The sequence below is a fragment of the Lissotriton vulgaris genome, chromosome 4_1, assembly GCF_964263255.1.
Source record: "Lissotriton vulgaris chromosome 4_1, aLisVul1.2, whole genome shotgun sequence".
Lineage (NCBI taxonomy): Eukaryota > Metazoa > Chordata > Amphibia > Caudata > Salamandridae > Lissotriton > Lissotriton vulgaris.
In genome coordinates, this window is record NC_141691.1 from 2,143,637,315 (window position 1) to 2,143,925,672 (window position 288,358).

The following is a 288,358-nucleotide window of genomic DNA, read 5'->3' on the forward strand; positions in this document are numbered from 1 at the left end:
TTCTCTGCCAAGATGAAGTTGGAATTTCCATCAAATGTAGAGTTGTGGCTGCAGCAGTAGCTGTTTCTCAACCTAAGCAGATGTAAGTACCATAAAAAGACACTTTAATGCTAAAGCCACAGATTCTCACCTCTGCAGTGGATTTTCTTCACTAGAGGAATTTCCATCTCAAAGTGTGGACACTAGAGGTGCACACGCCAAGTGGGAGTACACTGCCAATGACTACACATCTACTCTGTCTAACATGCTGGGTGAATTAGACTATGCAAAGCATTAACTGAAAATCCACTCCATTTGTGCAACAGACTGCCAAAGTATTGACTCCAAACGATAGCGGGAGATGCATCACGCACTTCAGGCGACCAATATTCTACTGCCTTTTGCATCATTTCCTCCACAATGACACCTTCGATTGAGCACCTGAAGTATTTTATGTGGTGCAATATCATCCATCTACATAAATAGGCTATGCAACAAGAGGTACATGGGTGAAATCAACCATTCCCTTGCGGATGGTATTCATTTCCCTTCTCCAAAACAAACCAAAAGTCTGCTACATAAGTGTAATCATATTTTGTATCAGAAACTGCTGATAAGTACACCTCACTTTGAAAATATTCTTTAAAGTTATATGCTGAGCAAATCAGTGCCACAATATATGGCTGTCAGAAAGGTTAGTTGAGCTGTTCCAGGCAAGGTGCAGTGGTTTATATATATCTACTATTCGGCGGCAGTCATCACTTTTCTTTTTAGGCTTATTGCTCATATCGCACAAAGCACAATTGAACTGCTGTTTTATTTACTCTCTGTTTTCTTTAAAATGTTGCCATGCACAAATTATCTTTCTATCCGAAAAGATATTGCTGACATTTGCGATCTTATGAATATTTACTTGAGGTCATCTATCCAAATTTTTGTTGTATTAACTCTTATATCACTGTGGCATACAATGCATAGTTAGTTAATTGCTATCAATAAAATCATTACTTTTCACATATCCTGTCATAAAGCAGCTTCAAAACCCAATCACGGTTGGAATTTAATGTCGGAATTCCAACATTTTGCAGAAAAAACTATTTTTCTAAAGCTGTGGTTCAGGTTCAGGAAATGTAGATGTGAATCACTATGATTGTTTTTCAAGTCCAAGATATTTTTATAGCAGAAATCAAAGAGCAAGTAAATACAAGGGGGCAGTTTTTAGACTCTTTTGACAGATTTGCAAAGGACTTTTGTTGTCCATGAGGCAAACAAGGTGATGCAAGGCAACACAAGCCTGTAAGTGGGATTTAGTCTGAGGAAAACAAGTTCAATATCTTTTACTAAAGAAAGGTATTTAGCAATGAGAGGTTCTTAATAAAACTGCAGATTGTCTATCAAAATCAATGTGGTTAAAAGTATATTATTCAAACCCCAATTGAGATCTTTTGGTATGATTCAGAGATTTAGTAATAGATTATTAATCCAGACTCCACCTCTAAACGTGTCTTATTATGACATACCAATTTATATATGCCTTAAAAATTCAAATAAAAATAACTATGCAGTTTTTTTTCGATGAAAATACCCCCCAATTGATACTGAAGATATCTGTATATACGCAACCCTTTTGTTAAACTTCCTATGGATATCTACACTGTCACTCGTGGGAGCAGCGAGCTATAGCTATTTGTTACAACTCCCACTCTTATCAGAGCCTAAAATTCTCACTGTCAAATCTATTTATATTTGGTGATACAAACTCAATAAGGCGGATCCTTAAACCACTACTAGTTATCACCATGAAACAATCGAATTTGTGATCTGAGACTGAAAACTCTTTAAGGAAGTCAGTAGAGGCAAAACCAACTCGGAAGTTACTGTACCTATTGTACCACATAGAAACTATGGCGGAGGGCATTGTGGCAGTAGTTTTTATGTGGATTTGACATGTACCACCAAATGAAGGGGACTTCTCTGTCCAACACTAGTCAATACTTTGATATTTCAAAGTAGCTGCAACTGTTTAACAACAGACCAGAAATTGAAAAAACACTCTTCTTCTTAGCACCCTACCTTTTTTTTGGAGATGGCTGAGGCAACAGATGGTTTACGGTTTGCCGTCTTCTCAGCAGCAGCCTTTTTCTTTGTACCTCTCTTTGGTGATTCCTCCGTAGCCACAATTGACTCTTGATTTTGCTTCAATGGCACATTTGTCTGTGGAAACACGATTTTGATAACTTTTACTTAGAAAAGACTTATTGCAATTACAGGTTTGTAAATAGAACTGCATATTTCTATCAATGTCCACATAGTTGAATGTATATTATTCATAACCCATTGTAGATCAGTTGGCATACTTCAGAGATTAAGCACTAAATGATTGTTTAGCTATTGTGGTGACCTTTCCTTCTCTGCCAAGATGAAGTTGGAATTTCCATCAAATGTAGAGTTGTGGCTGCAGCAGTAGCTGTTTCTCAACCTAAGCAGATGTAAGTACCATAAAAAGACACTTTAATGCTAAAGCCACAGATTCTCACCTCTGCAGTGGATTTTCTTCACTAGAGGAATTTCCATCTCAAAGTGTGGACACTAGAGGTGCACACGCCAAGTGGGAGTACACTGCCAATGACTACACATCTACTCTGTCTAACATGCTGGGTGAATTAGACTATGCAAAGCATTAACTGAAAATCCACTCCATTTGTGCAACAGACTGCCAAAGTATTGACTCCAAACGATAGCGGGAGATGCATCACGCACTTCAGGCGACCAATATTCTACTGCCTTTTGCATCATTTCCTCCACAATGACACCTTCGATTGAGCACCTGAAGTATTTTATGTGGTGCAATATCAGCCTTCTACATAAATAGGCTATGCAACAAGAGGTACATGGGTGAAATCAACCATTCCCTTGCGGATGGTATTCATTTCCCTTCTCCAAAACAAACCAAAAGTCTGCTACATAAGTGTAATCATATTTTGTATCAGAAACTGCTGATAAGTACACCTCACTTTGAAAATATTCTTTAAAGTTATATGCTGAGCAAATCAGTGCCACAATATATGGCTGTCAGAAAGGTTAGATGAGCTGTTTTAGGCAAGGTGCAGTGGTTTATATATATCTACTATTCGGCGGCAGTCATCACTTTTCTTTTTAGGCGTATTGCTCATATCGCACAAAGCACAATTGAACTGCTGTTTTATTTACTCTCTGTTTTCTTTAAAATGTTGCCATGCACAAATTATCTTTCTATCCGAAAAGATATTGCTGACATTTGCGATCTTATGAATATTTACTTGAGGTCATCTATCCAAATTTTTGTTGTATTAACTCTTATATCACTGTGGCATACAATGCATAGTTAGTTAATTGCTATCAATAAAATCATTACTTTTCACATATCCTGTCATAAAGCAGCTTCAAAACCCAATCACGGTTGGAATTTAATGTCGGAATTCCAACATTTTGCAGAAAAAACTATTTTTCTAAAGCTGTGGTTCAGGTTCAGGAAATGTAGATGTGAATCACTATGATTGTTTTTCAAGTCCAAGATATTTTTATAGCAGAAATCAAAGAGCAAATAAATACAAGGGCTCAGTTTGTAGACTCTTTTGACAGATTTGTAAAGGACTTGTGTTGCCCTTGAGTCAAACAAGGTGATGCAAGGCAACACAAGCCTGTCAGTGGGATTTTGTTAGCCACGCCACGCATTTTGCTGCTTTATGTTATCTTTTGGCAGTGGGGTGTACCGTAGATTGAGTGTGGGTGATCAAACACATGCACCCATAGATACTGGCACATTCGCACATTTTCATATAGTGTTAAACTGGGGAATGCATCAAAATAGTATGCCGTTGAGGCTTAACAGAAAGGAATGCATTTCTCCTCATGACTTTCTTTTGCTATGTGTGATCCACTCCACATTAAACATTGAAAAAAGACAATGCGTTTGAAGAATGGTTTTGCACAGAAAAGTGTCCCTTCATGGAGAAAAAAAGGACTTACTGTAATGCAGACACCCATCCTTGTAAGAAAGCCCTAGTTAAAGCCAGGCAGAACAAGGTGCGGAAGAAGAAGTAGGCAACAGAAATGCTCCATATCCTTGTAAATATGTCACCTTATTGATGGCGCTATATAACACAATGCAGCCAGTATGTTGCCTTGCTGCACTGCGTGACATGCGTGTAAACCTTACCTTTGATTCTGTCAGTGGAAGAAGCCAGACATTACTGAGTTTTATCATGTATTTCCCACCTGTTTAGAATGGTATTATTAAAGACGTGGAGTCTATGGGGCATAATTACAAAGACATGTCAGAGTACGTAAAGTACTACTTCTCCATTATACTTCCATACGTGCCCTACTACATTGGCCAGAAAACACTGAGGATGGGAATACAAATGAAACATTCACTCTATATTTCTATCCAGAAACTAACAATAGAATGAATTATGCCCTATTTTCAATTTCATTAACCGGAAGCTGTAATGATTTGGACTGAACACCAAACCCACGTTAAAGTAAGTAAAGACATACTCTTTAGTACTAAGTCCTATACACATATGTGCTTTTGGTTAATTGCTCTAATTATGAGTACGTTCATTTTTTTCTAGTTACACATGCAACATCAGGCAAGACTATTCATGTTAGAGACAACTATCATATCAAGTTTGTTCTTTAGTGTCCATATTGTCTGCTCTGTGGATGCCAGGAATTTTGCTAGCACCATCATCCAAAACGGCACCCCTAAACACTTCTTATTATGACAAACCAATTTGTATATGACTTTAAATTCTAACTGTGCAGATATTTTTTTTAAATATACCTACCACCCGAAATGAACCTGAAGTTAATTTTCGATCCGCTACCCTTTCATTTACCCAGGCTACCAAAATCTTCACTGTCTCTAGAGGGAGCAGCTAGCTATGGCAATATGCCAAAAGTCCTTCTCTTTCGGGGACCCAAAGCTGTCAGTGTCAAAAATATTCAAATGTCGGTATACAGTCTCAACAAGGCAGGTATTTTTAGGGATAACTAGTTGTCAACAAGAAACAACACTCTTTTTCATTGTTCGTCTCTTTGGTGATTCCTCCGTAGCCACAATTGACTCTTGATTTTGGATCAATGTCACATTTGTCTGAGGAAAACACGTTGATAACTTTTTACTAAAAGAGACATTTTGCAGTGAGAGGTTCATAAATAAAACTGTAGATCGTTTACCAAAATTCACAAGGTTGTATGTATATTATTAATAAAACACAATTGAGATCTTCTGGTATGCTTCCGAGATTAAGTAACTGATTATTTATACAGACTCAACCCCTAAACACTTTTTTTTGTGACATACACATTTTTATATGCCTTTAAATTCCAATAATAATACCTGTGCAGTTTTTTTTATGAACATACCCCTTTATTGAAACAGAGGATATCTTTATTTTTGCTATCCTTTAATTAAACTATCATAACAAGTTTCTTCTTTAATTTTAAAAAATGTCTGCCCATTGGATGTCACAGACCTTTGCTGTCACGATCCAGACTGTACCGCTAAACACAACTTATTATGACAAACAAATTTGTATAGGCCTTTACATTCTAATTCAAATAAATATTAATGAAAATATCCCCTTAATTGAACCTTAATTTATCATTCTTTCATCTAACCTCTATCCTGATAAATGGTGATGCCCTGAAACTGGTCCCAGGAGGCTTGTTTCCGGTCCAGGGAGGACGTGACTTGGAAGTTCGAGCTGGACTGTTCCCTAAAAGGAACAGGATCAATACTGATTTCCATATGGCTGGGTCCAAACTGGGGTGGTGTGGTGAGCAAAAGAATGACGGTTTTCACCCAGATTCTCGTGACTGGGGGTGAATGGTTTCATTGTCCAGCATTCCATCCATCAATTGTTTATTTTGCATATGTCTCCCTAAGTGGAAGGGTATGCCCTGATGTGGGGCCCGTGCTCACCACACCACTGGATTCAAGCTAGCCTGGCTGATGAAGGGTGATGCCCTGAAAGCGGTCCCAGGATGCTTGTTTCCAGTCCAGGGAGGACCTGGCTTAGCAGTTCAGGGTGGACTGTTCCCACAAGAAACCAGGTCAAGTCTGATTTGAATATGGCTGGGTCCAAACTGGGGTGGTGTGGTGAGCAAACGAATGATGGTTTCAACCAAGATCCTCGTGACTGGGGGTGAATGTTTACATTGTCCAGCATTCCTTCAATCAATTGTTTCTTTTTCATATGTTGCCCTAAGTGGGAAGGGTATGCCCCTACATGGGTCCCGTGCTCACTACACCACTGGATTCAAGCTAGCCTGGCTGATGAAGGGTGATGCCCTGAAACCAGTCCCAGGATGCTTATTTCCAGTCCAGGGAGGACCTGGCTTGGCAGTTTGGGCTGGACTATTCCCACAAGGAACAGGATCAAGACTGATTTGCAAATGGCTGGGTTCAAACTGGGGTGGTGTGGTGAGCAAAAGAATGATGGATTTATCAGAGATCCTTGTGACTGGGGGGGAATGTTTGCATTGTCCAGCATTTCGTCCAACAAGGAGGTGTCCCGGCGCTGAAAAGAAACTACAGCAGCAGAGTGGAATGCAAGGTGAAGTACTAAGCTTTCTGCAAAAAGAGCCAAGTCTTTAGGAGTTTCTTAAAACTAGCTTCTGACGTGGCAGATTGGATGGCAGAGGGAAGGGAGTTCCAGAGTTTCGCCGTGCCTACAGAAAAAGACATGCCCCCAAGTCTAGCCCTTCTAACTCGTGGTACAGCTAGTTGGAGCCGAGAGTTCGATCGCAGGTGTCTCTCTTGATGGTAACGGGGAAGTCGGAGTTTTAGATAATTGGGACATGTCCCTTTTTGTGCTCTAAACGCCAGGGTGAGCGCTTTGAATTTTCTTCTGCTGGCCACTGGGAGCCAGTGCAACTTGTGCAGATGCGGAGAGATATGATGTTTAAAAGGAATGTGTTTTATCAATCTCGCAGCCGCATTCTGCACGCTCTGCTGGCATTGTACCAGATATTTCGGGAGGCCAAGATTAAGGCCATTAGAATAATCCAGTCTAGATGTGACTGTCGCATGGACCACCATTTTTCAACAATCAATTGGTAGAGGGGAGAGAAATTTTAGGAGGTTTCAGAGTTTTTGGTGGCATCCAGTAGTGACTTGTTGTATGTGGGAGGAAAAGGAGAGAGTCTCGTCCCACCTTACACCCATATTTTTTGCATTGGTTCCAGGGGTTGGTGCTGGGCCCATTTCGGAAGACCACCATAAATCTGGGGAGGGGTGAGTACTTTTCCCAAAGAATAGTACCTCCGTTTTGCTTGCGTTCAATTTTAATTTGTTAGTGTTCATCCAGCTGGTTACATCTCTAAGACAGCCTTTTATTTTGCTAAAAGCTGCTTCTGACACCTCAGCATAGGGGAAGACTAATTGCGTATCATCAGCATACGAAATCGCCTTGACCCCCCATTTGGCAGTTATTGCTGAAATTTGTTATCTTATGAATATTTACTTGCGGACATCTGACCGATTTTTTTGATGATTTTGTCTTATATCACTGTGGCATACAATGCATGGTTAGCTAATTGCTATATATGAAGTCATTACTTTTTACATATCCTATCATAAAGCAGCTTCAAAACCCAATTACGGTTGGAATTTAATGTGGGAAATCCAACATTTTGCAGAAAAAACTATTTTTCTAAAGCTGTGGTTCAGGGTCAGGAAAGGTAGATGTGAATCACTATGATTGTTGTTTTAGTACAAGATTTGTTTATAGCAGAAATCAAAGAGCAAATAAATACAAATGCTTAATATTTAGACACTTTGGGACAGATTTGCAAAGGACTTCCATTGTCCATGAAGCAAACAAGGTGATGCAAGGCAACACAAGCCTGTAAGTGGGATATAGTGTGAGGAAAACAAGTTCAATATCTTTTACTAAAGAAAGGTATTTAGCAATGAGAGGTTCATAATAAAACTGCAGATTGTCTATCAAAATCCATTTGGATAAATTATATTATTCAAACCCCAATTGTGATCTTTTGGTATGATTCAGAGATTTAGTAAAAGATTATTAACCCAGACTCCACCTCTAAACGTGTCTTACTATGACATACCAATTTATATATGCCTTAAAAATTCAAATAAAAATAACAGTGCAGTTTTTTTCGATGAAAACACCCCTTTAATATAAACTGAGGATATCTGTATATACGCAACCCTTGTGTTAAACTTCCTATGGATATCTACACTGTCACTAGTGGGAGCAGCGAGCTATAGCTATTTGTTACAATTCCCACTCTTATCAGAGCCTAGAATTGTCACTGTCAAATCTATTTATATGTGGTGATACAAACTCAAAAAGGCGGATCATTAAACCACTACTACTTATCACCATGAAACAATCAAATTTGTGATCTGAGACTGAAAAATCTTTAAGGAAGTCAGTAGAAGAAAAAACCAACTCGTAAGTACCTGTACTTATTGTACCACATAGAAACTATGGTGGAGGGCATTGCGCCAGTAGTTTTTATGTGGATTTGACATGTACTCCCAAATGAAGGGGACTTCTCTGTCCAACACTAGTCAATACTTTGATATTTCAAAGTAGCTGCAACTGTTTAACAACAAACCAGAAATTGAAAAAACACTCTTCTTCTTAGCACCCTACCGTTTTTTTGGAGATGGCTGGGGCACCAGGTGGTTTACGGTTTGCCTTCTTCTCAGCAGCAGCCTTTTTCTTTGTACCTCTCTTTGGTGATTCCTCCGTAGCCACAATTGACTCTTGATTTTGCTTCGATGGCACATTTTTCTGTGGAAAAAAGATTTTGATAACTTTTACTTAGAAAAGACTTATTGCAATTACAGGTTCGTAAATAGAACTGCATATTGTCTATCAAAGTCCACATGGTTGAATGTATATTATTCATAACCCATTGTAGATCAGTTGGCATACTTCAAAGAGTAAGCACTAAATGATTGTTTAGCCATTGTGGTGACCTTTCCTTCTCTGCCAAGATGAAGTTGGAATCTCCATCAAATGTAGAGTTGTGGCTGCAGCAGTAGCTGTTTCTCCACCTAAGCAGATGTAAGTACCATAAAACAGACACTTTAATGCTAAATCCACAGGTTCCCACCTCTGCAGTGGATTTTCATTACTAGAGGAATTTTCATCTCAAAGTGTGGACACTAGAGGTGCACACGCCAAGTGGGAGTACACTGCCAATGACTGCGCATCTACTCTGCCTAACATGCTGGGTGAATTAGACTATGCAAAGCATTAACTGGAAAACCACTCCATGTGTGCAGCAGACTGCCAAAGTATTGACTCCAAACGATAGCGGGAGATCCATCACGCACTTCAGGCGACCAATATGCTACTGCCTTTTGCATCATTTCCTCCACAATGACACCTTCGATTGAGCACCTGAAGTATTTTATGTGGTGCAATATCAGCCATCTACAGCACCATAAATAGGCTATGCAACAAGAGGTAAATGGGTGAAATCAACCATTCCTTGCAGATTTTATTTATTTCCCTTCTCCCAAACAAACCAAAAGTCTGCTACATAAGTGTAATTATATTTTGCATTAAAATCTGCTGATAAGTACACTACACTTTGAAAATATTCTTTAAAGTTATATGCTGAGCAAATCAGTGCTACAATATATGGCTGTCAGAAAGGTTAGATGAGCTGTTCCAGGCAAGGTGTAGTGGTTTATATATATCTACTAATCGGAGGCAGTCATCACGTTACTTTTTAGGCTTATTGCTCATATCCCACAAAGCACAATTGAACTGCTATTTATTTACTCTCTATTTTCTTTAAAATGTTGCCAGGTTCAAATTATCTTTCTCTCCGAAAATATATTGCTGAAATTTGCTATCTTATGAATATTTACTTGAGGTCATCTGACCAAATGTTTGGATGATTTTGTCTTATATCACTGTGGCATACAATGCATGGTTAGTTAATTGCTATATATGAAATCATGACTTTTTACATATCCTATCATAAAGCAGCTTCAAAACCCAATTACGGTTGGAATTTAATGTGGGAAATCCAACATTTTGCAGAAAAAACTATTTTTCTAAAGCTGTGGTTCAGGGTCAGGAAAGGTAGATGTGAATCACTATGATTGTTGTTCTAGTACAAGATATGTTTATAGCAGAAATCAAAGAGCAAATAAATACAAATGCTTAATATTTAGACACTTTGGGACAGATTTGCAAAGGACTTCCGATGTCCATGAGGCAAGCAAGGTGATGCAAGGCAACACAAGCCTGTAAGTGGGATTTAGTCTGAGGAAAACAAGTTCAATATCTTTTACTAAAGAAAGGTATTTAGCAATGAGAGGTTCATAATAAAACTGCAGATTGTCTATCCAAATCGATGTGGTTAAAAGTATAATATTCAAACCCCAATTGAGATCTTTTGGTATGATTCAGAGATTTAGTAATAGATTACTAACCCAGACTCCACCTCTAAACGTGTCTTACTATGACATACCAATTTATAAAATGCCTTAAAAATTCAAATAAAAATAACAGTGCGTTTTTTTTCGATGAAAATACCCCCTTAATTGATACTGAGGATATCTGTATATACTCCATCCTTTTGTTAAACTTCCTATGGATATCTACACTGTCACTAGTGGGAGCAGCGAGCTATAGCTATTTGTTACAACTCCCACTCTTATCGGAGCCTAAAATTGTCACTGTCAAATCTATTTATATTTGGTGATACAAACTCAATAAGGCGGATCCTTAAACCACTACTAGTTATCACCATGAAACAATCAAATTTGTGATCTGAGACTGAAAAATCTTTAAGGAAGTCAGTAGAGTCAAAACCAACTTGGAAGTTCCTGTACTTATTGTACCACATAGAAACTATGGTGGAGGGCATTGCGCCAGTAGTTTTTATGTGGATTTGACATGTACTCCCAAATGAAAGGGACTTCTCTGTCCAACACTAGTCAATACTTTGATATTTCAAAGTAGCAGCAACTGTTTAACAACATACCAGAAATTGAAAAAACACTCTTCTTCTTAGCACCCTACCGTTTTTTTGGAGATGGCTGGGGCACCAGGTGGTTTACGTTTTGCCGTCTTCTCAGCAGCAGCCTTTTTCTTTGTACCTCTCTTTGGTGATTCCTCCGCAGCCACAATTGACTCTTGATTTTGCTTCGATGGCACATTTGTCTGTGGAAAAAGGATTTTTATAACTTTTACTTAGAAAAGACTTATTGCAATTACAGGTTCGTAAAAAGAACTGCATATTGTCTATCAAAGTCCACATGGTTGAATGTATATTATTCATAACCCATTGTAGATCAGTTGGCATACTTCAAAGAGAAAGCACTAAATGATTGTTTAGCCATTGTGGTGACCTTTCCTTCTCTGCCAAGATGAAGTTGGAATCTCCATCAAATGTAGAGTTGTGGCTGCAGCAGTAGCTGTTTCTCCACCTAAGCAGATGTAAGTACCATAAAAAAGACACTTTAATGCTAAATCCACAGATTCACACCTTTGCAGTGCATTTTCTTCACTAGAGGAATTTCCATCTCAAAGTGTGGACACTAGAGGTGCACACACCAAGTAGGAGTACACTGTCAATGACTGCACATCTACTCTGCCTAACATGCTGGGTGAATAAGACTTTACAAAGCATTAACTGAAATCCCACTCCATTTGTACAACAGACTGCCAAAGTATTGACTCCAAACGATAGCGGGAGATCCATCACTCACTTCAGGCGACCAATATTCTACTACTTTTTGTATCATTTCCAACACAATGACACCTTCGATTGAGCATCTAAAGTTATTTATGTGGTGCAATATCAGCCTTCTACTGCCCCATAAATAGGCTATGCAACAAGAGGTAAATGGGTGAAATCAACCATTCTCTTGCAGATTGTATTTATTTCCCTTCTCCAAAAGAAACCAAAGGTCAGCTACATAAGTGTAATCATATTTTGTATTAAAAACTGCTGATAAGTACACCTCACTTTGAACATATTCTTTAAAGTTATATGCTGAGCAAATCAGTGCCACAATATATGGCTGTCAGAAAGGTTACATGAGCTGTTCCAGGCAAGGTGCAGTGGGTTATATATATCTACTATTCGGAGGCACTCATCACTTTACTTTTTAGGCTTATTGCTCATATCCCACAAAGCACAATTGAACTGCTGCTTATTTACTCTCTATTTTCTTTAAAATGTTGCCATGTTCAAATTATCTTTCTCTCCGAAAATATATTTCTGAAATTTGCTATCTCATGAATATTTACTTGAGGTCATCTGACCAAATTTTTTGAGGATTTTGTCTTATATCACTGTTGCATACAATACATGGTTAGTTAATTGCTATATATGAAATCATTACTTTTTACATATCCTATCATAAAGCAGCTTCAAAACCCAATTACGGTTGGAATTTAATGTGGGAAATCCAACATTTTGCAGAAAAAACTATTTTTCTAAAGCTGTGGTTCAGGTTCGGGAAGGGTAGATGTGAATCACTATGATTGTTGTTCTAGTACAAGATATGTTTATAGCAGAAATCAAAGAGCAAATAAATACAAATGCTTAATATTTAGACACTTTGGGACAGATTTGCAAAGGACTTTTTTTGTCCATGAGGCAAACAAGGTGATGCAAGGCAACACAAGCCTGTAAGTGGGATTTAGTCTGAGGAAACAAGTTCAATATCTTTTACTAAAAAAAGGTATTTAGCAATGAGAGGTTCATAATAAAACTGCAGATTGTCTATCAAAATCCATATGTTTAAAAGTATATTATTCAAACCCCAATTGAGATCTTTGGTATGATTCAGAGATTTAGTAATAGATTATTAATCCAGACTCCACCTCTAAACGTGTCTTATTATGACATACCAATTTATATATGCCTTAAAAATTCAAATAAAAATAACAGTGCAGTTTTTTTTCGATGAAAATACCCCCTTAATTGATACTGAAGATATCTGTATATACGCAACCCTTTTGGTAAACTTCCTATGGATATCTATACTGTCACTAGTGGGAGCAGCAAGCTATAGCTATTTGCTACAATTCCCACTCTTATCAGAGCCTAAAATTGTCACTGTCTAATCTATTTATATTTGGTGATACAAACTCAATAAGGCGGATCCTTAAACCACTACTAGTTATCACCATGAAACAATCAAATTTGTGATCTGAGACAGAAAAATCTTTAAGGAAGTCAGTAGAGGTAAAACCAACTCGGAAGTTCCTGTACTTATTGTACCACATAGAAACTTTGGTGGAGGGCATTGTGCCAGTAGTTTTTATGTGGATTTGACATGTACTCCCAAATGAAGGGGACTTCTCTGTCCAACACTAGTCAATACTTTGATATTTCAAAGTAGCTGCAACTTTTTAACAACAGACCAGAAATTGAAAAAACACTCTTCTTCTTAGCACCCTACCTTTTTTTTGGGGATGGCTGAGGCAACAGATGGTTTACGGTTTGCCGTCTTCTCAGCAGCAGCCTTTTTCTTTGTACCTCTCTTTGGTGATTCCTCCGTAGCCACAATTGACTCTTGATTTTGCATCAATGGCACATTTGTCTGTGGAAAAAAAATGTTGATAACTTTTACTTAGAAAAGACTTATTGCAATTACAGGTTCGCAAACAGAACTGCATTTTGTCTATCAATGTCCACATGGTTTAATGTATATTATTCATAACCCATTGTAGATCAGTTGGCATACTTCGGAGAGTAAGCACTAAATGATTGTTTAGCCATTGTGGTGACCTTTCCTTCTCTGCCAAGATGAAGTTGGAATCTCCATCAAAAGTAGAGTTGTGGCTGCAGCAATAGCTGTTTCTCCACCTACGAAGATGTAAGTACCATAAAAAAGACACTTTAATGGTAAATCCAAAGATTCCCACCTCTGCAGTGCATTTTCTTCACTTGAGGAATTTCCATCTCAAAGTGTAGACACTAGAGGTGCACACACCAAGTGGGAGTACACTGCCAATGACTGCACATCTACTCTGCCTAACATGCTGGGTGAATAAGACTTTACAAAGCATTAACTGAAAACCCACTCCATTTGTACAGCAGACTGCCAAAGTATTGACTCCAAACGATAGCGGGAGATCCATCACTCACTTCAGGCGACCAATATTCTACTACTTTTTGTATGATTTCCAACACAATGACACCTTCGATTGAGCACCTGAAGTATTTTAGGTGGTGCAATATCAGCCATCTACAGCCCCATAAATAGGCTATGCAACAAGAGGTAAATGGGTGAAATCAACCATTCTCTCGCAGATTGTATTTATTTCCCTTCTCCAAAAGAAACCAAAGGTCAGCTACATAAGTGTAATCATATTTTGTATTAAAAACTGCTGATAAGTACACCTCACTTTGAACATATTCTTTAAAGTTATATGCTGAGCAAATCAGTGCCACAATATATGGCTGTCAGAAAGGTTAGATGAGCTGTTCTAGGCAAGGTGTAGTGGGTTATATATATCTACTATTCGGAGGCACTCATCACGTTACTTTTTAGGCTTATTGCTCATATCCCACAAAGCACAATTGAACTGCTGCTTATTTACTCTCTATTTTCTTTAAAATGTTGCCATGTTCAAATTATCTTTCTCTCCAAAAATATATTTCTGAAATTTGCTATCTCATGAATATTTACTTGAGGTCATCTGACCAAATTTTTTGAGGATTTTGTCTTATATCACTGTTGCATACAATGCATGGTTAGTTAATTGCTATATATGAAATCATTACTTTTTACATATCCTATCATAAAGCAGCTTCAAAACCCAATTACGGTTAGAATTTAATGTGGGAAATCCAACATTTTGCAGAAAAAACTATTTTTCTAAAGCTGTGGTTCAGGGTCAGGAAAGGTAGATGTGAATCACTATGATTGTTGTTCTAGTACAAGATATGTTTATAGCAGAAATCAAAGAGCAAAAAAATACAAATGCTTAATATTTAGACATTTTGGGACAGATTTGCAAAGGACTTTTGTTGTCCATGAGGCAAACAAGGTGATGCAAGGCAACACCAGCCTGTAAGTGGGATTTAGTCTGAGGAAAACAAGTTCAATATGTAAATGTAAATGTAAATGTATAGGCATTTATATAGCGCACTACTTACCCGGAGGGTCCCAAGGCGCTTCGACCACTGCGAAACCCCTCCTGGCTTCCCTGAGAGATGGTCCCTTAATGGGTATCTCCAGGGTGAGACCAGGCATCCCCGGCGGTCTGGTGGGGCCGTTAGTGAAGATGAGGCAAGCTAATGCCCAGAGTTGCCGAGTGTGAACGCTGATCAGAGTGGGCACCGAGGCGAGAGAATTATCGAGTCCGCTGACCCTGGTCCAGAAACCTGCCGCACCGGGAATCGAACCCTGGTCCCGGGCCGTCTTCTGCTCTCGGGTCTGCCGCCTCTAACCAGTGAGCCACACTACTTCACTTCACTAATATCTTTTACTAAAGAAAGGTATTTAGCAATGAGAGGTACATAATAAAACTGCAGATTGTCTATCAAAATCCATGTGGTTGAAAGTATATTATTCAAACCCCAATTGAGATCTTTTGGTATGATTCAGAGATTTAGTAATAGATTATTAACCCAGATTCCACCTCTAAACGTGTCTTACTATGACATACCAATTTATATATGCCTTAAAAATTCAAATTAAAATAACAGTGCAGTTTTTTTTCCGATGAAAATACCCCCTTAATTGATACTGAGGATATCTGTATATACGCAACCCTTTTGTTAAACTTCCTATGGATATCTACACTGTCACTAGTGGGAGCAGCAAGCTATAGCTATTTGTTACAATTCCCACTCTTATCAGAGCCTAAAATTGTCACTGTCAAATCTATTTATATTTGGTGATACAAACTCAATAAGGCGGATCCTTAAACCACTAATAGTTATCACCATGAAACAATCAAATTTGTGATCTGAGACTGAAAAATCTTTAAGGAAGTCAGTAGAGGCAAAACCAACTCGGAAGTTCCTGTACTTATTGTACCACATAGAAACTATGGTGGAGGGCATTGCACCAGTAATTTTTATGTGGATTTGACATGTACCCCCAAATGAAGGGGACTTCTCTGTCCAACACTAGTCAATACTTTGATATTCCAAAGTAGTTGCAACTGTTTAACAACAGACCAGAAATTGAAAAAACTCTCTTCTTCTTAGCACCCTACCGTTTTTTTGGAGATGGCTGGGGCACCAGGTGGTTTACGGTTTGCGGTCTTCTCAGCAGCAGCCTTTTTCTTTGTACCTCTCTTTGGTGATTCCTCCGTAGCCACAATTGACTCTTGATTTTGCTTCAATGGCACATTTGTCTGTGGAAAAACGATTTAGATAACTTTTTTCTTAGAAACGACTTATTGCAATTACAGGTTCGTAAATAGAACTGCATATTGTCTATCAATGTCCACATGGTTGAATGTGTATTATTCATAACCCATTGTAGATCAGTTGGCATACTTCAGAGAGTAAGCACTAAATGATTGTTTAGCCATTGTGGTGACCTTTCCTTCTCTGCCAAGATGAAGTTGGAATCTCCATCATATGTAGATTTGTGGCTGCAGCAGTAGCTGTTTCTCCACCTAAGCAGATGTAAGTACCATAAAAAAGACACTTTTATGGTAAATCCACAGATTCTCACCTCTGCAGTGGATTTTCTTCACTAGAGGACTTTCCATCTCAAAGTGTGGACACTAGAGGTGCACATGCCAAGTGGGAGTACACTGCCAATGACTGCACATCTACTCTGCCTACCATGCTGGGTGAATTAGACTATGCAAAGCATTAACTGAAAATCCTCTCCATTTGTGCAGCAGACTGCCAAAGTTTTGACTCCAAACGATAGCGGGAGATCCATCACTCACTTCAGGCGACCAATATGCTACTGCCTTTTGCATCATTTCCTCCACATTGACACCTTCGATTGAGCATCTAAAGTATTTTATGTGGTGCAATATCAGCCTTCTACAGCACCATAAATAGGCTATGCAACAAGAGGTAAATGGGTGAAATCAACCATTCCCTTACAGATTTTATTTATTTCCCTTCTCCAAAAGAAACCAAAGGTCTGCTACATAAGTTTAATCATAGTTTGTATTAAAAACTGCTGATAAGTACACCTCACTTTGAAAATATTCTGTAAAGTTATATGCTGAGCAAATCAGTGCCACAATATATGGCTGTCAGAAAGGTTAGATGAGCTGTTCCAGGCAAGGTGTAGTGGGTTATATATATCTACTATTCGGAGGCATTCATCACTTTACATTTTAGGCTTATTGCTCATATCCCACAAAGCACAGTTGAATTGCTGTTTATTTACTCTCTATTCTCTTTAAAATGTTACCATGTTCAAATTATCTTTCTCTCCAAAAATATATGGCTGAGATTTGCGATCTTATGAATATTTACTTGAGGTCATCTGACCAAATTTTTGGGTGATTTTGTCTTATATCACTGTGGCATACAATGCATGGTTAGTTAATTGCTATATATGAAATCATTACTTTTTACATATCCTATCATAAAGCAGCTTCAAAACCCAATTACGGTTGGAATTTAATGTGGGAAATCCAACATTTTGCAGAAAAAACTATTTTTCTAAAGCAGTGGTTCGGGTTCAGGAAAGGTAGATGTGAATCACTATGATTGTTGTTCTAGTACAAGATATGTTTATAGCAGAAATCAAAGAGCAAATAAATAAAAGTGCTTAGTTTTAGACACTTTAGGTCAGATTTGAAAAGGACTTCCGTTGTCCATAAGGCAAACAAGGTGATGCAAGGCAACACAAGCCTGTAAGTGGGATTTATTCTGAGGAAAACAAGTTCAATATCTTTTACTAAAAAATGGTATTTAGCAATGAGAGGTTCATAGTAAAACTGCAGATTGTCTATCAAAATCCATGTGGTTGAATGTATATTATTGAAACTCCAATTGAGATCTTTTGGTATGATTCAGAGATTTAGTAATAGATTATTAATTGAGACTCCACCCCTAAACATGTCTTATTATGACATTCCAATTTGTATAAGCCTTAAAAATTCAAATAAAAATAACAGTGCAGTTTTTTTCGATGAACATACCCCCTTAATTGATATTGAATATATCTTTATATACGCAACCCTCTTGTTAAACTTCCTACGGATATCTACACTGTCACTAGTGGGAGCAGCGAGCTATAGCTATTTGTTACAATTCCCACTCTTATCAGAGCCTAAAATTGTCTCTGTCAAATCTATTCACATTTGGTGATACAATCGCAAGAAGGCGGATCCTTAAACCACTACTAGTTATCACCATGAAACAATCACATTTGTGATCTGAGACTGAAAAATCTTTAAGGAAGTCAGTAGAGGCAAAACCAACTCGGAAGTTCCTGTACTTCCTGTAACAAATAGATACTATGGTGGAGGGTATTGTGCCAGTAGTTTTTATGTGGATTTGACATGTACTCCCAAATGTAGGGGACTTCTCTGTCCAACACTTTTCAATACTTTGATATTTCAAAGTAGCTCCAAATGTTTAACAACAGACTAGAAATTGAAAAAACACTCTTCTTCTTAGCACACTACCTTTTTTCTGGAGATGGCTGAGGCACCAGATGGTTTACTGTTTGCTGTCTTCTCAGCAGCAGCCTTTTTCTTTGTACCTCTCTTTGGTGATTCCTCCGTAGCCACAATTGTTTCTTGATTTTGCATCAATGGCACATTTGTCTGTGGAAACACGATTTTGATAACTTTTACTTAGAAAAGACTTATTGCAATTACAGGTTCGTAAATAGAACTGCATATTGTCTATCAATGTCCACATGGTTGAATGTATATTATTCATAACCCATTGTAGATCAGTGTGCATACTTCGGGAAATAAGCACTAAATGATTGTTTAGCCATTGTGGTGACCTTTCCTTCTCTGCCAAGATGAAGTTGGAATCTCCATCCATTGTAGAGTAGTGGCTGCAGCAGTAGCTGTTTTTCCGCCTAAGCAGATGTAACTACCATAAAAAAGACACTTTAATGGAAAATCCACAGATTCCCACCTCAGCAGTGGATTTTCTTCACTAGAGGAATTTCCATCTCAAAGTGTGGACACTAGAGGTGCACACACCAAGTGGGAGTACACTGCCAATGACTGCACATCTACTCTGCCTAACATGCTGGGTGAATAAGACTTTACAAAGCATTAACTGAAAATCCACTCCGTTTGTACAGCAGACTGCCAAAGTATTGACTCCAAACGATAGCGGGAGATCCATCACTCAGTTCAGGCGACCAATATTCTACTACTTTTTGCATCATTTCCTCCACAATGACACCTTCGATTGAGCATCTGAAGTATTTTATGTGGTGCAATATCAGCCATCTACAGCATCATAAATAGGCTATGCAACAAGAGGTAAATGGATGAAATCAACTATTCCTTTGCAGATTTTATTTATTTCCCTTCTCCAAAAGAAACCAAAGGTCTGCTACATATGTTTAATCATATTTTGTATTAAAAACTGCTGATATGTACACCTCACTTTGAAAATATTCTTTAAAGTTATATGCTGAGCAAATCAGTGCCACAATATATGGCTGTCAGAAAGGTTAGATGAGCTGTTCTAGGCAAGGTCTAGTGGGTTATATATATCTACTATTCGGAGGCAGTCATCACTTTACTTTTTAGACTTATTGCTCATATCCCACAAAGCACAATCGAACTGCTGTTTTATTTACTCTCTATTTTCTTTAAAATGTTGCCATGTTCAAATTATCTTTCTCTCCCAAAATATATTGCTGAAATTTGCGATCTTATGAATATTTACTTGAGGTCATCTATCCAAATTTTTGGGGGATTTTGTCTTATATCACTGTGGCATACAATGCATGGTTAGTTAATTGCTGTATATGAAATCATTACATTTTACATATCCTATCATACAGCAGCTTCAAAACCCAATTACGGTTGGAATTTAATGTGGGAATTCCAACATTTTGCAGAAAAAACTATTTTTCTAAAGCTGTGGTTCAGGTTCAGGAAAGGTAGATGTGAATCTCTATGATTGTTGTTCTAGTCCTAGATATGTTTATAGAAGAAATCAAAGAACAAATAAATACAAATGCTTAATATTTAGACACTTTGGGACAGATTTGCAAAGGACTTTTTTTGTCCATGATGCAAACAAGGTGATGCAAGGCAACACAAGCCTGTAAGTGGGATTTAGTCTGAGGAAAACAAGTTCAATATCTTTTACTAAAAAAAGGTTTTTAGCAATGAGAGGTTCATAATAAAACTGCAGATTGTCTATCAAAATCCATGTGTTTAAAAGTATATTATTCAAACCCCAATTGAGATCTTTTGTTATGATTCAGAGATTTAGTAATAGATTATTAATCCAGACTCCACCTCTAAACGTGTCTTATTATGACATACCAATTTATATATGCCTTAAAAATTCAAATAAAAATAACAGTGCAGTTTTTTTTCGATGAAAATACCCCCTTAATTGATACTGAAGATATCTGTATATACGCAACCCTTTTGGTAAACTTCCTATGGATATCTACACTGTCACTAGTGGGCGCAGAGAGCTATAGCTATTTGTTACAATTCCCACTCTTATCAGAGCCTAAAATTGTCACTGTCAAATCTATTTATATTTGGTGATACAAACTCAATAAGGCGGATCCTTAAACCACTACTAGTTATCACCATGAAACAATCAAATTTGTGATCTGAGACAGAAAAATCTTTAAGGAAGTCAGTAGAGGCAAAACCAACTCGAAGTTCCTGTACCTATTGTACCACATAGAAACTATGGTGGAGGGCATTGTGCCAGTAGTTTTTATGTGGATTTGACATGTACTCCCAAATGAAGGGGACTTCTCTGTCCAACACTAGTCAATACTTTGATATTTCAAAGTAGCTGCAACTTTTTAACAACAGACCAGAAATTGAAAAAACACTCTTCTTCTTAGCACCCTACCTTTTTTTTGGGGATGGCTGAGGCAACAGATGGTTTACGGTTTGCCGTCTTCTCAGCAGCCTTTTTCTTTGTACCTCTCTTTGGTGATTCCTCCGTAGCCACAATTGACTCTTGATTTTGCATCAAAGGCACATTTGTCTGTGGAAAAAAAATGTTGATAACTTTTACTTAGAAAAGACTTATTGCAATTACAGGTTCACAAACAGAACTGCATATTGTCTATCAATGTCCACATGGTTTAATGTATATTATTCATAACCCATTGTAGATCAGTTGGCATACTTCGAAGAGTAAGCACTAAATGATTGTTTAACCATTGTGGTGACCTTTCCTTCTCTGCCAAGATGAAGTTGGAATCTCCATCAAAAGTAGAGTTGTGGCTGCAGCAATAGCTGTTTCTCCACCTACGAAGATGTAAGTACCATAAAAAAGACACTTTAATGGTAAATCCAAAGATTCCCACCTCTGCAGTGCATTTTCTTCACTAGAGGAATTTCCATCTCAAAGTGTGGACACTAGAGGTGCACACACCAAGTGGGAGTACGCTGCCAATGACTGCACATCTACTCTGCCTAACATGCTGGGTGCATAAGACTTTACAAAGCATTAACTGAAAACCCACTCCATTTGTACAGCAGACTGCCAAAGTATTGACTCCAAACGATAGCGGGAGATCCATCACTCACTTCAGGCGACAAATATTCTACTACTTTTTGTATAATTTCCAACACAATGACACCTTCGATTGAGCATCTGAAGTATTTTATGTGGTGCAATATCAGCCATCTACAGCCCCATAAATAGGCTATGCAACAAGAGGTAAATGGGTGAAATCAACCATTCTCTTGCAGATTGTATTTATTTCCCTTCTCCAAAAGAAACCAAAAGTCTGCTACATAAGTGTAATCATATTTTGTATTAAAAACTGCTGATAAGTACACTACACTTTGAACATATTCTTTAAAGTTATATGCTGAGCAAATCAGTGCCACAATATATGGCTGTCAGAAAGGTTAGATGAGCTGTTCCAGGCAAGGTGCAGTGGTTTATATATATATCTACTATTCGGAGGCAGTCATCACTTTACTTTTTACGCTTATTGATCATATCCCACAAAGCACAATTGAACTACTGTTTATTTACTCTCTATTTTCTTTAAAATGTTGCCATGTTCAAATTATCTTTCTCTCCGAAAATATATTGCTGACATTTGCTATCTTATGAATATTTACTTGAGGTCACATGACCACATTTTTTGAGGATTTTGTCTTATATCACTGTGGCATACAATGCAGGGTTAGTTAATTGCTATATATGAAATCAGTACTTTTTACATATCCTATCATAAAGCAGCTTCAAAACCCAATTGCGGTTGGAATTTAATGTGGGAAATCCAACATTTTGCAGAAAAAACTATTTTTCTAAAGCAGTGGTTCAGGTTCGGGAAAGGTAGATGTGAATCACTATGATTGTTGTTCTAGTACAAGATATGTTTATAGCAGAAATCAAAGAGCAAATAAATACAAATGTTTAATATTTAGACACTTTGGGACAGATTTGCAAAGGACTTTTGATGTCCATGAGGCAAACAAGGTGATGCAAGGCAACACAAGCCTGTAAGTGGGATTTAGTCTGAGGAAAACAAGTTCAATATCTTTTACTAAAAAAAGGTATTTAGCAAGGAGAGGTTCATAAAAAAACTGCAGATTGTCTATCAAAATCCATGTGGTTAAAAGTATATTATTCAAACCCCAATTGAGATCTTTTGGTATGATTCAGAGATTTAGTAATAGATTATTAATCCAGACTCCACCTCTAAACGTGTCTTATTATGACATACCAATTTATATAAGCCTTAAAAATTCAAATAAAAATAACAGTGCAGTTTTTTTCGATGAAAATACCCCCTTAATTGATACTGAAGATATCTGTATATACGCAACCCTTTTGTTAAACTTCCTATGGATATCTACACTGTCACTAGTGGGCGCAGCGAGCTATAGCTACTTGTTACAATTCCCACTCTTATCAGAGCCTAAAATTGTCACTGTCAAATCTATTTATATTTGGTGATACAAACTCAATAAGGCGGATCCTTAAACCACTACTAGTTATCACCATGAAACAATCGAATTTGTGATCTGAGACAGAAAAATCTTTAAGGAAGTCAGTAGAGGCAAAACCAACTCGAAGTTCCTGTACCTATTGTACCACATAGAAACTATGGTGGAGGGCATTGTGCCAGTAGTTTTTAGGTGGATTTGACATATACTCCCAAATGAAGGGGACTCCTCTGTCCAACACTAGTCAATACATTGATATTTCAAAGTAGCTGCAACTGTTTAACAACAGACCAGAAATTGAAAAAACACTCTTTTTCTTAGCACCCTACCTTTTTTTTGGAGATGGCTGAGGCAACAGATGGTTTACGGTTTGCCATCTTCTCAGCAGCAGAATTTTTCTTTGTACCTCTCTTTGGTGATTCCTCCGTAGCCACAATTGACTCTTGATTTTGCTTCAATGGCACATTTGTCTGTGGAAAAACGATTTTGATAACTTTTACTTAGAAACGACTTTTTGCAATTACAGGTTCGTAAATAGAACTGCATATTGTCTATCAATGTCCACATGGTTGAATGTGTATTATTCATAACCCATTGTAGATCAGTTGGCATACTTCAGAGAGTAAGCACTAAATGATTTTTTAGCCATTGTGGTGACCTTTCCTTCTCTGCCAAGATGAAGTTGGAATCTCCATCATATGTAGATTTGTGGCTGCAGCAGTAGCTGTTTCTCCACCTAAGCAGATGTAAGTACCATAAAAAAGACACTTTTATGGTAAATCCACAGATTCTCACCTCTGCAGTGGATTTTCTTCACTAGAGGACTTTCCATCTCAAAGTGTGGACACTAGAGGTGCACATGCCAAGTGGGAGTACACTGCCAATGACTGCACATCTACTCTGCCTACCATGCTGGGTGAATTAGACTATGCAAAGCATTAACTGAAAATCCTCTCCATTTGTGCAGCAGACTGCCAAAGTTTTGACTCCAAACGATAGCGGGAGATCCATCACGCACTTCAGGCGACCAATATGCTACTGCCTTTTGCATCATTTCCTCCACAATGACACCTTCGATTGAGCATCTAAAGTATTTTATGTGGTGCAATATCAGCCTTCTACAGCACCATAAATAGGCTATGCAACAAGAGGTAAATGGGTGAAATCAACCATTCCCTTACAGATTTTATTTATTTCCCTTCTCCAAAAGAAACCAAAGGTCTGCTACATAAGTTTAATCATAGTTTGTATTAAAAACTGCTGATAAGTACACCTCACTTTGAAAATATTCTGTAAAGTTATATGCTGAGCAAATAAGTGCCACAATATATGGCTGTCAGAAAGGTTAGATGAGCTGTTCCAGGCAAGGTGTAGTGGGTTATATATATCTACTATTCGGAGGCATTCATCACTTTACATTTTAGGCCTATTGCTCATATCCCACAAAGCACAGTTGAATTGCTGTTTATTTACTCTCTATTCTCTTTAAAATGTTACCAGGTTCAAATTATCTTTCTCTCCAAAAATATATGGCTGAGATTTGCGATCTTATGAATATTTACTTGAGGTCATCTGACCAAATTTTTGGGTGATTTTGTCTTATATCACTGTGGCATACAATGCATGGTTAGTTAATTGCTATATATGAAATCATTACTTTTTACATATCCTACCATAAAGCAGCTTCAAAACCCAATTACGGTTGGAATTTAATGTGGGAAATCCAACATTTTGCAGAAAAAACTATTTTTCTAAAGCAGTGGTTCGGGTTCAGGAAAGGTAGATGTGAATCACTATGATTGTTGTTCTAGTACAAGATATGTTTATAGCAGAAATCAAAGAGCAAATAAATAAAAGTGCTTAGTTTTAGACACTTTAGGTCAGATTTGAAAAGGACTTCCGTTGTCCATGAGGCAAACAAGGTGATGCAAGGCAACACAAGCCTGTAAGTGGGATTTATTCTGAGGAAAACAAGTTCAATATCTTTTACTAAAAAATGGTATTTAGCAATGAGAGGTTCATAGTAAAACTGCAGATTGTCTATCAAAATCCATGTGGTTGAATGTATATTATTGAAACTCCAATTGAGATCTTTTGGTATGATTCAGAGATTTAGTAATAGATTATTAATTGAGACTCCACCCCTAAACATGTCTTATTATGACATTCCAATTTGTATAAGCCTTAAAAATTCAAATAAAAATAACAGTGCAGTTTTTTTCGATGAACATACCCCCTTAATTGATATTGAATATATCTTTATATACGCAACCCTCTTGTTAAACTTCCTACGGATATCTACACTGTCACTAGTGGGAGCAGCGAGCTATAGCTATTTGTTACAATTCCCACTCTTATCAGAGCCTAAAATTGTCTCTGTCAAATCTATTCACATTTGGTGATACAATCGCAAGAAGGCGGATCCTTAAACCACTACTAGTTATCACCATGAAACAATCACATTTGTGATCTGAGACTGAAAAATCTTTAAGGAAGTCAGTAGAGGCAAAACCAACTCGGAAGTTCCTGTACTTCCTGTAACAAATAGATACTATGGTGGAGGGTATTGTGCCAGTAGTTTTTATGTGGATTTGACATGTACTCCCAAATGAAGGGGACTTCTCTGTCCAACACTTTTCAATACTTTGATATTTCAAAGTAGCTCCAACTGTTTAACAACAGACTAGAAATTGAAAAAACACTCTTCTTCTTAGCACACTACCTTTTTTCTGGAGATGGCTGAGGCACCAGATGGTTTACGGTTTGCTGTCTTCTCAGCAGCAGCCTTTTTCTTTGTACCTCTCTTTGGTGATTCCTCCGTAGCCACAATTGACTCTTGATTTTGCATCAATGGCACATTTGTCTGTGGAAACACGATTTTGATAACTTTTACTTAGAAACGACTTATTGCAATTACAGGTTCGTAAATAGAACTGCATATTGTCTATCAATGCCCACATGGTTGAATGTATATTATTCATAACCCATTGTAGATCAGTTGGCATACTTCAGAGAGTAAGCACTAAATGATTGTTTAGCTATTGTGGTGACCTTTCCTTCTCTGCCAAGATGAAGTTGGAATCTCCATCAAATGTAGAGTTGTGGCTGCAGCAGTAGCTGTTTCTCCACCTAAGCAGATGTAAGTACCATAAAAAAGACACTTTAATGGTAAATCCACAGATTCTCACCTCTGCAGTGGATTTTCTTCACTAGAGGAATTTCCATCTCAAAGTGTGGACACTAGAGGTGCACACGCCAAGTGGGAGTACACTGCCAATGACTGCACATCTACTCTGCCTAACATGCTGGGTGAATAAGACTTTACAAAGCATTAACTGAAAACCCACTCCATTTGTACAGCAGACTGCCAAAGTATTGACTCCAAACGATAGCGGGAGATCCATCACTCACTTCAGGCGACCAATATTCTACTACTTTTTGTATGATTTCCAACACAATGACACCTTCAATTGAGCATCTAAAGTATTTTATGTGGTGCAATATCAACCATCTACAGCACCATAAATAGGCTATGCAACAAGAGGTAAATGGGTGAAATCAACCATTCTCTTGCAGATTGTATTTATTTCCCTTCTCCAAAAGAAACCAAAGTTCAGCTACATAAGTGTAATCATATTTTGCATTAAAATCTGCTGATAAGTACACCTCACTTTGAACATATTCTTTAAAGTTATATGCTGAGCAAATCAGTGCCACAATATATGGCTGTCAGAAAGGTTAGATGAGCTGTTCCAGGCAAGGTGCAGTGGGTTATATATATCTACTATTCGGAGGCACTCATCACTTTACTTTTTAGGCTTATTGCTCATATCCCACAAAGCCCATTGAACTGCTGTTTATTTACTCTCTATTATCTTTAAAATGTTGCCATGTTCAAATTATCTTTCTCTCCGAAAATATATTGCTGAAATTTGCTATCTTATGAATATTTACTTGAGGTCACCTGACCAAATTTTTTGAGGATTTTGTCTTGTATCACTGTGGCATACAATGCATGGTTAGCTAATTGCTATATATGAAATCATTACTTGTTACATATCCTATCATAAAGCAGCTTCAAAACCCAATTACGGTTGGAATTTAATGTGGGAAATCCAACATTTTGCAGAAAAAACTATTTTTCTAAAGCTGTGGTTCAGGTTCGGGAAAGGTAGATGTGAATCACTATGATTGTTGTTCTAGTACAAGATATGTTTATAGCAGAAATCAAAAAGCAGATAAATACAAAAGCTTAATATTTAGACACTTTGGGACAGATTTGCAAAGGACTTTTGTTGTCCATGAGGCAAACAAGGTGATGCAAGGCAACACAAGCCTGTAAGTGGGATTTAGTCTGAGGAAAACAAGTTCAATATCTTTTACTAAAAAAAGGTATTTAGCAAGGAGAGGTTCATAATAAAATTGCAGATTGTCTATCAAAATCCATGTGGTTAAAAGTATATTATTCAAACCCCAATTGAGATCTTTTGGTATGATTCAGAGATTTAGTAATAGCTTAACCCAGACTCCACCTCTAAACGAGTCTTACTATTACATACCAATTTATATATGCCTTAAAAATTAAAAATTCAAATAAAAATAACTGTGCAGTTTTTCTCGATGAAAATACCCCCAATTGATACTGAAGATATCTGTATATACGCAACCCTTTTGTTAAACTTCCTATGGATATCTACACTGTCACTAGTGGGCGCAGTGAGCTATAGCTACTTGTTACAATTCCCACTCTTATCAGAGCCTAAAATTGTCACTGTCAAATCTATTTATATTTGGTGATACAAACTCAATAAGGCGGATCCTTAATCCACTACTAGTTATCACCATGAAAAAATCGAATTTGTGATCTGAGACAGAAAAACCTTTAAGGAAGTCAGTAGAGGCAAAACCAACTCGAAGTTCCTGTACCTATTGTACCACATAGAAACTATGGCGGAGGGCATTGTGGCAGTAGTTTTTATGTGGATTTGACATGTACTCCCAAATGAAGGGGACTTCTCTGTCCAACACTAGTCAATACTTTGATATTTCAAAGTAGCTGCAACTGTTTAACAACAGACCAGAAATTGAAAAAACACTCTTCTTCTTAGCACCCTACCTTTTTTTTGGAGATGGCTGAGGCAACATATGGTTTACGGTTTGCCGTCTTCTCAGCAGCAGCCTTTTTCTTTGTACCTCTCTTTGGTGATTCCTCCGTAGCCACAATTGACTCTTGATTTTGCTTCAATGGCACATTTGTCTGTGGAAACACGATTTTGATAACTTTTACTTAGAAACAACTTATTGCAATTACAGGTTCGTAAATAGAACTGCATATTGTCTATCAATGTCCACATGGTTGAATGTATATTATTCATAACCCATTGTAGATCAGTTGGCATACTTCGGAGAGTAATCACTAAATGATTGTTTAGCCATTGTGGTGACCTTTCTTTCTCTGTGAAGATGAAGTTGGAATCTCCATCAAATGTAGAGTTGTGGCTGCAGCAGTAGCTGTTTCCCCACTTAAGCAGATGTAAGTACCATAAAAAAGACACTTTAATGGTAAATCCACAGATTCCCACCTCTGCAGTGGATTTTCTTCACTAGAGGAATTTCCATCTCAAAGTGTGGACACTAGAGGTGCACACACCAAGTGGGAGTACACTGCCAATGACTGCACATCTACTCTGCCTAACATGCTGGGTGAATAAGACTTTACAAAGCATTAACTGAAAATCCACTCCATTTGTACAGCAGACTGCCAAAGTATTGACTCCAAACGATAGCGGGAGATCCATCACTCACTTCAGGCAACCAATATTCTACTACTTTTTGTATCATTTCCTACACAATGACACATTCGATTGAGCATCTAAAGTATTTTATGTGGTGCAATATCAGCCTTCTACTGCCCCATAAATAGGCTATGCAACAAGAGGTAAATGGGTGAAATCAACCATTCTCTTGCAGTTTTTTTTTAATTTCCCTTCTCCAAAAGAAACCAAAGGTCAGCTACATAAGTGTAATCATATTTTGTATTAAAAACTGCTGATAAGTACACCTCACTTTGAAAATATTCTGTAAAGTTATATGCTGAGCAAATAAGTGCCACAATATATGGCTGTCAGAAAGGTTAGATGAGCTGTTCCAGGCAAGGTGTAGTGGGTTATATATATCTACTATTCGGAGGCACTCATCACTTTACTTTTTAGGCTTATTGCTCATATCCCACAAAGCACAATTGAACTGCTGTTTATTTACTCTCTATTTTCTTTAAAATGTTGCCATGTTCAAATTATCTTTCTCTCCGAAACTATATTGCTGAAATTTGCTATCTTATGAATATTTACTTGAGGTCATCTGACCAAATTTTTGGATGATTTTGTCTTATATCACTGTGGCATACAATGCATGGTTAGTTAATTGCTATATATGAAATCATTACTTTTTACATATCCTATCATAAAGCAGCTTCAAAACCCAATTACGGTTGGAATTTAATGTGGGAAATCCAACATTTTGCAGAAAAAACTAGTTTTCTAAAGCTGTGGTTCAGGTTCGGGAAAGGTAGATGTGAATCACTATGATTGTTGTTCTAGTACAAGATATGTTTATAGCAGAAATCAAAGAGCTAACGAATACAAATGCTTAATATTTAGACACTTTGGGACAGATTTGCAAAGGACTTCCGTTGTCCATGATGCAAACAAGGTGATGCAAGGCAACACAAGCCTTTAAGTGGGATTTAGTCTGAGGAAAACAAGTTCAATATCTTTTACTAAAAAAAAGGTATTTAGCAATGAGAGGTTCTTAATAAAACTTCAGATCGTCTATCAAAATCCATGTGGTAAAAGTATATTATTCAAACCCCAATTGAGATCTTTTGGTATGATTCAGAGATTTAGTAATAGATTATTAATCCAGACTCCACCTCTAAACGTGTCTTACTATGACATACCGATTTATATATGCCTTAAAAATTCAAATAAAAATAACAGTGCAGTTTTTTTCGATGAAAATACCCCCTTAATTGATAATGAGGATATCTGTATATACGCAACCCTTTTGTTAAACTTCCAATGGATATCTACACTGTCACTAGTGGGAGCAGCGGGCTATAGCTATTTGATACAATTCCCACTCTTATCAGAGCCTAAAATTGTCACTGTCAAATCTATTTATATTTGGTGATACAAACTCAATAAGGCAGATCCTTAAACCACTACTAGTTATCACCATGAAACAATCAAATTTGTGATCTGAGACTGAAAAATCTTTAAGGAAGTCAGTAGAGGCAAAACCAACTCGGACGTTCCTGTACTTATTGTACCACATAGAAACTATGGTGAAGGGCATTGCGCCTGTAGTTTTTATGTGGATTTTACATGTACTCCCAAATGAAGGGGACTTCTCTGTCCAACACTAGTCAATACTTTGATATTTCAAAGTAGCTGCAACTGTTTAACAACATACCAGAAATTGAAAAAACACTCTTCTTCTTAGCACCCTACCATTTTTCTGGGGATGGCTGGGGCACCAGGAGGTTTACGGTTTGCCGTCTTCTCAGCAGCAGCCTTTTTCTTTGTACCTCTCTTTGGTGATTCCTCCGTAGCCACAATTGACTCTTGATTTTGCTTCAATGGCACATTTGTCTGTGGAAAAAAGGTTTTGATAACTTTTTCTTAGAAAAGACTTATTGCAATTATAGTTTCATAAATAGAACTGCATATTGTCTATCAAAGTCCACATGGTTGAATGTATATTATTCATAACCCATTGTAGATCAGTTGGCATACTTCAAAGAGTAAGCACTAAATGATTGTTTAGCCATTGTGGTGACCTTTCCTTCTCTGCCAAGATGAAGTTGGAATCTCCATATATGAAATCATTACTTTTACATATCCTATCATAAAGCAGCTTCAAAACCCAATTACGGTTAGAATTTAATGTGGGAAATCCAACATTTTGCAGAAAAAACTATTTTTCTAAAGCTGTGGTTCAGGGTCAGGAAAGGTAGATGTGAATCACTATGATTGTTGTTCTAGTACAAGATATGTTTATAGCAGAAATCAAAGAGCAAATAAATACAAATGCTTAATATTTAGACACTTAGGGGCAGATTTGCAAAGGACTTCCGTTGTCCATGAGGCAAACAAGGTGATGCAAGGCAACACAAGCCTGTAAGTGGGATTTAGTCTGAGGAAAACAAGTTCAATATCTTTTACTAAAGAAAGGTATTTAGCAATGAGAGGTTCATAATAAAACTGCAGATGGCCTATCAAAATCCATGTGGTTAAAAGTATATTATTCAAACCCCAATTGAGATCTTTTGGTATGATTCAGAGATTTAGTAATAGATTATTAACCCAGACTCCACCTCTAAACGTGTCTTACTATGACATACCAATTTATATATGCCTTAAAAATTCAAATAAAAATAACAGTGCTGTTTTTTCGATGAAAATACCCCCTTCATTGATACTGAGGATATCTGTATATACGCAACCCTTTTGTTAAACTTCCTATGGATATCTACACTGTCACTAGTGGGAGCAGCCAGCTATAGCTATTTGTTACAATTCCCACTCTTATCAGAGCCTCAAATTGTCACTGTCAAATCTATTTATATTTGGTGATACAAACTCAATAAGGCGGATCCTTAAACCACTACTAGTTATCGCCATGAAACAATCAAATTTGTGATCTGAGACTGAAAAATCTTTAAGGAAGTCAGTAGAGGCAAAACCAACTCGGACGTTCCTGTACGTAGTGTACCACATAGAAACTATGGTGGAGGGCATTGTGCCATTAGTTTTTATTTGGATTTGACATGTACTCCCAAATGAAGGGGACTTCTATGTCCAACACTAGTCAATACTTTGATATTTCAAAGTAGATGCAACTGTTTAACAACAGACCAGAAATTGAAAAAACACTCTTCTTCTTAGCACCCTACCGTTTTTTTGGAGATGGCTGGGGCACCAGGTGGTTTACGGTTTGCCGTCTTCTCAGCAGCAGCCTTTTTCTTTGTACCTCTCTTTGGTGATTCCTCCGTAGCCACAATTGACTCTTGATTTTGCTTCGATGGCACATTTGTCTGTGGGAAAAAGATTTTGATAACTTTTACTTAGAAAAGACTTATTGCAATTACAGGTTTGTAAATAGAACTGCATATTGTCTATCAAAGTCCACATGGTTGAATGTATACTATTCATAACCCATTGTAGATCAGTTGGCATACTTCAAAGAGTAAGCACTAATGCCCACATGCATCAAGCACTTTTGCATTCGCAAACGGTGCGATTCCTTAAAATCGGCCGTTTGCGAATGCAAAAGTGCTTTTTCAGATGCATCATCATTTCTGAATGGAATTCGCTGATTTTGCGACTTTCCAGAATGCGAATGCATTTAAGGAATCGCAAATTTGCGATTCCTTAAATGCAATGCATCATTCAGAAATGAAATTGCGAGAACAAGGTTTGGAAGTGCAAATTACCACGAGGTTGAACCTCGTGGTAAATTGCGAAAAATGTTTAAAATGTACTAATTTACATTTTAAACGATGTCATGTTACAGACACACATGTCCTTAGGACATGTGTGTGTGAAACATCCATTTCAAATTACATTTCGGGGGTGCAGGGGGGGGTCCTTTGGACCCCCCCCTGCACCCATGAAATTTTCTAAGTGCCATTCGCAATTTCCATTGATTCCTATGGGCCTTTTGGCCCATAGGAATCAATTGGAATTGCGAATTCGCAATTTTGAAGTCACAAAATATTTGCGAGTCGGTAAAAATTGCGAATTTTACCGAATCGAAAATATTTTGCACTTTCCATGATGCATCCCGTTTTGCGAATCCATATTTGCGATTCGGTAAAATTCGCAAATTTGGAAACGCAAAACGGGAGTTTGATGCATGTGGGCATTAATGATTGTTTAGCCATTGTGGTGACCTTTCCTTCTTTGCCAAGATGAAGTTGGAATCTCCATCAAATGTAGAGTTGTGGCTGCTGCAGTAGCTGTTTCTCCACCTAAGCAGATGTAAGTACCATAAAAAGACACTTTAATGCTAAAGCCACAGATTCCTCCTCTGCAGTGGATTTTCTTCACTAGAGGAATTTCCATCTCAAAGTGTGGACACTAGAGGTGCACACGCCAAGTGGGAGTACACTGCCAATGACTGCACATCTACTCTGCCTAACATGCTGGGTGAATTAGACTATGCAAAGCAATAACTGAAAAACCACTCCATTTGTGCAGCAGACTGCCAAAGTATTAAACTCCAAACGATAGCGGGAGATCCATCAAGCACTTCAGGCGACCAATATGCTACTGCCTTTTGCATCATTTCCTCCACAATGACACCTTCGATTGAGCACCTGAAGTATTTTATGTGGTGCAATATCAGCCATCTACAGCACCATAAATAGGCTATGCAACAAGAGGTAAATGGGTGAAATCAACCATTCCCTTGCAGATTTTATTTATTTCCTTTCTCCAAAACAAACCAAAAGTCTGCTACATAAGTGTAATCATATTTTGCATTAAAATCTGCTGATAAGTACACTACACTTTGAAAATATTCTTTAAAGTTATATGCTGAGCAAATCAGTACCACAATATATGGCTGTCAGAAAGGTTAGGTGAGCTGTTCCAGGCAAGGTGCAGTGGTTTATATATATATCTACTATTCAGAGGCAGTCATCACTTTACTTTTTATGCTTATTGCTCATATCTCACAAAGCACAATTGAACTGATGTTTTTTTACTCTCTATTTTCTTTAAAATGTTGCCATGTTCAAATTATCCATCTCTCCGAAAATATATTGCTGAAATTTGCTATCTTATGAATATTTACTTGAGGACATCCGACCAAATGTTTGGATGATTTTGTCTTATATCACTGTGGCATACAATGCATGGTTTGTTAATTGCTATATATGAAATCCTTACTTTGTACATATCCTATCATAAAGCAGCTTCAAAACCCAATTACGGTTGGAATTTGATGTGGGAAATCCAACATTTTACAGAAAAAACTATTTTTCTAAAGCTGTGGTTCAGGGTCAGGAAAGGTAGATGTGAATCTCTATGATTGTTGTTCTAGTACAAAACATGTTTATAGCAGAAATCAAAGAGCAAAAAAATACAAATGCCTAATATTTAGACACTTTGGGACAGATTTGCAAAGGACTTCCGTTGTCCATGAGGCAAACAAGGTGATGCAAGGCAACACAAGCCTGTAAGTGGGATTTAGTCTGAGGAAAACAAGTTCAATATCTTTTACTAAAGAAAGGTATTTAGCAATGAGAGGTTCATAATAAAACTGCAGATTGTCTATCAAAATCCATGTGGTTAGAAGTATATTATTCAAACCCCAATTGAGATCTTTTGGTATGATTCAGAGATTTAGTAATAGATTTTTAACCCCGGCTCCACCTCTAAACGTGTATTACTATGACATACCAATTTATATATGCCTTAAAAATTCAAATAAAACATACCATTGCAGTTTTTTTTGATGAAAATACCCCCTTAATTGATACTGAGGATATCTGTATATACGCAACCCTTTTGTTAAACTTCCTATGGATATCTACACTGTCACTAGTGGGAGCAGCGAGCTATAGCTATTTGTTACAATTCCCACTCTTATCAGAGCCTAAAATTGTCACTGTCAAATCTATTTATATTTGGTGATACAAACTCAATAAGGTGGATCCTTAAACCACTACTAGTTATCACCATGAAACAATCAAATTTGTGATCTGAGACTGAAAAATCTTTAAGGAAGTCAGTAGAGGCAAAACCAACTCGGGAGTTCCTGTACTTATTGTACCACATAGAAACTATGGTGGAGGGCAGTGTGCCAGTAGTTTTTATGTGGATTTGACATGTACTCCCAAATGAAGGGGACTTCTTTGTCCAACACTAGTCAATACTTTGATATTTCAAAGTAGCTGCAACTGTTTAACAACAGACCAGAAATTGAAAAAAACACTCTTCTTCTTAGCACCCTACCATTTTTTTGGAGATGGCTGGGGCACCAGGTGGTTTACGGTTTGCCATCTTCTCAGCAGCAGCCTTTTTCTTTGTACCTCTCTTTGGTGATTCCTCCGTAGCCACAATTGACTCTTGATTTTGCTTCAATGGCACATTTGTCTGTGGAAAAAAGATTTTGATAACTTTTACTTAGAAAAGACTTATTGCAATTACAGGTTCGTAAATAGAAGTTCATATTGTCTATCAAAGTCCACATGGTTGAATGTATATTATTCATAACCCATTGTAGAACAGTTGGCATACTTCAAATAGTAAGCACTAAATGATTGTTTAGTTAGCCATTGTGGTGACCTTTCCTTCTCTGCCAAAGATGAAGTTGGAATCTCCATCAAATGTAGAGTTGTGGCTGCAGCAGTAGCTGTTTCTCCACCTAAGCAGATGTAAGTACCATAAAAAAGACACTTTAATGCTAAATCCACAGATTCCCACCTCTGCAGTGGATTTTCTTCACTAGAGGAATTTCCATCTCAAAGTGTGGACACAAAAGGTGCACACGCCAAGTGGGAGTACACTGCCAATGACTGCACATCTACTCTGCCTAACATGCTGGGTGAATTAGACTATGCAAAGCATTAACTGAAAAACCACTCCATTTGTGCAGCAGACTGCCAAAGTATTGACTCCAAACGATAGCGGGAGATCCATCACGCACTTCAGGCGACCAATATGCTACTGCCTTTTGCATCATTTCCTCCACCATGACATCTTCGATTGAGCACCTGAAGTTTTTTATGTGGTGCAATATCAGCCATCTACAGCACCATAAATAGGCTATGCAACAAGAGGTAAATGGGTGAAATCAACCATTCCCTTGCAGATTTTATTTATTTCCCTTCTTCAAAACAAACCAAAATTCTGCTACATAAGTGTAATCATATTTTGCATTAAAATCTGCTGATAAGTACACTACACTTTGAAAATATTCTTTAAAGTTATATGCTGAGCAAATCAGTGCAACAATATATGGCTGTCAGAAAGGTTAGATGAGCTGTTCCAGGCAAGGTGCAGTGGTTTGTATATACCTACTATTCGGAGGCAGTCATCACTTTACTTTTTAGGCGTATTGCTCATTTACCACAAAGCACAATTGAACTGCTGTTTATTTACTCTCTATCTTCTTTAAAATGTTGCCATGTTCAAATTATCTTTCTCTCCGAAAATATATTGCTGAAATTTGCTATCTTATGAATATTTACTTGAGGACATCTGACCTAATTTTTTGATGATTTTGTCTTATATCACTGTGGTATACAATGCATGGTTAGTTAATTGCTATACATGAAATCATTACTTTTTACATATCCTATCATAAAGCAGCTTCAAAACCCAATTACGGTTGGAATTTATTGTGGGAAATCCAACATTTTGCAGAAAAAAGTATTTTTCTAAAGCTGTGGTTCAGATTCAGGAAAGGTAGATGTGAATCACTATGATTGTTGTTCTAGTACAAGATATGTTTATAGCAGAAATCAAAGAGCTAATAAATACAAATGCTTAATATTTAGACACTTTGGGACAGATTTGCAAAGGACTTCCGTTGTCCATGAGGCAAACAAGGGGATGCAAGGCAACACAAGCCTGTAAGTGGGATTTAGTCTGAGGAAAACAAGTTCAATATCTTTTACTAAAGAAAGGTATTTAGCAATGAGAGGTTCATAATAAAACTGCAGATTGTCCATCAAAATCTATGTGGTTAAAAGTATACTATTCAAACCCCAATTGAGATCTTTTGGTATGATTCAGAGATTTAGTGATAGATTATTAACCCAGACTCCACCTCTAAACGTGTCTTACTATGACATACCAATTTATATATGCCTTAAAAATTCAAATAAAAATAACAGTGCAGTTTTTTTCGATGAAAATACCCCCTTAATTGATACTGAGGATATCTGTATATACGCAACCCTTTTGTTAAACTTCCTATGGATATCTACACTGTCACTAGTGGGCGCAGCGAGCTATAGCTATTTGTAACAACTCCCAATCTTATCAGAGCCTAAAATTGTCACTGTCAAATCTATTTATATTTGGTGATGCAAACTCAATAAGGCGGATCCTTAAACCACTACTAGTTATCACCATGAAACAATCAAATTTGTGATCTGAGACTGAAAAATCTTTAAGGAAGTCAGTAGAGGCAAAACCAACTCGGGAGTTCCTGTACTATTTGTACCACATAGAAACTATGGTGGAGGCCATTGCGCCAGTCGTTTTTATGTGGATTTGACATGTACTCCCAAATGAAGGAGACTTCTCTGTCCAACACTAGTCAATACTTTGATATTTCAAAGTAGCTGCAACTGTTTAACAACAGACCAGAAATTGAAAAAACACTCTTCTTCTTAGCACCCTACCGATTTTTTGGAGATGGCTGGGGCACCAGGTGGTTTACGGTTTGACGTCTTCTCAGCAGCAGCCTTTTTCTTTGTACCTCTCTTTGGTGATTCCTCTGTAGCCACAATTGACCCTTGATTTTGCTTCGATGGCACATTTGTCTGTGGAAAAAATATTTTGATAACTTTTACTTAGAAAAGACTCATTGCAATTACAGGTTCGTAAATAGAACTGCATATTGTCTATCAAAGTCCACATGGTTGAATGTATATTATTCATAACCCATTGTAGATCAGTTAGCATACTTTAAAGAGTAAGCACTAAATGATTGTTTAGCCATTGTGGTGACCTTTCCTTCTCTGCCAAGATGAAGTTCGAATCTCCATCAAATGTAGAGTTGTGGCTGCAGCAGTAGCTGTTTCTCCACCTAAGCAGATGTAATTACCTTTAAAAAGACACTTTAATGCTAAATCCACAGATTCCCACCTCTGCAGTTGATTTTCTTCACTAGAGGAATTTCCATCTCAAAGTGTGGACACTAGAGGTGCACACGCCAAGTGGGAGTACACTGCCAATGACTGCACATCTACTCTGCCTAACATGCTGGGTGAATTAGACTATGCAAAGCATTAACCTAAAAACCACTCCATTTGTGCCGCAGACTGCCAAAGTATTGACTCCAAACGATAGCCGGAGATCCATCAAGCACTTCAGGCGACTAATATGCTACTGCCTTTTGCATCATTTCCTCCACAATGACACCTTCGATTGAGCACCTGAAGTATTTTATGTGGTGCAATATCAGCCATCTACAGCACCATAAATATGCTATGCAACAAGAGGGAAATGGGTGAAATCAATCAATCAATCAATCAATCAAGACATTTGTAGAGCGCACTATTTACCCGGAGGGTCTCAAGGCGCTTGGGGGAGGGGGGTGCTGCTCCTGCTCGAACAGCCAGGTCTTGAGCTTCTTCCTGAAGGAAAGGTGGTCCTGGGTCAGGCGCAGGTCAGACGGGAGGGAGTTCCAGGTCTTGGCAGCCAGGTAGGAGAAGGACCTTCCTCCTGTTGTCGTTCTTCGGATGCGCGGGACGGCTGCGAGGGCGTGACTGGCTGATCGGAGATGGCGTTTGGGAGCGTAGAAGTTGATGCGGTTGTTGAGGTAGCTCGGGCCTTGATCGTGTAGGGCTTTGTGTGACTGGGTGAGGAGACGGAAGGTGATTCTTTTGTTGACGGGGAGCCATTGTAGGTTTCTCAGATGTCCGGAGATGTGGCTGTGTCGTGGGATGTCGAGGATGAGTTCTGGATCCGCTGGAGTCTCTTCTGGAGCTTGGCGGTGGTTCCGGCATAGAGGGCGTTGCCGTAGTCCAGTCGGCTGGTGATGAGGGCCTGGGTGTCCGTCTTCCTGGTCTCACTGGGGATCCACCGGAAGATCTTCCGTAGCATTCGCAGGATGTTTAAGTACGACGAGGAGACGGCGTTGACTTGTCTGGTCATGGAGAGGGAGGAGTCCATGATGAAGCCCAGGTTGTGTGCGTGGTCTGTCGGTTTGGGTGCGGTGCCCAGGGCGGGGGGCCACCATGAGTCGTCCCACGCGGAGGGCGAGGAGCCCAGGATGAGGACTTCCGTCTTGTCTGAGTTCAGTTTCAGGCGGCTGGTCGTCATCCACTCGGCTACATTTTTCATCCCTTCGCGAAGGTCGGCTTTGGCGGTGGCGGGGTCGTTGGTCAGGGAGAGGATCAGCTGGGTGTCGTCAGCGTAGGAGATGATGTTGAGGTTGTGTTGGCGTGCGATGGCCGCGAGGGGGCTCATGTAGATGTTGAAGAGGGTGGGGCTCAGCGAGGATCCTTGAGGGACGGCGCAGATGACTTTGGTGGCCTCTGACTTGTACGGTGGTAGACGGACTCTCTGTGTTCTTCCGTCGAGGAAGGAGATGATCCATTCCAGTGCCTTCTCCTGGATTCCGACGTTGCTGAGGCGCTGCACTAGGGTGCGGTGGCAGACAGTGTTGAATGCCGCAGAGAGGTCTAGGAGGATGAGGGCCGCTGTTTCTCTATTGTCCATCAGGGCTCGGATGTCATCAGTGGCAGCGATGAGGGCGGTCTCGGTGCTGTGGTCGGCTCGGAAGCCAGACTGTGAGCGGTCGAGGGATCCATTCGTCTCGAGGAAGGCGGCCAGCTGTTTGTTGACGGTCTTCTCGATGACTTTGGCTGGAAACGGGAGGAGCGAGATGGGGCGGTAATTCTTGAGTTCGGTGGGGTCCGCTGTAGGTTTCTTGAGTAGGGCGATGAGTACGGCGTGCTTCCAGCTCTCCGGGAAGGTGGCGGTGTAGAAGGAGGTGTTGATGATGTCCCGCAGGTGGTGTGCGATGACAGCGCCGGCCTTGTTGAAGACGTGGTGAGGGCAGGGGTCGGTTGGAGATCCAGAGTGGATGGAGTTCATCATGCGGACGGTGTCTTCGGTGCTGATCGGAGTCCAGGCGCGGAGGGTGGTGGTGGGGGCCAGTGGTTCGGTCGAGGCGTGCGTCGGTTGAGTGCTGAAGCTGTTGTGTATGTCTGCGATCTTGTTGTGGAAGTAGGAGGCGAGGGAGTTGCAGAGGTCTTGCGATGGGGTGATGTCGTTGTTTCCGGCGTTGGGGTTGGAGAGCTCTTTCACGATGTTGAAGAGTTCCTTGCAGTTGTGTGAGTTGTTGTCCATCCGGTCCTTGAATGCAGTTTTCTTGGTGGCGCGGATCAGTTGGTGGTGCTTCCGGGTGGCAAGCTTGAGGGTGGTCATGTTGTTCGGTGTTAGTTCCCTTCTCCAGGCTTTCTCGAGGGCTCGGCAGTTCTTCTTGGAGCTCTTGAGTTCGTCGGTGAACCATGGGGCCTTCTTGCTGCCGGGTCTGCTGGGCGGGGTCCTCAGTGGGGCGAGTTCATCCGCGCAGTTGCTGATCCACTTCGTGAGGTTGTCGGCGGCCTGGCTGGGGTTCGCTGAGCTGGCGGGAGGGTGCTGGCTCAGGGAAGCGGCGAGCTGGTCGGCTGTGATCTTGTTCCAGCTTCTTCGAGCAACCTGTTGCTGGTGGTGGTGGATCGTCGTTCTTTTGAAGGTGAAGTGGACGCAGTTGTGGTCCGTCCAGTGGAGTTCGGTGGTGTGGCTGAAGGCGATGTCTTTGCTGGATGAGAAGACGGCGTCTAATGTGTGTCCGGCGAGGTGGGTGGGGATGGACACCAGCTGCTTGAGACCGAGGTTGGCGAGGTTGTCGAGCAGGGTGGTGGTGTTGCGGTCGTTGTTGTTCTCCAGGTGGAAGTTGATGTCCCCCAGGAGGATGTAGTCAGCGGAGGGGAGGGCATGCGGGCTGATGAAGTCAACCATTCCCTTGCAGATTTTATTTATTTCCCTTCTCCAAAACAAACCAAAAGTCTGCTACATAAGTGTAATCATATTTTGCATTAAAATCTGCTGATAAGTACACTACACTTTGAAAATATTCTTTAACGTTATGTGCTGAGCAAATCAGTGCCAAAATATATGGCTGTCAGAAAGGTTAGATGAGCTGTTCCAGGGAAGGTGCAGTGGATTATATATATCTACTATTCGGAGGCAGTCATCACTTTACTTTTTCGGCTTATTGCTCATATCCCACAAAGCACAATTGAACTGCTATTTATTTACTCTCTATTATCTTTAAAATGTTGCCATGTTCAAATTATCTTTCTCTCCGAAAATATATTGCTGAAATTTGCTATCTTATGAATATTTACTTGAGGACATCAGACCGATTTTTTTGATGATTTTGTCTTATATCACTGTGGCATACAATGCATGGTTTGTTAATTGCTATATATGAAATCCTTACTTTTTACATATCCTACCATAAAGCAGCTTCAAAACCCAATTAAGGTTGGAATTTAATGTGGGAAATCCAACATTTTGCAGAAAAAAACTATTTTTCAAAAGCTGTAATTCAGGGTCAGGAAATGTAGATGTGAATCGCTATGATTGTTGTTCTAGTACAAGATATGTTTATAGCTGAAATCAAAGAGCAAATAAATGCAAATGCTTAATATTTTGACCCTTTGGGACAGATTTACAAAGGACTACCGTAGTCCATGAGGCCACCAAGGTGATGCAAGGCAACACAAGCCTGTAAGTGGGATTTAGTCTGAGGAAAACAAGTTCAATATCTTTTACTAAAGAAAGGTATTTAGCAATGAGAGGTTCATAATAAAACTGCAGATTGTCTATCAAAATCCATGTGGTTAAAAGTATATTATTCAAACCCCAATTGAGATCTTTTGGTATGATTCAGAGATTTAGTAATAGATTATTAACCCAGACTCCACCTCTAAACGTGTCTTACTATGACATACCAATTTATATATGCCTTAAAAATTCAAATAAAAATAACAGTGCATTTTTGTTTTGATGAAAACACCCCCTTAATTGATACTGAGTATATCTGTATATACGCAACCCTTTTGCTAAACTTCCAATGGATATCTACACTGTCACTAGTGGGAGCAGCGAGCTATAGCTACTTGTTACAATTCCCACTCTTATCAGAGCCTAAAATTGTCACTGTCAAATCTATTTATATTTGGTGATACAAACTCAACAAGGCGGATCCTTAAACCACTACTAGTTATCACCATGAAACAATCAAATTTGTGATCTGAGACTGAAAAATCTTTAAGGAAGTCAGTAGAGGCAAAACCAACTCGGGAGTTCCTGTACTTATTGTACCACATAGAAACTATGGTGGATGGGCATTGCGCCAGTAGTTTTTATGTGGATTTTACATGTACTCCCAAATGAAGGGGACTTCTCTGTCCAACACTAGTCAATACTTTGATATTTCAAAGTAGCTGCAACCGTTTAACAACAGACCAGAAATTGAAAAAACACTCTTCTTCTGAGCACCCTACCGTTTTTTTGGAGATGGCTGGGGCACCAGGTGGTTTACGGTTTGACGTCTTCTCAGCAGCAGCATTTTCCTTTGTACCTCTCTTTGGTGATTCCTCCGTAGCCACAATTGACTCTTGATTTTGCTTTGATGGCACATTTGTCTGTGGAAAAAAGATTTTGATAACATTTACTTAGAAAAGACTTATTGCAAATACAGGTTCGTAAATAGAACTGCATATTGTCTATCAAAGTCCACATGGTTGAATGTATATTATTCATAACCCATTGTAGATCAGTTGGCATACTTCAAAGAGTAAGCACTAAATGATTGTTTAGCCATTGTGGTGACCTTTCCTTCTCTGCCAAGATGAAGTTGGAATCTCCATCAAATGTAGAGTTGTGGCTGCAGCAGCAGCTGTTTCTCCACCTAAGCAGATGTAAGTACCATAAAAAAGACACTTTAATGCTAAATCCACAGATTCCCACCTCTGCAGTGGATTTTCTTCACTAGAGGAATTTCCATCTCAAAGTGTGGACACTAGAGGTGCACACGCCAAGTGGGAGTACACTGCCAATGACTGCACATCTACTCTGCCTAACATGCTGGGTGAATTAGACTATGCAAAGCATTAACTGAAAAACCACTCCATTTGGGATCCGACCAGGCAGGCAGGCAGAGACAGCGCTGTGACGGCAACGGCATAGCCCCGAACCTGCCCACCACACCTGCCCACCACTCCAGCATCAGTCCGCCGAGCGCCGTGAGGGGAACGGCCAGCGGAAACTCCATTTCCCAGGTGCCCCAGTGGCAGAGGCACACCTGGGACGTCACAGCCAGCACCCGGAGGTGCAAACAAAGAGCGGAGCGCCGAGCGCTCTGTGGGGGCGTCCATTTGGGACCCGACCAAGCAGGCAGGCAGAGACAGCGCCGTGACGGCAACGGCATAGCCCCGTACCTGCCCACCACTCCTGCCCACCACTCCAGCATCAGTCCGCCGAGCACCGTGAGTGTAACGGCCAGCAGAAACTCCATTTCCCAGGTGCCCCAGTGGCAGAGGCGCACCTGGGACGTCACAGCCAGCACCCGGAGGTGCAAACAAAGAGCGGAGCGCCGAGCGCTCTGTGGGGGCGTCCATTTGGGATCCGACCAGGTAGGCAGGGAGAGACAGCGCCGTGACGGCAACAGCATAGCCCCGTACCTGCCCACCACTCCTGCCCACCACTCCAGCATCAGTCCACCGAGTGCCGTGAGGGGAACGGCCAGCGGAAACTCCATTTCCCAGGTGTCCCAGTGGCAGAGGTGCACCTGGGACGTCACAGCCAGCACCCGAAGGTGCAAACAAAGAGCAGGACACCTCCCGTCTCGCGGGACGTGCGCGGGCGACCCCGGGCTGAGCCCGGGCAGAGGGCAGGCCATCTACGGCCATCAGAGGCCAGAGGAGGATGGGCCGGGCCACCCCCCTTGGCAGTGCAACAAAAGGAGGTAAAATAACTTGTTTTGGAAACATCCCTTGTCCCTGTAGGTGCCTGCTGCTATTTACACCATGACGTGCAAGGGGGGCCAAAAAAATTCAACTCTGACAAGGGACTTGGCTAAGGGGACGTTGGTCCACTACTTCACCAAGACAACACCACTTACAGTCCAACAAACAGTAAGAACAGAACGAAGACGACTGTCTACAGATTGCTCCATCAGTGACTCCTCCCCCCCACAGTCAGCTGCCGCTCCACAAAGTCTATCACTGCTGGAGGAACTTAATAGTTTATGCAAAACCAAGTATGCTGCTGTCGAGACCACCCCTGAGCAAATTAGTGCTTCTATCTGTCCTACAGTCATTACAAGTCCCCAATCCTGCATATTATCCCCACCATATGGAAATCTCCTGGGTACGCCAATTTCTCCACCTGCTATAGGTAACACGAACCCCATAATGTCCCTCCCGGGCCTTTCTAGTAAAAGAAAACAACCTGCGGATAAACATACAGGCAGCCAAGCAAAGCAGCAAAAATTCACTTTGAACCCACCATTGCGTATCACCCTTTCCCCGGAAACACGTAAGGATTCCGTGAAACTGTTAGTCCCTGCACCCCTTACCTCACCAACCCTGTTGGCCCAGATACAAACCTTGATCAACTCTTTGATACATCCCCTGATAGAAGGAATGAACAATCTTGGGAATAGGATCGTGGCAATAGAGGAAATGACTTAGACAAACTCACTACGTCTAAAAAGTATGGTAGGCGCCAATCACTCACAGCCTTTAACCAATACTGCAGTGTCTTTAATAACTCCCCAAAGTAATATACCAGTAGCCCCACGTATGTTAACTCCAACCATCCAGAAAGTGCCCGCCAAACGTATAACACCACATAGTTGTTCCCTTGAAACTGGGCTGAATAAAGTAACTATACCACCCAAAGGGTCACTTCCCAATCCAGTGAACATTCCCAAAAAATCTAACCACATACAACTACCACCGGAGGCTGCCCCGTTTGTGTGCGTCCTTTCCGGAGTGCCAGTACTTACTAATGGAAAAACAGAAAGTCAACAGGATCTAACAAATAAGACACTGTTTTGGTTAACGAAGAATAGACCCCTGCCTCCTGATATCGACGGTAGAATACGAAGTGTTAGTAGGGTGGGTTGGCTAGGCCCGCTTCGAAAAGAGAGACCTGGCGATCTGGTGTTAATAAAGTTTAGAAATAGTAATGTTGTCCCATACCTCAAGACCTGGCAACCACAGATAGGAGATGGTCCTATACACACTTGGGGACTATCTGATTTTTATCCCAGAGAATCATTCCTCCCCTACACAAGATTAAAGAAGAGAGTAACTTTTGGTTGGGCTGAAATGGCTCCCGGGTGAGGGGCATTAACATCCAAACTGGACCTAATATACTCCGCAATGATCTATTTGGTACGTGATTTCTTTTAAAGATTTTATGCTATAATATTACATGCTGTAAAATGAGATGAAATTAAATGTAATGGTGTTTATATATTGCAATGTGCTTTTATGATTTTATACCTCAAAATCGAATAAAGCTAACAAAATGAAACACTCCATTTTTGCAGCAGACTGCCAAAGTATTGACTCTAAATGATAGCGGGAGATCCATCACGCACTTCTGGCGACCAATATGCTACTGCCTTTTGCATCATTTCCTCCACAATGACACCTTCGATTGAGCACCTGAAGTATTTTATGTGGTGCAATATCAGCCATCTACAGCACCATAAATAGGCTATGCAACAAGAGGTACATGGGTGAAATCAACCATTCCCTTGCAGATTTAATTTATTTCCTTTCTCCAAAACGAAACAAAAGTCTGCTACATAAGTGTAATCATATTTTGCATTAAAATCTGCTGATAATTACACTACACTTTGAAAATATTCCTTAAAGTTATATGCTGAGCAAATCAGTGCTACAATATATGGCTGTCAGAAAGGTTAGATGAGCTGTTCCAGGCAAGGTGCAGTGGTTTATATATATCTACTATTCGGAGGCAGTCATCACGTTACTTTTTAAGCTTATTGCTCATATCCCATAAAGCACAATTGAACTGCTATTTATTTACTCTCTATTTTGTTTAAAATGTTGCCATGTTCAAATTATCTTTCTCTCCGAAAATATATTGCTGAAATTTGCTATCTTATGAATATTTACTTGAGGACATCTGACCAAATTTTTTGATGATTTTGTCTTATATCACTGTGGCATACAATGCATGGTTAGTTAATTGCTATATATGAAATCATTACTTTTTACATATCCTATCATAAAGCAGCTTCAAAACCCAATTACGGTTGGAATTTAATGTGGGAAATCCAACATTTTGCAGAAAAAACTATTTTTCTAAAGCTTTGGTTCAGGGTCAGGAAAGGTAGATGTGAATCACTATGATTGTTGTTTTAGTACAAGATATGTTTATAGCAGAAATCAAAGAGCAAATAAATACAAATGCTTAATATTTAGACACTTTGGGACAGATTTGCAAAGGACTTCCGTTGTCCATGAGGCAAACAAGGTGATGCAAGGCAACACAAGCCTGTAAGTGGGATTTAATCTGAGGAAAACAAGTTCAATATCTTTTACTAAAGAAAGGTATTTAGCAATGAGAGGTTCATAATAAAACTGCAGATTGTCTATCAAAATCCATGTGGTTAAAAGTATAATATTCAAACCCCAATTGAGATCTTTTGGTATGATTCAGAGATTTAGTAATAGATTATTAACCGAGACTCCACCTCTAAACGTGTATTACTATGACATACCAATTTATATATGCCTAAAAAATTCAAATAAAAATACCAGTGCAGTTTTTTTCGATGAAAATACCCCCTTAATTGATACTGAGGATATCTGTATATACTCAACCCTTTTGTTAAACCTCCTATGGATATCTACACTGTCACTAGTGGGAGCAGCGAGCTATAGCTATTTGTTACAATTCCCACTCTTATCAGAGCCTAAAATTGTCACTGTCAAATCTATTTATATTTGGTGATACAAACTCAATAAGGTGGATCCTTAAACCACTACTAGTTATCACCATGAAACAATCAAATTTGTGATCTGAGACTGAAAAATCTTTAAGGAAGTCAGTAGAGGCAAAACCAACTCGGAAGTTCCTGTACTTATTGTACCACATAGAAACTATGGTGGAGGGCAGTGTGCCAGTAGTTTTTATGTGGATTTGACATGTACTCCCAAATGAAGGGGACTTCTCTGTCCAACACTAGTCAATACTTTGATATTTCAAAGTAGATGCAACTGTTTAACAACAAACCAGAAATTGAAAAAACACTCTTCTTCTTAGCACCCTACCATTTTTTTAGAGATGGCTGGGGCACCAGGTGGTTTACGGTTTGCCGTCTTCGCAGCAGCAGCCTTTTTCTTTGTACCTCTCTTTGGTGATTCCTCCGTAGCCACAATTGACTCTTGATTTTGCTTCGATGACACATTTGTCTGTGGAAAAAAGATTTTGATAACTTTTACTTAGAAAAGACTTATTGCAATTACAGGTTCGTAAATAGAACTGCATATTGTCTATCAAAGTCCACATGGTTGAATGTATATTATTCATAACCCATTGTAGATCAGTTGGCATACTTCAAAGAGTAAGCACTAAGTGATTTTTTAGCCATTGTGGTGACCTTCCCTTCTCTGCCAAGATGAAGTTGGAATCTCCATCAAATGTAGAGTTGTGGCTGCAGCAGTAGCTGTTTCTCCAACTAAGCAGATGTAAGTACCATAAAAAAGACACTTTAATGCTAAATCCACAGATTCCCACCTCTGCAGTGGATTTTCTTCACTAGAGGAATTTCCATCTCAAAGTGTGGACACTAGAGGTGCACACGCCAAGTGGGAGTACACTGCCAATGACTGCACATTTACTCTGCCTAACATGCTGGGTGAATTAGACTATCAAAGCATTAACTGAAAAACCACTCCATTTGTGCAGCAGACTGCCAAAGTATTGACTCCAAACGATAGCGGGAGATCCATCACGCACTTCAGGCGACCAATATGCTACTGCCTTTTGCATCATTTCCTCCACAATGACACCTTCGATTGAGCATCTGAAGTATTTTATGTGGTGCAATATCAGCCATCTACAGCACCATAAATAGGCTATGCAACAAGAGGTACATGGGTGAAATCAACCATTCCCTTGTGGATGGTATTTATTTCCCTTCTCCAAAACAAACCAAAAGTCTGCTACATAAGTGTAATCATATTTTGTATCAGAAACTGCTGATAAGTACACCTCACTTTGAAAATATTCTTTAAAGTTATATGCTGAGCAAATCAGTGCCACAATATATGGCTGTCAGAAAGGTTAGATGAGCTGTTTTAGGCAAGGTGCAGTGGTTTATATATATCTACTATTCGGCGGCAGTCATCACTTTACTTTTTAGGCTTATTGCTCATATCCCACAAAGCACAGTTGAACTGCTGTTTTATTTACTCTCTATTTTCTTTAGAATGTTGCCATGTTCAAATTATCTTTCTATCCGAAAAGGTATTGCTGACATTTGCAATCTTATGAATATTTACTTGAGGTCATCTATCCAAATTTTTGTTGAATTTACTCTTATATCACTGTGGCATACAATGCATGGTTAGTTAATTGCTATATATGAAATCATTACTTTTTACATATCCTATCATACAGCAGCTTCAAAACCCAATCATGGTTGGAATTTAATGTGAGAATTCCAACATTTTGAAGAAAAACTATTTTTCTAAAGCTGTGGTTCAGGTTCAGGAAATGTAGATGTGAATCACTATGATTGTTTTTCAAGTCCAATATATTTTTATAGCAGAAATTAAAGAGCAAATAAATACAAGGGCTCAGTTTTTAGACTCTTTTGACAGATTTGTAAAGGACTTGTGTTGCCCTTGAGTCAAACAAGGTGATGCAAGGCAACACAAGCCTGTAAGTGGGATTTAGTAAGCCACGCCACGCATTTTTCTGCTTTATGTTATCTTTTGGCAGTGAGGTGTACCGTAGATGGAGTGTGGATGATCAAACACATGCACCCATAGATACTGGCACATTCGCACATTTTCATATAGTGTTAAACTGGGGAATGCATCCAAATAGTATGCCGTTGAGGCTTAACAGAAAGGTATGCATTTCTCCTCACGGCTTTCTTTTGCTATGTGTGATCCACTCCACATTAAACATTGAAAAAAGACAATGCGTTTGAAGAATGGTTTTGCACAGAAAAGTGTCCCTTCATGGAGAAAAAAAAGACTTACTGTAATGCAGACACCCAGCCTTGTAAGAAAGACCTAGTTAAAGCCAGGCAGAACAAGGTGCGGAAGAAGAAGTAGGCAACAGAAATGCTCCGTATCCTTGTAAATATGGCACCTTATTGATGGCGCTATATAACACAATGCAGCCAGTATGTTGCCTTGCTGCACTGCGTGACATGCGTGTAAACCTTACCTTTGATTCTGTCAGTGGAAGAAGCCAGATATTACTGAGTTTTATCATGTATCTCTCACCTGTTTAGAATGGTATTATTAAAGACGTGGAGTCTATGGGGCATAATTACAAAGACATGTCAAAGTACGTAAAGTACTACTTCTCCATTATACTTCCATACGTGCCCTACTACATTGGCCAGAAAACACTGAGGATGGGAATACAAATGAAACATTCACTCTATATTTCTATCCAGAAATTAACAATAGAATGAATTATGCCCTATTTTCAATTTCATTACCCGGAAGCTGTAATGATTTGGACTGAACACCAAACCCACTATAAAGTAAGTAAAGACATACTCTTTAGTACAAAGTCCTATACACATATGTGCTTTTGGTTAATTTCTCTAATTATGAGTATGTTCATTTTTTTCTAGTTACACATGCAACATCAGGCAACAAGAGACAACTATAATATCAAGGCTGTTCTCTAGTGTCCATATTGTCTGCTCTGTGGATGCCAGGAATTTTGCTAGCACCATCATCCAAAACGGCACCCATAAACACTTCTTATTATGACAAACCAATTTGTATATGCCTTTAAATTCTAACTGTGCAGATATTTTTTTTAAATATACCTACCACCCGAAATGAACCTGAAGTTAATTTTCGATCCGCTACCCTTTTATTTAACCAGCCTACCAAAATCGACACTGTCTCTAGAGGGAGCAGCTAGCTATGGCAATATGCCAGAAGTCCTGCTCTTTCGGGGACCCAAAGCTGTCAGTGTCAAAAATATTCAAATGTCGGTATACAGTCTCAACAAGGCAGGTATTTTAGCGATAACTAGTTGTCAACAAGAAACAACACTCTTTTTCATTGTTCGTCTCTTTGGTGATTCCTCCAAAGCCACAATTGACTCTTGATTTTGGATCAATGTCACATTTGTCTGAGGAAAACACATTGATAACTTTTTACTAAAAGAGACATTTTGCATAAATAATACTGTAGATCGTTTACCAAAATTCACAAGGTTGTATGTATATTATTAATAAAACACAATTGAGATCTTCTGGTATGCTTCCGAGATTAAGTAACTGATTATTTATACAGACTCCACCCCTAAATACTTCTTATTATGACATACAAATTTTTATATGCCTTTAAATTCCAATAATAATAATAACTCTGCAGTTTTTTTATGAACATACCCCTTTATTGAAACAGAAGATATCTTTATGTTTGCTATCCTTTAATTAAACTATCATAACAAGTTTCTTCTTTAATTTTAAAAAATGTCTGCCCATTGGATGTCACAGACCTTTGCTGTCACCATCCAGACTGTACCCCTAAACACAACTTATTATGACATACCAATTTGTATATGCCTTTAAATTCTAATTCAAATAAATGTTAATGAAAATATCCCCTTAATTGAACCTTAATTTATCATTCTTTCATCTACCCTCTATCCTGATAAATGGTGATGCCCTGAAACTGGTCCCAGGAGGCTTGTTTCCGGTCCAGGGAGGACGTGGCTTGGAAGTTCGGGCTGGACTGTTCCCTAAAAGGAACAGGATCAATACTGATTTGCATATGGCTGGGTCCAAACTGGGGTGGTGTGGTGAGCAAAAGAATCATGGTTTTCACCCAGATTCTTGTGACTGGGGGTGAATGGTTTCAATGTCCAGCATTCCATCCATCAATTGTTTCTTTTGCATATGTCTCCCTAAGTGGGAAGGGTATGCCCAGATGTGGGGCCCGTGCTCACCACACCACTGGATTCAAGCTAGCCTGGCTGATGAAGGGTGATGCCCTGAAAGCGGTCCCAGGATGCTTGTTTCCAGTCAAGGGAGGACCTGGCTTAGCAGTTCGGGGTGGACTGTTCCCACAAGAAACCAGGTCAAGTCTGATTTGAATATGGCTGGGTCCAATCTGGGGTCGTGTGGTGAGCAAAAGAATGATGGTTTCAACCAAGATCCTCGTGACTGGGGGTGAATGTTTGCATTGTCCAGCATTCCTTCAATCAATTGTTTCTTTTTTATATGTTGCCCTAAGTGGGAAGGGTATGCCCCTACGTGGGTCCCGTGCTCACTACACCACTGGATTCAAGATAGCCTGGCTGATGAAGGGTGATGCCCTGAAACCAGTCCCAGGATTCTGGTTTCCAGTGCAGGGAGGACCTGGCTTGGCAGTTTGGGCTGGACTATTCCCACAAGGAACAGGATCAAGACTGATTTGCAAATGGCTGAGTTCAAACTGGGGTGGTGTGGTGAGCAAAAGAATGATGGATTTATCAGAGATCCTTGTGACTGGGGGGGAATGTTTGCATTGTCCAGCATTTCGTCCATCAATTGTTTCTTTTGCATACCACGGGGCAGATTTACAAGCCCCTTGCCCCACTTTTGCATCAATTTTTACCATGTTAAAAGTGACACAAAAGTGGTGCAAGTGGCTTGTAAATCAAGCCCCACATATTTAACCAGCCTACTGACATCTATACTGTCACAAGAGGAAGCATCCTCCCGAGATCCTTCCCCGCCCGCCACCCATTTCCCTCGCCATATTAGTATGGCGGGGGGGGACATTGGCATACGGAAAGACCGTCCGCTGCTTTAACGCTTAGTTAACGAGTTGACCGGGCGGAAAAGGGTTTAATATGGTGGTGGTGTCTGTTAGACACCACCAGCCATATTACCATGGGTGCGAAAAGATACCTTTCCTTTGCGGCATTACAGCAAGGCATGCGGGAATAGATTGCAGGGGCCCGTTGCGGGCCCCCAGGGACTCTGGGTTGTGGGGCATCCGCATGGGGGGTACCCCCTAGCATTTCCATGCACAACATGGCAGGCAGTGCCTGTCATGTTGTGCATGGAAGTGCACAACATGCCTTCCTGGCATTGTGGTGGGTGTATTAGGAATGCAGGATGCGCCTGCCACTGTGGTGGGCACATCCTAATGGCAGCCACGGGACCCCCGCCCTTATGGCAGGCGGTCCCTTTGTATGACAGGATGAATGGGGCCCTAGCTGTTTCTCCATCTAAGCAGATGTAATCACCTTGGACAAAGACACTTCAATAGAACATCCACAAATGCCCTCTCTGCCAGTGGATTTTCTTTGCTAGAGAACTTTCCATCTCAAAGTGTGGACACTTGAGGTACACTCACAAATTTGGAGTACACTTCCAATGACTGAATGTCTACTCTGACTAATGTGCTGGGTAAAGTATAACAGCATGCTATGAAAGTCCAACGCCTGAGCGCCACAGACAGACACAGTAATGACTAGTGGCAGATCCATCACTCACATCAGGCGAGAAATATGTGACAACTTTTAGCATAATTACCTCAATATTGACAACATGGGTGGAGCAGCTGGAGTAATTTATGTGGTGGACTATCATAAATCTGCAGCACCCCAAATTGACTAAGCAACAAGACATCCATATGAGAAATCAACCATTTCCTGTCAGATAATATTTACTTTCCTCCTCCAAATAAGAACAATAGTCATTTACCTAAGTGTCATCATGGTTTGAATCTGTGAATCGTACTTTTTACATTGGACAAATACTTTACAGTTGTTTACTTAGCAAACCAGTGCCACATTGATTGGCAGAAAAGTGAGATCAACTGTTCCGGGCAATATATAGTGGGTTAAGTATATATCAAATTCAGAGGCACTCTTTACTTTATATTTTAAGACTATTGTTCATATCCCACAAAACACAAATTGCACACCTGCTTTCTTTAAACCTTACTTTCTTTAAGATTTTACCAAATTCAAATGATCTTTCTCTTTGTAAAGATATTGTTAACATTTGCTATCTTCTCAATATCTACTCAGAGCCAGCTGAAACCGGTGTTTTGGGGATTTTGTGTGAGAGCTTTGTGGCAGACAATGCTTGGTTAGTTAAATTCAATTTGTGAAAGTATGACCTTTTACGCTCCTATCACACAGCAGCTTCAATGCCCAATTAAAAATAGAGTTTGATTTAGGAAAGAAACAAGTAGCAGCAAAAGCCACCTTTGGCAGCTATGGATTAGGCTCAGGAAAGGAAGATGGGAATCACTCTGGCTGTTGTTTATGTCCTAGATATTCCTAAAGTAGGAATCAGGACACATCCAAAGGCTCAGCTTTTGGACAGATTTACAAAAGGATTGTGTTGCCCTTCAGTCAAGCAAGGTGATGTAAGGCAACACAAGCCTGTAAGTGGGATTTGCTGGCAGGGAGGCATTTCGTAGATGGAGTGTGGGTGTTCGAAATCATATACCTATATATTTTAGTGCATCCTCAGATTCACATACAGTGTTAAACATGGGAATGTGTTGAAACAGTAAGCAGCCCAGGCTTATCAACAAGACATACATGTATTTCTTTTTGTGACATCATTTTGAGATGTGTGATGTACTCCACATTACACATAGAAAAAAAGCAATCTCTTTAAATATTGGCTGTGCTTAGGAAGGTGTCCCTTCATGCAGAAAAACATTATTTACTAAAATATTTATTAGGTCATGGCAGCAGACTGAGTGTAAAAGGATATAGGAAGCGGAACTGCACCATATTTTTTTTAACATGGTGCATTATTGAGGTTCCTATATGACACAATGCAGCCAGTAATTTGCCTTGCTGCAGTGAAGGAAATGTTTGTAAATCTGGACATTTGATTATGTCAGTGAAAGAAGCCAGATGTATTACCTAATTCTCAAATGTATTTCTCCCTGTTAAACATTTGAATATTAAAGATGTGGACTCTATGGGACTTAATTACAAAAAATTGTTAGAATAAATAAGGCAGTACTGGTACTGTTTTGTACATGCCCTTTTACATTGACCCCAAAAATACCAAGATGGGAATACAAATGAAATATTTACTCTACATTTGTAAAAAAAACTAAAAATAGAATGCATTCTGCGGTTCAAATTTTTTTTTATCAGGTAGCTGAAACTATTTCGACCTGACAACAAACACATGCAAAAGTATCTATAAATGTACTCTTTAGTACTACGTCCTATACACATAAATGGTTTTGGGAATGGGACCAAGTTGCTTTATGTTAGAGTCACTAACTGGTATTGAATATGTATGTCCTTATATTAAGAACCACATAGTAAATGGTTATTGCCTATATTTATAAAACAAGGAACTGGTGGACGTGCAGAGACTGTAACACTATTAATGTAACGTGAAAACCCACAGTTTTGGGTGAGGATTGTTAAATGTGCACAGCTAGCTGAAGGGTAATGAGTTCATAACCTTCAGAAATTAGTTGTCAATGATGTATTTATTCATTTGGACAAACTACAGTAGCTAAAATGATATTTTATTTTGCATACTGGTCCACAATTGTGACAATGTTTCTGTTCATTCCCACATACTTTTTTATGACACTCTAAATGTATTATATCTTAATATTGTATACATTGAATACATTTCTTAAGGTTTGCTTTTCTGTACTTCATTTTATAACTTTTTTGAGAAACTTTACAAATAAGTTTGATTTGACAATAAGCTATTAGTGAATGAATGAATGAAGGAATATTAATCTTGTAAAGCGCAAACTGTGCCCAAAGGCGTCAAGGTGCTGTAAGTTAGTAAACGTCACTCTTCTTTCATTCAGTATGGTAGAAAAGTACAGAAAGGACTCTTTGGGTAGCTATTCTCCTACCCGTTTCTTGCTTGCTCCACAGTTTTTATATGTGAAACCTGTTTGGTTCACTGTAGTGATGTGGTTAACATACCAGTAACTGCAACTCCTGTAGAAACTGGTATGTCATTAGAAAGTGTTGCCCACTGCAATTTACAGTAGGCAATGTGGTGTCGCCTGTATTTCAGAAAGTGTTGAAGATGGGAATACAATGAATCCAAATAAGCTACATATACTTGTATAGTCCAATTATATACCTCCCTTTTGAAATATTTGTTAATTTTATCACAAACCCACTGACCCTTTGATCACAGAATTTGTCTCAGCAATTACTCTGGTTGACTATAGCCATTGATGGAACCCGTGAAATGGCAGTTATATAAATAACAATGTGGTACACAGAGGTCCTGCCCTGTATCAGTACACATCATGGTTATTTTATAAATGGAAAGGTTTCAAACTAGGCATGGCTACTCTGTGAGCTTCATGTTCATGATTTCCATCATCTTATCTTTCAATATATCAGCATGCTATTTGTCTGTCATAGACAGTGTCTTTTTTTTCTCTTAGTGTCTTCTCACAGTTTATGCTACAGCCATGGTACCTGAAACTAAGCGTCAGTCAAGGACCAGTTCACGCAGTAGACTCAACCAAAATATGCAGCAAGAAATTGCAAACTATACAATATGATAAACACATTTCTGGCATTATTATTCCACAGTTTTTTTTAACACACGTTTGTACTTCTTTGGCAACATTCTCGCCTAATTTGCACCAGTTTAACATGGGCGGACAGCAATCCCCAGCTATGGGACTATGTGTAATATTTCCTTTCAATACCTTTTGATCCATCAAATCTAGATGCAATCAAGCAGGGAATTTTGTTGCAAGTGTTCATTCAAATGTTCTGGTAAAACATGGCAGCAATAGAACTGAATAATTTAAGTTCTATTACATGTAAATCAATGACTTAAATTTCAAGGCTGTGAGTTCTCATAACCTTGATGGGAGTCATGCTTCCAAGTGCTTTACAAGTGTTTTCTAGCTCCTTCAATCTGCAGTGATACTCACTGCTTCTTCAATTTGATATAATTTGGAGACTTTGCAAATAAAACATGTATTTTCTACTCCCCAATAAAGTATGAATAACTTAAAAATGCCTGTCTGATATTGACTAATGATGTAAGTTACGCACCACCTTAAAATATTTTTTAACACCTCCATTTTGTAAAGGACTCAGACTTTTGTGTGTTGAGCAATCACAATAAAGATGTACAGTACATTTCAACTAGTTGACTAATACTTACCATGCTGCTGTACTGTGTCAATTGAATGTTTTAATAAAGCGTTTTATGAACCAGAGGTGCATTACAAAGTATTAAAGTTATCTATAAGAGTAACATATTCCCGGAGCCAACTATACAGACAAGTTCACTTATCAAATGAAACAAACATGATATATCTTTTTTAAACCTAATGTATTTATAGTTCAAGTCACAGATCTTCATGGTCAAATGAAGGTTGTTATTTGAATGGATCTAAATGAAAGTTTGCTAATATTATGACATGTACATTAGTACTCCAGGGACCTTATTACAGGCAGAATATTGTGCTGCACACAATTTTCTTCACGACAATGATTATGCAATAGAGATGATCTGGATCACCTTTCCAGATTTTCAAGAATACTATTAAGAATTGAAATTAGATGTTTTGTTGGTTATTGTATTTAATGTGAGTATCACAGAAATATGGCAGAATCCAGCAGCTCTGGTACATAGGGGGACCCACCAGTTTTATACCTCTCATAAGCATACTTACATTAATGTTGTTGAATAAGAATGTGAGGCATTAATGGGTCAAGCCTTACAACAGAGCCTCTGATTCTGAATCAGACGACGTTTGCCATTAGTTTTATCAGCTGATATCGAATATACAAATGGAGAAATCAACGGCAAGAAAGTACTTTAATTTTAAGGAAGTTCATCTTTTTCTAGCTACCTTTGTGACAGTAGGCAAGGCAAGTCATTTTATACACAACTATCATAAAAAGTTTGTTCTTTATTCTCCACCTTTTCTACCCTGTGCATGTCAGGGATATTTCAAGCTCCATCCATACTTCACCCAAAAATAATTATTATTATGACAAATACTGAATTGAATATGTCTTTAAATTAAATTGAAAATAATTGTGCAGATTATTTTTTGTGAATATACCACCATAACTGAACCTGAAGTATTTCAAAATGGCCTCAACTGTTCAACAACAGACATCCTTCTTTTTAGCACCTTACCGTTTGGCTGGAGAGGGCTAAAGCACCAGATTGCTTACGTTTCATAGCAGCAGTCTTTTCCATTGCACCTCTCTTTGGTGAGTCCTCTGTAGCCACAATTGACTCCTCATTTTGGTTCAATGGCACATTTGTCTGTGGAAATACGTTTGATAACTTTTTACTAAAAGAGTCATTTTGCAATTACAGTTTTATAAGTAAAACTGCAGATTGTTTAACAAAATCCACTAAGCTGTTTATTTCTGTTTCTGCCTCCGTCTACCTTGAGGGTATTTCTCAACCTTGACTCAAATTGACGACTTGCCCTTTAAACATTAACCGTCCTGAGGGCCTAGCTGCTGTCCATGTACATACTGTAATCCACAAGTTTTTTGTCAAATATTTCCATGTGTATTTACTGTTTGTTTGTACATGATCCTTACTTTGTTGTGCGTAATTTACGAAGTGACTGGATTATAGCCTGGCTCTTGATTCTGTAACGCGCTCTGATACCCCCGGGTCTAGCTAGTGCTATATAATATTTATGTAAATAAAAATAAAAAATAAATAAATTGGGGAACTTCTTTTCTTTTGGAAAACATAAGTTAAAATAAGAACAACTACAACGGCCAGTTGGAGAAGAAAATCCACTCGAGAAACCTCTCCGCTGCTTCTCGAGCACAAAAGCTGCTCAAAACAGGCTGTTTGCGATTGGTCCTGCTTGACGCTATTGCAGCTGAAAGCAGTTTAAATGAGCTTGAAGTATCGCATGACCTCACTTGCAGCCCAAGATTATTGCAGGCTCATGAGCGAGCATCAAAACAAAACTTGAGCACGAGAACGGAGAAAAACTCCACTTCACACCAGGGAAGGCAGAAATCAGGTACTCACCATTCCTCTGCGGAGTGCAAAAACCTATGCTTGTTGACTTTAGCCACCACTATTTGTCACCATGAAACAATCACATTTGTGACCCGAGACTTTCAAAGAAGCCTATAGAGGCGATTCCAACTCTGAAGTATTCGAAGTCAAACTTTCCTACACCACATAGTTAGTATGGTAGAGAGATTGCGTTAAGAGTTTCTTATGCGGATTTGGCATGTACTCCAAAAAGAGGGGAACTTCAAAGTTCAATTCTAGTCAATTCTTATAAATTTCAGTATAGCCTTTATTGTTTTACAACAAAACAAAAATTGAGAAACAGACTTTCTTTTTCTTAGCACCTTACTGTCCGCCTTGAGAGAGCTGAAGCACCAGACCGTTTCCAGTTTGCTAGCTTCGTAGCAGCAGCCTCTTTCATTGCACTCCTCTTTAGTGATTCCGTCAAAGCCACAATTGACTCTTGATTTCATTTCAATGGTACATTTGCCTGTGGAAAACACATTTGACTTAAAAAATATATGTTGCAATCACAGGTTTGAAAATAAAACGGCAGATTGTCTATCAAAATGCATGAGGTTGTATTGTTATTATACGTAACCCTAGTGTAGATCTATGGGCATAATTCAGAGATTATGTATTAGACAATTGATCCACCTTTGTTGTCTGTTTTCCTTCTCTGCCAAGCCAGTGTTGTAATCTCCATTCAAAGATGGAGTTGTCCTGCATCAGTAGCTGTTTTTTCACCTAAGCAGATGTAAGCAACATGGACAAAGATATTTCAATGGAAAATCCACTAATGCCCTCCTCTGCCAGTGGAATTTCATTACTAGTGGAATTTCCATCCAAAAAGTGGGAGCGCTATGCCAATGAATGTGTGTGTACTTTACCTAACATATTGGGTGAAATTGATTTTACTAATCCCTAATTGTAAGTCCACTCCTTTTGTGCAGAAGGCCATAGAGGTGATACCAACTCCTAAGTATTTAAAGTCAAACTTTCCTGTACCAGATAGTATGGTGGAGGACATTGGGTCAGTAGTTTCTTCTGTGGATTTGGCATTTACTCTTCAACAAAGAGGTTCCTTCACTGTCCAACTCTAATAAATCCTTTCATATTTCAAAATAGCCTGAACTGTATAGCTGAAAAATGGGAATTGAAAATACAGACATCCTTCTTCTTAGCACCTTACTATATTGCTGGAGATGGCTGAAGCGCCAGATGGTATACGGTTTGCTATCTTCGTAGGAGCAGCCTTTTACATTGCACTGCTCTTTGGTGATTCCTTCATAGCCGTAATTGACCCTTGATTTTGGTTCAATTACACATTTCTGTGTGAAATATACTTTTGATAACTTTTACTTAAAACAAACAACATTTTGCAATCACTGTTTAATCAATAAAATGTAAATGTAAATGTAAACGTAAATGTAGTATACTTGTAAAGCGCACAGCTGCCCCAGCAACGGGGCGTCCCGGCACTGTTTAACGCTGTGGAACCCTTCCTGGCTCTCCCTGTGAGATGCCCCTCCTGGGCACCCCCAAGGTGAAGCCAGGCATCCCAGTGTTTTTGGGGCCGTTGTGGAGATTAAGCAAGCTATTGCCCAAAGTTGCTGCGTGGGACCCATGAATAGAGTAGGCACCGACGCGAGAATTATCGAGTCCGCGGACACTGAGCCCAAAACCCTGCCGCGTCGGGACTTGAACCCTGGTCCCGGGCCTGACCTCTGCTTTGGAGTCTGCCGCTTCTAACCAGTGAGCCACACTTCTCCACATTTGCAGATTTTCTATAAAAATCCACGAGGTCCTATTTATATATACACTTGGGCATTTGATCAACCATTGTGCTGCAGTTTCCTTCTCTGCTAAGACAGAGTTGAAATGTCCATCAAATATATATTTGTTCCTGCACCAGTAGTTTTTTTTCACCTAAGCTGATGTAAGAACCATGGGCCTTATTTACAAGACACTGATGCATCTGTATGAATACATCAGTATCTCTGTGCCAGCCTGCGAAACGCTTTGTATTTACAATACCGAGCACCATGGCTCAAGGCTTTAGAAATTTTGACGAATCTTTTGGCCCAAAAAATTCTCATTGTTGAAGTTGTCTTGCAAGTATGATCAAAACTCCAGAGATGCTTGTGGTGGCCTATACTCAATTCACTGCATCAAGCCTTTACACCTGCTCTAAGCAGGTGTAGGGTTTTGATCCATCAACGTCCTAGAAGTGGCATAGATTTCCTTGTGTCAGGCTTTCCTGCATGGGAACGCCCACCATGCATATGTTATAACTGACTCAGGTATATTTTGATGCAGGGCTTTAAAACGTGATGCCTCTCCTTAGGTGCGTCACTTAGTAAGTGGGCTGAAACATGGTGCATTGTTTATGCCACCTTGCGTCACTGAAAATTGTCATAAAGGACTTGTATATCTGCCCCAAAGTACAAATGCACTTCAATTAGAAATGCACAAATCCTCTTCTCTGCCAGCGGATATTCTTCACAAGTGGGATTTCCATCTAAAAGTGTGGACACTAGAGATGTACCCACAATTTGGGAGTACACTGCAATGATTGCACGTCTACTCTGCCTAACATGTTGGGTGAAGAAGACTGTACTAATTGTTAATTGAAAGTATACAGCCTTTTGTACAGCAGACTGCCACAGGATTGACTCCAACAGACATACTGGCTGATCCATCACTCACATCAGGCAACTAATATACAACTACTTGGATGGAGCAGCAGAAGTATTTTATTTGGGGAAATATCAGCCAAAAGCGGCCCCTCAAATTAACTATGCAGCTAGAGGTCCATGCAGGAATCAACCATTTCCTGGGGGATTCTATTTACTGCCATCTTCCAAATGAGTTCATAAGTTTATTACATACATGTAATCATAGTTGCCTTTAGAATTCTGCTCAAAAATATTATTTGCATTGGGCAAATACTTTACAGTTATAGTCTGAGCAGACCAGAGAAACAATAATTGGCAGAAAATTCAGATCAGTTGTTATGGGTAATGTTCAGTGGGTTAAATATATGTCATATTCAGAAGTACTGATCATTTTACATTTTAGGATTAGTGTTCATATCCCAAAGCAGACATTGCATGGCTGTTTTAATAAATTTAATTTTCTTTAAGATTTTTCCAAATTCAAATTATCTTTCTCTTTTTAAAGATATAGCTCAAATTGGCTATCTTACGAATATTTGTGTAAGGTCATTTGACAAAGTTGTTTTAGGAATTTTGTAGTACAGCATTTTGGCATACATTGCTAGGTTAGCTAAATGTCATATACAAAAGCATGGACCTTATACATATCCTATCACACAGCAGCTTCAAAGCCCACTTACAGTTGAAATGTAATGTGATAAAACAAATTTTAGAAGGAAACGCTACCTTCCTGAATCTGTGATATAAAAGGCGGATGTGAATCACTGTGACATCTGTCCTAGTCGGAGTTACTGTTGAAGTAGATGTATGAGTCAATTCCAAGGGCTCAGTTTGTCGACACTTGTTATTGTGAATAGGTCTAAATGAACGCTTTCTAATATTATGACATGTATAATTCAAATCGAGGGATCCTATCACAGAGAGACTGTCATGCTGCACACAGTTTTCTTCAGGGCAATGGCAATTCCAAAGAGAAAATCTGAATCACCTTGCCAGGTTTTCAAGAAAACCATTAGGTATAAATATGAGGTGTTTTGTTATTTACTGTACTTATGTGAATATCAAAACAATGTGGCCGAATCCAGCAGCTCTGGACCTTAGAGGGATATACCAGTTTATACCTTTTATGATTTGATTTGATTTGAGGAATTATAAAGCACATCGAATGCCCATGGGCATCGTGGCGCTGAGCGAAGTACGGGACTGAGCTGCTGTACAATTAGTATATTAGCCAGAGGTGAAGAGCCATGTCTTTATCTCCTTCCGGAAGGAGAGCAGCGATTGACTGTTTTTAATTTTGGCTGGGAGCAGATTCCATGCCTTAGCTACATACAGCAGGAAGCTTCTCCCCCCCCTCACCTGACCTGTCTGAATTTTGGGACCTGGATCAGATTGAGATTGCTCGATCTCAATGTTCTAGATGGCTGATAACATTTCAGGTGTGTTTTTAGGAACTGCGAGCCTATCCCATGGAGGTCTTTGCAGGCCAGGCACAAGGATTTTGAATTTTATTCTATCTTTGATAGGGAGCCAATGCAGAGATCTCAATCTGTGAGCTATTGGCTCATGTCTGGGGATGTCTAGCACCAACTGTGCTGCTGCATTTTGAAGGCTCCGGAGTTTTGCTAGATGCTGGGACTGGATTCCCGCATAAAGCGCGTTTCCGTAATCCAATTTTGACAAAGCCAGCATTGTGACCACTGTTTTGCAGGATGCCAGAGGAATGAAAGGTAAAAGTTTCCTGATCATTTTCAAGATGTACCAAATTGATGATGACAACTTATTAGCTTGTGCTTCGTAGGATAGTTTATTGTCCAGGAGAATACCCAAGTTTTTTACCTTGTGCACTGGTGATGGGCAGTTACCTAAGCTGTCTGGCCACCAATCTTGGGACCACGTTTGTGAGTCTGAGCCTAACAGCATCACTTCACTCTTGTCTCCGTTCAATTTGAGGCAGTTTGTCTGCATCCAGTGAGTGATCTTCTCCATAGAGTGTTTAAATCTGGTAGCTGTCTCTTTCGCATTGTTTGAAATTGAGAAGGGGTGTATGTATATTTATATTGTTATTTATATTTTTTCTTAGCAATTCCAAAAGAGCCAGAAGCACATCAGTTACTAATTGTTTTAGAAAGGTCATTTTTAATTATATATACGCTTTTATGTAATGTTTCATATCACACTCCTGCCTTTTCTGAGCACTGGAAATCACATCTGTAACATTGACCTATTTATTGGGATTCAGCTTGCTAACTGAAGATCACAGTACAGACCAAGTGAGGGCCTAATTTAGAGTTTGACAGCTTGGATATTCCTTTAAAGCGTGATGAACATCTTGTTGGCTTTATTACATGTGCCATAGGCTTTGATAGAGTGCATATTTGCATTTGTAAATCCATAACAAAGTAAATAGAGTGCAACTGATACACGTTAGTTGGTCTGAGAAGTCTTGGACTGTTTGTAGGCAAGTGAGGCACTGAATGTGCCAGGCTTCACAACACAGACTCTACTGCTGAATCAGTGGACGTGTGCCATTAGTTTTATGAATTGATACAAAATGTGCCAACAGTAAAGTCAAGCCCCAATAATGACCTTAATTTTGAGCAGGTTCATCTTTATCTGCCTGCCTTTGTGACAGTAGGTACAATAATGCATGTTAGAGACAACTATCAGAACAAGCTTATTCTTTTGTTTCCACATTGTCCATCCCTTGGATGTCATTGAACTTTGCTGGCACCATCCAGACTGCGCTGCTAAACACCCCTTATTATGACATCCCAATATATATATATATATCCCTTCAAATTCTAATGAAACTGACTGTGCAGATTTCTTTTTTTAATTGACATACCTTAAAATTAATTATTTAATTAATTAATTGCACCTGAAGCTATCTATGTTTTGGCTGCCCTTCCTTTAAACAGTCCAACCAAAATCTACACTGTCACAAAAGGGACTTGCTGGCTACGGCTATTTGCCACGTGTTTGGCTCTTTTCGATGCCACACACTGTCACTGTCAATTCTAGTGATACTTTATGATACTGTTTCAATACAGCAGGCAACTTTAGCCACCAGTAGTTGTCTCCATAAAATCATCACATTTGTTAACTGACACTCATAAATCATTTAAAGCAGGCAATAGGGGTGATGCCAACTCCAAAGTGTTCAAAGTCAATCTTCCCTGTACCACATAGATGGTGTGGAGGAGGCCATTCTGTCAATAGCTTCTTATGTGGATTAGTATATACTCCAGATATAGGGGGCCTTCACTATCCAACTCCAGTCAATAATGTAATACTTCAATATAGCCTTAACTATTTTACAACAAAACAAAAAATGAGAACACAAACTATTCTTCTTAGCACCTTACCGTTCGTAGCTGCATCCTTTTTCATTGCACTGCTCTTTGGTGATTCCCTCATAGCATCAAATGACTCTTCATTTTGGCTCAATGACACATTTGTATCTGGAAAACAGGTTTGATAACTTTTACTTAAAAAAATACATTTTACAATCACAGGTTCGTAAATAAAACTGCAGATTTTTTTTAAATCCATGAAGTCGTACTCTATTGTAAATCTGTTGGCATGATTTAGAGATTGCGTAACAGACAATGATCCACCATTGTGGTGCATTTTCCTTCTCTGCCAAGACAGAGTTGGAATCTCCATCAACAATAGAGATGTCCTGCATCTGTAGCTGTTTTTTCACCTAAGGCGATGTAAGCGCCATGGAGAAAGACACTTCAATGAACATCCACAAATGCCCTCCTCTGTCAGTAGATTTTTTTTGTTATTGGAATTTTCATCTCAAAGTGTGGACACTTAAGATGCTCCTGCAAATGGTAGTACACTACCAATGACAGCATGTCTACTCTGCCTAACATGCTGTGTGAGGTAGATTATACTAATTGTATGAAAGTGCACTCCCTTTGTCCAGCAGACTGGCACAGTGATAACTACAGCAGACATAGAGGGACATCCATCACTCAGGTCAGGCAATTATTACACAAATATTTTAGCATTTATCCTCACAAATGACACCATGAGTGAAGCAGCTGAAGTATTTTATTTGGTGGAATATCACCCAAATGCAGCACCCCAAATTGCCAATGCAGCTAGAAGTCCATGCAGGAAATCCACTATTCACTGGCAGACTTCCTTTACTTCCCTTGTCCAAATTATACCAAAACTCTACTACACAAGTGTAATAATACATTGCTTGAGAAATCTACGGAAATCCCTACTTACATTGGACAAACACTTTAAAGGTATATGCTGAGCAAACCAGTGTCACAATAATTGGCAGAAAAGTCAGATGAGCTCGTTCGGGCAAAGTGTAGTGAATTATATATATATAGTTAGGACCTAGTTTCCATAGAAAAAGTGATTTTTGTTTTCCCAATAACTTTGGTGCCGGATGTTGAATCTTTGCAAATGTTTTAAAACGTGTAAAGCGCTTCGGTCAGTTCCTATTTTGAAAGTTTTGGTGTTATTCGGCAAACGGAGGCTGAGAAAAAATAGGGGTTCCAAAACATGTTTACTCCATTTTTTTTTTCCATTGGAAACTTTAGGCACGACTACAGCTCAAACTGCTGAACGGAATTACACCAAATTTGGCAAAAAGGTAGCCCTTGATTCAGAAAGAGACCTTTTTGTTAAATGGTGTAAAAAGAGGTCAGAATATCAATTACCCATAGGAAACTTTAGACACAGCTACAACTTGAACTGCTGAATGAAATTACACCACATTTGTCAAAAAGGTAGCCCTTGGTTCAGGAAGAGACTTTTTTGGGTGTATATCCGTTCAGTAGTTGCTGAGAAAATAAAAAAATAAAAGTTATGATATCTAGAGGCACAGTGGGTCCCCGGACACTCCGGACCACGAGCTTCATTCTAATTGGCTGTCAGCACTCCACACCAGGAAGTGTTGGCAGCCAACTTCTGACTCGGTAGAACAGAGTCACAAAAAAACTGAAAAAGAAACTCAAAAACAAGAAAAGGGGGCAGGGTAGAAACACCCTCACCCCCTAGACCTGCTTAGAGGGTCCCACAAAGACCCACAAGACCAAAAAAGCATTTTTTTTAAATCGGCACAATACGCACTCCAGCACGAATTTCAGCTGAAAAAATAAAACCGAAGCACCGGCTTATGCGCTTCGTTATTATTTAGCCCACGGGGGCAAAGTCCCAGGGGCATGCAATATTATAATTGCAGGGGCCCAGTGAGGTCCCACTAGGCCTGGGGACCACCACCCCTGGGGCTGTCCTTAAATATTTGCGGGGAGCACATGGCTCCCCTGCAGCAGCGGGGACCACACCCACCAGGGCTTGTTATTTTTTGTCTGGGTTAAATCCATCATTCTTTTGTTCACTATGCCACCCCAGTTTAGACCTGGCCATATGCAAATCAGTCTGACCCTGTGCCTCATGGTAACAGTCCAACCCAAACTGCCGAGCCAGGTCCTCCCTGTACCGGAAACATGCACCCTAGGACTGTTTTTGGTGTTTCACCCTTCTTCAACTAGGATAGCTTGAGTCCATTGGCACAGTGAGCCCAAGATCCATGATCCATGTCTGGGCATACCTGACGCACTTAGGGCAAAAAATCAAAAGGCACACAATTGATGGACTGAAGGGCAGAATCATGTCTCTGGTCAGCAGCAACCATGTCTTGCTTTCTGGTTCTGGAAGATTGGTACGGGAGCACTGAGAGCCTCCCACAGTAGCTCAACATGTTTGATTGTTTGATACCAAATATGGCAGGGTTCGGTAGAGCCAGTTTAGACATGGTCATTAGGTAATGACGCATGGCCACTCTTTGTATCGTAATGGCAGATGCACTGACAACACAGGAGAATAGTTGGTTGTAGGGGTATCCTGCACATGCAGTGAGAAGCCTCACATTTAGAACCATGCACCCTGCCTTCAGGATTGAAAGGCTTGCTTTAGGGTGACTTATAGATTGGAAGTGATATGACTATAAAAATAGGGGAACCTAAATATTTTGTAAATGGTGCTAGCACTAGCTTACACAGGCTGCAATGGCAGGCCTGTAGTTACAGTTTTAGTGGTCTCCCATGGGTGGCATATTACATGCTCCAGTCCATGGAGGACCCCTGGGGTACGTATGCCCACGGTATCTCAGTACCGTATACTAGGGACCTATAGGGGTACACCAGGAGAGAATCTGAGAGGTACTTAAGTGCTTACCATGGCCAATTTAGGGGAGAAAGTAGAGAGATCAGGATCCTGATTGGAAGGATCTCAATCAGACTAGTCAGAATCAACAGACTACTAGGCAAAAAGTGGGGGTAACCATAAAAACATATCCTACCTACCTACACTGTACGCTGATTTAGCACAACTTATCAGGCCAGTGTGATTAGTGATGTAGTAGGGCAATCGAACATCACTAGACTAGAGGAGGAATCACCATTGTACACAAGAACACCATCCGCATCTCGACCAACTCCAACAACACCTTCACCGCCGCCGAACACCTCCACTTCCAAATACACACCGACCCCAAGACGACCCTCAGAGGCACCCTCATTTACAGACCCCCGGGACCAGGCTCCAGCAAACACATCTCCTTCAGCCACGCCCCGGACTCCATTGGACTGACCACAGCTGCGTCCACTTCAGCTTCAGAAGAACCTCGACCCACCACCACTCAGAATAGGTTCCTCGCCGGAGCTGGAGCAAGATCACCGCCGAGCAGCTCACCACCTCCCTCAGCCAAAACCCTCCCGCCAGCACAACGGACCCCAACGAAGCAGCCAGCAACTTCACACAATGGCTGATCGCCTGCGCCGACGACCTCGCACCACTAAAGAACCATCCCAGCAGGCCCGGCAGCAAGAAAGCCCCCTGGTTCACCGTCGAACTCAAGAACTGCCACACCCCCGAGAAAGCCTGGCGACAAGACCAAACCACAGACAACATGACCGCCCTCAAACACGCCACCCGCAAGCACCACCATCTGATCTGCACCACAAAGAAGACAGCATTCAGAGAACGACTGGACAACAACGCCCATGACAGCAAGGAACTCTTCAGCATCGTCAAAGAGCTATCCAACCCCAGCGCCGGAAACAACGACATAACTCCTTCGCAAGACCTCTGCGACTCACTCGCCTCGTTCTTCCACCGCAAGATCGCCGACATACACAACAGCTTCGGTGCACCAACCACGCACCCAACCGCCGAACCATCGCCCCCCACCACCACCCTCTGCAACTGGACACCGGTCAGCACCGAAGACACCACCCGCACGATAAACACCATCCACTCCGGATCACCAACCGACCCCTGCCCCCATTACGTCTTCAACAAGGCCGACTCCATCATCGCACCCCAACTCTGAGATATCATTAACACCTCCTTCCACACTGCCACCTTCCCGTAGAGCTGGAAGCACGCCGAGCTCAGCGCCGTCCTGAAGGAACCAACAGCGGACCCCACCGACCTCAGAAACCTCCGCCCCATCTCGCTCCTCCCCTTCCCTGCCAAAGTCATCGAGAAGACCGTCAAAAGACAGCTCGCCGCCTTCCTCAAGACTAACGGATCACTCGACCCCTCGCAGTCCGGTTTCCGAGCCAACCACAGCACGGAGACCACCCTGATCGCAGCCACCGATGACATCAGATCCCTGCTCGATAATGGAGAAACAGCAGCCCTCATCCTCCTGGACCTCTCCGCAGCGTTCAACACTGTCTGCCACCGCACCCTAATACAGTGCCTCAACAACATCAGAATCCAAGAGAAGGCACTGAAGTGGATCATCTCATTCCTCGCCGGAAGAACCCAGAGAGTCCGCCTCCCTCGTTCAGATCCAAGGCCACCGAAGTCATCTGCGGCGTACCACAAGGATCATCACTCAGCCCAACCCTCTTCAACATCTACATGAGCCCCCTCACAGCCATCGCACAACAACACAACCTCAACATCATCTCATACGCGGACGATACCCAGCTGATCCTCTCCCTCACCAACGACCCCGCCACCGCCAGAACCGACCTACACGAAGGGATGAAAGACGTCACAGAGTGGATGAAGAACAGCCGCCTGAAACTGAACTCAGACAAGACGGAAGTCCTCTTCCTGGGATCATCACCCTCCGCCTGGGACGACTCCTGGCGGCCCCCAGCCCTGGGCACAACTCCCAAGCCAACGGACCAACCACGCAATCTGGGCTTTATCCTGGACTCCTCCCTCTCGATGACCAGACAGGTCAACGACTTCTCCTCATCGTGCTTCAACACCCTGCGCATGCTCCGTAAGATCTTCCGATGAATCCCCACCGTGACCAGGAAGACCGTCACCCAAGCACTAGTCACCAGCCGACAGGACTACGGGAACACCCTCTACGCTGGAACCACAGCCAAACTTCAGAAAAGACTCCAACGCATCCAGAACGCCTCCGCACGACTCGTCCTGGACATCCCCTGACACAGCCACATCTCCGCTCACCTGAGAGACCTGCACTGTCTCCCAGTAAGAAAGAGGATCACGTTCAGGCTCCTCACCCACGCACACAAGGCTCTGCATGACCTGGGCCCCAAGTACCTCAACGACCGCCTGATGTTCTACATGCTCACCCACCAGCTGAGATCAACCAGCCTCACCCTTGCCGCCGTACCACGCATCCGCATAGCCACTGCCGGAGAAAGATCCTTCTCCTACCTGGCAGCCAAGACTTGGAACTCCCTCCCCATACACCTACGGCTGACCCAGGACCTCCTCTCCTTTAGGAAACAGCTCAAGTCCTGGCTGTTCGAGCAGTAGCGGACCCCCCTCCCCCAGCGTTTTGATACCCTTCCGGGAGAGTAGCGCGCTATACAAATGCTTTGATTGATCGATTGATTGATTTGCACCCATGGAGTCAGTGCAACCTATTATCGCTATTGTGATCAGTGATGAGGGAAGGCAATCCCTGGGGCTACTGGAGCCTGCTAAGAATTTGAGGCTGCTGTCTTGGAATTTACAAGGCCTTACATGCAAGGCATGGGGGAAGTTTGTCAACAGTTATGACATATGCCTCATCCAGGAGACATGTGCTGCTGAAACATGTATAGAGTTGGTTTTACTAAATATAGTGTAGAAGCAGCACCCTAACCTAAGAGGATGCTGAATGGGGCATCCCATGTCTGAGACAAGAAAGGACTGTAAAGAATGTGAGGGCAGCATTTAGCGTTGCTTCTCTCACTCATAAATATGGTTTGCGAGCCGGTAATGGACACGCTATTTCTGACAAATTTCCAAGACATACGTATCAAAGGTCCAATTGTAAAACTAGGATTGATTGTATTACGCTTGATTTACTCCCATGGTGTAAACTATTGGATATGTGGGTTACTGAGAGACCAGATAGCGATCATAATGCCCTAACACTAGCACTGTCTGATGTGTTTATTTCCACAAAGTCTCTCCCTGAAGCTAGTTTGCTAAATCCAATGATTCTTAGCAACGTCAGAAGGAGGGTTAAATGGCCCAGGATTGAAAGGAGTGCTGACACGCAAGTACAAATCTACGATTTTGGAGCTCATTCATTGGTGGTCGTGAGTACTGGTAGAATGGAAGAGCAACCCACTCGATAGAGTATGGTAGGCACAAAAACAAAAATTCTAGAAAGCTGTCTAAATTAAGACAAAAAGGAAGTGACATGGATGATTCTGGGTAGACGTAATTATTACAGCACAAGCCAAAGTGAATAAACTGTTTTTCTACTTGATAGCCAAAGTATACAAAAATCTAACCGTAGATGAAGATTTTCATATACAGCCACTGACTAGGGTTACCCATTTTTTCATGGTCTATGCAGGGCCGATGGATCCCAGACCAGGGATCAATGAAATGTTTGTTAGCCTTTCACCCAAAATAGCAATGGAAACAGATGAAATTTCTTTTACTATATAAGAAACTCAGAGGGTGGTTTCCACATTAGATAGTGGTAAAACAACAGGTTTAGACAGGTTTAGACAAAATTCTGGGTGATCTTTATCTCTCAAAACCGAAATTTGGGGTGTGATCATCAAGCATAACTTTAATGCTATTTTAAATGGAGCAGATATACTATATTCTTGGTTAGGTGCTGATTAAGTACCCATATTCAAAAAGGAGGACAAAAGCAACACTGAAAATTTCAAGCCCATTAGCCTGATTAATTTTGCACAGTAACTATTTTGCAGGCATTTGCTGGAGCGGCTTTTAGACTCGATGAGAGAAGGGAATATACTGTCACCCCTGCAGGCAGGTTTTATTGAAAATACGAGTACCTTAGACCCATTTTTTGTGACTTTAGGAAAATATGTGACAATCAATAGGGAACATGTGTATGCGTTTGTGGACCTGCTTGCTGCATTTCATCTACTCCTATGTGAGAGGTTTTTGGAAGCCCCAAATAAGATGGTTGTCCAGAGTAATTTATTGAAGATATTTATTAGACTCCACAGGGATAATTACAATCAATTCAGATGGGGTGGGGGGCGTGGTTGACTGAGCGCATTAGGGTGAACAGAGGTGTTCGTCATGGAAGTGTTCCTTAGCCTACTGTACTCACTCTTTATAACAGTTTTACATTATAGTAAGATTTTTACAAATATATAATAAATTAGATAATTTAACTTAATCTTGTAATGAATTGTTATTAGTAATGGGTTTGAGGAAATTGTTGCACATGACACTGAACTTGGTATTTTTCTAGTGTAAACAATATTAATGTTGCCATTAACTGGGGTTTAGAGTCTGGAAAAGTGACCATTTCATGTGGACTTTTTGTTTTTAAGTGGATAATTAGATTTTATGAGGAACAATGTATGTACATTAGCATTATCAATATCATTTTTCGAATGGGTGATAATTATATTGTTCATGTCTGTATTATTTGATGAGCTTATAAGGATTTTATAAAATCCTCCAATAAATATATCTCTACTACTTACTAATTTAGATCTTTTAATGTTTTGCATTTCTGTACATCAGTTTATAAGTGTTTTAAAAATGTTACAAATATATTTGATTTGAAAATAAGCTAATAGTAAACTTCAATCTTCTTTTCCTTTAATATGGCAGAACACTGCACAGGACTGCTTGGGAAGCTATCCTACTATCTGCGTATTGCTTGCTCCACTGTTTTTACATTTTTAACTTGTGGGGTTCACTGAAGAGCGGTAATTAATACTTCACTAAGGGACTTGCACGTTTTTAAAATTGCCGCAAGCTGTTTGCTCATTATTGTATAAATTCTAGCTGTGTATGCTTGATTGATTTGCTGTGTATGCAAAACCACTTACCCAAAATATAAAAAACGACTTCTCTTCACCCGCTGTTCGAGCTGCGTTAAAACACTCTATCTTCTATTAGTAGCGCCATCTTGGATGAGTGAGGATGAGGCATACTGCCATTTCGAGTCGCCATTTTGGGAGGCGCTCTCGGGGCTGGGCAGTGTTTATAGGCCTGCATATTTAAGCAGGGAAGTGCGAGTGCGCCGCCCTAGAAGACAATAGAATTGTACAGCGGTCACACTGGAAGCGTAGAAAGAATTGCAGGGACTTGCACATTTTTAAAATAGCGGCAAGCTGTTCGACCATTATTTTATAAATTCTAGCTGTGTATACTTGATTGATTTGCTATGTATCTTAAGCCACTTACCCACACTATAAAAAACTACTTCTCTTCCCCCGCTGTTCGAGCGGGGTTAAAATATTCTATCTTCTATTGGTAGTGCCATTTTGGGTGAGGGAGGATCAGGCATACTGCCATTTTTCAGCTCCATTTTGGGAGGCGCTCTAGGGACTGGGGAGTGTTCATAGGTCTGCATATTTAAACAGGGAAATGCAAACTTGCAGCAGGCTCGCTAGAGGCACGCCAGAGGCAAGCCCATCTGACGGTTTCCAGGTTCAAACATTCCAAGTCGGAGGGAGGGCATTTAATGTGGCTGGTGCCCACCTATGGAACGAATTACCCCTGAACCTCAGACAAACTGATTCTCTGATAGAGTTTTGTAGGAGTCTAAAAACCTGGCTCTTTCCTAGGGTTTAACCTCCTATCTCCCTGTCTTTCTGCTCTGACCTATTCCATTCTCGTCAATTCTTCCTAGTCAGAAGTGATAGTATGCGCTATATAAGCATTACACTCAATCAATCAATCAACTAAGTGCAGCTCTTTTAGACAGTGTGCTGCAAATAGAATGTTTGCCAACTGCAATTTATAGTAAGTAATCCAGTGTGAAAGCTATTTCAGAAAGAATTGCAGAGGGGATTTAAAAAAAATCTAATTAAGCAATATACTTGAGTAGTCCTATTTTATAGCTCCCTTATAAATGAATCTTCAATTTTAGCACAAACCTACTGACTTTTTGATCAAAGAATCTGCCACTGCCATTTTATTTACAGTAGTTATTATTTGAACTCATGAAAATGCAGTTATATACCTAACAGTGTAGTATACAGAGGTGCTGCCATGTATAAGTACAAAAGGTGAGTATTTTATGAACGGAACAGGGTCAATCATGGCATGCGTATTCACTGAGCTACATGTTCATCATTGTCTTCATTGCCAGTCATAGCCAAAGTCCTCTTTCTTGTAATTCATTCTAACCGTCTCTGCCACATCCAGGGTAACTGGAATCATGTGTCAGTCAAGGACCAATTCATGCAGGTAGCTCTAGCTCCTGCATGGATCTGTGAGCCTGTTGTTCTAAATGTATCTGACTTTATCGCTAAACGATAGAGAATATCATAACTTGTTTTTCATGAACATTTTTTATTGTATTTTAACCTTGTTCCCATTGGTTAGACGGGTGGGGAGAGTTTAGATTATCCCAAAATTACCTCAGCATTAGTTGGTCTTCCCGGTCCACCTTCAGTTTTCCCGCTTGCACCATATCGAGTAAGGAGGCAGCAGGCTAGTTTACCACTCCTTCTACTGCACCCACGGCTTGATAAGCAGATGATGATGGGGACGTGCAGTAGACGCACATAGCGGGTGCACCTTAAGAGTGAGGAAGACAAGCCCATCTGTGCTCGGACTGCGCTCAGTGCAGCCATGCTGCCTGGCAACAACCAGATTCAGGTTCTTTCTGTAGTTACTCCCAAGATGTACTCATGGCTCTGAGGCTGGCTGGTAAAGTTCAATGCAATACTGTAATAGCCCCTCTGAATCTGGAGCATGAGTGGTTTTGCACCCACTGTGATTTTTCGCTAAACCCCAATTGATGAAAGCCACCAAGAAAAGTCCAGTGGACCTGAAAAGAACCCCTAATCATAGTCTACATTGTTCGCTTATTAATTCAGAATATTATTCAACAATGAATTGGAATTCTTTAATTTCATACAAAAGTCATAATCTTGAATTAATTTTCATCACTGAGACTTGGGCGGATGATAGTTCCTGTCCAGATTTAGCCCATGAATTCCCAGCCGACTACGCTCTCTTGAGGCGTGATAGAACAGGGACAAGGGCTGTTTTTATCTTAAGTGCACTTCCCTAAATGTGTGTTTGTACAAAGGTCTTGAAGCCATTCTTTTTAAGTGTTGCCACATTGATCACAGCTCATTTAATGGACTGCTAATTTGTCGTAGCAGCATTCTTTTTCATTGCAATGCTCTTTGGTGATTCCCTGATAGCATTAATTGACTCTTCATTTTTTTTTATGACACATTTGTTTTTGGGAAACACGTTTGATAACTTTTACTTAAAACAATACATTTTGCAATCACAGCCTCGTAAGTAAAACTGCATCTACTTTTATTTAATTGTGCTGCTTACTTTTTGGATCTACAAGATCCAAATAAAGTTTATGACGATGATGAATACCGCATATTGTCTATCAAAATCCATGAAGTCATACTCTATTGAAGATCTGTTAACATGATTCAGAGATTAAGTACCAGACAATTGATCCACCATTATGGTGCATTTTCCTTCTCTGCCAAGACAGAGTTGGAATCTCTATCAAAGATAGAGTTGTCCTGCATCAGTAGCTTTTTGTTCACCTAAGCAGATCTAAGCACCATGGACAAAGACACTGCAATGGGAAATCCACAAAAGCCATCCACTGCCAGTGGATTTTCATTGCTAGTGGAATTTCCATGTAAAAAAATGGACACTTAAGATGCACCTGCAAGTGGGAGTGCACTGCCAATGACTGCATGTCTTCCCTGCTGGGTGACGGAGATTATACTAATCCTTAAGTGAACGTTTATTGCCTTTGTGCAGCAGACTGTCACAGTAATGATTCCAACAGACATAGTCGGACATACATCAGTCAGATCAGGTAACTATAATACAACTACTTTTAGCATCATTTACTCAACACTGACACCATGTGTGAAGCAGCAGGAGTATTTTATGTGGTGGAATACCAGCCACCCGCAGCACCACAAATTGACTACGCAGCTAGAGGTCCATGAAGGTAATCAACCATTCCCGGGCAGGTTTCATTGACTTCCCTTCTCCAAAGAATACCAAAAGTCTATGACATCAGTGCAAACATAAATTGGATGAGAAATCTGATGAAAAGTACTCCTTACAATGGACTCATTCTTTACAGTTATATCCTGAGCAAACCAGTGCCACAATAATTGGCAGAAAAGTGAGATGGACTGTTTCAGGGAATGTATAGAGAATTAAATATGTATCAGATGCAGTCATTACTTTACATTCATATTCCACAAGCCCACATTGCACAGATGTTTTATTGAATCCTAATTTCCATTAAGATTTTCTCAAATTCAAACTATCTTTCTCTTTCTAAATATATTGCTCAAAATCGTACGAATATTTACATGAGGTCATCTGACAAAGTTGTTTTGGGGGTTTTGTGTTGCATCAATGTAGCATACAATGCTTGGTTAGTTAAATGGCATATATAAAAGCATGGAACTTTTACACATACTAACACACAGCAGCTGCAAAGTCCAATTACAGTTGCAATGTTTAGCAGGAAAATCTACATTCTTGAATCTGTGGTCTAAGGTCAGCAAAGGTAGATGTGAATTACTATGAATGTTGTTTTAACCGAGTCGATTTTGAAGCACAAATAACAGGAAATTCCAAGGGATCCGTTTGCTGCCACTTTGGGAAAGATTTACCAAAGGCTTCCGTTGCCCTTGAGTCAAACCAGGTCCTGGAAACCCCTACGATGAATTTACGAAGCCACACATTTCAATGCCTTGCACTATCCTGTGCAAATAGTACAATTGATGTACAGAATGCAGAACAATGTGGCCGATTCACAGCACTAACTTACAACAAAATCCTGAATGTACTACTTTTGGGATTCACAGAAGGCATTTAGTAGTCTTAAATTAGGATTTTGTCCTAAATTAAGCTTGTTGTCTTGAGTTTGGATTTTGTCTTAATTTAGGATTTTGCCCTAAATTAGGATTTTGTCTGAAATTAGGATTTTGTCTTAAATTAGGATTGTGTTCTAAATTAAAATTAATACAAATTTAAGTTAAACTTAAGTTTTCATCCCTCATCAGCCAGGATAGCTTGATTCCAGTGGCAGAGTGAGCCCAGGACCGACGTCTGGACATACCCATCCCACTAGGGGGAACAAATGCAAAAAGAACAATTGATGGACAGAATGCCTTATGTTTGCTTTGTTCGCCCTAAGTTAGCAGGGTGTGCGCAGACATGGGTCCTGTGCTCCCTTTGCCACTGGATTCGAGCTAACCCTGCTGATGAAGGGTGTTACCCAGAAACCGGTCCCGGGATTCTTGTTTCCAGTTTATGGAAAACCTGTCATGGCAGTTCGGGCACGACTCTTCCCAGGAGGCACGGGGTCAAGATTGATTTGCATATAGCTAGGTCAAAACGGAGGTGGCAAAGTGAGATAAAGAATGATGATGGATTCAACCCAGATCTGTGTCTGGGGATGAGCGCCTGAAAAGTTCCAGTGCTTCGTCCATCATCTCCTTGTCTTTGCTTTGTTTTCTCTAAGTTGGCAGTGTATGCCCAGACGTGGGTCCCTTGCTCACTTTGCCACTGGATTCAAGCTAGTCTGGCTGATGATGGGTTTTACCCAGAAACCGGTCTCAGGATGATTGTTTCCGCTTTAGGGATTACCTGGCTTGGCAGTTCGGGCTGGAATGTTCCCATGAGGCACAGGATCAAGACTGATTTGCATATAGCTGGCTCTAAAATGAGATGGCGAAGTGAGCTAAAGAATGATGATGGATTAAACCCAGAACTGTGACTGGGGGTGATCGTCTGACAAGTTTCAGCACTCCGTTCATCATCTATACTGAGGCTTTCCATAGATGTAGCTTTCAAATCCATGCACCGGTAGATTTTGGCACATTCTCACATTTTCATACAGACATAAAGCGGAGGAATGTGTCAAACTAATAAGCCATCTAAGCTTAACGAAGATAAATATATTTATTTTTCCTCATGACTTCCCTTTGCTATGTGTGATGCATTCCATATCACACATATTGAAAAGTAAAATGCCTTTAAGGGGGTTTTGTGCCGGAAGGTGCCCCTGCAGACAGATAAACATTCATTACTGAAAAGCTGGCACCCTTACAATAATGCCTTCATTGGTGCCATGCCCCACATAGTGAGCAAGTAAATGTAGGCAGCATAAATGCACCACATCTTTGTATAAATGATGCTTTATTGATGTCTCCATATAACATAAAGAAGCCACTTAGTTGCCATGCTGCACTGCACAAAATGTTTATAAATCCGAACCTTTGATCCTGTCAGAGAAAGAAGCCAGAATTATTAATTCATTTTCAAATGTGTTTCTCCCAGTTTAACATTAGTTTTAATAAAGATGTGGATTCTATGGGGGTTAATTACAAAGTGATATTGAGTAATTAGTGTAGTACTTCTCTAGTACACATTTATACATCCACATTTACATTTGCACTGAAACACTCAAAACTGGAATAAAAATGAAATATTGACTGTATATGGGTACAAAACCAGGACAAAAAATAATGTACTGTGCCCTACTTCCAATTTAATTGACAGGAAGTTGAACAAATTGGTCCTAAAAACAAACACATTTAAAAGTATGTAAAAACGTAATGGTTAATATTATTTCCCATAGCAATAAACTCTTTTTTGACTCAGCCCCACTTGTGATGTGTTTGAGTCACTAACTGATATCGAATATGAATATTCCCATCTTTAGAACTTGGCTATGACTAATGTTTAAAATACAAGGAACTGGTTCACATGCAGAGACTTAAAATTAATACTGAAACGTGACAGCCAACAGTTTCGCGTGAGGTTTGTTAAAGGAGTGCAGCAAGCTAATGAGAAATGAGTTTAACCCTTCAGAAATGGGCCATCAACAAAAGATGTAGAGCCAGCTTTACGATCGAATTTTGCATGCATACATGGGTTTTAGACCCGTCTGCTCATGCAAAAAAACTGTGGCCCATGTTCTAACCCTATTTTGCAAGTCGCTAATTAAATACCGCCTCGCAAAATAGGGTTAGCGACTCACTATTAGGAAGGTGAGTTCCTAGGGCGCCCCTCTCGAATAGCAAGTCTGAATCCTATGTAAGAATATTTTAGGATCGCAACTGTGGTTGCAAAAAACTCGCAGTTTACCTCCCTCTTCAAGAGGACCTCAGGAGATCCCTTCCACTTTGTGAATGTGTGTGCTAACATTTTTTCAGGACAGGTAGTGGGCCCAGGGACCACTACATGCCCTTAAAAAATTATACACAAATGTTTCACTTTTGTTTTATGCACCCCGTTTTCGTTTAGGAAAATGGGCTGCATTAAAAAAAATAAAAAAACACTGTTTTCCTTAAAAGCAACCCCAGATGTGGAGGTCTGCTGGCCCCAGCAGGCCACCATCCCTGGGAGTGCAAGCCTTTCCCAATGGGATTGCAAATTGTGACAGCCTCATTAATAAGCATGACGGAATAGTGGCGGATTAGTACTTTATTGTGCATGGTTATTTAAAACCTTTACAATATAAATCAGGATTCAGTAAAACATAAATCAAATTTTAGCATGTTAAAACAGAGATTCTGTCCTTAAGACAAGACACAAGATTCTGTAGTGAGATAACTGCAGCAGAATTTAAAAGAAACTTAGCATCATGTTAAACAGCCTATTTATCCTAAAAACAGAAGAATAATAAGATTAAAAAAATAAAAAGTTAAGGAATGGATTATCCGTCCTTGCCTGCCAACGGAAGATAACAAGGCAAAAGTAAAAGAACATGCCACGGAGGAGGCGAGGATACATAAATTGTGATAACAATTCGGAGGAGCCCTATTACCAGTCAGTACTGCACAGTTTTAGGAAGGGCAACAATGTCACTCTGGAGGACGGGCTTCTGGGATGACAATTAGCTCATTATTATGGCCCTTTACAGAACTACTTGAGTTGTTCGTTCTTTCAAAGAAAAATTTTTGAAGCGGGCCTCAGCTGTTTCGAGAAATTTTACCATTCGACAGCTCAGTTGAATGTCATCTCCTTTGAAGCAGGCTAGCGCCGCTTGCCTGCAGGTCCGTATGTTACGAATGTTAAAAAGTGGTCGCAGGAGGAGGCGTCGATCTTTTGTGAGCTTAGTGCAGGTAGAGATCAGATGAACTATGTTTTCCTTACCAATCCCACAGAGTCGGCATGTTAAAGGTAGATTTGGCCGTGACCATGGAGGAAGGTGAGCCGCTGACGGCAGTAGACCTAGGCGATATTTCAAGAATTTCTCTTTTGTTTTTTTGGTGAATCCTATCTGCAGATAGGTTTGAGGCAAGAGCATGTTGTATGATTGAACTGTAAGCCATCCATGAGCCCGCTCTGTTAGAGCAGCTTTGTCCTGCAGCAATGATTCCTTCCGTACTATTTTATTGACCACCTTTTTGAAGAGAGCTGTGGAGCTTGAAAGTTCCCAAAGTTGCTGTAAGCCAAGGTCCTCAATAGCTGCTTCTAGGTACCGCCTTGCTGGGCATGTTTCTTTATTTTGAATCTCCTTCCACAGGAGAGCGTTTAGGGTCTTCGGGTCTCCCCTGCTTACTTTGTGCCAGGTTTTTATGTAGGCTCCCTTGCGCGCCAGCTCTTCTTTTTGTAATCCGAACTCTAATCTCATTTGGGCAGGCGATGCATACCTCGGAAGGCTGAAGATCATGCGCAATGCTTTTGCTACTGTTCTATCTAGTGAGGGAGCGTCCCTTCCCCTCATAGCTTCGCTGCCATAAGTGATTGCTGGAAGTAATTTTGCCTGGATTACTTTTATGAGAGGAAGCAAGCTTGGCCCCGAAACTGTGTTTTTTAGATTTCTAAGCGCCGCTGCAGTGATTAGTCCTCTCCTTTTAATGCCTTCACATTGCGGCTTGAAATTGCCCTTGTGGTCTATGATGACCCCCAGATATCGATATTCGCTGACCTTTTCTAGCTTTCTGGATGACAGGAGCCAGTTTCGCGTTGCTTTCTTTTTAGAAAGATTAATACACATGATTTTGGATTTTTCTCGATTGATGGTAAGCCTGTTGGTAATGGAATATCTTGAGGTGATGTCCAATAGCCGCTGAAGGCCGACCGGAGTCCGGCTAATGAGTAACAGGTCATCTGCGTAGAATAAGTTTGAAATCTGTGAGCCCCCTAACTTTGGAGCGTGCGAGTTGCATTCGTTTAGTAGTGTAGATAATTCTCCCATAAAAAGATTGAAAAGTATTGGGGCGAGTACACAGCCCTGTTTTACTCCTGTATATGTTGGAATCTTTTTTGTTAGAAAGTCACCGGTGCCGAGCCTAACTTGCACCCATGTCTCGCTGTGTAGGAGAATTAATTGGTTTAAAAGCACCGGGGGAATGTTCAGCTTGTCTAGTTTTTCCCACAGAAGATTTCTGTCCACGTGGTCGAAAGCCGAGCTATAGTCAATATAGCACAAGTAGAGTGGATGGTTCGCTTCTTGGGCTGCGTCGATTAATAAAGAAAGAGCTAAGATGTTGGAAGTAGTTCCCATACCTTTGCAGAAACCTGTTTGGTTGTACGGGATTGCTGAAACTTCAGTAGCCCAGGATGACAGTTCTTCTAGAAGCAGCCCTGCGAAATATTTGGCTTCATTATCGAGCAGAGCCACTAGCCGATAATTTTTTGGGTCGTTTTTGTCACCCTTTTTAAAGATGGGGGAAATAATGGCTCCCCTCCATGATGACGGGATTGATGATGTCTGCAGAATCTTAACAAACATTTGTCTGAGGGCAGCTGCCCAGTAGTCGGGGTCTTGCTTAAATAATATGGGGGGGATCCCGTTTGGTCCCGGGGCCCCCTCACTCCTTCCCTTTGATATTCGATAACAGATCGAGGCGCACTTAATTTCAAATGTTTGGTCTTGCTGCCGGGAATCGTTATAGACACGGCTGAGTGTTAGACGTTCCTTGGTGTCTTTTGTGGGTTTGGACATTCCTTGGATGTTAGTGTCGGTGCCCTTGAAGTGAGCGCTAAGAAATGTTATCCAATCGTCTTCAGGGACGAAGGAATTAATGCCTTGATTCCCCCCCGTAGACAAATTGTTGATTTTTCTCCAGAATTGAGCGCTGTTGTTTGATTTGGCGTCATATAGGAGTTGTGTCCACAGATGCTCTTCAGATTCTCGCTTAAGACGCCAAATCAGCCTCCCGCGTTCACGCTTTAACAGCCTCAGTTCGTCCTTGACAACAGGGTCTGTCCTTACCCTTCGTAACTTTTGGCCAATAAGAGTTTTTAGATGTTTTAGTTGGACATTATTTGTAAAAGCGTGGTTAGGATGCAGCGTCGGATTAACCGGCGTTCCCCTCCATAACGCTGGTTTTTCCTCAGTGATTTTCCCATGTTTTTGCGTAGTGTTTCTGTAAATTTCTCCCAGCTGGCAATTAAATCTGTTGTTTCATTTTGGGCTTCACCAAGTGCTTGCTTTGCGTAGAGCAGGAGGCCCGTAGGGTCATCTGTTCTGCATTTTAATCGCCTATCGTTTGCTGTATAAACTAGTTCGTGCCCAATGGCGCATGCTGGGATTGAAGTTGCAGAAGCCTCTAAAGTCACTTCTTGTGGTAAGTGGTCACTGTAGTCAAGTAAACCGATATGGAAGTCAGTTGTCACTTGAAACAAACTACCAGAGAGGAAGGTGAAGTCAATTGTTGAGCTGGTTGTTGTACTATGGAATGTTGCTGCTTGGGGACGGTCCCCTGGGAATCTCCCATTAAGCGCTCGTAGACCAAGTTCTTCAAGAGTTGCTAAAAGTTGCTGTGCTGCTTTAGTCCTGCTTCCCCCTGATGAGTTGTCTTGAGAGTAAAGTTCCGATGCAAGTGGATCTTCAATGGTGCTGACTTCAGTGGCTGATTTATTAAGCATGTTCTGATTGAAGTCGCCGGTGACCATCAGACTATTGGTATCCTCTGCAGTTAGTAGCTTTATAAGCTCTTCTTTCAGTTGCCGGGCTCCTTGCTTCTTACCTCGGGGATGTAGGTAAAGGTTAATGAAAATTAAGTCCTCCTTCTTTCTCTGATCTCGGATGGAGATTCGTGAAACTTGCATTGCGTTAGGGGAGTCTAGATTGTATGGTAGCTGGACTACTGTGCGCGTTCTTTTTAACGAACAGTACGTGACGAGGCCCCCTTTTTTGTGACCAAATCTTGCAGACTGGGTTGGAGGAATGAAATGCAGGGTAAATCCTGGAAGTGGTGGGGGAGAGTCTGACCAAGTTTCTTGCAAGGCTATGATGTCGAAGCTTTGCAAGTAGAAATTTAAATCTGAGTCCATAAGCTTATCCCCTATACCGTTAATGTTCCAGGAACAGACTTTGAAGTTTTTAAGAGAATTCCCAATTTCAGACTTGTTATGTCAATGATTTTCCGGCGTATTATTTATGGTCCTGGATAGCCATGACCAGTCTGAGTTAGGTCGCTCATTCCCGGCGTATTGCCTTCTTGCGCCTGGTCCTTTTGGTTCTGAACTGGACGGGGAGTTGCTGCGAGCCCCTCGCAGTACAGAGAGTGAGTGGTGGTCCTGGTTGGCCTGGTTTTGTGCGTTCCGGTGTACAAAGTCGCTTGCCAAGGGATCTGGATATCTTGGTTTTACATATGGGCAAATTATTATGCCCCAGCTGTTAAGTTTCACTTGTTCGTTGAGCACGCGCTCAGCCACCTCGGTTGAGGCCCATACTGTTTTAGTGACCTCCACCCCCGGATGTTCCGGTGAGACTGTGAATTCAACTGAGTCGAGATCCTTGGAGGATATGTTTGTTAGGGTATCAATGGAGTTTAGCAGACGTAAAATGTTAACCCTGTTTAGGATGTCAAAAGCGCCCCTTGACTTGTATTCCGGGATAAATAAAATTGTGGGGTTATCCATTTGGGGCTGCTCAGCTGACTTGTGGCGGTAATTTCAACCCTATTGGATTTCTCTGCTGGCTTTCCATGATCAGGGGCCTTTGTTTCTTCTGCTTCATTTATGACCTGTTTTGAAGAACTTCCGGTTGGTATTGCTTCAGGGGGATGGTCTGATTGTATCCCTTTGTCCATTTTGGGAGCTGTATTTTTGGATCTTATAGTGCTCGTGGTAATTATTTCTCCACAATCGATCAGGCCCTCGCTCGTGTTAGGTTTTATAATATTTGCGCTGCCCCTCGGGGCGGGGCCGTCAGCTTTTGTTGGAGTCGTCATGTCAGGAATATTTATTTTTAGATTCTTTTTCCTTTGGCTCGTGTGCCACTGGTCCTGAATAGGGGAGGAGCGTGAGTCTAATTCCGTGTCGGTCTCAGGCCTCGTTAAGGTCCACTTGTCAAGCATTGGGTCCGAGGGCAGAATGCTGAGTTTATTATTTTTAGCTTTCCCTTCAGCCAAAGTTCCTAGCTTTGATTTGCGGCCCTTCCTCCTTTGCTTTCTGCCTCGTTTTGGGGAGCGTCCGTGGTCCCTTGGAACATCATTTTGGATGGGTTCCCGAGTCGGGGTTGAGTCATTGTTCGCTGCTACCAGGGTTTCTCCATCCCTGGATTGTCCTTGCGCTCTCAGTGGTGTTGCATTTTCCTCTTCCCTTGGCAGTTTGTCTTTTTGTATTAAGGGGGGCGAGTCCTCAGTGGGTGTTACCATTTCTCTATTGTTTGTTTGCCGAGCTCTATTGGAACTCTCCAAATGAGCCGTTGGTAAACTATTTTTGACGGTCTCTCTGATACCTGTAAGGAGGTTGTCCATTGCGTCAGGTAGTGTAGCCAGCTTGTCCACAATTGCGATGCCAGGACAGTTTGTTTGTATAAGTGCTGTCTCCTCTTGTGCTCTTTTGACCAGACTGTTCAGTTCAGCTAACTTATTGTCGATGTTGGAGACAAAAACTGATAGTGAATGTAGAACTGTTAACTGAAGGTCCATTTTGTCCGATTGATATTGGATGGCGTTGACAGACAGTTGCATTGTGTGCAAGAGAGATTCCCATACGTCTACTTTGGTTTGCGGAGATGCGATCATAGGGCCAAACTGTGGGGCTTTGCGTCTTGGGCTTATTACAGCTTCTTTTGGGGCCACGTGAGGCTGAGAGGTGTAGCGGGCGACCAGTTCTTCCCACTCTTCTTGTGTGGGATATGAAGCCACTGGGTCCAAAGGTTTTGATGGAGTGGGGACTGTGGTTGCCTGCTCCTGGAGGTAACCTCGAGGAGGGGTTAGGGGTTGCTCAACCTGTGCCGAATGGTGAACTTGTGCCTGAAACACGAGCGGCTCCAGTGCCGTAGAGGGGTCCCCGACCAAGGCTGTCCCGATGGTATGTCAACGTATTCAACGGTTACCCCTGTGCACCTGGTAAGTCCTGATTGCTCTTGCCCGAGGTCTTGTGGAGAGGGAGTGTTTTTTTCTACCGTAAGATCCTGTATTGGTCCTGGGGAACCTTGCCCTGCCTTTGTTGTAGGACTTAGGATCCTTATCTTCAAGTTGCTTGGTATGCTAGGAACTGGTGCCGGGGAAGGCGGGACTTCTGGTATGCCAGGGATGCTGGGCTCCTTAAGAGCCATTTGTATCCCTGGATTTTTCTCAGAAACTCTGGCGATCTTGGACCAGACTTCTGGGGAGCATTTTTCTCCCGATGGTTTGGTGAGGACCTTCTGGGTCGAATTTGTTTTGGACCCCATACTAAGGGCACTCTGAATAGATTCCTGCTGTTTGCTCGTGAGTGCATTTGATTTTAGTTCATGCATTTGGGCCTGAATTGAGTCTGAGTCTGGATCGAGGCCCCTCTTTTTGATGGTCATCGAAGAGATTGCCCCTCTGTGGGATTCGCTGTTGTTTCCACTGTGATTTTTGGTCTGTGAAGTGTCAGGGCAGTCCATCTCGTCGCTGTCTTCTTCTCTGACATCTTCTTCTTCTCGTCCTCCTTCTCCGTCTTCGTCATCCAACGCCTCTGGAGGGGGCTTTCTTTTCAGCCCTCTCGCTGGCTCTTTCTTTTGCTCTATCTGAGTCTCTTGTTCTGGTGCGTAGGAAACCGGTAGTATCGGTGTTGGCAGGTTGTTGGGCTGCCGAGTATTCAGGCAAAGAACCGAGCCTGCGTCCTTGATGAATGAGAATTTTGTATAGATTTTTGGTTGGTAGCTTGACCCTTTAAGGTTATGTGATAGCTCAAGGCTTGGGAGGTGTGGGAGAAAAGGGGTCAGGGGGATCAGCCGCTCATCCCCTCCTCCCTCGCCGCCAGCCGCCACCCCCTTCTTTAGATCATCTTCTTTGCCGACACTCGTAGAGTCTTTGTTGGAATTCTTGTTACCCTTATTTGCTCTCTTCGATCTTTTAGTAGGGTTCAGGGGTACATGTGAGTCCCTGGATCTTCCGGATCTCATTGTGATCTTCTTGTCTTCCTGCTTTTATTCCAGCCCTTTGTTCTCAACTACTTGTGTCTTCGACCTCTTCTTCGCGTGATATTGCTTTTGCCTTAGCCCTTGCTAAGGATGCTCCCCCTTGAGCCCTTTGGAACCCAACACCCCTGGTTGAGTAATCTGGTCTGATAGGGTCTGGGATAGGGTAGAATTGACTGCTGAGGCCTGGGGGTGGGGAGCCGGAAGACGGTGACCACGGGTTGGGGGGGGGGGGTTAGGTCATAACCAAGTGCTGTGGCATCTGTGGCGTCTGTGAATGAGTTGCTACTTCCTTCCTTCTGACAACTTGGCTTGAAATACTGAGGTGTCCACCTGGATGTGCCACTCGTGAGTTCTCTTCCTCCTGCTCTTGCTGGTTCTGTAACCCCGCCTCTGCCTTGGGGGTTTACGAGTAACTCTTTCCTTCCTTCCAACCGCCAAGCAGCCGGTTCCAAGCCAGATTCCAGGCCCAGCCGCGGCAGCTGGGTCGTAGTGGGGTAGCTGCAGCCTCTGTCCCTCTCACTTGCAGGAGGGGGCAGATGGAGGGGGGGGGGGGAAATGGAGAGGTCAGGATGGAGGGGCAGGACAGGGGGAGGAAAGCAGATAGCTCTCCCCCACTCACCCCCACTCACCCCCTCGCGGGCGAAGGGTGAGAAGAGTGCTTGGGATCCTGCTATTCGCTTGCTGCTCAATCTGCGCTAGCCCACTGCCACAGCTCACCTGCTCTCTATCCGGTCTTGGTCTGCCGGCCGCAGCGGAGGTTTGAGAAGTGGAGGCTTAAGAAGTGGAGTTGCAAGGTTCTTTTTCCTGCTGTGGCAGGCTGCTCCAGCTGTGGTTGCGAAGTGGCCCCCTGGCTCCTGGCTGTCAGCTGGTCCAGGGGAGCAAAAGGGGGCAGTTGTGGACTGGGGAAGCGGGACTGGGTCACCTCCCCTGCAGCACCTATGCACGTGGTTGCAGCGTGATGTGAATGTCTCCTCCGCAGCTCCGGCCACGTAAAGTAAGGTTTTTTGTTTTGGGATTTATTCCACTGACTCCAGGAGAAATATGTTTGCTCCGGTTGCTATTGAGCAAAGGTTTGTGGCGTGTCAGACTGCTTAGCGGCCGAAAAGCGAAATCTTTGCTGGCTACAGCCGCGGAGAGCAGAGTTTTTTTTTTAACTGTCCGCGTCCAGGCAGTTTGGCAGCATCTGCACTGACCATCAAAAAAACACCCAGCGGCTCCGGCCCCAGCCTCTCCAAAGCAGTGACCTCGCTGTTTCGCAGCCCCCCACTGCCGAAAAATGCTCACAGACGCTGTCTCTCTGACCGCCAGGTCAAACCCACTCGGCTCTGGATCTGCTCATCTCGCTCCGTCCGAAGCTCTTCTCGCTTCTCGCTTACTCGCTCGTCCAAGCTGCGAGCTAATGACTAGGTACTGGCTGCTCTGCTGCCCGGCTAGGTGGGGGTGCTGTGGGGTTGCTGTAGGCTGCTACTGGCCGCTACAGCCGCTGTGCACCGCAGCCGCTCCCTGCTCCCCGCCACCTCTCCTCTCTCACACAGCGGTGTCAGCCTCAGGACAACTGCAAAACACGGACCGGATCACAGATGTCTGGAGAGAACGGTGCTGCTGTGACCAGAGACCGGCGCGAACAGAGACATCTAGGTCCATTAATAAGCATGAGGCGTGCAATTTGCGGCCCCAATGGGAACCGCTAACAGTGGTTTTACTTATAACCCTGCCTTAATTTTCTTACATTTGGTGCTGTTGACTTGGTCAGACATGCTGTTGTGGTTTTTCATCTGACTAATGCTTCTAAGGGTGTTAATTACCTGAATCCTAGAAAAGGCAATCAATAGAGAACTTACCATATTCCTTGAATTGAACAATCTATTGGATCATTCGAGGTGCAGGTTTTACTGCCAACACAGTACTGAACTGGCCCTAAATACTGCTGCATAGGACGTAAGGGCATCAGTCAATAGGGGGAACCATGCTGTGCTCATCCTTCTTGATCTTTTGGCGGCATTCCACAAGGTCAATCATAAGATTTTGATTGACTGTGTTGAATATTAGTGCATCAATGGCTCAGCCCTATAATTATTGGCCTTCTTTCTTACAGATATATTGCAGTCAGTATCTTAGGACGCCTACTAATCAGATTCTTTTTTCTCTCCCTTGTGGGGTTCCACAGGAAACATCTCTGAGTCCAACTCTGTTTAATTTTACGTCCCTCTGCTAGCCCACGGATTAGAACTCTGTGTTTTTTGGTTGACTGCTTTGCTGATAACACACAAAGAGTCAGCAATTGCGTGCAACAAGTTAACAACTAGAAGACATGAAATTGTCTGAAATTCAACTCAGATAAAACCAAGTTGTTATTGCTGGGAAACAATACATTGTTCTAATTGCCAAAATCCGTAGCTAGAGGGGTTTGCTTCCATTCCAACCGTAGGCAATATGGTGTATGTATGTATAGGCATTTATATAGCGCACTACTTACCCGGAGGGTCCCAAGGCGCTTCGACCGCTGCGAAACCCTTCCTGGCTTCCCTGAGTGATGGTCCCTTAATGGGTATCTCCAGGGTGAGACCAGGCATCCCCGGCGGTCTGGTGGGGCCATTAGTGAAGATGAGGCAAGCTAATGCCCAGAATTGCCGAGTGTGATCGCTGATAAGAGTGGGCACCGAGGCGAGAGAATTATCGAGTCCGCTGACCCTGGTCCAGAAACCTGCCACGCCGGGATTCGAACCCTGGTCCCGGGCCGTCCTCTGCTCTCGGGTCTGCCGCCTCTAACCAGTGAGCCACACTACTTCACATGGTAAAAAATTTAGGGTTGATCTTTGATAACCCTCTGTTGTTTGATACAGGTGAATGCCATTACAGCAAGACCTTACATGTTATTCCTTTGGAGTTTAAGAAACTAGTAGTAACTGGCCTCAGCCTGTCCAAATAGACTATTGTAATGGTCTATTTATTAGCTTAGAGAAATGGCTCCTTACAAATTACAAATCATGCAGAACACTGCAGCTCGCACATTGCTGGGAAAACCTTTACAAATCTCAGTGCCTAAGGCTTTAGTGGAGCTTCACTGTCTGCCATTTGGGAAGAGGAGAGACTTCAAGGTGCTTTGCATTGCCTTTAAGGCCCTACATGGCGAAGGCCCAGACTACTTTAAAAATAAACTGATCAGATACATTACCGCTAGGCCACTTCGATCCTCCTCGGTAGCCAACTTTAAAGTGCACAAGTTTAGAAGTACGTTTTGGGGGGTAGAAGCTTTTCCTTACGGTGTACCCGAATGGTGGAATGTCTCACCCCTCCACTTAAAGACCATTTCTTGTTTTCAGCCTTTAGAAAGAATCTTAAGACCTGGCTTTTTAACTCATAGCTCCATAATGTAGTTGTCATAATCACTCTTCTGTTGTGCTACCAGTGCCAAGATGTTCTACGTCTATAGAGCACTTTAACAACTTATTTTCATTTCCTTTCATTTCATACAGTATAATCAGCCAAATTATGAAGCAAGACAAGGCAAATCATCTATATGTTACAACACATTTCTGGCATTTTTATTCCACTACAGTGTAATTTTAGCACTCATCAATACTGCCTTAGGAACAGTGTCACCAAATTCCCTCCAGTTTAACACAAGCAACCAGCATTTCACAGCAGAGGCACTATGTGCAATCCTTTCTTTCGGTAACTTTTGATCCGTCTGAGACACATGAAAATTACACAGGGATTAATGTTGCAAATGTTCATCCATACATTTGGGAAAAATATTGCAGCAAAATAATTGAATATTTTCAGTTCCATGACTGTAGGCAGATGATATAACCATTGTAGCAGTCATGAATCGAAATATCTCGAAAGAGTTTTCTAGCTTCTGCAATCTGCAGTGACATTCACTGATTCCCCAATGTAAATCATTTGGAGGCTTTACAAATAAAACATGTTTTTCTCCTCCAGAAATGCGTGACTGTTATTGACTGCAGAAATAAATTACTTGTAACCTTAACACAATCTGACCCAGATCAATTTTCTAAAGGAATCAGATGTTTGGGACTTGTATAGAATCAATCAACAAATCCAGTACATTTCAACCAGTTGACCAATATTTAGAGAGCTGCTGTGTAGTGAAGTTTGGAAAGGTTTAGTATAGCGCTTTAATAACCAGATGCGCATTACAAATATTGAAGTTATGTTTTGAAGTCAAAAATTCCTAGAGCCACCTATAAAGCCAAGTATTTTTTAAATTAGACAAACATGATATACCCTTCTTATAATCAAATGAATTTCTATTTCAAGTCACAGATGCTCAATGACGTTTGTCATTGTGAATGGATCTAAATGAAAGCTTTCTAATATTATGACATGTACAATAGTACTCCGGGGACCTCATTTAAGACAGACTGTCAAGCTGCACACAATTTTCTTCAGGACAATGGGTATTCCATAGAGAAGATCTGGATTACCTTTTCAGATTTTCAAGGAAACCATTAAGTATACTAATTAGGTGTTTGTTGTTAGCGTATTTAATGTGATTAACATAAAAATGTGGCCGAATCCAGCAGCAGAGGACATTAGAAGGACCAGCCAGTTTTATACCTTTCACGAGTGTATTTCTATTAATATGTTTATTTAACAATTCAAAAACAGCCATGAACACATCAGTAAATAACTGTAATTTGTTATGTAAAATGTAATCCCGCCATATATCTTAGACTCAAAAAATTTAATACACTGTTATTTAGTGTTTCATATCACACTCCTACCATTTCCTATCACTGGGATTCACATCTGTAACATTGACCAATTGATTTGGTTTTCTAACTGCAGAACACAGCACTAAACACGTGAGGCCATATTTTGAGTTTGGCAGCTTGGATACTCATTTAAAATGTGGTGATTTTCTTGTTTTTCTGTATTACATGTGCTATAGGCTACGGCTGAGAGCATAATTGAATTATTCAATCCCTAATATATTAGTAAATAGAGTACAACTGATAAACTTTCATTGGTCTGAGAAGAGTCTTTAACTGTTTTCTGGCATGTGAATCCCTCAATGGGTCTAACTTTATGACAGAGGCTCTACTGCTGGATCAGAGGATGTATGCCGTTAGTGTTAAGAGCTGATGTGAAATGTGCCAACAGAGAAATCAAGCCAGATACATTACATTAATTATTAGAAGGGTCTTATTTTTCTACCTGACTTTGTGAAAAAACCCACAATAATTCATGTTAGAGAACCATCAGAACAAGTTTGATCTTTAGTTTCCACATTATCTTCCCCATTGAGTTGATACAAATTCTGAAGTATTCAAAGCCAAACCTCCCGGTACCACATGGATTGCATAGTGGAGGCCTTTGTGTCAGTAGTTTCTGAAGTGGATTTGTTCTGTACTCCAGAAATAGGGGAATTCCCTGTCCAACTCTAGTCAGTAAGTTGATATTTCAATATAGCCTCAACTATTTTAAAACAAAATGGAAATTGGGAACACAGACTTCCTTCTTCTTAGCACCTTACCGTTCGTAGCAGCATCCTTTTTCATTGCACTGCTCTTTGGTGATTCCCTCATAGCATCATTTGACTCTTCATTTTGGTTCAATGACACATTTGTTTCTGGAAAAAACGTTTGATAACATTTACTTAAAAAAATACATTTTGAAATCACATCATCATAAGTAAAACTGCTTCTACTTTTATTTAATTGTTTCTGCTTAATTTTTGGATCTACAAAATCAAAATAAACAATGACGATGATGAAAACTGCAGATTGTCTATCAAAATCCATGAAGTCATTTTTTATTGTAGATCTGTTAACATGATTCAGATAATAAGTAACAGACAATTGATTCGCCATTGTGGTGCATTTTCCTTCTCTGCCAAGACAGAGTTGGAATCTCATCATAGATAGAGTTGTCCCGCATCAGTAGCTGTTTGTTCACCTAGACAGATCTCAGCACCATGGACAGAGACACTGCAATGGAAAATCCACAAAAGCCGTCCTCTGCCAGTGGATTTTCATTGCTAGTGGAATTTCCATGTAACAAAGTGGACACTTAAGATGCACCTGCAAGTGGGAGTGCACTGCCAATGCCTGCTTGTCTACTCTGCCTCACATGCTGGGTGCATTAGATTATACGAATCCTTTAGTGAAAATTTACTGGCTTTGTGCAGCAGACTGCCACAGTAATGACTCCAACAGACATAGTAAGACATCCATCACTTACATAAGGCAACTATTTTACAACTCCTTTTAGCATCATTTACTCAGCAATGACACCCAGGGTGAATCAGCAGGAGTATTTTATGTGGCAGATCATCAGCCACCCGCAGCACCACAAATTGACTACGCAGCTAGAGGTCCTTGAAGGTAATTAACCATTCCCTGGCAGGTTTCATTGACTTCCCTTCTCCAAAGAATACCAAATGTCTATTACATAAGTACAATTATAAATTGGTTTAGAAATCCGATGACAAGTACGCCTCACAATGAACACATTCTTTAAAGTTATATCCTGATCAAACCAGTGCCACAATAAATGGCAGAAAAGTGAGATGGACTGTTTCAGGGAATGTATAGTGAATTAAATATATATCAGATTCAGAGGCACTCATTACTTTACATTCATATTCCACAAGCCCACATTGCACGGATGTTTTATTGAATCCTAATTTTCATTAAGATTGTTCGTAATTTAAACTATCTATCTCTTTCTAAATATATTGCTCAAAAGCTTTTGGATATTTTCATGAGGTCATCTGGCAATTTGTTTTGAGGGTTTTGTGTTGCATCAATGTAGCATACAATGCTTGTGTTAGTTAAATGGCATAAATAAAAGCATGGAACTTTTACACATACTAACACACAGCAGCCCCAAAGTACAATTACAATTGAAATTTGATGGGGTAATGCAAAGTTTAGCAGGAAAATCTACCTTCTTGAATCTGTGGTCTAAGTTCAGCAAAGGTAGATGTGATGATTGTTGTTCTAGTCAAGTTGATTTTGAAGCAGAAATAACAGGAAATTCCAAGGGCTCCGTTTGCAGACAATTTCGAACAGATTTACAAAAGGCTTCTGTTGCCCTTGTGTCAAACCAGGTCCTGAAAGCCCCTACGATGCATTTACTAAGTCACACATTTCAATGCCTTGCAATATCTTGTGCAACAAGAACAATTAATTGATGTACAGAATGCAGAACAATGGGGCCGATTCACAGAACTAATTTATGACAAAATCCTAAAAGTACTACTTTTGTTATTCACAGAAGGCATTTAGTAGTCTTAAATTAGGATTTTGTCTTAAGTTAGTATTTTGTCCTAAACAAGGATTTTGTTTTAAGTTAGGATTTTGTCTCAAGTAAAGATTTTGTCCTAAGTTATGCTTTTTGTCTTAAGTTAGGATGTTGTTTTAGGATTTTGTCTCAAATAAGGATGTTCTCCTAAATTAGGATTTTGTCTTAAATTAGGATTTTGTCTTAAAAAAACTTAAGAAAAATGTAAGTTAATTTTCAGTTTTCACCCCTCATCAGCCAGGATAGCTTGATTTCAGTGGCAGAGTTAGCCCAGGACACACGTCTGGACATACCCATCCCACTACGGAGAACAAATGCAAAAAGAGCAATTGATGGACAGAATGCCTTATGTTTGCTTTGTTCGTCCTGAGTAAGCAGGGTTTGCCCAGACATGGGTCCCTTGCTTACTTTGCCACTGGATTCATCCTAACCTGGCTGATGAAGGGTATTAACCAGACACCGTTCGCAGGATGCTTGCTTCCGGTTAAGGGAAAACCTGACATGGCAGTTAGGGCTGGACTCTTCCCATGAGGCATGGGGTCAAGATTGATTTGCATATAGCTGGGTCTGAACTGAGGTGGTGAAGTGAGCTAAAGAATGATGGGGGATTCAACCCAGATCTGTGACTGGGGGTGAGGGTCTGAATAATTTCAGTGCTCTGTCCACCATTTCCTTGTGTTTGCTTTGTTTTCATTAAGTTGGCAGGGTATGTCCAAACCTGGGTCCCGCGCTCACTTTGCCACTGGATTCAAGCTAGCCTGGCCGATGAAGGGTTTTACCCAGAAATCGGTCTCAGGGTGCTTGGTTCCGCGTTAGAAAAACATGGATTGGCAGTTCGGGCTGGACTGTTTCCATGGGATACAGGGTTAAGACTGATTTGCATATAGCTGGGTCTAAACTGAGTTGGGGAAGTGAGCTAAAGAATGATGATGGATTCAACCCAGATCTGTGACTAGGGGTGAGAGTCTGAAAAGTTTCAGCACTCCGTTCATCATCTCCACTGAGGCGTTCCATAGATGGAGTGTGGATGTTCGAAACCATGCACCGGTAGATTTTTGCAGATTCTTCCATTTACATACAGATATAAAGTGGAGGAATGTGTCAAACTAATAAGACATATATTGAAAAGGAAAATGCCTTTAAGGATTGTTTTTTTGCAGGAAGGTGCCCCTTCAGACAGAAAAACATTTTTTACTGAAAAGCAGGCACACTTACAATAATGCCTTCATTGATGTCATGCCCCACATTGTGAGCAAGTAAATATAGGCAGCATAAATGCACCACATCTTTGTATAAATGGTGCTTTATTGATGTCTCCATATAACGTAAAGAAGCTACTTAGTTGCCTTGCTGCACTGCATGAAATGTTTATAAATCTGAACCCTTGATCGTGTCAGTGAAAGAAGCCAGATTTATTAATTAATTTTCAAATGTGTTTCTCCCAGTTTCAAATTAGTATTAATAAAGATGTGGACCCTATGGGGGTTAAATACAAAGTGATATTGAGTAAGTAATGTAGAACTTCTCTAGTACTCATTTATACATGCACATTTACATTTACACTGAAATACTCAAAACTGGAAAAAAAAATGAAATATTCACTGTATATTCGTACAAAACCAGGAAGAAAAAATAATGAACTGTGCCCCATTTCCAATTTCATTGACCAGGAGTTGGACGAATTGGACCTAAAAACAAACTCATGTAAAAGTATGTAAAAACATAATGGTTAACATTACGTCCCATACCAATAAACTCTTTTATAACTCAGCCCCACTTGTGATGTGTTTGAGTCACTAACTGATATCGAATGTGAATATCGCCATCTTTATAACTTGGCTATGATGAATGTTTATAAGGACCTTGTTCACGTGCAGAGACTTAAAATTAATACTGAAACCTGACAGCCAACAGTTTCGGGTGAGGTTTGTTAAAGGAATGCAGCAAGCTGATGGGAAATGAGTTTAAACCTTCAGAAATGAGCCATCAACAAAAGATTTAGAGCCAGATTTACGATGGATTTTTGCATGCGTAAATTTGATTTTGATTTGATTTGATTGGGGGGTTTTATATAGCGCTCTATCGCTCCGAGGAGCATCTTGGCGCTGGATGTAAATTGTGTGGATCAAAGGAGGGGAAAAAGGTGTAGTAACCCCAGAAGATGTTTCAGAATTAGACCAGGGCTTTGCAAGTAGTGGCTGTTTGATTGTAGATCCAGGTTTTGATGGCTTTCCTGAATTTACTTTCGCATGAGATTTCCCGGATTTGAGGAGGGAGTTTGTTCCATGCTCTTGATCCTTTGACCGTCAGAGACTTTCCTCCTCTAGTGGATAGTCGAAATTTTGGGATAATCATTAGGTTAGCCGTGGCAGATCTTAGGTGACGTCCAGGGTGGTAGCGGTTGAATTTGTTGTACAGGTAGGTTGGACCTGTTTTGTGGAATGCCCTGAAGGAAATTATCAGCAGTTTGAATAATATTCTCTTTTGAATGGGGAGCCAATGGAGAGTATCTAGTGCTGCCGATGCCGAGGACTTTCTCGATGTTTTTAGCACTAATCTAGCAGGGCTTTGTTGGCCCCTACGTATAGACTGTTACAATAGTCTAATCTGGATGTGATTAATGCCACCGCTACTGTTTTCTTGGCTGATAAGGGAAGGAAATCAAAGAATTTCCGAAGGCTCTTGATGACATTAAAACATGAGCCAGCTACTTCAATAGTCTGCTGTTTAAATGATAATGCCTCATCAAATTTGATGCCTAGGTTGCGGGCACTTTTTATAGTGCTTGGCGGGGCTTCGGCATTGGGTGGCCAGCAGGTTTGGGGGGAGAACAAGTTATTTTTCCCGAAGGGTAGAATTTCGGTCTTTGCGGTGTTACATCTCAGGTGGTTTAGGTTCATCCACTTAAAGGTGGCTTCCAGACAGTCCTTAAGGGAGCGTTCAGCGATTGCCGCGTCCTCATCTAGAATTAACACTAGTTGAGTGTCATCGGCGTATGCTATCATACTGATAGCAAAGGAGGAAATGATTTTCATTAGTGGGACCATATACAGGTTAAACAATATGGGGCTTAAGCTAGAGCCCTGAGGTACCCCAGATTTAACTTCCCTGGCCTCAGAGTGATATGGCCCTAGGATGATGGTTTGTTTCCTTTGTCTGAGAAAGTTGGTGAACCATTTCAACACGGTGCCCCCTATGCCTGCGCTACTCAGGCGATGAAGTAGAATATCGTGGGACACTGTGTCGAACGCCGCGGACAAATCAAGTAGGATCAGGACAGCTCTTTTGCCCTGATCCAATGCGGTCCTAATTGTTTCCGCTGAGAAGATGAGGGCCGATTCAGTAGAATGGTGAGAACGGAAACCCGCTTGGTTGGGGTGAAGAAGGTTATTGTTTTCCAAGTATGCGGTGTGCTGTTTGTTTACACATGTCTCTGTGAGTTTACATAGTGCTGGGAGGAGTGATATGGGACGAAGATTTGACAGTGTCATGGGGTCTTGGATAGATTTCTTTTGAAGAGGCTTAACTACTGCGACTTTCCAACAGGTGGGGATGTCTCCTGTTCGCAGGGAAGAGTTCAGAATAGAGTTAATCATTGGATTAACCTCGTCTTTTATGGTCTTAAGTAGTAGAGGTGGACAGGGATCAAGAGGGGAGCCTGAGTTCAGTTTTGAAATGGCTTGAGATGACTCAATTAAGTCAATCATGGTAAAACTGTCCCATGTTATAGTACCAGGTGTATCTTTTGGGGAGATAGGGTCCATTGTGTTTGATGCTAGCTGGCTAATCTGAGGAAATTCTTTGGTGAAGTTGGTAATTTTCTGTTCGAAATATTCCGCGATTTTATCGCAGAGAGCTTGAGACGGTGGTATTTCCTGTGATAATATTTTGGGTTTTCTAAAGCTGTTAACTATTTGGAATATTTCTTTTTGGTTGTTGTTGGACGATTCTATCAGATTGGTATAGTAATTTGTTTTCGCTAGCTTGATAGAGGTGTGGTAATTCCTCCTGACGTTCTTATAGATTTCCCTATCTTCCTTCCTGTAATAGCGTCGCCATTGTCTTTCTAGAAGTTTAACTTCTCTCAGCGTGACTTTTAAGGATTTGGTATACCAAGGAGCGGATTTTTTCCTTTGTGTCCTATTAGATTTGGTTCCTCCTGTAGTCAATCTATCTCCAATGGATTTCATCCAGCTCTTATAGTGTTCATAGTCAGTGCTCACATTTCCTACTGGTAGTAGTTTTTCTGTCTGTATCCAGTTCATTAGATCAGGGTGCTCGATGATTTTTTTCCAGCAGGGGGTTGAACTTTTATTGCAGGGAATAGGATTAATGTTTTTGATGTCTTTATTATTGTCTGTTTTTATATTAAAACTGATGAATTTATGATCTGACCAAGTTTGGGTCAGTGGCGGTTCTACTGTTATTGTATTGGCATTGGAGCAAATGCAATCTAATATGTGTCCAGCATTATGGGTTGGTTCCTCCGTTAGAATTGTCAGATCCAGTATATGTAAAATATCTTTGAGGCATACGGTGTTAGGGTCATTGGGGTTGTCGAGATGTATATTAATATCTCCTAGTAGGGTGAAATTAGCAGATCGTAAAATTAGATTGGATTGGTTTTAGACCCGTCTGCTCATGCAAAAAAACTGTAGCCCATGTTCTAAACCTATTTTGCTAGTCGCTATTAGGAAGGTGAGTTCCTAGGGCGTCCCATCCTAATGGCAAGTCTCAATCCTATGTAAGAATGTTTTGGGACCACAACTTTGGTTGCAAAACACTCGCAGTTTACCTCCCTCTTCAAGAGGACCCCAGGAGACCCCTTCCCCTTTGTGAATGTGTGTGCAAACATGTTTTCAGGACATGTTGTTGGCCCAGGGATCACTACAAATGTTTCATTTTTGTTTTATGCATCCCGTTTTCGTTTAGTGAAATGGGAAGCATTAAATAAAATTAAAAAACACTGCTTTACTTAAAAGCAGTTCCAGACATGGGGGTCTGCTGACCCCAGCAGGCCACCATCCCTGGGAGTGACAGCCATTCCCGATGGGGTCGCAAATTGTGACAGCCTCATTAATATGCATGAGGCATGCCATTTGAGAGCCCATTGGGAACCGTAAACAGTGTCTCAGACACTGTTGTACATTGGCAATTGAGACTCGCAAATTGTGACTCAAAATTGGGTGCAATTTGCTGCTCGCAATTGCAATTTGTCGTACATCTAGCCCTTATTGATTTGGATAAACCACCATAGTTAACATGACTTTATTTTCTGATATGGGTACTCAATTGTGAAGGCTGCAAATACATTATATCCTAATATTATATTAATGATGTTAAGTCTGCAGAGCCTGCTGTCATCTGGCGTGCCATTCTGCGTGTGGAGCGACCTTGCAGAGGAGTAACTACCCTCCTAAGCCTGCCCTGCGTCCCCGATGAAAAGCGCACCAATGTCCTGCGGGGATGTTGACGTCTGTGGAACTTGCTACCGTCCGGTGTGTCGTTCTGTGTGTTGGGCAGCCAGGTAAAGTTAAAACTACCCTTACCAGCCCGCCGAGCAGCCATTCTCACACTTAAAAGCGCACCACAGTCGTGTGGCACAGAACCCGGCAAACCAGGTCCAAGGGTGGCTCCATCCACTCCATGCGGAACCCAAAAGTTGCTCTGCTGAACCACCCCCCTTGGCTCTTGGTTAATGCTGTGATGCCTTCCTCCAATATTCTCTCTGACCTGTTTTTGTTGGTTTAATGACTCTGGGCACTTCACCACTGCTGACGTTTCCGTGTGTGCGCCATTCTGCTATTGCGACTGAGTGCTGTGTTTTTCTACAGTTGCTTCCGGCCAGGATCTCGTGATGTTACGCGACCACTGGCTCCGTTTTCTTACTCCGTAACTATGGTAACAATCTTATTCGCGGCGAGGGTTTTTTTTATTTCTATTGTAGCGCCGCTTTTTCTGTTGATCCCTATTTGAAGATGCAGAAAAACGTTGTTGACTTAAGTGCCGCGCGTACCTGACCGCTCCAAAAAATATAACGAGGAAAATAAAGGAACCGAGTTTCACAGGTAAACATGTTGTGACCAAATTGAGTATAAATATGGACAAATAAGAGATAGATCTAAATAATAGGTGATGTTTCTTATCATGTCCCTGAAGGTGGAACTATTTTTAAACATCAGGACTTGGAATATCACCAGTCTTGTCCAGCCTCAACAGTACATCAGGCTGATCAAAGAAGAAAGCCCCAAACTAAAGAAGTGGCATATAATCCAAACAAGGTATTGAACTGCCTATAAATATTAAAAATTCCTGTCTTTATTGAGTATGTAGTAGGTAAAGTAAATAACCCTATCAGTGGTAATTTTCATCTACCCACAACCAATGACGCAAAGGATTCCCTTTGAAACTGGTACAGTTGTAATCTAAGAGACCCACTATTTTGTCCTGTAGAGTGCCTAGAACATGTTATAGAGAAAGAACATTGGAAATAAAGTTTATAATGCATGCGAGATGGAAAATTTTAAATAATGAATGACACAAATAAAAACCTATGTGATTGTAGTAAATAGATCGTTTTAAATGTGAATAATAATTGTATGTTTTCTTTGATTAGAGAACTGTCCTGAAGAAGGTGTTATTACAACATACCGAAACGCTGCGTCAACATTTTGTTTCTTTCAAGTGAATTTTTGTTTTAAACTGTCACTGTGTTTCCACACAGTTTTTAATGTTCTATTGTAATGGCACTTATATGCATAAAACGTGTGTTTTTATAAACTATTAAATGAAAATGTTTTAAATTCAATTATTTTGGTGGAAAAATCCTTTATTATAACTGTGTGACATGATGTTAAATCTGGAGTAGATGGCACTAGTGAACTCTTCAATCAGCTGCCAGTTCTTTGTTCCCATTCAGGGTCTTAGGGACTTTTTCTTATTTTCAAATGTGTTCCTCCTTGTCCCCCACTAGATTTGTAAGGAGACCTCCTTTTGTTTTTACATTTTAGATATTTAAATATAGCCTCAACTATTTTACAACAAAACTGAAATTGAGAACACAGACTTCCGTATTCTTAGCACCTTACCGTTCGTAGCAGCATCCTTTTTCTTTGCACTGCTCTTTGGTGATTCCCTCATAGCAGCAATTGACACTTCATTTTGGTTCAATGACACATTTGTTTCTGGAAAACACGTTTCATCACTTTTACAAAAAAAAGAATACATTTTGCAATCGCAGCCTCATAAGTAAAACTCATCTACTTTTATTTAATTGTGCTGCTTACTTTTTGGATCTAAAAGATTCAAATAAAATTAATGACGATGATGAAAACTGCAGATTGTGGTTCATTTTCCTTTCATCTCAAGATAGAGGTGAAATCTCTATCAAGTTGAAATCTCTATCAAAGATAGAGTTGTCCTGCATCAGTAGCTGTTTTTTCACCTAAGCAGATCTAAGCACCGTGGACAAAGACACTTCAATTGAAAATCCACAAAAGCTGTCCACTGTCAGTGGATTTCCTTTGCTAGTGGAATTTCCATGTAAAACAGTGGACACTTCAGATGCACCTGCAAGTGGGACTGCACTACCAATGACTGCATGTCTACTCTGCCTGGGCCAATGTCTGCATGTCTACTCTGCCTGGCATGCTGGGTGCAGTAGATTATACTAATCCTTAAGTGAAAGTTTACTGCCTTTGTGCGGAAGAGTGCCACAGAAATGGCTCCAACAGACATACTGGGACATCCATCACTCAGATTAGGCAACTATCATACAACTCATGTTAGCACCATCTACTCAACAATGCCACCATGTGTGAAGCAGCTAGAGTATTTTATGTGGTGGAATATCAGCCACCCGCACCACCACATATTGACTACGCAGCTTGAGGTCCATGAAGGCAATTATTCATTCCCTGGCAGATTCATTGACTTCCCTTCTCCAAAGAATACCAAAAGTCTATGACATCCGTGCAATCATAAATTGGTTGAGAAATCTTCTGAAAATTACTCCTTACAATGGACACATACTTTACAGTTAAATCCTGAGCAAACCAGTGCCACATTAATTTGCAGAAAAGTGAGATGGACTGTTTCAGGGAATGTATAGTGAATTAAATATATATCAGAATCAAATGCACTCATTACTTTACATTCATATTCTGAGGAAATAGAAATTTTACGTGGCCGGTGTGTCCCCCACTCGCACCCTATCTATGTACCTATGCCCCATGTATGTCCATGTCATCATGTAATTCCCTTCTCATGCCTGTAATAATAATGCCTCTGCATTTCCGTCCAATGTTGCATGTCAGTTATTAGGCCTTCCATGAATGTAACGTTTACTTCTGCACTGAGGCCTATGTTGCCAATGCATTTACATGGTACACGTTTAAAAGTCGAGATGCACACGTTTTTGTGGCACAGCCGAGCCAGGACCCGAATTCAGGCTCCGAGCCTCCTCTGACTCTGAAAGCTGCAGAATAGTTATGTATCCCTGACCTCTCCCTTACTTCCTGCTCAGCCGAGAGGTGCCCAGCCTGGCCTGCCAAAGACAGTATTTTGCCTACATTTATCTGCTCAGCTCCACAGAAACACATTCCAGTCGATTGAAAGGGGTAAACATATTCTGCTTGCAGAAGATAGGGCCTAGCCTTTCTGTCTCCATGCAAGTGATTTACAGAACCCGTTTCCATAGAAGGCCCATGGCCCCCACGCAATGCACGAAGAAATATATGCACACACTAGCAGTTAGTGATGAGCAACCTTTGCTCGAGCGACCTTTACTTCAGACAATACATCCTCCAAACACAAGATATCAGATATGCCAAAGGTGCAGGTCGTTCTGACATCCCAGACTCCCCTACTAGTGCTAAAGTCAGCTCCCCCCAGCTCTCCCCAGTTACACGTCAATTCCACGTCATGACTAGTTTTGCGCGCACAAGTGGGATAAAGGTTCCTGCTGACCATGCAGACCCCCTCTATGCATCCACCCACCTATGACACACCTATGACTCATCAAGTGAACACCCACGTGTACGCCTCCTTACACGCCTTCTTTCAAACCCATGTGTTCTCATCTCTCTCTTTCACTTGCTCCGCCTGGAGCGCTCCGCCTTCTCTATTCAATGCAATGTATGGTTTAACTATATATAATGTGTTATGTGAATAAAGATTTAGATGACGATCCTTCCTGAACCTTAGTGGTGATGGAACCCGATTCTCCAGTAGCTCGAGCTATTGCATTAAAGCCCTTTTGAATCGGACACCACGGACTCTGCCTCTCATTTTATGAGCAATCCTTATTAATGTATAGAAACTCTGACAGGGTAATTAAGTATTTACCACATTAATCTGGCGCCCGAACAGGGTCCAGTCCCCTTCCCCACGCGCCGGCGATGTAGGTCCAGCCCCCTGACCCCTTCTATAGCCGTGACGGACTTCAAGTGTACACGACAGCGGGACTTCCTGCCTACTCCCTCAGGCCCACGGAGGAGACGGAGACTGCGACCAGGCATCCACATGAGGCGGTGAGGATTGCGGACCATCCCGACCAGAGCCCAAGCTGAGAGAGCAAGGTCCGAGGTATCCCGAGGCCCACCTGTTCCGAGGCGCATGCGCAGCACCAGAAGCCGTAGCAGTCCAGTCCAGTATCGAGTTTCCGAGGCCTTCAGTTGTGCTTCCCGGTGAGTACCGTTATTGGGAACGCATAGAGACGGGTTCATTTATTTGAGCCCGGTAAAGACGGGTCTGGGTACACAGACTCGGTAAAGACGCGTCCATTTAGGTGGATGCGGTAAAGACGTGTCTCTTTACGAGACCGGTATGGTTGTACTGTTTTGCAGTGCATAAAGTAAACTGTTTTTCAGGATTGTGTTTTTTCTATGTACTAGTTAGGATGTATCTGTTTTTAATGTTTTAATGTCGTAGTATGAATGATTGTTTCCAGTCTATTCTTGTGTTTATTGTGTTTTCGTTCAAGTTAGTTACACCATGCTACTGTTTCTGAAATTACGTCAGATAGGGACCAGGAAAGGGATACTCGAAGAGGCAGTTCCCGTCCCGCCTAGGGACACTCCCGGTCATTTTATGTACCAGAAGCACGGGCTAGATGCCATACTGTTTTTAGACTTATGGGTAGATTACACGAAGGATCTGGAAGAGAAATATAGATGGCCTGTCTCAGGGACATGGGATGCTGATTGCATTATGAGAGTAGAGGAAGCACTGTGGAAAAAGAAAGCTAGACAGTCCCAGAAAGATGCCATAGAGTTATGGCGTAAAGAAGCGCATAGGAGAACAGAGAACGAGATCAACAAAGCAGAGAGGAGTAAAGAAGCAGCAGAAAAAGCTAGAGAAAAAGAGCTAAAGGAAGAAGGTGAACGGGTTAAGGCAGAACAAGTAGATAGACAAAGAAATGGCCTTACTAAAGGCATGTATCCCGTCCTCGCCGAAGGACTACCTAAAGTGACCCCGGAAATACCCAGTAATTTGCCGCCACCACTGATCCCGACCAAAGTCCATGGTCATAAACAGACAGCAGCAGACATTTTCCTTTCCTCCTATTTAGAACACGCCGCTCCGGATTATGTTAATGCAAGCTTTCCTCCCCCTCCTCCTCCTGGCAACAATCATAACAATCCTTTTCGCCATCCGCCCGTATCACAGGATCAACACACACCAGTAGTGACACTGACAGTGAAAGATGACTCAAGCCAAGGGGCAGTGGGAGGGGGCCCACCACAGACATACTGCACACACCGCCACCATCACGAACACTACGAGAATTAGCACTACAGCGAACGCCAACAATGACAGCAACACCTCTTAAACAAACTGTAACGATTTCAAATTGTATATATGATCCCCTACCAGGTGTAGGCTCAATGCTCATGTACTCAGAACGATTAAGACGCGTTGCAGACTATTTGATCACATTACCAGGCATGAAGGACAATTTAGACAGAATATACCATTTCATTAGAACAGGGGAGGGACCCGAGAGTATACATGAGGCCATGGCACAAAGAAAGGTGGAGGTTCAATGCATGCTTTTACGATTTTTGATTAATTGTCTGATCAGGGAACAAGACCAGCCAAATAAAGAAGTAACTAAAGGTATGATTGATTGGAGTGACAACATAGCTGCCGGTAAACATGATACAATGTCAAAGATAGAATGTATGTACAGGAAAAATCGTAAAGAAATTCAGAACTTACACAAGACTGAGTCAGACGCACACAGGAAAGAGTCAGACCAGAAAGAGGAAGACTTAGCCTCTGGAGAGGATGAGCCAGAAACAGAGGAAGTGGATAAACTGAATTATGTAGGTAGAGCAAGACAGTTTGACAGGCCTAAAGGCCTAGATTACAGTAAACATGGCCCTCCCATACCAGAAAGATATTCCCTTGAACACCTATTCCAAGCTACTGAAAATTCACTGAAAAGACGAGTAGGGGGCGGTGAACCTCATACTATGCATGAACAGGAACTAGCCCGGTCAGCCGTTCAATGGGCTTGTAATTCTAACATATATAATGATGACGTAGTGGCGCAAACATTCTTAAGCCTCCCTCTGGAAGAACAGCGTTTAGCTGGTATTTACATGGTTCAACATCTGATCACATTGTACGAGAGTCAGCATTCTGATCCAGGTCCCTTGTATAAATTACTGGACGATTTACTCTTAGAGAGATGGAGAGGTCTAGGTACCGAATTAATTAATGTCATTCTAGACCAACGACATAAGTACTTGACTTTTCTGACCACGCACTTGATTCCTGCCCCACACCGCGAAAGAAAGACCTTCCACATAGACAGACAGAACCCCCTACGAGAGGTACATCCCGTTAGAAATGCAACCAATGAGCTTCAACGAGTATACGTTTACACACCCTTGACGAAAATAGAGATACAGGAAATGAAAAAATTGCTGCCCTGTCATGATAAAGACCCGGGGGGGGTTCCACCGTGAATTAAAAGACATTCTCCGCATAGGGGATTACACATACGCTGACATTATTAAATTATTGAAAGTACTATTACCAGCAGGCATTTATGAAAAGCTTAAAGAAAAAGATTGGGAGGTGGGAGAGAAAAAGATCAGTTGGACAGAATTGGAAGACGAAGATAAACTCCGAGGCCCTGGTGTTGGTCTTGGGGAAAAAGCTAAAGCACTACCTGAACTATTGATACAGGTCCTGACGAGATTATTGGTTACTAAAAAGGAAGATTGGTATGCTATTTTAGCCTGTAAACAGAAACCAGATGAAGACACCAGTGACTTTTATTCTAGATTCGAAAAATGTTTTATTATTAATAGTGGCCTAAAGACAAATAGTGAATCGTACCCACATCTTTTTGTGAGCAAATTAGTAGAGAATTCCTTACCCTCGATCAAAAATAGAGTACAGAAGGTTGAGAGTACCTGGCAAGCAAATAGCCCTTCACAAATGTTACAAATGTTACAATATCACCAGAACCGAATTAGAGAGGAACAGGAACACGAAAAGAGACGCATGAAAGATACAAAAATGAAAGTACTAGTTGCACAATCAGTACCTGCTGATGGCCATAAAAAGGGCACGGCACCTGTTAAAGGGAACTGTAATTATTGCAAGCAACCAGGTCACTATGTGAATGAATGTGCTGTCCTGAAACACAATATAGCTACAGGCAAGACGAAAGAAAGACCGCGTCCTCCTAGACAGGATAACACCCCGCATAACACGCAAACGCCACAGAACACACAACAGACAGTGGCTACACCGCAACCAATAGCTGCCACACAACATGTCACGCAACAAATGTACCAGTACGCTCAGTCAGACTATCCAGAATATCAACAGTACTCATGAAACAGCCTAGAGAGGGAGGTTGGCTTGCCCCTTATTGAGGTTCCTGTAGATCAAGAGGGTCCCTATGTACATAGTCGTGTATTGGGAAAAGACAGAAAATTTCTAATTGACACAGGGGCGAGCAGAACTACCATCAGTCATGACGAGGTTGGAGGGGCACCCCTCTCAGGCTCACAGAATATTTCCCTGGGATTTTCAGGAAAGCCTATTGTTAACGAAGTGTCAAAGCCAGTTCCCCATGGAGTTGGTCCATTGTCCCGCACTACAGACTTGTTACTTACTAAGTCATGTCCAGAGAACTTGCTTGGTAAAAAGACATTGAAATAACTAGGAGCAGTGATTTGTTGTTCTCCGGAAGGAGTGAGATTGTTTTTACGTGATTTTAAAGGACAATATGTGTTGAGAGATTTTGATCCCAGACTCCAGAATGTACCACAGCATTTATGGGCGCAAGGTCCGACTGATGTAGGTTATATGCACATTACGCCACACTGTGTCACTCTCAAACAAGGAGTTGTTTTGCCACGAATCCGACAATACAAGTTACCACCTGATGCTGTAGTAGCATTACTGAAAATTGTTGACGAACTTATTGCACAGGGAGTGGTTGTAGAAACTGACTCGAATGTATGTAATTCTCCTATCATTCCCATTCTTAAACGAACTGACCCAAATGCACCACCAGTCTACAGACTAGTGATTGACCTCCAAGAACTGAACAAATGCATTATACCCCTGTATCCAGTGGTCCCAGACATTTCTTCATTACTGACTGCAATTGATTCGGAAGCGACGTTCTTTACTGTAATCGATCTCAAAAACGCCTTCTTTAGTGTCCCAATCCATCCGGAAAGCCAGTACCTTTTCGGATTCTGTTTAAATGGACGCAGCTTTAAATTTACGAGGGCTCCTCAAGGATTCACTGAAAGTCCTAGTATTTACAGTCAAGCATTGAAAAGACAACTAGACAGTATTCACATGCCTACCGACACTGCGCTACTCCAATATGTGGACGATCTCTTGATTACAGCACGAACAGAGCGTGACTGAGAACGTGCATCACTGACAGTCTTATACTTTCTGGCAGACAAGGGGCACAAAGTGTCCCCTTCGAAGTTGCAATTCTGTGCACAGCAAGTGGTGTACCTTGGACACTTGCTGTCCAAGAGGGGTAGACAGCTGACACCAGACCACATTCAGTTAATTGCACATCTTCCACAGCCCAAGACACAAAAGGAGGTACGGGCCTTCATTGGCCTCACCTCTTACTGCAGACAATGAATTCCCCAGTATGCATATCTAGCCAAGCCACTCATACAGCTAACAACACAGGAGGCAGCGTCTTCAACTGTCCTCCCCTGGACACAAGAACATACACTTGCATTTGATGAATTGAAAACAGCTCTATGTAAAGCACCAGTTTTAGCGACTCCTTGTTACAGCAAGCCTTTTACGCGTTTTTGTCACTGAACGCGTTGGCACAGCATTATCTGTTCTTACTCAAGATCTCAAGCAGGAAAACACAAGCCTTGTGCTTATTTTTCTAGTACATTGGATCCAGTGGCCCAGGCTCTGTCTGCGGGCCTGAAATCAGTTGCAGCAACAGCTCTAGCAATAAGACAAAGCGATTCCATCGTGTTAGGACACCCCCTGACAGTAAAGGTTCCACACTCAGTGGAAGTTCTCTTGAACAGGACTCTGACTCAACACCTGACTATAGCAAGACTGACAGGATATGAACTGACATTATTCCAGCCACACATAGAGATCAGACGATGCAATATACTGAACCCTGCTACACTCTTGCCTTCAAGCACAGCAGACCCTGCACCACATGACTGTGTGGAAGTAATTAATACAGTGACGAAGCCAAGACAAGACTTGACAGACATTGCATTACCCGACCCAGACCTGACACTTTATGTGGATGGTTCATGCATGAGAACAAGCACAGGAGAGTTTGTGGCCGCATATGCAGTGACCACTGATACTGAGGTCATAGAGACACAACAAATTGACACATTGTCAGCCCAAGCAGCAGAGCTCATCGCTCTGACCCAAGGCTGTATACGAGCCAAGAACTTGAAAGTAAATATATACACAGATTCACAGTATGCCTTCGGAGTCGTTCACGACTTCGGAGTCCTGTGGCAGGAGAGAGGTTTTCTGACCTCTCATGGGGCCAAAATTCAGCATGGTCCCCTCATTCAGGCTCTGTTAGATGCAATACACTTACCTACAGCCATAGCTATCATGAAGTGCAAAGCACATACTAAAGTCACAGACACCATTTCCCAGGGTAATGACCTGGCAGATCGAACAGCTAAACTTACAGCTCAGACTCAAACAGACATTCCCACAGACACGACAAAGACAGAAGCACCATCACTGACAAACTGCATGACAATGAGGGATCCCTCACAAGATGTACTCGACATACAGACACATGCCACTCCAGACGAAATAAAGAAATGGACTGAACAAGGAGGGGTCCAGACAGACCAGGGTTGGATGACAAAAGGCAAAGCCACATGGCTTCTCCCTGACTCCATGGTTCAAGTTATCATAAATACAGCACATAGTCCAGCACACTTAGGAGAAAAGGCAATGTTAGACAGTTTACAGAATATCTGGTTCAACAAGCACCTGCGTGCAGCAGCAAAACAGAAAGTGCGTACCTGCATGTTCTGTTGTCAGTTCAATCCAGGCAAAGGTATTCCCGTGGAACAAGGTGGATTTCATCCTCCTGACAACCCTTTTGAAGTCCTCCAGATGGATTATATTCAGATGGACAGATGTCGAGGATACAAGTACGTCCTCGTAGTTGTATGTGCACTATCTAGATGGACAGAAGCGTACCCAGTCCCAGATTACACTGCTGTGACCACCACCAGGCAGTTGGTCCGAGAATTCTTCCCACGATACGGCTTGCCCCATGTTGTGTACTCAGATAACGGTCAGCCATTCTCTTCTGAGCTGATGAAACCAGTATCTCTTCTGTTAGGGTACCAGTGGAGATTCCTTTGCATACAACACCCAGAGGCAGCAGGGCTCGTAGAGAAGACACAATCAGACACTTAAAACCAAGCTAGCGAAGGTCTGTGCAGAAAAAGGCGTGGATTGGATGGTAGCCTTGCCGGTTGCCCTCTTTTACATGCGTATGGTAGCTCATTCTAGAACAGGACTGTCCCCGTACGAGGTGGTTTTTGGTAGACCACCGAATATGTGGGGTACGCCTATGCCAAAAAGAATAACAGATGTCAACAGTAATATGCTGACAGATTACCTGGCTTCCTTGATGTCTGCACTCCTTTCTTGTCATTCACAGTTTGCAGCCGCCTTCCCCGACAACACCCAGGTGAAAGAACACTCGATTGTCCCTGGGGATCTTGTCTTCGTTCGAAACTTTGATCGTTCAAGTCCTCTCGAGCCCCGCTGGCGCGCACCAAAGCTGGTATTACTGACAACGAGGACCGCCGTCAAGGTCGAGGGGAGGAAGGGCTGGATACATGCCCACCACGTGAAACGCTTCCATGGACTTGGATCAGTAAAAGACTCTAAGGACTGCCCTGACATCAGTGACTCGAAACTCCCTTTGCTAGAAAAGACTCCGCAACAGGAGTACAAACTGAAGCTACGATCTAGTAAGTCAGACAGCGTTTAATTGTTTAAGTCCCCCTTGGGTGAAGCGGTTAGACAGGTTCCTGACATGTATAAGATCGTAGACCCAAATAGACAGAGAGATAGGCAGAGAAAGATGAAAGATAAATATTGCAAAAACTTACGCAGCAGATGCATAGTAACTCTGATCATTATGTTTTTTCTAAGTATATCGATTATATGTATAAGTTTGACACTACATGTTTTCTTTCCTTCTCTTGGTTCACATATACATTCTTCCTTCAATGATACTGTAGAGCACACGTTCAGTGATCTGCCACCCCATGAACTGTCATATCGACTAGCACTGTGCAACAATACTTTTATTCGCATGTTACACCATTCTCACCAGACCAGCAATGTAACGAATTGCTGGGTATGTGGCCGACTCCCACCTTATCAGAAAATGGAGGGAGTTCTGCCCTTTTTCCTTATCCGTTCTCGCACAATGGTTCGTGCGGAGCATGGTTTGCTTTAATGTCATCAACACAAGACAGAAAGTTCACAGACCTGAATATAGTAATGAACAAGGCATGTTTCCCCGACAAAGATGGTTTTCCCCAAAGGAAAGGAACAGATCTAGAAAATGAAGTGTACGAACTAGGAAATGTTTCCCTTAACCTTATGATTCTAAACGTCCAGTCCGAGACAAGTATAGATTCACCGTTCATAACAGTTTTACCAGTAAAAGGTGAATTATGCGTTAGAAAGAATGGTTCAGTGCATCTAGGACACAGTGATTGTAATACTGTGGTCGAATTCAATGATAAAGGAAAGTCTACTTTTAAAGCTTCCCGCCATTCCTATTTAATTTGTGGTCAGACAGCCTATGTACGTCTGCCCTTAGACTGGGATGGGACGTGTTGTATAGCGTTCCTACTGCCACCTGTTTTTCTAGCCCCATCCCATTATCATCGAGACTCACGACTAGTACATGTTAGACACAAGAGGGAAACCGATACCCCAGTTGTCGATCAGACTGAGACAGCATTGGAGCAATATACAGATTTCAATAAAGGATTCTTTTTCTTCATAGGTCCCATCCAAAACAGTAAATTAATACACAGATTGACAAGAACTTTGGAAGCAGTAGTGAATGAGACTACTTCTGTTTTAGGTAACTTGACCGAGGAACAGTCTGCTATGAGACTCGTTGTTCTTCAGAACCGCCTTGTTCTTGACGTCATCCTGGCCGATAGGGGCGGGGCTTGTAGAGTGATCGGCTCCAGTTGTTGTGTGTTTATTCCTAATAACGCGCCATCAGTGTATGCAGCAATAACGAGGCTCCATAAGATAGCTCACGAGATACACCAGAATCCAGGCACCTGGACTTGGTCCGGTTGGCTCTGGAGTGTGATATCAGCCTGGGGATGGAAAGTACTGTCATTCCTAGGAATAATGCTACTAGTTATATTCAGTTGCTGTCTCTGTCTGCAATGTGGCCCAGCGATTTGCGGCTTGTGTGCCACAGCCTGTATTCCCCGTCCACGTCCACGTTCACGTGCACAAATAAAAAAAGACGAGCAAATGATGCTATATGAACAAATAGATGGTCTCATGAATATAGACGTGTCCTAAAGGGCACAGTAGGGGACAAGGAGGGAATGAGGAAATAGAAATTTTACGTGGCCAGTGTGTCCCCCACTCGCACCCTATCTATGTACCTATGCCCCATGTATGTCCATGTCATCATGTAATTCCCTTCTCATGCCTGTAATAATAATGCCTCTGCATTTCCGTCCAATGTTGCATGTCAGTTATTAGGCCTTCCATGAATGTAACGTTTACTTCTGCACTGAGGCCTATGTTGCCAATGCATTTACATGGTACACGTTTAAAAGTCGAGATGCACACGTTTTTGTGGCACAGCCGAGCCAGGACCCGAATTCAGGCTCCGAGCCTCCTCTGACTCTGAAAGCTGCAGAATAGTTATGTATCCCTGACCTCTCCCTTACTTCCTGCTCAGCCGAGAGGTGCCCAGCCTGGCCTGCCAAAGACAGTATTTTGCCTACAGTTATCTTCTCAGCTCCACAGAAACACATTCCAGTCGAGTGAAAGGGGTAAACATATTCCGCCTGCAGAAGATAGGGCCTAGCCTTTCTGTCTCCATGCAAGTGATTTACAGAACCCGTTTCCATAGAAGGCCCATGGCCCCCACGCAATGCACGAAGAAATATATGCACATACTAGCAGTTAGTGATGAGCAGCCTTTGCTCGAGCGACCTTTACTTCAGACAATACATCCTCCAAACACAAGATATCAGATATGCCAAAGGTGCAGGTCGTTCTGACATCCCAGACTCCCCTACTAGTGCTAAAGTCAGCTCCCCCCAGCTCTCCCCAGTTACACGTCAATTCCACGTCATGACTAGTTTTGCGCGCACAAGTGGGATAAAGGTTCCTGCTGACCATGCAGACCCCCTCTATGCATCCACCCACCTATGACACACCTATGACTCATCAAGTGAACACCCACGTGTACGCCTCCTTACACACCTTCTTTCACGCCCATGTGTTCTTCTCTCTCTCTTTCACTTGCTCCTCCTGGAGCGCTCCGCCTTCTCTATTCAATGCAATGTATGGTTTAACTATATATAATGTGTTATGTGAATAAAGATTTAGATGACGATCCTTCCTGAACCTTAGTGGTGATGGAACCCGATTCTCCAGTAGCTCGAGCTATTGCATTAAAGCCCTTTTGAATCGGACACCACGGACTCTGCCTCTCATTTTATGAGCAATCCTTTTTAATGTATAGAAACTCTGACAGGGTAATTAAGTATTTACCACAATTCCACAAGCCCACATTGCACGGATGTTTTATTGAATCCTAATGTTCATTAAGATTTTTCTAAATTCAAGCTATCTTTCTCTTTCTAAATATATTGCTCAAAATCTTACACATTTTTACATGAGGTCATCTGACAAATTTGTTTTGGGGGTTTTGTGTTACATCAATGTAGCATACAATGCTTGCTTAGTTAAATAGCATATATAAAAGCATGGAACTTTTACACATACTAGCACACAGCTGCCCCAAAGTCCAATTACAGTTGGAATTTGATGGGGTAATGCAAGGTTTAGCAGGAAAATCTACCTTCTTGAATCTGTGGTCTAAGTTCAGCAAAGGTAGATGTGAATTACTATGATTGTTGTTCTAGTCAAGATGATTTTGAAGCAGAAATAACAGGAAACTCCAAGGGTTCCATTTGCATACATTTTGGGACACATTTACCAAATGCTTCTGTTGCCTTTGAGTCAAACCAGTTCCTGGAAGCCCATACGATGAATATACCAAGCCATGCACTATCTTGTGCAAAAAGATCATATGATGTACGGAATCCAGAAGAATGAGGCCAATTAACAGAATTAACTTATGACAAAATCCTAAACTTACTACTTTTGGTATTCACAGTAGGCATTTTGTAGTCGTAAATTAGAATTTTGTCTTAAGTTAGGATTGTGTCCTAAATTAGGATTTTGTTTTCAGTTAGGATTTTGTCTCAAGTTAGGATTTTATCCTAAGTAAGGCTTTTTGTCTTAGTTTAGGATTTTGTCTTAAATTAGGATGTTGTCCTAAATTTGGGTTTTGTCTTAAATTAGGATTTTGTCTTAAATTAGGATTTTATCTTTAAAAAAAACTTAAGACAAATTTAAGTTAATCTTAAGTTTTCACCCCTCATAAGCCAGGATAGCTTGATTCCAGTGGCAGAGTGAGCCCAGGACCCACGTCTGGGCATACCCGTCCCACTGGGGGGAACAAATGCAAAAAGAACAATTGATGGACAGAATGCCTTACATTTGCTTTGTTCGGCCTAAGTTGGCATGGTGTGCACCGACATGGGTCCATTACTCACTTTTCCACTGGATTCATGCTAACCTGGCTGATGAAGGCTGTTAACCAAAAACCGTTCTCAGGATGCTTGTTTCGGGTGCAGGGAAAACCTGACATGACAGTTCGGGCTGGACTTTTCCCATGAGGCACAGGGTAAAGATTGATTTGCATATAGCTTGGTCAAAACTGAGGTGGCAAAGTGAGCTGAAGAATGATGATGGATTCAACCCAGATCTGTGCCTGGGGTTGAGCGTCTGAAAAGTTTCAGCACGTTGTCCATTATCTCCTTGACTTTGCTTTGTTTGCCCTAAGTTGGCAGAGTATGCCCAGACGTGGGTCCCTTGCTCATTTTTCCACTGGATTCAAGCTAACCAGGCTGATGAAGGGTGTTTCCCAGAAACCGGTCCCAGAATGCTTGCTTCTGGTTCAAGGAAGACCTGGCTTGGCAATGTGGGCTGGACTGTTCCCATGAGGCCCAGGGTCAAGACTGATTTGCATATAGCTGGGTCTGAACTGAGGTGGTAAAGTGAGCTGAAGAATGATGATTGATTTAAACCCAGATCTGTGACTGGAGGTGAGCGTCCGAATAGTGAGGTTCCGTGACGATTTGAACCCGTGTTTTCAACATTGTCGTAAATTCATAATTTTGGTATCAGTGAACCGCAAATGATCCATTTAGCATATCCTGGTGTTTTCGCTACGCTACGAGCAAGAGCACTCCTGTTATAACCACATTTCCGATTTACCCATGGCATCCATTTTAGATTCTGTCATCCATCTTGTATTCTTGCCCTCACATAGTCAATGGACACACAGTGACCTCTGATCAGCCCATTTCACTTAAGGACACGTAGGCTTTAGCCGGCGATTCACCTTGCTAGTGACACGTGCACTTTAGGACAGAAACACTGTGGCCGCATGACTCGGCAGAAACTGCCTCCCCGGCCTGAGGCCAGTCCTGCTATACTGGTTCTCGTGTTCGTTGGCCTGATCATGATTAGGTGGCCGAAGCTGGTAGCCTTGCCCATTTACGACCCACAAACATCTCTTATCCTGCTTTTCTATCTTCTACACCTGGCTCTGCTCCTTTCCTTCTGGGCCTTTATTAAGGGGAGGTAACGAAATTTACGATGAGGCGGTCCGGCTCTTGAATGAAAAGTTGACATGGGATTATGATGGAACAGTGGGAACCCCTCTTTCGTAATGTTTTGACATCAGATATTATTGACGATTCTTGTGTAACACCAAATATTTATTGTTTAGGACATGAAGGCTTAGAAACATACTAGCATGTGAAGAATGTTGCCCCAAGCTAGAAAAACTGTATTTATGGAGCAACCCACTTTGTGCAAATCGAACAGGCTCCTAGATTCTGCCCGTGTGTAGTATCTGTGACTTCTGTGTCCCTGCAGTAATTAAACAGTTGGTAAGTCGGAAAAATTGTATCTTGTCGTGTTTTGGTTGCAACAGGGATTCCCGGTTGGAGGACTCATGTCTGGTTCCTCCGATTGGAACTCCTCTTTATGATTTGTACTGTAAACATGGTGTGGGTCCTATATCTTATAATGAGGTGTGGGTCCGATACACACAGAAAGATGGTGTCCTTAGTTGGCCACTGCATGGTAGTTTTAACCCGAAATTCTTGATAATTTAGAAATGAAATTGTTTAAGAAGAAAGCCCGGCCGGCAATGTTTGATTCTTTCCGTTATTGGCGAAAAGAATCCAAACAGAGAGAAACTAAAAAGCTAAAGAAAGAACAAAAAGAGCAAGAATTGACTTTAGAGCAGTCTGCCAAGCAGCTGCAACTCAATGAATCTGAGAAAGCGATGGAGGTGGCCAATAGAGAGCGTAATTTAGCGATAGACAAGTGCTATCCTGCCTTGCCATCGAGTACAGCTAAGATAGTAGAGGACCCCGAAAAGGATCCTCTGTTGTCTTACTTGTTGAGGTCACCCCCACCGTATGCACAGGGTGCTACGGCTCCACCTTTACCAAATGTTCAATTACCGGTTGCTGGACAGCCTGGTATACCTGCTCCTGCTCCCCTGAATCAAGCTCCTGTACTTCCTGTGGTTAATATTAATATTCCTCCGGCACCCCCTCTTCCAGGGTTGCAAGCTCCTCTGCCTATGCCTGTACCACTTATACCTGTTGTTTCACAAGCTACTTTACCTGCTACCCCTGTTGTTGCTGTTTCTTCTGTTCCTACTAATACTCTCCTTCAAACTTCTGCAAGCTATATGACTCCGCTTTCTGTCCGTCGGAGAATCACTGATTCTGTCACTAATATTCTATCTCCCTTTTACAAAACTCTGATTAGGAGTCCTGTCTCTGACTCCGTTCAGAGACGTAGTCAGCTTCCTAGTAGTGAAGAACGTGGAATATTAGACTCCACTGCTCTTAGGTGGATTTCGAAAGTTGGAAGATATAGTGTGCGAGATGTATTAGATACATTCATGCAATGGAAGGAACCGACACAGCGCTATGTGTTTGATGTTATGTGTTCCCTTTTACGTGAAGAATGGGAGGAGAGCGAATCTGAACAGGTACCGGATGAATTAATTCAAGTTCAACAAAAATTTGCTGCAGGTATGATAGTTGGTCAGGAGATAAAAGAAGCAATGGAATTAATTTTAGATTTTAGATTCGATCCTTCCCTCCGTTCACCAAGAGAATTAGAGAGGCGTAGTACGAAACAAGGCCGACAATACCCTGTGAGAGAAGTTCCTCCAATATGGCGCGAAGCCATTCAAGCTGACGCAGTGAATGGTATTGCAGCTGCTCCGGCCCAATTCCAGAGAGTGTGGATACACATTCCGTGGAAACGAGCTGAAGTGTTAGCAGTAAAACAGGACTTTGCCAGATCCGCGTAAAAATCCAGCTGGATATTACAAAGAGTTGGCACAAACAGTTGAAGCTTGCGTAATGAATTTAGCGGACATTGACATGTTATTTGGCAATGTAGTACCGCAACCAATTTGTACTAAAATTCGTAAAGAAAATCATCCAGTTGCCCTAGGTGGTGATTGGGCAGCTATAATAGCAGCAGATGGTCAACAAATAGGTGGTTCTAAACCTGAACCTCTAATTGCTAATTTGCCTGGTAGAATAATCGATTTAATGAAAACTTTGATGCCAGCATTGCGCGTTAACTGGGACAAGTTGTCCGCATGCAGGCAGAAGAAGGACGAAAGCGTCTCCGACTTTTTCACAAGGATTGAAGAAACTTTCGTAGATCACAGTGGTCAGGATATGAGCATGGAAGGAGGACAGAGACTATTTGTTGATAAATTTGTGCACAATCTGCTACCAGAGCTCAGTAATAAATTAAAAGATTCTGAAAGTGCGTGAGCTGTCTCTACGACTGCGCAAATACTTGCAACTGCCCAGTACTATGAAAATAGGGATAAAGAAGAGAAGGAAAAGTCAGATAAGAAAACAAAAGATTTAAAAACTAAAGTTCTTTTGCAGCAGGCATATCCGCCCCGCACGAATCAGACTAATACGCAGCAAGGGCCATATCAGAGGACAGACTATAATTCTCAGAGACCACAATACCAATGGAATCAGTGTGCTTACTGCAAGAAAGAAGGTCATTATAAAAATGAGTGTCCAGTATTAGCATTAAATAATGCTGCAGCAGCTCAGAGAGGTCGTGGTGGTTCTACGCACAATTCTAGAGGTCGAGGACAAGGTGCTATGCCTCCACAAACGAACGATCGCCCTTCTTATTATTTTGATCAGCGAAATGGACAGACTGCACAACCAACTAGATCTCAACAGTATCACGTTGAAGACTACTGTGAAGTTAGTGAGGAATTTCAGCAAAATGAGTACTAGGACAGCCATGGACAAAGAGAGGGAGTAGTTTCAGTGCCAGTAGATCAGAGTGGGCCTTATGTCGCAGTAGCAACATCAGGTGTAGTCGAACCGTTTCTGTTGGATACTGGTGCAGCAAAAAGTTCTATCATACATGCAAAACTCCCTGGCGCACCTTTGTCTGGCTTAACAAATGTTTCGGTAGGTTTTTCAGGCGTCCCTGTTCACAACCCCGTATCTGGTCCTTTGTCTATTTCTGTTGGACCCCGTCAATTGAAAGCACCCTTGATTTTGACGACTGGTTGTAATGAAAATCTGCTTGGCTTAGACTTGTTAAAACGGCTGTACGTGACTCTGTACTGTTCTCCGGCAGGAGTACAGCTTACATTGGGTAAGAGAATCATCTCTCCGATGTACTTATCAATGGATGCGCTCCCACTGGAGCTGCGTTCTCTCCCTGATACTCTTTGGGCGACTGGTCCTAACGATGTTGGTCTTTTGGAAATTCCACCATATGTAGTTACTTTGGAAGCAAATGTCAAATTTCCACGAATACCTCAATACAAGATCTCTAGTGAAGGTGAACGTGCGCTTTTATTGATAGTGCAAGATTTGATCAAGAAAGACGTAGTAGAAGAAACTAGAGGAAATGTCTGTAACAGCCCTGTACTGCCAATTCTGAAACGCACTGATCCTTCAAAGCCTCCAGTTTATAGATTTGTGATCGATCTTAGAGAGGTTAACAAAATTGTGATTCCACAGTTTCCTGTGGTTCCAGACATTACTGCGTTGTTAACGTTGATTCCTGCTACAGCCACATGGTTTTCAGTTATCGACTTGAAGAATGCCTTTTTCAGCATTCCGATAGCCGAGGAAAGCAGAGATATTTTTGGCTTCTCTTTAGGAGGCCGAAGCTTCAGGTTTAAACGTGCTCCACAAGGATATTGTGAAAGCCCATCCATCTACAGCCAGGCTTTAAAAAGTCAGCTAGATTCCTTTGTACTTCCTCCTGGTTCTGCTTTAGTGCAATATGTTGATGATCTTCTAGTGGCTGCCGATGACAAGGAAACTTGCAAAGCAGCTACAATTTCCCTACTGCATCATTTGTCTAATTTAAATCACAAGGTGTCACCTTCAAAAATGCAATACTGTTGTCAAGAAGTGACCTACCTAGGTCATCTCTTGTCAAAGGAGGGAAGAAGGTTGACCCCAGAGAGAATAAAAGCAATTACGCAGATGAATGTTCCTAGCACACAGAGAGAAGTGCGTGTCTTTTTAGGAATTACCTCATACTGTAGGCAATGGATCCCAAATTTTTCTCTTTTGGCAAAACCATTGGTGGCCTTGACTGGGAAAGGTGTTCCGAGTCCAGTGCCATGGTCTGCCGAATGTCAGCAAAGTTTTTCTGAGTTACGAAATGCATTATGTTCAGCTCCTGTGTCGGGTACACCCGACTACAGTAAGCCATTTACACTCTATGTCCACGAGAGAGAAGGTTGCGCGTTGAGTGTTCTGACGCAACGATTTGGTAAAAAACAACGCCCTTGTGCGTATTTTTCATCAACATTAGATCCGGTAGCCAGGGCGTTGCCTAGTTGCTTGAGAGCTACAGCAGCAGCTGCAGCATCCATTCGACAATCTGCTGGTTTGGTCATGAACAACATGCTAGTGGTCATGGTTCCTCACGCCGTGGACACGCTCATGAACTGAACCAAGACACAACACCTTACCAGTGCTAGATTATCAGGCTATGAGTTGACACTACTTGCAAGTCATATTCAGATCAAAAGATGCAATGTCTTGAATCCAGCAACATTGTTGCCGACTAGTCAGGAGTCAAGTGATTCTGAACCCCAAGACTGTTGTTTCAGAACCGAGGAAGAGACAAAAGGACAAATTGATCTTAAAGACACTCCATTATCAGATCCAGATGGCACGTTGTATGTTGACGGGTCTTGTTTTAAATTGGAGAATGGTGATGTGACAGCTGCTTACGCAGTAACGACTTTGAGTACGATTGTGGAGACTGCAAGAGTGAGTCAGAATTCTGCCCAAGCTGCAGAATTAATTGCATTGACTAGAGCGTGTGTTTTAGCTAAGGGAAAGAGAGTGAATGTGTTCACAGATAGTCAGTACGCGTTCGGCGTAGCGCATAGTTTTGGCCGTTTGTGGAAGGAAAGAGGTTTCATTACGTCCCATGGGACTAAGATCCAGCATGGTCAGCTAGTCAATGACTTGCTGGAATCTCTGACCTTACCAATGGAAGTTGCGATTGTGAAGTGCAGTGCTCATCGAGCAATCACGGATGATGTTGGTCGTGGAAATGCCTTTGCTGATGAGTCCGCTAAACAGGCAGCTAGGAATACGATGAGTAGAATGTATGTTGCAACGTCTGCAAGATGGATTACTGACTCGGGAATGTGTGAGGACACAGTGGAAAGTGTGAAAGCAATTCAAGATGAAGCGACTGAAGAGGAAAAACTTGCATGGAAAGAGAACACGGGTAAATTGGACTCGAATGGATGTTGGATCGATTTGTCGGAACAGCAGCGTTGGATGTTGCCTGATGCGTATGTGCTTGCGGTAGTAACGATGGCGCATGGAGCAGCGCACATCAGTTCTAAAGGGATTTGTAAGATGTTGGCTCCAGTCTGGAAGAATGATGGAATTAGTAAGTGTGCAGAAAGAGTGGTGAGAAATTGTATGATATGCTTGATGCATAATCCTGGCAAGGGAATCCCCACACCCGCTGGCCACTTCGCTCCTCCTTCTTGCCCCTTCGAAGTGATTCAGTTAGACTTCATCCACATGGATCGTTGCAACAATCTTAAGAACGTTCTAGTGGTAGTTTGTGCTTTTTCAAGGTGGATCGAAGCATATCCACTAAAGGACAATACTGCTTTGTCCACTGCCAAAATCCTTCTCAAGGAATATTTCCCCAGGTACGGCATGCCACGGATTGTATGGTCAGATAACGGAAGTGAATTCGTAGGGAAAGTTATGCAGAGTGTGTGTGCAGGTTTGTCAATTAAACAAAAGTTCCACAGTGCGAATCACCCCCAGTCAGCCGGTTTAGTCGAAGGTTACAATGGCACCCTCAAGCTGAAACTGGCCAAGATACAAGCCTCTACGGGCTTGTCCTGGCCAGACGCATTACCTTTGGCCCTGTTATCCACAAGAGCGACTGTACATTCTCGAGTAGGGCTTAGCCCCTATGAGATTGTGTTCGGTCGACCTGCTAATGTTTGGGGGGTACCTAGACCAAGGGAGTTCAAGCAACTGGAATATCCCATGCTAATTGATTACCTTTTTGACTTGACTGCTAAATTGAGCCTCATTCACCAACAGGTTTTTGATGCATTACCAAAGCCACCGGAAAGTCCAGGTCATCAGCTGAAGCCCGGCGACCAAGTCGTCATCAGGAACTTTGGACGGACCAGAAATCTCCAACCCAAGTTCGTCGGACCATTCCAGGTCCTGTTGGCGACAAGGACTGCTATACGTGTGGCTGGCCGGAAGAATTGGATCCACCCGACGCATGCTAAGCGTGTACCCCTTCCACTTCCTTATGATAACTGGGTGAAGAAAGGAATTGGTATTTCTGAAACCGAACCAGTTCCTAGATACATTCCTTTCAGCGATGCAGAACTGATTACTGATTCACCGAGCTCTGACTCCCCTTCTGAAACTGCTCCTTTGATTCCTGAACACTTGTCCCCTGCATCAAACGAACATTTGCCATCTGCGAACTCGAACATTGTGACCCCTGCTGAAAATAGACTGTTTCCGGATCAAACAACTCCAGGAAAATTGAGATACAACCTACGATCTCATTCTAAGAACTAATAAAGCAGGAAACTGCATTTTTTCACATTTGATCTATCACATTACCTCCAGCCAGGAAGCTTGCTATTCATGTTTTGTATTTCTTTTTTTTTTTTTGTTGTTTCTGTTACCTTGCCGTCTGGGTAGCCGTAGGGTCGTGGCTTTGTGCCTAGTTGAATCTGCGGGGGCCAGACACAAGGTCGGTCTTTCTGTTAGTTCTGGGAACTCCCAGGGCTGATAGAGGCATTTTCAACTACGTACATATCATCAGTGGTCGCGAGCGGTTGTAGAAGATGGAGTTTCCTGGGCTGCACCGAGAGAATGTAATTTATGTTCGCAGAAATAGACTCTACAAAATTCTCCATAACAAATGTTTTCTGATGCAATGTGCAATTACGTTTTTGATTGTTTTGGTAACGTTGGTGGGTGGAATCGTCTTTGGTGTTCATTTAATTTTGTCACCGATGACTGCTACAGTACCTCCCCTTAATCCTGTTTCTCCTACTACTGTTTCTTTTCATTCCTTTCATCCGTTCCCCGAACATGAGCAAGCTAGACGCTCAGAATTCATAAATAACACTTTTGTACAGCTCTTGCACCAACACCAACTGGTAGTTAATACAACAGACTGCTGGGTATGTGGTTTGATACCACACACCATTATTAAAGGCATTCCTTACCTGGTCTTGCCTTTTAGCTATAATGGATCATGTCGGGCCTTCCAAACTGTATTCGTCTATGCTCTCGAAACCTATCCCCCGCGCCCTCCACGCTCCGCTAAGTATACATCTGTTAATAAAGCCTTGATAAAGGGAATAACTGACATGGTTAGAGACGTCAATAACTCACCATCTGTCCCTAGAGATGAACTACGAGTTTATCTGAGTTGGAATTCTACGGAGTATAGTATTAGATTGGGTGAAAGCAAGCGTAAGAGCTCCACTCCAGTCTGGGTCGTACCTCACCGAGGTCAATTCTGCTTGCAAGGTAATGGGTGAAATCCGAGAGCTCGGCTAGGGAAGAGTGACTGTGTTGAAACTTCCGTCAAACTCTTCCCCTGCCTTCCTCACTGCTAAGGGTACCTACTTCATTTGTCAGGATAGGGCATATACATGGCTGCCTGCTGACTTTTCAGGTTCATGTTATATTGCTCGACTGTTGCCTCCGACATACACTGCCTCTCCAGATTATCACAAGACCAGAGTAGCAAGAGGTGTTTTCAGCAAAGAAGATACCGCTGGTCAGGAAGCCGGAGACTTCTTCAAACGTTTCCTTCCGTTCTGGGGGCCTATGGCCAATAGTAGAAATCTACGTCAGCTAACACGGGTAGTTAAATCTACTATTACAGAAACTGCTGGTGCCCTTAGTAATTTAACAGCTGAGCTTCAGGCGGATCGTCTCATGACGTTACAGAATCGTATGGTTCTTGACGTAATACTTGCTGATCGAGGTGGGGTATGCAGAATGATCCAATCGAGCTGCTGTGTTTTTATACCCAATAATGCTCCGACCGTATACAAAGCGATCTCTAAGCTACACAAGATTTCCGACTCTATTCACGTAGACAAGGGAAACTGGTCCTTAATGGAGTGGCTGTGGACTCTATTATCAGCGTGGGGATGGAAGGTTCGGATGGTCGTTGGTATTATCCTAGTATTCCTTTTCTCGTGCTGCCTTATTATGCAATGTGGTCCCGCTTTGTGTAGCCTCTGTGCTGCAACCTGTTTCAGAAAACCACCAGTGTTTGGAGACAAGGTACGAGAAAGGATGATGATGCAACAACATATCACTGACCTGATGAACATCGAGATAGACTCTGACATAGACTGAGTAATTGCCTATGTAAGGGCAAAAGGAGGGCCTGAGGTTCCGTGACGATTTGAACCCGTGTTTTCAACATTGTCGTAAATTCATAATTTTGGTATCAGTGATCCGCAAATGATCCATTTAGCATATCCTGGTGTTTTCGCTACGCTACGAGCAAGAGCACTCCTGTTATAACCACATTTCCGATTTACCCATGGCATCCATTTTAGATTCTGTCATCCATCTTGTATTCTTCTCCTCACATAGTCAATGGACACACAGTGACCTCTGATCAGCCCATTTCACTTAAGGACACGTAAGCTTTAGCCGGCGATTCACCTTGCTAGTGACACGTGCACTTTAGGACAGAAACACTGTGGCCGCATGACTCGGCAGAAACTGCCTCCCCGGCCTGAGGCCAGTCCTGCTATACTGGTTCTCGTGTTCGTTGGCCTGATCATGATTTGGCGGTCGAAGCTGGTAGCCTTGCCCATTTACAACCCACAAACATCTCTTATCCTGCTTTTCTATCTTCTACACCTGGCTCTGCTCCTTTCCTACTGGGCCTTTATTAAGGGGAGGTAACGAAATTTGCGATGAGGCGGTCCGGCTCTTGAATGAAAAGTTGACATGGGATTATGATGGAACAGTGGGAACCCCTCTTTCATAATGTTTTGACATCAGATATTATTGACGATTCTTGTGTAACACCAAATATTTATTGTTTAGGACATGAAGGTTTAGAAACATACTAGCATGTGAAGAATGTTGCCCCAAGCTAGAAAAACTGTATTTAAGGAGCAACCCACTTTGTGCAAATCGAACAGGCTCCTAGATTCTGCCCGTGTGTAGTATCTGTGACTTCTGTGTCCCTGCAGTAATTAAACCTTTGGTCTTTGACGCCACCATCGAGAAGCCTGTGTTTCTGTTTATTTGTGCACAGAGACAGGTAGAACTCAGGGGTCTTCGGGTGTTGTCCCTGACACCTCTGGACGGTACCAAAAAGTCCAGAACTCCAATAATTTCAGTGCTCCATCCATCATCTCCTTGTGTTTGCTTTGTTTGTATTAAGTTGGCAGAGTATGCCCAAACCTTGGTCCCTTGCTCACTTTGCCACTGGATTAAATCTTGCCAGGCTCATGAAGGGTTTTACCAAGAAATCGGTCTCAGGATGCTTGTTTCCGCTTTAGGGAAGACCTGGCATGGCAGTTCGGGCTGGAATGTTCCCATGAGGCACTGGGTCAAGACTGATTTGCATATAGCTGGGTCTAATCTGAGGTGGCGAAGTGAGCTAAAGAATGATGATGGATTCAACCCAGATCTGTGAAAGGGGGTGATTGTCTGAAAAGTTTCAGCATTCCGTTCATCATCTCCACTGAGGCGCGTGGATGTTCGAATCCATGCACCAGTAGTTTTTTAGCACATTCTCACATTTACGTACAGATGTAAATTGGAGGAATGTGTCAAACTATTAAACCACCAAGCTTAACATAGAGAAATATATTTATTTCTCCTCATGACTTCCCTTTGCTATGTGTGATGCATTCCATATCACATATATTGAAAAGGAAAAATCCTTTAAGGATTGTTTTTTTGCGGGAAAGTTTCCCTTCAGACAGAAAAACATTCCTTACTGAAAAGCAGGCACACTTACAATAATGACTTCATTTCTGCCATGCCCCACATAGTGAGCAAGTAAATGTAGGCAGCATAAATGCACCACATCTTTGTATAAATGAGGCTTTATTGATGTCTCCATATAACGTAAAGAAGCCACGTAGTTGCCTTGCTGCACTACATTAAATGTTTATAAATCCGAACCTTTGATCCTGTCAGAAAAAGAAGCCAGAATTATTAATTTATTTTCAAATGAGTTTCTCTCAGTTTAAAATTAGTATTATTAAAGATGTGGACTCTATGGGTGTTAAATATAAAAAGTGATATTGAGTAATTAGTGCAGTACTTCTCTAGTTCTCATTTATACATGCACATTTACATTTGCTCTGAAACACTCAAAACTGGAATAAAAATTAAATATTCACTGTATCTTCGTACATAACCAGGAAAAAATCCATAATAAACTGTGCCCTACTTCCAATTTCATTGACAGCAAGTTGGCGGATTGGACCTAAAAACAAACACATGTAAAACTATGTAACAACGTAATGGTTAATATTACTTCCCACAACAATAAACTATTTTTTGACTCAGCCCCACTTGTGATGTGTTTGAGTCACTAACTGCTATCGAATGTGAATATCCCCATCTTTAGAACTTGGCTATGACTAATGTGCAGAGACTTAAAATTAACATTAAATGTGACAGCCAACAGTTTTGGGTGAGGTTTGGTAAAGGAATGGAGCAAGCTGATGGGAAATTAGTTTAACCCTTCAGAAATAGGCTATCAACAAAAGATTTAGAGCCAGATTTACGATGGATTATTGCATGCATAAATGGGTTTTAAACCCGTCCGCTCATGAAAAAAAACTGTAGCCCCTGTTCTAACCCTACTTTGCTAGTCGCTAATTAATTAGCGACTCACAAATTAGGGTTAGCGACTCACTATTAGGAAGGTGAGTTCCTAGGGCGTCCCTTCATATTAGCAAGTCTGAATCCTATGTAAGAATGTTTTGGGACTGCAACTGTGGTTGCAAAACACTTGCAGTTTACCTCCTTCTTCAAGAGGTCCCCAGGGGACCCCTTCCCCTTTGTGAATGTGTGTGCAAACATTTTTTCAGGACAGGTAGTGGGCCCAGGGACCACTACCTGCCCTTAAAACATTATACACAAATGTTTCATTTTTGTTTTATGCATCCCATTTTCATTTAGGAAAATGGGCTGCATTAAAGAAATAAAAAAAATATTGCTTTACTTAAAAGCAGTCCAAGACGTGGAGGTCTGCTGACCTCAGCAGGCCATGATCCCTGGGTGTGACAGCCAATCCCAATGGGGTCGCAAATTGTGACAGCCTCATTAATATGTATGAAGCATGCAATTTGCAACCCCATTGGGAACCGCAAACAGTGTCTCAGACACTGTTGTATATTGGCAATTGTGACTCGCAAATTGTGACCCGAAATTGTGTGCAATTTGCAGCTCGCAATTGCCATTGGTCGTACATCTGGCCCTTATTGATTTGGATAAACCACCATAGTTAACATGACTTGATTTTTTGTAAATAGGTACTCAATTGTGAAGATGTGATTTTTAGGTCCCAAAGACTTTTTTATGAGTCTGAAAATACATTATATCTTAATATTATATTAATGATGCTAAGTCTGCAGAGCCTGCTGTCATCTGGCATGCCAATCTGCATGTAGAGTGACCAGGCAGAGGAGGAAATACCCTCTGAAAAGCGTGCCACTGTCCTGCAGGGCAGGTGAAGCCTGTGGAGCCTGCAACCGTCCGGAGTGTAGTTCTGTGTTTGGGCAGCCAAGTAAAGTTATTACTACCCTCCCCAGCCATTCTCACACTTCAAAGTGCACCAAAGTCCTGTGGCACAGAACCCGGGAAACCAGGTCTAAGGGTGGCTCCATCCACTCCATGCGGAACCCAGAAGAGACTGTGCTGAACCACCCCCTTTGGCTCTTGATTTAATGCTGGGCATCTCTAAAGTAGTCTCCTTTGAAGTAGCACCATTGCTGTTGGTACTGTAGTACTTCTGCTCTCCTTTCTGTGGCCATTATTGTTCGAGTCAGCTGTCATAAAATCAAATGGAAAGTGTTAGCCTTTATAGCTGGAACTGTTCTCTTGAGGTTTGTGCCCTGGTTTATGTGTTGTCTGGTTATCTGATAGAGGTCTCCTTGGACTATGGGCAATGCTAGGCTAAGAAAAGCCCTACTGACGTCCTTAAGTCAACCAAAATAATATCGTCAAGCGCAGTGGCAAACTGAGGCTTTTGCAATAGACACATTAATAGAAGAAGTAGAAAGTTTACTTAGTGGCAGTAATAATCTACCCAAAGCAGGTAGGACAGTGGCTAATATTTTCATCAAGAAATTTAAATCTACGTCTCTGGTTCCTAATCAAAATATTGACAGTACGGTTGAACCTAGAGAAAACTAAAAATGAGCTGGTGGTGCTCAACTCTCCAGCACTAGCATCTGACTCTGCCCAACATTGAACTGACTGTGGCTCTGTATATTGCATGTGCTAATCAGTTTTATCCCCGTGCTCTTTGGAGCTCTGAAATTGAAGACTCTGATTTTGGGCGAATTAGAGATAATGTAAATTCTCACACTACTTGTATTTAGTGTTTCATATCACACTCATGCCATTTCTTATCACGTGAATCACATCTGTAACATTGACCAGTTTATTGGGATTGCTAACTGCAGAACACAGTACTCAAAAGGCGAGGGCCATATATAGAGTTTGGCAGCTGGGATACTCATTTAAAATATGGTGAATTTCTTGTTTTTCTACATTACATGTGCCATAGGCTAAGACTGAGTGCAAAATTGGATTATTATATCCCTAATATATTATTAAATAGAGTGCAACTAATACACTTTTATTGGTCTGAGAAGAGTCTTTAAATGTTTTCAGGCCTGTGAGGCCCTCAATGGGTCTAGCTTTACAACAGAGGCTCTACTGCTAGATCAGAGGATGTAGGCCAGTAGTTCTACGAGCTGATGTGAAATGTGCCAACAGTGAAACCAAGCCGATAAATTACTTTATTTATTAGAAGGGTCATATTTTTCTACCTGCCTTTGTGAAATCACTGACAATAATTCATGTTAGATACAACTATCACAAGACGTTTGTTCTTTGGTTTTCACATTGTCTTCCCCATTGTTTTGATACAAATTCTGAAGTAGTCAAACCCAAACTTCCCTGTACCACATGGATAGCATAGTGGAAGCCTTTGTGTCAGTAGTTTCTGGAGTGGATTTGTTCTGCACTCAATAAATAGGGGAATTCACTGTCCAACTCTAGTCAGTAAGTTGATATTTCAATATAGCCTCAACTATTTTTCAACAAAACGGAAATTCAGAACACAGACTTCTTTCTTCTTAGCACCTTACCATTCGTAGCAGCATCCTTTTTCATAGCACTGCTCTTTGTTGATTCCCTCATAGCAGCACTTGACTCTTCATTTTGGTTCAATGACTCATTTGTTTCTGGAAAACATGTTTGATAACCTTTACTTAAAAAAATACATTTTGCAATCACAGCCTCATAAGTAAAAGTGCATCTGCTTTTATTTAATTGTGCTACTTACTTTTTGGATCTACAAAATCAAAATAAAGTTAATGACGATGATAAAAACTGCAGATTGTCTATCAAAATCCATGAAGTCATAATCTATTGTAGATCTGTTAACATGATTCAGAGATTAAGTCAAAAACAATTGATCTGCCATTCAGGTGCATTGTCCTTCTCTGCCAAGACAGAGTTGGAATCTCCCCCAAAGATAGAGTTAACCTGCATCAGTAGATGTTTTTTCAATTAAGCAGATGTAAGCACCATGGACAAAGACACTTCAATGGAAAATACACAAAAGCCGTCCTATGCTAGTGGATTTTCCTATCTAGTGCAATTTCCATGTAAAAAAGTGGACACTTAAGATGTACCTGCAAGTGGAAGTGCACTGCCAATGACTGCATTTCCACTCTTCCTGACAGGCTGGGTGCATTTCTACTCTTCCTGACATGCTGGGTACAGTTACTGCTAGGAAACTAGCAGTAACTGGCCTCAGCCTTTCCAAATAGACTATTGTAATTGTCTATATATTTAACTTAGAGAAACTGCTCCTTAAAAAATTACAAATGTCTGCCAGTTGAGAAGAGGATAGACTTCAAGGTGGTTTGCATTGCCTTTTAGGCCCTACATGGCGAAGGCCCAGACTACTTTAAAAATAAACTGATCAGATTCATTACCGCTAGGCCACTTCGATCCTCCTCGGCAGACAACTTTAAAGTGCACAAGATTAGAAGTACCTGTTGGGGGGTAGAAGCTTCCTGTATGGTGCAGCCAAATGGTGGAATGTCTTACCCCTCCACTTAAAGACCATTTTTTCCCTGTCCGCTTTTAGAAAGAATCATAAGACCTGGCTTTTTAAATCATAGCACTATAATCTAGTTGTCATATTCACTCTACTGTTGTGCCACCAGTTCCAAGATGCACTACGTAATTCGAGCACTTTAATCAGATTATTTTCATTTCTTTTCATTTCATGAAGTATAATCAGCCAAATTATGCAGCTGGAAAAGGCAAATCATCTATATGTTACAACACATTTCTGGCATTTTTATTCCACTTCATTGTAATTTTAACACTCATCAATACTGCCTTGGCAACAGTGTCACCGAATCTCCTCCAGTTTACCCCAGGCTCACAGCATTTCACAGCTGTGGCACTATGTGCAGTGCTGTCTTTTAGTAACTTTTGATCCGTCTGAGACACATGAAAATTACACAGGGATTAATGTTGCAATTGTTCCTCCATACATTTGGGAAAAACATTGCAGCAAAAGAATTGAATAATTTCAGTTCCCTGACTGTAGGTAGATGACTCAACATCCATAGAGTGAAGAGCCGTAACCATTGTAGCAGTCATGCATCCAAATATCTCAAAAGGGTTTTCTGGCTCCTGCAATCTGCAATGACATTCACTGATTCCCCAATGTAAATCATTTGGAGGTTTCACAAATAAAACATGTTTTTTCTCCTCAAGATAACAACAATGAATAACTTACAAATGCTTGTCTGATATTGACTGCTGAAATAAGTTACTTGTAACATTAACACAAACTGACACAGATCTATTTTCTAAAGGAATCAGATGTTGGTGACTTGTGTAGTCTAGTCACAATAAAAAAATCCAGTACAATTCAACCAGTTGGCCAATATTTAGAGAGCTGCTGTGTTGTGTAGTTTGGAAAGGTTTAGTATAGTGCTGTAATAATCAGAGGTGCATTACAAATATTGAAGTTATGTTTTTAAGTCCCAAATTCCCGGAGCCACCTATACAGCTAAAGTTATTTTTTGAATTAGACAAACATGATATACTCTTTTTATAATCAAATGAATTTCTATTTCAAGTCACAGATCCACAATGAAGTTTCTTATTGTGAATGGATCTAAATCAATCAATCAATCAATCAATGCATTTATATAGCGCACTACTCACCCGGAGGGTCTGAAGGTGCTAGGAGAGGGGGGGGGGGGTCCACTACTGCTCGAACAGCCAGGTCTTGAGCTGTTTCCTGAAGGCAAGGTGGTTCTGGGTCAGGCGGAGGTGGGTCGGGAGGGAGTTCCAAGTCTTGGCGGCCAGGTAGGAGAAGGACCTTCCTCCTGTGGTGGCTCTTCAGAACCGAGGGGACGGCGGCAAGGGCGCGGCTGGTCGATCGGAGCTAGCGTGTGGGAGCGTAGCAGTTGAGGCGGCTGTTGAGGTATGCTGGTCCTTGGTTGTGCAGGGCTTTGTGTGTGTGGGTGAGGAGACGGAAAGTGATTCTCTTGTTGACCGGGAGCCAGTGCAGATCTCTCAGGGGTCCGGAGATGTGGCTGCGACGGGGGATGTCCAGGATGAAAGCGTAATAATAATATGACATGTACAATAGTACCCTAGGGACTTCTTTTGGGACAGACTGCCATGCTACACACAATTTTCTTCAGGACAATGGGTATTCCATAGAGACGATCTGGATCTCCTTTTCAGATTGTCAAGAAAACCTTTAAGTATAGAAATTAGGTGTTTTGTTGTTCGCATATTTAATGTAATTAGCATAAAAATGTGGCAGAATCCAGCAACAGAGGACGTTAGATGGACCCATCAGTTTTATACCTCTAATGAATGTATTTCTATTAATATGTTTAATTAACAATTCAAAAAGAGACATGAACACATCAGTAACTAGCTGTTTTTGAAAATAATTTGTTATGTAAAATGTAATCCTGCCATCTATCTCAGATTCAAAAACTTACTTCCAGGCTATCTTAATTATAAATACACTTTTATTTAGCGTTTCATATCACACACCTGTTATTTCTTATCACTGGGAATCAAATCTGTAACATTGACCAATTGATTGGGTTTGCTAACTGCAGAACACAGTACTGAACACGTGAGGGCCATATTTAGAGTTTGGCAGCTGGGATACTCATTTAAAATGTGGAGAATGTCTTCTTTTTCTATATTACATGTGCCATAAGCTAAGGCTGAGTGCATAATTGGATCATTCAATCCCTAATATATTAGTAAATATAGTGCAACTGATAACATTTCATTGGTCCGAGAAGAGTCTTTAACTGTTTGCAGGCCTGTGAGCCAATCAATGGGTCTAGCTTTATGACAGAGGCTCTACTGCTGGATGGATGGATGCTATTCGTTTTACGAGCTGATGTGAAATGTGCCAAATAGTGAAAGCAAGCCAGATACATTACTTTAAATATTAGAAGGGTCATATTTTCTACCTGCCTTTGTGAAAGTACCCACAATAATTCATGTTAGAGACAACTATTACAAGAAGTTTGTTCTTTGGTTTCCACATTGTCTTCCCCGTTGAGTTGATATCACTTCTTAAGTATTCAAAGCCAAACGTCCCTGTACCACATGGATAGCATAGTGGAGGCCTTTGTGTCAGTCGTTTCTGAAGTGGATTTGTTCTGTACTCAAGAAATAGGGGAATTCACTGTCCAACTCTAGTCAGTATGTTTTTATTTCAATATAACCTCAGCTATATTTACAACAAAATGAAAATTGAGAACACAGACTTCCTTCTTCTTAGCACCTTACCGTTCGTAGCAGCATCCTTTTTCATAGCACTGCTCTTTGTTGATTCCCTCATAGCAGCAATTGACTCTTCATTTTGGGTCAATGACACAATTGTTTCTGGAAAACCCGTTTGATAATTTTTACGGTAAATTTACTAAGCCACACATTTCAATGCCTTGCACTATCTTGTGCAAAAAGAACAATTGATGTACAGAATGCAGAACAATGGGGCTGATTCACAGCACTAACTTACTACTTTTGGTATTCACAGAAGGCATTAATTAGGATTTTGAGTTAAGTTAGGATTTTGTCTTATATTAGGATGTTGTCCTAAGTTAGGATTTTGTCCTAAATTAGGCTTGTTGTCTTAAGTTTGGATTGTGTCTTAATTCAGGATTTTGTCCTTAATTAGGATTTTGTCTGAAATTAGTATTCTGACTTAAATTAGCATTTTGTCCTAATTTAGGCTTTTTGTCTTAGGTTAGGATTTTGTCTCAAGTTGTGTTTTTGTCCTAAATAAGGATTTTGTCTTAAATTAGGATTTTGTCTTAAATTAGGATTTTGTCTTTAAAAAAAACTTAAGACAAATTTAAATGAATCTTAAGTTTTCACCCCTCATCCCAAGGATAGCTTGATTCCAGTAGCAGAGTGAGCCCAGGACCCACGTCTGGGCATACCCGTCCTACTGGGGGCAACAAATGACAAAAAGAACAATTGATGGACAGAATGTCTTATTTAATTATTTATTTATTTAGAGAGTTTTATATAGCGCGAACGTGACCCGTAGGTATCAGAACGCTTCACATACAGTTATACATTCTGTAGAGATGTAATTCACATAGAGAGCAATTACAGCCACTAAAATGAGTGAGGTAGATAAGTCTAGGGTCTCTTATACTTGAATAACATAAACATTCTCAATACTATATTGCGTGAGGTATATAAGTGTCGTATAACCTGAGATTACCATACATATAATGTAAATACATGTCGAGCTAACTAATAAACATTTCTCGTTGAGATGAGGTTGTATCGATATAAGTCAGTAGAAACTCCTGGCATATGAGCACAGATTTGTATGGAAGTCAGTATTCCTGTACAACGTGATCATCCTCGCTCCTTATTAGTGTACTCTTCTTCCTTCTTCCCAGGGGACTGAGTCTCCTCCAGGATTGAGTCTCCTCCAGTTTCTTGGTGACGACTAGATCACAACTTTCTTATGTCAGGAACTTGCACATTAGGAAGATCTTAGCTTCCATTTTGAACCTTGTTGTGTCTGTAATTGTTCTGATACTTGGAGGAAGCGAGTTCCATATTCTTGGGGCTGCCCCTGTGAACGCTCTGTCATAGGTTTTCTTTTTCCTGAAGATAGGTGGTTTCAGCATCAGCTGATTAGCGCTCCTTACTGGTCTGTCTCCTCCAGACAGCTCAATCTTCTGGGCCAGGTATTTGGGTGTTTTGTAGTGAAGAGCTTTGTGGGTGACACATGCCATTTTGAAATGGATTCTGGCTTCGTATGGTAGCCAGTTTAGTGCTTTTAGATGCGGGGAGATGTGGTTGAATTTCTTCGATCCGGTAATGAGTCTTGCTGCCGCATAGAGGCATGCTTTCAACGGGGCTGTGGAGATTTTTGGCAGGCCTGCTAGGGGTGTGCAGCGGTATTCAATCCTTGAGATTACTAGCGATTGTATTGCTAGTTTGAGGTCTGCCTGTGTGATGAATGGTTTCACTTTCCTTAGGTAGTTCAAGTGAAAGCAAGCGTTCTTTGCCATTGCATTGATGTGACCTTTCATGTCTAGGTTTTTGTATAATGTGATTCCTAACGATTTTGCTGAATCCACTAACGTAGGGGTGCAGTTTAGAGCTGTGATAAGATTGGTCCATTTTTTTGCCTCTAGATACTTCTTTGCGGATGCAATTAAAAGGAATTCAGTTTTTTGTGCATTGAGCTTCAGGTGGTTACTTGTCATCCAGCTTAATGTCATTTTCAAAGCTCCATTCATTAACTTGATGTCTTCCAGGGATTCTATTTTAAAGTATACTTGCGTGTCGTCTGCGTACATGTGATAGGATATGTTCGCGTTTCGGAGGATTTCTGTCAGGGGTTCGACGTATAAGTTAAAGAGTGAGGGTGAAAGTGTCGCTCCTTGGGGGACTCCGATTGAATTCGGGCATGATGTGGATAGCATCTGGTTGACCCAAAATCTTTGTGATCTGTTATGCAGGAATGATTCAAACCATTTCAACACCGTTCCTGTCATTCCCATCCTGTTGTGAAGTCTTTCCAGCAGATTTTCATGATTGACGGTGTCGAAAGCCAGGTCAAGGAGGATTCAGAAAAGGGGGTGGTGATGAACAGAGTGTCTGAATTAAGCAGACCACTCTTACCCAGTCCAAAGATCAGAGCTTGATCCATCACCGTTATTTATCTCGATGCACCATCCCAGCTCAGAACCTGGCTATATGCAAATCAGTCTGTCCCTGGCCCAGTGCATCATGGGAACAGGGCAGACTAAACTACCAAGCCAATTCTTCACCAGAACGGAGACAAGCTACCGGGGACCGGTTTCTGGCATTTCAGCCGTCTTCGGCCCGGCTTGCTTGAATCCTGATGGTGCAGTGAGAAAGGGACTCATATCTGAGTACACCCTGCCACACCTATAGTGGCCAAAAACGATTCAGAAAAGGGGGTGGTGATGAACAGAGTGTCTGAATTAAGCAGACCACTCTTACCCAGTCCAAAGATCAGGGCTTGATCCATCACCGTTATTTATCTCACTGCACCATCCCAGCTCAGAACCTGGCTATATGCACATCAGTCTGTCCCTGGCCCAGTGCATCATAGGAACAGGGCAGACTAAACTACCAAGCCAATTCTTCACCAGAAAGGAGACAAGCTACCGGGGACCGGTTTCTGGCATTTCAGCCGTCTTCGGCCCGGCTTGCTTGAATACTGATGGTGCAGTGAGAAAGGGACTCATGTCTGAGTATACCCTGCCACACCTATAGTGGCCAAAAACGATTCAGAAAAAGGGGTGGTGATGAACAGAGTGTCTGAATTAAGCAGACCACTCTTACCCAGTCCAAAGATCAGGGATTGATCCATCACCGTTATTTATCTCACTGCACCATCCCAGCTCAGAACCTGGCTATATGCAAATCAGTCTGTCCCTGGCCCAGTGCATCATGGGAACAGGGCAGACTAAACTACCCAGCCAATTCTTCACCAGAAAGGAGACAAGCTACCGGGGACCGGTTTCTGGCATTTCAGCTGTCTTCGGCCCGGCTTGCTTGAATCCTGATGGTGCAGTGAGAAAGGGACTCATGTCTGAGTATACCCTGCCACACCTATAGTGGCCAAAAAAAATTCAGAAAAGGGGGTGGTGGTGAAGAATTGGCTTGGTAGTTTGGTCTGCCCTGTTCCCATGATGCACTGGGCCAGGGTCAGACTAATTTGCATATAGCCAAGTTCTGAGCTGGGATGGTGCAGTGAGCTAAAAAACGGTGATGGATCAAGCCCTGATCTTTGGACTGGGTAAGAGTGGTCTGCTCAATTCAGACACTCTGTTCATCACCACCCCCTTTTCTGAATCATTTTTGTCCACCATAAGCGTGGAAGGGTATACTCAGATGTGAGTCCCTAGCTCATTGCACCATCAGGATTCAAGCAAGCCGGGCCGTAGACGGCTGAAATGCCAGAATCCGGTCCCCGGTAGCTTGTTTCCTTCCCAGTATAAGAATTGGCTTGGTAGTTTGGTCTGCCCTGTTCCCATGATGCACTGGGCCAGGGTCAGACTAATTTGCATATAGCCAAGTTCTGAGCTGGGATGGTGCAGTGAGCTAAAAAACGATGATGGATCAAGCCCTGATCTTTGAACTGGGTAAGAGTGGTCTGCTTAATTCAGACACTCTGTTCATCACCACCCCCTTTTCTGAATCATTTTTGTCCACCATAAGCGTGGAAGGGTCTACTCAGATGTGAGTCCCTAGCCCATTGCACCATCAGGATTCAAGCAAGCCGGGCCGAAGACGGCTGAAATGCCAGAAACCGATCCCCGGTAGCTTGTTTCCTTCCCAGTATAAGAATTGGCTTGGTAGTTTGGTCTGCCCTGTTCCCATGATGCACTGGGCCAGGGTCAGTCTAATTTGCATATAGCCAAGTTCTGAGCTGGGATGGTGCAGTGAGCTAAAAAACGGTGATGGATCAAGCCCTGATCTTTGGACTGGGTAAGAGTGGTCTGCTTAATTCAGACACTCTGTTCATCACCACCCCCTTTCTGAATCATTTTTGTCCACCATAAGCGTGGAAGGGTATACTCAGATGTGAGTCCCTAGCTCATTGCACCATCAGGATTCAAGCAAGCCGGGCCGAAGACGGCTGAAATGCCAGAAACCGGTCCCCGGTAGCTTGTTTAATTCCCAGTATAAGAATTGGCTTGGTAGTTTGGTCTGCCCTGTTCCCATGATGCACTGGGCCAGGGTCAGACTAATTTGCATATAGCCAAGTTCTGAGCTGGGATGGTGCAGTGAGCTAAAAAACGGTGATGGATCAAGCCCTGATCTTTGGACTGGGTAAGAGTGGTCTGCTTAATTCAGACACTCTGTTCATCACCACCCCCTTTTCTGAATCATTTTTGTCCACAATAAGCGTGGAAGGGTATACTCAGATGTGAGTCCCTAGCTCATTGCACCATCAGGATTCAAGCAAGCCGGGCCGAAGACGGCTGAAATGCCAGAAACTGGTCCCCGGTAGCTTGTTTCCTTCCCAGTATAAGAATAGGCTTGGTAGTTTGATCTACCCTGTTCCCATGATGCACTGGGCCAGGGTCAGACTAATTTGCATATAGCCAAGTTCTGAGCTGGGATGGTGCAGTGAGCTAAAAAACGGTGATGGATCAACCCCTGATCTTTGGACTGGGTAAGAGTGGTCTGCTTAATTCAGACACTCTGTTCATCACCACCCCCTTTTCCGACAGGTCAAGGAGGACTAGAAGACACGTCCTATTGCAGTCAAGGGCCTGTACTGCGTCGTCAACAATGTGCAGGATCGCAGTTTCCGTGCTGTGTCCTGTTCTGAATCCCGATTGACAGTCGTCCAGCAACCTAAACTTTGTGATGTGTTGGCTCAATTGGTTCTGTACGCATTTCTCAATTAGTTTGGCCAGTAGTGGAATATTGGTAACAGGGCGGAAGTTGTTAGGATCTGCTGGGTCCATTGTAGGTTTCTTGATGATCGGGAAAACTTGGCCCGTTTTCAAGCAGTCTGGAAGGATCCCTTGCAATAGGGAGGTGTTTATTATTTTGGTCCATATTGGGATGATGACTTGGTTTATTTTTTGTAGACAGTTGGCGGGGAGTGGGTCATTGTAGTGGTTATTCGGTTTGATATCCGCAAGTGTTTTGGCGATGACGGTCTGATCATAAATCTCGAAGGTGTTCCAGTGTGGTTTATTTTTCGCTTCATTGTGGTTGAGTGTGGTTGTGGCAATGGTCAGATCTGTGGTTGTCTGTGCAATTGGTCTGCTGCCGCCTTGAGCTCTATTTCCAGCGTGGTGGCCTTCTCGTTGAAGAACTTTGAGAATTCTTCACAGCTTATCTGGGTTTTGGTGGTTTCTTGTGCCGATTTTGCTAATTTTTTGGATTGCTGCCTTAGAATTTCAAATAGTTTCCGTGGTCTATTTTTGGCATTGTCCAGTTCCGAACTAATATATTCTTTTTTGGACCTAAGGATCTTTATGTTGTATTTGTTTCTGATTTTTCTGAGTGATTTCAGTTCATGCGTTGATGGGTGGTCTCTCCATTTTCTTTCGGCCATTCTTAGTTTCCTTCTATCATCGTTCAGTGATTCGTTAAACCATGGGTTCTTGTCTTTTTCCGAGACTCTTTTCAGTTTTAGTGGCATGGTGGTGTTAACTATGTTTGCTACAGTTGTAGTGTAGTGCTCCGTTAGTTCATTCACATTCCTCAGGTTGTTTGGTGGCTTCAAATCTTTCTCACAATATTCTACTAGTTGCTCCATGTTCGGGTCTTTCGTATTCCGAGTCCACTTTTTGCGTTTGACGGACTGTGATTTCTTTTTCTTTTCCTGTGTTGGAATCAGGAATATGATGGCATGGTGATCCGACCAATCGCATGGCGTAACTGATTGGACACTTATGTTCTTTTTCCTAGATAATATCCCGTCCAGTGTGGCTCCTTTTACGTGCATTGGCTATGTACAGACTTGGGAAAGATTTAGTTCATTCAGGAAGTCTTTTAGAGCGATGATTTGTTTATCTTTCTTGTCTTCCCAGTGCAAGTTGAAGTCGCTCAGGAATATGTCGTTAGAGTGGATGTTGTTGTTATCAGTTGAAATCTCCATCAGTTGATCTATGAAGGTCACATTATTTCCTGGAGGGTGGTACAGAGCGTGAAGGGTGTATCTTTCATTATTTGTTGAATTTATATTCAGGCCTAGATATTCATAAAATTCCTGAGGATGTGATTGTATTTGTTTTATTTCCATGACTGATCGGTGGATGCAGGTTATTCCGCCACCTCTTCTCTTTGGTCTATCTAGCCTTACTATGTTGTAGTGTGGGGGCACTAGTACATCCATGCAAGGAGAGGATGATTCCGAGAACCATGTTTCTGTTAGGATTGCTAGGTCAATTTCCATGTTAATAATAAATGCAGCGATGTTTGCAGCGTGTTTTACTGCGGACCGACAGTTGAGTAGTAAGCATTTCAAATGTTTTTTTGTCGAGCTTTGTTCTTTATCACTCATGTTGGTGGATAGCTGGACTTGTTGTAGGTTGCTGAGGTTGGGCTTCCTAATCTTCTGTTTCGACGTTCTATTCATGTTGATCGGAACTGTTTTTATTTTTTCTCCCTTACATTTGCTTTGTTCGGCCTAAGTTGGCAGGGTGTGCCCAGACATGGGTCCATTACCTACTTTGCCACTGGATTCAAGCTAACCTGGCTGATAAGGGGGGTTTTACCCATAAACCCGTCCTGGGATGCTTGTTTCCGGTTAAGGGAAAACCTGACATGGCAGTTCGGGCTGGACTGTTCCCATGAGGCACAGAGTCAGGATCGATTTGCATATAGCTAGGTCAAAACTAAGGTGGCGAAGTGAGCTAAAGAATGATGATGGATTCAACCCAGATCTGTGACTGGGGTTGAGCGTCCGAAAAGTTTCAGTGCTTCGTCCATCATCTTCCTGTCTTTGCTTTGTTTGCTCTAAGTTGGCAGCGTATGTCCAGACGTGGGTACCTTGCTCACTTTGCCACTGGATTCAAGCTAACCTGGCTAATGAAGGGTGTTACCCAGAAACCGGTCCCAGGATGCTTGCTTCTGGTTCATGAACACCTGGCTTGGAAGTTTGGGCTTGACTGTCCCCATGAGGCACAGGGTCAAGACTGATTTGCATATAGCTGGGTATGAACTGAGGTGGTGAAGTGAGCTAAAGAATGATGATGGATTCAACCCAAATCTGAGACTGGGGGTGAGCGTCTGAAAAGTTTCAGTGCTCCATCCATCATCTCCTTGTGTTTGCTTTGTTTGCAAAAAGTTGGCAGGGTATGCCCAGACGTGGGTCCCTTGCTCACTTTGCCACTGGATTCAAGCTAGCCTGGCTGATGAAGGCTTTTACCCAGAAACCGGTCTCAGGATGCTTGTTTCCGCTTTATGGAAGACCTGGATTGGCAGTTCGGGCTGGACTGTTCCCATGAGGCACAGGGTCAAGACTGATTTCCATATAGCTGGGTCTAAACTGTGGTAAGAATGACGATGGATTCAACCCAGATCTGTTACTGGGGGTGAGCGTCTAAAAAGTTTCAGCACTCCATTCATCATCTCCACTGAGGCTTTCCATAGATGGAGCGTGAATGTTCAAATCCATGCACCGGTAGATTTTGGCACATTCTCACATTTACATACAGATATAAAGTGGAGGAATGTTTCAAACTAATAAGCCACGTAAGCTTAACAAAGATAAATATATTTATTTCTCCTCATGACTTCCCTTTGCTATGTGTGATGCATTCCGTATGACATATATTGAAAAGGAAAATGCCTTTAAGGATTGGTTTTGTGCAGGAAGGTGCCCCTTCAGACAGGTAAACATTCCTTGCCGAAAAGTAGGCAGACTTCAAATAATGCCTTCATTGGTGCCAAGCCCCACATAGTGAGCAAGTAAATGTAGGCAGCAGAAATGCACCACATCTTTGTATAAATGGCGCTTTATTGATGGCTCCATATAACGTAATGAAGCCACTAAGTTGCCTTGCTGCACTGCATGAAATGTTGATAAATCCGAACCTTTGATCCTGTCGGAGAAAGAAGCCAGAATTATTAATTCATTTTCAAATGTGTTTCTCCCAATTTAACATTAGTATTATTTAAGATGTGGACTCTATGGGGGTTAAATATAAGAAGTGATATTGAGTAATTAGTGTAGTACTTCTCTCGTTCTCATTTATACATGCACATTTACATTTGCACTGAAACACTCAAAACTGGAATAAAAATGAAATATTCACTGAATATTCATACAAAACCAGGTAAAAAAAAATGAACTGTGCCCTATTCTCAATTTCACTGACAGAGAGTTGGACGAATTGGACCTAAACACAAACACATGTAAAACTATGTAAAAATGTAATGGTTAATATTACTTCCCATACCAATAAACTATTTTTTGACACAGCCCCACTTGATGTGTTTGAGTCACTAACTGATATCGAATTTAAATATCCCCATTTTTAGAACTTGGCCATGACTAATGTTTATAATACAAGGAACAGGTTCACATGCAGAGACTTAAAATTAATATTGAAAGATAACAGCCAACAGTTTCGGGTGAGGTTTGTTAAAGGAATGCAGCAAGCTTATGGGAAATGAGTTTAACCCTTCACAAATGGGCCATCGACAAAAGATTTAGAGCCAGATTTACGATGGATTTTTGCAAGCGTAAAAAGGATTTAGACCCATCTGCTCATGAAAAAAACTGTAGCCCATGTTCTAACTGTATTTTGCGAGTGGATAATTAAATAGCGACTCGCAAAAATAGGGTTAGCGACTCACTATTAGGAACCTGAGTTCCTAGGGTGTCCCTTTCGAATAGCAAGTCTGAATCCTATGTAAGAATGTGGTTGCAAAACACTCGCAGTTTACCTCCCTCTTCAAGAGAACCACAGGGGACCCATGTGTGAATTGTGTGTGCAAACATTTTTTCATGTCAGGAAGTGGGCCCGGGGACCACAACCTGCCCTCGAAAAATTATACACAAATGGTTAATTTTTGTTTTTTGCATCCAATTTTCGTTTAGGAAAATGGGCTGCATTACATTTTTTTTTAAAACTCTGCTTTACTTAAAAGCAGTCCCAGACGTGGAGGTCAGCTGACCCCAGTAGGCCACCATCCATGGGAGCACCAGCCATTCACAATGGGGTCGCAAATTCTGACAGCCTCATTAATATGCATGAGGCATGCAATTTGCGACCCCATTGGGAACCACAAACAGTGTCTCAGACACTGTTTTACATTGGCTATTGCGACTCACAAATTGTGACCCGAAATTTGGTGCAATTTGCAGCTCGCAATTGCCATTGGTCGTACATCTTGCCCTTATTGATTTGGATAAACCACCATAGTTAACATGACTTTGTTTTTTGTATATGGGTACTCAATTGTCAAGATGTGATTTTTAGGTCCCAAAGAATTTTCTATGAAGCTGCAAATACATTATATCTTAATTTTATATTAATGATGTTAAGTCTGCAGAGCCTCCTGTCATCTGGAGTGCCATTTGGCGTGTGGAACGACCAGGCAGAGGAGGAACTACCCTCCTCAGCCTGCCCTGCGTCCCCGACGAAAAGCGCGCTAATGTCCTGCAGGGCTGTTGAAGTCTGTGGAGCCTGCTACCGTCCGGTGTGTCGTTCTGTGTGTTGGGCAGCCAGGTAAAGTTAGAACTACCCTCCGCAGCCTGCCCTGCAGCCACTCTCGCACTTAAAAGCGCACCACAGTCGTGTGGCACAGAACCCGGAAAACCAGGTCCAAGGGTGGCTCCATCCACTCCATGCGGAACCCAGAAGATGCTGTGCTGAACCACCCCCATTGGCTCTTGGTTAATGCTGTGATGCCTTCCTCCAATATTCTCTCTGACCTGTTTTTGTTGCTTTAATGACTCTGGGCACTTTACCACTGCTGACCAGTACTAAAGTGCATATGCTCTCCCTACTGTAAATTGCTACGTCTCTGGCCACTAATCAAAATATTGACAGTACGGTTGAACCTAGAGACAACTAAAAATTAGCTAGTGGTGTTCAACTCTCCAGCACTAGCATCTGATTCTGCCACAACTAAGTTCAACATTGAACTAACTGTGGCTCTGGATGTTGCATGTGGTAATCAGTTTGATCCCTGTGCTCTTTTGAGCTCTGAAATTGAAGACACTGATTGTGATAATGTAAATTCTCATACTACTTTAAAGGAGTAGACCTGGATGGGGAATGGGATCTGTGCATCGAATACTGACAACTTTACCTTCGTAAATGAACTCAGTGAGCTCGAATTACCTGTCAAGAAATTAGTCGCGGAGATGCTATAATTGAGTATGACTATGGAAACTCTTACAGAATGATTATAAACCGAGGAAATATAGAGGTTAATAAATCTAAGCATTATCGTGAAGCACGAGTGGGCGGGCACAACGGGATTAATCAAACTGGGTTCCAAAAAAAACACTCTGTAACCGACAACATAGAAGTCTTTCAAACAATATTAGATAAATACGAGGTCTCAAAATCACAGGTTGTCTATTCGGTCTTCGTTGATTTCACGACAGCATTCGACAGAGTGGATAGACCAACTCTTTAGAGCAAGCTCCTCTCTTGTTCTCCTTATATCTTAGCGATCTTCGGGAATGTTTTGAACACGTCATCAATTTTCCCCAAAAAATATCATCATACAAAATTCATATCATGATGTATGCCGATGACCAAATTTACCAAAGAAAACGTCATAGTTCCAAACATAATGAAAAACGTAAATTGTTTCATTTAGAGGAAGGACACAAGACACAAAATACTACTGGACTTTGGGGGCATAATTACTAGGCCTGTAAAGAATGTGAGGGCCGTATTTCAGGTTGCTTCTGTCACTCATAAATATAGTTTACGGGCAGGTGATGGACTCCCTATCTCTGATCAAGAACTAATACATACATATCAAAGGTCCACATGTAAAATTAGGTTTGATAATATTATGCTTGATGTTTTACTCCGGTGAAAGTTATTGGATATGTCGGTTACTGAGAGACCCGATAGCGATCATAATGCCCTAAAACTAGAATTGTCTGATGTGTTTATTTCCACAAAGTCCCTCCCTGAAGGGAATTTGCTGAATCCAATGTTTCTTAGCAACGACAGAAGGAGGGTTAAATGGTACATGATTGAAAGGAGTGCTGACTCTCAAGCACCAATCTACAATAATGGAGCTCATTCATTGGTGGTCGTGAGTACTTGTAGAATGGAAAGGCAACACACTCTGGATATATTTATGAATCTACAGGGCCAGATTAAGAAGGTTTTTTATAAGAAAGGGAGGGGCTAGGGAATGAGATGCAACAAGAATGAGTTGTGTGACATGTGTGACAAGGCAGCAAGACTAGAACGGAGGGGGGGGCTATTAAAGCAGTCTCAAAAAATACGGTAGAAAGAAAAAGAACTTTTGGGAAAATTGTCCAAATTGAGGGAAAATGGAAATGGAACAAAGGATTCTGAAGTCACGTAGTTATTGCAGTGCGAGTCAAATATAGTTTACAGTTTTTGGCACTTAATCCATACAACCTAACTTGAGAAGAAGATTTTCATATGCAGCCACTGACTTCAGTTAACCATTTTAGCATGTTCTATGCGGGCTGATGGATAGCAGCCCAGGGACCTATGAGATGTCAATTGGTCTTTCCTCCATTACAAACGGGTAAAGCATCAAGTTTATACACATTTTCTAGGGTTCTTTATATCACAGAACCCGAAATTTGGGGTGTGATTCTCAATCATTGCTTTAATACTATTGTAGAGGGAGCAGATATGCCATATTCTTATTTAGGTGCTGATTAAGTACCCATTTTAAAAAAGGAGGACAAAAGCAACACTGCAAATTTCAAGCCCATTAGCCTGATTAATTTTGCACAGTAACTATTTTGCAGGCATTTGGTGGAGTGGCTTTTAGACTCGATGAGAGAAGGGAATATACTGTCACCCCTGCAGGCAAGTTTTAGAGACAATACGAATACAATAGACGTATTGTCCTACTTTTTATGACTTTATGGAAATATGTGACAATCAATAGGGAACATGTATTATTTTGTTTGTGGACCTGCTTGCCGAGCTTGATTTACTCCTAGGAGAGAAGTTTTTGGGAGCCCCACATAAGATGATTGTCCAGAGTAATTTATTGCAGATACTTATTAGACTCCACAAGGATAGTTATGCTCAAGTCAGACAGGGAGGGGGACAGGGTTGACTGAGCGCATTAGGGTGAACAGAGGTGTGCATCATGGATGTTTTCTTTAGCCTATAGTATTCACCCTTTACAACAGTTTTAATTTATAGTAAGCTTTTTATAAAGATATAATCAATTAGACAATTTAACTTAATCTTGTAATTAATTGTTTTAGTAATGCAGTTGATGAAATTGTTGCACATGACACTGAACTTGGTATTTTTCAAGTGTAAACAATATTAATGTTGCCATTAGCTGGGGTTTAGATTCTGGAAAAATGACCAGTACTTGTGGACTATTTGTTTTTTAGGGGATAGCAGAATTTCCAATTAGATTTTATGAGGAACTCTTTATGTACATTAGCATTATCAATATCATTTGTAGAATGGGTGATAATAATATTGTTCATGTCTGTATTATTTGAAGGATTTTATAAAAATCAAATAAGGAAAATGCTACTTACCAGTATGTATCTGTTCTTGGCATGTAGAGCTGCAGAGTACTACACTTTGCATTAGATCGCCAACTGGTGTTGGGCTCGGATGATTGCAGGTTGCTGTCATCTTGGAAGACGTCTTTTGTAGTCACGAGATAGGAGACTCCTCCCTTGGACTATATAGCACATGGTCATCAGCTCCATCCTTAGATTGTTTTTTGCGATGATTTGAAATTATGGAGTTAGTAGAAGTAAAGAAAGGATGTCCATGTGTGTGTATCTAATTAAGATAAAACAGATACAGGTCCTGGGTAGGCGGGAGGCTGTGTAGTACTCTGCAACTCTATATGCCAAGAACAGATGCATACTGGTAGTAGCATTTTCCGCTCGAGGCATATGATCAGCAGATTCTTCACTTTGCATCGATTGTGCAGCAGTTTCTCCCCTAGCGGTGGTCACCTGTATCTGTTGCAGATGTTTGAAGAGAGTTTTTAGAACAGCTTGGCCTACTGCAGCTTGCTCCTTGGCTTGCACATCAACACAGTAGTGTTTAGTGAAGGTGTGTGTTGTAGACCATGTTGCTGCCTTGCATATGTCTTCTAGGGGGATGTTCCCTAAGAAAGCCATAGAGGCTCCTAGTTGTGTGTGGAGTGCACTCTAAAAGGAACTGTTAATGTACGTTTTGCTTTGTGATAGCATATTTGTATACATTTTACTATCCACCTTGCAATTCCAGCTTTAGAGATGGGGTTGCCTTTATGTGGTGGAGAGAAAGATACAAAGAATTGCTTTGTTTTACAAAAAAGATTTGGTTCTATCTATATAGTAGAGAAGAGCTCGTATATCGTCTAGTGTGTGTAGAGCTCTTTCAGCCACAGTCAGGGTTTTGGAAAAACACAGGTAACTCCGCAGATTGGTTTAAATGAAAAGGAGTAATGACTTTTGGAAGGAATTTAGGTTTAGTTCTTAGAACCACCTCGTTACGGTGCAATTGTAAGAATGGTTCTTGTATAGTGAAATGCTGCATCTCACTTAAGGACTTAATAGCAATAAGGAAAGCTATTTTCCATGTGAGGAATTGCAGTTGACATTTGTGTAGAGGTTCAAAAGGTGGCCCCATGAGCCTTGTAAGAGCAACGTTTAGGTTCCACACTGGAGAGGGTGGTAACCTGGGGGGAATGATTCTTTTTAATCCTTCCATAAATGCTTTAATAGCAGGTACTCTAAAAAGAGACAGTAAGTCATCTTTATTGCTTGATGAATTAAAATCTTAGTAGTCCATAAAGCTATAACAAAACACATATGTAGCACAATCTCATATTTCCTTAAAACAGGGTTACTATGTTCTAAAATCAAGAGATTGGCTGGTTAAAAATACATACGATCAAATTGAGGTAAAACTTCATAATTCTGGTGAAGGCTGGGAGTGAGTCCCTAGCTTACGGCAATGCCTGTGTCCATAGATCTAATGGTCAATTGTTAGATCGTGATCAACTAGACTTAGTGTCAATACGCGGTGGGAGTCAAGGACTTACACCAGACAGAAAGGCTTGGGCGTGGGAGATTATGCTCAGGCTGCTGTGCATAGTTTTGTTTGTGCATCTTTCATGAAGCAGACAAAACTGTTGGGGGATGGTTTCCTTCTAGCCACCGTCGGTCCCCTGTTGCAGGGCTGAGTGCGTCTGGACCTGCGACCGAGGTGCTGCAGGATCCCTTGAAGACTGAGTTGATTTAATTGCGCCCAGTCGGGCTGCCTGGTGGCCTCCTGTTTGGAGCAAGGTGATGTTGGAGCAGTGGGACCGGGTAGCCAACTGGTCGGTGCTGATACACTCGGATCCCCCAAGCTTCTAGTTGTAGTTCTTCGCTGAGGATTCTCTCTGCTAGCTCTGGTGTTGCCCGTTTGGTCTTAGTTGCCTCTTGGTCCGAGAGATGTTTGAAGGTTTCAAATTCTACTGACAGCAGATCTCCTGATTGCTTTTAGAATTTGAAGAATGTTGCCACGGTATAGGGTGTCCCTTCTTCCTTTTGACTTGTTCTCGGGGACAAACAGGATTATTTGTGACGTGGGTTGCTGACATTAGTTTGCTGGATTTCTGCTGCCTGGCCTCTTGCTGCCTTGCTCTTCGGTTGAGAGTTTTGTTTGGATTGTTTCTGCTTTATTGTCCTTGCCGGGGGTTCACTCTCTGTGGTTAGTTTGGTCTTCGACATTGGGTAGTGGAGTAGTGATTGTTTCAATTTTCGCTTCTAAGTTAGGTTGTAGGGCCGAGGGTTGGTGTTGGTTGATGTCACATACCACAGGGTGTCTGCCCGTTGTGGGGTCATCGCTACCATTTATGCTAGGCTTATGACTGCAGGTCGCTTTTTCCTGATGGTTTATTGGGTGTTGATTGTGATCCTTGGGGTAGTCCTCTACTATTCGTACTGGGCTTCTTGGTATCTGGATGTTGGTTAAGCCCTGGTCCTACTATTCGGTTTTTGGTGTGCCGGATTCTTTGAGCTCCTGCGGAGTGCCGTTCTGGGGGTTTGGTGCTATTTGGAGGTATGATTTTATGGGTGAGTTCTTATGCCTCCCTTTCCTCCTTTGTTTCCTTCGCTGCTTGGAGGATTGGCCTTTGTTCTGCTCAGCCTTGCCTTCTTTGATTGTTTCTTCGAGTGATTTTGGGCTGCTGGTGGACACTGCCATTAGTTCTAAATGCATGGCCTCGACACACCCTGCAGATTTTGAAGGAGATGGGTTGGGTGCTTCAGGAGAACTTTTGGTTCCAGTTTCTGAGCCTTGGCCGGTCACTTGGGATATTTGGGTCATCAGGTAAGTTGCTTCTTCCTTTGTTCTTTTAGCTGGTCCTTTGCTGAGACTAAGTGAGTTACAAGTGATTTGTGGGTTGAGGTCTTGGGTGGCCGATTCTTGAGCCTCCTTATGTACCCACTTCTTTGGGCTGGTTTGGTTGTCGTTTACTGGTCTTCTAATGCTGGAATTTGCGCTGTCTCTGTCTGATTTAGAGCTTGGGCCTATAGTTTTCAAGTCAATGAGGAGATCACTCATTACTGTCGGTAGAGTGGCATTTTTTTTCCAATATTAGATGGAAGGTACAGCTTGGTGGGTGTATGGCTGCTTCGCGTTAGGCTCTTTCTATAAAGTTGTTCATATCTGAGAGTTTACTGCTGATGCTGGTAACGTGTAGTGCCAATCAGTTTAGAAGGGTGGTGGATGTCCATTTTGTCAGAATGGTATTCCAGGGCTTTGGTGGAGAGTTGCATGGTGTTTAAAAGGGAGGTCCATATTCCTGTTTCGCTTGGCTGAGTGTTAACGTCAGCCTTTTTGAGAATAATTCCCGATCCTTGGGGGACTGTTTCTTTCTTGTCCACAGATGTGTATATGGTGACCAGGTTTTCCCATTCTTACTTTGTAAGGGAAGAGATATTGATACCTCCTAGAGTTGTATCGTCTGGTTCGCCCTCCGTGTTGGCCGTTGTGTGAATTGGCTTGGGTAAGGGTACTTCAGAATGGGGTTCTGCCAGAGTGTGTTTCGGGAGCTTGTAATTTGTGCTGTTTCTGATGGGTGAGTCATCCAATGTCGTCTGCATGGCAGCAATTTCCTTCTTATTGTCTTTACATTCCAGATTGGGATTGTAATTATTGAGCTTTTGGTTACAGTCGATGTAGTTGGTGAAATAGGATTTCGGATTTTGTAGGAGAAATGTCTCTCTGGGTGCTTTTGTGTCAATTCTATCTTCAAATGGAGAAGTTGTGAGGCCTGTAAAGTGTAATACCTCTGACACTGGTGCACTAGAAGCGGGGAGTACTGTAACTGGAGGGAGGCTTAATAACTGGCTAGCCAGTACTGTGATTTCAGGCTCTAGGGGGATCCTGGATGGTTCCGTTGATAATTCCGTTTCTTCTTCTTAGAGAGACTGGGAGGCTGGTGAAAGTGTGGTTTTGTAACATGATGGCGACTATTCTAGGGCACCCCCTGTGGCTTTTTCACAATTGATTAGGGGGGTACGGTAGCTGCCGATGGTCCAGTTTCTTCTTTTAGAGCCCCTGTATTTAGATTGTTCAGCGTGTTTGTGGGGATGTGTCTTCTCTCCCCTGGTTTGGTTGGTTGGATGGACAAGCCTGGATCTGGTGGGGCTAGTAGAACTGTAACATTTTCTGGTACGCCTTTAGGGAGCTGAGGATTTAACGGAGAGGGGAGATTCCTTTGGTTGTTGGAGTAATGCTCCTGCATCTTTGATGAAGGAAAACTTAGAGTACATTTTAGGTTGGAATGTTTTTTTTCCCCTGGGGCGCAGGTTGCATCCAAGTAGTCATTATTCCAACCTCTCTTGAGTCTAGATCGAGGTCTACTAGCATAATTCCTGGTGTTCCTGGGGTACCTAGGGCCTTACGAGTGGTCTTTTCCAGTCGGGGTGATTGGAGTTTGGGAATTGCTATTGATCGGCTCGTTTGGGACCTTGGTGTTCCTACTTTTGTTTTTCCTGGAATTGGTGGTGGATGTTATGGCTCGCCTCTCCTTGCCAGCCCTCATTGTCGGCTTGGCACCTTCTACGATGGATTAGGCTGGGGTGATCAGCAGATTTCGGGTGTTTTGTCCTTTGCCGCATTTTTCCTGATAGTTTCCTAGTCGTTGACCATGTGTTGCAACACTGGGCCTGTTCAGGTCCTAGTTGGCAGTAGGTTGGCAGCTTGACGGCGATGCTGATGATGATACCGTCGGTTTGAGTTGGTTATTGGTGGCTGTTGTCAGGTCTTATACACAGTTGACAATACTTTGATTGACTTTGCTTGACTTTGGTGGACTGCCTTTGGTTCCTTTTTTTTATCCCTTTTGGCGTTTGTGAGGTCTTGGTAGATGTGTGTGGCTACCTTTTGGAGCAGTGGGGACTAGGTTTAGATTTTGGTTGAAGTAACTTCTTTGTGGTTTTGAATGTTTCAGCGTTGAAGCAGTGAAGCAAAAGGACAGTGGGGCAGTGAGGCAGTGTGGATTTTGTTTGGTTGACGAACCCCCCTCAGATTGCTTAATGCTGGTCTCTTGGTTGAGCCTTGCTGGGCCTTGCTTTTTCCTTTCTGGGCCTCAGTTAGAGTCCTGCACAGTTTGCCAGGTTGCCTGGGGTTGTCCGGAGTTGAGGCCAGAAGCCGAGGGCCGGTGAGTTGGAGGCTGGAGTGCTGGCTGAAGTACTGGCTGCTCGCCACTCTCCTGCCTGGGGAAGCAGGGCGCTCACACACACTTTTTACTGCCTGCTTTCTGACTGTATACGGACGGCTGGATTCCGCCCCGGGGGTTGCATGCCCCGGTGAACCTGCCGCTCCTGGGGACTGAGTGGCCCGGTCGGGTCTGATGGCCTGATAGCCTGTCGGACAGCCCGTAGACTTCAGTCTGCAGGGCAGTAGCAGCGGCAGGAATGGTGGGGGCAGCAGCTGCGGCGGAATGTGACTCCTCCACTTCCACTGACCAGCGGCGCTCAGCAAGGGGAGCAGAAACTGGCTGTGATATGCGATGGATGGGGTCAGACCAGTTTGTTATGTGTCACCAAGCAGAAGGTGCTGGGCAGTAGCGCAGGGACACAGAATCAAAGAGCAGGAATGATCCGGGCTGACCTGCTGAGTGAACCAGTCCCCGGGTCCCGCAGAGTCCCGCTGTCAGCAGTACGGTGGTACGATGGTTCAGACAGGGTGGGGTGGGGCTGTGGTCTGTGAAGCCGCGCTCTCTCTCCTCTTGTCGCCCGCCATCCCCCTCCACCTCTAGCCGCAGCTCAACGCAGCTCACCGTCGCTGCCGGCGTACTGGACGCTGTGTGCCATGTTACCAAACGTTGGGGGCCGCTGCCGCGCAGCCTGTGCCACTACTCTGCTTGTGCTCTTGCTCGGGCTTGTGCTCGAGCTCCTCGGGCTCCCCTAGGCTCCTTGCGGCTCTCGCAGCTTTGACTCACTTCACCGCTTGCTGCTTGCCTCACTACCGCTCGTTTGCTCGGTCTCAGCTAAACTGACTTGTGACTCGCGGCTCGACACTCCCTAGGTTCTATGTGTGAGGGGAGATAGTACTTCTGCTGACAATACTCAAAAAAAGAGTCATATGTTGTCTGTTTTGTAAATATGCTGCAATTGCTGCAAGATGTTGGTGTATAGATGAATATGGCAAGTTACATCTTTGTAAATGTGGAAGGTAGCAAATAATATTCTGGATTGAAGCATGAAGGGGATCAATTTCGTTATTGTTGCAATACATGACAAATCTTTTCTATTTAGCAGCATGGCAAGCTCTAGTAGTAGGTCTCCTGGCCTCTTTAATGATGTTCATACAGTCTTGTGGTAGGTTAAGATAACCAAACTCTAAGACTTCAGGATCAAGATCGCCAGATTCAGTTGGTTTGGGTCTGGATGTCTGATGTCTCCCTGGTTCTGCGTTAGCAGAGATGTTGTCAGACGTTGCTTTGATGTGGAATTAGGGATAGTTCTAACAGAGTTGTGTAACACGGTTGGCGTGCCCATGTGGGAGCTACTAAAAACAGTTTGAGCGACTGTTGTCGTAGCCTGCGCACTTTCTAGTGGTATGAGTGGTATTGGCAGAAAAGCTTACGCAAATCTGCCTGACCCGTTCATCCATATTGCATTGCCCTTGGACAGCGGGTATGGAAACCTGGTGGGGAAGGTTGGGCATTTTGCGTTTTCGTGTGTTGTGACGAGATCTATGTCTGGATGGCCCTACCTGTGAAAGAATGGTTGAAAAACTTGTGGATGTAGTTCCTATTCATGAATTTGTTGTGTCTGTTGACTCAACAGATCTGCTATCTGATGGTGAACTCCTGGAAGGTGCTCTTCTAGCAGATGTATGTTTTGTGGAATGGCCCATCTCCAAATGTTCTGTGCAAGCTGGGACAGTTGTAGAGAGTGTGTCTCCCCCTGTTTTTGTATATAGTACATAGCTGTCATGTTGTCTGTCCTGATTAAGACAGCTTTGTTTTGTAGTTGTACTTGGAATGTTTTGAGTGCTAAGAATATTGCTAGCAGCTGTAGATGATTGATATGGAACAATCTTTTCTTGAATGGTCAATTGGCCTTGAGTTGTATGATGTAGGAGATGGGCTCCCCATCATGTGAGAGATGCGTCTAATGTGAGTACTATCTGTGGAATAGGTTCGAGGAATGGCAGCCCCTTTGTCAAGTTTTTGGTGTTCCACCACTACAGAGAGCGATGTGTGTGGCTGTCTACCAACACCAGGTCTGTTAGTAGTCCTTGAGCCTGATTCCACTGTTGTGCTAGACATTCCTGTAATGGACGCATTTGCAGTCTTACATATGGTACAATAAAGATGCAAGATGCCAACATGCCTATTAGTCTCATGAACACTCTGGCTTATAGCGAGTGTTGATGTTGGAACTTTGTGACTAAGGCTTGAATGCTCTGTATCCTTGCTGTACTGGGATAAGCTAGAACTGTAGACGTGTTTATTGTAGCCCCTAAATACTGATGTACATGAGAGGGCTGTAGGTGCGACGTTGTGCCATTGATTGTGAACCCTAAGTTGTGCAATATTTGAATTGTCTGATGTGTGTGTTGGACACACTGATTGAATGACTTGGCTTTTATGAGCCAATCATCTAGATAAGGGAAGACATGTATTTGTTGTCTTCTGAGAAGTGCTGCTACTACTGCTAGACACTTTGTGAATGCTCTTGGTGCCGATGTGACTTCAAATGGAAGGACTTTGAATTGATAATGCTGTCCTTCCAGTACAAACCTTAGATACTTCCTGTGAGAAGGATGTATAGGAATGTGGAAGTAGGCGTCCTTTAGAACTAGTGTTGTAAGGAAATCGCCCTGTTGCAGCAATGGGGGCACTTGTTGTAAAGTGATAATATGAAAATGATCTGATTGTATATATTGATTGAGGGGCCTAGGGTCGAGAATTAGCCTCAGTGTCCCGTCCTTTTTGGGTATTCGAAAATACAGCGAGTAAACCCCTGTTCCTTGATGTTGTAAAGGAACTATTTCTATTGCGTCCTTTTGAAGGAGTGATAGGACTTCTTGTTTGAGCAGAGTAGGTTGTTCTGCAGACATTGGACGCTGCCTGGGTGGTATGTGTGGCGGGCTAGCTGTAAGTTCGAGGCAGTAACCAAACTGGATAATTTGTTTTACCCACCTGTGTCTTGTACTGGAATTTCAGACAGGTAGGAACTGTGTTAATCAGCCCCCCACAGGAGTGGAATGCTGTTGGGGGAGCCGAGGGAAGTCACTGTTTTGTGGTGGAAGAGGTTTGATTACTGTTGTTACCCTAACCTCTTCTCTTGTTGTTGTTGCCTCTATATCCTCCTCTAAAATATCCTTTGCTAGAGGATGTTTGTGTATTGGACTTGAAGAAATCTCTATTGTCTGCTCCAGTTTGCTTGGAACCTCCTCCTTAGAAGGAGCGATAAAAGGAGCCTCTAGTTTGTGTGGACTGCAAAGCTCCCATAGATTTGGCTGTATCTGTATTTTTTCATTTTCTCAAGCACTGTGTCTACCTCTGGTCCAAACAATTGATGTTGGTTAAATTGCTGATTAAAGATGGTAGTTTGCACTTCCTGCTTAAATCCTGACATGCGTAGCCACGCATGATGTCTAAGTAAGACACTGCTGTTTACATCTCTAGATGCAGTGTCTGCTACATCAAGTTCACACTTGAATTAGGCATTTGAAATTAACTTGCCTCCTTGTATAAGGTTGTTTGCCTGCGCCTTATATTGTTCAGGTAGACGTTGTTGTAGTTTTTCTAACTGGTCATAATGAACCATGGCGTATCTTGCAAGGAGGGCTTGTGTGTAGCTATACGCCTTGTATTGGTAACCTGTGAAGCTATTCTTTTGCCTGAAGCATCTATCACCTTAGATTCTTTATCAGGAGGAAGTGCTTCACCTGACGACTGTGAGTTTGCCCACTTTCTGGCATTATAAACAACTAATGAATCTAAGGGTAGTTGTCCTTTAATGTAGGCTGAATCCCCAGGAGCAGTCCTGTATTTTTTTTCAATTCTAGGATTTAAGATCCTAGATCGTACAGGATCTTTAAATACCTCTGGATCATGTTTGATGACCCCTTTAATCATAGGAAGAAATTGAACAGACCTTTGCGATTGTTCAAATGTATCTAACAAAAAACTTTCCTCTGCCTCATCTGAATGCATAGTGACTCCATGGTAAATGGCAGCCCTGTTTAACAAGTGCCCGAAACTAATATTATCTTCTGGTGGAGAAGGTTTTGATGGATATGACTGTGGGTCAGGAATATCTGGCACATCTTGTGGATTTGCGTACTCTCAGTCTGGATCATCAATGGTGTATGAAAAAGGCTCATCTGTGTCTTTCCCTCCCCCTAAGCTGTACACATCATCATTTTGAGGTGAATGTGAAGAATGAAGAAGAGAGTGTTCAGGAGAAATTTGAGGTGAATTGTTAAGAGGAACAGGAGATGAAGGAGAAGGAGGTATAGGAGAAGAAGGGTGCATAGGAGTTGTGGCAGAGTCCTTCTTCTTGACAGGCACTGCAGGTGTAGGTGCTGTATCTGACTTCTTCTTCCTGTGTGGTGTAGTGGATACAGCACCTGTTTTTGGGCCAATATAGATCTTCTACGAGGTCTCCTCTATTACTTCCTAGCGCTTGGACTCCCCTGGGCAGCAATTTGCGATCTATAAATTTACCTTCACTTCACTTCACTTCTTTTGTAGAGGATCAGGTTGAAAAAGTTCTTCTCTTTGCGGAACCTTTGATGGCACCGATGTTTTCGGTTCCGGGCGTGGATGCTCCTTGTCTTTAGCCTTAGGAGTTGTTACTGTGTCCTTTGGCGTAGATTTCAGCACCAAAGGTGTTGTTTCCGGAGTCGTAGGCTGTTTCGAGGGCTCGATGGCAGGGCTTTCGAAGTTTTTTTTCGGTTGCGACTGTGCCCAGGAGGCGGAGTGTTGACCTTTGCCTTCGATTTAGGTGCTGTGTATGGGGCATGGGCAGTGGCACTCATGTGCTAACCTAATGGTATGGAGTCATCTTAGTCGTCTGCCTCTGATACGACGATTTGGAGATCATCGGAATCTTCCTCGGGAACGAGCGGACCCTCTTCGTCGAAGATATCCACTGGTTCCGGAGCTGATCTCTGCATGTCGTGTCGACGGGCCCTCAGATCTCGAATGGTTTTCTTGGATGGAAAGGACATGCCGGCTGTACAGCTGGATTTGTCGTGTTCTGACGATAAGCACAGGTTACAGACCTCGTGGTGGTCACTGTGTGGAAACTTTGCTCCACCTTTGGGGCACCTTTTGAATGGCGTCCTTTCCAGGAGGTGTTAGCCTTATGGCATGGATAGGTCCAACGGCCCATGCCGATGACCGGAATCGAGTTGACAAATTCTAGATGAAGTTTTCTGATATCGAAAGTAGTTAGGTGAAGTTTGACTAAGTTTTACCCTTCGAAATACTTGAAAAGTGAATTTCGATCCGGAGCAGAAAAATGTCATCCGACCCCAGTGGCGGGAAAAAAAACAATCTAAGAATGGAGCCGATGACCATGCGCACTATCGTCCAAGGGAGGAGTCTCCTATCTCGTGACTACAAAAGTCTTCTTCCAAGACGACAACAACATGCAATCATCCAAGCCCAACACAAGGTGGCGATCTAATGCAAAGTGTAGAATCTGCAGCTCATATGCCTCGAACATATATTCTACTACCTACTAATTTAGATCTTTTAATATTTTGCATTTCTGTACATCATTTTATAAATGTTTTAAAAATGTTACAAATTCATTTGATTTGAAAATAAGCTAATAGTAAATTTCAATCTTCTTTTCCTTCATTATGGCCGAACACTGCAGCAAGACAGCTTGGAAAGCTATCCTACTATCTGTGTATTGCTTGCTCCACTGTTTTTACATTTCGAACTTGTGGGGTACACTGAAGAGCTGTGTATCCCTAAGGGCAACTCCTTTATACATTTTTCTGTAAATAGAATGTTTGCCAACTGCAATATATAGCAGGTAATCTGGTTTCAAAGCTATTTCAGAAAGAGTTACAGAGGGAATTTAAAAAAATCTAATTAAGCAACATACTCGAGTAGTCCAATTATATTGCTCCCTTATAAATCCTCAATTTTATAACAAACCTACTGACCTTTTGATCAAAGAATCTGCCACTGCCATTTTTTGTTGACTGTAGTCATTATTGAAACTGCAGTTATATACCTAACAGTGTAGTACACAGAGGTGCTGCCATGTATAAGTACAAAAGTACAAAAAGGTTATGAGCGGAACAGGTTCAAACATGGCATGCGTATTCACTGGGCTACATTTTCATCATTGTCTTCATTGCCAGTCATAGCCAAAGTCCTCTTTCTTGTAATTCAATCTAACCATCTCTGCTAATCGAGGGTAACTGGAATCATGTGCCAGTCAAGAACCAATTCATGCAGGTAGCTCGAGCTCCTGCATGGATCTGTGAGACAGTTTTTCTAAATGTATCTGACTTTATCACTAAACTGTTGAGAATATCATAATTTGTTTTTCAGGAATGTTTTAAATTGATTTTTAACATAGTTACCATTGGTTGGACGGGCGGGGAGAGTTTAGATTATCCCAAAATTACCTCAGCATTAGTTTGTCTTCCCGGTCCACCTTGAGTTTTCCCACTTGCACCATATCGAGTAAGGAGATAGCAGGCTAGTTTATCACTCCTTCTACTGCACCCACGGCTTGATAAGCAGATGATGATGGGGACGTGCACTGGACGCACATACCGGTGCACCTCTAGCGTGGGATAGACAAGCCCGGCTGTGCTCGGAATACGCTCAGCGCAGCCATGCTGCCCGGCAACAACCAGATTCAGCTTCTTTCTGTAGTTACTCCCAAGATGTACTCATGGCTCTAAGGCTGGCTGGTAAGTTTCATTGCAATAAGGCAATAGCCCCTCTCTATTTGTAGCATGACTGGTTTTGAACCCACTGTAATTTTTCTCTAAACCCCAATTGATAAAAGCCACTGAGAAATGTAAAAGTCCAGTGGACAAGAAAAGAACGTCTAATCATAGTCTACACTGTTCGCTTATTAATTCATAATATTAATCAAAAATGAATTCTTTGATTTCATACAAACACATAGTGCCATATGTAGGTAATTACATTTTACTGATTCTCAAATACCTAATTTTACAGATTCTGTATTTCAGAATCGGTAAATGGTATGTAGCAAAACATTCTGTAAATATTACCGAATCGGTAATATCTGGTATTTTAGAATCGGTATTTACTGATTCGTTAATTCCTATAGGCCTGGTAAATAATGATTCGGTAAATACAGAATCGGTAAATACCGATTCTGTATTTACCGAATCATCACCTACATTGGAAATAGCTCAATACCGGTCGGTAAGCCTGAAATTTACCGAATTTGGGGTTTACCGCGCGATAATGAGCCACCTACATCGGGCCCATAATCTTGAATTAATTTTCATCACTGAGACTTGGGTGCATGATAGTTCTTCCAAGATTTAGCCCATGCCTTCCCAGCCGACTATGCTCACTTGAGGCTTGATAGAACAGGGAAAAGGGCTGTGAACTGGCTCTTGTTTTTAAAAAAATATCTTAAGTGCACTTCCCTAAAGGTGTGTTTGTACAAAGGTCTTGAAGTCATGCTTTTTAAGTGCTGCCACAATGATCATGACTCGTTTAATGGACTGCTAATTTGTCGTCCCCAGGACCGAGAGCACATTTTCCAGAAGCTATAGGACGAGTGCTGCATACAAAGGTTTAATTCGAGGACTTTACAGTACTTTAATTTTCATATGGGAAGCTCCAAAGACAGAGATACCTGTGAATTGATCGATATGAGTAGCCTTGGTCTAATTCAAAATGTAACTGTTTCTTCCCACTCGGATTTTCATACACTAGATGGGATTTTTACTTATAAACCAGCCTTAATTTTCTTAGATTAGTGCTGTTGACTCAGTAAATTATGCTGCTGTGATATTTTCATCCGACGAATGCTTCTAAGTAAGCATGGGCGGATTTTGTGGATTCGCGATCCGCGAATTTGCAGATTCGCAATCCGCAAAAATCCGCGAATTCCCGCGGATTTACGCATGTTTTTTTTTTGTGTTCGCACTGGTTTCTGCCAGTTCGTGAGAGTTTTTGTACAATTTCGCAAACGCGAACTTACCTGTCGGGTCGCAAGTTTTGCGAACTTGTGGTTTCTACGTGTCCAGCCTGTTTGCGACCCTCTTCTTCATCACTGCCACCTTCTGTCACCACTGCCACTCTCTGGTTCACCCATGCCACCCTCTGGCTCACCCATGCCACCCTCTGGTTGACCAGTGTACATTATTGTGGCAAAGCAAAGCACACCTTCCCTGCCTCAAGTGACCTGAATTAATTTGGGGCTGATTAATGTGTCACAGAATATTTTTTTAGCTGGCACCTGCTTCCTTAGTGCTTCCTGATTAATGTTGTGCATGAACTTGTGCACCTGCTAAGTGCTTTAATTTTTGCAAAATTAGTTACAACACCTGCCCTGCCCCAACTGACATTAATGAATTAGGGGCTGATTAATGTGTCACTGAATTTGAACTTCCAGCCAGGCTCCTGCTTGTCTCCCTTAGCTGTTATTCAGGACCTTTGTGGCATACGTGTAACTATTCTGAGGGTCAGAGCAGGGTCACACAATAGTTGCAAGTAGGCAACTGAACTCTGGAAGGGCCCCTCAGGAAGCACTAAAGGAAATGGCTTCTAATGATGAGCTTGTACTTTTGAACCTGGTAAGTAGTTTCAGTTTTCAAAAAATAGATTTTCTGCAATTTAGCGCTTATTCGCGGGGCTCGAATAAGCGCGAAATTGAACTGGGAAGCCGCGAATAGTGCGAGCAAGCAATAAAATCCGCCGCTCGCAGATTTGCGGATTTTCGGTAAATTCGCGGGAATTTGCGGATTGCGGATTTACCAAAAATCCGCAAAATCCGCGAACGGAACAGATTTTTCTCCCATGCTTACTTCTAAGGCTGTTTATTACCTGAATCCTTGAAAAGGCAATCAATAAAGAACTTACCATATTCCTTGAATTGAACATTCTATTGGATCATTCTTAGTTCGCGTTTCACCGCCAACACAGTACTGAACTGGCCCTAAATATTGCTGCATAGGAACTAAGGGCATCGGTCAATGGGGGGAACTATACAGTGCTCACCCTTTTTGATCTTTTGGCAGCATTCGACACGGTCAATCATAAGATTTTGACTCACTGAGTTGAATCTTTTTGCATCAGTGGCTCAGCCCTATAATTATTAGCCTTCTTTCTCATAGATATACTGCAGTCAGTATCTTTGGACGGATACTGCTCAGATTCTTTTTCTCTCCCTTGTGGGGTTCCACAGGAAACATCTCTGACCCCGACCCTGTTAAATTTTACGTCACTCTGCTTGCCAACTCATCAATGTCCATTGATGTATGGGAGTCATGAGGCTGGGAGGGAAATCTATTTTAAATGTCGATCAAGATCACATATCTATTACTAGTACCACCCTTGATATTCAAGATTAATGTTGCAAGTGTTCATCCATACATTTGGGAATACATTGCAGCAAAAGAATTGAATAATTCCAGTTCCCTGACTGTAGGTAGATGATTCAACATTCATAGCAGTGAAGAGCCGTAACCATTGTAGCAGTCATGCATCCAAATATCTCAAAAGTGTTTTCTATCTCCTGCAATCTGCAATGACATTCACTGATTCTCCAATGTAAGTAGTTTGGAGGGTTTTCAAATAAAACATGGGACATATTTTCAAGAACGGTGTTAAAATTATCACCATTTTAGCAGCAGGAAACTGCCGCTAAAGCGTCAATAATGGGCTTGATAATATGCCCTTGTGAATTTCAATAGAAGCCCATGTTCACACGAGTACCTGAGCTTCTACTGGAATTCTTTACTTTAGCAGCAGTTTCCCGCTGTTAAAGCAGCGATCATTTTTAACACCATTCTTGATAATATGCCCTATGTTTTTTCTCCTCCAGATAAAAACAATTAATAACTTACAAATATATTGACTGCTGAAATAAGTTACTTGTAACCTTAACACAATCTGACACAGATCTATTTTCAATATCAGATGTTTGTGACTTGTATACTCTATTCACAATAAACAAATCCAGTACATTTGAACCAATTGACCAATATTTAGAGAGCTGCTGTGTAGTGTAGTTTGAAAGGTTCAGTATAGCTCTGTAATAACCAGAGGTGCATTACAAATATTGAAGTTATGTTTTGATCTCCCAAATTCCCAGAGCCACATATACTTCTAAGTTTAGTTTTTTAAATTAAACAAACATGATATTCCCTTTTTATAATAAAATGAATTTCTATTCCAAGTCACAGATCCTCAATGAAGTTTGTTATTGTGACTGGATCTAAATGAAAGCGTACTAATAATATGAAATGTACAATAGTACTCCGGGGACCTCATTTAAGACAGACTGTCATGCCGCACACAATTTTCTTCAGGACAATGGGTATTCCATAGAGAAGATCTGGATCACCTTTTCAGATATTCAAAGAAACCATTAAGTATACAAAGTAGGTGTTTTGTTGTTACTGTATTTAATGTGATTAGAGTAAAAATGTGGCCGAATCCAGCAGCAGAGGACATTAGAAGGACCCACCAGTTTTATACCTTTCATGAGTGTATTTCCATTATTATGTTTAATTAACCATTCTAAAACAGCCATGAACACATCAGTAACTAACTGTTTTTGAAAAGTAATTTGTTATGTAAAATGTAATCCTGACAGATATCTTAGACTCAAAAAGGTATTTCCAATTTTAACTATAAATACACTTTTATTTAATGTCTCATATCACACTCCTGCCATTTCCTATCACTGGAAATCACATCTGTAACATTGACCAATTAATTGGGTTTGCAAACTGCAGAACACAGTACTGAACAAGCGAGGGACATATTTATTCATTTAAAATGTGGTGAATTTCTTGTTTTTCTATATTACATGTGCCATAGGCTACCGCTGAGTGCATAATTGGATCATTCAATCCCTAATATATTAGTAAATAGAGTGCAACTGATAAACTTTCATTGGTCGGAGAAGAGTCTTTAACTGTTTGCAGGCCTGTGAGGCACTCAATGGGTCTAGCTTTAAGACAGAGAGTCTGCTCCTGGATCAGAGGATGTATGCCATTAGTTTTACGAGCTGATGTGAAATGGGCCAACAGTAAAACCAAGCCGGATAAATGACTTTAATTATTAGAAGGGTCATATTTTTCTACCTGCCTTTGTGAAAGTAACCAAAATAGTTCATTTTAGAGAACTAACAGAACAAGTTTGTTCTTTGGTTTCCACGTTGTCTTCCCGGTTGATTTGATACAAATTAAGAAGTATTCAAAGCCAAACCTCCCTGTACCTTATGGATAGCATAGTGGAGGCCTTTGTGTCAGTAGTTTCTGAAGTGGATTTGTTCTGTACTCCAGAAATAGGGGAATTCACTGTCCAACTCTAGTCAATATTTTAATACTACAACATAGCCTCAACTATTTTATAACAAAAAGGAAATTGAGAAAAAAGACTTCCTTTTCTTAGCACCTTACCGTTCGTAGCAGCATCCTTTTTCATAGCACTGCTCTTTGGTGATGCCCTCGTAGCAGCAATTGACTCTTCATTTTGGTTCAATGACACATTTTTTACTGGAAAACATGTTTGATAACGTTTACTTAAAAAAATACATTTTGCAATCACAGCCTCATAAGTAAAACTGCATTTACTTTTATTTAATTGGGCTGCTTACTTTTTAGATTTACAAGATTGAAATAAAGTTAAAGACGATGATGAAAACTGCAGATTGTCTATCAAAATCCATGAAGTCATACTCTATTGTAGATCTGTTAACATGATTCAGAGATTAAGTAACAGACAATTGATCCACCATTGTGGTTCATTTTCATTCTCTGCCAAGACAGAGTTGGAATCTCCATTAAAGACAGAGTTGTCCTGCATCAGTAGCTGATTGTTCACCTAAGCAGATCTAAGCACTATCGACACCTCAATGGGAAATCCACAGAAGTCGTCCCCTGCCAGTGGATTTTCTACTCTAGTGGAATTTCCATGTAAAAAAGTGGACACTTAAGATGCACCTGCAAGTGGGAGGGCACTGCCAATGACTGCATGTCTACTCTGCCTGATATGCTGGGTGTAGTAGATTATACCAATCCTTAAGTGAACGTTTACTGCCTTTGTGCATCAGAGTGCCACAGTAATGACTCCAACAGATATAGTGGGCCATACATCAATTAGATCAGGCAACTATTAACCCCTTCAGTGCTGATGACGAGCCCAGGCTCGTCATGTAGCACGGTGCTCGTGTGCTCATGACGAGCCTGGGCTCGTCATGAGCCGTGGAACGCTCACACGCGGGGCTAATTCCCCCGCTGTGCTGAGCGTTCCATTGCGCGGGTGGGTTCATGACGAGCCCAGGCTCGTCATGAGCACACGAGCACCGTGCTGCATGACGAGCCTGGGCTCATCATCAGCACCCCCTGCTCCCCGCACCGCGGGGGAATTAGCCCCGCGGCGAAGGGGTTAAACAACTACTTTTATCATCATTTACTCAACAATGACACCATGTTTGAAGCAGCTAGTGTATTTTATGTGGTGGATTATCAACACCCCGCAGCACCACAAATTGACTACGCAGCTAGAGGTCCATGAAGGTAATCAACCATTCCCTGGCAGTTTTCATTGACTTCCCTTCTCCAAAGAATACCAAAAGTCCATGACATAAGTGCAATCATACATTGGTTTAGAAATCTGCTGAAAAGCACTCCTTACAATGTACACATACTTTACAGTAATATCCAGAGCAAACAAGTGCCACAATAATTGGCAGAAAAGTGAGATGGACTGTTTCAGGGAATGTATAGTGTTTTAATTATATATCAGATTCAGTTGCACTCATTACTTTACATTCATATTCCACAAGCCCACATTGCACGGATGTTTTATTGAATCCTAATTTTCATTAAGATTTTTCCTCATTCAAACTGTCTTTCTCTTTCTAAATATATTGCTCAAAATCTTATGAATATTTACATGAGATCATCTGACAAAGCTGTTTTGGGGGTTTTGTGTTACATCAATGTAGCATACAATGCTTGGTTAGTTAAATGGCATATATAAAAGCATGGAACGTTTACACATACTAAGACACAGCAGCCCCAAAGTTCAACTACAGTTGAAATTTGATGGGGTAATGCAAAGTTCAGCAGGAAAATCTACCTTCTTGAATCTGTGGTCTAAGTTCAGCAAAGGTAAATGTGAATTACTATGATTGTTGTTCTATTCTAGATGATTTTGAAGCACAAATAACAGGAAATTCCAAGTGCTCTGTTTGCAGACGCTTTGGGACAGATTTACCAATGGCTTCAGTTGCCCTTGATTCAAACCAAGTCCTTGAAGCCCCTACGATAAATTTACTAAGCCACACATTTCAATGCCTTGCACTATCTTGTGCAAAAAGAACAATTGATGTACAGAATGCAGAACAATGGGGCTTATTCACAGCGCTAACTTACGACAAAATCCTAAACGTACTACTTTTGGTATTCACAGAAGGCATTTAGTAGTCTTAAATTAGGATTTTGTGTTAAGTTAGGATTTTGCCCTAAGTTAGGATTTTGTTTTAAGTTAGGCTTTTTTTAAGTTAGTATTTTGTCCTGAGTTAGGACTTTGTCTTAAGTTAGGTTTGTGTCCTAAATTAGGCGTTTTGTCTTAAGTTTGGATTTTGTCTTGAATTAAGATTTTGTCCTAAATTAGGATTTTGTCTGAAATTAGGATTTTGTCTTGAATTAGGAATTTGTTTTAAGTAAAATTTAAGACAAATTTAAGTTCATCTTAAATTTTCACCCCTCATCAGCCAGGATAGCTTGATTCCAGTGGCAGAGTGAGCCCAGGACCAACGTCTGGGCATACCCATCCACTAGCGGGAACAAATGCATAAAGAACAATTGATGGACAGAATGCCCTATGTTTGCTTTATTCGCCCAAAGTTAGCAGCATGTGCCCAGACATGGGTCCCTTGCTCACTTTGCCACTGGATTCAAGCTAACCTGGCTGATTAAGGGTGTTACCCAGAAACCGGTCCCAGGATGTTTGCTTCCGGTTCAAGGAAGACCTGGCTTGGCAGTTTGGGCTTGACTGTTCCCATGAGGCACAGGGTAAAGATTTATTTGCATATAGGTGGATCTGAACTGAGGTGGTAAAGTGAGCTACAGAATGAGGATGGATTCAACCCAAATCTTTGACTGGGTGTGAGCATCTGAAAAGTGTCAGTGCTCCATCCACCATCTCCTTGTGTTTGCTTTGTTTGCATTAAGTTGGCAGGGTATGCCCAGACGTGGGTCCCTTGTTCACTTTACCACTGGATTAAATCTAGCCTGGCTGATGAAGGGTTTTACCCAGAAACCTGTCTCAGGATGCTTGTTTTCACTTTAGGAAAGACCTGGCTTGGCAGTTCAGGCTGGACTGTTCCCATGAGGCACAGGGTCAAGAATTATTTCCATATAGCTGGGTCTAAACTGAGGTGACAAATTGAGCTAAAGACTGATGATGGATTCAACCCAGATCTGTGACTGGGAGTGAGTTTCTGAAAAGTTTCAGCGCGAGGTTCATCATCTCCACTGAGGCTTTCCATAGATGGATGGTGGATTTTCGAATCCATGCACCGGATGATTTTGGCACATTTTTACATTTTCATACAGAGATAAAGTGGAGGAATGTAGCAAACTAATAAGCCATCTAAGGTTAACAAACAGAAATATATTTATTTCTCCTCATGACTTCCCTTTGCTATGTTTGATGCATTCCGTATCACATATATTGAAAATGAAAATGCCTTTGAGGATTGTTTTGTGCAGGAAGGTGCCCCTTCAGACAGATAAACATTCCTTGCTGAAAAGCAGGCACACTTCAAATAATGCCTTCATTGGTCCCATGCCCCACATAGTGAGCAAGCAAATGTAGGCAGCTGAAATGCACCACATCTTTGTATAAATGGTGCTTTAATGATGTCTACATATAACGTAATGAAGCCACTTAGTTGCCTTGATGCACTACATGAAATGTTTATAAATCTGAACCTTTGATCCTGTCGGAGAAAGAAGCCAGACTTATTATTTAATTTTCTAATGTGTTTCTCCCAGTTTAAAACTAGTATTATTAAAGATGTGGACTCTATGGGGTTAAATGCAAAGTGATATTGAGTAACTAGTGTGGTACTTCTCCAGTACTCATTTATACAGGCACATTTACATTTGCACTGAAACACTCAAAACTGGAATAAAAATGAAATATTTACTCTATATTTTCGTGCCCAAAAGTCTTTTTTGACTCAGCCCCACTTTTGATGTGTTTGAGTCACTAACTGATATTGAATGTGAATATCCCCATCTTTAGAACTTGGCTATGACTAATGTTTATAATACAAGGAACTGGTTCACGTGTAGAGACTTAAAATTAATACTGAAACGTGACAGCCATCAGTTTCGCGTGAGGTTTGTTAAAGGAGTGCAGCAAGCTGATGGGAAATTAGTTTAACCCTTCAGAAATGGGCCATCAACAAAAGGTTTAGAGCCAGATTTACAATAGATTATTACATGTGTAAATGGGTTTTAAACCCGTCTGCTCATGCATAAAAAAACGGTAGCCCATGTTCTAACCCTATTTTGCGAGTCGCTAATTAAATAGCGACTCACAAATTAGGGTTAGTGACTCACTATTAGGAAGGTGAGTTCCTAGGGCGTCTCTTCATAATAGCAAGTCTGAATCCTATGTAAGAACGTTTTGAGACCGCAACTGTGGTTGCAACACACTCGCAGTTTACCTCCGTCTTCGAGAGGACCCCAGGGGACCCCTTCCCCTTTGTGAATGTATGTGCAAACACGTGTGTTTTATGCATTCTGTCTTCATTTAGGAAAATGGGCTGCGTTAAAAAAAAAAAATACTGCTTAACTTAAAAGCAGTCCAAGACGAGGAGGTCTGTTGACACCAGCAGGCCACGATCCCTGGGAGTGACAGCCAATCCCAATGGGGTCACAAATTGTGACAGCCTCATTAATATGTATGAAACATGATATTTGCAACCCCATTGGGAACCGCAAACAGTGTCTCAGACACTGTTGTACATTGGCAATTGTAACTCGAAATTTGGTGCAATTTGCAGCTCGCAATTGCCATTGGTCGTACATCTGGCCATTATTGATTTGGATAAACCACCATAGTTAACATGACTTTATTTTGTGTATATAGGTACTCAATTGTGAAGATGTGATTTTTAGGTCCCAAAGACTTTTCTATGAGGCTGAAAATACATTATATCTTACTATTATATTAATGATGTTAAGTCTGCAGAGCCTGCTGTCATCAGGCGTGCCATTCTGCATGTAGAGTGACCAGGCAGAGGAGGATCTACCCTCTGAAAAGCACGCCTCTGTGGAGCCTGCAACCGTCCGGTGTGTTGTTCTGTGTCTTGGGCAGAAAACTAAAGTTATTAATACCCTCCCCAGCTTACCCTGCAGCCACTCTCACACATTTAAAGTGCACCAAAGTCCTGTGGCACAGAACCCAGGAAACCAGGTCCAAGGGTGGCTCTATCCACTCCATGCGGAACCCAGAAGATGCTGTGCTGAACCACCCCCCTTGGCTCTTGGTTTAATGCTGTGAGTCTCTAAAGTAGTCTCCTTTGAAGTAGCACCATTGCCGTTGGCACTGTAGTACTTTTGCTCTCTTTTCTGTGGCCATTATTGTTCGAGTCAGCTGTCATAAAACCAATTGGAAAGTTTTAGGCCGTATAGCTTGAACTGTTCTCTTGCGGTTTGCGCCCTGGTTTATGTGTCGTCTGTTTATCTGATAGAGGTCTCTTTGGAATATGGGCAAATGGTAGGCTTAGAAAAGCCCTAATGAAGTCTTTAAGTCAGCCAAAAGGATTGCGTCAAGCGCAGTGGCAAATTGTCGCTTTTGAAATAGACAAATTAATGGAAGAAGTAGAAAGTTTACTTAGTGGCAGTAATAATCTACCCAAAGCAGGTTGGACAGTGGCTAATATTTTCCTCAAGAAATTTCCATCTACATCTCTGGCCCCTGAACAAAATATTGACAGTACGGTTGAACCTAGACACAACTAAAAATGAGCTGCTGGTGTTCAACTCTTCATCACTAGCATCTGATTCTGCCACAACTAAGTCAAACATTGAACTAACTGTGGCTCTGAATATTGCATGTGCTAATCAGTTTAATCCCCATGCTCTTTTGAGCTCTGAAATTGAAGACACAGATTTTGGGCAAATTAGAGATAATGTAAATTCTCATACTACTTCAAAGGAGTAGACTAGGATGGGGAATGGGGTCTGTGCATCGAATACCGACAACTGTATCTTCTTAAATGAACTCAGTGAGCTCGAATTAACTGTCAAGTCATTAGTTGCAGAGATGCTACAATTGAGAATGACTATAGAAACTCTTACAGAATGATTAAGTATAACCCACCCTGGCATAAACCGAGGAAATGTAGAGGCTAATAATTCTAAGCATTACAGTAAAGCAGGGGTGGGTGGGCACAACGGGATTAATACTGCGAAATCCAATTGCGTTCCGAAAAAAACACTCTGTAACCGACAACATAGAAGTGCTTCTAACAATATTAGATAAATAGGTGGTCTCAAAATCACAGGTTGTCTATTCGGTCTTTGTCAATTTCATGACAGCATTCGACAGAGTGGATAGACCAACTCTTTGAAGCAAGGTCCTCTCTTGTTCTTCTTATATCTCAGTGATCTTCGGGAATGTTTTGAACATGTCATCAATTTTCCCCCAAAAACATCATCATAAAAAATTCATATCATGATGTATGCCGATGCCTGTAGGAAGGACCCAAACCGTAACTCATCTCTGCCTGTTCCCTCTCCCCCAGGGGTCGACACTACAGAGCCTTCATGTATTGACTCCAAGCGCAGCATGTTCGGGGAACCAGCATCAGCATATGGACGTTCCTGATCTTGTGAAGTGGATTGAACCAGTGATTGAATAGGCATTTGGTGGGTCGCAATAGCAATAGCAGCCACCATGTCAGGAGTGGGGGCATCTAGCGAGCTAACAGGGCTGGTGAGGCTCACAGAACCCGCCGAGTCAGAGAAAAGGACATCTGGCTGACTAGCAGGGAGAGTGAGGCTCATAGAACTGGTACCGGTTTCCATTGCTAAAGGGGTAAAACGTTTTTCTAGAGGAATTAGGGGCGGGCTTCCTAGAGGGTCTGGAGCTGGTTCTTTTAGCTTTACAGCTTGCTCCATTATTTTAAAATAGGATTTAAGGGAAAGAGTAGACTTTAGGGAGGAGCAAAGTCCCCGGCACCTTAGATTTCACAACACCCCAGGCTTGGCGTTTCTCTTCTTACGGGGGGTTGTAGGTGCCACTCTTTTTGAGTCTTCTATAGGATCAAGGGTACCCCTGATTTTGAGCCAAAACTAGGAGCACAACTGGTATCTATTTTTTACTATAGCTGTCCCAGGGGGGGACACCTCTTTTCTTTTCCTCTTTCTATTCTCACCCACACAACACAAGTCTCCGGGTATTATAGTGCCCCCACGAGGAGTCGGAACCAATTCAGCTTTGCCAGAGAGTGGAGCAGAGTCCAAAGCAGGGTCTGAAAAAACAAAAGCCATACACCTCTGTTCACCTCCCTCTATTGAGCCGCTTACTGGATGCAGACAATGATCTTGGAGACACTGAAAAACGGAGGTGTCTGAAATTATGCGCAGGGTGCCTCCTCCGTTCAGACCCTGAGTGAAAAGTCTGTGCTGCTGCCGCCCGTATCCGTGTCCAAAGTCTAGCACCGCAGGCCCCGTAACCACAGTTGGTTACCCACACGGTATCGAACTCCGCCTCTGCCTCTGCACCTACTTCCCGAACCATCTGAGCCTCCTGGTCCTAGCACTCGCCGTCTGGCCGCCGCCTCCAAAGCCAACACAATCTCAAAAGAAAGGATACCACATCAGACAGGAAACTCCGCGCAAACTACACAAAGATGCCACATCCTTACCGGGTTCACTTTCAATATGCTTTGTGGCTGTCTGTCCGTATGTTCAGGTGCAAGACGCCATGCCGCTCCCGGAGCACCAGAGACTGGCGTTAGCCCACCGCCATGTTCCTCCTTCTCTCAGGCTTTAAGGGGCGACCTGCTCTCTAAGTTTGCAATTTCAGAGGCAAATCAGAAGGGGATCCATGACAATTGCGAAGCATTGGAATCTAAACTGAATGATATTTGTGTTCGCACAGGATCTCTTGAACTTGAGGTTAAAACCCTCTCAGATTCAGTCCATGGGAACATGAAGGATATTGAGGCTTTGAAACTGCAGAACCAAGCTTTACGGTTGGATTTGGAGAGGCTAGAAAGGCAGGCCTGTAGAATCAACTTGAGGATCCTTAAAATCCCAGAGGGAGTGGAGAAGGGGGACATTAAGGCCTTTGTCTATAAATTGCTTAAGGAGGGAGTTTTGAAAGATTGAGAGGATATTGATCTGGAATCAGAGATTCAGAGAGTCCATAGGGATCCATTTAAGCCCCACTCAGATAGGAAAACAACAAGGAAAATCCTAGGTAATTATCAGACCTACATAGTCAAGGAGCTGAATTTGGGGAGATTGCTGAAGGGGACAACATCACATCATGAGATGGGGGCCTATCAGATCTGGAATTATCTTTGGGAGACCATGCATAGTTTCGGTTTCCCTATGAATTTTATTGAGGCTGTCAAATCCCTCCATTCAAAACCAAGTACGAAAGTTTTAGTCAATGGTATTCTATCGGAATGGTTTGATATTTCAAGAGGTACCAGACAGGGCTGCCCCCTGTCACTCTTATTGTTTAATTTATATATTGAACCTTTTTTTTGTTTCCTTCGAGAATATACTCTCATTTTGCCGTTTAAGATCGCTGATTTGGATCTTAAGTTTGCCCTTTATGTGGGCAACCTTTTAATGTACACATCTGATCATATAAAAGCCATACCCAGACTGTACTTTTACTACAGAGAAACTCATGTGACAATTTTCACAATAAAATGGGTAAAGCATCAAGTTTATACACATTTTCTAATGTTCTTTATATCACAGAACCTGAAATTTGGGGTGTGATTCTCAATCATAGCTTTAATACTATTTTAAAGGGAGCAGATATACTTTATTCTTAGTTAGGTGCTGATTAAGTACCCACATTTAAAAACGAGGACAAAAGCAACCTGGTGGATTACAGGCCCATTAGCCTGATTGATTTTGCACAGTAACTATTTTGCAGGCATTTGCTGGAGTGTCTTTTAGACTCGATGAGAGAAGGGAATATACTGTCACCCCTGCAGGTGGGTTTTAGAGACAATACGAGTACCATAGACCAATTGTCCTATTTTTTATTACTTTATGAAAATATGTGACAATCAATAGGGAACATGTATATGTTGTGTTTGTGGACCTGCTTGCCGCATTTCTTCTACTCCTATGAGAGAAGTTTTTTGAAGCCCCACATAAGACGACTTTCCAGGAGTAATTTATTGCAGATACTTATTAGACTCCACAGGGATAATTACGCCCAAGTCAGGCTTGGAGGGGGCAGAGTTGACTGAGGGCATTAGGGTTAACAGAGGTGTGCATCATGCATGTGTTCCTTAGCCTACTGTATTCACACTTTACAACAGTTTTAAATTATAGTAAGCTTTTTATAAGGATATAATCAATTAGATAATTTAACTTAATCTTGTAACAAACTTTTTTAAATAATGGATTTGAGGAAATTGTTGCACATGACATTGAACTTGGTATTTTTCTAGTGTAAACAATATTAATGTTGCCATTAGCTGGGGTTTAGATTATGGAAAAATGACCAGTACATGTGGATTTTTTGTTTTTTAGGGGATAGCAGAATTTCCAATTAGAATTTATGAGTAACTATGTATGTACATTAGCATTATCAATATCATTTGTAGAATGGGTGATAATAATATTGTTAATGTCTCAATTATTTAAAAGATTTAATAAAATCAAATAAATATATTTCTACTACCTACTAATTTAGATCCTTTAATGTTTTGCATTTTTGTACATCATTTTATAAATGTTTTAAAAATGTTACAAATTTATTTGATTTAAAAATAAGCTTATAGTAAACGTCAATCTTCTTTTCCTTCATTATTGCCGAACAATGTTCACAGGACAGCTTGGGAAGCTATCCTACTATCTGTGTATTGCTTGCTTCACTGTTTTTACATTTCGAACTTGTGGGGTTCAATGAAGAGCTGGGATTAATGCGTCACTAAGGGCAACTCCTTTAGACATTGTTATGTAAATAGAATGTTTACCAACTGCATTATATAGCAGGTAATCTGGTGTGAAAGCTATTTCAGAAAGATTTTCAGAGGGGATTTAAAAAAAACTACTTAAGCAATATACTTGAGAAGTCCAATTATATAGATCCCTTATAAATTAATCCTCAATTTTAGCACAAATCTACTGACATTTTGATCAAAGAATCTGTCACTGCCATTTTTTGTTGACTGTAGTCATTATTGAAACTGCAGTTATATACCTAACAGTGTAGTACAAAGAGGTGCTGCCATGTACAAGTACAAAAGGTGAGTATTTTATGAGCGGAACAGGTTCAAACTTGGCATGCGTATTCACTGAGCTACATGTTCATCATTGTCATCATTGCCAGTCATAGCTCAAGTCTCCTTTCTCGTAATTCAATCTAACCGTCTCTGTTACATCCAGGGTAACTGGAATCATGTGTCAGTCAAGGACCAATTCATGCAGGTAGAAGAAGCTCCTGCATGGATCTGTGAGACTGTTGTTCTAAATGATCTGACTTTATCGAAAAACTATTGAGAATATCATAATTTGTTTTTCAGGAATGTTTTAAATTGATTTTTAACCTCCTTACCATTGGTTGGATGGGCGGGGAGAGTTTAGATTATCCCAAAATTACCTCAGCATTAATTTGTCTCCCCAGTCCACATTGAGTTTTCCCGCTTGCACCATATCGAGTAAGGAGGCAGCAGGATAGTTTACAACTCCTTCTACTTCACCCCGGCTTGATAAACAGATGATGATGGGGACGTGCATCAGACGCACATAGCGGGTGCACTTCTGGCGCGGGGTAGACAAGCCCATCCGTGCTTGGACTGCGCTCAGCGCAGCCACGCTGCCCAGCAACAACCAGATTCAGGTTCTTTCTGTAGTAACTCCCAGATGCACTCATGGTTCTGAGGCTGGCTGGTAAAGTTCAATCAATACTGTAATAGCCCCTCTGAATCTGGAGCATGACAGGTTTTGCACCCACTGTGATTTTTCACTTAAACCCCAATTGATGAAAGCCACTAAGAAATGTTTAAATCCAGTGGACCAGAAAAGAACCTCTAATCATAATCTACATTGTTCACTCATTAATTCAGAATATTGACCAAAAATAAATTGGAATTCTTCGATTTCATACAAACACTTAATCTTGAATTAATTTTCATCACTGAGACTTGGGCGGCTGATAGTTCCTGCCCAGATTTAGCCCATGCCTCTCCAACCGACTACGCTCTCTTGAGGCTTGATAGAACAGGGAAAAGGGCTGTGAACTGGCCTTTGTTTTTAAAAAATATCTTAAGTGCCTTTCCCTAAAGGTGTGTTTGTACAAAGGTCTTGAAGCCATGCTTTTTAAGTGTTGCCACAATGATCACGGCTTGTTTATTTTTTTTTTTTTTTTATATTTTTTTATTATTGGCAAATTCAAAACATGAAACATAAGTATACAGGATAGACAATATGGAATGATACGGTATACTTGGTTTACAAGGTAAAAACACAGATATAAATAAACAAACTTCTACCTCAGGGAAAAATATAACGATTAAGAAAAAGAATACAGAAAAGAAAGATGAAAAAAGAAAATGGAAAAGAAAGGGAAGATAGTATCAAAATCAGAATCAATCAAAGGCCCTGTATCTGGTTTCCCCTTTCTTCATTATACCACCTGGTAATAGGTTCCCATATCTGTTTTCCTATTGCTCTCATTTTCCTACCTCTTGTGGCATATATTGAGATTTATTGTTTATAGATAGCTATGAAACGGCTAAGCCACATATTAAAGGTAGGAGGCTCTGTATCTTTCCACCTAGCTGCTAGAATTATCCGTAACACGGCGTATCTCAGAAAAAGTACCGCCTGTTCTTCTCTATTGTGTTTCAAAGAGTCATCATGACCCAATAGGAGCAATGTTATAGAATCATATATTCGGTGCCCAAAAATTTGGGTCCAATATTCCAGTATCATAGCTTTGACTGTTGCCAATGTAGGGCATTCAGCAAACATGTGCAGGAGATTTGCGAGTGGTTGTTTGCATCTGGGACAATTGTCATCAATCCTGAGCCCCCAAGCAAACAATTTAGCTGGCGTATAATATAAATTATAAATGATTCTATAATATTGAGCCTTCAAGTTAGAAGCTATAAAATATATTGTTGAGAGGGCTAATGAGAGATCTAAATCTATATTTGGGTTAGCTAATTTTAAGGCCCAAGATTGTTCCGTGCGCTCTAAATCATCAGGAGTGTTGGCCAAAAGTAACTGATATAGGACCCCAATTCTTGTAGATTTTTTCCCTATAATATCAAATAGTGGGATATTATCTAGTAGAATTTTTGGTTTGGTATTATAGATACTAGCTGATATTTGATAAAATTTTAAAAAATCGCTCGCGGGGACATTATATCTTACTTGAAAGAGCTCAAAAGAAAGTGGGAGATTATTACCAAAAAAATCTTCGATTGTTTTAATACCTAGGAGCTCCCACCTCTGGAATCTACTGTCGTCAGGGATATTAGGAAAAATTTTGCATTGCCATAAAGGTGTATATTTCGTATATATAGGAAGCCCTAGATGTTTGCCTATAGCTTTCCAGACTGAACGAGCATCTAGAACAGTCTTTAATTAAATTTTTTTATAGTAAGATGCTTCAACCTGCCTTAAAAATAGTCCCTTATGTTTTTTGCCTAGACTGAGCTCATATATCGATGGTATATATGGAGTTATAACGGTTGGACCTCCTGGTTTAGCAGTCAGAAGAGGATCCATATGTTGCAGTAATGATGCCCAAAAATATAATCTTAGATTTGGTAAGGCTAAGCCGCCTCTACTTTGAGGGAGTGCTAGCAGGGGGAGGGCCCGCCTTATTTTTCCGTAGCTCCACATAAACTTTGTCGGCTTGTTTAATGGACTGCTAATTTGTCACCCCCAGGACTGAGAGCACATTTTTCTGAAGCTATAGGACAAGTGCTGGATACAAAGGTTATCTTCGAGGACTTTACAGTACTTAAATTTTTATATGGAAAGCTCCAAAGACCGATATACCTGTGAATTGATCGATATGATAAGTAGCCTCGGTCTAGTTTAAAAGGTAACTGTTTCTTCTCCCTCGGCTGTTCATACATTGGATAGGATTTTTACTTATAACCCTGTCTTCATTTTCTTAGATTTAGTGCTGTTGGCTCGGTCAGGCATGCTGCTGTGATTTTTCATCTGCTTAATACTTCTAATGTTGTTTATTACCTGAATCCTAGAAAAGGCAATCAATAAAGAACTTATCATATTCCTTGAATTTAACATTCTATTGGATCATTCACAGTTCGGTTTTCACTGCCAACACAGTACTGAACTGGCCCTAAATACTGCTGCATATGAACTAAGGGCATCGGTCAATAGGGGGAGCTATGCAGTGCTCATCCTTCTTGATCTTTTGGCGGCATCCGACGCGGTCAATCATAAGATTTTGATTCACTGTGTTGAATCTTTGGACGGCTACTGCTCAGATTCTTTTTCTCTCCCTTGTGGGGTTCCACAGGAAACAACTCTGACCCCGACTGTGAGAAGTTGGCCTGGTATATAATGCTCACTAATTCTAGTGATCACTTTGTACCATGCCAAGCAACCCTTATGATGATGGTTGTAATTCAACCTTGTAGACCAGTTATCCTAGTGGTAACGTGGACAAAGCAGTCTTAGGCTAAACTCTGAAAGGCATGTGAAGCCAGCTGTTATACCATACACAACCCCCTTGAATACCAAATGAAAGGGACACCACACAGATATATATTGAAAATATATATTGATTTATTAACTATTAAAATCCCCTGGACTCTTTATGAGCACAGAAGCACAAGCGTAAAATCACAAGACAGTTTAAAATACACAAAAGTTGCACAATATGGATGAGCCCTAGGGGCCACCTAAACCATATACTAAATTAGTGGTATAAGGGATACCTAAAGGAAAGTGAAGAGGCCTAGGGCCTTGGGAATCGCTGGAGCTATTCGAGACTGGAATTAACTAAGTCGGGAAAGGCCCACGGGACTCGGGTGCAGTGTTCAAAGTGCACGCACTTCTCAATACAAAGTCTATGGTGCGTAAAAAGCACAAAGTTAGAAAGTTAGGAACCTTCCGAGTGACCTACGGAGCTGAAACTTAAAACACAGGCCCTTGGGATGTGTACCAGTGCAGGAGCACCGGCGGAGCTGAGTTACCTCACCCACAGGAAGCGGGTGCACAGGGTCGAAGATGTGTCGGGTTTCGTCACGCTGGTCGATGGTGCTTGGAGCTGAAGATGCTGCAGGCGGCTCGATAAGAAGAGTTCCGGTGGATCCAAGGGTGGATCAGAAGAGTTGAAGACCTGAAAGCAGAGGGGACAGTGTTCAAAGTCACTAGCCAGTGACTGCCCTGGAACCAGAGTGGAACCAGGCGATGTCGGGTGCAAACAGGCGTTGTCGGGTAGCTTCTTTCTGCAGCCACGTGGATACCCGGGGTCGAGGACGTCCAGGAGTCGGTCACGAGCTGTCCCACGTAGGCTTCTCGCTGTTGGCGGTGTCGGCGACCTGATCGGAGCAAACAGGCCTTGGCAAATGCAAGCCACGCAGAAGTCGAAAGATGCTGTTCACTCGGACCAGCAAGGTCAGAGCGGGTGCTCCTTTTCACAGGAGCTTGGGTAGGTCTGGAGCAACCAGACCTGCTGTTTAAATCTTTGGGTTCGTCGCCAAGATGGCCGCTGACCACGTGGCTAGTGGCCGGGATGGCGCGTCGAGTGGCACGGTGCAAAAGGGCCCCACGCAGGTCGTGGAGATGCTGGGGGGCTGATCTTCGGTGCAAGGGCTGCTCGGTGGTGGGGGTTCTCAGTCCCCAAAGCACAACGTCGAGGATGCCTCAGAAGCTGCGCAGTCAGCTTTACGAGTGTCTTCCAAGAGGTCCGGTCCCACGTCACTCGGTGCCTCCACGGGTCCCTTCTTCGCAGGGACTGTGGATCGGGCTCTGAGAGGTCTGGGAGTCTGGTTCTTGTCGGGCTCTGGGCTCGGTCTCCGGCGGGAGGCGGCGGCAAAGCAGACGTCGAGTTGCTGGTTGGTACCTGTGTTCACAGGGTGGTCACTCCTTGGCCACAAGGGAGATTCTTCTTCAGTCTTCTGTGCAGCAGAATGTCGAAGTCCAGTCTTCTTCTTAGTTTTAAGTTGATTTCGGGATGATCTGCCGTGCAATGGCACTGCTCCCCCTCTTATTCCCAAACTGGGGGTGGATCACCTCCTAGGTCCCTCCTCTGGGTGGAACCAGGAAGGGGGGCGGTTACACCCCCTTTCCTTTGTCCAGTTCCGCGCCAGGACTGGGGCTGGAAGGCCCCAGAACCGGTTTGGACTGGCCTATGCACGGGGACACCTTGTGTGCCCCGGGCATGTCTGATTCTTTTCAGCCCTGTCCTACCTAATACACAAAATCCTGTCTGGGGTGGTGCTCGCACCTCCCAAGGCAGGAAACCCTTTGTCCAGGCCACCATCTGCCGAGTTTCGGTCAGCAGCAGGAGGCCAGACTTGTGTCTGTGGTGGCAGCGTCCATTTTGTGAAGCTGAGGCTCTGTTTAACTTTAACCGGGGTTAAGGCTACACACATGTCGTGTCCCTCTAGAAGGGTGGAATGCTATCCCCGTCGCCAGAATTGGCGAGGGGATAGTATTCCAATTCGTATGACACCTTACTCGACATGTTTTGATAAAGCCAAACCAAAGATAGCATTTAACCGCGAGGATTATAATGCACTTAAGAGTATATGGTATGGCAATATCCCGGAACGGCTTAGGGAGTTGTTCCCGACAGCTGCAGACAGGCTCAGCTCATGCCAGAGCACCATCTCACATATTTCCAAGCACTCTGCCTCCAGGATTGATGAGGCCTCCCATAGGAGTGGCTGATAGGAACATATGTGTCCAGTTTAGGGTTAGGCACAGACATACCGTACCTAAGTAAGAGGTGGTTACACCGACTTACCCCAGCTGAGTGATCAGCCAGTTGTGTCACAGATGGAGGCCAGGCCAGGGGTGGCACAATACGTGCTGCAGCCCCTGGTAGGCCTTGGATACACCTATGCCCTGGGCACCTAGGGTGCACTATTACAGGGGCTCATAAGGTGAACCAGTTCCAATTCGTAATGCACCTAGAGTGCATGGGCATCAATTTAGAGAGAGAACAGCAGGCTGTGGGTCTGATTAGCAGGCCCACAGCCACATTAAGTCAGAAACCAGTGAAGCAAAAAGCAAAAATTTGGGGTGACCATAGGATAGCAGACCCTACTCTCCTACATAACCCCCCCCCAAACGCAGGGACATTAGACTAACCTTGACCAGTTGTGTCTTCATGTTCTAAGTGGAAGTACCTGGAGAGACCATCTGCGTTGCCATGGTCAGTCCCTGGGCGGTGCTCCACTGTAAAGTCCATCCCCTGTAGGGAAATGGACCACCTGAGTAGTTTGGGGTTTTCACCCTTCATCTGATTAAGCCATAGGAGGGGCTTATGGTCGGTCTGAATCTTGAAGTGAGTGCCAAATAAGTATGGTCTCAACTTCTTCAGGGCCCACACCACAGCAAAGGCCTCCCTCTCTATAGCTGACCAACGTTTCTCTCTGGGGGTCAGCCTTCTGCTAATGAAAGCAATGGGCTGGTCCTGGCCATCTACATTAAGCTGTGAAAGCACTGCTCCCACTCCCAACTCAGAAGCATCTGTTTGGACAATGAACTCTCTTGAGTAGTCAGGACTCTTCAGGATAGGTGCAGAGCACATGGCCTTCTTCAGGTCATCAAATGCCTTTTGACAGATTTCTGTCCACTGAACCTTTTTGGGCATCTTCTTGGATGTCAGATCATTAAGAGGAGTCACAATGGACCCATAGTTCTTAACAAACTTCCTGTAGTACCCAGTCAGGCCCAAGAAAGCTCTGACCTGAGTCTGGGTAGTTGGAGGGGACCAGTCCTTGATGGTCTGGATCTTACTCTCCAGTGGTTGAACTTGGCCTCCACCTACAAGGTGGCCCAGGTATACAACCTTGCTCTGCCCTATCTGGCACTTTGTTGCCTTGATAGTGAGGCCTGCCTTCTGCAGAGCCTCAAGCACTTCCTTCAGGTGGATCAGGTGATCCTCCCAGGTGGAGCTAAAGACAGCAATATCGTCCAGATAAGCTGCACAAAAGTCATCCAACCCAGTGAGGACTTGGTTCACCAACCTTTGGAAGGTGGCAGGTGCATTTTTCAAACCAAAGGGCATCACCACAAACTGATAATGCCCACTAGGGGTAGAAAATGCTGTCTTGGCTTTAGACTCCTCAGCTAACCGGATTTGCCAGTAGCCAGCTGTTAAGTCAAATGTGCTCAAATATTTGGCAGAAGCCAACTTGTCAATGAGCTCATCTGCCCTTGGAATAGGGTGTGCATCTGTCCTGGTGACAGCATTGAGTCCTCTGTAATCCACACAGAACCTCATCTCTCTCTTGCCATCTTTGGTGTGAGGTTTAGGGACCAGAACCACTGGGCTAGCCCAGGGGCTCTCTGAAGGCTCAATGACACCTAATTCCAGCATCTTTTGCACCTCAGTCTTTATACAGTCCCTGACGTGGTCAGGTTGCCTGTAAATTTTGCTTTTTACAGGAAGACTGTCACCAGTGTCCACCACATGTGTACACCAGTTAGTCTGACTGGGTGTCAATGAGAACATATGCCTGTATGCCTGTAGAACTTGTCTGCAGTCATGTTGCTGATGTTCAGTGAGGCTGCCACCTAAGGCCACACCATCAACTGAGCCATCCTCAGGGTTCTGAGTGAGCAGGTCTGGGAGAGGGTCACTCTCTTCCTCCTGTCCCTCATCTGTAGCCATGAGCAAGCCCATGTCTGCCCTGCTGACATATGCCTTCAATCTGTTCACATGGAGCACCCTGTGGGGGCTCCTGGGAGTTCCTAGGTCCACCAAGTAGGTAACCTCTCCCTTCTTTTCCAGAACTGTATGGGGTCCAGACCACTTGTCTTGGAGTGCTGCTGGGGCCACTGGCTCCAACACCCATACCTTCTGTCCAGGCTGAAATTCAACAAGGACAGCCTTTTGGTCATGCCAAGCTTTTTGTAATTCTTGGCTAGCCTCAAGGTTTTTGGATGCCTTCTCCATGTACTCTGCCATCCTGGAGCGGAGACCAAGTACATAGTCCACTATGTCCTGTTTAGGCTTTTTGAGAGGTAACTCCCATCCTTCCTTCACAAGACACAGGGGTCCTCTTACAGGGTGCCCAAACAACAATTCAAAGGGGCTGAAGCCAACCCCCTTTTGAGGGACCTCTCTGTAAGCGAACAAAAGGCAGGGCAGAAGGATGTCCCATCTTCGCCTGAGCTTTTCAGGTAATCCTTTAATCATGCCCTTTAGGGTCTTGTTAAATCTCTCAACAAGCCCATTGCATTGTGGGTGATAAGGGGTGGTGAACTTGTAGTTGACACCACATTCCTTCCACATAGCTGTCAAATATCCAGACATGAAGTTGGTACCTCTATCTGATATTACCTCCTTAGGAAACCCCACTCTGGAGAAAACTCCAAGTAAGGCCCTGGCCACAACAGGAGCTGTTGTGGTCCTAAGGGGAATTGCCTCTGGGTACCTGGTGGCATGATCCACTACCACCAGTATGAATCTGTGCCCAGATGCTGTAGGGGGATCCATTGGTCCAACAATATCAATCCCCACTCTTTCAAAGGGAACCCCCACCACAGGTAGTGGTATCAGGGGGGCCTTTGTTGTTCCACCTGCTTTACCACTGGCTTGGCAGGTTTCACAGGAGCGACAAAACTCCTTGGTGTCTTCAGACATGTGAGGCCAGTGAAAGTGAGGGACAAGCCTGTCCCAAGTCTTGTTCTGGCCTAGGTGTCCTGCTAAAGGAATATCATGAGCCAAGGTGAGTAGGAAGCCCCTAAATTGCAGAGGTATAACCAACCTCCTGGTAGCACCAGGCTTGGGGTCTCTAGCCTCTGAATAAAGGAGTCCATCGTCCCAATATACTTTATGGGCACCTTGAGCATTCCCAGCAGCCTCAGCAGCAGCCTGCTGTCTGAGGGGTTCAAGAGAAGGACAGGTTAACTGAGCCTGCCCCAAGTCTGCCCTAGAAGGTCCCCCTGTCCCCAGAAACTCAACCTGATCAGGTTCAAGTTCTTCAGGGACAGTTCCTTCAGGGGTCTCAAGATCAGTTTCCTGTGAAGCCTGATCCTCACTTGTAAGCAGTTGGGAAGGCGCAGCCTTAACCCTCCTGTTCTTCTTCTTGGGAGGTACTTGGTCCATTGTTCCAGGATCCAAGACCTGAGGTTCAGAGAGGCACTTTTTGGCCTGTGACCTGGTCACAGCAAGGACATGTGATGATATCCCTAACATCTCTGCATGAGTCCTGTACTCAACTTCTGACCATAGAGAGTTCTCCAGGTCATTGCCCAACAAACATTCTACTGGGAGATCAGCACTAACCACAACTTTCTTTAGGCCAGTTACCCCTCCCCAGGAAAAGTTAACAAGTGCCACACTATGTGTAGTAGTGACATTGCTGGCATTGGTCACCAGGTAATCATCGCCTGGCATGTATTGTCCAGGGTCCACAAAGTTAGGTGTCACCATAGTGACACTGGCACATGTGTCCCTGTAAGCTTGAGCCACTTTGTTGTTAATCAAAGGTGTCTGTCTGTATTTGCCCAGGTTACTGGGACTTATGTCAGGGGTCAAATCTATGTCCCCTTCACAAACCAGAACAGCCTGTGTAAGGGTTCTGACTAGGTCAGAATCTCCTTCAGTTCCCAAAGTGATTCCCACTAAACCCTTGGCTTGAGGACCAACACTGCTAACTGTACTAGTGGGTGCAGGTGCCTTAGGGGCTGCAGTGTTGGGGGCTCCACCCTTTTTACACTCACTTGTCCAGTGAGAGGTGTTCTTACAAGTTTTACACCAGGGTTTCTTCTGACCTTCTTTCTTCTTCTTCTTGGAAGTTTGGGACCCACCCTCTGTCTCAGTTTGGGGCCCTGTTGAAGACTTCTGGTCTTTAGCTTTCTGCTCCCCACCCTTCTGGTCTGTTTTCTTCTGGTCACCACCCTGGTTCTGGTTCTGGTTCTTTTGCTTAACTCTGGTTCTTACCCATTTATCTGCCCTCTTTCCCAATTCTTGGGGAGAGGTCAAATCTGAGTCAACCAAATGTTGATGCAACTGCTGGTTCTGACAATTATTTAAAATTTGTTCTCTCATCAGCAAATTGTACAATCCTTCATAGTCTGTAACCTTGCTTCCCAGCAACCAACCCTCCAGAGCCTTAGTGGCACACTCAACAAATTCAGACCAGTCCTGAGTCTGTGTCTTCTGGGTATCTCTGAACATTAACCTGTACTGTTCAGTGGTTAAGCCTAACCCATCAATCAGAGCACTCTTCAGGACCAGGTAGTTTCTAGAATCCCCATCACTAACTGTGAGGAGTCTGTCTCGGCCTCTACCTTCAAAGGAGAGCCACAAGATTGCTGCCCACTGCTCCTGAGGGATCTGCTGTACCCTGCAGGCTCTCTCCATTGCAGTAATCCATTTATGGATGTCATCCCCAGCTTTGTAGGGGGGCACAATCTTACTCAGGTTTCTATTATCAAAAGACCTGTCTTTATCCTTGTGGATATTGCTGCCACCAGTGGGTTCTATTACCCCACTCTCTCTAGGCTGTCTTGCTCTAGCAAGTTTCTCCTTAGCCAGGGCAACCTCTAACTCTTGCCTCTGGATCCTAAGCTCAGCCTCTCTCATCTTGGCCTCATGTTCCCTTCTCTGAGGGCTAGTCATCTCCTTTCTGGAGTGACCATGAGAGCCTCTAGAGACATGGGAGGTATTGGATTCACCTGAGTGATGCCTCCTCCTCCTATGGCCCTGGTTAAGTCCACCTGAGGGTCTGAATGGGTTGTTACCTGATTCATTCCCAAGTTGACTTAAGTTAGCCTGGTTCAGTCTACTGACCAGCACCTGACTATCTCTGTCATCATCTGACTCACTGCTTTCCACCTCCTCTCCCTCTTCTTCTTCCTCTTCCTCTACATCTACTTGAGGAGCTCCAGTGGTGGAGGCTTCCTCATCTACTAGGATGATAGGGGCAGGGGTGTCTACAGTGTCATCCTCTGAAGGATGGCCTCCTTCAGCATTCCCTGTGGGGTTTGCTTTAGAGGTCTTTAGAGCTTCAGACTGATCCAAGAGCTCTCTTAGGTGGTCTGCAGTAGGGGTAGGCCCTGTCTTCAGACCCCTTAAGACACAAAGCTGTCTTAATTCCTTAAAAGGAAAAATAGCAAACTGGGATGGTGCCCTTGGAGGGTCACTCTCAACAGTTCAGTAGAACTTAAGTATACTAGTCTTGTTTTATATGTACCTAGCAGGTACCTGTATGATCTTTCAAATGATAATCTCAAAGATTGTAATGGTAAAACAACAGCAAGCTCAGATCCCAATCCGCTGCTCACCAATGTGAGAAGTTGGCCTGGTATATAATGCTCACTAATTCTAGTGATCACTTTGTACCATGCCAAGCAACCCTTATGATGATGGTTGTAATTCAACCTTGTAGACCAGTTATCCTAGTGGTAACGTGGACAAAGCAGTCTTAGGCTAAACTCTGAAAGGCATGTGAAGCCAGCTGTTATACCATACACAACCCCCTTGAATACCAAATGAAAGGGACACCACACAGATATATATTGAAAATATATATTGATTTATTAACTATTAAAATCCCCTGGACTCTTTATGAGCACAGAAGCACAAGCGTAAAATCACAAGACAGTTTAAAATACACAAAAGTTGCACAATATGGATGAGCCCTAGGGGCCACCTAAACCATATACTAAATTAGTGGTATAAGGGATACCTAAAGGAAAGTGAAGAGGCCTAGGGCCTTGGGAATCGCTGGAGCTATTCGAGACTGGAATTAACTAAGTCGGGAAAGGCCCACGGGACTCGGGTGCAGTGTTCAAAGTGCACGCACTTCTCAATACAAAGTCTATGGTGCGTAAAAAGCACAAAGTTAGAAAGTTAGGAACCTTCCGAGTGACCTACGGAGCTGAAACTTAAAACACAGGCCCTTGGGATGTGTACCAGTGCAGGAGCACCGGCGGAGCTGAGTTACCTCACCCACAGGAAGCGGGTGCACAGGGTCGAAGATGTGTCGGGTTTCGTCACGCTGGTCGATGGTGCTTGGAGCTGAAGATGCTGCAGGCGGCTCGATAAGAAGAGTTCCGGTGGATCCAAGGGTGGATCAGAAGAGTTGAAGACCTGAAAGCAGAGGGGACAGTGTTCAAAGTCACTAGCCAGTGACTGCCCTGGAACCAGAGTGGAACCAGGCGATGTCGGGTGCAAACAGGCGTTGTCCGGTAGCTTCTTTCTGCAGCCACGTGGATACCCGGGGTCGAGGACGTCCAGGAGTCGGTCACGAGCTGTCCCACGTAGGCTTCTCGCTGTTGGCGGTGTCGGCGACCTGATCGGAGCAAACAGGCCTTGGCAAATGCAAGCCACGCAGAAGTCGAAAGATGCTGTTCACTCGGACCAGCAAGGTCAGAGCGGGTGCTCCTTTTCACAGGAGCTTGGGTAGGTCTGGAGCAACCAGACCTGCTGTTTAAATCTTTGGGTTCGTCGCCAAGATGGCCGCTGACCACGTGGCTAGTGGCCGGGATGGCGCGTCGAGTGGCACGGTGCAAAAGGGCCCCACGCAGGTCGTGGAGATGCTGGGGGGCTGATCTTCGGTGCAAGGGCTGCTCGGTGGTGGGGGTTCTCAGTCCCCAAAGCACAACGTCGAGGATGCCTCAGAAGCTGCGCAGTCAGCTTTACGAGTGTCTTCCAAGAGGTCCGGTCCCACGTCACTCGGTGCCTCCACGGGTCCCTTCTTCGCAGGGACTGTGGATCGGGCTCTGAGAGGTCTGGGAGTCTGGTTCTTGTCGGGCTCTGGGCTCGGTCTCCGGCGGGAGGCGGCGGCAAAGCAGACGTCGAGTTGCTGGTTGGTACCTGTGTTCACAGGGTGGTCACTCCTTGGCCACAAGGGAGATTCTTCTTCAGTCTTCTGTGCAGCAGAATGTCGAAGTCCAGTCTTCTTCTTAGTTTTAAGTTGATTTCGGGATGATCTGCCGTGCAATGGCACTGCTCCCCCTCTTATTCCCAAACTGGGGGTGGATCACCTCCTAGGTCCCTCCTCTGGGTGGAACCAGGAAGGGGGGCGGTTACACCCCCTTTCCTTTGTCCAGTTCCGCGCCAGGACTGGGGCTGGAAGGCCCCAGAACCGGTTTGGACTGGCCTATGCACGGGGACACCTTGTGTGCCCCGGGCATGTCTGATTCTTTTCAGCCCTGTCCTACCTAATACACAAAATCCTGTCTGGGGTGGTGCTCGCACCTCCCAAGGCAGGAAACCCTTTGTCCAGGCCACCATCTGCCGAGTTTCGGTCAGCAGCAGGAGGCCAGACTTGTGTCTGTGGTGGCAGCGTCCATTTTGTGAAGCTGAGGCTCTGTTTAACTTTAACCGGGGTTAAGGCTACACACATGTCGTGTCCCTCTAGAAGGGTGGAATGCTATCCCCGTCGCCAGAATTGGCGAGGGGATAGTATTCCAATTCGTATGACACCTTACTCGACATGTTTTGATAAAGCCAAACCAAAGATAGCATTTAACCGCGAGGATTATAATGCACTTAAGAGTATATGGTATGGCAATATCCCGGAACGGCTTAGGGAGTTGTTCCCGACAGCTGCAGACAGGCTCAGCTCATGCCAGAGCACCATCTCACATATTTCCAAGCACTCTGCCTCCAGGATTGATGAGGCCTCCCATAGGAGTGGCTGATAGGAACATATGTGTCCAGTTTAGGGTTAGGCACAGACATACCGTACCTAAGTAAGAGGTGGTTACACCGACTTACCCCAGCTGAGTGATCAGCCAGTTGTGTCACAGATGGAGGCCAGGCCAGGGGTGGCACAATACGTGCTGCAGCCCCTGGTAGGCCTTGGATACACCTATGCCCTGGGCACCTAGGGTGCACTATTACAGGGGCTCATAAGGTGAACCAGTTCCAATTCGTAATGCACCTAGAGTGCATGGGCATCAATTTAGAGAGAGAACAGCAGGCTGTGGGTCTGATTAGCAGGCCCACAGCCACATTAAGTCAGAAACCAGTGAAGCAAAAAGCAAAAATTTGGGGTGACCATAGGATAGCAGACCCTACTCTCCTACACCGACCCTGTTTAATTTTGTCACTCTGCTAGCCACACTGATTAGAAATCTGGGTTTTTTCGTTGACTGCTATGCTGATAACACTCAAATTTTCATCTCAGTTGCTGGCAACCACAAAGATTCAGCAATTGCGTGCAACAAGTTAACACCTGGATGACGTGAAATCGTCTGAAACTGAACTCGGATAAAACCAAGGTGTTATTGCGGGGAAACAATACCTTGTTCTTGTTGCCAAATCCGTAGCCAGAGGGTTTTGCTTCCATTCCAACCCCTGGCACTATGGTGAAAAATCTAGGGTTGATCTGGTGGCACATTACACCTTGCTACAGTGTATGTACAAGGGCGGTGTCTCGGGTCCGGCTCTGAGGTGGCTAAAATCTTTTTTAATACAGCGTAGTTTCCAGGTCAGACAAGGTGCACATCACTCCGATGATATTAAACTGGACGGGAGAGTTCCTTAGGGCTCAGCCCTCAGTCCCACCCTGTTTAATCTGTACATGTGTCCTTTGGCAGAGATAGTACTGGACTTTAGAGTAGATGTAGTCTCCATGCTGATGATACCCAGCTGTTTATCTCCCTATCCCAGGCACCTAAGGTTGCGGCATCTAATTTCAGAGCTTGCATGCAGGAGCTTGCCTCCTGGATGGATAAGAACTGCCTGAAATTGAACGGCAGCAAGACCGAGGTACTGGTGGTGGGTGGTGACATCTCAAGCTGGACCTCGGAATGGTGGCCTACGAGTCTGGGCCCTACCCCATCACCTTGTAGAGAGGCAAAAAATTTGGGGATCTGGGTGGACTTCACTCTCTCCTATGACGGACATATCCGTCGTGTAGTTGGAAATGTTTTGGTATACTAAATAAATTGCGGAAAACGGACCTCCTCCTATTAGGGGCTAGGAAGACGATGATACAGGCTCCCATTACATCTCATCTTGACTATGGGAACATACTTTATCTGGGAGCCACGGGTAAGGGCCTTGGGCAATTACAGGTCCTACAGAATGCCGCTGCACGGCAGGTTCTTATGTAGCCCAGGAGGGCGGCCTCAAAAAAAGCCCTTGACTTACATGTCAACGTATTTCTCAGAATGCTGGCCCGGCATATCTGAGAGACTTGGTCACCAGGTATGTTCCAAGAAGGTCTCTTAGATCCACAGGGACTGGCCAGCTGGTTATCCCAAAGGTAAAGAAGGCTAAAATGGGAGGCCGTTCTTTCCGAGTTCTGACGGCTCAGAGCTGGAATAAACGTCCTCTATAACTAAGGCTAGAAAGCTCGGAAGCTAAATTTAGAAAGCTGCTCAAAACAAACTGCCCTCCCTCTCACTTAGCGTGGAGGCACACCGAGATGGCGTAACCATGGGCTTTATAAACTTCTTTATTATTAATATTTAAGTTTATATCAAGTATATCAAGTTTATTTTTTAAATTAAACAAACATGATATACCCTTTTTATAATCAAATGAATTTCTATTTCAAGTCACAGATCCTCAATGAAGTTTTTTATTGTGAATGGATCTAAATGAAAGCTTTCTAATATTATGACATGTACAATAGTACTCCGGGGACCTCATTTAAGACAGGCTGTCATGCTGCACACAATTTTCTTCAGGACAATGGATATTCAATAGAGAAGACCTGGATCACCTTTTCAGACTTTCAAGGAATGCATTAAGTATTGAAGTTAGGTGTTTTGTTGTTAGTGTATTTAATGTGATTACATAAAAATATGGCAGAGGACATTAGAAGGACCCACCAGTTTCATACTTTTCATGAGTGTATTTCTATTAATATGTTTAATTAACAATTCAAAAACAGCCATGAGCACATCAGTAAATAACAGTTTTAGAAAGGTATTTGGTTTTGTAAAATGTAATCCGACCATATATCTTAGACTCAAAAACATATTTCCAGCATCTCTTAATTATAAATACACTTGTATTTAGTGGTTCATATCACACTCCCTCTATTTCTTATCACAGTGAATCACATCTGTAACATTGATAAATTTATTGGGATTGCTAACTGCAGAACAGAGTACTCAAAAGGTGAGGGCCATGTTTGGAGTTTGGCAGCTGGGATACTCATTTAAAATGTGGTGAAGTTCTTGTTTTTCTACATTACATGTGCCATAGGCTAAGGCTGAGTGCATATATGGATTATTCAATCCCTAATATATTAGTAAATAGAGTGCAACTGATAAACTTTCATTGGTCTGAAAAGAGTCTTCGCCTGTTTGCAGGCCTCTGAGGCACTCAATGGGTCTAACTTTAAGACAGAGACTCTACTGCTGGATCAGAGGATGTATGCCATTAGCTTTACGAGCTGATGTGAAATGTGTCAACAGTGAAATCAAGCCGGATAAATTACTCTAAATATAAGCAAGGTCATATTTTTCTACCTGCCTTTGGGAAAGTACCCACAATAAATCATGTTAGAGATAACTATCAGAACAAGTTTGTTCTTTGGTTTCCGACCTAGTCTTCCCCCTTGATTTGATACAAATTCTGAAGTATTTAAATCCAAACTTCCCGGTACCACATGGATAGCATAGTGGAGGCCTTTGTGTCAGCAGTTTCTGAAGTGGATTTGTTATGTACTCAATAAATAGGGGAATTCACTGTCCAACTCAAGTCAGTCAGTTGATATTTCAATATAGCCTCAACTATTTTACAACAAAACGGAAATTGAGAACACAGACTTCCTTCTTCTTAGCACCTTACCATTCGTAGCAGCATCCTTTTTCATTGCAATGCTCTTTGGTGATTCCCTCATAGCAGCAATTGACTCTTCATTTTGATTCAATGACTCATTTGTTTCTGGAAAATACGTTTGATAACATTTAGTTAAAAAAAACATTTTGCAATCACAGTTCCATAAGTAAAAGTGCATCTACTTTTATTTAATTGTGCTACTTACGTTTTGGATCTACAAGATCAAAATAAAGTTAATGACGATGATGAAAACTGTAGAGTATCCATCAAAATCCATGAAAACATACTCTATTGTAGATCTGTTAACATGATTCGCAGATTAAGTAACAGACAATTGATCCTCCATTGCGGTGCATTTTCCTTCTCTGCCAAGACAGAGTTGGAATCTCCGTCAAAGATAGAGTTAACCTGCATCAGTAGATGTTTTTTCACTTAAGCAGATGTTGGCACCATGGACAAAGACACTTCAATGGAAAATACACAAAAGCCGTCCTTTGTTAGGTGATTTTCTTTGCTAGTGGAATTTCCATGTAAAAAAGTGGACACTAAAGATCTACCTGCAAGTGGGAATGCACTGCCAATGACTGCATGTCAACTCTGCCTGACATGCTGGGTGCAGCAGATGATACTAATGCTTAAGTGAAAGTTTACTGCCTTTGTGCAGCAGACTGCCACAGTAAGGGCAGGGTACAAAATGGCAGAAGGGGTCACTGGGTACTGAAATTGAATAAGGATATTGACGGGAGGGGGGAAGCGGCTACCTGAGGGCATACAGCAGCTACACATAGGTCATGTGTGACCTATTTGCCTGGCGGGGTAGGAGGGTTTCAGTGGGAGTGGGGTCAGGGGGGAGGGGGCTGCAGTGCACACTTTTGGAGGACACAAGGTGGGGTACAAACAGGATACAGTAGGAAAGTTGCTCAGTAGGAGGACACTAGGGGACACGTTAGATGTTCAAGCAAAAAGAAAGGGCGTAAGCACCGAATGGTTGGGTTTAAGACAGTGGGACAAAAAAGGGAAAAAATATGAGCACCAGAATAATTACTATCAATGTATGCGGGTTGAATGATTGCGTTAAAAGACAACGAGTGGCAGCCTATCTAAGAGCCTCAGGGGCGGACTTCATGTGCTTACAAGAAAAACATATATTCAAGCAGTAAGGGATATCTTTTGGACCAGCTAGGCTTTCAGGTGTTGGCACACTCCAAACAAGGGGCAAAGACAAGAGGGGTGGAAATATTGGCTAAAATAAAACAGGTAACAGTTAGGAAAAAATAGAGGATGTATGATGCAGATGGGGTTCTAGTGGAATGCCAAGTGAATGGGAACTGGATTACTATAGGATCTATTTATGGGTCGACGGAGGATGACCCAGAGATCTTCTCATTCTTAGATACAGGGCTTCCGGAATGGGCCCCAATAGTAATCTTGCGGGGAGATTTTAATATCAATGGCATAGGAGGGTTACGTATAGGTGGATTAGGGAAATACCAGGGTCGGAAGAAAAGGGCAATTATAGAGATGGCAAGTAATAATTCTTTGGCAGATGCATGGCTTACAATCAAACCAGAGGATGATGGCCCCACATACTTTTCTGCAACACACAAAGTTCTAGCAAGGCTAGACTATTTTATGATCTCTAATAGACTGATAGGGAAAGTAAAGATGGAAAGGGTACCCCGCATTGTATCAGACCACAACCCGTTAATACTATCATTAGAGACCGTAGTAAAAACCGGACCTCAGCGAAAATGGACATTTCAACGCAGGTTATTAAAAGACAAACAATATATTAAGCACATGGAAAAGTGGATAACAGATTCCTGGGAGATTAACTGGCATAGTACCACCACAGGTTTTACTTGGGATGCCTTTAAAGCAGGTGCACGCTGAGAAACTCTTAGTTATAGCCTAACAAGTCAAAAAAAGGAGAGGGCCAAGGTTGACATGCTATCCCATAAGGTTGCAGAGGTGGAGGCATTAATTCATGTAGGGGCACCTATAGATCAGACTCTTGTAAAATTAGCTAGAGCAAAAGCAGAGGCAGGGGAACATGTGGCAGCAAAGGCAGCTGAGCTCTAGATAGCAAGAAAGGAGCATTGCCATGAGTATAGAGAAAGGGTGGGACACACCTTGGCGGTCAGAACCAGGCAGAATGAGGTAATGGGTGAGATAAAGGAAATTATGTATAGTAACGGGAGCCTGATTACGGAAGCATCTGCAATCAGATAGGTGTTTAGGCAATACTATACTAGACTCTATAATGAGGATCAGGAAACTGATGAGGTATTAATCCTGGAATACTTGGCAAATATAGAAAGCACCATATCTTGCACAAAAAGATAAGGATGAGGCATGCGCTGGCAAGCCTTCTGGCAGGGAAAGCTGCAGGGCCGGATCAGCTGTCAATTGAATTCTATAGAACCTTTTAGGCAGGAATTTTTAAGTACATTCTTGAAACAGTGCAGCAGGCGCAGGAGGGTCAGTCAATTCCTAAATCATGAGTGGGCTCAGAAATTGTAATCATTCTTAAAAAAGGCAAGGCACCGACAGAGGCAGGGTCTTACAGGCCAATCACACTATTAAACGCAGATGCCTAATTCAATTCTAAAGTACTTGCCTCTAGGATCTCAAACGCAGCACAGTTTCATCCCAGGGAGGGGGACAACGGAACACATACGGAGAGTAATTACATTATTCGATGCTACAGAAGTCTCAGGGGACCCAATGTCGGTTATGCTTTTAGACACAGAGAAAGCGTTTGACCGAGTCTCCTGGGACTATCTCTGGTGATCTCTACGTTGGGCTGGCAGAGGGAATAATTTCATACGGGCCATTCAGGTGCTTTACCAAGTTCCAACCGCACGGGTGAGGGTTAATGGGGAATATACGAATACATTGGAAATTAGGCGGGGTACTAGTCAGGGATGTCCATGCTCCCCGCTGATCTTCGCCATGTATTTGCACCCGTTGCTGCATAGATTAATTGGAAATAGGGGAATCGTACCGGTAAAGTCTATGGGGGGTGAAGACAAAATGCTGGCATATGCCGACGATGTTGCTGTTATTTCGTCGGCTCCCATGGAAGTGATAAGGGAAAATGAGAGAGAAGCTGTATTGTTTGGAAGAATAGCTGGTTATTCCCTGAATAAAACAAAAACGCAAATAATTATAAACGACAAGGTCCAGTGCACAGATGGTGGAGTGGTAGACTCAGGGATATACCTGGGACTAGAAATAACTGCAAAGTTAGATAGTGTGGTAGCAAGCAATATTGAACCAATACTTAAAAAAGCAAAAAGAGATCTAGATAGATGGCATAACCTACATTTCTCGTTGGTGGGAAGGGCAAACATAGTAAAAATGATGCTGTTGCCAAAACTATTATACATCTTTCGGGCAATTCCGTTAACATTTGATTTATTTATTTATTTATTTATGGGATTTTTAATGCGCAACTAATACCCAAGGGTGTCTAGGCGCAGTAAGATACTCCAGGATACAGTAATCAGTACACAAACTTATTGGTTGAAGAGCCAAGTCTTCAAGGCCCTACGCAAGCAGATGAGAGTAGGGGAGGTTTTGATATGTGAAGGGAGTGAATTCCACAATCTGGGAGTTGGTACCAGGAATCGTCTGCTACCCCAGGTGGCGGTTCTTGTTCGGGGAACAGATAGTAGACAACTAGCTGCTGATCTTAGGTTCCTTATAGGGGTATATACCTGAAATGCCTCTCTTAGAAACTTCGGGCCAGTATGATGAATGGCCTTATAGGCAATGCATAAGGCTTTAAATTTGATCCTGCTCTCCACTCTTAGCCAATGAAGATGGCGTATAGCTGCCGAGATGGACTGGCGCCTAGGAATATTGAGAAGGATTCTGGCTGCCATATTTTGAACAGATTGGAGCTTGTTCAGAATATATTTATGAGTGTTGAAAAAGAGGGCATTTCCGTAATCCAGCTTGGAAAACACCAAGGTGGTGATTAGGGTTTTTCCAGCTGATGCTGGTAAGTACGGTAGCAGTTTTTTTATCTTTTTCAACGTAAAGAAGGCAGCTAAAACAACCTTATTTACATGATGTTTGAAAGATAGATGTTTATCAAAGATCACTCCAAGATTCCTGACCTTTGCGACTGGGACCGGAGGAGGACCCATCAGAGTAGGCCACCAAGTCGGGGACCATTCTGGAGAGATGTTACCAAAGGTCATAACCTCCGTCTTCTCCGCGTTCAGTTTTAGGCAATTACTATGCATCCATGCTTGTACCTCCAGTATCCCCTCCTGAAACTTAGCTGCCACCATTGGGCCGTTCTTATGCACCGCCAGCATAAGTTGGGTGTCATCAGCGTAGGTAGTTAAACGCATCCCATGAGATTTTATGACCCTTGCCAAGTCTGCGACATAAATGTTAAAGAGCGCAGGACTTAACGAGGATCCTTGGGGGACCCCGCATGGCAGTTCAGAAGTCGGTGAATAATGATTGCCCAATTTAACTGCCTGTTTGCGGTTAGCTAGAAAAGAAGCTATGAGATCTTTGGCCAGATGGTTAATCCCCAGGGCAGCGACACAGTCGACCAAGATGGCATGGTCGACCGTGTCGAAGGCCGCCGAGAGATCCAGCAGAATAAGCACTGCTGCTCCTCCCGAATCCAAGATGTCTCTAATTTCATCGGAGGCCTTTATCAGTGCTGTCTCCGTTCCGTGTCCCCTCCGGAAGCCGAACTGCGTATCATCCAAGAGTTCGTGTTGGTCAATGAACTCTGAGAGCTGCTGGTTCATGATGGCCTCTACGATTTTAGCGGGAAAGGGAAGGCATGCAATGGGTCTGTAGTTGGCCGTAATAGTGGGGTCTAAGGAAGGCTTTTTGAGCAAAGGTTTAACGATAGCCTTCTTCCAGATCTCTGGGTAGACACCTGTTTTGAAGATGGCGTTACAAATAGTGGTGAGCGGCTGAGAAATGGTGTTGTGAAGTTGAATCATTATATCAGGAGGGCATGGATAAAGCGGAGAACCCGATTTGATCTTGGCAGCTAGTATGCTGACCTGATCTTCTGTCACTAGCTTGAAACCAGAAAAGGAAGGATGGGTCACAGCCAAGCGGGAGGATGGATCAGTCCTGACTGCCGCCGGTTGCTGTGGGAAAATTGAATAAATGTCCATTACCTTAGTGGTGAAGAAAGTGGCCAACGAGTTACAGAGTTCCTGAGATTGCTCAATTACAGGTCCAGTGGGTGGGATAGAAAGAGAATTCACCACCTGGAATAACATCCTCGCTGAATTCTGGGCCTGTTCAATTTGACCAGTAAAAAATATATTTTTTTGAGTGGTGATGGCTTTCTTATAGATCGCTAGAGCATCTTTATAAGTTTGCTTAGCGGAGGGACTGTAGTGCTTTCTCCAGCGTCTTTCTAAGCTTCTGCAGTACTGACGCTGGAGACGCAATTCCTCTGTAAACCACTGGGCCGATGGAGTAGCTCTATTTGGGCGATAAGATTTCTCAGGTGCCACCTGATTGGCTGCCTTTAGTAACCAGCCCTGAAAGTTAGTGAACAAGATTTCGGGATCACAAGAGCTCTCCGGGACCGAAGTCCTTAGGAGATTTGAAAGATGTGGAATATCGGCATTTTTCCAAGCTCGTATGCCCAGTGACGACCGGGCTTTGGTCTGGGGGGGGGGGGTTAGATTGTAATGCTCGAATTCTAAAGATAATGGCTTGTTGGTCAGACCATACCAATGGTAGTACTGCTACCAGGTCAATGCCCGGGTTGTTTGTAAACAGACCATCCAGTGTATGCCCAGCTTCATGCGTGGGACCCCTCACCAACTGTTGCATTCCTATTGCTTGCATGTCTGTAATAAGTTGGGCTGTATCCTTATTTTCCATATCTTCCAGCGGAAAATTAAAATCCCCAAGGATTGTGTAATCCAAGGATCCTATTACAGCTTCAGTGATTTCTGCGAGTGCAGCTAAAACTTTTGTTCGAGGACACGGTGGCCTGTAAACCAATGTCCCTTTAAAAGCTTGCTTCTGTGTGAGATTAATAACAAACACGATAGATTCGCAGTTTAGAGTTGGAAATAGGAATATGCTCAAATTTTGTCCGATAAGCATCTTTATGGATGATGGCTAAGCCACCACCTTGCCCAGAAGTTCTATCTTGTCTAGCGATCTAGTGATCAAAAATGGTATGCTGCTCTGGAGCAGATGGTAAACAGGTTCCTTTGGGAGCTCGGGAAAATGAGGCGGGCCCTGAGATACATGACACTCGCTAGAGAGAAAGGTGGTGGGCAGTCCCGGATTTTAAAATGTATCACTGGATGGCAGCTCTTCAATATATGACTGAATTAATCGGGGGGCATCGGAGCAAGTAGGAGAGGTTACGTCGGTGTATGCAGTATTGATGGGGGGGAATAAAAAACATGTTTCTAAAGTACGCCGAATGTAGTTACTACAAGAGGACAAAATTTAAAACTCTGATCGTGCCATATAAGATATGGGCAGCATTCAAAAAGAAATATGGATTGGGAAGATACAATGCCTACACACGATTATCTGATAACAAAGTGCTACCGGCAGAAATATTCGCTGACTCAGTATTTAGAGAGTGGGGTCAGAAGGGAATTCTGAGCATTAAGGATTAGATAGGCGAACAGGGAATGTATACATTTTCGGAGTTACAACAATTTTATGGGGTTGCCACAAAAAGTTTTTATAAATATTTACAAGTGAGGGGTTTCTTGGCCACAAAAAAAGGGGCCCGATGCGATTTAATGAAAATGCGGTGCTGGAATATGTTGAGAAACAAGGAGATTGCACGAGCAAAGGAATTTATTTTGTATTGATAAAAAGTAGGATGGACGATCTAGGGAAACAAGGAGACAAATGGTTAGAGAGATTGGGGGTAGGCAGGAAAACTTTCAGCTCTCATTAGAATTAGGGAGGAATACATTGTGCTGCGCAGCCTTGCAGGCGCAACGCTCTACAAAAATATCTTTTCACTCTATTACACACCAGCAAAAATTGCACAATGGGGAGGTATTTCCGGAATCACATGCCCGCGATGTATTAGTTCAGAAGCAGGGGTGACACACATGTTTGCTACCTGTCCAGTATTGCTCCCCTTACACAAGGAAATAGAAAAAAATTGGGAAATTACGATGGGTATCACTACAGTACTGTCGCCAGCAAGGGTGATCCTGGGAGTGGATGGGCAGTGTGTAGCCAATAACTTTTTGTTTATAGCAATGGCAGTGTTGAGACTCTGCATGGCGACAGCTTGGAAAGATCCGTTACCCCCTACTTTTCATCAATGGCTGGCCAGGCTACTCTCTATATATAACATGGAGAGCGAGATATATGCAAGGAAAGATAAAAGGGGGAGGAAATTAGGTTTAAAAATATGGGAACCCGTGGAAACTTGGAAGAAAAGATAGAATGGTGGGAAGATTGGAAGGTTACTTTTCTTTTTCCCAATAGGTGCCTTGTTTATGCTCTCTATGCTCTTTATGTACTTTCTTAGGTGAAACCTCATTTTCTTTTTCTATTTTCTAAAGGAATTAGATGTTTGTGACTTGTATAGTCTAGTCACAAGAAAGACATCTAGTACATTTCAACCAGTTGACTAATATTTAGAGAGCTGTTGTGTAGTGTAGTTTGGAAAGGTTTAGTATAGTGCTGGTGGTGCCTTACTAATATTGAAGTACATTATTTAGTCCCAAATTCCCAGAGCCACCTATACAGCCAAGTTTGTTTTTTTTAAATTAAACAAACATGATATACTTTTTTTTATAATCAAATTAATTTCTATTTCAAGTTACAGATCCTTATTGAAGTTTGTTATTGTGAATGTATCTAAATGAAAGCTTTCTAATATTATGACATGTACAATAGTACCCTAGGGACCTCATTTAAGACAGACTGTCACACTGCACACAATTTTCTTCTGGACAATGGGTATTCTACAGAGAAGATCTGGATCACCTTTTCAGATTTTCAAGGAAACCATTAAGTATACAAATTAGGTGTTTTGGTGTTTGTGTCTTTAATGTGATGAGCATAAAAATGTGGCAGAATCCAGCAGCAGAGGACATTAGAAGGACCCACTAGTTTTATTCCTTTCATGAGTGTATTTCTATTAATATGTTTAATGAACAATTCAAAAACAGCCATGAACACATTAGTAACTAGCTGTTTTTGAAAATAATTTGTTATGTAAAATGTAATTCTGCCATCTATCTCAGACTCAAAAACTTATTTCCAGGCTATCTTAATTATAAATACACTTTTATTTAGTGTTTCATATCACACTCCTGCCATTTCTTATCACTGGGAATCACATCTGTAAAATTGACCAATTGATTGGGTTTGCTAACTGCAGAACACAGTACTGAACAGGTGAGGGTCATATTTGGAGTTTGGCAGCTGGGATACTCATTAAAATGTGGAGAATTTCTTGTTTTTCTATATGACATGTGCCACAGGCTTAGCCTGAGTGCATTAATGGATTATTGAATCCCTAATATATTAGTAAATAGAGTGCAACTGATAAACTTTCATTGGTCCGAGAAGAGTCTTTACCTGTTTGCAGGCATGCGAGGCACTCAATGGGTCTAACTTTAAGACAGGGACTCTACTGCTGGATCAGAGGATGTATGCCATTAGTTTTACGAGCTGATGTGAAATGTGCCAACAGTGAAACCAAGCCGGATAAAATACTTTAATAATTAGAAGGGTCATATTTTTCGACCTGCCTTTGTGAAAGAACCCACAATAATTCATGTTAGAGACAACTATCACAAGAAGTTTGTTCTTTGGTTTCCACATTGTCTTCCCCATTGATTTGATACAAATTCTGAAGTATTCAAAGCCAAACTTCCCGGTACCGCATGGATAGCATAGTGGAGGCCTTTGTGTCAGTCGTTTCTGAAGTGGATTTGTTCTGTACTCAATAAATAGGGGAATTCACTGCCCAACTCTAGTCGGTAAGTTGATATTTCAATATAGCCTCAACTATTTTAAAACAAAACGGAAATTGGGAACACAAACTTCCTTCTTCTTAGCACCTTACCATTCGTAGCAGCATCCTTTTTCATAGCACTGCTCTTTGGTAGTTTCCTCATAGCATCAAGTGACTCTTCATTTTGGTTCAATGACACATTTGTTTCTGGAAAACACGTTTGATAACATTTACTTAAAAAAATACATTTTGCAATCACAGCCTCATAAGTAAAACTGCATCTACTTTAATTTAATTGTGCTGCTTACTTTTTGGATCTACAAGATCCAAATAAAGTTAATGATGATGATGAAAACTGCAGATTGTCTATCAAAATCCATGAAGTCCTACTCCATTGAAGATATGTTAACATGATTCAGAGATTAAGTAACAGACAATTGATCCACCATTGTGGTTCATTTTCCTTCTCTGCCAAGACAGAGTTGGAATCTCCATCAAAGATAGAGTTGTCCTGCATCAGAAGCTGTTTGTTCACCTAAGCAGATCTAATCACCATAACCAAAGACACCTCAATGGAAAATCCACGAAAGTCGTCCTCTGCCAGTGGATTTTCTTTGCAATTGAAATATCCATGAAAAAAGTGAACATTTAAGTTGCACCTGCAAGTGGGAGTGCACTGCCAATGACTGCATGTCTATTGTGCCTAGCATGCTGGGTGCAGTAGATTATACTAATCCTTAAGTGAAAGTTTATTGCCTTTGTGCAGGAGAGTGCCACAGTAATGACTCCAACAGACGTAGTGGGACATCCATCACTCAGATCAGGCAACTATTATACAACTCCTTTTAGCATCATTTACTCAACAATGACACCATGTGTGAAGCAGCTAGAGTATTTTATGTGGCAGAATATCAGCCACCCGTAACACCACAAATTGACCCGTATTAGCATAGTGAAACTGGTGTACAGTCACTACTGTGAAAAGGGCGCATCATTTGCCAATGCACATTATCTGATATACAAATGGGAATAGATCAACATTATCCTTTTGCATGCATATGCATTGTACATTTTACAGTAATCGTTATTTCAAAAGGTTGAAATTATTCTGGGCCACAACTGTCATGAACTGCGGTCCATGCTCATATTCTTGGTCATACGGTTTTACCTGAAGTGGCAGATCTAGATAATGTATGCATGATGGGGCCTCCTGATGTGAATGTCAGTGATATTCTAGCTCTGTGTGATACCTGTGCTTATGGTACCAGCAGGAACTGGAATCATGGTAGATTTGTTACAAATCCTCGCCACTCAGCGGCAGAATTGAGTCATGCTTTAATTGAGTTAACTCTGTCTATCCACCTGCACTCTATGCGTTGGAGGATAGTGGTTATGTCACCGCCCCTTTCCGGGAGGCTAGCGATTGCTATTACTTGCCATCTAATTTGGTCAGCTGTGTGGTGTTTATCTGTGTAGTGGGCCACCAGAGGTGCATTGGGGACTGATCTACGTATGTGGCTCCCTTACTGGCTAATTATGGCCTTTATAGGTTGTTGGGTCTGGCCTATGTATGCTAGATTGAACGTTCACCAAATGCAGTATATCACGTTACGCTTGTTACAATTGGAAGAACCTTCTAGATGTGTTTTACATTTCCGTGCTCGAACATGGTCGTGTTAAATGTGCAATCACAGCACATGCAATTACAGCATTTGTGATGTCCTTTGATGCTGGGGAGTCCCCATGCGCTTGTGAGGGTGTTGGGAGCCTTCACTTTTGCGTTGGTGGCAGATCTGACCAAATGGTCCTTCAGGTTATTTCCTCGTTTGTATGCAAAGAAGGGAAGTTCAATGGAAGCGTCTATGCGTTTAATGATGCCCCGGTGTTTGGTAATTAGTTTGCGGATTTCATTAGTGTGGTTGCAGAAGGTGGTGACACATACTATTTTTTCTACAATCTTTTTGTCTTTTGTTTTGAGAAGTTCTTCCCTGGGACAGTGCCAGGCCCATTTTAAGGATCTCTTTATTAATCTGTTTGGATAGCCTTTGGATACCAGCTTGAGTCCCAATATTTCTGCTTCTCTCATTTAGTCCTCCTTATCTGTGCAGTTAAGACGGATTCTGAAGAACTGCCCAAATGGAAGGCCGTCTCTCAGTGCCCGTGGGTGTTGGCTGTGGTAGGAAAGTAATGTGTTTCTTTTGGTTGTCTTTCTGTGTAGGGAGGTGTAAAGTGACGCATTGTGATGAGTAATGTTGAGATCTAGAAATGCTATAGATGAGCCATGAGTGGTAGATGTAAAGTTCAGATTAGTTTGCACCGTATTAAGGTGTCTTACAAAATCTTGGAAACTATCAAGTGTCTCTGTCCTAATGACAAATATATCATCGATATATCGCTTCCCGCATTTTATGTTGGTGTAGTATGGATTAGCATGGTTTAGGACATGTTGGTGTTCTACCTGGTCCATGTAAATGTTAGCCAAATTAGGGGCAAAATTTGCCCCCATGCTGGTCCCGGAGCATTGCTCATAGTATTCACCCCCTGAAACAAAATAGTTGCATTGTAGTGCAATTTGTAAGAGATTGATGATAAAGCTGGTTGGTACCTGAGTGGGTTTTGGACGTTTTTCTTGAAGACTTTCTATTGCTTTTATTCTGTCTTCTTGTGGCATCTGCTGTAGGAGAAATAAGCAAAACTTTGATTATTAAATTAATCCATTTCATAATGACAGGTTAGGCGTGACACTCAATTATAAGATCAGACATAATAGCAACAAACCACTGCTCCTTAAACAAGGAATACAATTATATTCTATGAGAATTAGTTAGTATGGATGTAGTGGATGGTCTGGTCAACTTGGCCCTGAGTACTCTAACCCCCAATGTACCTATGATCCAGTTTAAACATTCCCCACCCACTAAGATTCGAGGAACCTGATCAAAAGAGTGGGAGACCAATGGTTTGTCAATTGGGTAATGCCCAAGCTAAAATACAAAATGGACAGAAAGAGACTGTGGCAGGTCACATTTTACAGGTGCAGGAATTGCCATCCTGCTGTGCCCTGACCACCCTGACGGAGGAAGATCCTCACTTCTGTACACTTACTGATTTACTACAACCTATTGGGGTCAGTGTGATTAGTGATGTGGGCGGGCAATCCAATGCACCCATGGACACAGTACAACCTGCTATGACTAATGTGATCAGTGATGAGGGGAGGCAATCCCTGGTACTTCTGGAGCCTGCTTAGCAAATGAGGCTTCATTCTTACAATTTAGCAGGGACAAAGTTTAAGTTTTCATGCCAGGCTTCGGGGAAGTTTGTCCACAATTATGACATATGCCTTGTCCAGGAGACATGGGCTACTTTTAAAATGTACAGAGTAGGGTTTACTAATTATAGTGTTGAAGCAGCACCGTAACCTAAGGGACGCCATGATGGGGGTCTACTCGATTGGACTGAAACTCATTTGAGTGTTAACATTAAAAAGTATGTTACGAATTCTAATCATTTATTAGTCTTCAATATCAAGGGTGGTTCTAGTAATAGATCTGTGCTCTTGGTCAACATTTATAATAGATTTCCCTCCCAGCATCATGACTCCCATACAACACTGGATGTTGATGAGTTCTTGGAAAGGGAAGGGGCCTCTAAGAAATTGCTGGGCAGGCTGTGGGGATGAGCGCTGCGGCACCGTTCGAGCGAGCGATCGTTGCCGCGTGGTTATGGCAACCGCTTACAGGTCTGCTAGCGCTCACATGTCTTGTGACCGCGTCATCTGCAGTGCTTGCGGATTACGTTATGTATGCTGTGTGAACCCGTGTTGGCAGAGTAATCATTATGTGCTTGTGTGTAAGGGTACAGTTACAATGTGAGCAAAAGGATCGGCAGTATCCATTTCGTTAAGTGACAATGCTCATTTGTCAGTACAGATGCTCGTACTGTTGGGAATTAGAGCATCCTATCTTATCATGTTAATTTCCATTACACTGTGTTTATTGACCTGTATTAGCATAGTGAAACTGGTGTATAGTTACTACTGTGAAAAGGGCACATCATTTGCCAATGCACCTTATCTGATATACAATTGGGAATAGATCAACTTTATCATTTCGCATGCATATGCATTGTACACTTTACAGTAATCGTTATTTTAAAAGGTTGAAATTGGTCTGGGCCACAACTGTCATGAATTGCGGTCCATGCTCACATTCTTGGTCATACGGTTTTACCTGAAGTGACAGATCTAGATAATGTATGCATGCAGGGGTCTCCTGATTTGAATGCCAGTGATGTTCTAGCTCTGTTTGATACCTGTGCTTATGGTACCAGCAGGAACTGGAATCATGGTAGATTTGTTACAAATCCTCGCCACTCAGCGGCAGAATTGAGTCCTGCTTCAATTGAGTTAACTCTGTCTATCCACCTGTACTCTTTGCGTTGGAGGATAGTGGTTATGTCACCACCCCTTTCCGTGAGGCTGGCGATGGCTATTACATGCCATCTAATTTGGTCAGCTGTGTGGTGTTTATCTGTGTAGTGGCCCACCAGAGGTGCATTGCGGACTGATCTACGTATGTGGCTCCTGTGCTGGCTAATTCTGGCCTTTATAGGTTGTTGGGTCTGGCCTATGTATGCTTGATTGCACGGGCACCAAATGCAGTATATCACGTTACGCTTGTTACAATTGGAAGAACCTTCTATGGTGTGTTTAACATTTCCGTGCTCGAACCTGGTCGTGTTAAAGGTGAGATCACAGCACACGTAATTACCGCATTTTCGATGTCCTTTGATGCTGGTGAGTCCCCATGCGCTTGTGAGGGTGTTGGGAGCCTTCACTTTTGCGTTGGTGGCAGATCTGACCAAATGGTCCTTCAGCTTTTTTTCTCGTTTGTATGCAAAGAGGGGAAGTTCAATGGAAGTGTCTATGCTTTTATTGATGTCCCAGTGTTTGGTAATTAGTTTGCGGATTTGATTAGTGTGGTTGCAGAAGGTGGTGACGCATACTATGTTTTCTACACTCTTTTTGTCTTTTGTTTTGAGAAGTTTGTCCCTGGGAGAGTGCCAGGCATGATTTAAGGATCTCTTTATTAATCTGTTCGGATAGCCACTGGATACCAGCTTGAGTCTCCATATTTTTGCTTTTCTAATTTAGTCCTCCTTATGTGTGCAGTTATGACAGATTCTGAGGAACTGCCCAAATGGAAAGCCGTCTCTCAGTGCCCGTGGGTGTTGGCTGCGGTAGGAAAGCAATGTGTTTCTTTCGGTTGTCTTTCTGTGTAGGGAGGTGTAAAATGACCTATTGTGATGAGTAATGTTGAGATCTAGAAATGCTATAGATGAGTCATGAGTGGTAGATGTGACGTTCAGATTAGTTTGCACCGTATAAAGGTGTCTAACAAAATCTTGGAAACTATCATGTGTCCCCGTCCAAATGACAAATATATCGTCGATATATCGCTTCCAGCATTTTATGTTGGAGTAGTATGGATTAGCATGGTTTAGGACATGTTGGTGTTCTACCTGGTCCATGTAAATGTTAGCCAGATTAGGGGCAAAAATTGCCCCCATGCTGGTCCCGGAGCATTGCTCATAGTATTCACCCCCTGAAAGAAAATAGTTGCATTGTAGTGCAATGCGTAAGAGATTGATGATAAAGCTGGTTGGTACCTGAGTGGGTTTTGGACTTTTTTCTAGAATACTTTCTATTGCTTTTATTCTGTCTTCTTGTGGCATCTTCTGCAGGAGAAATAGGCAAAACTTTGATTAATAAATGAATCCATTTCATAATGACAGGTTAGGCAATGACACTCAATTATAAGATCAGACATAATAGCAACAAACTACTGCTCCTTAAACAAGAAATATAATCATATCTTATTAGAATTAGTTAGTATGGATGTAGTGGATGGTCTGGTCAACTGCGTACTCTACCGACCAATGTACCTATGATCCAGTTTAAACATTTCCCACCCACTAAGGTTCAAGGTACCTGATCTAAAGAGTGGAAGACCAATGGTTTGTCAATTGGGTAATACCCATGCTAAAATACAAAATGGACAGACAGAGACTGTGGCAGGTCACATTTGACAGGTGCAGGAATTGCCATCCTGCTGTGCCCTGACCACCCTGACGGAGGAAGATCCTCACTTCTGTACACTTACTGATTTACTACAACCTATTGGGGTCAGTGTGGTTAGTGATGTGGACGGGCAATCCAATGCACCCATGGACACAGTACAACCTGCTATGACTAATGTGATCAGTGATGAGGGGAGGCAATCCCTGGTACTTCTGGAGCCTGCTTAGAAAATGAGGCTTCCGTCTTGGAATTTAGCAGGGCTAAAGTTTAAGTTTTCATGCGAGGCTTGGGGGAAGTTTGTCCACAATTATGACATATGCCTCGTCCAGGAGACATGGGCTACTTATAAAATGTACAGAGTTGGTTTTACTAATTATAGTGTCGAAGCAGCACCGTAACCTAAGGGACGCCCTGCTGGGGGTCTACTCGATTGGACTGAAACTCATTTGAGTGTTAACATTAAAAAGTATGATACAAATTCTAATCATTTATTAGTCTTGAATATCAAGGGTGGTACTAGTAATAGATCTGTGCTCTTGGTCAACATGTATAATATATTTCCCTCCCAGCCTCATGACTCCCATACAACACTGGACATTGATAAGTTCTTGGAAAGGGAAGGGGCCTCTCAGAATGTAGTGAATGCAGGGGATAGTACAGTTAATTTTCTAACCCCTCAAGGCAACCATGACTGTCACTGGTTAAGACGATGCTGAATGGGGTATCCAGTCTTTGATACAAGAAAGGCCTGGAAAGAATGTGAGGGCAGTAGTTCAGGTTGCTTCTCTCACTCATAAGTATGGTGTATGGGCCGGTAATGGACGCCCTATGTCTGATCAAGAACCTAGACATACATATTAAAGGTCCAATTGTAAAAATAGGATTGATTATATTATGCTTAATGTACTCCTCCGGTGAAAGCTACTGGATATGTGGGTTACTGAGAGACCTGACAGCGATCATAATGCCCTAAAATTAAAATTGTCTGATGTGTTTATTTCCACAAAATCCCTCCCTGAAGGTTGTTTGCTAAATCCAATGATTCTTAGAAACGACAGAAGGAGGGTTAAATGGCACGTGATTGAAAAGAGTGCTGACGCTCAAGCACTAATCTACAATATTGAAGCTCATTCATTGGTGGTCGTGAGTACTTGTTGAATCGAAAGGCAACCCATTCTGGATATATTTATGAATCTACAGGGACAGATTAAGAAGGTTTTTTATAAGAAAGGGAGGGGCAAGGGAATGGGTGGCAACACGAATGAGTGGTGTGATGAGTGTGACAAGGCAGCAAGACTAGAATGTAGGGGGCTATTAAAGCAGGCTCAAAGAGTACGGTAGGCACAAAAAGAACATTTGGGAAAATGCTTCAAATTGAGGGAAAAGGAAATGACTAAGCAACATCCAGTTTCACCGGAGGATGGGACCGGGATGGAAGGAGTGCCGCCTCCAGCCGCGATCTAGCCCCGCCGTTAAACAGGATTGTTTCACGCTCCACTGGCTCGTGAGGACAGCGTGCTGAGAGGAGCGACGGCAAAGAAGCTGCGGCACCGCGAACCAGGCGGACACCGCGATCGACTTCACTGGTTGGTCCCGGGATGAACAGTAGCTCTCCCGCCCCTGATGCTGGTTGCTGGTCCTGTTAGGCTTCCTCCCCTTGCCCTTACTGGGGCTGTTTTGTGTTACCGGCTAAAGGATGGGGATGAGCCTCTTCCCCCCCCTCCCGTCTTCCTTTTTTTGCCGGAGCGGCCATTTTGTGCTGCTGCGGACGTCCAGCGATCTTTGTACTGTGGGACTTAGCTGGCCTTTTGATGCCATCTGCTGGAGGATCCGTTTCCCCCTCCACACCCCCCGCTGACGCCCCCCCTGGGGTGAATTTTTGGTGATGTTGCACTAAATATATGGCTGGCTTCGGGCGGGCACTGCCGGTTGGAGTTTCTTCAAGAAAGTGAGGTTCCATGAAGTGTCGAGGTATTGGATTGATACCCCTCCTGGTTACACGGCAAGATGGTGTTCGGCTAATTGATGGTGTTCTGGGGTCTCTGGATGCCGCTGTTGCCCGTTCCCACACAGCTAAATAGGGGTGTTGCTCGTCCTTACTGCTGTTGATCCTGTAGTGCCCGTGTCCAGAGTGGCTGGTGGTGGAGTTCCTTCTGACTGGTTCAAAGCTTACCCCTGACTGTCTGTCACATATTGGATTATGGAGAGAGTGAAGGACACTGGAGCATGGGGGCCAAAGACTGTCCAATCTAAGAAGCTCAACTGATACAATGTCACAAAGGATATGTCTAAGGGTAGGTTGTCGGAGGAATCTGCAAATGGGGCACCAATTGGGGACGAAGTTGAACTCTCTTTCAAGGATGTCATGGACGCTATATCGGGGGTCAGGACCTCGCTTGAACACAAGATGGATTCCATGGTAATAGACATTAACCTGATTCGTGCAGATATGGGGAAGCTGAATGAAAAAGTGAAATAGGTTGAGCTTACCACCTCCAGACTCGTGGAGGATGTCTCCCAATTGCAGAGGGAAGTTGGAATACTGCATGATTCACTAGGGGTGTTTGATCTTAAGGTTGATGACTACAAAGGCTGCCTCTGCCTCAACAACCTGCGTATCCTGGTTGTCCCTGAGAGGTCGGAGGGGCAGAACCCGGACCTATTTGTCGAGGAACTTATCCTCAAGCATCTACAGCCAAAGGGTCTCAGTAAGTTTTTTGTTATCGAAGAGGTGCATAGGGTGTCCGGCGGCCCTCCCGTGTGCTCCCCTGTGGCCCATGTTGGCCAGAATCCTCAACTTCTGAGACAGAGATGCTATTCTTCAATGCTCGAGAGCCGGCGCTCCTGTCAAATATGAGAACTTTACTATTGCTTTCTTCACTGAATAAACGCAGAGAGTGCAGAAACAGCGAAAATCCTTTTTGTTGGCGAAGCATGATCTGCGTTAGAGAGTACTCTTTGTTGTTTTCTGCCCGTCTTTGAGTTGAGGAGGATGGTAGGGTATGGTTTTTCGATCAACCGGAGACTGTGGCGGAGTGGCTGGAGTCTCGGGGCCCTCCGGATCGAACTGACAACGGGGAAAAAGGTGATGTTGAGTCTTAGCCTCTCTGATTGGATGTTCTGCTTTGTGCCTTGGGGTGTTGTGGGGGCTTTGGAGGTTGGGGGGGGGTGTGGGAGTTTGTGGCATGGGGTAGGAGGCGTTTGTTGATCTCGAGGGGGGGAGTGGAAGAATATTCGTATAGTTGTATTCACTACAGACTCAATCCTATGTTTTTTGGGGCACTGACTGGAGCTCACTGGACTTATCCCCCAAAGAACCCCTTTTTTGTTCTTTCTTTTGAATGTCGAAGGGCGACATCAATGGGCAGTTCTAAGCCTAGCGGGCAGGGCAGCGGGGTCGGGGGTATTGGGGAGGGAAGTTTTTTTCACTGTTTGGGTGGATAGATTTTTGCATTGGTGTATTGCACTTGTTTAACATGCTGTATACGTTGGATTGTCAACTCTTCTTCACAAATCACGATGGGGGTAGGGAGCTGAAGGTCTTGAGTTGGAATGTGAATGGGTTGGGGGACAAAATCAAACGTAGTATGGTTCAGTATATTAAACATCAATGGCCGGATATAGTGTTGCTTCAGGAAACGCACTTAGTTGGCAATACATGTAAAGCTATGCACAGAATGGGATACAAGCTGGTGGCGCATGCTGGATTTACATCAGGCTCCGAGAGGTGGGCATCCTTACACGAAAAGCACTTCCTTTTGTGATAGATTTCACTATGGAAGATGATAGGGGCAGATATGTTGGCATCATGGGTCGGTGGGAGGGGTTTGTTCTTACCCTTGTGTCTGTCTATGTACCCCCGGGTATGCAGAGCACTTCCTTTGCCGACTTGGGAAAACGTCTGCTCGACTTGCCGGATGGGCTTTTGGTCCTAGGTGTTGATTTTAACGCTGTAGTTTCGGGAATCATGGATAGGCATCCCCCATGAGACATAGGGTGCCCCATGCAATAGTTACCTGACTTTATTAACCCCTTCCCTGCTGGGCACATTCCCCCGCTGTGCTGGGGGAGGGCGCACACGCAGTGCCCAGGAGCTCATGAAGAGCTCAGCTTGTCATGCAGCACAGTGCTCGTGTGCTCATGACGAGCTGAGCTTGTGATGACCACACCTGTTTGTTTAGAACGTTCACACAGCAGGGGAATTAGCCCAGCATGCGTGCGTTCTAAAGGCCATAACGAGCTGAGCTTGTCATGAGCACCTGAGCACCGTGGCTCATGACGAGCTGAGCTTGTCATGAGCATGCAAGGGGTTAACGCCATGGGTTTGGTGGATGTTTGGAGGTTGCTCCACCGTGACAAGAAGCAATACACATTTCACTCCGGTGCTCACAACAGCCTCTCCCGCCTGGATTACTGTTTGGTTCCGGCAGCTCAGGCGTCTTACCTCACCGAGGCTATTCATTTCGCTAGGAGCATCTCCGATCATTCCCAGCTGTGGTTCCGGCTTATTATCGCTTCTGGAGCTGTAGGTAGGGTGGCCCCTGTTAACTCCTGGTATTTACGTAACCCCAAACTTTTAAAGGACCTTATCAGGCTCTAGATGACTATTTTGTAGATAATGAAGGGTCGGTGTCCTCCTCTGTTTCCCTTTGGGAGGCCTTTAAGACAGTCATTAGGGGTCAAGCTCACTCGCTGATATCTGGAACCAAAAAAGAAAGGAATAGGGAGGTTTTGGAAGTGGAAGCTGAGATTGGTCGGCTGGAAGGGGACCTGGAGCAGGAGGTAACGCATGCTAAATTACACCTCCTGAGCCTCAACTAGTATGATTACAAACCATTGGTTACTGATAGGGCCGGGGCCCTTGGTAGGGCGCAGCAGGGTAGGCTTTATGGCCTGGGAGATAAGGCGGGGAATCTCATTGCTTGGTTGTACAAAAAAGGCTGGGCTAATCGTATTGTAATGAGGGATACTGATCCACAGAGTATAGTTGACAGTTTTGCGGTGCATTTCCAAACGGTGTATACCTCGGTCTCAGATCGACCGATGGAAGAATCTCAATCGCTGCTTCGTGATATACAGCTACCGTGTCTATCCTCCGATGATCGTCATTTTCTGGACAGTGCTCTTACAGTTGACAAACTCGCCCTAGCGGTTCGCTCCTTGAACTCGGGCAAGGCACTGAGACCTAATGGGATCCTTATCGAACTCTACAAGCTTAGACCTGATAAGCTGGATCCCGACCTTAAAGGTAGCTTTATTGAAGCCAGGGAGGAGGGGATTCTCCCCAGGGATCAGAGATTTGCCTCAGTGGTGGTGATTCATAAGGAGGGTAAACCCAAGACAGTATGTGCCTCTTACAGGCAAATCTCTTTATTGAACGCCAAACCTAAAATCCTAGCCAAGCTTCTCTCTAATAGGTTGGTGAAAGTGGTTTGTAAGCTGATTCATCCGGAATAATCGGGCTTCATCCCTCACAGGAACACAGCCCTAAATCTGCGTTGGTTACACGGTGTGATAGCCAGAGCCCACACTTTGCAGGAACCAGCTACAATTGTATAGCTTGATGCAACTATGGCCTTTAACACCATAGAATGGTCCTATTTGCGGGTGGTCCTGTCTAAATTTGGATTTGGCCCTGAATTTATCAGCTGGGTGCGCCTGCTGTATACAAAGCCGCTTGCTCAGATAATTGTTATTAATCGGGTGTCAGAGTCCTTTTGTCTCGGTCGTGGAACTCGGCAGTGCTGCCCTCTCTCTCCCCTCCTTTTCGCGCTGGTTCTGGAGCCTCTAGCAGCTTGGTTGCACTGGAAACCCTCTATCCAGGTTATTCGGTTGTCCTCCGACTGGAAGGACCGAGTTTCCCTCTATGCTGATGATATGCTGATTTATTTGTCCTCTCCCCGAAAGTAACTCATTGCTGTCTGTGATGTACTGGCCTCGTTTGGCAAGAACTCAGGACTCATTATCAATTGGGGTAAATCCCTGTTGTTTGTTCTAAAGTGTAACCCTCTGGTTCCTCCGTAAAATTGTCCCATTCAAATTAACACAGAGGGATTAAAATATTTGGGTATCTTCATTTCTCTAGATCCAGCGGTGAGTTATGCCCCAAATCTTCTTCCCCCCTTGCGGAGGCTTAGCAGTGATATTGTTTACTGGAGGAAACTCCTGCTCTGTTTGTTGGGACGAGCGGCCCTTTTTAAAATGATAGCTCTGCTTTGTTTCCTCTTTGCACTTCAGAACACTCTAGATGTAGTGCTAGCCAGCTATTTCTGTGAGGTTGAAGAGTTGCAGTGTATTCTTTTGTGGAAGGGCAGACCCCACATCGCTTTAGCCGAACTGACGCTTCCCTGGTATGATGGTGGCGTTGCCCTCCCGGACATCAAACGGTACCATTGGGCCTCTCAGCTGTCTGCGATCAATCATGGGGTGTTTGCTCCAATTTCTGATCCGGGCTATGCTATGGGTAAATGGCTCCTGCCCGGAGGTAGCTACAATAGGGAGCTGTATTCTAGGCTGACTAAGTTAGGTTTGACAGGGCCCACTAAGCATTCTGTCCAAATCTGGTATGAAGCCTCAAAATCGCTGGGATGGAGGTACCCCACTTTTTGATTCCGAGCGGTTGGGTAGGCTCTGGAAGACTAATGGTTTTGAAAAGTTGGACTTGATGGGGATCTCCAACATTAACGACATCTGGGGCAAGGAGAGGATTAAGTTGTTCGAGGAATTACAGGCTGAATTTGAGCTGTCTAGCTCTGAGTATTTTCGCTATGCAGAAATTTGTCATTCTTTACAGGCTGCTTTGCCTGTGGAGGTGGATCTTCCGGAGGCTTCGCCTACTAAGGATAGAATACTGGATTTAACCAGATTTATCCCATACCTTCCCAGCCGACTACGCTCTCTTGAGGCTTCGTAGAACTGGGTAAAGGGCTGTGAACTGGCTCTTGTTTTTAAAAAAATATCTTAAGTGCCCTTCTCTAAAGGTGTGTTTGTATAAAGGTCTTGAAGCCATGCTTTTTACCCGCATCCGTGCGGCGCGAATTCCCCGCCCATGCTGACTCCGCCTTGCGCGGGCAGAGTCATGACGGAACGGTTCCGTCATCAGCACAGCTCAACCGATGCTGATGACGGAACCGTTCCGTCATCAGCATCAAAGGGGTTAAGTGTTGCCACAATGATCACCGCTCGTTTAATGGACTGCAAATTTGTTGCTCCCAGTACTGAGAGCACATTTTTCAGAAGCTAGTGTTGGATACAACGGTTAACTTTGAGGACTTTACAGTACTTTAATTTTAATATGGAAAGCTCCAAAGACAGAGATACCTGTGAATTGATCGATATGAGTAGCCTCGGTCTAGTTCAAAAGGTACCTGTTTCTTTCCACTCTGTTGTTCATGTACTAGATGGGATTTTTACTTATAACCCTGCCTAAATTGTCTGTCGGTTAGACAAGCTGCTTTGATTTTTCATCTGACTAATACTTCTAATGGTGTTAATTACCTGAATCCTAGAAAAGGCAATCAATAAAGAACTTACCATATTTCTTGAATTGAACATTCTATTGGACCATTCACAGTTCGGGTTTCACTTCCAACACAGTACTGAACAGGCCCTAAATATTGCTGCATAGGAACTAAGGGCATCAGTCAATAGGGAGAACTATGCGGTGCTTCTTGATCTTTTGGCGGCATTCAACATGGTCCATCATAAGATTTTGATTCACTGTGTTGAATCTTTGTGCATCAGTGGCTCAGCCCTATAATTATTAGCCTTCTTTCTCATAGATATACTGCAGTCAGTATCTTTGGACGTCTGCTGCTCAGATTCTTTTTCTCTCCCTTGTGGGGTTCCACAGGAAACATCTCTGAGCCCGACCCTGCTTAATTTTACGTCACTCTGCTAGACACACTGATCAGAAATCTGGGGTCTTTGATTGTCTTCTATGCTGATGACACTCAAATTTTCATCTCAGTTGCTGACAACCACAAAGAGTCAGCAATTCCAAGCAACAAGTTAACACCTGGATGACGTGAAATTGTCTGAAGCTAAACTCAGATAAATCCAAGGTGGTATTGATGGAAAGTAATACCTTGTTCTTGTTGCCAAATCCCTAGCCAGAGGGGTTTGCTTCCATTCCAACCCCAGGCACTATGGTGAAAAATCTAGGGTTGATCTTTGATAAACCTCTGTCCTTTGGTACAATTGAATGACGTTACATCAAGCACTTTTTTTTTTACATTACGAATTCTGAGAAAGACCTTACATTTAATTCCTTTGGAGTTTAAGAAACTAGTAGTAACTGGTCTCAGCCTTTCCAAATAGACTATTGTAATGGTCTATATAGTTACTTAGAGAAACAGCTCCTTAACAAATTACAAATCTTCCAGAACTCCGCAGTTCGTACATTGCTGGGAATATCAATACAAAGCTCAGTGCCTAAGGCTTTAGTGGAGCTTCACTGTCATCCAGTTGAGAAGAGTATAGGCTTCAAGGTGGATTGCATTGCATTTAAGGCCCTACATGCCGGAGGCCCAGACTACTTTAAAAAGTAAACTGATCAGATACATTACCACTAGGCCACTTCGATCCTCCTCGGCAGACAACTTTAGTGTGCACAAGTTTAGAAGTACCTGTTGGAGGGTAAAGCTTTCTGTATGGTGCAACCATATGGTGGAATGTCTTACCCCACCCCCCCACTTAAAGAACATTTCTTCCCTGTCAGCTTTTAGAAAGAATCATAAGACCTGGCTTTTTAACTCATAGATCTATAATCTAGTTGCAATAATCACTCGTCTGTTGTGATACCAGTGCCAACATGCCCTGCGTCATTCGAGCACTTTAATCAGCTTTTTTTTATTTCCTTTCATTTCATTCAGAATAATTAGCCAAATTATGCAGCTAGAAAAGGCAAATTATCGATATGTTACAACACATTTCTGGCATTTGTATTCCACTTCATTGTAATTTTAACACTCATCAATACTGCCTTGGCAACAGTGTCACCAAATCTCCTCAAGTTTAACCAGGCTAACAGCATTTCACAGCTGTGGGACTATGTGCAATGCTTTCTTTTAGTAACTGTTGATCCGTCTGAGACACATGAAAATTACACAGTGATTAATGTTGTAAGTGTTCATCCATACATTTGGGAAAAACATTGCAGCAAAAGAATTGAATAATTCCAGTTCCTTGACTGTAGGCAAATGACTCAACATCCATAGAGTGAAGAGCCAGATCCATTGTAGCAGTCTTGCATCCAAAAATCTCAAAAGGGTTTTCTGGCTCCTGCAATCTGCAATGACATTCACTGATTCCCCAGTGGTAAATCGTTTGGAGGTTTACAAATAAAACATGTTTTTTCTCATCCAAATAAAAACAATTAATAACTTACAAATGCTTATCTACTATTGACTGCTGAAATAAGTTACTTGTAACCATAACACAATCTGACAAAGATATATTTTCTAAAGGATTCAGATGTTTGTTACTTGTATAGTCTAGTCCAGTACATTTCAACCAATTGACCAATATTTAAAGAGTTGCTGTGTAGTGTAGTTTGTAAAGGTTTAGTATAGCGCTTTAGTAAATAAAGGTGTATTACAAATATTGAAGTTATGTTTTTAAGTCCCAAATTCCCAGACCCTCCTATACAGCTAAGTTTATTTTTTAAATTAAACAAACATGATGTACCTTTTTTATAATCAAATGGATTTCTATTTCAAGTCACAGATCCTAAATAAAGTGTGTTAAATTGAATGGATCAAAATGAAAGTTAACTAATATTATGACATGTTCAATAGTACTCCGGGGACCTCATTTAAGACAGACTGTCATGCCGCACACAATTTTCTTCAGGACAATGGGTATTCCACAGAGAAGATCTGGATCACCTTTTTAGATTTTCAAGGAACGATTAAGTATACAAATTAGGTGTTTTGTTATTAGTGTTTTTAATGAGATTAGCAAATAAATGTGGCCAACTCCAGAAGCAGAAGACATTAGAAGGACCCACCAGTTTTATACCTTTCATGAGTGTATTTCTATTAATATGTTTAATTAACAATTCATAAACAGCCTTGAACACATCAGTAACTATCTGTTTTAGAAAGGTAATTGGTTATGTACAATGTAATCCTGCCATATATCTTAGACTCAAAATCGTATTTCCAGCTATCTTAATTATAAATACACTTTTATTCAGTGTTTTATATCACACTCCTGCCATTTCTTATCACTGGAAATCGCATCTGTAACATTGACCAATTGATTGGGTTTGCTAACTGCAGAACACTGTACTGAACAAGTGAGGGCCATATTTGGAGTTTGACAGCTGGGATACTCATTTAAAATGTGGAGAATTTCTTGTTTTTCTATATTACATGTCCCATAGGCTAAGGCTGAGTGCATAATTGGATTATTCAATCCCTAATATATTAGTAAATAGAGTGCAACTGATTAACTTTCATTGGTCTGAGAAGAGTCTTTAACTGTTTGCAGGCCTGTGAGGCACTCAATGGGTCTAACTTTATGACAGAGACTCTACTGCTGGATCAGAGGATGTATGCCATTAGTTTTACGAGCTGATGTGAAATGTGCCAACAGTGAAACCAAGCCAGATAAAATACTTGAATTGTTAGCATGGTCATATTTTTCTTCCTGCCTTTGTGAAAGTACCCACAATAATTCATGTTATAGACAACTATCACACAAAGTTTCTCTTTGTTTTCCATATTGTCTTCCCCATTTAGTTGATACACATTCTTCAGTATTCAAAGCTAAACTTCCCTGTACCATATGGATAGCATAGTGGAGGCCTTTGTGTCAGTAGTTTGTGAAGTGAATTTGTTCTGTACTCCAGAAATAGGGGAATTCACTGTAGAACTCTAGTCAGTAAGTTGATATTTCAATATAGCCTCAACTATTTTACAACAAAACGGAAATTGAGAACACAGACTTCCTTCTTCTTAGCACCTTACCATTCGTAGCAGCATCCTTTTTCATAGCTCTGCTCTTTGGTGGTTTCCTCATAGCATCAATTGACTCTTCATTTTGGTTGAATGACACATTTCTTTCAAGAAAACACGTTTGAAAACTTTTACTTCCAAAAATACATTTTGCAATCACATCCTCATAAGTAAAACTGCATCTACTTTTATTTAATTGTGCTGCTTACTTTTTGGATCTACAAGATCCAAATAAAGTTAATGATGATGATGAACACTGCAGATTGTCTTTCAAAATCCATGAAGTCATACTCTATTGTAGATCTGTTAACATAATTCAGAGATTAAGTAACAGACAATTGATCCACCATTGTGGTGCATTTTCCTTCACTGCCAAGACAGAGTTGGAATCTCTATCTAAGATTAAGTTGTCCTGCATCAGTAGCTGTTTGTTCACCATAGCAGATCTAAGCACCATGGACAAAGACACTGCAAAGGAAAATCCACAACACTCGTCCTCTGCCAGTGGATTTTGTTTGCTATTGAAATATCCATGTAAAAAAGTGGACGATTAAAATGCACCTGCAAGTGGGAGTTCACTGCCAATGACTACATGTCTACTCTTCCTGACATGCTGGGTGCAGTAGGTTATACTAATCCGTAAGTGAATGTTTACTGCCTTTGTGCAGCAGACTGCCACAGTAATGATTCCAACAGACATACTGGGACATCCATCACTCAGAGCAGGGAACTATTAAACAACTACTTTTAGCATCATTTACTCAACAATGACACCATGTGTGACGAATCTGGAGTATTTTATGTGGTGGAATATCAGCCAACCGCAGCACCACAAATTGACTATGCAGCTAGAGGTCCATGAAGGTAATCAACCATTCCCTGGCAGGTTTCATTGACTTCCCTTCTCCAAAGAATTCCAAAAGTCTATGACATAAGTACAATCATACATTGGTTTAGAAATCTGCTGAAAAGTACTCCTTACAATGGACACATACTTTACAGTTATATCCTGAGCAAACCAGTGCCACAATAATTGGCAGAAAAGTGAGATGGACAGTTTTAGGGAATGTATAGTGTTTTATTTATATATCAGATTCAGTTGCACTCATTACTTTACATTCATATTCCACATTCCCACATTGCACAGATGTTTTATTGAATCCTAATTTTCATTAATATTTTTCCAAACTCAAACTGTCTTTCTCTTTGTAAATATATTGCTCAAAATCTTACGAATATGTACATGAGGTCATCTGACAAAGTTGTTTTGGGTGTTTTGTGTTACATCAATGTAGCATACAATGCTTGGTAAGTTAAACAGCATATATAAAAGCTTGGAACGTTTAGACATACTAACACACAGCAGCCCCAATGTACAATTACAGTTGAAATTTGATAGGGTAATTCAAAGTTTAGCAGGACAATCTACCTTCTTGAATCTGTGGTCTAAGTTCAGGAAAGGAAGATGTGAATTACTATGATTTTTGTTCTAGTCGAGTTGATTTTGAAGCAGAAATAACATGAAATTCCAAGGGCTCCGTTTGCAGAACTTTGTGACAGATTTACCAAAGGCTTCTGTTGCCCTTGAGTCAAACCAGGTCCCTGAAGCCCATACAATGAATTTACTGAGCCACACATTTCAATGGCTTGCACTATCTTGTGAAAAAAAGAACAAGTGATGCACAGAATGCACAGAATGGGGACGATTCACAGAACTAACTCACAACAAAATTCTAAACTTAATAATTTTGGTATTCACAGAAGGCATTTAGCAGTCTTAAATTAGGATTTTGTCTTAAATTGGGATTTTGTCCTAGATTAGGATTTTGTCTTAAGTTAGGATTTTGTCTTTGGTTAGGATTTTGTCCTAAATTAGGATTTTGTCTTAAGTTAGGATTTTGTCCTAAAATAGGATTTTGTCTTAAATTAGGATTTTGTCTTAAGTTAGGATTTTGTCTTAAATTAAATTTAAGACAAATTTAAGTAAAAGTTAAGTTTTCACCCCTCATCAGGCAGGATAGCTTGATTCCAGTGGCAGATTGAGCCCAGCAACCACGTCTGGGCATACCCGTCCCACTAGGGTGAACAAATGTACAAAGAAGAATAGATGGACAGAATGCCTTATGTTTGCTTTGTTCGCCCTACGTTAGCAGGGTATGCCCAGACATGGATCCCTTGCTCACTTTGCCTCTGGATTCAAGCTAGCCTGGCTGATGAAGGGTGTTACCCAGAAACCGGTCCCAGAATGCTTGCTTCCGATATCAAGGAAGACCTGGCTTGGCAGTTTGGGATGGATTGTTCCCATGAGGCACAGGGTCAAGACTGATTTGCATATAGCTGGGTTTGAACTGAGGTGGTGAAGTGAGCTAAAGAATGATGATGGATTCAACACAGATCTGTGACTGGGGGTGTGTGTCTTAAAAGTTTCAGCACTCCGTTCATCATCACCTTGTGTTTGCTTTGTTTGCATTAGGCAGGCAGCATATATCTGGGAACGCGATTGATTAGTCTTTGATTAGGGAAGCAGTTTAATACATTTCTTCAGTATTCGAAGGATACGGCAAGTCTTTTTGACCACCGCTGAGATCTGAGACTTGAGGGTTAACTGATTAGCCAGTAGGACCCCTAGATCCACATTCTGCAGAATTCAAAGTCAAACGCACTATTGTGATATGCACAATAGTACTCTAGGGACTTCATTTAAAATAGACTGTCATACTGCACACAATTTTCTTCATGACAATGGGTATTCCATAGAGAAGATGTGGATCACCTTTACAGATTCCCAAGGAAACCATTACCTATACAAAGTAGGTGTTTTGATGGTAGTGTATGTAATGTGATTAGCATAAAAATGTGGCCGGATCCAGCAGCAGAGGACATTAGAAGGACCCACCAGTTTTATACCTTTCATGAGTGTATTTCTATTAATATGTTCAATTAACAATTCAAAAACAGCCATGAACACATCAGTAACTATTTTTGAAAAGTAATTTGGTATGTAAAATGTCATCCAGCCATATATCTTAGACTCAAAAACTTATTTCCAGGCTATCTTAATTATAAATACACTTTTATTTAGTGTTTCATATCACACTCCTGCCATTTCTTATCACTGGGAATCACATCTGTAAAATTGACCAATTGATTGGGTTTGCTAACTGCAGAACACAGTACTGAACAGGTGAGGGCCATTTTTGGAGTTTGGCAGCTAGAATACTCATTTAAAATGTGGTGAATTTCTTGTTTTTCTATATGACATGTGCCATAGGCTAAGGCTGAGTACATAATTGAAATATTCAATCCCTAATATATTAGTAAATAGAGTGCAACTGATAAACTTTCATTGGTCTGAGAAGAGTCTTTAACTGTTTGAAGGCCTTTGTGTAAGTAGTTTCTGAATTGGATTTGTTCTGTAATCCAGAAATAGGGGAATTCACTGTCCAACTCTAGTCAGTAAGTTGATATAGCCCCAACTATTTTACAACTAAACGGAAATTGAGAACACAGACTTCCTTCTTCTTAGCACCTTACCGTTCGTAGCAGCATCCTTTTTCATTACACTGCTCTTTGGTGATTCCCTCATAGCAGCAATTGGCTCTTCATTTTGGTTCAATGACACATTTGTTTCTGGAAAACAAGTTTGATAACTTTTACTTAGCAAAATACATTTTGCAATCACAGCTTCATAAGTAAAATTGCATCTACTTTTATTAAATTGTGCTGCTTACTTTTTGGATCTACAAGAACGAAATAAAGTTAATGATGAATATGAGAACTGCAGATTGTCTAACAAAATCCATGAAGTCATACTTTATTGTGGATCTGTTAACATGATTCAGAGATTAAGTAACAGACAATTGATCCACCATTGTGGTGCATTTTCCTTCTCTGCCAAGACAGAGTGGGAATCTCTATCATAGATAGAGTTGTCCCGCATCAGTAGTTGTTTGTTCACCTAAGCAGATGTAAGCACCATGGACAAAGACACCTCAATGGAAATTTCCATATAAAAAGTGGACACTTAAGATGCACCTGTAAGTGGGAGTGCACTGCCAATGACTGCATGTCTACTCTGCCTGACCTGCTGGGTGAAGGAGATTATATTAATCCTTAAGTGAACATTCACTTCCTTTGTGCAGCAGACTGCCACAGTAATGACGCCAACAGACATACTGGGATATCCATCACTCAGATCAGGGAACTATTATACAACTCGTTTTAGCATCATTTACTCAACAATGACACCATGTGTGAAGCAGCTGAAATATTTTTTGTGGCAGAATATCAGCAAACTGCAGCACCACAAATTGACTACGCAGCTAGAGGTCCATGAAGGTAATCAACCATTCCCTGGCAGGTTTCATTGACTTCCCTTCTCCAAAGAATTCCAAAAGTCTATGACATAAGTACAATCATACATTGGTTTAGAAATCTGCTGAAAAGTACTCCTTACAATGGACACATACTTTACAGTTATATCCTGAGCAAACCAGTGCCACAATAATTGGCAGAAAAGTGAGATGGACAGTTTCAGGGAATGTATAGTGTTTTAATTATATATCAGATTCAGTTGCACTCATTACTTTACATTCATATTCCACATTCCCACATTGCACAGATGTTTTATTGAATCCTAATTTTCATTAAGATTTTTCCAAACTCAAACTATCTTTCTCTTTCTAAATGTATTGCTCAAAATCTTACGAATATTTACATGAGGTCATCTGACAAAGTCGTTTGGGGGTTTTGTGTTACATCAATGTAGCATACAATACTTGGTTAGTTAAACGGCATATATAGAAAAGCACGGAATGTTTAGCATACTAACACACAGCAGCCCCAATGTACAATTACAGCTGAAATTTGATAGGGTAATTCAAAGTTTAGCAGGACAATCTACCTTCTTGAATCTGTAGTCTAAGTTCAGCAAAGGAAGATGTGAATTACTATGATTGTTGTTCTAGTCAAGTTGCTTTTGAAGCAGAAATAACAGGAAATTCCAAGTGCTCTGTTTGCAGAATTTTGTTACAGATTTACCAAATGCTTCTGTTGCCCTTGAGTCAAACCAGGTCCTGGAAGCCCATACAATTAATTTACTGAGCCACACATTTCAATGGCTTGCACTATCTTGTGCAAAAAGAACAAGTGATGCACAGAATGCAGAACAATGGGGCCAATTCACAGAACTAACTTACGACAAAATTCTAAACTTAATACTTTTGGTATTCACAGAAGGCATTTAGCAGTCTTAAATTAGGATTTTGTCTTAAATTGGGATTTTGTCCTAAATTAGATTTTTTGTCTTAAGTTAGGATTTTGTCTTAGGTTAGGATTTTGTCCTAAATTAGGATTTTGTCTTAAGTTAGGATTTTGTCCTAAAATAGGATTTTGTCTTAAATTAGGATTTTGTCTTAAGTTAGGATTTTGTCTTAAATTAAATTTAAGACACATTTAAGTTAAAGTTAAGTTTTCACCCCTCATCAGGCAGGATAGCTTGATTCCAGTGGCAGATTGAGCCCAGCACCCATGTCTGGGCGTACCCGTCCCACTAGGGTGAACAAATGTACAAAGAAGAATAGATGGACAGAATGCCTTATGTTTGCTTTGTTCGCCCTACGTTAGCAGGTTATGACCAGACATGGGTCCCTTGCTCACTTTGCCTCTGGTTTCAAGCTAGCCTGGCTGATGAAGGGTGGTACCCAGAAACCGGTCCCAGAATGCTTGCTTCCGATTCAAGGAAGACCTGGCTTGGCAGTTTGGGCTGGAATGTTCCCATGAGGCAAAGGATCAAGACTGATTTGCATATAGCTGGGTCTGAACTGAGGTGGTGAAGAGAGCTAAAGAATGATGATGGATTCAACGCAGATCTGTGACTGGGGGTGAGTGTCTTAAAAGTTTCAGCACTCCGTTCGTCACCTTGTGTTTGCTTTGTTTGCATTAGGCAGGTAGCGTATATCTGGGCACGCGATTGATTAGTCTTGGATTAGGGAAGCAGTTTAATACATTTCCTCAGTATTCAAAGGATACGGCAAGTCTTTTTGACCACCGCTGAGATCTGAGACTTGAGGGTTAACTGACCCCTAGATCCACATTCTGCAGAATTCAAAGTCAAACGCACTATTGTGATATGCATAATAGTACTCCAGGGACTTCATTTGGGACAGACTGTCATACTGCACACAATTTTCTTCAGGACAATGGGTATTCCATAGAGAAGATCTGGATCACCTTTTCAGATTTTCAAGGAAACCATTAACTATACAAAGTAGGTGTTTTGATGTTAGTGTATGTAATGTGATTAGCATAAAAATGTGGCAGGATCCAGCAGCAGAGGACATTAGAAGGACCCACCAGTTTTATACCTTTCATGAATGTATTTCTATTAATATGTTTAATTAACAATTCAAAAACAGCCATGAACACATCAGTAACTAACTATTTTTGAAAAGTAATTTGGTATGTAAAATGTAATTTACCCATATATCTTAGACTCAAAAACTTATTTCCAGGCTATCTTAATTATAAATACACTTTTATTTAGTGTTTCATATCACACTCCTGCCATTTCTTATCACTGGGAATCACATCTGTAAAATTGACCAATTGATTGGGTTTGCTAACTGCAGAACACAGTACTGAACAGGTGAGGGCCATTTTTGGAGTTTGGCAGCTAGAATACTAATTTAAAATGTGGTGAATTTCTTGTTTTTCTATATGACATGTGCCATAGGCTAAGGCTGAGTACATAATTGAATTATTCAATCCCTAATATATTAGTAAATAGAATGCAACTGATAAACTTTCATTGGTCTGAGAAGAGTCTTTAGCTGTTTGCAGGCCTTTGTGTAAGTAGTTTCTGAATTGGATTTGTTCTGTAATCCAGAAATAGGGGAATTCACTGTCCAACTCTAGTCAGTAAGTTGATATAGCCCCAACTATTTTACAACAAAACGGAAATTGAGAACCCAGACTTCCTTCTTCTTAGCACCTTACCATTCATAGCAGCATCCTTTTTCATTGCACTGCTCTTTGGTGATTCCCTCATAGCAGCAATTGGCTCTTCATTTTGGTTCAATGACACATTTGTTTCTGGAAAACAAGTTTGATAACTTTTACTTAGCAAAATACATTTTGCAATCACAGCTTCACAAGTAAAATTGCATCTACTTTTATTAAATTGTGCTGCTTACTTTTTGAATCTACAAGAACGAAATAAAGTTAACGATGAATATGAGAACTGCAGATTGTCTAACAAAATCCATGAAGTCATACTTTATTGTGGATCTGTTAACATGATTCAGAGATTAAGTAACAGACAATTGATCCACCATTGAGGTGCATTTTCCTTCTCTGCCAAGACATAGTTGGAATCTCTATCATAGATAGAGTTGTCCCGCATCAGTAGTTGTTTGTTCACCTAAGTAGATGTAAGCACCATGGACAAAGACACCTCAATGGAAAATCCATATAAAAAGTGGACACTTCAGATGCACCTGTAAGTGGGAGTGCACTGCCAATGACTGCATGTCTACTCTGCCTGACGTGCTGGGTGAAGGAGATTATATTCATCCTTAAGTGAACATTCACTTCCTTTGTGCAGCAGACTGCCGCAGTAATGACTCAAACAGACATACTGGGATATCCATCACTCAGATCAGGCAACTATTATACAACTTGTTTTAGCATTGTTTACTCAACAATGACACAATGTGTGAAGCAGCTGGAGTATTTTATGTGGTGGAATATCAGCCAACCGCAGCACCACAAATTGACTATGCAGCTAGAGGTCCATGCAAGAAATCAACCATTCCCTGGCAGGTTTCATTGACTTCCCTTCTCCAAAGAATTCCAAAAGTCTATGCCATAAGTGCAATCATATATTGGTTTAGAAATCTGCTGAAAAGTACTCCTTACAATGGACACATACTTTACAGTTATATCCTGAGCAAACCAGTGCCACAATAATTGGCAGAAAAGTGAGATGGACAGTTTCAGGGAATGTATAGTGTTTTAATTATATATCAGATTCAGTTGCACTCATTACTTTACATTCATATTCCACATTCCCACATTGCACAGATGTTTTATTGAATCCTAATTTCCATTAAGATTTTTCCAAACTCAAACTATCTTTCTCTTTCTAAATGTATTGCTCAAGTTCTTATGAATATTTACATGAGGTCATCTGACAAAGTTGTTTTGGGGGTTTTGTGTTACATCAATGTAGCATACAATGCTTGGTTAGTTAAACGGCATATATAGAAAAGCATGGAATGTTTAGCATACTAACACACAGCAGCCCCAATGTACAATTACAGTTGAAATTTGATAGGGTAATTCAAAGTTTAGCAGGACAATCTACCTTCTTCTTAGTGGAGAAGCGTGGCTCAGTGGTTAGAGGCGGCAGACCCGGAAGCTGAGATCGACCGTGGACCAGGGTTTGATTCCCCGCCTCGGCGGGTCTCGGGCTCAAAAATCCACGGACTCAACAATTCTCTCTCTGGTGCCTACTCAACTCACGGGGTCACACTCTGCGACTCTGGGCAATAGCTTGCTTAATCTCCACTATGGCCCCTCGCGGCGGGATGCCTGGCTTTCACCTTGTGGACACCCTGCCGTGGTTTCTCACAGGGGAATACCAGGACGGGTTCCCTAAGCAAGCGCCGGGACGCTTACGGGCAGCTGTGCGCTTTACAAGTCCAGCACATTTACACATTTACATTTACATTTACATTTGAATCTGTGGTCTAAGTTCAGCAAAGGAAGATGTGAATTACTATGATTTTTGTTCTATTCGAGTTGATTTTGAAGCAGAAATAACATGAAATTCCAAGGGCTCCGTTTGCAGAACTTTGTGACAGATTTACCAAAGGCTTCTGTTGCCCTTGAGTCAAACCAGGTCCTGGAAGCCCATACAATGAATTTACTGAGCCACACATTTCAATGGCTTGCACTATCTTGTGCAAAAAGAACAAGTGATGCACAGAATGCAGAAAAATGGGGACGATTCACAGAACTAACTTACGACAAAATTCTAAACTTAATAATTTTGGTATTCACAGAAGGCATTTAGCAGTCTTAAATTAGGATTTTGTCTTAAATTGGGATTTTGTCCTAAATTAGGATTTTGTCTTAATTTAGGATTTTGTCTTAGGTTAGGATTTTGTCCTAAATTAGGATTTTGTCTTAGGTTAGGATTTTGTCCTAAATTAGGATTTTGTCTTAAGTTAGGATTTTGTCCTAAAATAGGATTTTGTCTTAAATTAGGATTTTGTTTTAAGTTAGGATTTTGTCTTCAATTAAATTTAAGACAAATTTAAGTAAAAGTTAAGTTTTCACCCCTTATCAGGCAGGATAACTTGATTCCAGTGGCAGATTGAGCCCAGCAGCCATGTCTGGGCATACCCGTCCCACTTGTGTGAACAAATGTACAAAGAAGAATAGATGGACAGAATGCCTTATGTTTGCTTTGTTCGCCTTACGTTAGCAGGGTATGCCCAGACATGGGTCCCTTGCTCACTTTGCCTCTGGATTCAAGCTAGCCTGGCTGATGAAGGGTGGTACCCAGAAACCGGTCCCAGAAGGCTTGCTTCGGATTCAAGGAAGACCTGGCTTGGCAGTTTGGGCTGGATTGTTCCCATGAGGCACAGGGTCAAGACTGATTTGCATATAGCTGGGTCTGAACTGAGGTGGTGAAGTGAGCTAAAGAATGATGATGGATTCAACACAGATCTGTGACTGGGGGTGAGTGTCTTAAAAGTGTCAGCACTCCTTTCATCATCACCTTGTGTTTGCTTTGTTTGCATTAGGCAGGTAGCGTATATCTGGGCACGCGATTGATTAGTCTTTGATTAGGGAAGCAGTTTAATAAATTTCCTCAGTATTCGAAGGATACGGCAAGTCTTTTTGACCACCGCTGAGATCTGAGACTTGAGGGTTAACTGACCCCTAGATCCACATTCTGCAGAATTCAAAGTCAAACGCACTATTGTGATATGCATAATAGTACTCTAGGGACTTCATTTGGGACAGACTGTCATACTGCACTCAATTTTCTTCAGGACAATGGGTAGTCCATAGAGAAGATCTGGATCACCTTTTCAGATTTTCAAGGAAACCATTAACTATACAAAGTAGGTGTTTTGATGTTAGTGTATGTAATGTGATTAGCATAAAAATGTGGCCGGATCCAGCAGCAGAGGAAATTAGAAGGATTCACCAGTTTTATACCTTTCATGAGTGTATTTCTATTAATGTTCAATTAACAATTCAAAAACACCCATGAACACATCAGTAACTAACTATTTTTGAAAAGTAATTTGGTATGTAAAATGTAATCCAGCCATATATCTTAGACTCAAAAACTTATTTCCAGGCTATCTTAATTATAAATACACTTTTATTTAGTGTTTCATATCACACTCCTGCCATTTCTTATCACTGGGAATAACATCTGTAAAATTGACCAATTGATTGGGTTTGCTAACTGCAGAACACAGTACTGAACAGGTGAGGGCCATATTTGGAGTTTGGAAGCTAGAATACTCATTTAAAATGTGGTGAATTTCTTGTTTTTCTGTATGACATGTGCCATGGGCTAAGGCTGAGTACATAATTGAATTATTCAATCCCTAATATATTAGTAAATAGAATGCAACTGATAAACTTTCATTGGTCTGAGAAGAGTCTTTAACTGTTTGCAGGCCTTTGTGTAAGTAGTTTCTGAATTGTATTTGTTCTGTAATCCAGAAATAGGGGAATTCACTGTCCAACTCTAGTCAGTAAGTTGATATAGCCCCAACTATTTTACAACAAAACGGAAATTGAGAACACAGACTTCCTTCTTCTTAGCACCTTACCGTTCATAGCAGCATCCTTTTTCATTGCACTGCTCTTTGGTGATTCCCTCATAGCAGCAATTGGCTCTTCATTTTGGTTCAATGACACATTTGTTTCTAGAAAACAAGTTTGATAACTTTTACTTAGCAAAATACATTTTGCAATCACAGCTTCACAAGTAAAATTGCATCTACTTTTATTTAATTGTGCTGCTTACTTTTTGGATCTACAAGAACGAAATAAAGTTAATGATGAATATGAGAACTGCAGATTGTCTAACAAAATCCATGAAGTCATACTTTATTGTGGATCTGTTAACATGATTCAGAGATTAAGTAACAGACAATTGATCCACCATTGTGGTGCATTTTCCTTCTCTGCCAAGACATAGTTGGAATCTCTATCATAGATAGAGTTGTCCCGCATCAGTAGTTGTTTGTTCACCTAAGCAGATGTAAGCACCATGGACAAAGACACCTCAATGGAAAATCCATATAAAAAGTGGACACTTAAGATGCACCTGTAAGTGGGAGTGCACTGCCAATGACTGCATGTCTACTCTGCCTGACGTGCTGGGTGAAGGAGATTATATTCATCCTTAAGTGAACATTCACTTCCTTTGTGCAGCAGACTGCCGCAGTAATGACTCCAACAGACATACTGGGATATCCATCACTCAGATCAGGCAACTATTATACAACTCGTTTTAGCATTGTTTACTCAACAATGACACAATGTGTGAAGCAGCTGGAGTATTTTATGTGGTGGAATATCAGCTACCCGCAGCACCACAAATTGACTATGCAGCTAGAGGTCCATGAAGGTAATCAACCATTCCCTGGCAGGTTTCATTGACTTCCCTTCTCCAAAGAATTCCAAAAGTCTATGACATAAGTAGAATCATACATTGGTTTAGAAATCTGCTGAAAAGTACTCCTTACATTGGACACATACTTTACAGTTATATCCTGAGCAAACCAGTGCCACAATAATTGGCAGAAAAGTGAGATGGACAGTTTCAGGGAATGTATAGTGTTTTAATTATATATCAGATTCAGTTGCACTCATTACTTTACATTCATATTCCACATTCCCACATTGCACAGATGTTTTATTGAATCCTAATTTTCATTAAGATTTTTCCAAACTCAAACTATCTTTCTCTTTCTAAATGTATTGCTCAAGTTCTTATGAATATTTACATGAGGTCATCTGACAAAGTTGTTTTGGGGGTTTTGTGTTACATCAATGTAGCATACAATGCTTGGTTAGTTAAACGGCATATATAGAAAAGCATGGAACGTTTAGCATACTAACACACAGCAGCCCCAATGTACAATTACAGTTGAAATTTGATTGGGTAATTCAAAGTTTAGCAGGACAATCTACCTTCTTGAATCTGTAGTCTAAGTTCAGCAAAGGAAGATGTGAATTACTATGATTGTTGTTCTAGTCAAGTTGATTTTGAAGCAGAAATAACAGGAAATTCCAAGGGCTCCGTTTGCAGAACTTTGTTACAGATTTACCAAAGGCTTCAGTTGCCCTTGAGTCAAACCAGGTCCTGGAAGCCCATTCAATGAATTTACTGAGCCACACATTTCAATGGCTTGCACTATCTTGTGCAAAAAGAACAAGTGATGTACAGAATGCAAAACAATAGGGCCGATTCACAGAACTAACTTACGACAAAATTCTAAACTTAATAGTTTTGGTATTCACAGAAGGCATTTAGCAGTCTTAAATTAGGATTTTTTCTTAAATTGGGATTTTGTCCTACATAAGGATTTTGTCTTAAGTTAAGATTTTGTCTTAGGTTAGGATTTTGTCCTAAATTATGATTTTGTCTTAAGTTAGGATTTTGTCCTAAAATAGGATTTTGTCTTGCATTAGGATTTTGTCTTAAGTTAGGATTTTGTCTTAAATTAAATTTAAGACAAATTTAAGTTAAACTTAAGTTTTCACCCCTCATCAGCCAGGATAGCTTGATTCCAGTGGCAGATTGAGCCCAGGACCCACGTCTGGGCATACCCGTCCCACTAGGGTGAACAAATGTACAAAGAAGAATAGATGGACAGAATGCCTTATGTTTGCTTTGTTCATCCTACGTTAGCAGGATATGCCCAGACATGGGTCCCTTGCTCACTTTGCGACTGGATTCAAGCTAACCTGGCTGGTGAAGGGTGATACCCAGAAACGGGTCCCAGGATGCTTGTTTCTGGTTCAGGGAAAACCTGACATGGCAGATCGGGCTGGACTCTTCCCATGAGGCACATGGTCAAGATTGATTTGCATATAGCTGGGTGTGAACTGAGGTGGCAAAGTGAGCTAAAGAATGATGATGGATTAAACCCAGATCTGTGACTGGGGTTGAGCAACTGAAAAGTTTCAGCGCTTCGTCCATCGTCTCTTTGTCTTTGCTTTGTGCACCCTAAGTTGGCAGTGTATGCCCAGACGTGGGTCCCTTGCTCACTTTGCCTCTGGATTCAAGCTAGCCTGGCTGATGAAGGGTGTTACCCAGAAACCAGTCCCAGAATGCTTGCTTCCGGTTCAAGGAAGATCTGGCTTTGCAGTTTGGGCTGGATTGTTCCTATGATGCACAGGGTCAAGACTGATTTGCATATAGTTGGGTCTGAACTGAGGTGGTGAAGTGAGCTATAGAATGATGATGGATTCAACGCAGATCTGTGCCTGGGGGTGAGTGTGTGAAAAGTTTCAGCACTCCGTTCATCATCACCTTGTGTTTGCTTTGTTTGCATTAGGCAGGTAGCGTATATCTGGGTATGCGATTGATTAGTCTTTGAACAGGGAAGCAATTTAATAAATATCCTCAGTATTCGAAGGATACAGCAATTCTTTTTGACCACCGCTGAGATCTGAGACTTGAGGGTTAAGTGATTAGCCAGCAGGACCCCTAGATCCACATTCTGCAGATTTCAAAGTCAAATGCACTATTGTGATATGCACAATAGTACTCCAGGGACCTTATTACAGGCAGACTGTCATGCTACACACAATATTCTTCAGGACAACGGGACCTTTCCAGATTTACAAGAAAAATATTATGTACTTTGTTTGTTAGTGTATTTATATGAATATCATAAAAATGTGGCCGAATCCAAGAGCTCTGGAACTTAGAAGGACACACCCATTGTATGCCTTTCCTGGGCATATTTACATTCATATTTTTGTTTCACAATGCATAAAGTAGTGATAAACACATCAGTTGTGGCTGCAGCAGTTGCTGTTTCTCCATCTAGAGAAGGTGACTATTGCTATTGGACCTCGCTAGCGCTAGCAGCGCTTTCTGCCTGATCTTAGTATTTTAAAATTCCCGTTTTTCATTTTATTTAATTTACTTTATTTCTACCTTGTTTTTAACTGCACCGTTTCCTTGGCCTCTTCCTTGCACCATAAAACCCCCCTGGGGACCATCCACACTGCCTTTGGCAGGTCCGGGATCACGGGGTACCGGGGACGAGTTCGAGCGCCATCTTGCTTTGGGCTGGGGCACTCTCGCGCAATCTCGCGAGATCTCGCCCTTGTGAGCCTACTTGAGGCAGCGAGAGACGGCAGGTCAGCCTGGAGAAGGTGACTATTGCTATTGGACCTCGCTAGCGCTAGCAGCGCTTTCTGCCTGATCTTAGTATTTTAAAATTCCCGTTTTTCATTTTATTTAATTTACTTTATTTCTACCTTGTTTTTAACTGCACTGTTTCCTTGGCCTCTTCCTTGCACCATAAAACCCCCCTGGGGACCATCCACACTGCCTTTGGCAGGTCCGGGATCACGGGGTACCGGGGACGAGTTCGAGCGCCATCTTGCTTTGGGCTGGGGCACTCTCGCGCAATCTCGCGAGATCTCGCCCTTGTGAGCCTACTTTAGCCCCTTTCGGGTCGCGCAGCGGTGACGCGCAGCGGTGCGCCTCTCATCGCGCCTGAGTCCAGCCAGAGTCCTGCCCGTCTGCGCTCGTCCGCGCTAGGCAGGGCCTGGCAGGGCCCTATCTACCTCAGGATGCTATCTTCGGCAGATATTCGCGCTTTGCGCCTAGGGGTAAGTGGTTGCCGCCATGGCACCTTGGATCCTCTCAGCGGTCCTTATCAGTGCCCTATCTGTTCCTTTTGTCTCCCGGCTCCACAACCCATCCTGCGTTTGCTACCGAAACCCCCTAGAGCTCACATCACCGGACCCACACGGGGCCCTGATGTCATTTCGCCTCTTAAAATTTTTTTATTGAATGTGAGGTCACTGGCCTGCCACTCGCAAGAAATATATTCTTTGATTAATGATGAAAATCCTGACATCTTTTTCTTCACTGAAACGTGGCTTCATGACAACTCTATGGCTGTGATTAACTTAGCCCTCCCAGTTGGCTATACCCTACACTCATCCCATCGTAATGGTAGAGGTGGTGGCATTGCAGTCGCTTTAAAAACCTGCTATTCGTGCGCCTGGTCTCCCACTAATATTGCCGGTTGTGAGAGTGCGCACTTTAATATCACTGTAAGTCCCCAATTCACCTTTGCGGGACTATTAATCTATAGGCCCCCAGGTCCGGATGGACCCTTTCGTGTCAGCCTTCCGGATGTGGTCTCTTCGTTAGTTTTGAAAACCAACAATTTTACGGTTGTTGGTGATCTGAACCTCCATATGGAAGCACCACTTTCCAACCCAGTCCAAAGCCTGCTTTCTGACCTTGAGGCATTTCATCTAGTTCAACTGGTTGAATCCCCGACTCATATTGGCGGACACCTGCTGGATCCTTTTTTGACAAACATCTCCTCTAATATTAAAGTGCTCCAGCCCAAGCCTATGGCCTGGACGGACCACCACCTGATCGAAACTCATATTGCCATTGACATTCCCTTAGCCAATAACAACTTGCCTAAGACTCTTAAGCGTCCTTGGAGAAACCTGAATGTAGAGCACTTTCACCATCTGCTGCTGCAGCACCATCCTCTACCTCCTGAGGAAGTTTCCCGGGGCTATGACGACTTTTGCAAGTGGCTAGAGCATTCTTTGGATTCCCTCATACCAGCTAGGTGGAGCAAAGCTAAATCCGGCTCCCCCAGTCCCTGGTATGACGAATCCCTTCGGGCACTGAAGGTATCCTGTAAAAAAGCAGAACGCGCCTGGCGTAGAAACTATGACAATGATCTTAAAGCAACCTATAGATCTTGCATCAGGATGTATCATAAGGCCATATGTTCAGCCAGGGCTGCTTTTTACTCACAAGAAATAAAAAGCAGTATGAATCCTACTAAAACCATTTTCAGGTTATGTAAGGATCTCACTAACAAAAGAACCGCCTCCACGTTCACTGCTTCTATGACGCATTGTGAAGATCTGGCCTCATTTTTCGTCGAAAAAGTGGAAGCCATATATAGGTCGTTTACCACGCCTTTTGTCAGTGAAACTACCAGTGCCCCTCCGGTTTCTAGACCCTTATTAGTCATTCCAGGTCCCACTCAAGAGGAGTTCCTAAATCTGACGGTTAAAGTTAAATCAGGTTCTCCGGAGGACCCGATGAGACCCATGCAATTTCGTGAGTTCGCAGATTGCTGTTATCCGGCGATGCAGAACCTAATAAATCTTTCCTTCAGAACTGGTAGTGTTCCCACTGCTTGGAAGCGGGCCACTATTTTGCCAATCTTAAAGAAAGCGTCTCTTGACCCTTCCAAATCGGAGCACTACCGTCCTATTTCCCTCCTCCCTTGGATGGCTAAAATAGCTGAAGCTCACGCTAATAAGATCTTATCCCTTCACCTGCAAGAAGCTAACATACTGGATAACTCCCAGAATGGGTTTCGAGCCGGTCATAGTACCGAGACTGCTATTTTGGCGGTGGTGGAACACATCAGGATTATACTTGACCAAGGTCAGACGGCGGCACTGATCCTATTGGATCTAAGTGCCGCGTTTGACACGGTCTCCCACCACATCCTTTTATATCGCCTCGCTGAGGCAGGAGTCGGAGAACAGGCGCTTGAATGGTTTCGATCATTTCTTACGGGTCGAACCTTTAAAGTTTCTACTCCTCCCTATATCTCCGCCCCTCGCCCCATTCTGCAGGGAGTGCCTCAGGGCTCGGCCCTCAGCCCCACCCTTTTTAACTTGTATGTTGCTCCGCTGGCGCAGGTAGCCGCTAGCTTTGGGCTTACAATAGTGTCATACGCCGATGACACACAATTGGCGGTGTCACTCAATGGCGATGCTAATATGAACGCCTCCACCTTTCAGGCAGCCCTCAAAGCGGTCACCGGCTGGATGGCGAACAATCGCCTACAACTTAATGCCACCAAGACGGAGGTTATTCTCTTCGGTAGAGACTGCGAGCTCTGGGGAGACCAATGGTGGCCTTCTGAATTGGGTCCTGTTCCTACTCCTGTAACCGAAGTCAGAAATTTGGGCGTCTGGCTCGACAATCAATTGTCTTTTATCCCCCACACTAAACGTGTTGCAGGAACCTGCTTTGGCGCTCTACAAAGCCTACGGCCTATTTTTAAATTTTTTGACGCGGACACCAGGCAGATCATAGTCCAAGCTCTGGTGTTGACCAGATTGGACTATGCCAGTTCTCTGTTTCTGGGTGTTAACCAAGCTGAGCTTGCCCGTCTTCAGCGGGTACAAAATTCGGCGGCTAGGATGCTGGTCGGCCTCCCCAAATTTGTTTCAGCTCGTAGTACTATCCGTGACCTTCACTGGCTCCCAGTTGGCCAAAGAATTAAGTTCAAGGCTTTGTGCCTCACTTTTAAAATTCTCAACTTGGCCTCCCCCCCCATTCTCTCCCAGACCATCCTCCACTATGTCCCCGTAAGAGCTCTTCGGTCAGCAGGGTCTAATTTGGCCATTGTTCCTCGTTTTAAAAAGTCCAGAATGGGTGGACGCTCTTTTTCGGTGATGGCGGCTACTCTATGGAACTCTTTGCCTGCTTCACTTCGTTCCATACACGACTTGTTTCAGTTCAGGAAACAATTAAAAACCCATTTATTCTCTGCTGTATAGCACTGTGCTTGGTCATCAATGTTGTGTTATGTCTTCTATCTCCAAAAGCGCCGGGACGCCTCTTGGCTGCGGCATCTGCGCGCTATACAAAAAGTTAATAACATAACATAACATAACATAACATCTAAGCAGGTGTGCGCACCATGGACAAAGACGTTTCAACAGAAAATCCACAAATGCCCTCATCTGCCTGTGGAATTTGTGGCTAAAAGTGAGGACACTTGATATTCCCCCTTAAGTGGGAGTACACTTCCATTGACTGCATGTCTACTCTGCCTAACATGCTGAGTGAAGTTGATGGTACTAATACTTAAGTGAAAGTCCACTTCCTTTTTGCAACAGCACACAGAGGTGATACCAACTCAGAGGTCCTGAACGTCGAACTTTCCTCAAGAACATAAATAGTATGGTTGAGGCCATTGTGTAAGTAGTTTTTTATGTGGATTAGGCATGTACTTCAGAAATAGGGGGACTTCACTGTCCAACTCCAGTCAAAAATTAGATATTTCAATATAGACTCAACTCTTTTACAACAAACTGGAAATTGAGTACTCAGACGTCCATCTTCTTAGCACCTTACCAATCGGCTGGAGAGGGCTGAAACACCAGATGGTTTCTGGTTTGCTGTGCTCAAAGCAGCAGCCTTTTTCATTACACTGCTCTTTGTTTATTCCTCCATAGCCACAATCAACTCTTGATGTTGGTTCAATCGCACATTTGTCTGTGGAAAATATTCTTGATAACTTATACTTAAAATAAATACATCTTGCAATCACAGGTTCGCAAATGAAACTGCAGATTGTTCATCAAAATCCACCAGGTTGTATTTATGTTTAGCCGTTCAATGCTGAGGATGGCCGGGGTCCATCCCACATGATGGTTTGCGTAAGCGGGGGACATCCAGGGGCTGTCCAAACCCCCCCCACTGATTAAAATGCCCGCACCACGGGCGAATTTTGCACCACGGTCAACGGGTTATACATAACACTATTGTAGATATTGGGCATAATTCAGAGTTTAAGCAACAGGCAATTGAGCCACCATTGTTGTCGATTTTCATTCTCTCCCAAAACAGGGTTGGAATATTCATCAAATAGAGAGTTGTTGCTGCATCAGTAGCTGTTTCTCCACCTAGGCAGATGTAACTCCCGTGGACAAAGTCATTTCAATGAAAACTCCACAAATGCCCTCTTTTGCCAGTGGCTTTTCTTCCCTAGTGGAAATTCCATCTCAAACTGCGGACACTTGTGATGGACACACAGAGTAGGAGTACACTGCCAATAACTGCATGTCTACTCTGCCTAACATGATGGGGGAAGTTGATTGTACTAATCCTAAAGTGAAAGTCCACTTCCTTTGTGCGGCTGGCCATGGAGGTGATACCAACTCCGAGAAATTCAAAGTCAAACTTTCCTGTAGCACATAGAGAGTATGGTGGAGGCCATTGAGTCAGTAGATTTGTATCTGGATTTGGCATGTACTCCAGACAGAGGGGGATTTGCCTGCCCAACTCTAGTTAATAATTTGAAATTTCAATGTTGCTTCAACTGTTTTACAACAAACCGTAAATTGAAAACGCAGTGGTCCTCCTTCTCAGCACCTTACCGTTCATTTGGAGAGGATTGAAGCACCAGAATGTTTCCGGTTTACTGTCATCGTAGCAGCATCCTTTTTCATTGCACTGCTCTTTGGTGATTCCCTCACAGCCACAATTGTTTCTTGATTCTGGATCTATGGCACATTTGTCTGTGGAAAACACATGTGATAACTTTTACTTAAATACATACATTTTGCAATCACAGTTTCTGAAATCAACTGCAGATTGTCTATCAAAATCCATTAGTTTGTATTTATATTATATGAAATCCTACTGTAGATATGGGGGCATGATTCAGTGATTCAGTACAGACTATTAATCCACAATTGTGGTACATTTTCCTTCTCTGCCAAGACAGAGTTGGAATCTCCATCAAGTGTAGAGGTGTGGCTGCAGCAGTGGTTGTTTTACCACCTGAGCAGATGTTAGCACTATGGACTAAGAAACATTATTAGAAAATCTACAAATGGCCACCTCTCCCAGTAGGTTTTCATCGCTAATGGAAAGTCCATGTCGAAGTGTGAACACTTGTTGTGCACTCACCAAGTATGTTATGTTATGTTATGTTATGTTATACTGGCTCTTGTAGAGCGCACGGCTACTCAAAAAGAGTGTCCCGGCGCTTTTTAAAAATGAGGGCTGCGGTCTGCTAACATAACACATTAAAAGAGAAAATATCACAGATAAAAAAGAACAGAACAAGGAAAAGGCCTACTGGGTGAACATCCAGGTTTTGAGGCCTTTTCTAAAAACTAGTAAGCTGATAGCTCCCCGAAGTATAAGAGGCAGAGAATTCCAAAGCTGTTGCGCCAGTAGTCCAAAGGAGCGACCTCCCAGGCGCGCTCTCTTCACTCGTGGGACAGTCGCTAAAAACAGGGATTCTGACCTCAGAGAACGAGCCGGCCGGTAGAAGGCAAGTCTCTTTTGGAGGTACTTAGCTCCCGTCGCATGAAGGGCCTTGTATGTCAAGGTCAAAGCCTTAAAAGCAATCCGCTTGCGGATTGGGAGCCAATGCAGGGTCTGCAGTAAGCCCGCTGCACTAGCACGTCTGTTCAGGCCAAAAATCGCTCTCGCCGCCGCATTCTGCACAACTTGGAGCCGCTGTAGCAGGTACTCTGGCAGACCAAGGTACAGAACGTTTGAATAATCTAACCTAGAGCCTATCAGGGCCTGCACAGTCAGCTTCCTGTGCTCCTCCTACAAGAGGGGAAGAAATCTCCGCAGCATCCTAAGGAGGCCGAAGCAGGTGCCCGACAACCCCAGGATCTGGGACTTCATAGTCAACCCCTTGTCCATCTTGAACCCCAAGTTCTTAGCCATTTGGGATGAACAAGTGGGGGGGAACATACCAGTAGGCCACCATGCCTGCCAGTCTGGCTCCATGTCACACCCAAAGAAGAGTACCTCGGACTTATCGGAATTGCACTTGAGGCTGTTCAGTTGGAACCATTGGAACACAGCCCCAAGGCAATCCCGGATACTCTCCCCATCAAAGTCTCCTCCTCTCTTGCACGAGAAGAGGAGCTGGGTGTCGTCTGCATAGGATACGATCCGGGCCCCAAACGACTCCGCCAATGCCGCAAAAGGGGTCATGAAGATATTAAAGAGGGTCGGACTCAAGATAGAGCCCTGGGGGACCCCCACTCCCAGAGGCGGCATCACGGCGGAATCTGGCGAGGCTCAGACCGTTTGCCGGCGGCCGGCTAGAAAGGACGAAAACCAGCTGAGCACCGTCCCCCGTAGTCCAATCTCACTGAGTCTTGTGAGCAGGCCATCATGGGGGACGGTGTCGAAGGCCGCCGACAAATCCAGCATCACCAGCATGGCTTTACCTCCAGTGTCCAGAACCCCTTTAATGGTTTCTGAGACCTCGAGGAGCGCAGTCTCCGTGCTGAGATTTGGGCGAAAGCCCGAGTGGGTGGCATGCAGAATCTCATTCGTCTCTAGAAAATTGGACAGCACCGTCTGCACGTGCTTTTCTACAATTTTCGTGAGAGCAGGCAACAGGGAGATAGGCCGGTAGTTGACTGGGGCCTTTGGATCCAGACCAGGCTTCTTGAGCAGCGGGATGACCATTGCCTGCTTCCAAGCCTGCGGAACCACTCCCTGGCTCAGCGAGAGATTCAATAGCGGGTTAGCCAGCGAATTAATCACCTCGGCCAATTTCGCCAGAATTTTAGCAGGGCACGGGTCCAAGGGCGAACCCGATTTCAAGTTGCCCATAAGTGCTAAAGAGGCGGGCGCAGATATAGGTGGGAACACGCCCAGCGTCAAACCTGGCAAGGCCGGGGGCGATCGGTTGGCCTCAGAATTAGTCAGCCCCGCGGGTACAGCCGATGGAAAAGAATCCTGTATGAGTTGGATCTTGCTAGTAAAAAAACTAGCCAGATCAGAGGCCCAGGAATCAGAGGGCCTCTCCTCAGAGATGTTAGACCGTGGAGATATAAATTCTCTAACTATAGAGAAAATCTCCTTGCAGGAGTTGGAGGCAGCTTCTATCCTCCCTGCCAGGTAGGCCTTCTTGCCCAGGCGAATGTCCCGGTGATAGTCTTTAACCGCACTCTTATAAGTCAGCTTAGCCTCCGGGTCATATTTCACCCGCCAAGCTCTTTCGGCCACCTTGCACTGCTGCCGCTTAGCCGACAGTGCAGCGGTGAACCAGGGGGCAGAAACCCGTTTTGGAGTAAGACGGGGGGCCAGTTCCGGGGCAAGATCGTTAAGCCTGTCTGAGAGCCACGCCAGCAAGGACTCCAGATCCTTCGACAGGTCGCCCGAGAGGGGGCAGGGATGATCCAGGGCAGCCTGAACCAGCATCTCAGGGGTCACTCGATGGTAAGCCCTATGGGTTCGACCATGCTGCTGTGGGGCGGCAACAGCCGATTTAACTGTGCCTTTGATTGAAAATTTAGCGAGCAAATGGTCTGACCATAGTACCGGAATAATCTCTAGTGCCTCAAGGGGAGATGTCGAGAAAACCTGGTCGAGAGTGTGCCCCTTGTCATGCGTCGGCTCCTGCAGATAGGGGAGCAATCCCAGCGGTGCCATGGCCTCTGAGATTTTAATAGTGGCCGCGTCAGATGGATCATCCATCCGAAAGTTGAAATCCCCGGCTACGATGCAGTGTTCTGCTTTCAGGGCCAGTCCCAATAAAATGGAGTCAAGGTCTTCAAAGAACGTTCCGGGTGGACCGGGCGGTCTATAGACCAATAATCCCTTGACTGATTGATGCGGAGCCAAAGCGATAGAGAAAGCAAGGGACTCCGAGCCACGAATGTCCTCCACTGGCAAGATAGAACAAGCCGTGCCTTTCTTCACCACCAGTGCCACTCCACCGCCCCTTCCCTTAGCTCTGTCCTTCCTGTAGATGTTATAATCAGGCGGGATTGCCATGGCCACGTCTGGGTTCGAAAGTTCTCCCCACCATGTCTCGGTAAGCATAAGACACAGTGGTTTAGCCGTGTCAAGAAGCTCAAAGATGTCTTGTGCATGTCTGCACGCCGATCTGGTGTTTAGTAGCATGCAGAGATGTTCCACACTGGCGTTGTTGCTGCCAGAGGAAAATGGCAGAGCTCGGGTGGGGCGCCAGCCGCAACCAGGGCAGATGGACTTACCATGGTGACGGCCCGGAAAGACAATGCAGCAGCCACTGACAGCAGTGGAGAGAGCGCGAAGCTCCACAGAAGTATAACGCTGCACGAGTGATCCAAAAGGACACATGCTGGGTATCCGAGCCCCCCTGTCGCCCCGAACGCCTCCGGGACGCTGACGGGTGCAGACTGGCAGGACTCTGGCAAGACTCTGGCAAGACTCTGGCAAGACTCTGGCAAGACTCCGGCAAGCGAAGGCGTCCTAGCTGCGCGTTCCCGCTGCGCGGGAGAGAGCGACTTTAAATAGGCGCCGGAATGGAGGGAGGAGCGCATGGACGCTCCAAGATGGCGCCCGCCGAAAAAGCCTGGTCCCAAGCCAAGATGGCGCTGGTCGCCGATCACCAGACGATCCTCGGACCACCCACAGAACCTGGGCCCACCAAAACGGTGGTGAGTATTCCAGAAATTAAATGCAGGTATGAGGGGGGGGAGCGCCCAAACAGTGCACAGTTAAAATACAAAGACAAATAAAAACGAATAGAAAACGCGCAAAATACTGCAACTAATGAGGTTAAAAATATGCAGCGCTTACAACCCGCAGCGCGGTAATGCGGCACCTTTTCAAGGCTGACCGCTGTCTAAAAGTGCCTTAAATAGGCGCCAGAATGGAGGGAGGAGCGCATGGACGCTCCAAGATGGCGCCCGCCGAAAAAGCCTGGTCCCAAGCCAAGATGGCGCTGGTCGCCGATCACCAGACGATCCCCGGACCACCCACAGAACCCGGGCCCACCAAAACGGTGGTGAGTGTTCCAGAAATTAAATGCAGGTATGAGGGGGGGGAGCGCCCAAACAGTGCACAGTTAAAATACAAAGACAAATAAAAACGAATAGAAAACGCGCAAAATACTGCAACTAATGAGGTTAAAAATATGCAGCGCTTACAAACCGCAGCGCGGTAATGCGGCACCTTTTCAAGGCTGACCGCTGTCTAAAAGTGCCTTAAATAGGCGCCGGAATGGAGGGAGGAGCGCATGGACGCTCCAAGATGGCGCCCGCCGAAAAAGCCTGGTCCCAAGCCAAGATGGCGCAGGTCGCCGATCACCAGACGATCCCCGGACCACCCACAGAACCCGGGCCCACCAAAACGGTGGTGAGTATTCCAGAAATTAAATGCAGGTATGAGGGGGGGAGCGCCCAAACAGTGCACAGTTAAAATACAAAGACAAATAAAAACGAATAGAAAACGCGCAAAATACTGCAACTAATGATGTTAAAAATATGCAGCGCTTACAAACCGCAGCGCGGTAATGCGGCACCTTTTCAAGTAGGAGTGCACTACCAATGACTGCATGTCTGCTCTGCCTACTGTGCTGGTTGAAGTAGACTATGCTAATCCTTAAGTCAATGTCCACTCCGTTTGTGCGGCAGACTGCCACTGTAATGACTCTAACAGACATAGAGGGAGATCCATCACCCACAGCAGGCAATTATTAAGCAAACTACTTTTAATATAATTTCCTCAACAATTACGCTATGGATTGAGCAGATGGAGTACTTCATGTGGTGGAATATCAGCCATTTGCAGTACCCTAAATTGGCTTGGCAGCTAGAGGTCCATGCAGGAAATCATCCATTTCCTGGCAGATTGTATTCCCTTCCCTTCTCCAGATGAGATCAAAAATCTATTACATAAGTGTAATCATAGGTTGCTGTAGATATCTGCTACATACATTGGACAGATACTTTACAGTTATAAGCTGAGTAAACCAGTGCCGCAATATTTGGCAGAACAGTGTGATAAGCTGCTTCGGACAAAGTGTTGTAGATTAAATATATCTAATATTTAGAGGCTCTCATCACTTTAAGTTTTAAGTTTGTTGCTCATATATCACAAAGCACACATTGTGCAGTTCATCCTTATTTTCTTTAGAATTTTACAAAATTCAAATGATCTTTATCTTTGAAAAGATATTGCTGAATTTTGCTATCTTATGAATATTTACTTGAGGCCATCTGAAAGGTTGATTTCCGGATTTTGTGTAACAGCATTGGGGCATACAATGCTTGGTTAGTTAAATGCCATGTAGGAAAGCATGACCTTTTACATCACCTATCCCACCGCAGAAGCAAGCCCAATTAAAGTTGGTGTTTGATGTGGGAAAGCGAAATTTAGAATAAGAAGCGACCTCCTTGAAGCTGTGATTTAGGTTCAGGAAAGGTAGATGTGAATCACTATGATTTTTATTTTAGTCTGAGATATCTTTGAAGCGGAAATCAAGGGACTCCCCCACAGTGAAATGGTGCTTTTTCAATTGATCCTGCGGTGTTTGCCAGTACAGGTTAGACTGTTGAATGAGGGATTTGGTAAGCGGCAGAGGGTCACCCCTCCATAAATAGGAACATTTGAAAATGTATTCCAATTGATGATGATACCAGACATTGACCTCAATCTAAGGTACTCTCTTATCTTCTTATTAAGACATTCCTTTAGGTTTCAGGGATATAACATGAAACTGCCAGCAAATATTGATATTAGAAGATGCCAGTTAGTGTATCTAAGAACTTGATCTGATAACAAATGTCAAAGGTAAGTACAAAAATATCTAAGAAAAAAATATTGTAACTAAAAAATATTGTTTTTTTTATAAAAAAAAGTAATATAAATAAATGAATACTTATAAATGTAATAAACATAGTTAAAATATGTCATAGTATTTAACATTAATAAATAATATACATAATTTAATGAGAAAATTAATTAATAATATATATATAATACATAATATATACTTACTTATTAATAACTTTTAAAAATAATGTTCATAACGTAGAAAAGATTATAAATTACATATAAATGTATACAAATAAAATAAAAATATTAATACAAATCAATAAAAATGTAAAAAAACATTTTAAAAAGTAAGTAAATGTTGGAAAGCGTAGGGGCAAAAATTATGATTCACACAGTGTTGGATAGTGTAGGAGTAAACATTACTGTTCCAACTCCAGAGAGTGCAACAGTAGGGAAAGTGTTGGATAGTATAAAGGGTAAAAAATCATATTCCCACTCCAGAGAGGGTAACAGTAGGGAAAGTGTTGGACAGCTTAGGGGTAAAAATTACTATTCCCACTCCAGAGAGTGCAACACTAGGGAAAGTGTTGGATAGCGTAGGGGTAAGCATTACTATTCCCACTCCAGAGATTGCAACAGTAGGGAAAGTATTGAATAGCGTAGAATAAAATGTACTATTCCAACTCCAGAGAGTGCAACAGTAGGGAAAGTGTTGGATAGCGTAGGGGTAAAAAATAGTATTCCAACTCCAGAGAGTGCAACAGTAGGGAAAATGTTGGATAGCATAAAGGGTAACAATTACTATTCCCACTCCAGAGAGGGCAACAGTAGGGAAAGTGTTGGATAGCTATGGGGTAAAGATTAATATTCCCACTCCAGAGAGTGCAACACTAGGGAAAGTGTTGGATAGCATAGGGGTAAAATTTACTATTCCTACTCCAGAGAGTGCAAAAGTAGGGAAAGTGTTGGATAGCGTAGGGGTAACAATTATTATTCCAACTCCAGAGAGTGCAACAGTAGGGGAAGTGTTGTATAGCTTAGGGGTAAACATTACTCTTCCCACTCCAGAGAGTGCAACAGTAGGGAAAGTGTTGGATAGCGTAGGGGTAAAATTTACTATTCCAACTCCAGAGAGTGCAACAGTAGGGAAAGCGTTGGATAGCGTAGGGGTAAAAATTACTATCCTAACTCCAAAGAGTGCAACAGTAGGGAAAGAGTTGGAAAGCATAGAAGTTAAAAATAACATAATTATAAATAAACGAATATTTTAAAATATACGAAAAATGCATTACTAAATAAATATAAACTATTTACAAATACATAATTATTAAAAACATAACTAGCAACATATAATTAAGTAAAAATAAATAATTAATAAATACCAATTAATATAATTAATTACCAATTAATAATTGAATAACAATATAATTTACAAAAGAATTTATTAAAATAAATGATTACTTAATTACATTTAAATTACTTCCCACCCTATTTCCCTATAAACCCATAACCCACCACAGAACATAATTATCAATGAATCAATTAATTGCAATTAATACAAATAAATTACCGATTATTTAAATTAATTTTTCATGCCTAAAAATTAATAATTAATTTAGTATAATTAACATAAAATACTTCCCACCCTATTCCCCTATGAACTCACAACCCGCTACGGTACTAAAATACAAAATTTACTAAAATTACATTTTTTTAAAAGATACATATTAAATACTTAATAATATACCTAAAAATCATATAAAAATCGATATTAGTAACATCGTTATTACTGACATTAATATTAGTAACATCGATATTACTAACATCGATATTAACAACATCTATATTAATTACCTTCGAAATTCTGTCCCATCTGTAGCATCCTGCTACAATAAATACAAACACTTACTGCTGTATAACTTGGAGCTTTATTCTGTACATCTTGCTCATACTCTGTCCCTACTCTAACTGACCCTTTCCTGTGTCCGCTCATCCTCTTCCTCTGGCCCCCTAGCTCCGCCCACTCCCAACTACTAGTGTGCTGACTTCACAACATCTCCCCCCTTTGTAACAAAACAAAAAAACATACTGACTTCTCAGTCCATCTCTACGATCAGTCTCTTGGGTGGACTTATGTCGCAATGAGGTCGTGGCGACCTGACTCTCGGACTATTAGTACTCAGTGTCTCAATGACCGGAGCGGTGCTTTCACGATCATCAGGATGCAGTTCATCTGAACTGAGAGTGTCCATTTCACTCATCAGGGTTCTGGAGGTGCCCCGTGACAGTTCCTTAAAGTGTGAGATGTTTCTCGTGACTAGCCGCTGGTTGGACTCCGCAGTCAACATGGGTCCTTTCCCCTTCGTGATCACCCCTGGTTCGTCCTTGAATAGACAAGTTCTGCTGCTGAAGTCTGGACAGATGGAGCCTTCAGTGTCTGAGGTGCCTATGGAGAGCTCAGTTTGATATCGGCAGTCTGTCGTCCTTTGTGACTCGTGCTCACGTGACGCTCGGCCTCTTTTCCAAGGGGAAGTCATTCTAGTTCCCTTCCGAGTGTCTGCATGTATTTTTACTTCCTTTTGCCTTGTCCGGTTAAGAACAACACTGTCTTCCTGTTTTGATTCTGGGATGCCAGCCGGTGGGGTATGAACTGGGGAGGTCATCTTGGTATGGCTTGGAGATTGATTGGCTGTCTCGGGTTGTCTCTCCCACTCCTGCTCGCGCCTAGAACAGGCAAACCTTGGAACCGGCTGGGTATTTGTGTGTTTCGTTCTTATCCGATGATGACTTGGCTCTCCTGACGTGTCCTGCTTCCTTTGCAGATCGACTGGTTGGTCCGTCTTTATTTGGGTGCTAGTGGCCACGATGTCTGTTTCCCTTTTATAGGACCAGGACCAGGACCGTTGAGTCAACCTTGCTGCCCCTACCCGGGGTGACGGTGTAGTATTTGTGTCGCGATGCACCGTGATCGATGTGACAGGTTATCAGGTGGAGTGATCGAGTGTGCATTGACATTGGTGTGAGACATGTCGCTCTTGACGGGAAGAGTGTCCCTTGGTTCGCTGATGTGTTCAGGTGCTTGGCGCCATGGCCGTTGTCGGGACCACGACTCTGTCGACTCAAAGGATCGGACCGAAATGCTATCTGAATCAGAGGGGTTCTCCGTCACTTCCCTCTGAGAATGTTCCTTTAAGAATGTTGCGCGTGGTCGTTGTTGGGACCACGACTCTGCCGACTCAGAGGATCGAACCGACGTGCTTTCTGAATCAGAGGGGTGCTCCGTCAGTTCCCTCTGTGAGTGTTCCTTTGAGAATGTCTTACCAGGTGGTCTTCGGAACCGGGTAGTCCGTGACGAGCTGCTTTCCACCTCGGAATTGTCTTTGAAAAGCTTCTCCGTGTGTCTTTGTTGGAACATCTTCAATGTTGTCTCATTTGGGAGATTGTTTGAAGACTCCGTGTTTGTTCCTTGTGCTTGATCCCAAGCTTTTGCCTCTTCGTCCTTCTCGCTTGAGGTTACCCACCTCCGCTCTGTTTGTTCGTTGTCGCGGGGCCCATGGATGCATGGATCTTTTCTTGCTTGTTGTTGTGAGGGACCAGTCCGTCTTGCGCGATTTGGTTCTTCTTCCCGATTGTTTGGTGCTCTAATATCTCTGATCTGTTGGTGATGTGTTCTCCTGCCAGCTGTTTCCTCAGACTCATCTTCACTCCTTGGCGATTGATGTTCCGGCGTCGATTTTCGGTGTTGGCCATTGCGGCCCCTTCTTCTATGGTTTGTCTTTCTCCCCCACTTATGCAAAATGCCATCTTGTCCAGGAGTGCAATCTGTCCCACTGGACGCTCCCTCCTCGTCAGAGTAGCGTGTGTCATACTTTAAATGACTCCTGGGAGTTGTTATTTGGATGATTGACTCTGAGTAATCTTTGGTTGATTCTGAGTGGTCGGACGCTGAGTAATCTGACTCTGAGTGCTCCTTGTCACTTTCCTTGTCACAGTGTCTCCCCTGTTGTCTTTTCGCTGGTCTGCCTTCTCTCTCTCTCCTTTTGTGTTTGTTGGATTTCTGGGTTCTCTCTTCCCAGGTATCTCGAAGTTTTGTACTCAGATGCACATCCCTCAATTTGTCTCTTGTTTGGACTTGCATTCCAATTTCGGCCTTCTTCATAATTTCCTTTAGCGACCAATGCCCTCTCAGTATTTTGTGCCTTGTTTGGGGGTTTTCGCTGCCTTCAATTAATCGGAGTCGAACAGCATCCTCATTCGTAAACGTGTTGAAATGGCAGCCTTGTACCAGACTTTGCAACCGAGTGATGAAATGCAGCAATGGTTCGCCTGGTTCCTGCCGTGCTGTGTTGAAGACCATACGATTATGATCCACCATTGCCTGTGCATTGAGATGGGCACAGAGCTCCTCTTGGAGTCTAGCATAGAAGTTTGCTTCTTCTTTGGAAAAAGTTCTAATTGGGCACCGGCCCCCGGGACCCACCAGATGGAAGAGTAGCACCAGACATTTTCTTTGTCTTTGCTCACCGTTGGCTTTCAAGAAATTGTCCAATGCTTCCAGCCACCAGTGCTGTTTGAGGCCCTGGATCCAATCGTCAATCCGTGCCACTGGGGGCGATACTTCACGGTGTGGATTGAAACATTGTGCTACGTCTCCTCCCGCCATGAGAGAAGAAGGTTCTGAACGGTCGTAGATGCGGGGCATTGTGCTGTTCACTTTTCTTCAGGTTTCAGTTGCTTCTGCTTGTGTTCTAACTTGAGCTTGATTATTAGTTCTTCCTTCAGTGCACTCGTGTTTGGTCAACATTGCACCCTTGAATTTATACATGGTTAGTGACAATGTTGGGTTTCACTTGCTGGTTGTGTGTGTTCATCGGCTACTCCACGCTTTCATTGGCTTGTGCTCATTCCGTTGTAATTATTTATGCGTTGTCTTTGTTTATGTTTGCTTGTCGCTTCTGTTGTTGTATGGACACGCGTTACTTCATTACATTCTCCACTGCGCATTTGCTTGCGTTTCTCACTGTTCATATTTCTGCGTTTCTCACTGTTCGTATTTCCACCCGTGCTGACCTTTGTTTTGTTAATGCTAGTTGGTTAAGTCACTCCTGTGGTTGCTCTTGCTTGGTAGTTGATTCACTCTCGTGTTAGCATGTGCTTATTCTGTTTGTTCGCCAAGACTTGTTCATTGTTGTCCACGCGCCGTTATCCACGCTTATTTATTTGCCTTACCAACGATTACTTCTTTGCATTTACCATTGCTTGTTTATTTATCTTCGTGAGTGTTTGTTTGGTCATTGCCAATGCTTGTTTATTTGCATATACCAATGTTTGTTTATTTGCTCCTATCAATACTTGTTGGTTCTTCGCCAGTGCTTGGTTGGCCTTCGCCAACACTTGTTCAGCCTTCGCCACTGCTTGTTTGGTCTTCGCCAGCGCCTGTTTGGTCTTTGCCAATGCTTGTTTGGTTTTCGCCAATGCTTGTTTGGCCTTCACCAGTGCCTGTTTTTTGTTACCACGATTTGTCCAATGCTTGCTGATCTGCATGTATCAATGTTTGTCTATTTGCATGTACCAATGCTCGTTTCTTTGCATGTACCAATGCTGGTATGCCCGTCGCCAGTGCTTGTTTATTTGCTCTTGCCAGTGCTTGTTTATCTCCGTTTGCCAATGCTTGTTTATCTTTTCTCGTTCCTTTGCATGTACCAATGCTTGTATGCTCTTCGCCAGTGCTTGTTTATCTCCGTTTGCCAATGCTTGTTTATCTTTCCTTGCCTGACGTCAAAATGGCCACTCGTTGAAAGCTAAGGGGTCTGTCCTGACGAGCGCCTGACTTAAAGATGGCCGCCGTCACTGCAGTCACACACGAGGCTTTCTCCTGATTCATGCATTGCTAGCTCACTCTGGACTCACCGGCCGGCGTCCTCGGGGGCAGGGCACATCAGGGCTCACTTTTCTTCGACCACCACAGCTACCAGGTGAGGTTGGGGTGGGCTCCCGCCTTACTTTCCACGTTCCCGCTCTTCTTCTCCGCTGGCATGCCAAACCTCACTCATCGGGCGTGAGGTTTCCCGACCTCCGAGGCTCCGTTTTCAGCGCACTCAGCAGTGCTTGTCACCGGGCTCTCGGGGACAGCGTCAACGACGTCGGGGGATCCTGGGCTCAATCTGAGGTGCTAGACAGGGTCGGAGTGGGCTCCCGACTCCTGTTCTTTTGGGGTGCCAAGTTGCACGCATCTAGCGTGACGCGCGCTTCCAGCGCGAACAGTTTTCTTTTCCTGAGCGTTTCAGCGCTTGATCCAGTGGCTCCCTCTGGGCTCCCACAGTCACTGGGGGGAGCAGGGTCACCGGCTGCTGACCTCTTTCCTCCGGTGGCAGCACTACCAGGCAGCAGATCCTTTGCTTGATGCTGCAGGGGACAGGGCACTCCGATTGGGTTCTGCAGGCTATGATCATGCCTATCCCACCCTCGTCGCCAGTTGTAGCATCCTGCTACAATAAATACAAACACTTACTGCTGTATAACTTGGAGCTTTATTCTGTACATCTTGCTCATACTCTGTCTTTACTCTAACTGACCCTTTCCTGTGTCCGCTCCTCCTCTTCCTCTGGCCCCCTAGCTCCACCCACTCCCAACTACTAGTGTGCTGACTTAACAACACCATCCATATTAAAAATATCAATATTACTTACCTTCTATATTCTGTCCCTTCCATATTTAAACATCCACATTATTGTATGTCAATATTTAAAAATCCATATTTTGAAGAGCAGCCAGAGTTTAGCCTCTAGGAGTTCAGGTGATAGTGCAAATATACTAAATCTACAAAAATTCAGTAAGCTGCTGAAAACCTGGCTGTTCCCTTAGGTCACTTCTGTTCCTGAGCTAATTCCATGAGTCCAGCGCTGGGACGCCCCGGGTATTTACGCGCTTTACAAATCCACTTCCAATTCCAATTCCAAATAGGATTTGCGTCATGGGACATCCAAGTATTGCACCCATAGAGTTGTTGATGGGGGCAATAAGCTGTCATTCATGGAGACCCGAGCAGTGGGTAAGGAATGGAGAACTTTGACCCAGTCTATACAAATGTGTGGGAGACCCACTCTGGACAACAAATCGAAGCAAGCATTTGACAGCTCTGGAAATACTGTGACTGTGTCCAGTATCTTCATGAGGGCAATGAGGGTGTGCATAGCATGTTCAGCAGATGAGCTAGGGAGGAATCCAGCCTGAAACGTTCTTAGCAGGTCCGGTAAAAGTATGTTCAGTTGGTTAGTAATTAATTTGGCATCAATCAATCAATCAATCAATCAGGGGTTGGTGAAGCACGCTACTCACCCATACGGGTCTTAAGGCACTGGGGGGAGTGGGCAGCTTACTGTTGAAGAGGAACAACACCGACTTTCCAGGTTTCAGTGTTGTTACTAGTACAGCGACACTTAAAGTGAAGTGAAGTAGTGTGGCTCACTGGTTAGAGGCGGCAGACCCGAGAGCAGAGGACGGCCCAGGACCAGGGTTCGATTCCCGGCGCGGCAGGTTTCTGGACCAGGGTCAGCGGACTCGATAATTCTCTCGCCTCGGTGCCCACTCTGATCAGAGATCACACTCGGCAACTCTGGACATTAGCTTGCCTCATCTTCACTAACGGCCCCACCAGACCGCCGGGGATGCCTGGAGATACCCATTAAGGGACCATCTCTCAGGGAAGCCAGGAAGGGTTTCGCAGCGGTCGAAGCGCCTTGGGACCCTACGGGTAAGTAGTGCGCTATATAAATGCCAATACATTTACAAAGTAGGAGGTAGTATTCTTTTTTTTATCTATGTAGCATTTATAAGATTCACTGATAGCACATCTGAGCCATTAATTTAATCAGTGGTGAATGGCTTAGCCAGCAATTGACACTGATCATCACTTATCCAGCCATTGGCCATGTCATCAGGATAATCAGCCACCTTCACATTGGACAGGAACCCTGAAGAGCAGTATAGTTTAGAAAACTATTGGTGAAAGGCCTATATGATCTGAGGCATGTCCTGGTGATATATACCTGCCTCATTCTCCATCTGCGCAATACCATTTGTACCATTGGCTGCCCAGGGACATTTAATAATAGCTGACGATGGCTTTCCAGGGCGTTCTCCTTCCTTTATGCCCAACCAGAGGCATATTTTCCAGAGAACCTTCACTCGCTCTCAGAATACTATGTATGATTGTATTTGCACCTGCTTAGGTATGGTATGGTTCAGTGACATATCCAGTTGTTTGCACTCGTTTTCTAGCCAGGACAGGTTTGCAAACTGATTTTGAGATCCCATTATGTCTGGCAATGCATGTGTCCTTTATTTTAGCCTTGAAGGCTCCCATAACATGCCCACAGCTCACACTGAGATCGGATTAACCTGGAAGTATTCTATACTACTTGCTTGCAATGCCACAGAAAAACAATCTATCCAGGTGTGCCTCAGCATTTAGTTTCCGCCAGGATAGCTTGACTCCAGTGGCATGGAGAGCACGGGACCCACATCTGGGCTACCTGTCACACTCCTGGGCATACTGTCACACATATCCTGACTCCTGAAGAGGAGGTCGCTCCCCACGCTCCCTGATATCGCAGCGCTGGACTGCCACATTGCCTGCTCTTAAACGTGCCAGATTGGTATTGTAGCGCTGCGCTGGACTGTTACATTGCCTGCATTTAATTTGTGCCACATCGTAGGGCTATATCATGGCGCTACATCGCATTGCCTGAGTGTTTAGCTTCGCCTGGTTTCCCTTTTGTTTCTGCTGCCATTTTGTTGTTTGTTTGCCTCCCAGCCCGTCCCTCCACCCCGCTCCCGCCTCCCAGCTGCTCCTCCCTCCCACAGATAGCATAGGAATCGTCCTGCCTGCCCTAGCACGTGACCATCCTGACTCCTGCAGAGGAGGTCGCTCCCCACGCTCCCTGATATCGCGGCGCTGGACTTACACATTGCCTGCTCTTAAACGTGTCAGATTGGTATCGTAGCGCTGCACTGGACTGTTACATTGCCTGCATTTAATTTGTGCCACATCGCAGCACTATATCGTAGTGCTATATCACATTGCCTGAGTGTTTAGCTTCGCCTGGTTTCGCTTTTGTTTCTGCTGCCATTTTGTTGTTTGTTTGCCTCCCAGTCCGTCCCTCCACCCCGCTCCCGCCTCCCAGCTGCTCCTCCCTCCCACAGATAGCATAAGAATCGTCCTGCCTGCCCTAGCGCTGTGACCATCCTGACTCCTGCAGAGGAGGTCACTCCCCACGCTCCCTGATATCGCAGCGCTGGACTGCCACATTGCCTGCTCTTAAACGTGCCAGATTGGTATTGTAGCGCTGCACTGGACTGTTACATTGCCTGCATTTAATTTGTGCCACATCGTAGCGCTATATCGTAGCGCTATATCGTATTGCCTGAGTGTTTAGCTTCGCCTGGTTTCGCTTTTGTTTCTGCTGCCATTTTGTTGTTTGTTTGCCTCCCAGCCCGTCCCTCCACCCCGCTCCCGCCTCCCAGCTGCTCCTCCCTTGCTCCACCCCCCTCCACTATCCACTTATGACAGATGCCTTTGCGCGCAGCGTTCACGTGCAGCGGTCGCGCCCAATGCGCGTCGAAGGTGCGCCAAAGGTAAGCCCGTCTACGCCTGTCTGCGCCTGGCCCGCGACCAGGGCCAAACGCCCTGGTCCCCACAAACTCCTCTCCGCCCGCATAACGTACGACTCCGCCACCCTCTCAGCACTCAACTCCGGCCGTCTTCCAGACTGCTACCAAGCCGCCCCAGGACACATCCATGGTCCCTTCACCTGCCACTCCTGCAAGTTCGACTGCATCAGGACCCACACCAAATCCACAGACTCCAATCAGAGCACCGACACTAACCACCTGAAATGCATCCTACTCAACACCCGCTCGGTCCACAGACACACCATTGATCTTTGGAACCTACTCGACACCACATCGCCGGACGTTGCCTTTCTTACAGAAACCTGGATGAACGCCTCATCAGCGCCCGACATCGCCATAGCCATCCCGAACGGCTACGAGATCATCCGAAAGGACCGCATCAACCAAACAGGAGGAGGAATCGCCATCGTTCATAAGAACACCATCCGCATTCCGATGACAACCTCACAACCGCCGAACACCTTCACTTCCAGATTCACACCGACCCTAAGACCACACTCAGAGGCACCCTCATCTACAGACCACCCGGATCCTGCACACAATTCAGAGAAGACATCACTGACTTCATCAGCCCTCACGCCCTCCCCTCCGAGGACTACATCCTACTGGGAGACCTCAACTTCAACCTGGAAAACAATAACGATAGCAACACCACCACACTTTTGGACAACCTCGCCAATCTCGGACTCAAACAACTTGTTGACACCCCCACCCACTATGCAGGGCACACGCTCGACCCAATCTTCACCTCCAGCAAGCACATCTCATTTAATCACACCACAGCTCTTCATTGGACGGACCACAGCTGCGTTCAGTTCAACTACAAAAAGTCTACGACCCACAACCAGTTCCCTGGAGAACCTGGAATAAAATTACCACCGACCAGCTCTTCACATCGCTTCACCAAAACCCTCTTGCAAAATCATCGGACCCAAACCAAGCAGCCACCAACCTCACACAATGGATCACCCACAGCGCTGACGAATTAGCACCCTTGAAAAACCATCAAACCAAGCAAAGCAGCAAAAAGTCCCCCTGGTTTAATGATGACCTTAAGAAATCAAGAAGATCTGTCCCACCCTCGAGAAAGCCTGGCGAAAAAACCCAACCACTGACAATCTGACCACCTTCAAGAAAACCACCCGCAAACACCACCAACTGATTCGATCCACCAAGAAATCAGCATTCAAGGATCGACTCGACAACAACGCTCACAACAGCAAAGAACTATTCAACATCGTCAAAGAATTTACCAACCCCACCGCCGGCACCAACGACATCACTCCATCCCAAGACCTCTGCGACTCTCTAGCCTAGTTCTTCCACAACAAAATCGCTGACATACATAACAGCTTTGGTGACCAGCCCACCCCTCCTATCTCCGAACTAAAACCCCCCTCCAACAACCTTTACACCTGGAACCCAATCACCACTGAAGACACTATTCGCCTGATGAACACCATTCATTCAGGATCGCCAACCGACCCATGCCCCCACCACATTTTCAACAAAGCAGACTCCATTATCGCACCCCATCTCCGAGACGTCATCAACTGTTCCCTCAACTCCGCCACCTTCCCGGAAAGCTGGAAACACGCCGAACTCAGCGCCCTCTTGAAGAAACCTACAGCAGACCCCACTGAACTTAAGAACTACCACCCAATTTCGCTCCTCCCATTCCCTGCCAAAGTCATTGAGAAAGCCATCAACAGTCAACTCGCTGCCTTCCTCGAATCGAACAAATACCTCGACCCTTCACAATCTGGCTTCCGAGCCAAACACAGCACCGAGACCGCCCTCATCGCAGCAACAGACGACATTCAAACTCTACTGGACAACGGAGAAACTGCTGCCCTCATCCTACTCGACCTCTCCGCAGCATTCAACACGGTCTGTCATAACACCCTTATACAACGCCTTAGCAACGTCGGAATACAAGGAAAAGCATTGGACTGGATAATCTCGTTCCTCGCCGGGAGAACCCAGAGAGTCCGCCTCCCCCCTTTTAGATCAGAGGCCACCGAAGTCATCTGCGGCGTACCCCAAGGATCTTCACTCAGTCCCACCCTCTTCAACGTATACATGAGCCCCCTCACATCCATTGCGCGCCAACACAACCTCAACATTATCTCCTACGCAGACGACACTCAGCTGATCCTATCCCTCCCCAAAGACCCACACACCGCCAAATCCAACCTACACGAAGGGATGAAAGAAGTAGCCGAGTGGATGAAGAACAGCCATTTAAAACTAAACTCGGACAAAACGGAAGTCCTCATCTTATGATCATCCCCCTCCACCTGGGACGACTCATGGTGGCCACCGGCCCTGGAAACCGCACCCATACCAACGGACCACGCACGTAACCAAGGCTTCATCCTGGAATCCTCCCTCTCGATGACCAGACAAGTCAACGCCGTTTCATCATCATGCTTCAACATCCTACGTATGCTCAACAAAATCTTCCATTGGATCCCCACCAAAACAAGAAAAATGGTCACCCATGCACTGGTCACAAGCCGACTAGACTACGGAAACACCCTCTACGCCGGATCCACAGCCAAACTACAGAAAAAACTCCAACGCATCCAAAACGCCTCAGCCAGACTCATCCTAGACATTTCCCGCCAAGCTCACATTTCCGGTCACCTGAAAGACCTCCACTGGCTCCCCGTCAACAAGAGAATAACGTTCCGCCTCCTCACTCACGCACACAAAGCCCTCTACGACCTAGGACCCGAATACCTCAACACACGCCTGTCCTTCTACACCCCTACCCACCAACTTCGATCGTCCAATCAAGCCCTCACCGCAATTCCACGCATTCAAAGAGCCACCATGGGAGGAAGATCCATCTCCTACTTAGCGGCCAAGACCTGGAATTCCCTCCCCACTCACCTCCGCCTTACACAGAACCACCTCTCCTTTAGAAAACAACTAAAAACTTGTATATTTGATAAGTAAAGCTCCCCCCCCTCCCTCAAGCGCCTTGAGACCTTCTGGGTGAGTAGTGCGCTATACAAATTTAAACTTGACTTGACTTGACAATCGGGATGACAAACGCAAAAAGAACAATTGATGGACAGAATGCAGAACAATATCATACATTCACCCCAGTACTTATGATTTATTCAGAATTCCAGCCATCATTTGCTTGTGTAGCACTTTTCACCCTAAGTGGGATGGGTATGTCCAGATGTAAATCTTTTGCTCACTGTACCCTTGGATTCAAGCTAGCCTGGATGATGAAGGGTGATACCCAGAAACCACTTCCAGAATGCTTGTTTCCGGTCCAGGGGGGACCTGGCTTGGCAGTTCAGCCTGGACGGTTCCCAGGCGGCATAGGGTTAAGACTGAATGTATGTGGCTGGGTCTAAACTGGGGTGGCATGGTAAGCAAAAGAACAATAGATTTAACCCAGATCTCTTGACTTGCGGTGAATGTATTATGTATTCCCCATTCCGTGCATCATGTGTTTGTGTAGCATTATCTTATACTAGGACGGCCATTCTGTAAGCATATGATGAGTTCAAAGAAATAATACAGTGTGAGGATAATTGTCTATTGAAGGCAGATTCTACATAGGGAGGAAGGTATGCTTCATGCAACAGGCCTCTTCCATAATAATGTCAATCAATCAATCAATCAGTGACACTTATAAAGCGCGCTACATACCCGTGGGGTCTCAAGGCGCTGGGGGGGGGGGGGGGGAGCCGCTACTGCTCGAACAGCCAGGTCTTCAGCTTCTTCCTGAAGGAGAGGTGGTCTTGGGTCAGGCGCAGGTCGGTCGGGAGGGAGTTCCAGGTCTTGGCGGCCAGGTGGGAGAAGGACCTTCCTCCTGTAGTCGCTCTTCGGATGCGGGGGACGGCGGCGAGGGCGTGGTTGGCTGATCGGAGGTGGCGTTTGGGAGCGTAGAAGTTGACTCGGCTGTTGAGGTAGCTCGGGCCTTGGTCGTGTAGGGCTTTGTGTGCGTGGGTGAGGAGGCGGAAGGTGATTCTTTTGTTGACGGGGAGCCAGTGAAGGTCTCGCAGATGTCCGGAGATGTGGCTGGTTCGTGGGATGTCGAGGATGAGTCTGGCTGAGGCGTTCTGGATCCGCTAGAGTCTCTTCTGGAGCTTGGCGGTGGTCCCGGCGTAGAGGGCGTTGCCGTAGTCCAGTCGGCTGGTGACGAGGGCCTGGGTGACGGTCTTCCTGGTCTCGGTGGGGATCCACCAGAAGATCTTCCGTAGCATGCGTAGGATGTTGAAGCATGCCGAGGAGACGTTGTTGACTTGCCTGGTCATGGAGAGGGAGGAGTCCAGGATGAAGCCCAGGTTGCGTGCATGGTCTGTCGGTTTGGGTGCGGTGCCCAGGGCGGGAGGCCACCAGGAGTCGTCCCAGGCGGAGGGAGAGGAGCCCAGGATGAGGACCTCCGTCTTGTCCGAGTTCAGTTTCAGGCGGCTGGTCGTCATCCACTCGGCTACCTCTTTCATCCCTTCGTGCAGGTTGGCTCTGGCGGCGGCGGGGTCGTTGGTCAGGGAGAGGATCAGCTGGGTGTCGTCGGCGTAGGAGATTACGCTGAGGTTGTGTTTGCGTACGATGGCCGCGAGGGGGCTCATGTAGACGTTGAAGAGGGTGGGGCTCAGAGATGATCCTTGGGGGACGCCGCAGATGACTTCGGTGGCCTCTGACTTGTACGGTGGTAGGCGGACTCTCTGTGTTCTCCCGTCGAGGAAGGAGGTGATCCACTCCAGCGCCTTGTCCTGGATTCCGACGTTGCTGAGGCGCCGTACTAGGGTGCGGTGGCAGACCGTGTCGAATGCCGCGGAGAGGTCTAGGAGGATGAGGGCCGCTGTTTCTCCATTGTCCATCAGGGCTCGGATGTCGTCGGTGGCGGCGATGAGGGCGGTCTCGGTGCTGTGGTTGGCTCGGAAGCCGGACTGTGAGGGGTCGAGGGATCCGTTCGTCTCGAGGAAAGCGGCCAACTGCTTGTTGACGGTCTTCTCGATGACTTTGGCTGGAAACGGGAGGAGCGAGATGGGGCGGTAATTCTTGAGGTCGGTGGGGTCCGCTGTTGGTTTCTTGAGTAGGGCGCTGAGTTCGGCGTGTTTCCAGCTCTCGGGGAAGATGGTGGTGTCGAGGGATGTGTTGATGATGTCTCGCAGGTGGGGTGCGATGACAGCGTCGGCTTTGTCTGTCCAGAGAGGACATAACCTCTGGGGTTCTAGGTTTGCCAAGTTTTCTGACATTCCAGGTCAGGCATATCACTGTCCTATCTACTTTAATGTTGTATGTGAACACTGCAAGACATCAAAGGTCGGTGCAGCAGCAGCTGTACTTAGAGCTCCTTGTGGCCTTACTGGTGTGTCCAATGTCTATTTGACATGTTGTGGTATTGTGAGTGAGATGTTGTGGACCTCAAAGGATTGTTTCTGCTTTTCCCTTGCCATTCAAGCACTGTCTTTGTGTACCCGTGTTGCAAAGTCATCCTGTGCCCCGAGCCCCCCCAACATTTTGCTGACTGGTCCTGGTGGTAACTGACTCTGACTGTCCCTGGGCTTTGCCCACCCAGGCCCGGCCCAGGGTACACTATGGGTTAGGGTACCCCTATGGTTGCCATGACCTCCCGTCTAAGTCCACAGTAAATAATTGGTCTGGGGGAATAAAACTACCTTTAAATCCCTAGTATAAAATGAGATGGGCCGTTTAATGGACACAATGCAAGTCAGGGTAATCAGCTTCCAGTCTTCATCTAGGGGGTGAAAGATAAAAGCGATTTGGGTTCCATGGGATCCTGATAGGTCTGCTGCGCTGTACCTTATTTGAGATATCCGGTTCTTTCAACTCTAAATGCACACAGTTTAATCCACATTCCTCTCATAACAAGTCAAAATTGAAAGACTTACTGACTCGCATGCTTGAGGTTAAGCTTGGAAGACATCCATGGGCTGTTGGTGAAAAGAAAACGAACATATGTTATTTTGTCAATCAGGTAATGGACTTTAAAATGAAAAGAGTTATAATGAATGACTTATGAAAAGACACCACTAATCTGGTCACAGTGTCTTCTCTCTGCTACTTCCGAAATGAGAGAATGGTTTAAAAGATCTCTATGCAACCCCTTAACTCTGCTTTGCGTCTATTGCTATATTTTGCCCAGAGAACAAATTCATTTGATTTATTATAGCTTATTAGACTCCTGATTCAAACATAAAAGATTTATTGTTAATATAGACCAATCAGACAATAAGATAAAGTTTATAACAATGTATTTCAGTACAACATATGATTTCAAAACCACTCCTAAACATGTATGCGTTGCAAGAGGAACAGAAGAGCAATCTGTTGCAAACAGAAATGAGATTCAAGGGTGAATATCTATGAATTGCTCCATCTATCTCTATCCCTCTCTTTGCCTGGCATGCAACCAACACAACACCCGCCATGCCTCAAGTTGTATGCCATGCTTAACTCTTTTTTAGTTCCTTTTCCCATCCTGTTTACACAAATGCAGGTTTTGTGCTTGGCTGCTGCTGAGAGCTATGGCATGCTGAGTGTACATTGATTGCAATACTGGTGACTTTCTGTGATTTTTAACATTTGAATCATGAGAACCTTAGCTCAGTTTTAAATGTGTTTTCAGTGAATTTGTATGTTTTTTTACAATACACCCCCATGTTGCACAACTCTTGCTGAGCCCAGTAGGGGTTAATCTCAGGGCCTGGCTACAACCACCACTGCACAAGGCCTTTGGATCTGTTCCTTTCTGTTTTTATCACCTCTGTCTTCATCTCTATCTCTCTACAGCACACCTCTTTTGTCTTTTTTAACCCTGTGTGGAAGTAATCTATTGTTTTTTCTCACAAAATAGCACAATAATTCACTGCTTAAATGGCGATCACACCTTGAATTGTGTATCACACACAGGTGTCTATGTTTTTCCTGGTCAGTGGTCTATGTACCTGGGTCCCTCCTACCACAGTCTTGGGTCAGACACACATGTAACGCCTTATCAACCCTGCGGAAATATGTTTCCAGTGTTCGAAGATTAGTCGTAATTGAGTCCAAATTTACTAGCCAATCACATTTGTCTCAAATTCAAGTGTGGGTTAGAGAATTTATGAATCTCTGAATTCTGACTTTAAACGCCAGGGCTATTCAAAAATCCTTTCAGCTCACCCTAGTACCTTTTTCAAACGGCAATTTCAACAACAAAAATTTGAAAAAAAAAAATTTCACTACAAATGAATGAATAGAGCTGTGATCAGCTACACCCAACTACAGGAAAGTGGGAAATTGGAAGAAGAATCATTTCAGAAAACAAACAAAAGGAATCACAAACAAACTGAAAGCGGAGGGAGCAGTGGGCCGAAAGTTCTCGCCAATGCATTATTCAAGCCAGCGCCAGGCTATTTGGCCAACTGTTTCCCACCTCTCTTTAACCACATCCACTGACAGAGCAGGACACCAAATTCTTGGAAAGGAAACATATTCCACCCAATATATAAAAAAACGGAGGCCAGAAAAATACAGGCTGATCACCCTGATCAATGCAGAGGCCAAATGAAATGCTTCCTGCATCATTGGCTGGAGGAGAAACATGTGATCTCGAAGTTTCAAACTGGATTCAGGCCCGGCATGGGAACAACTACAAAGCTGACAGCCCTGGCCCTTTTATCAGAAAAAGCCAGGAGAAGAAAATCTCATCTGTTTGCATGCATCAGAGATCTAATATCTGCATTCGATAGAGTTCCGCTGAGCTGTCTCTGGGCAAAATTAGCTTGGGGACAGCCACAAAATGTACTAGATGCCATCCTAGCCTTACACAGCAACATCTGGGCTGGCGTGAGACTGGGAGATGGCACCAGAGTATCAGCCAAGATAAACACCAAACATGGTGTGAGACAAGGATGCGTGTTGGCACCGAGGATATGCCACTTGTATCTTACAGACATAATCAGCGACCTGTCAGAGCAAATAGTCACTCTCCCAACCTGGCAAACAAGAAAATTGTATACCTCCCATACACAGACAACATCTGCTTTTGAGCCAAAGTCTAATCAGTCTGCAAAGAGTCATAAATGATCTGATAAACTATCTTGAGCGGCAGGAGTTAGAGCTGAACAGGAAGGAAACAAACGGGCACTCAGTTTAGTAAATACAAATGACATGCAGAAGGCAAACACAGAGAAGTGACAGCCTCATACAAGGATTTGGGTCTAATGATCGAGCCGTTTTCAGCCGTCCAAAAGCAGCATCCCCAGCCCGGGTCTGTCTGGAATTTGAACTACAGAACCAGGAATATCAAACACTGAGCACCTTCACAAAACTATTCTGGAAGTTTTGAGCATCATAATCAGGCTCACTAATCAGTCTATGATGGGAAGAAATTAAGATGCAGATGGAACAAACACAATACAACTCATGGAGCCCACACCAGGGAAACGCCTAGAGGAACTAGGTGTCAAAGAGATATGGGCCAGCAATGTGAACAGGGAAACATTCACAAGGGCATGCGATGCCACAGCTAAGAAAATGTCCCTTTGGTAAGACAAAGAAACAACCTTAAGCTGCAAGGTTACCTATCAGCGCATTTTCTTTTGGAGATAGAAAGATTTATCCAGTACCGCTGAGGAGTACATGACTGAAAGGATTTGCGCCAACATGGAAAGCCGTAAAACAAAATGCAAACTGCCAATTATGCGGATACTGCAAAGAATCCATAAGTCCCTTGATGTGTGCATGGCCCACAGTCATTAATTTAAGAAAGATATTTCTTAAAGTAATCTTCAACAAACTCAACATCTGCACCTGCAGGCCGGCTGGAATGTGTCAGTAACCTGACACAACTCCAGCAATGTGTCAATACACATGGGCACGTCCCATGTGGAAACCTCTGTCACTACTTACGCCTGCTTAAAAGAGGCATATGCTCTGTAATGCCAGAGTTATGAGCAGTCTTGAGGTGATAGAATAGAAAAATTGGCTACAGAAAAGAAAGGGTTTCCCTAAATGTAGCAAGCCTATAATGTTCCTGTAACCCTGTTTTTTTTTCAATGAGTTTCTACGTTTTTTAAATTCTATTTTCTAACAATAACGTCCCTGTAAGCATTGTTTTTAGTGAGTTATGTACATTTACAGAAAAAAAGAAAGGTGACAGGGACGTTATAGTTAGGCTCAGATTTCAATCATTCAAAACAACTGAAATTCAGCCGTTATAGTTACCTCAGATTACTATAACGCACGCCCCGGCAATGCACTGCTTATGACCTCACGTCTTTTTGTACTGATCATCCACAGAATCACTCACACACCCACACAACCACTCACACACTCGTACACACACTCACACATTCAAACAAAATTAGAGATGACAGCATGCCCAGTGACCATCGCTAAATACAGAAATGAAACACTATGATATTGGCATAAAAAACTTAGTGGATGGATGCCTTAGTTTTTAAAACGAATTTACAGTTCTTTTCAAAAGGTTGGAGCATGTGTTAGAAAAAAACAACACCTTATGACCTCCACACCCTGGGAGCTTTTTACTAGGGTGTGAGGTCATTATCATCCCTCCACTAGGTTTTCTTCTGGCAGTGATGAACGGAAAATAAATAATGACACTCCCCTCCCCCCCACCCAACCTGGTGCTGGTACAATTCCCCTAGGGTGTGGAGGTCTCTGGGTGTTGTTTTTTTGTTTTGACCCAAGCTCCCACAAGACAGTCCCTGGTGGTGACAGATTGGAAACACATGAATTACATCATTTACTCAAAATCGGTATTGCACTGTAACGTCTTTCCTCTGACATTCCCTACAATGTCTCACTGTCGGAGGAAGTCACTGTCAACGAATGCAGAGTCTATGGACAAACTACAGACAACATTCCTCTAAAGAAGGAACATTGCACACTGTTTATTTTGGAACTGAGTACCCTCAAACTCTGAACTCTGAAACAGGCCTAAAGTTCTTTATGAGTGACAGCATATACGTCATTTAGGGGTCACCAGACATAACATATGTGACCCCTGGCAACCCCTGGCACTGTCTTCGTGTCCCCTGGCTTCAGAGGTGAAAATGTCAGTGTCAAGTAAACAGGGGGTAACTGCATTCCTTATTTTCTGCCTGTTTTTCATTATTGTAATATTGAATAATATTATATTGTTTACTATTAGTATAATATAAGCAATAGATCACACACAGGCTCTTTGGTGGCAGCTGTTGGAAGTTAAAAGGGCTTCAAATATATGATGTGTGTGTTTTTTGAGGGAGAGTATGTTTGTGTGAAAGAGCATGTTTATGAGCATGTGTGAGTGTGTGAGTGAAAATGAGTGAGAGTCAGTGACATGTAGTGAAGTGAGATTGTGTGAGATTAAGTCCCAGATAAACTATTCGTTAATGCAAGGCGATTCTGCACCAAAGCTGCTGTTCTGCATTGCATCAAAGGAGAGTGAAATCAATGTGCCATATCAAAAAAGACTCAGTGCATTCTTTCTCTCCCCATGCGCTGCTGCACATTTGTCCATCATGCACCACTGCATACACATCTGTTAGTAGTGCAAGAGTGTGTGTATTCTCAGAAACATAGATTTTTATAATAGAAGGTGTCCCTTCCAACACAAAAACTATGCTTTAACACACTTTGCATGTTTGCTATTTAAAGCAGTAAACATGCTAAGTTGTAAAAACAAAGAGAAATTAAAACCTCTTCACGTCTGTCTCGAGGAGGCACAAGATTATGGGTCAAATTCTTATCCATCAATGTGTGTATATATTGATTTGTGTCAAAACCCAAGGACTGCCCTCATGATGCAAAATAATGCAAAGCAACTCACATTGCAACTTTGCATTACTTTGGGATACTACTCATCTTGGATCTCGAATTGTGTTGGCTAGCAAACCCTCCACTCAGCACTTTCCGCAATGTTTGCGTCACAAAAGTGACGCAAATCGGGGACAGAGATTTAGTTAACCTGGGTCTGAGTGTCAGAAAGTAGGATTGTGAGATAATTAGTGGGGTTCAGAGTGAATGTAAGTGAGTGAAAATGAATAAGAATGAGTGTAAGCGGAGATAAGAGAGTGTGAGTGAGAACGAATGAGTGAGTGTGGGAGAATGAGTGTGAGCGAGTGAGTGTGCGTGTAGTGACAATGGGCTGTGAAACTTGTCAGTTTGTCTTGGCCCTGGCATACTGAAGGTAATTATTGTCTAATAGAGACACCTATGGTAAAGAATACTGGTCATGGCACACTTGCAGCAAACCTTAGCATACTAAAGATAATATAGGGCACCCATTGAAAAATACGGTCAGGGGGGTGATACATCCTTTTTACCATAGAAGCCCCCATTGATCCCCAGAAGTAGGAAAGGGACACAATTATTACAAGCTTACCTGCTAGAATCAGCAGCACAGTCACAGAGAGGAGCTTCAGGGCCATGGTGAGACACCTGTGATCTCCAGGAAACACGGTCACCTCTTATAATGCAGCGCGTGCCATCGTCCTGCTCATCTACCAATGAAGAACGACAAGCATGCCCTGGAAGAGAGTTAGATCCCTCTTCACTCTGCACTCCTCACTTCTCACTCACTGGTTCCTGTTCAGCTGGATGTCTGGAGAATGTGCTCGAATTTGACTAAAAACAGGACTGTGGAATGTCAGTCTTTACACCACAAATGCAACACACTTGTAACAGTACCTTTAGCTTCCAACGTTTGACATTCTTAACTAACTTTAGAGAGCCAGAGGTGCCCCAAAAGGTCATAGAAAAGTTCTGCACGTTATCACTCCAACTCATTGTAGGTAGAGCTGAGACTGGACACCTTTGCATTGGGAATGGATTATCCCAGCCTCCTTAAAATGGACCTCTGATTCCACCCTGTCGAAGAGAGATTGAGGGATAGTCGTGGGGAAGAACCTCCACACAGCAGTGGCACCCCTCGCAATGGACCCACGATGCCACCCTGTAGCAGAGGCACAGAGGGATAGTAGAGAGGACGGGCATTCACACTGCAGCGACCCATTGCAATGGACCCCCAATGCCACCCTGTAGCTGAGACACAGAATGATAGCGGTGGGACAGATGTACACACAGTCTCAGCTCCCTTTCAATGGACCCCCGAAGCCACCATGTAGAAGAGACAAAGAGGACAGACCTTCACACAGTCTTGGCCATCTTGCCATGGCACCCTGATGCCACTCTGAAGCAGAGACACAGATGATGGACCTTCACACAGCAGTGGCCACCCTTGCAATGGACCCTCATGCCACTATGTACCAGAGACACAGAGGGACAGTGGTGGGGACATATCTCCAAACAGCTGCAGCTCCCTTGCAATGGACCCCCAATGCCACCCTGAAGCAGAAACACAGAAGGACGTTGGTTGGGGCGAACCTTCACACAGCAGCGGCCATCTTGGACACAGCCAAGCCTCTCTTCCTTAAGTGATAGAGAGCACATGTTGCTGAATAGCATCATGTTAGTGAAAGTGTTGGCAGAATTCAAGGACAGCCCGAAATTTGATCTGGTTAATGAGAGTAGTAAGTAAAAATGTATTGTCTTTGATTAGTTAAAATCATTACAAAAATACATTCTGATAAAACATTTTTAGTTAAATTCCTTTTCAATCAATGGACTATTAAAAAGATGTTAAGTACCAGGACATGCATGAATGATAAAAAAGTGCAGTATGTCCATGGTTCCTTTTCCTTGGAGCCTCAGGGGTCTATGTGCAGGTTACAGTACCGCTGATCCATTGCTTAGCAGCAACTTGAGATAGGACCTTGACTATCTTCCCATTTAGCCGTGGGTCCCTTAGGTTTAAACATGCAAGTACTGCTTGTCTCCGAGTGCGTATGCCACGTTCATTAAAGTGAGTTTTTAGGAGACCTACCCTTTCTTCTTTTAGTTTGATGCAGGAACATATTATGTGTTCAATGTCCTCGTTCCCAACTCCACATAGATGGCTCAAATTCTCATAGTTCTTTCTGAGCCATGGTAGGAGATGAGGTATGACTGGCAGGATCCCTGACCTGTATTTTAGAATGGCCTCTTTAGACTTCTTTGAGTACCCCAATTCAAAGTATGCTTGTGGGCCAAAAGATTTGTAACTGCACAGAGTCATCCATGCGTGGCTCCTGTGAGTGAAATTTTCTTAATAACCTGGTTTATGATGCACTTAAAGTGCGAGTGCGTTGTCGAAATTTCCCATAGTTCACCTAGTCCTGTGACAGCCAATGATTCATCCAAATATATTTTAGCCAGTGTGGTGAATGTGCTGCACAGTTCCTGCCAGAGCTGATGGTTCAACGTGTTCCTGGCGGAATTTTTTAATTTATGCCAGCACTTGATCTACAAACCTTGCCTTGCGCGGAGTTGCTTTGTTAGACCAAGCTCTAGGCGAATCTTTGCTGGCGAGGTATATGGTGGGAGGTTTAGCATTACTCTATATGCTTTTGCCAAGGTGGTATCCAGCAAAGAAGCGTCCCTGCCTCTCAATACCTCGCTGCCATATGTTACTGATGATGGGATTTTTGATTGTGCAACGCAAAGAAGTGGGGAAAATGTTGGTCCAATCAATTTTGTTTTGAGGATCCTTAGCGTTGTCGTAATCGCCATTCCTTTCCTCTTGATGGTTTTAAGCTGGGTTGCAAATTGGCCCCCTTTGTCAAACATGACACCTATGTACTTATATGCATTGCAGTTCGTGATTGCGGTTTTTCCAAGCGACCAAGCATGGGACCGCTTTTTTCCATTAACAGTCAAAGTTTTAGTTTTATCTATGTTGACTTCTAGTTGGTTTTCATCAGTGTACCCATGCAGTGTGTTAAAGAACCGTTGTAAACCTACTTGAGTGTGGCTACTTAAAACAACATCGTCCACATATGACATATTGGAAATCGGTTTTCCTCCTATTCAAGGGGCGTGTGCATTGAAGGCGGTAAGAACTGTTGTTAAGTCAGCTGTGTAGAGGTAAAATAGAAGGGGTGAGAGAACGCACCCCTGCTTGAGGCCTTTAGTTGTTTGTATGCGCCTTGATAAATGGGAGCCATTTCCAAGTTTTACCTGTATCCACGTGTTGGAGTGTAATTCTATTAGGAGGTCCAAGAAGGATGAGGGAACCTCTCAAAGTGCCAATTTCCTCCAAAGGTTAGCTCGGTTGACGTTGTCGATCGCTGCCTTAAAATCCACAATGGAGAAGTGGAGAGATTGTTTGGTTAAAATTGCTTTGTCGATGATTAGTGACATTGCTACCTGTGTCTCTACAGAACCCTGTTTGACTTGGGGGAACTATGTTTTGTTCTGTTGCCCATTCTTGGAGCTCTGTAAGTTGGTTCCCCGCAAAATATTTTGCCTCTACGTCCAGCAGTGCAATTAGACTGTAGTTTTTTGGTAGGGTATTGTCCCCCGCTTTATAAATTGGTGAGATGACAGAGCCCTTCCATGATACGGGTAAACACCCAGACTGTCTGACAGAGCTGAAGATTGGAGCTAGGGTTTCTGACCAGTATTCTGGGTCTTGTTTAAAAAGAGCTGGTTTATTCCCACCATTGCTCCTTCTTTCCTCCTGTTGTGTATTTGTTCCCTAATCATGACAGCGTAAATTAAGGTAATCTCATTCTCATCAGTCATCACAGTTTGTAGTTGGGGTGCTGATTTGTCATCCTTGCTACTATTAAGTCCTGGTGCATGTTGATTAAAGTGACGTTCTAAAAAGGATGTGTAACTGTTTTCTGTTATGTATGTTATTAACCCACCATGTGCCGGTTGTAGGAGTTTGTTTATCGTTGCCCAGAAACGTGCACTGTTATTTACTTAAGAGTCATAGTGGAGTTTGGCCCAGAATTAGTTTTCTTATTTCCATTCAAGTTTCCTAAGTTTGGCCTTGCTCTTTTGAAGCTGCAGAAGTAGATCCGTCTCCCCCGGGAGTAACCTCAAAAGCCTCAGTGATTTGTTTATGACTTTTTTTTAGATTTTTTCAGAGTTGACCTTTGAGCGCTCTTTGCCTTCCCTGTGAATGTTGGATCGTAGGGCAGGAAGTGTTGGGCTATGGATGAGTAAGAATTTGAAAACATGGACGTAAATATTACCCACATGTAAGTGTGATTTCCCATGAGATGGATAAGCCAGGAGCACCTCCTTGGAATTGGCTATGGATGATTGAATTATTTTCCGATCGAATGGGTTTCGGAATCGTTTCTGAACAAATCGGGTTCCGTGAGTCCAAACAACTGATTACGACGATGCTTCCTAACACTGTTCCGTCGGACTCACATTGACCTCAATGGGAGCCCGTGTTCCGAAAGAGAACATAGGCTCCCATTGAAAAAAGGGATGGTGGGGGAAAACCATGCACCCTGTGACAGGCACCCCAGGGAGCCTATTACAATGTTCATGGTTGTAAAGAGGGGTGCCCCAAGCCAAAAGCCTAAGGGTGAAGGGATGCCTGCTACAGGACCCCAAAGTCAGATTCTGACAGCCGTATCATGTTGTACAAACTGATTTGGAACAGCTGGCAGAATAGGACATTGTAATCTCTTGTTCAGAAACAGTGTCAAAGGAGCTGTACAAATAGGCTCCAAACAACTCGGTCTGTCCAAATGGCAATCAGAACTGTTTTGGACAGACTAAACAGATTCCTTGCATCATGATCGGTCGGTCGGACATGTATCTGATTCAGTCGGAAAAATAAGTTCAGAATCGGATTTGCTGAATCTGAATACAGTTTGGAGCCTTTCTGACCACCATCGTAATCAACCCTAATTTAGTAATGTTTATTGAAATCCCTCTTCCATTTTTTCTACCCCAGAATGTGCTTGAATGAACAGGAAATGTTTTAGGATTACACACCTTGACACTTTGCCATTATAACCTTTCATAATTCAGCTCAGGCCAACATTTGTCTCACTTTCTACATCTGGCTGTGAAAGGTACCTATTTATTCCAAGCCTCAGTGTTTAGCAAAGCCTCTGACAGCTATGTCCTTTACCTGTGTGTTTAACTCAAAGAGTGCTTAATTTGAGTCACTCTTGAGAAAAAGATAGAGTTCATAGAAATGGGGTGAAGTGAGATTGGGGTTTAAGAAACTGCTGAGGTACTTCAGCTGCTTTCAACATACAGAGAAGCTTTGCTTTTGAGCAGCTGCATTGATGGAGTGGTGAAAACTGATTAACCGTCAAAACATTTGCTTGATCCCCAAATTCCAATGGTAATTACATGTTATGTTATATTATCCCATATTTATAAAGTACACGGCTACTCCTTGGAATGTCTCAGCGCAGGCAAAAACATTGACCACATAACCTCAAACCAAGCACACCACTGCTATGAGGTTCACAGCTGAAAGAGCCATGTTTTCAGACTCTTCCTAAAAGTAAGGAGGTCCGGGCTATGTCTGATGGAGAAATCCGGGAGAGTTGAACCGTTGGGGCGGTGATCAGAAGTTCAGAAGAAGATCTCAAAGTACGCTGAGGAAGATACGGTTTGGGTCTATCTCTAATGTAAGGGGCTCCAATAATGTGGAAATCTTTAAAGATCAGGGCTTTAAAATGAATTATTTTTCGCACCGGGAGCCAGTGCAGCGAGGACAGAAGCTGGGTGGTATGGGTTCTGGGCCCTATCAGACAGATGGCCCTAGCCGCCGTGTTCTAAATCACTTGTAGTCGGCCCAAGAGGTATTCAGGGAGGCCGAGATACAAGGAGTTAACATACTCCAATCTAGAGACTACCAGGGCCTGAAGAATTGTTTTCCTGTAGGGGATGGAGAGCAAGGGGAGAACATTTTGAAGCATTCTCAGCAGCCCTAAACAGACTCCAGCCACAGTTTGGACTTGGGCCTTCATGGAAAGGGCCGCATCCACATGGCCCCAAAACAACACTTGATTGTGATTTGCATCTGGTTACAGTCCAGACAAGCATGCGGCATCTGAGCGAGTGACAAGTTACAGGTCATTGTGTTTCAGGGCCAATAGGTGTGTGTGCCATTGTCTGCTTCCTGTTCGTTCCCTCTCTGGATAAGTCTGGTGAAGTGAGCTCTGGCCCTGCTCCTCATTTCTTTACATAAGGACTGCTCAGGGTGAAGTGATTGGTTCTTGCCTCCTGCTATCAGTCATGCACTCACCAATTCATCCATCCATCCATCCATCCATAACATTCATGCAAACAAGGTCCATTCCACCCATGCACTCCATCACTCACTCATTCACCCACACACCCAGTCAGCCATCTAACCATTTACTCATCATCACATTTCCAAAATTACACAACCACTCACTCATGCAAACTCATTAAACAGAGAAGACAAATTCATAAGAGTGAAATAGCCCGACCTCTTGGCTTTTGCAAAGCTTGTTTTTCATTGACACTGCTTTATTGATAAAGCCATGCATGCACTACTTTTCAAAGTGCTGAAACAAGTTGCCACTTTAGGTAGACTGAGCCTCACTACTACTGTACATTGCAGTGCTTTAAAATTAAAATCTAAAGATTAGTTTGGCATTGAAACTTAGCCAACAAAACACACTCCTGTCTTTTCCCTGCGCTAGTGCCAACACTAACACCCTTGGACCATGGCACCATGTTGCAAGGTGCCTGAATTGAAAATTCCACCTTCCTGCAACCAAACAACCCTCTGAGGCACTTTCCTCCTTCTTTGTGTTCTGCAGAGTGCAGTACACATAGAAAGAAGAAAAAAAAAGAAAGATAGATATTTCTCCTCCTCACGCCTCACCTCAGGAGGGATAAGTATTTGGCGTTTCTCCAAGTTTACATGATTTTCTAAATCTGGGGCGACTTAAAAATCCATGGCTGTTGCATGTAAACGCCCACCTCAACGCCCATGGAACACCTCCCAGGAGCAGAGTAACGCGATGATGTGATTTGCACTGCGCCGTCTTACTCAAGACTCATAAGGAGACTTAAAGTCACGCAGGGTGGCTTTGCATTGCTTCATGAATCTGATTCAGAGCCCTGTGTCACTTGTGTATCACATCCAGCAATTAATCCTCCCAATGCATTTTGGGCAGATGACTAGCCCTTCCTCAGGGGATAGCTCTACAAACATAAAAGAAAAAATATCCTGATATCATAGACGTTCAAATGATTTCTATCTATAGCACCAACAAGGTCTAAACATGGTGTAGTGAATCACATGCGTGTGAAATAACAAGTCTTATCATGAGCCAAGAGAGACTAACTTGTGACAACAGTAAAAGACCATTGTAAATGCCCGTGAGACATATGTGAAAAATAAACAAGACTAAACCAAGCATCATAGTAAGATGACATATTGAGAGGCCTTCGTCCCTCCAGTAATTTTTTGGCTCCAGTGAGTCATAAGATCATTGACTTGTTTGAGAACCTTGTCAAGAGAGACATTGCGAAATTACCGTTTCAAATGAGAGCGAAACGTGAGAACCTCACCAAAAAGGAGAAGAACACTTTGCATAAAATTGCTAGTAATCCTTCGATAGTATGTCAAACTGCAGACAAGGGAGGCGCCCTTGTGATCATGGATGCTACATTCTATGAAGAACAAGTATTGGCTCACACATCTGATCTAAACACCTATGTATCATTACCGACAGATCCCACAAATGAGTTCACTACTGTTTTGGTTGGAATCATCAAGCAGGCATTTGACAATGGAACCATCAATGAACGTGCCGGACGGTACCTAATGCCTGATGACCCCAAACCACCCAGGTTATATATGTTGCCCAAAGTGCACAAGCACCCCACCAAACCTCCCCTAAGACCCATTGTGTCCACCTGTGGTATTGGGTTCTCCAGGCCTACATACTCTGCAGAATACCCTTTTAACCATAACAGAAGTTGGCACGGAAACTAGAAAATGCAAAAGACAAGTTTATTTAGACCCCATGGGGTGGTGGTACATTCCTACAGCACCCTTCGGTAATGCAAGAAGTATCACACCGAATATCGGTGCAAGTCCTTCTTTTATACAGTTTTACAGTAATAAAAATATAGGCGGTACACAGTTACAGAGTTTTAGGTACATATATGGTCATTTTTGGAACACAGCCAACTCATGGGAGGAGCTATAACACCACTGGTCAGTTTGGCGAAACATTCCTAAGTGATGACTGGTTAATCTAAACTGCGCATGTGTGAGCTTGACCAATACTAAAAATAGCCTGTTGCTGGGCAAACTCGAGTGGTCAGTGGTACTGAGGAAGGACAAAGGGCGTGCTGACCACGAGGCAACGCATTCAACTAAAATGGCCGCCGACACATACAAAATGGCGTCCGACAACTATAGTCAAGATAAGGGAAAAGCACGTGTAGCAAAGCTTAACGCTAACCCGATCATTGTCAAATTACGACAGACGACCCTTTTAGCGTTTAGCTGAAGCTACCTCATAATGGACGTAATCGGGGTACTCATCTTCAATATCAATAGACATAATTTGTGCTACTTCTTTATGAATCATTTGTTCATGTTTAGCAAATGCTCGTTTGGATGGAATACAAGCAGAAAGGCACATGGAACATAATACAGGGCCACACTGGATACAGAGGCATAAAAAGAATAATATCCCAATTATTACACATAGAATAGTCAGCAACTTCCAACCCCAGGTACTAAGTATTGACCAAAACCACCCCGAAAATGTCCATGTACCATTATCAGGATGTATCTCAGCAGTAATTTTATGTAATTTAGATATTGCATCATACACGGAAGGTGAATTATCTGGCACGTATACACAACAACTACTTCCGATAATGCGGCATGCTCCTCCACGATCAGCTAATACTACGTCTAATACCATTCTGTTTTGGAGCGTTACAATTCTGGTAATCTGAAGTGTCTCTCTTAAGTTTCCTAAAGCGAAAGCTGTCTCATTAGCAACAGCTTCTACAACACGTGTCAACCGTCTTATTTTTCGACTGTTCAAAGCAGCTCCAACAAATGAAAAGAGGCCTAAATTAAAATCAATATATTGTTGCAATGCAGTGTCTGTCTGATCGATGTCTTCAAGGACTAATGCTCTCTTTGCTCTATTCAATATAAAATCATGGTAAAGGACATAATTATTATGATACATATGTGGGGCAATTAACACTGGGGGCAATACAAAAGATATATAACATGTTCCTAACCATCCTATAGGAAGACGATGATAGCCTTTATTTCCACATATAAAATACGTATTTCAGGATGCCACAAATGAAATGCCATTTGGAGTGTCAAAGGTAAGAGTGGTGTTACATTCACTTCTGCCTCCTGGGATTGTACCTTTATTACGAACACAGAGATCAGCTTTGGTATCAATAACAGTAATCACATGTGAGCTGGACATATTTACATTCCGTTTATTACTATAAATTTGTGGTGCTGACACGTTGTCGGGGTGGTACTCCTCCCATTCAAACTTAGTTCCTTCAGCTTGCGGATAACCATCTCGATCATTGAAGCATATTTTGTTGAGTCGGAAAAGCAGCCCACCTTTCGTTGGCCATCGCAAAGTGAATAGGAGTGTGTACCAGGCATTTCAAGAGCCATCATGGGAAAACGGGAGTGGGATAAGTGGTGTGCCCCCTTTCTTTTGATGTCCAGGCAACATCCCACATACCCAGCAGTTCGAAGTGTTAGTCATATTGTGGGTGTGATGCAGAATCTGAATAAAACTGTTGTTCAAATAAGTCTGTCGGTGCCGTTCTTCATGATAGGGCAGAGTAAAATGGAAATGTTCAGACGGAATTGGAGTAGTTGGCAATAAATGTTCTCGTACCGGCACCACAAGTTCTACTACCCAAGCTATCACAGCTATCACAACAATTGTCAGAACAAATAGTACTGCACCACGAATTCTCTTGTCTCGCACTGCAGAAGATGCCATAGTTCAAAGTTCAAAAATGTCTCAAAAAACTAAAAAATAAAAATATGAGTGCTGAGCTCCGAGGTAGCCGTTGGTTTCTTCTCCGAGATTCAAGACGGGTGTCACTACACTTGGCAGAACAGATCCCCCCCCCCTTGATATTCCCGGCTTCCGTTTCACAAACCTGGAGCGGTAACTCAACCAGTCTCGCACAAAAACAACTGCTTATCGTGGTCGTAAGTTGTATCTCTCTCTTCCAGAAACAGTGTGGTCCGGTAAGGCTCCCTCCGATTCAGCAGACGTTACAGCTGGGCCCTTCTCCTCGTCCAAGATGTCTCGATAATCAGACAACACAGTTGGGCTCACCAGATCCCGAGAGACACAGCGGCAGTGAGTGGAGTGCACCCACCGCTTTCTGTTGGTGACTCGCACAGCCGTACGAGTTGCAAGCAGTACCTGCTCGGGGCCACGCCACCTCGGTTCCAAGCTGCTTGTTCTCTCAAAGGACCGAATCATGACATGGTCTCCAGGACGAAGATTGTGAGCCTCTCCAATGGAATTGTCGGGGAGCGCTTCTCGAACCTGTTGATGAATAGAAAGTAAATCATTTGTTAATCGTGCCAAATAATCGTTCATCATTATACAAGGCACATCATGTAACAATCGAGGCTTAGGAACTCCCCATATATTCATAGGCCTTCCAAACACCACTTCATAAGGTGTGAGGCCAGTCCGAGAATGGGGCACTGATCTGATAGATAGTAATGCCAATGGCAGGGCATCCGGCCAATTCAAAGACGTGGATGCCACGATCTTGGCTAGCTTTAATTTCAGAGTAGCGTTATACCGTTCAACAAGACCTGCTGACTGAGGATGGAACACAGCATGAAACTTCTGCTGAATTCCCAATCCCTTCAGTACGTATTCCACAATTTTCCTAACAAAATGAGGACCATTATCGCTCCACAAAAATTTACAAACGCCGTATCGAGGGAAGTACTCTTTGAGCAAAACCTTAGCTGTTGTCAGCGCTGTATTATCCTTTGTGGGGAAGGCCTCATTCCACTTACTGAAAGCACACACCACCACTAAGACATACTTAAGGTTATTACAACGCTCAAGCTGGATGTAATCCATTTGCAGTACTTCAAACAGTGCAGTAGGTGGAACAAACCCTCCTTCGGAGTATGCGTCCCTTTTGCAGGATTGTGCTGCAAACATATCAGACAGGTCTGCACTACTCTTTTGGCCATATTGGCAATCTCAGGATGCTCCCAAACTCGCATTAGCAATCGAGTAATTGTGAGAGCTCCAACATGTGCCAACCCATGTGTCATTTGAACCATCACTTGCAAGTAAGCTGCAGGCAATTTCCATCTTTCCATATCTTTGCTTCGCCAGCAACCCTCATCATCCAGCACTTCCTCAGCTGCCCAGGTTGCGAGTTCTGCTTCAGGCGCTGATTTCTGGATATCTAGTATCTCCTCTCTAGCATTGTGCCATCGCTCAGCCTGTGATTTCACTACATACATTGGCGAGGCAGTTCGTAACATAGCCGTTTCTCTTGCTATGCTATCAGAAAAAGCGTTACCTTGTCCCACTTTGTCAGTGACCTTTTTATGTGCACTGCATTTGATTATCGCCACTTTCTGTGGACAAAGTAACGCATTCAAAAGATCACGCACTAATTCTCCGTGCATGATATGTACTCCAAGCGAAGTCAAAAACCCACGCTCTCTCCAGAGTAGGCCAAAATCATGCGCTACTCCGAAGGCGTACCGGCTGTCTGTGTAGATGTTCACACATAAGCCAGCACTCAATTCACAGGCTCTTGTCAAGGCTATTAACTCCGCTGCTTGGGCCGATTTCTGTGGTATTCGTGCTGCTTCTACCACTGTCTTAAGTGTCGTGATCGCGTATGCTGCAGAAGTTGTGCCATCTGGCAACCTTAAACACGATCCATCAACCCACAGTTCCCCATCCACATCTGGAAGTGGCGTATTCTGTAAGTCGACACGACCCTTTGTTTGTTCTTCGGTCAGGAAAACACAATCATGGTGTTCTTCCTCTTGGCCCTCAGCAACCGGATACGGCAATAAAGTGGCAGGGTTCAGGGTAGCACATCCCTTTAGTGTGATGTGTGGCGCCAACAGTGTAAGCTCATATCCTGTTAAACGTGCACTCGTGAGATACTGGGTCTTTGTTTGATTTAACAAAGCATCTACCGCATGGGGAACTAACACTAACAATTTGTGTGACAAAACTATTCCCTCACTCTGCCGTATAGCCACTGCTGTTGCTGCGACTGCTCGAAAGCACCCAGGTAATCCTCGTGCCACAGGATCAAGTATTGCCGAAAAGTATGCACAGGGCCTCTGCTTATCCCCGTGTGTCTGCACTAACACTGACAATGCACACCCATCTTTCTCATGTACGTACAATGTGAAAATCTTTGTGTAATCCAGTGTACCTAGCACTGGTGCAGAACAAAGGGCTTGTCTCAATTGTTCAAAAGCAGTCTGACATTCATCTGTCCATTCAAGGGGCATTGGTGTAGTTTTGGACAATAATGTTAACAAAGGTTTTATAATGTGCGAAAACCCCATTATCCACTATCTACTAAAGGACGTTAAACCTATGAAGGCACGCACATCTCTCTGAGTACGGGGGACTGGTGTATCTAAAATTGCTTGAATTCGATCAGATGTTAATGCACGTCCCTCCTTAGACAAAAGATGACCGAGGTAGGTCACCTTTGGTCTACAATATTGTAACTTTTTCCTAGACACTTTATGATTATTCTGAGCAAGAAAAGAGAGCAAAGCAAGAGTACTCTCCTCACACTGTGCATATGTGTCTGCAGCTAGTAAAATATCGTCAACATACTGGATGAGAGCTACTCCAGACTGCAAATCAAAGGAATTGAGCTGTCTTTTTAAAGCCTGGCTATAGATGCTAGGACTTTCTGTATAACCTTGAGGAACTCGACAAAATCTAATGACTTATTATTTAACGTGAAACCAAATAGATATCTGCTGTCAGGATGGATGGGAATGGAAAAGAAAGCGTTTTTAAGGTCAATTACAGAAAACGTGGTAGCAGTGGGTGGAACCAAAGTAAGTAAGGTGGTGATATCAGACACCACCGGGTACTGGGGCACTACAATTTTGTTGATTTCCCTCAAATCAATAATGAATCGATAGATTTTGTCATCAGTGTCTTTCTTTAGGATCGGAAGAATCGGGCTGTTACAGACATTGTAGGGAACGTCCTCCACTACTCCTGCGATAATCAAATCCTGAACAATGTGCGTCAGGGCAATTTCACCTTCCCTAGATATTTTATACTGAGGTACACGTGGCAAAGACACTCCCTCCTTAACAATTATTCGAATAGGCGGAATGAGCATCTGTCCAATAACCCGTGTCTGATGTAGCCCATAACGTGTGTGGGAGAGAGGCTAATGCTTCAATTTCTTGCATAGTACATAGTCTTCCTACATCCGGATAATTGTCATTCAAAATAACCCGCACTCCTTCAGGAGCGCAGCGTATTGTTGCTCGAAAATATTTAAGCAAATCTATGCCCATAATATTGTCTGGGGTATTCGGTGACAATAAGAATGGGCATGGGCCAAAGAATCTGTCAATGTAAAACGTCAGAGGTTGTGACAGTGGGCTAGGAGAGGGTGTTCCATCGAACCCTATGCATGTCATCGTTTCGCCAGACAGGGGAGCCCTTGGAACCAAGTTTTTAGACAGAGCACTACGAGTAGCTCCTGTGTCAACCAAAAACTGATCAGTAGAACACAAAACGCCCGCTGATACATATGGACCTCTTTGATCTACTGGCACTTCAACCGATTCCATACCCCATCCTACGCAATCCTATGCGTGCACATAATCCTGAGACTCCACATTCTCACCCTCCGATTTCTGGTACTGATTCCGTTGGTCAAAAGTATTATGATCGCCCTGACCACGACACTTCGCCTCAAACCTACCACGATCACTTGCTTCACCTCTCGCTCCCGAATAACTATTCCGTGTCCTTCCACCTCCTCGACCACGCTGATTACGTTGTTCACGAATCACCGGACAATCTGAAGCCCAATGCCCAAACTCTTTACAGTATGCACATTGATCCTCAGCAATGTCGGTACGACCATAAGACGTACCATACCCTCCTCGCCTGCCTCTATCATTCCCTCTTGGCTGCGTAGCACGAACCTGAGCCAACATCACCTTCGTCTTTAACTCCTTCGCTTTCTTATCAGTACTTTCTTTAGCCTCTAATTCCTGTCGCTCGTAATACTGAGCCATAGTTAACAAGGACGCAGGGGTCGCCGTGGTCCAGGAACTTTCTGTTGTTTTTAAACGTTTTGCAATTTCCGGCAGGAGATTAGCCACATACTTATCAACAAACAAATGCCTACCCGTATCATCCGTTAATAATTGCCCACTGTAATCATGAAACGCTTCTTCGAAACGTGAAAAGAAGTCAGATACCGACGCGTCCTGTTTCTGTTTGCAAGAGGCTAACATAGTCCAATCAATCTTTTTAGGGGGAACAAGCATTTTTAATTTATTCAAAATAGCTGTTGGGAGATCTAGAATTAATTGGCAAGGCTTACATGCAGGCTCCCTGTCTAAATCAGCTTGAGCTATAACTTTCCAATCCGCTCCCAAAATCGCTTGGTCATCAAACTTACGAATCGCTCTCCACATATCGGGGGGCAGTATTAACCCAAAGAAAAGATTGATATCAACCAACGTCATAACACATGAAGAAATAGCCCCCTCCACTCTTTCATAGAAAGCTGCCGGATTTTTACGGGGATCGGGTAAAGCATTTTTTAATGCCATAACATCTGCCCTATTCCAAGGCGTATACACCCAATTATATATGAAATACCCTTTTGCATCCCCGGACGATTTATCATCGCTGGTACCTTGCCCTTTGAGGGGAACATACAAAGGTGCGGCTTCACGCATAGGCATAACATGAACTGTAGAACGCTTATCTGTTCCAAACATATAACACTGTTTGGATGACTCCGTTGACCCCGGCGCAGGCATGTCTGCTGCTTTTTGTGCTTCCCGCAATCTGGACGCCTCATCCCTACGTGGACCAACCGTCGGAAAAATTCATCCGCATCTGCAATAACAAATAAAGCTTTACTCATATTCTCACGATGAACTGATATATCCTTAGGCTCTAAATCAGTTGAATATTTCCTAAATCGTTCTACAACTTCATCACTTAAAAAATACAGCTGTTCTCGCTCTGACCACTTACTCATTTCATTTTTAATCTCTGACATAGTTATTTTGTTCAAATTAAGTTTACGAGAAAAACTGCGCAATTCCGCAGCTACAGTAGCAGATAACCTCATACTCTTACTCCTGTACTCCTCATTGTCCGAGTCCTCGTCCGGGGCCGTAGGTAAAACGTACGGAGGCGGGCACCGATCTAACAAAGAAAAATCATCAACTTCATTAGTAAGGACAGGATAAAGTGGACGCCGAATAGGAAATTGGCCACTCGTTTGCAAATTGCGTTCCCATGCCTCCCTCTCTTTCCTTTCCTGCAACTCCTTCTCCTCCAGCTGTAAAGCCTTATCTCGGGCAGCCTTACGCTGCTCTTTTTCCGCCAAGGCTATCTCACGCTTCATTCGCTCACGCACTGCTTTCTCCCACATTCGTACACAATCAAACATATCTTGTCTAGACCTGCGCTGAAACAAACATTGCTCCTTAAACTGAACCTTTCGTAAATCAAACAACCCATGTAGTGGCCATTGAAACACGGAATCAGATCTGGTGTACTTATTCCATAATTTACTGTATAATATAGGGGAGAGACCGAATTTTATATACATCTCCCGATTGGGAGTCCCCTCTGGGGGAGCCGGCTGAGATTCATTTAATCGATAAGTGGTACCATTTCCAAGACAGCACATTCCTCGGAGTGTGCTTAAAACAGGCATGTTCAAAAAGTATCACGGAAACGTGATACCACAAAAATGGCACTTAATATAATTCACACAAATGTGCCGTTCAAACACAAACAAATTCAGAGAAATATCTCTACATGCCTGCCTATGTGAAGTGCACTGCACATATAGTTCAAATCATAGGATCAAATGTTAGCTAACTCAAAACATATTCATAGAACCACAGTAAGCGTCCGTAGACTACCTTACCAAACACAAGCTTACCAAAATCTCAGATATCCAGGTTCCAACTGCCAAGGTCTTTGATCAAATCAGCCAAATCGGCACTGTATGACAACTCGAACGAGCAGGATCTCAGTCGAGGACTGGCGCCACCTGGAAGGTCAGATCAGAAGGAAAGGAAGAAAACACCGTGGGTGCCAAGACTCGGGTCACTCACTGGCAGCGTACACGTCCATGGCGAGTTTCCAATCCTTCGTCACGACCTCTCCTTCGGGCATCCGAGTCGCCGATGAGTCCCTTTGTGGTCGCCAATTTGTGGTATTGGGTTCTCCAGGCCTACATACTCCGCAGAATACCCTTTTCACCATAACAGAAGTTGGCACGGAAACTAGAAAATGCAAAAGACAAGTTTATTTAGACCCCATGGGGTGGTGGTACATTCCTACAGCACCCATCGGTAATGCAAGAAGTATCACACCGAACATCGGTGCAAGTCCTTCTTTTATACAGTTTTACAGTAATAAAAATATAGGCGGTACACAGTTACAGAGTTTTAGGTACATATATGGTCATTTTTGGAACACAGCCAACTCATGGGAGGAGCTATAACACCACTGGTCAGTTTGGCGAAACATTCCTAAGTGATGACTGGTTAATGTAAACTGCGCATGTGTGAGCTTGACCAATACTAAAAATAGCCTGTTGCTGGGCAAACTCGAGTGGTCAGTGGTACTGAGGAAGGACAAAGGGCGTGCTGACCACGAGGCAACGCATTCAACTAAAATGGCCGCCGACACATACAAAATGGCGTCCGACAACTATAGTCAAGATCAAGATAAGGGAAAAGAACGTGTAGCAAAGCTTAACGCTAACCCGATCATTGTCAAATTACGACACACCAAAGGAAGCATTCACGAGAACATTGGAAAATTCCTGGATAAATACCTCCAACCTTTTGTGGTCAACACCAGATCACATGTCAGAGATACTACAGACTTTCTGGTCAAATTCCAAGAAGCCACCAACAAATTGGATGAGCAAGATCTTATACTTTGCACAGTGGACGTATGTTCACTGTATACATCCATACCTCATGACCTGGGCATGACGGCCATTGAACATGAATTATCTAATTCTGATATTGATGCAGACCTGCAACTTTTATTGATGGAACTCATGGTATTTACACTTTATCACAGTTATTTTACAGTGTTCAACAAATGGTTTCACCAACTGTGTGGAACCGCCGTGGGAAATTGTGCGGCTCCGTCGTACGCCAACATTTTCATGAAGTCCTTTGAAGAACAACACATTCTCAATCAGGTAGTGTGGCAGAATCATGGGAAACTCTATCTGAGATTCATAGACGACATCTTCAAACTGTGGAATGGCACTGAGAATGAATTGACTGATTTTTTGCGTACTTGGAATTCAATCAATGATCGGGTCCAATTTACATGGAACCTAGATAGACAAAGCATTCATTTTTTAGATATCGAGATTCAACGAAATATGGGAAAATGGAACACCACCATATTTCGAAAACTGACTGATCGAAATTCTCTTTTACATCATCAAAGCTTTCACAGACCTGGGTTGAAACGCAATTTACCCCTATCACAACTAATGCGTGTCAAACGAATAGCATCATCTGAGCAGGTGTGTCAAGAAGAAATAACCCACATGTTGGAAAGGTTCAAGACTCGGGGTTATCCCCAACAAACTTTGGAGAAGGCTGTCAACCTTATTGGCGCAATGAATCGTGATGACCTGTTACAAACACGAGTTAAAACTGACAACCCCCGGATGGTCGTGGTTTCTAAATACTCCATCATGAGTAACCGGTTTAGGAACATCATCTCTAAACATTGGTCCTTACTCAGTCTAGAACCTGATTTCCAAGGAATCTTTACACAGCCGCCGATGTTTGCCTACACAAGGGGACGCAATCTCAAGGAGATCCTGTCTAAACCCAGTGTACAGATTGAACCCGAAACTTTCAAAGGTCTCAGACCCTGCTACAACTGTAGCAATTGTAATAACTGCATTCAGGGTTATATCACCAATCACCCCATGAAGGGTCATCCCATCAAATTGCGAGTGAATGCCACCTGTAACTCTAACAACTTGATCTATATGTTGAATTGTCTCTGCGGGAAATGTTACATTGGCCACACGGAAAGAAAAATCAGAACCCGTTTGCTCGAGCATAAGAGCAACATAAGGACTGCAAACACTAAATCCACAATAGCTGTACACTTTGCTGAACAAAAACACTTAGTAGCTCAGCTTAAGTATCTTGTATTGGAACAAGTGACCCCTACACACAGCAACAAGCAGACTCTCCTAAAAAGGGAGAATTTCTGGATCCGCTACATGGCGACGATGCAACCACATGGTTTAAATGACTGGATGGAATTTCTGTGTTATTTGTGATCTGTATATTCCTGTTTTATCATGGTGATTTCTTGATTTGTTGTTGTGAACATTTGTGAACATTTGTGTGACTACATTCCTGGTGATATCACGTTCCAGGTTTCATTGTTTATGTTTATCTTTCACAATATGCTGGCACACCCCTGAATTATTACTGTGATGTTTTTCATATATTGTAGTTAAAGTTTTTTGTTGTCTACCTGGTATCAAATTGTTACTTTAGCCTATCTTCGAAGCGTTCACGTTTCTTTCCTATTCCAAGATGGCACCCATCTGGTGTTGCACCCGTAGTCCACTTTCTACTGCCATGCTCGCGTCACACGCTGTCTTTAAACTCACCGGGAGCCATCGCACTCGGGGTTCCTGGTCACCGCGTTGAATAGAGGCTTATCCCATATCGGCTATCTTGTAAGTACTCCGCACGGGGGACCTGATTCACCATGAAATCAAGTGCGTTCACGCTTATGATGTGATACTTATGTTTATGCGCTCATTTGCAGATTTGGCGTAACTACCAACCACGGATGTAATCGTTCCGTGAGTACTGAACTGTGGTTTATTTGAATCCCTTGATGATTCGGCATACTTGGGTAATCTTGGTGACTTGAGAATGTCTGGCACTCTGTTTCTTCCTCACGTTCAAAACAGTTTTCGTTTGTTTCATCGATTGGTGTCTTGAGCTTTGGGGTTATTGTCTTTGCACAATATTAGTTGCTTACTATGATGCCTCAAAGCATTGATGAACTGTTCAAATGATGTGAATTAAACAATCATGGAACCTCTCTGCACATTGTATTTAACATTTGGATTTAATCAGATGAACTGCTCATAAGACACTTCGTGTCTCTTTGCACTGTGCACCAGGGAGCCTTCTTCCTAGAGGGGGAGCTTTGTATTAGTGTTACTGTTCCACGCTGTGCAGGCACAGACAGCGTGTATCCCTGGCAGCACGCCACAAATTATCACTGTTTAAGTTTGGTCGTACTCAGCTGTGCAAGTCCGGTTTCTAGTAATTTACATATGGTAAAGTGACAGAAACTGTCAGGTAAGTGTCAGCTTGCTCCAGCTCCCTGCCTCCGGTGTGCCAACAGCAATGCCACCCACAGTCACACCCACAGTGTGCCACAATGTGTCTGAAAGGGGCGGGGTTTACAATAAAGGCAAACTCAGTAGAAAAACATGAGGGGGCCTCCCTGCAAAGTGCATGGAGGGGCCTCCTTCCAGATTTACTTGGGCTTTCTTAGGCCAGGGTACTGAACTCAGGGCCCCCCTGGCTCACGGGGCGTCCCCGCAGGGGCTATGGGGGCATTTGTTACGCCACTGGGCACAATGCATTTGCTGGGCTGGAGCTCTGCATTCATTATTGTTCACAAGCAGGTGCAGTCTGATAGCTTCCTGGCACGTGGCTACTTGGAACATTAATATCACTCATCACTGCCTGGTACATGCCTACTCGGAACACTAATATCACTCATCACTGCCTGGTGCATGCCTGCATGGAGCATTAATATCACACATCACTGCCTGGATCGTGCCTGCTTGGAGCATTAATATCACACATCACTGCCTGGAGCGAGCCTGCTTGGAAACTAATATCACTCATCACCGCATGGTGCCTGCCTGCTTGGAACACTAATAATACTCATCACTGCCTGGCACGTGCCTGCTTGAAACACTAATATCACTCATCACCGCATGGCGCGTGCCTGCTTGGAACACTAATATCACTCATCTCTGCCTGGCACGTGCCTGCTTGGAACACTAATATCACTCATCACCGCATGGTGCATGCCTGCTTGGAACACTAATATCACTCATCTCTGCCTTGCACGTGCCTGCTTGGAGCAATAATATTACTCATCACTGCCTAGCACATGCCTGCTTGGAGCATTAATATCACTCATCACTGCCTGGAGCATGCCTGCTTGGAGCATTAATATCACACATCACTGCCTGGCACGTGCCTGCTTGGTACATTAATATCACTCATCACTGCCTGGCACGTGTCTGCTTGGAACATTAATATCACTCCTCACTGCCTGGCGCGTGCCTGCTTGGAACACTAATATCACTCATCACTGCATGGTGCATGCCTGCTTGGAACACTAATATCACTCATCTCTGCCTTGCACGTGCCTGCTTGGAGCATTAATATTACTCATCACTGCCTAGCACATGCCTGCTTGGAGCATTAATATCACACATCACTGCCTGGCGCGTGCCTGCTTGTAACATTAATATCACACATCACTGCCTGGTGCGTGCCTGATTGGAGCATTAATATCACTCATCACTGCCTGGAGCGTGCCTGCTTGGAACACTAATATCACACATCACTGCCTGGTGCGTGCCTGCTTGGAGCATTAATATCACTCATCACTGCCTGGAGCGTGCCTGCTTGGAGCATTAATATCACACATCACTGCCTGGCGCGTGCCTGCTTGGAGCATTAATATCACTCATCACTGCCTGGAGAGTGCCTGCTTGGAACACTAATATCCCTCATCACTGCCTGGAGAGTGCCTGCTTGGAACACTAATATCACACATCACTGCCTGGTGCGTGCCTGCTTGGAGCATTAATATCACTCATCACTGCCTGGAGAGTGCCTGCTTGGAACACTAATATCACTCACTGCCTGGTGTGTGCCTGCTTGGAGCATTAATATCACTTGCCACTGCTTGGCACATGCCTGCTTGGAACATTAATAGCACACGTCACTTCCTGGCACGTGCCTGTTTGGAACAATAATATCACACATCACTGCCTGGTGCGTGCCTGCTTGGAGCATTAATATCACACACTGCCTGGCGCGTGCCTGCTTAGAACATTAATATCACTTGTCACTGCTTGGCACATGCCTGCTTGGAACATTATTAGCACACGTCATTTCCTGGCACATGCCTGTTTGGAACACTAATATCACACATCACTGCCTGGTGCGTGCCTGCTTGGAGCATTAATATCACTCACTGCCTGGCGCGTGCCTGCTTAGAACATTAATATCACTTGTCACTGCTTGGCACATGCCTGCTTGGAACATTAATAGCACACGTCACTTCCTGGCACGTGCCTGTTTGGAACACTGATATCACACATCACTGCCTGGTGCGTACCTGCTTGTAACATTAATATCACTTGTCACTGCTTGGCACATGCCTGCTTGGAACACTAATATCACTCCTCACTGCCTGGATCGTGCCTGCTTAGAGCATTAATATCACTTGTCACTGCTTGGCACATGCCTGCTTGGAACATTAATAGCACACGTCACTTCCTGGCACGTGCCTGTTTGGAAAACTAATATCACTCACTGCCTGGCAAGTGCCTACTTGGAACAGTAATATCACTCATCACTGCCTGGATCGTGTCTGTTCCTGGCCTCTGCAGCCAATCACATTCAATCCTGTGTGTCAGGTGCCTGCTTTCCTCTCAGCTCCCGCACAGTCATCAGTCGAGCTGAGGAGATTGTAGACATCAAGCCATGACACAAACGCTATCTATTATCGATTGTTTTCAAAGATCGAACGCTTGTCGAATATGCAATCACAGGGTTCACTTTTGGCCGCTCTTCCCATAGTTCAATATATTTGACTGATGTCACAGTCACATGTTCTATGGTGTTTGTTGCCGGACAAACACCGTAGTCATGATGACTGATAGATTCCTCTCTGTACATATGTGTTTTGTTTCTTGGCCCATTTACCGTCATGTGTGTCTGATGGTTTAATAAGCAGCGTCACCATTGAGCCCATGGCTGCTGCTGCGCCTCTCACCTGTTTTCTGCTCGGCTTCAGGGTCACAGTTTTGCATCTTGACTTCCTGTCTCTTCCTTTGCATGAACTTCTCTCATTTACATGTTCTCTTTTTCCCTGTTTCCTTTTTTGTATACTACTGTTCTCTCCATTAAGTACGCTTCTGCCTACCTCCTTATTTTGCACCACTGAATAGAAATGCCAGTTTGGAAATCACACACATAAAACACTGATACCAGGGTTTACACTGCAGATGAGGCATCTGATATATACTCACTCACTCACACACTCATTCACTCACCCGCACACTCACTCACTCACTCACCCACACACTCACTCACTGACTTACTCACTCACTCACACACTCACTCACTCACGCACTCACTCACTCACTCACTCACTCACTCACTCACTCACTCACTCACCCACACACTCACTCACTGACTTACACACTCACTCGCTCACACACTCACTCACTCACTCACTTAGTCACTCACACACTCACTCACAGGCTGGCTCACTCGCTCACTCACCCACACACTCACTCACTCACTCACTAACTCACTCACTCACTTAGTCACTCACACACTCACTCACTCACTCACCCACACACTCACTCACTCACTCACTCACACACTCACTCACTCACTTAGTCACTCACACACTCACTCACATGCTGTCTCACTAATTCACTCACTCACCCACACACTCACTAACTCACTCAATTAGTCATTCACACACTCATCACTGCCTGAATTGTGTCTGTTCCTGGCCTCTGCAGCCAATCACATTCAATCCTGTGTGTCAGGTGCCTGCTTTCCTCTCAGCTCCCGCACAGTCATCAGTCGAGCTGAGGAGATTGTAGACATCAAGCCATGACACAAACGCTATCTATTATCGATTGTTTTCAAAGATCGAACGCTTGTCGAATATGCAATCACAGGGTTCACTTTTGGCCGCTCTTCCCATAGTTCAATATATTTGACTGATGTCACAGTCATATGTTCTATGGTGTTTGTTGCCGGACAAACACCGTAGTCATGATGACTGATAGATTCCTCTCTGTACATATGTGTTTTGTTTCTTGGCCCATTTACCGTCATGGTTTGGGGTCTTTATCTTGGCCCCAATTCTTAACCTGTGTGTCTGATGGTTTAATAAGCAGCGTCACCATTGAGCCCATGGCTGCTGCTGCGCCTCTCACCTGTTTTCTGCTCGGCTTCAGGGTCACAGTTTTGCATCTTGACTTCCTGTCTCTTCCTTTGCATGAACTTCTCTCATTTACATGTTCTCTTTTTCCCTGTTTCCTTTTTGTATACTACTGTTCTCTCCATTACGTACGCTTCTGCCTACCTCCTTATTTTGCACCACTGAATAGAAATGCCAGTTTGGAAATCACACACATAAAACACTGATACCAGGGTTTACACTGCAGATGAGGCATCTGATATATACTCACTCACTCACTCACTCACTCACACACTCATTCACTCACCCGCACACTCACTCACTCACTCACCCACACACTCACTCACTGACTTACACACTCACTCACCCACTCACTCACTCACCCACACACTCACTCACTGACTTACACACTCACTCACTCACACACTCACTCACTCACGCACTCACTCACTCACTCACTCACTCACCCACACACTCACTCACTGACTTACACACTCACTCACTCACACACTCACTCACTCACTCACTTAGTCACTCACACACTCACTCACAGGCTGGCTCACTCACTCACTCACCCACACACTCACTCACTCACTCACTAACTCACTCACTCACTTAGTCACTCACACACTCACTCACTCACCCACACACTCACTCACTCACTCACACACTCACTCACTCACTTAGTCACTCACACACTCACTCACATGCTGGCTCACTAATTCACTCACTCACCCACACACTCACTAACTCACTCAATTAGTCATTCACACACTCACTCACTCACTCACTCACTCAGGATGTCAGAACATTTGAACCATCATCAGACACAGTTTTGCAACAACTTGAACAACTTGACTATCTTGTGAAGAAATAAATGAATCCACGTTTCCAGCTCCAACACTGACACAGACCCTCAGGGCGTACCGTGTCCACCGGGGTTTGAGATCAGCAAACAAGCCCCCGGGATTTAAATTCAAGAAGCAATTCAAGACAAAGCCCTGTCAACAAACACTCGCCTGACCGAACCCTCCTCATCAGTGAAGAATTGTCAAAGTACTGAGGATTTGGAAGCATCAGAACCACATTAGAACCACGTTTGGATCTTTTTGAAAGTGAGGTTGCATTGGTCAAATTCATACACAATCTCCGCTTACGTCACGTTTTTTACAAATTACCACCGAACACCAACACACCAGAGGAACCTGTTTATCAAGAAAGCAAACCCACTTTTTGCCTCCACGATCTCCTAAGACCTTGGATATGTTCGAGGCTCCTGTTAAAAAGATCTTCAACTGATCGACTCCCAGTCTACACACCCAGGATCACGACTCAAAAAGAACAATATGTGCCCTCACTGCGCTGGCTCACAGGAAGAACTTGTCCTTTCAGCCGCTGCTGAAGGGGAGCTCTAGCCGTGAGGGACCCAGTGTATCATGAGGAGAGAGTTAAAGCACACAGGTCAGATGATATCTCATATATTAAACTTGAACAACAAGGTACAACTAAGGAATTTGTCGCAATCCTGAAACACAATTTGGATAAAGCTTTCGAATATGGTTGGATTAAGGACAACACAACATCTTTCCTATTGACAGATTTTTGTGGTAGAACTTGAATTTACCTTCTGCCCAAGATTCACAAAAATGTCCCAGGTCTCCTGCTCAGATCAATTGTATCAGGTGCCGCACTCTATATGACCCCCTTGGCAACAACTTGGACAAGTTTCTTACAACCAATAGTTTAAAAATGGCAATCGTACATTCAGGACAGAACCGACTTCTTAGAAAAAATATTGCATCTTGCTATGATAAATCTTGAGTTCTGGTGGTTTTGTACTTTTGATACCACGTCAGTCTGTACCTCCATACCTTTTGGTGAGGGCATTGAGGCGGTAGAATGGGCGCTGCTACAACATGATCTGAGACATGGTAGCAATTTCTATCTACAGAACTATGGCCCTTTAATGAGCTTTTCTGGAGCCCCAAGTTATGCTAATATCTGTATGGCCAAATTTAAGGACCAATTAATTTGCTTCCGTGGCCTGGCAGGAGAGCTTGGTTATCTACTTAGGATACATAGACATTTTCCCAACATGGAAGGTTCTAAAGCCCATCACGACACAGAACGATCACAACTCCAGGATACAGATTGCACATACAATCAGTAAACATACTATCACATAATTGGATGTTGTAAGACGCTGGGTTACTGTTGCAGTATGCACCCCACACACTTTTTGCCAGATTTCGGATGCACTTTGACTTGATGTGCCCTGGGTCCCTGACAATCAGGTTACCAGGGCCTGTGTTCTTTCTTAAAACTGTACATTTGTACTCACAATTGGCAACTCTTTGGTCACATGTAAGATCTCTTGTAAAAGGTCCCATGGGTACCCAGGGCACTGTGACCAGGGAAGGTCTCTAAGGGCTGCAGCACATATTGTGCCACCATTCGAGGCCCTGCACCATTACACACACACACACACTGCCGTTGCAGGCTGCATGTTTTGGTGAAGGGAAAAAGTAAAGAGCTGACATGGCACACATGCCTGAGTGCCATGGCTGCAACCCACTGCCTATGTTATAGGAAAGTCACCCCCCTAGCTGGGTGCACTATACCACTGGTGAGGGTTATGTTATGTTATGGTATGTTAAACTTTATTTGTATAGCGCATGTACACCAGGTTGGTTTCTTGGCGCTGCTCTGAAGATGTTACACTAGGGTGATACTAGTATGCCTGTTTAAATAGCCACGTTTTTAGGAGTTTGCGGAAGCTCATGATGTTTGTGCAAGATCTGATCTCAAGAGGGAGGGAGTTCCAGAGTTTGGGGCCTAAGGTGGAAACCCTTGTCCCTCCAGCGCGTTTTAGCCTGAAAGATGGTATGGTTAGGAGAGACATATTAGCAGATCGCAGGTTGCTGGTAGGAGTATATCTATTGATCAGATTATTGATGAATTTAGGGCTTTTGATATTCAGGGCTTTAACCCCTTCCCTTCTCATAACGAGCTCAGCTCGTCATGAGGCACACTGGAGATGTGCTTATGACAAGCTGAGCTCGTCATGAACAATGGTATATCTTACTTTGTAGCACAGGAGGGGAAAACCTCTAGCAGCCAAGGTGTTAAAGATGATGCATCCTATCTTAAAGGCGCATATTTGGTTATTCGAAGCCAAGGTAATTTCTTCAGAAGGGGGCTGATATGTTGGCGCCTGTTTTCTTGGAGGATCAGCCTAGCCGCCTGGTTTTGGATCATTTGAAGGCGGTGGGTGAGGTAATCTGGGACGCCCAGGTGAAGGGAGTTGGCGTAGTCGATCTGGGATGTTACCAAGATGACTACTGCCTGTGTTTTTGCCTCCTGGGAGAGGAACCTGCTGATTTTCCTGATTTTCCTTACTTGAAAGCAGCAGGTAGAAGTCACAGCTCCAATTAGATTTTTCATGGTCAGTTCGTTGTTAATTATGACTCCCAAATTTTTTGCAGATAAAGAGGGCGCAGGGGGTTGCCCCAGTTCTTTAGGCCAAAAGTGGGAGCTCCACGCATTCGATGAGCCTCCTGTGAGGATTACTTACGTTTTGTCCGCATTTAGTTTAAGGTGATTGCTGTTCATCCAGTCACGGATGAACAGCATAGTTGTCTGGTAGTCGGAGATGGTGGTAGGGAAGTCCTTAATCAGAAATATTAGTTGAAAATCATCTGCATAATTTAATATTTGGATTTCCCCTACAGTGTCTAAGCCCATTCTTAGGCATTGTAAATGCAGTAAATCCATAAAGAGTATATGATCTGGGAGGCTATCTTTATGAACACCACAGCACTATAATGGCTTTACTGAATTCTGGGAAGATTGGTAAAAAACTTCTCAGCATTATAAACCCACACTGATGCGAGTGTTAGATGTATTATACAATACACTCTGGGGGCATCTTAGAGATGCCCCCTGAAAAGCAACCAGCATCTGGAGGGTTTCCTGACTGATAAACACCAGCCTGCCACAAAAAGACAAGTTTCTGGATCCCTGGGGTGGGACACTTCGCTCCCTGGGCCCTGAAACAAAGCTTTTCATGGTAGGATTGGTTCATACTTCCCCAGGTCAGGAAGAGCCATCTGTGGCAGGGGAGACTCAAAAGCCTTGCCTCTTTTGCAACGTATCCCTAAGCCTCTCCTGCTATCAGGAGTACGCATCCTTCCTGTCTCACCGCCTTTTCAGTGGGAATACAATCGGGTAAAATTAGACCAGCCCAGATGGTGTATCCACCTCTGCCAACCCCAACCCTGGTGAGGGAGGTGAGTTGAAGCCCACTCTTCACTGCCCACCATCTTGCAGACAGCAGGCACTCTTCAATCTAATGTAGGGGTTGGGCCCCTCCCCCACGTGGGGTGAGCACATTAAGGGCATAGTCACCCTAAGGTCAGTACCCCTTGACTACTACCTCGAAACCCTCAATATGCCCCATTAATAAGTTATTTCGGAGCATTCCTAAACCTAAAAGGCACATTTTACAAACTACTAAGAAGAAGTCGCACAGTAGAGGAGACTGCTGGGAAGACCTGACTTGGCCCCTGCTCTACCGTCCCGTCTGCAGTTTCATGGAATACTGCACCAAAAGTCACCCTGTCCTGCAGCCAGTGACCACTAGACCAGGTCTCCTGTGAAAAGCAGGTGTGTTCAAAAGAAACTCCAAAGACAGACTCTGAGTCTGCTGAAAACTAAGAAACTCAATGCCTGGAAGTACTAGTGCACCCGTCCTCTAAGGCCCGAGTCCAAGTGGCCCACTGGGCCCAGCCTGGTCCCAGAGCAATCCAGAGTCTAAGTGCACCATGGGTCAACCAATGCAGGACTGCCCAATGTGGTTTGCACCGTCAGCATGGACACATCCTCCCCAACGCAAGTGGCTGGTTAGGTGAAAAAGGCACTGATGCATCCGGACGCCCTGCACACTAAAGAAGAGGACCCGAGATGAACCTACATCCTAAGCCTCCAACTTACCTGCCCTGCTTTTTGTTTCTCCCGGAAGACTTCCTGGACTGACCCTGCAGCCAAAATCC

At 42.9% G+C, this 288,358-nt stretch overlaps 2 protein-coding genes across 2 annotated transcripts in view; both read right to left on the minus strand.

Annotated features, from left to right (window-relative positions):
- Positions 1-9,019: 9,019 nt before the first annotated feature.
- Positions 9,020-131,432, minus strand: LOC147725263 (uncharacterized). Its single transcript, XM_086918227.1, has 15 exons — positions 131,381-131,432; positions 127,866-127,874; positions 127,669-127,764; positions 99,926-100,021; positions 91,066-91,161; positions 58,439-58,584; positions 57,240-57,371; positions 32,020-32,160; positions 28,180-28,320; positions 25,786-25,926; positions 23,393-23,533; positions 21,001-21,138; positions 13,442-13,582; positions 11,049-11,189; positions 9,020-9,061 (listed from the first exon to the last, which is right to left on the minus strand). Exons 1-15 carry the CDS (start codon positions 131,430-131,432, stop codon positions 9,020-9,022), a joined length of 1,653 nt encoding a protein of 550 aa, XP_086774353.1.
- Positions 131,433-147,683: 16,251 nt separating this feature from the next.
- Positions 147,684-288,358, minus strand: part of LOC147725264 (uncharacterized) — a 533,626-nt gene continuing 392,951 nt past the window's right edge. The window contains exons 16-27 of the mRNA XM_086918228.1: positions 233,085-233,225; positions 232,060-232,200; positions 224,695-224,703; positions 224,498-224,593; positions 220,829-220,837; positions 220,632-220,727; positions 217,367-217,375; positions 217,170-217,265; positions 196,704-196,799; positions 187,643-187,738; positions 160,885-160,980; positions 147,684-148,015 (exon numbers count right to left, since the gene is read on the minus strand). Of these exons, the coding sequence (XP_086774354.1) occupies positions 147,684-148,015; positions 160,885-160,980; positions 187,643-187,738; positions 196,704-196,799; positions 217,170-217,265; positions 217,367-217,375; positions 220,632-220,727; positions 220,829-220,837; positions 224,498-224,593; positions 224,695-224,703; positions 232,060-232,200; positions 233,085-233,225 (1,217 nt within the window). The remainder of the gene's footprint in view (positions 148,016-160,884; positions 160,981-187,642; positions 187,739-196,703; positions 196,800-217,169; positions 217,266-217,366; positions 217,376-220,631; positions 220,728-220,828; positions 220,838-224,497; positions 224,594-224,694; positions 224,704-232,059; positions 232,201-233,084; positions 233,226-288,358) is intronic.

Bases quoted from the DNA above. Each gene is read 5' to 3' on its own strand.
- LOC147725263 (XM_086918227.1), bottom strand. From the start codon at position 131,432: ATGAGGGAATCAACAAAGAGCAGTGCTATGAAAAAGGATGCTGCTACG. The intron at 57,372-58,438 runs GTGCTAAGAAAA...GTATTTCCACAG, and splicing joins CTCTCAAGGCGGACAGTAAG to ACAAATGTGCCATTGAACCA. The intron at 13,583-21,000 runs GTAGGGTGCTAA...TTTTTTCCACAG, and splicing joins CAGCCATCCCCAAAAAAAAG to ACAAATGTGCCATTGATGCA.